The following is a 288,358-nucleotide window of genomic DNA, read 5'->3' as shown; positions in this document are numbered from 1 at the left end:
ATCAAAGCTGCTGTCTGATCTGCACCCATTTCGTGTTAAGTTAAAACAAACCTGTACTCACTCTACACTGCACATCTCATGCAGTTCTGACCTATTGAATTGCCCTGACCTGCAGAGCTTGGCTGGCCCGTGACGCTCACAGTTTGAAAATGACAGCAGCTCCGGCCTGAGAGAAATGCACTGTGGGTCAAAAACAGTTCAGTATTGACAGACTATAGCTCTGCCCCACTACACAAGGCAAGCAAGGAATGTATGCGAATTATATACTGCAAAAACAGTATACTATACAGATAAGTATATAACTACTGTTTCAGTGTCCAGTGAAAACCACATTTAGATTTTATTTTGATAAACTAAATTATTAGATGTTCGTTTTTATGGGTTGAGAAGATTAGCATACGCTTAATACACATAAGTCATTAAAATCCACTGTATTATGTGTGTGTATGTGTGTGTGTGTGTGTGGGGGGGGGGGGGGGGCATTATCACATAGCTAAAAATAAAGCAACTTGTTTTTTCAGGAGAGTGATGGTATTATGAAATATGGAATTGGGACAACTTTTATAAAAGTTAAAAGTTTTCTTTGATTCTGAAAACATATTCTCATACTTTTACTTTTTTATGTTTAATGTCTAATTCAGTTGTTTTATTTTCCCATTTTATGGTTCACGGTTAAGTCAGTTTACAAGTATGCCCAGTGTATTACTGAATTCATTCATACAAAACAGTGGCTTTGCATTTGTGTTTTAAAGGGGACATATGCTCATTTTCAGATTCATATTTGTATTTTGGGTTTCCACTAGAACATGTTTACATGCTTTAATGTTAAAAAAAAACCACATACTTCCCATATTGTTTTGTTTTTTCTTCTTCAATGAACCTGTTTTCACCTTCTGCTTAAAACGCTCTGTTTTAGCGCCTGTCTCTTTAAGCCCACACTCCCCTAAAAAGTCTGCTCTGATTGGCCGGTGTTTCCAGGTCACCATCATTAGAGCTTGGGAACCACTTTAACAGCACTGCATTAACACTTTCTACATAGTACAATTGTGACATCACAACCTTGCGTAAGTCTTGACTGCTCGTTTAAGGCACAGTGTCTAAATACGGGATGTAGATTGAGTGTTTTGATACTTTCACAGTGTTTTTATTGTACTAAGACATGCTTTGTAATAAATAAGACAATATGGAAACTTTACAATTTGCGCAACCCGATTATCTAGGTTACTCACCCTCAGTATAGTTGGAGACATCAGGCTTACTTTCCTAAATATAGAAGCTGCCATTCACTGCCATTCATTTTTGTACAAAAAAATAAAAGAGACAAAAAGCACAGACTTTGAAAATTCCCAAGCGGGATAATCCATCACAGTCTGTGTGAAGTCGTAATTTCATTTCATCTCTGCTTTATTGTTATTCTGCAGTGACTTGGATGAGTGTTTTCATGTCAGTACACACATTACATTACACTCTGTCAATTACATGACGCCCACAGGAAAGAGAGCAAGTCTCCACCAGGAAATAATCCTGTTAAACAAACAAACAAACAAAAAACATTTTTTGAATTCTGATCTATATTATCACGATTGTCCTCTTATATCCTCTTATGTTCGCAGGTCATTCGAGGACAGATTTTACTATGAGACAAAAAAGAAAATGCGGAAAAATTGAATTACCTATTGCACGCGTTGAGGCATAAATATGGTGCAGCCTGTATTGTAAATTGACGCTAACTGTACATGACACATCAAATTTATTCTTTTCTGTCCATCAAAACTGTTGCACTGTCACATGCGCACCTAATCCCTTTGTGTGTCCCCAAAGCTGCAATTACCTGACCCCAGCCCTTAAAACACACCATACTTCTGTTATGTTTCTAGAAAAAATGTCATACCATAATTTGCACATGCATATGTCAGTTACCTGTAAGTGCAGGAAGTGTACATGTGAGCTTAATACACGACAGCAAATGCATACATATGTACAACAGCAGTCCCTCTGGGTTAATAAGAGGCTGGCAAAGCAAAGTCAGGAGGAGAGTGTAATTGTGGTCGTAGTGAGACTGTTCTCTGACATGCAGTCACACCTGGGTGGCTGGCAGCACAGTGAGGAGGAGAGGATCCCCCACAGTCCCAGTTATTGGTATGCTGAAATACTGCAGTGTTACAGTGAGAGGAGAGAACAAGGAGGCTGTGGAGCGCATAGAAAGAGAGCATGTTCCTCTCCCGCACTGCGAGATAAAGTGAGAGGAGGGGGGGTGGGGGGGTGACAGTGAGGAGCTTTGCCGGCCCAACAAGACATGTGTCACAGCCTGAGGAACAGTGACACGCATCTCCTCAATCTCCAGCACAGGCGAGGTTTCATCACACTATACTCAGGATGTGACTGTCAATATTAGGCCTGCATGTTCTGTTTATTTTACACAAATATGCGCGCTGCATACATCCTGCAGCTGAGAACTTTCCACTGTGTCAGACACCTGGAAAACAAAGATCCTGTAACAGCCCGACACAGGTTAAAAAACTTTAAGGTGTTTGCTTTTGCGTGAAACTTTTTAGAGCATACATTGCAGGGAGTGAGGATCCATATGCAATACTTCTTTTTTTTCTATGCTAATTCGGAGAGAAAGGAAGTATTGAGTGTGCTGTAAATCGAATTCAGAAAGTTCAAAGAAAGATAGAAAAACATAGACTTGTCCTGGGGAGAAGGGGAAATATTCGCTCATATACCAGGGGATCAGTGTGAGATCAGTGGCTATCGGCGCTGTCCAAATTTGCACAGAGGCCTCGATGCGACAGACACCGCTGAATTCCTGCTCGGGAGGAAGAGGAGGAGGGTTTTTTTCAATCTGCGTTTACAGTTATGTTCCAGACAGCCAATTTATGTGCTGTTAGCATACAAATGGCAGATCTGCTGACTGAGGTTCAATCACAGCTCAAAAGTCTCTTGTAACAGGGCAGGGCTAATGTGCTTCATGTTAGGCGTCTCTTTTAATATGTCTCATTTTCAAGAAAGCATTTCTGACACATCAAATAGTAACAATAATGGACCTTCACAGCTCCTCCCCCTCCCTCTTAAATCATGCAAAGCATCAGTGAGTGTTTGCAGCCCTTGATGATTACAAGTCTTTTTTTTTAAACGGTGATTATTTATGAAAGACTTACACTGTGTTGCCCATCACACTTGAAAAGGGTTTTCATACTGCATATGCTGAACAATGTTTAGCACATTTATATTTTGCTTCATAATGTACATTTAAATGGTGAAAAGCATCAAAAAGGGCTGCATTCATGACATTAGGTCATATATAGGTCATTAAAAATGTCTGTATACTATAGTGTTGGGAAGGTCACTTTTTAAATAATAAAAGGTTCTAGGTTCAATTTTCAGGTATTTTCCATTTATGTTACTTTATACTTCTACTCCACTTCATTTTAGAGGTAAATGTACTAAATGTACTTTTTACTCCACTACATTTATCTGACGGCTTTAGTTACTTTTCAGGTCAATATTTACTATGAAATGTTTATAAATGAACCTCATAACAGTATATTAAGTAGTTAGAATGAGTCCTGTCTTGGTAAGAGTAAAATGCTGCTTCCATAAATGCATCAATAATAATAATTCAATTACATATTTGTAATATACTGTACTGTGCAAACGTTTTAAGGCAGGTGCGAAAAAAATGCTGTAAAATAAGAATTCTTTCAAAAATAGAAATGTTAATAGTTTATTTTTTAATTAACAAAATGCAAAAGTGTGTGAACAGGAGGAACAATCTAAATTGAATCAATATTTGGTGTGACCACCCTTTGCCTTGAAACCAGCATCAATTCTTCTGACATTTTTTCACAACTGCCTAAGACTTTTGCTCAGTACTGTATATTACAATTTGAGTGGGTCCATTCTGCATAACGATTACTTTTACTTTTGATATTTAAAGTTCATTTTGATGCTGATACTTTTGTACTTTTACTTTTTACTCAAAAGCATGGTATACTTTCATTTAAACAAGGTCTATTGGCTCTACATTTCAAAACAAAGAGACATTTTTGAGGTAATGGGTTGGACTGAAGTTATACTAAAGGTGCCACGCAGTATTGATTGACAATTTATATTTTATGATTTAAATAACCCCAGAGGACAAAAGTTGTATGGCAATCGGGAGGATATTGCGAGTGTCAAGTTTTGATTACAGGACTTTTACTTGATGTGGATTAATTCCACAGTGTGGCATTAGTACATTTACTTGAGTAATAAATCTGAATACTTACTTACTTACTTACTCCCATACTTCTATCCTGTGAAAAATGTAAAAAATCAGTTAAACTATTCTAATTCATCAAAGTAATGTAACTTATTACAGTTGATAACATTTTAAGAACAAATGTTTCACCTGTAGATGTTTCCTCAGGCTTGACATCAAGCACTTCAATGCATCACTTGTTAACAAGCTTTATACTATACAATAAAACTAGGGCCTTTTTTGATTCAATAAGGAAATATTGTTGAATATCCAGCCTTAAAATGCAACACTTTACAATAACCAACTAAATGATGTTTATAGATGGTTTATAGACCAATTATTAACCATTTACAAAGTGCAACACAAATGTAATCTTAAAATGTTTTCAACCAATTTCTTAAAGGTATATTAATCATTTAAAAATCATTAACATACTTATTATGGTGTTAAAAATGTTAAAATGAGTGCAACTAAGACTATTAATAAACTATTAATTATTATTTAATTGTTTGTGAATGGTAATGTAACTATAAACTTACATTAATAACCCATCTATTTGTCATTTATAAATGATGAAGTTAGTTTAACATTAATAAATTATGTATTTACCATTCTAAATGGCCTATATACGGTTTATAAATGATGATTAAACATTAATAAACTAATAAACTAAATCTGTTTACCATTTATAAATGATGGTTATTGTAAAGTGTTACCAATGCATTCTTGTCCGATGAAATTTACACCCTCCTTGGCATCGTCAGCAGGTCGCAGGTAGTTTCCTAGAGCAGTGGGCATTGAATTGATTGGCAGATGAGAGGCGGTGCAAATTCAAACAAGAGAAGCAATTGAAAACAGTGCTCAGATATAAGTGCAAACTGCCAAATGAATGGAGCCTGTCTGCATGTAGAGACAGCTCATTGTAAGCCACCCTTGACGGTGCTCTGAAATTTGTCCCAAAGGCTTTACTGAACTGTGTTGCTCAGAAATATGCCCAAAAAAGGAATTCCTGCACAGATGCAAGAGGCATTTTTCTGAAATTTAAATGTAGTCACCAAAATTTTCATTAGTGAAAACATTTTTTCTCATCTACTTTAACAGTATACAATAACATAAAAATAACATTTTATCTAGTTACAAAGCTCCATTACATTTGAACTAGCCTCTGCCCAACACTGTGTCTTTAATAAATATAATAAAACAGAGAATAAAATATTGTTTCTGCTGGTGTTTCTTCTCTCTCGGGGCCAGACCGATCACTTCATCTCACCGTGATTTATGTAAAATCAACAGGGTCAACATGAGTCATAAATTATGAGCTGCATTCAAATAGCACATAAATAACATACTTACCATATTTTTTATTTATTATCGTTGCCATATACTTATGGTCAGAAATGCCTGCTCTAATTTATGAATGAAGCCAAGAAGCTCTCCATGAAAAATCATCAAAAATAAACTGGAACCTGAAAGGTTTTAGAGAAATCACCACCTCGGGCTGCGGTTCTGTCGGACCAGCTGTGTGGAGGAAATGACAGCTTTATTTCCCCTGATTCCGTAACCTTTTGCAGTTTAATTAAGTTAACAAACTGCATATATTGTGATGCCTTGGCTGTACGATCTGGTTTCTCTGGTTTGGGTGAATTACAAATGGATCTTCTCTCTCTTCTGAGGGGCTTAACCAGGGAGCTGCCTCAAACAGACTGTCAGAAGCTCACACTGAGTGACTCCAGGCCCAAATCTGGAGCAAGAAGTGAAGGTTTGCAGAGTGAAGCTGAGCGACGGCAGAGAGCGAGCTCTTTGACAGTGGATCAAAGATGAGTGGGAGGTCAAAGTGTACAGCTGGTGGGGATGAGGAGAGCACAAAACGCAGCGGAGAGAAGGAATCACATGCCAGTCACAAGCATATTGCGGACATACAGTCACTTACTTTCACACTTATAACTGCGTGTCTATATATATGACCCTCTCACAGCATATATTACACCCTGAAATTAAATGCTATTCAATTAAATGTGCTCTAAAAACGTCGGAGCAGAGTGGCTCATACAGATCAACCTTAACTGCTATGCAAAGGTTCTAATTTCACACTCAGCAAGGGAGGAGAGCATTGAGCGCTTTTATCATTGTAGCACCAGTCTGCTCAGTCCGGCTCCCATTGCAAGCTAACAAATTAGACCTCCAAGATGAGATGAGGGATCTTTCATATTACAGCTAATAGTGACAAATGAGACTGGCTGATGGCTACAGCACATCTATAAATGTGTGGCAGTTTCTTTTGGCAAATGTCATTAGAAACCGCCAGTTTGCCATGCTAATCAAAATTATGGACTGTTTCTTTTTTTTTTTTCCTGCTAGGAACTGAAAAGACATTAGTCTTGTGATTTCAGAATCGAAAGAGATGGGGGGAAAAAAAAAAATCTTTTTCTTTCTTCTTCTTGGTCACTAATTGCTCTTGGTTCTGTGCCGCTGCCTCTTCCCTCTTGTCAGGGATGTTAGCGGAATATTTGGAGTGAAATGTTGATGCAGTCAACATAGGGGGAGCTAAATATAAAATGGCTGCTGTTATGCTAATGGCTGCCACTGAATAATTCAAGCATGGATGATAATAAAAATGGGAAAAGAGGGGACCTGTCGAGCCACACCACCGCATGTGTCATGGCAGGGCACTAATTTGCTGTCAAGCCTCATACTACACCCCATCCCCCCACACACACACATACACCCACCCTTACAGTTCAGCTGTGAAGATTAGTAAATATTTTGTCTGTCTCTCTGCTGATTGTAAATTGTCTGGAGCAGACAGTGAAAAGGGTAGTAGGGAGCGGGTTTGGCGGGCTCTGGCAGGCTGGGGAATTTGGCTCAGGAAGGGCTAGTTGCTTTGCTCGATGCTCTCTGTCATGTGTTCTCAGGAGGGACTAAGGATGAGGCTGGTGGGGAGGGGGGGGTACAACTCGCCCTCCTCCCTACACACTGCAGGCCATCAGGGCCGACACACAAGGGTGAAGGCCATGTCAAAAGGGAAAAAGAAAAAAAAAGACAGGAGCAGGTTGCCAAATTGGGCTCCTTCTTTCTCGGAGTTGTCTCACAATCGCCTTTCTCTTCCCTCTCCCTTCACCCTCCTCACTTGGCACTCAGCATCCACTCTCTTTTCTCTTTAAATGATTGGATACCGTCCAAGCACTCACACTGCATCATCCCCTTCCAGAAATAGTCACATGTGATCAACGCACACACTCCTAAACACATATATTAAGCACAGAAATGCAGATATACAGCCATGGCAAAAATTATTAGACCACCCTTGTTTTCTTTAATTTATTGTTCATTTTAGTGCCTGGTACAACTACAGGTACATTTGTTTGAACAAATATAATGATAACAACAAAAATAGCTCATAAGAATTTAATTAAAGAGTTGATATCTAGCCATTTTCTATGGTTTTCTTGATAATGATTTTGGTTAGTATCAAGAAAACCATGGAAAATGTCTAGATATCAGCTCTTAAATTAAATTCTGTCCAAACAAATGTACCTGTAGTCGTACCAGGCATTAAAATGAACAAGAAATTGAAGAAAAAGGGTGGTCTAATAATTGTTTCCATGACTGTACATGCAGCTTCTCCTGCAGAGAGTCGTGGCGTGTGCTGATAATGAGATGCAAGCTTCACTGCTTGGGTGTTCACTGTAATTAATATCACATGTAATGTAAGAGTACACACATGTGAACACAGAGATTGAACCACGATGTGACAAAGCAGACTGCAGCCATCAACTTTTCATATATTAGTTATGTTTTGCTGCCTTTGCATAAAGTCTGTGTGTGTTGCATCCAGCAAAGCTCTCATTAGCCACATCCAGCTCTTCCCCTGTTTTTCTTCTTTTTTCTGCAGTATCCCTGTCCTGGGAATGGTCTCACACTATTTAGCACTGTCCCCAGGTATTGCTACCATATTTCCTTCTGCTTACTCCGGATGCTCCCATAAATAAAGTCCTCTCTTCCTGGCATAATACATCTTAATTCCCAGCTTTCCACGAGGCATGCTGTGGCCCTTTCGCCCGGCTCTGAGCTTAGCTGTAGTAAGCTTCCTGAGCCGGATGCGAAAAATGCAAACGTTTCATCCTTTCACTTACTTTCAATTTAACATTAATGATGTTGTTCCACATAGAGGCATGAAGATGAAAGATGTGTGGAAAGCAGTCTTTAATGAGTGCTCATAAATGGCCTTTTGTGTGTTCATTTAAAATATTTGCAAATAATGACACTTTTTTTTATATTATTGATAATCTCAGTTTTATGATATGTGATAAACATCGCAATGATTATAAATGCGATGGCTGTTTATATCTCCATTAGCCAGCTCAGAATGCAAACAGTGGACATTTGCATACAAGGCTGAAGACCTCCAAAGAGACGCAGGAAGCATCTCAACATCCTGCTTTTATATTTGCTGCCAGGAAATAAACACAGCAGTCCCAGAAGTCAGCTGGACCTCTTTCCTTTTAATATTTCGTCTATTTTATTCACAACCAAGGTATCATCTTCACCACCCTTGCAGCAGATACTGTAGTGATAATGACGAATGACATTTTATCCATTTCTCTTTCAACTGATTAGGACCATCTGCTTCGCAAAAATTCAGACTTGGTGAAAAGTTTCCACTTTCATAAATGAAATAAGTGAAATATTTTTCATAAGTCTAAGTTGTTCCACACATCCTCCTCTGGCACAGCTTTGTCATTATTTTGCATAATGCTAAGTCCTGGGGGCATTTCATGGAGATAAAAAAGAAATATGCAATGCAAGTTGAATATTAGTTCATTATTTAGTAACATTGATTCCTGAATTTAAATACATATTATTGCACATTCTGCTGCGATAATGATAGAAATATAAAACAACATGGCATGATTTGCATAAGATTGCATTTCAGATAGAAGCATCATATGATATTAATTATCAGAAGCCAAAAGCCACTGAACATACAGCCATTCATCCCTCTCCTTTTTCGTTATTATGTGGAAATAAATGACGGGGCTTAATCACAGTCGTGATTCATTTAATCTGCATGTCCTGCATTAAATATTGCTCTGGACACCACAGCTTACATCATGCTCTTGCTGTTGAAATGTTTAAGAGAAATGTGTGAGACTTTAATGTGTCAGCTGAGATGAATATGAATTTCCAAACAATTTCTTCCAGGGAAAGAGCAGTGCAGAGATATCTATTAGATGCAACAACAAAAAAAACCTGCCTTGTAAAAATGTCTATGCCAGTTACATCTGTATGTGGGCGTGAAAATATTACGAGGTGTAAAATTTAAGAGTGAGAAAATACATTGTGAAGCTGAAGGAGACAAAAAATGCAGACATACTGTAGATGATGGTGATGCCAGTGAAATAGTTGGCAAACCCCTTCAGATATGTAAGAGAGATTGCCCTTGAAAACTAGCTTTGTCTGATGCAACAGCAAACTCATAGTCTGTGTCAAGAGCCATTTTGAATCCGCAGCTCTGCAAATATGTTTAATAATCGCAGTCCTCTGCTGTCCTCTGTTTTTGAAGTTTGACTCTTTTTTAGATTTCCAAGCAAAAAGTATCATTCCTTTGTTGTTTTTTGTCGTTTAGCTTCTTTTAAAATCATGCCGGTCTCAGCTTTTTAGTCAGGGGGGTTTTGTTCCTCCCAAAAAAAACAGATTTTTCTGGTACTACCCTAATGAGACCCTCTCACCGTTTCCATGGAGACAGTCACAAAACTGTCAAGTTTCCACTCTTTCAAAAAATTCTTGTGGGGGGTGTTCTGCAACTGTCAGAGACACATTTTCAAACGGCACGTCGTTTCTTTCAAAGGTGAACCTTTCATTTTTGGTGAATTCAGCCAGTTTGTGAATCCTTTTATGAAAACACACAGCCTCACTGTGTTCGAAGAATGCGCCCGATTGTTGAATAAATAAAACACATAAGCAGCTGAGCCCTTGTTAACTTGTCGTTTGGCTTCCTGCACTTCCTGCTGTGGCTTACGCTGCAGAATGTGGCTGTTAAATGATCTTTGAGGTGAAAGTATTAGAATCAACATGCAAGTAAGCAAACAAACAACAAACAACTCTTTATGTGGGACTTCTTTATGGATTAGATAACAAGAAACATGTTTAATTCTTGGTAGTCGTGTACCTAAGTACATTTACTCAAGTACTGTAGAATTTTGAGGTAGTCTTACCTTACTTGAGAATTTCCACATATGTAACTTTATACTTCTACTTCACTACATTTTAGAGGCAGATATTGTACTTTTTACTCCTCTACATTGCATTAAAGCTGCCTGCTTTAGTTACTTTTCAGGTCAAGATTTAACATAAAAATCTTTTAAAGTGATTAGGCATGTTTATGAATTAAACCAAATAAAAGTCTATTAGGTTGTTAAAATAGCTCTACCTTGACAAAAGTAACATGTAACATACATAAATGCATCATTAATAATCATCCATCTGGAATATAGCGTCACTTTATCCCGAGTCAGCCAGCCTGTTGGCTAACATTCTATCAAAATTTCACATTAACTACTAATATAAATCATGTAATGTTTCAAATTAAGTGGTATGAAACTAGAGTCTAACTTCTTATCTTTCAAAGCGTATATCATTTTAACTGTTTGTGTTAGCCTTGGGTTTACCAGTGTCAGCAAAAGGACGCTAACGCCGGTGAATTAGCCGCTGTCACTTCAATCTTCTCACTGTAAAACAATGGCGATGCAAATTTTTTGGGGGGGAAATAGGATGTTTCTGGGTAAGCCAAATAAATATCACCATTATCAACCAAAGTTATCAATGCACCCAGTATTGTATTTCCATCCTTCACAATAAAATACAGTACAGTGAAAATAGGTGCATCTCTATTTTCACTGTGACGCCCAAGTGTTCTTACTGCTTTTTCTCATCAAATTTACTTTCATATTTTAATAAAATATTTAAATCTCCATGTACATAAATGAAATTACCCATGCAATTATTAAATATATATAAATCAATACAACCTTCACTGGTGGTTGCGATCCTATTTGAAAATGCCCACAAAACACCGGAAATTGCAACACTGCAGATGTGACCAGAGTGGTAAAATAGTACTGAATGGAGGCCAAAATATGTGAAATAGTTACTATATATAACAATCTGACTGGGGCCATTCTGCATAACAAGTATTTTTGATACGTTAAGTACATTTTGATGCTGGTACCTTTGTACTTTTACTGAAGTAAGTTCTGAATGCAGGACTTTAACTTGTAGTGGAGTAATTTCACAGTGTGGCGTTAGTACTTTTACTTAAGTAAGGGATCTGAATACTTTTTCCACCACTGATTCTTGGTGCAACAGAGGATCTCCCCACACCATAAAGTTACCCAAAATTTGATTTTAAGAAGAGAGTTCAGTGCCGACCTTCCCTGACATCAGAAGGGCACACAGTGCTTTGATTTGTGCCCTGGTTTAAGAGCCATTGCCCTGCAAGAAGTTAAATGTGACCAAAGAGGACACAGAAGGATTGAAGAACATCAAAGCCTTACACATACTAGAGCTCTATAGAAAGGAGACATGTGTGTGTGTGTGTGTGTGTGTCTCTCTCTCTCTCTCTCTCTGTGCTCCTCAGTCTGACCTCGGGGTGTAAACGCACCCTATGGTCCCGTACAGCATGTTCGGCCTGCAGATGAGCCCTGTCAAACCACACCTGCGTACCTGTCATTTTCAGCCGCGGCGCTTGGCTTGACTGGGAAACATTAGATGAGGCACAAAAGAGAAAGATCTCACAGTCTCCCCTTCACACAACAGGAATACACTCAGGAATACACGCAAAGACACACACAAGCAACCACTCGTGCTCTGTTAAATCAACACACAACACACACAAGGGACCAGAATTTGTCCTAAAAAAAACCAAGCTCATATCTGTTTATCATTATTATTTCTTCTTCTTCACAGTTTCTTCTTCTCCCTCAATGTCCTCATTTCTGTTCACACATATTTTGGCGCACTGAACCGTGTGAGACGGTCCCTTCTCCTCAAGCAGATCCAGACGTCAATCAGACGGCACATGGCATGCTTCCCTGTGAGTGACAGGTGATGCAGATGCACATTTCAGAGAGACGAGCCTCAGCGACACAGCACTGCTGGCAAAACAATGCGGACAGGAAGGGAGCCGGACCGCACGCTGCATTTATCAAACAAGACAGGGACACGGGCTACAATGAGCAGGGGATCGGTTAAACATGGCAACCCAGGATCCACAACACTGAAATACAACATGCAGTAAGCCATGTGGGTACAGCGTCAAGGCAGAAGAATGTACTCATCACATTAATGATCCAGAAATCTATATTTTAGAGGCTGGTCTCCGCTCCAAAAAGTCAATAGAAGTGATTGAACAGGCAGAAAATAAGACTCATATTTACATTTTAGACTGCCCTCCGCTGCCATTTTGCTGAAATAGTAGTAATGATTGAGTTTGAATATCGAATGTCACACTCAGGGCAGAAGGGAGGTAGATGGGTCGAACAAATGGCGGACTTTCACCCAGGAGAAAGGGGTTCATGTCCTGTGTGAAACCAAAAGTAAACAATTTTTTACATTTTTTGTGTAACTTGTATAACTTCTGTAGCTGTTTGTGAATCACATTTTTTTTAAACGCAACTTACGTTTTTTACGCCACTTACATTTTTTACATGGCTCACATCATCCTTGTAATTACTTCACTGCCGGCATTTACGTACATTCATTAACATTTTAACATCTTTTATAACGCCTAACCGGGAAGTGTTTTGCCTTAAACCTAGATCAGTGGTTTTGTTGCCTAAATTAATGAAACTGCAGCCTTTTTTGACAATTGCGAACCGTGCTTGTTTGTTGAATGGCATGTGTTTTTTTTAGAACGTTTCACCCTGTACCATAGGCTGCGAAGCGCTCATATGAGTAATTTTGACAAATGCTCACATGTGTTATTATGGGTGGTATTCTGTTGGGCTGGAGATCTCATTGATATTTTAAGCTGTTTGTAGTGCCATGTGTTGCCCCAGTTCAAGGTTTTTTAATGCCATGTACATAAGTGGAATAAATGGGTTTTCTGGGGCTCTATAAGGTGAATGATGTGGTCAGAGTGTGAGGTTAGTACTCAGACCTTGTCCTGTTTGCAAGAGTGAAGGAGAAAGAGGGAAAAAAGGAAGGAGGGTTAGATTAGCCAGCGCCTGTCTGCAGGCGGCGGGCCACAGGGCAGGTGAGAGGTGAGAGGCAGTGAAGCGAGTGGAGAGTGAGGGGGTAACAGTTGACTCAGAGAGCCAACGGCACCCGCCCCCCCTCCCCTCTCTCTCCACATCCCTCCAGCAAGTACACACATACTGTATTTATACAAACAGTACTTTTCTAAAGATGACCAGTCCATGGTGAAAAGTAAAGTAAAGTGAATCACATACTGTAGCTTCTCCCAGTTACCGCAAGAAAAACTTGTCTGTAAAATCCAGCTAAAAATATATTTGGCACATCACCGGGAATTCAAATGTTTGTTTCCCCTCAGAATAATTCTATTTTTGTTTTCCCTCTCTCCTCCTGTCTGTCTCTCGCTCTTCAGTTGACTGAATAATCTACTGGCATTTCGGCGAAGTGAAATGTCAAGGTCATTCGACTTTGTCTTTCTAGAATTACTGATCTGGGCGTCATCTTTTTCTCGCTGCATGTGAGAAACTCTGCTTGATTTTTTCCTTTTTTTTTCATCACAAGAAGAAGAGGAAGATTAATAAGATAATACGTGATGAATGTGCATGTATTGTTCGCCCCACTTGTCAGAGAGGCTTTGAGACAGACAGAGAAACAGCAGCGTCATGTCTGGGAGCAGAGTTTTTTTTTTTTTAGAAGAGGGCTTTGTTTGGGATTTGTAAATGCTAGTGGGATGCCAGTAATGGGACCTGGGAGAACGTGATCCTGTATCATTCTTCATAATCTGCATATATCATAAAGAACGGCTCTCATCATCTACCCACGGGTTTAATATGTGATGGATATGTGCGAGCAGCCTTGTGCAGTCCAATCTTTTTAGACAAGATATTCCTGGGAAAGATATGAATACTAAAAAAAATATCAGCACAGGCTTTAAACAGTACTTATTTTTAATTCACTTGTGTTTTGCAGTTTAACTTCAGGGTGAGAAGGTTACATTTTATTGTACTTTGTGTGTTTTAAATATGCTTTCCAAACTCCAAGATCCATAAACATGCCAAGTCATGCCCCATGCAGATGCCCTCTGGGACATTAAAGGCATATTTACCTGAACTGCAGCCCTCTAAGTGCCCCGATCATTCCCTGTGTCACAAGCAATCCACCAAGGCCACCGCGTGTTTAATTAAAAAGACAAGGTTTACCCGAGAATATATCCCCCCAGCATTCCACATACATTTCAATGAGATGCATCTTATTTCTGTTGCGAAAAGGAGAGTGATGGAATTTCAAATGGCAGCATAATTATGGTGTGCTTTTCCTTCTGACAGAAAATCAGTAGCCAGTCCTCCAGGTGGAGTAAGCTTGGCTGAGCGGAGCTGATTAGAGGCAATCAGGGGAGAGAATACACCTTTAACAACATTGATGCCGAAAGCTCGGAGAATGCTTTATTAGCATACAGCAGACCTATAGGCCATGTAGATGACTGTATGTGTTTGAGGGAAACAGTTTAGCAGTCAATTATACAGCAACAGTTAGGAAAATATTGTTAATCTCTTGCTCCTTTCATATCGCAAATTCCTCCTGCCTGTCATAAATGGCACCTCACCTTGACAGTCTCAATTAGGATTACAAGCAGAAAAATAAAACAGACGACTGTTACACTTGAGGAAGTTATTATGCTATTTCCAGTTAGAAAATAATGCTGTTGCAACATGAAAACCTATGTAACTTATCAGTTATTTGATTGTTCTATTATAGCACTTCTAATATCTGTAGTAAACGGTTCCTACCACTTATTAATTCATCATTTTAATGGAAATCTGAGATGATGGATTCTGTTTGTATGCTGCTGTAACACAACAATTTCGATCAAGGACAAGCCATACAACAACTACTGATCAGAAATTTGAAAAATAGACCACTATGGCCACCGGATGATTCAGCCTGGAATGGGTCGGCCATTGCCTAGTCATCCCAGGCGGCTACCTCCAGGTCTGAGCAGTGAGGCAAACCAGGAAGTGCCTTAAGCTGCATTCTACCAACAACTCCAGCAGGGGGTGCTGACGGTGGCTGCAGAAGCATTTGAGTCCTATCTATCTCAATACAAAATGGGAAAACTTTTTTTTTAGGTCAGAATTTTTTTTTAGGACAACACTATGGACTCAATCACTAGTAAAATAAAAACATCTTCAAGACTATATGATGTTAATTGTGTATAAACTGGCCCCATTTAGAAGAAAATAGAAGATAAAGAATCGTATGATTTGGGGCGTGGCTACCTTTGATTGACAGGTCATTAACAAGGCGAGCCATCATCTGGAGAGAAGCAGAACTATGCGTATCCAAGGCACTGGATAAAGTTGGGTGTTGTTGTTGTTTTTTTAAATGTATGTTTACCGGTCTCATAACTTTGCCCCTTTCATGTTGTGTTTTCACTTAATGATTTTTTTTTTTACATTTTGTTCATTAAAAATGTCTTGATCAGCGTTTGGTTGGACTAACAGACACTCCTAGGAGTCACAGTTCTTTTTTTTATTATTTAAGTCATGTACATTTTGTTTTTGTTGTTCCCTGAAAGGCCATGAAAAACTCAAAATCTCTGCATATATTTAAATGTATTATTTATTGCTACTACATGCAATGACTTATTTAACCTATTTAACATGCTAAAATATATTTTCTCCAATGTGCAATATCTGTAAAATACAAATAACTAATTATTTTACTTATAATAAATGCCAAATAGAAATGTATGTATAGATAGAATGTATGTATAGGTCTTATTTTTTTATATTCTTATTCTGTCTTCTATGTCTATGTGTACCTTGAGCTGCTGTGACAACTAAATTACCCCACTGCCAGATAAATTAAGTCATATCTTATCTTATCTTATCTTATCTTAAATGATTATGTGACAAGAATTAAATTAATAAAATTTTAAAGATGAAAAAGCACAGAAAGAGATCCAGACATCCATAATGTAACTTTATACAGCTTAGAAGAAAAAACAAAAAGACATTCTAGAGATAAGTAACAGAATGGAGCTTGAGAGTATGCTAACAAGCTAGTGTTTCTTACAATAAAAAAACATTATGTGATGGTATTAGTGAATAATGATTTTAAGTCAACTTATTTTTTAAGTTTAAATACTTGAACTCTTGAACTTTAACTTGCAGTCATGTAGATGTGTCCTTCAGGGTGTGTCAGTATATTCTGACATCACTACTGGGTGAGGCTACAGGTGCAGACTGACATTGACTGTGTGCAATATACTTTAAACTTTCAGCAAGGGAGGGAAACACTGCTGCACAAACACTTTCTTCTAGTAGCATCATGTATTTTCTGCCAACCATATCACCACACAGGACAAAGACGGCCTTGAATACTCACAAACACACACATGCACATGGCTCCGCTGAGGTTTTATTGTCTTTGTTGTTGTTTTTTATACACACTGCACAAGGACAAACAGCGTCTTCTATCTCCATCACTGACACAATGCAGGCAATCACTCCATACCACTTGACTCTGATGGGCTGCCTGTGACTAGACAGCACCCCACACATCAAATAGAAGTGGAATGATTACTAGTTACTCAGCCAGCCAAGTATAGGCTGTGGAGCTATGATTTGACCAAAAAAAAGCACAATTTAGTGGAACATTAAAGACTAGACTGCAGTTGATGCGATAATCAGAAGTTGTCTGCTGACGATATGAGACGACAGACATGGGTGTTCACACAATTTGCATGCACACGTACGTTCACGCTGAAATGTACAAAAACAACAAGACTAAGACCATAAACTTGCTAACAGACTTTAAAAAAAAGATTAGTGTAGCACCATATGTTCTCAAATGACCTTGTGTCGTTCTCCGAATAATTTATATCCCAAAAGACATCTTTTTTTGCGGAAGGTGTTGTCACATGTGTACAAACTGGAGAGGTTCTTTTTTTCCCGTTGGATCGCACGTTAGCGTTTGCTTCTTTGCATGCGAGGTGAGCATCAACAACTTGCATTGCCGTTGCTAGGAGCCATCAACGGAAATGTCAGTCGACTCAGCAAGCGATGAGATTTGACATATGGCATCAAAGCATCATTAGACCTGCACCTGCTGCAGATGGAGTCTGCTCTTTCACAAGGGGTTCAGCACCAAGGGGAGGCCCATTGAGGGACAGGCAAAGGATATGATGACCGGAAACCCATGCCCATCGTGTCTGAATTACAATCCATTTAAATGTTTTAAAAATCTCAAGAAGGCCAACTCGCAGACAGCCATTGTATGTGGACCTCTTGATTTTCATTGTTCACCCTTCCTGTGGTGAAACAGGCCTACAAATCTGAGTTATAGCGCATACAAAAGTAAGAACAATGAATTCTGCCAAAATATATTTGAAAATGAGCTCGGATTGGTGGTAAAAGTACTACTTTCGTAGTGCATTTGGAGTTTTTAATGTCTTATTTGCTGCAGGGGGGAATGTCACATTGAAATGTAATATGAGAACAGCAAATTCATTTTTACAAAATTAAGTAAAAAGGCACATTTTTAATATATATTTATCATACTTTTACTGTGTTTTTTAATCATAAAAAGGTACATGTATGCCAAACACAGACAAACTTCTACAAAAAGAACGAGGTGAAGCAGTGATAGGAATAAACAGTTGACAGAATAATTCATTAACAGTTAGAAAAGTAAAACAGAATTAGTGTGATCACACCCTAATTTGAGGTTTTAATTTATGGTAAATGTAGAAGTGTTGGGGTCCACAGTGATAATGTGCACATTAGAGGAGAAGCTCACACAGGAACCTTTCTTATGCAGCCACATTTGTTGGTTTGCTTGTATTTTCTATATTTCCAGGTGAGCGATAGAGGTTGAAAAGTTGTATTAACATAGCGACACAGGTGTATTGTGGGTGTGAAAGGGTAATGGACTGTTCGTTATATAAATATGAGCTTAATAGGGAGTCTGCAAGTTCAATGTGTGAAATTGTGTTCTACCTTGTAATTCACCATTAGAATTAGGGTTAAGGTTTACCACAGTTGATGGGACCTCTAAGGAGCAAATATATATATACTCTTCAAAATTAATATCTCTATTAAGTCTGTATTTCCTACATCCTGATCAGATTATGTTGAGTCAGTTTATAGATAGCCAAAGCTTCACCCCGCAGTGTCTGTTACCAACTGTTAAACCCGGAGGGGGATCCATAATGGTATTCACCTTGAGGTAGTCATTAGGTTTGATGACACGTCTGCAAGGTTGCACAACAGCCAAGGAATATGAGGCTATTTAGAAGGACTAGGAGCGCCTATGGTGCACATATTGTTTCCTCATGATGTTTACATATCTGTAGATGCACCTACCACAAAGCAAGTTGAGTTGTGGTTTTATTAACATTATGTTACAAAAACATTAACACTGTTAGAAATCTTTAATCTTCCAGGTACATTCCCCGACCGCCACCACCTTACAACACACACACACACACACACACACACACACACACACTCTTTTTTCCCCTTGGTTTTTTAGTGTATCAGACTGTAATTAAAAAAGACAAACTTTAGATTATAAATGAAAAGCTGAATCCATCATAAAATTAACGTGTTAATATTTATGCTTAATATGAAATATGTAGCACATAAAAAAAACTGAAAATTACAGAAATAAATGAGTTCTGGGCTATAGCGGGCTCAGTTTTAAAGATACTTCTATCATAAGCCAAGGAAACCATGGGTACCAAATATCGTTAAGGAGTTTAAATAACGCTCAAAAGTTAGGCTACATTTTGGTGAGGTAAACCTGGCACGGCTATTTTCAAAGGGTCCCTCTTCCCTCAGGATATCTGAATACATATGGGTTCTCTCGTTCTATAGGTACCCATAAGCCTCCCCTTTACAGACAAATACAAATTATTCATAGCTATAATCATGATTAAATCAATGCAAATTGTGTGACGAGCTGCTGTGTTTTGTCGCACTGGTAATTGACTCTGTTCTGACACCCGGGCTGGCAGAAGTCGCTAAGCTGGGCTGGTAACCAATCTGTTATCTCTCTTCTCTTATTAGCAGAGCGGTGTGCAAAACACTCACATAGCAGCTTCTAGCAGGCTGTAGCTTTCACCAGTTAAAATGACAAATGTTGACAGGAGGTCATATAAGCTGTCGCTAATTAACACTAATCCTGTGAGGAACTTGATGGGAGGCCAAAGTTAAACTTGCCTGTTTTGTGGTTAAAGTGTTCTCTGCAGCTAGAGTCTGTACTCAGCCAAAAACTTTTTGCCACCACTGTAGTCCCAACTGTAACACTCACTGGATCAAGAGAATGAATCCAAATGCATGAATCAGGACACACGATAAAACCTTCAAAGTCCTTATTTGACAACTCAGAAACAATACAGGGAGTGCAGCTGATATCAACATGGACAAAGGGCAAGGCACAGATAAGATACATAGGAGAGGCTGGGTAATCAGGGACAGGTGAAACTAATCAAGGGTGGGGCAGGTAATCAACACAGGTGGGGAACACATTAGGGGGCTGTGGCTCAGTTGGTAGAGTGGGTTTCCCCCAACCGAAGGGTTGGTGGTTCGATCCCTGAGCGAGCAGAAATAATTAACACTTAAAAACAGTTAATTTTTTTTTCATATCAATAATTTAGGCTGATCATTATTGTTATAGCTTGTGAAAAATAAAGTATGACGAATGTAAAACCTTTTACACTGTAAAAAAAAATCTGTTGAACGTACGGTAAAATACCGGCAGCTGTGGTTGCCAGAACATCACCGTAAAAAATACAGTGAACATATGTAAATGTAAATATCAGCAAAAACTGTAATTTATACAGAATAATCCCATTACTTTTAGGATAATTGTGTCATTATGGTATTTCTCCATTAACTTTACATGGAAATTTTATATTTTTACAGCAAAACTGTGTGTTTTCTACAATTTATGGCGGTAGAATTTAAAGTTTTATACTATTCTTTGATTTACAGTAATTAAAACTATCTACTATGGTGATGTACAATGTTTAATTTTACGACCTATTTCTGATGCAATTTGACAGTTTTTTTACTGTAATTTCCACAAACATTTTTTACAGTGTACTTTAATGTGTGTGATCAACATATCAACAATATTATATTGCATTATTTGTCATAGGTAGGCTATAAGTAAGAACAGTTATTGAGAACAGCTTAGTATGATACATATTTAATAAACATATGACATTATACGTAAGTAAATAAAAGTATCAATTGTACTCTGTTTCAGAAGACAGCAAATAATAAATTACTCGGATATTTACAGTTTTATTCAATTAATCTATCACATTTTATTTATATAGCACCTTTCAAACAAATTCAGTGTAATTCAAAGTGCTGTACAGATTGGAATCAAAAATAAACAACTTGGAATACTTAATAAAAGGACATAGAGACTAATGTATTTACTTGGATACATACAGTACATATCATAGAGAAAAAGTGCGAGGCTTCATAAACACGCCCACCGGAGGTGAAAATAATCAGCAACCCAATGCTAAGTGCTGAAACGCTGACAACATTCCTGTAGCTAGCTAAAACAAAGGATTATCAAAGGTTTATTTTATTACTGTAAAAATAAGGATTAAAATGTCAAGGGATTATTTTAACACTGTATATCTACTAATAATAATAAATAATAATTAGCAAGCTAATGTTAGCTAAATGTTAGCAAGTTAAGGCACTACAAACTTAATACTGCATAGCCCGCTGATTTATCCACAATACACTACAATTATTTAAAAATGTTGCATATTGTCCAAATGCTTAATCTTAACTTAATGTGTTAATACAACTAACATTGGATATACACTGTCACCCATAAAGTTTGAATATTTTTTTTACCTTTTTCCATCAAATGATTGTGACAATGTGATGCATTCTTGACAGATAAAGTGTATATCTTCTCAAAACTTTATTAATCAATATCTTCATATTTATTCTGCACTTGAATTCTACTCCTTAATTCATACTCCTTCTTTAGACACTTTATTTTTTATTGTATTTTTAGATTTTATTGCTTGAAGTATGCCTAGGTTGTTCTTATTTAATTATGTTGTTTTTGTCTCTGTGTGTAATGCTGCTGCTACACTGTAATTTCCCAGCTTGGGATAAATAAAGTATATATGTCTATCTATCTATCTATCTATCTATCTATCTATCTATCTATCTATCTATCTATCTATCTATCTATCTATCTATCTATCTATCTATCTATCTATCTATCTATCTATCTATCTATCTATCTATCCATCTATCTATCTATTTTCCAAACATATCACAATGAAAATGAAACCACAATTAACAGAGGATTGTGTCTGAAAACCAAAATTATTCCAACTTTATGGAATACTGAGTATCTCAAAGTCTGTATTTGTCTGTATTTGTATCCATTTTTGTTCTCTTAAAAGTTTGACTTTTTAGTTTGTCAGCTTATAAAAAGTTATGATATTTAGGCATTTCCTTGTTTTGTTTGCTGGTAGACAGAATTGACAAGGAGGAACCTTCACGTAATACAAAGTCAAAGGAGAAGAATTGTTTTCCCCTGCGATTAGGGTGCGACTTAAATGTGCTGTCTCTCATTTTCTCTTCTTTTTGCAACTGTTATTCTCATATTTATCATTATCATGTAATTGGCACTTGTTAAGCATAAATTACACAGACATGAAACTTTGGGTGTGGCCTAGGGTGAGCTTTAAGGAATCACCAATGACTATAATGTAACAAAACAATAATGCACTGCAGCCAAAAAACATTTAAAAACAATAAACAGTCACTGTTGCGTCTTGTATTGCAGAAAAGCGGCATTCGGCATCTGCTTGAGAAATGTTTGTTGTGTTGCTTCACAGATGCCACATGGTAGATGTTGTTGCTCCTCATCAAGACAAGTGTCAAGTGCTGGGGTCGGAAAACTTCGAAAACTGAGAATGGGGGAGGCGAAGACTGGAAATATACTTTCTCTGTCAGAGCAAAATGTTTCATATTGCAGCTTCAATGAAGATGTATTGATTTCGACTAGAGACTCTCTATCTAAATCTATTCTGACTTTCTTTAGTTGCCAGATGGTACCAAAACTTTCTAAATGAACATGAAAATAAAGATTTTAAAGATAGGATCTTTTAATTAACACGTTTACAAAAAAAATACCAGATTCTAAACCAGCTAAAGCTATTAAAATCAAAGTGACAGCTCTCCATCCTTGAAGCAATCTCTTTTCACACATTCCTCAAGCACCACATGTGGGACTTCAGCTTGTGTGTTTCTGCATGAAGAGCCTGCAGTCGCTGACAGTAATAGCTTCACAGAGCAGAGTCTATCTCCGTGTGTATGGACAGAGTGATTTAGCCATACCATGATCATTTTATCACCAGGCCAATTATGTGGTAATGAGGAGCTACATCACAGATAACCACACACCACGACTCAGATAGCACAAAAGCTTGTGAACACGTCTATGGGCCCACACACACGCACACACACACACACACACACACACACACAGACAATAGCTGTGAATTGGTGGATACTGAAGCATGGACATTACCATGGCATGATAAATGACTATTTTCCCCTTTCTCAGCATTGCAATATGTTTTAATACAGTGTTGCACTGCACCTTTTCCTGCCCGTGCTGCCTTATGAAGAATCTCTTCTTCTTTATTAAAAACCATTAATTATACCCGACACATCTAATGGGTATGAATGATTTGTGAGGGAAACATTACAATCGCTGCCTTATTAATAATTATTGAAAAAGAGGACTAAGGAGTCAGCTAATCTGTTATGGTAAAAACAAATTATTTTTAAAATAGGCTTCAGTGGGTTATTTCTCACTATAACAAACACAGGGCCAAGCTTTATGTCTGCATTATAGCTCAATTCACAGTATCCACAAAGGACATTGTGTGTTATAGATGCTATTGCACTGGGATTTTTTCAGGATGCTACTCTGAATGTGTGCAGAAAGTAATTTAAAGACACATCAGTGCATCGAAAGTGATGCATTTGAAATGCAACATGACAGATTGTACCTAAAGCACAACTTTTTGTAGGAATATAAAAAGCTTTAGTACAGTTTTAGCCATGACTGAAGTGATAATCAAAATGTTTGTAACTTACTAGATTGCAGGGTTACAATAGTGCTCTGTAACACTATGAGAATATGTGCAAAAAAGACTGAAAAGTAAAGAGAGCCAAGTGTACAGTCATATATCACCCGACAAAACAAATGAAATGAGAGTTGAATAATGATCCCAGAGGATTTTGAGATATGCAATAAGCCTAAGTTCTGTCAATATAGAGGTAAAACTTTATTCAGATACAAGCAGTCTGAAGTGATTAATTGTGTTTTGGTTGTATTAGATTTACAATGTAGTTCTTGTCTGATTACTGTAGACTCAAACTGATAGGCATCATTTTGAAATATGAGAGAGAGTTATACATCACAAAGTGCACTTCCAACTTTTGTGGCAGCACTGAGTTGGAAATTGTTTTTGGGTGCAGTGATTGTTTGTGTTGAAGTTTTTTTTCTGAGAAACAAAGAAAAGTTTAGAACAAAATGTATTTCTGGAGCGTATGAATCTGAACTAAGGCATATTTTTCCTGTGGGATAATACTGTATAGTCTTCATCAAATCAATGCAGATGGCAAAGGCAATTAAGTTTTTGTGTGGGTTTCTTCTAATTTACGATTGGCCGATGGCAAGAATGTTTTGATTTTTGGGGGAGGGGGTTTATCACTCAGTGGAAAAACTGCTGCACAGTGAAGGCTGTGAAAGGGAATTAACGTACAGAAATGAAAAAGACAAAAAGAAATTAACATTTCGAGTGTACAGCCATGCTAGAAGCTCTGTGAGGATGTACTGAGACACAGTGGTGCTGTGGGCTAAATGCTAATGTCAACATGCTAACATGCCCACAATGGCAATACAAAAATGTTAAAATTAAGCAGGTTGTAGCCCTGCTGCCACATATAAGGTGGTTTGGCACCAGAAAACTTTAAAGGGATGTTGATGAACCAGGTCAATACTCAGAAATAGTAAGAGCAAAAGGAAACCAAAAAAGCACATAAAATATTCAAGAATATAATTTACTGCAAAACTTTATCTTCCTACATCCTAACAGGGCCCTGCCCTCCCTGCTGAGAGGACATAATCAGGCAAACCTGTTTGCACTTTCCTTGATTGATGATCTACTCAGGCTGAACAGGTGAACTCCTTCTCACAGTACTAAGGCCGCGTTCAGACTGCCAGCCAAAATCCGATTTTTGCCCATCCAGATTGGAACTGGATGGCTCTTTTGAAGTCTGAACAGTCACAAATCACATGAAATCCGATTTTTGCAAACCGGATCGAAACCACCTTCGGGAGGTAGTTTCAGATCACATTTGGACAGTCTGAACCGTTCCAAACACTACGATCGGTTTTGACTGTCCGTGAAATCACTCTACACGGCACACGAAGCGCCGGCAGCGCGGAGACGAGGTGTCCACCAGCAGCCGCGTGCCCGACTCATGCGGGCCGTCCCGCGGCGTCCATCCGCACGGTTTCTCCCCTGGTGCGTCTGAGATGTTCTGCATCTCTACTGGACAGAGATAAGGCCAATATACTGAGGTGACCTGCCTCCCTCATGTTTGTTGTTGTTGTTGTTTGCTGATTCAAATCAGATTCCTACTCAAATCAGATTTTTAGGGCTAACTGTCCACACTGTTTTTAGCAAGTGTCCTAATCGGATATGGCTCATTATGGCATTATGGCTCATTATTATCATATGGCATCATTATTATCTTATCTCTGTCCAGTAGAGATGCAGAACATCTCAGACGCACCAGGGGAGAAACCGGGCGGATGGACGCCCCCGTCGGGCCCGCATGAGTCGGGGGCGGCTGCCGGTGGACACCTCGTCTCCATGCTGCCCGCGCTACGCATGTCGCGTAGAGTGACATCATGGACAGTCAAAACCGATCTGAGTGTTTGGAGCGGTTCAGACTGAGACGCATCTGTCCAAATGCGATCTGAAACTACCTCCCGAAGGTGGTTTCGATCCGGTCTGCAAAAATCAGATTTCATGTGATTTATGACTGTTCAGACTTCAAAACAGCCATCCAGTTCCAATCTGGATGGGCTAAAAATCTGATTTTGGCTGGCAGTCTGAACGAGGCCTAAAATTGATAGTTAAGCAGACACAAAAACACTGTTAATGTTGGGGAACAGGGTCGATTGAAAGGGAGAGAGGCAACTTGTTGGGGCACTGGGGTCTAATCTCAATGTTCCCCTAAAACCTGAGCTACTTAATTGACATCACCTGCTTGAGTGACAGAGGCTGCAAAGGCTTGAAATGATATGACTCACGCTGTCTTTTAGCCAAAGTCATATACATAGTCAATATACATACAGCACACACAAAACTCATAAATACTTGTAAATACATACAAAACAGCACAAGACACAAACAATTAACTAACAATGATCCAATAAATATGAAACTAAGCTGCATCCCCTGGGGCTAAAACTGCAGTTGTTAGAATGGCCTGAGTCGATCCCCATGGACCCCCATGTTAAAATGGCCAACTAAACAGCAGAAATAAACATCTTTGCAGCCTGGTAGGAGGAAACGTTTTAGTCCCTGTAGCTAATTTCCCGTTCATGACAACTGTATGGGGGTTGGATTTTTTTTTATGTAACTCACCTATTTAAATTATATCAATGATTCAAATTGGACAAAGGACATGGCCACTTTGAGTGACAGGCGGGAGCATTACCGGCGGAGACCAGGAATCATTTGTCCTGCCAAAGCTCACCCCCATTCACCTCTCTGACGAGTCAGGCACTGCCAAGATGGCAACGGCTTGAGCACCACACTGAGCTACACAATGGCTCTTCAGAAGTGGCTGATTTCACAGAGTCTTCGCCAAAACACAATAAAAAGTGGCAATTGTTCATAGATTATCCCTAAAACTTATTACTAACATGATTATTACAATTCATCCTAAGGAGAGCAGGAATGTTTGTACCAAATGTTATGTCAATCCATCAAATGGTTGTCAAGATATTAAAAAACAAACACAAATGTCAACCTTGTGGTCGTGCTAGAGGAAAAGTCAATGATCAAAGTGAGATGGATTCATCCTCCTGGGAACATGAATATCTGAACACAATCTGTACCCAATTTTTTGACAATTTAGCCAAGAAAATGACATTAAACCAAACACAAGAAGGTCTGACCTGCTGGTGGCGCTAGATTAAAAGTTAGAGAATGCCATAGTAACCACAGTTCATCCTCAGGGCACCATGGATATCTATCACAAATTCCATGACAATCTATCAGGTAGTTGTTTAAATATTTCAGTCTGGACCAAAGAGCTGGACTGATAAAGTAGAAATTAAGAAAGAAATTGAGGGTAAGAAAGTGGCAAAGTATAATATGGCAGTGACCCATACCATCCCCACACACACACACACATATGAGTTCAGGGGCTGACCAAACCCCTCAGTATACATGCAAATACACACACACACACACACACATCCAGCTCCTTATCAATGCACTCCAGAGGATTTGATGGCTTTCAGATCCCGCCCCTCTTATTATGGTCATCTTCAGAGCACATTCACAGTGGGACGATTGAAGGGAGTGAATCTGCTTCCAGCATCATTCAGAAAATTCATAGAGGCCCTCAACAGGGAAATGAGATGGATGATTTTTTCCCCCCTTTTTATGTATCCATGGAACACTTCACAGTAATATGCTCTCGCTCTATTTTACCTTCCCTCTGTATTTGGCTTCAACTCAGAGACTAAGGCCCCTTTTTCCATTTGGAAAGCTGGCGTCTGGAGATAAAGACACTGAAAACAAAAAAAAAGGAGAAGACAGGTTGCTGAGAATGATTCTGACTGACGAGCGTGACTCTGGATCCACTGTGTGACCTTTGTCTGCTGGTGTTGCTGAGTCCCATTTCCTTGGGATTACAAGCTCTCTTAAACACACTGCAGTTTCAAAGAACATGACACAAACAAAAAAAAAGATGACATTACAGAACCCAGACGAATCAAATTGCACACATGGCCTACAACAATCTCATTCTTTATTCCCCAGTTCGATCCATACGTTGGCCCTCGCTCAAAGTGTTTCAATTGCAGGGTAAAAGACGTGATTACAGGAATCTTTGCAGTCGCGCTATTGCACAACAGAATTGAGTTTGAGCTAGCAGGTCCAAGCTGTGAACAGTTGTTTACACACAGACGAGAGGAGGAGGTTGGTGCCATCTGGCCTCGCTGAGAAACAAACCCAGAGAACGGCTATCACGTGTAGACGCTCCTTCTGCCCTTCTTCCCATTGTACATGATGTGGAGACCTAATAGTTCAGTGAAACACAGGGTTATTTTTCCGCCTTTGATTATAGCCTGAGAAAGCCAGTTTTTTTTTTTCCATCCTTGAACCCCTTTCAGTTATCGTTGGAGAAAGTCATTATTATCGGTGGCAAATGCATTCACTCTATCCCCTGTGGCAAGGGCAGTCAGAAGAAGTGCTCCGATTATCCGGGGTTTCTCATTCAATATCTTCAAAATTTGGATGATTCAGCCTGTAAAATCTTGAAACCACGAAATAAGAAAATAGTTTATTTTCTAAATGGGCCAAAAGAATATTTTAATTTTGTAGCATGAATGATTCTTGAGGGTGTGAGTCACTTTCTATGAAATCTTATGTGGATTGAAACCTCTCTGGTTTTTCTGATGTTGTGGAAAAGTGCTTTTATTGTGAAGGGGGCCACAGCTTGCAGCTGACCTTCTGTCCAAACATGAATGACATGAAAATCTTGTTAAAATTCTTGTTAAGCAGTTATTTGTGTGAGCAAAAATCTGGGGGAAGGAATGATGGCAAAGTGTGCAAATAAACAGACGCCGGTGTGCAAAAGCACTTGCACAAGAGTGAACAGATGTGACTGACACACTGGTACTGGTGTCATATGATCGCAATGGGGCAAACCCCATATACGCACCTAACACACACACAGACACACACACACAGGCTGTGATGAAGATGAAGGAGAGGGAAAGAACTGGAAGCCAAATCCACCCTTGGGGCACAATAACTCACCGGTGAGCCTCCACAGCAAGTCGCAAGATTAGGTCTGAATCATATTTTTTTCCCACTACCATCATTTTTCCCCTGCCATGATTAGCATGATGTTTGAGCACTGAAACCAACTGCTGCCTTGCACTTACCCCCCTTTCTCACTGCCAATCTGAAGGCAAAGCGAGAGAATGAAAAAAGAGGCAAGTGAGCGCAGAAGAAAAGAATAAAGAGAGAGAGAGAGAGAGAGAGAGAGAGAGAAAGAGAGAGAGAGAGAGTCTGAAGTAAATGAATGAAACAGTGACTTCCTAATGATAGGACCACTTTATGTGATTGAAAGGAGGAAAGAAAAACTGATTGATTACCAAGAATTGAGCCACTAAAAGATATGAGAACCATGTATCTGCACTTTGCTTCCTACCAATGTGCCAATCAAAGTCATGCCTTTGTGTTTTATGTGGACGGCAGCGCTTATCTAAGACCTGACATTTGAAGGAATAGTAAAGTCGAATATATCTACAATTTTAAACAACAAAGCCAGCTTCTGGATGAAAAAAATCTGATGAATGCTTCATTTTACAGTGAAGCTGTAATATCAAATAGATGTTTGTTGAGTCTTTTCTTCCCAAATTTGAAGACTAACTCATAGCATCTAAGTAACTGTAATGACTTTTGACATGTGGAGTTGTAAAAGCTGTTAAAGTCCTTGTATTTGACATTTAAACTTCATTTGGTAAGGGTCTCATACTGTTATTATCTCTGTTAGGCATAAGCCTGGAGGGGTATCATGCGGTTGTGTTTGTGCATTCATATATCTGTCCATCTTTCTGTCTGTACGTCCACAGCTCATAGTACTGGATCAATAAACATCATATTTCTTTTGCACATGAATGACTCAAGGATCTGTCATGAAGATTCACAATTTTTTTTGATAAACCTGTTTTAGTGACTGAGTTATATCGTCATCGAATGCTGACTCCTCACCTCTCCAGCCAGTAGAGGCTGCAAACCATCAACAACTGCTTCAATTAAATCGTATAGGCATTTCCAGCATTCAGCTAGGCTAAAAACAAGCCTCAGTCTGTCTGTTGCAGTCTATATTTTGGCCTATGCAGCATGTGTGTATTGCAGAACCTTGTGCTTTTTCATTTTGGAGCCCCATGAAATTGACATTTATCCATGGTGTTTGACCACAGGATCACATGTGTTTATGCATGTTACTCACACCAGTGTAAGCAATGCTGCCATAAGTTTTCATCATCAACAATGGCTAAATTAACCTCTATTGCAGCTTAGATTCAATAACAGTAATATTTATTGAGATTTTTCTGACATTAGACATCGGAAAAGTTGAATCATACACTTCTTGAGACTGTATATTTCCAAGAACAATGCGCATCACATGTCAGTCAGTTTGTTTTCAGAGCAGGCTGGGTTTTCTTCAGTAGGGGCTCTTAAAGAGACAGGCGCCTAAACAGATTGTTCCAGGCAGAGGGTGAATACAGGTCTGTTCTGAACAGACAGTTTGAGAAAAGTATTGTGTTTTTTGGACATTAAACATGTAAACAAGTTCTAGTAGAAATCTTAAATACAAGCATGAACCTGAAAATGAGCATAATATGCCCCCTTTATGTTTTGTACTCTTAACTTTCCTTTAACTTTGTTTTGGGCATTAAAATCCGAGCTTGCAAACTTAATTTTACAAGCTGGGAAGCAAAGAATATATGCATGTGTGTGTGTGTGTGTGTGTGTGTGTGTGTGTGTCTTTACACTCAAAAACTTTTGATTTGTATATAGTGCATTTAATGGAAAACAATGCTGTCTAATTTGATTAGAAGAACAGTGCCTTGAACAGGATTGAGAGTTATCTTAGAGTTCCTTTAAGCAAATTTAGAGCTCCCTCCACACCTTGAAGCATGTACATAATTGAGGTAAATCAAGTAAATGTTGGGCAGAAAACAAAGAAAATACTATTTTAGAGGCTGTCAGTTATTTTGGTAGAGTAAATGTTGAAATATCAGCAAGACATCACCAAAACATAGTATAATCAAGCTGTCATAGTATACAGCCGAATGTTTTGCCCGTCAGTTTAACTATGAAGGATCATTTAAATTCAGCCAATCACTTGTCAGCTTCATACATTGATGTTATATTCCAAAGTTGAGTTATTGAGTAAGTATTAAGAATTTGATAAAACATTCTTTATTAAACTCAGCATGATACACACAAGAAAAGCTAACTCAGGATTTTCTATAAATCTATTTATCTTTGCTGCATAATATAACCCTTTGGAGCTGCTTCCTGTAGGAATGCAGTATTTTGTTTAGTCCACTTCTCTGCTGATTGTTTAATTTCAGGTTAAATTTTGCAGTACAGTGGTGTTCCCCATTAAATCATCATGATCATGATGTCTAAACTGAGTTTGTTGGAACAGAAAGGATTTATTTCATTGCTCAAGATTGTCTTGAATTATTTGTATTTGCTCTTCTCTACCCTAATGAGCGCACTCTAAACAACACTACAACAGAGTGTAGTGGGACTGGTGGGAGGCTGGCAACCAGAGTGCCAGTGTCTTATGAGAGCAGATGGACCACAGTGCCACAGTAACTCATCAGACCAAATGTGACTCATGACTTCTGCCTTTTAACTTGTGGCATCTGCTTCAAAGTCTGAAATATTCAAAGTTTGGCGCTCGTTGAACACAAAGGTCCCATCACAGTGTCTGACCCAGGAAGTTGAACATTTGTTTCTTCAAGATTGAACTTTCATAAAGCCTGGATGTGAGTAGTTCACACATTATGTCAGACCATATGGCTACTTGTCAACACAGAAGGCTATTATTCTAATGTTTGTCTTTTAAGGGAATAGTTTGACATTTGGAAATACACTTGTTTTCTTAAATGAAAATAACTGATAGAAACCAGTCTAGGCAACTTAGCTACTTTTACTAGATTTGGCAACTTTTAAGACCCCTTCAGTGAAAAACAAAAACAAATGGCGGACTTTCACCCAGGAGAACGGGGTTCATGTCACGTGTGGAAACAAAAGTAAATTACTTTTTATGAAACTTACATTTTTTACATGACTTCCACAGCTTATGTCATCCTAACTACTTCACTTATGGCATTTATGTACATTTATTTACTATTTAAACTGTCTTTTATAACGCCTTAACAGGAAGTTTTTGTCCTGAACCTAGATCAGTGCTTTGTACCCTAAATTTACAGAATCTGCAGCCTTTTTTACAACAGCACGTGTATGTATTATGAAATGTGTGCTATTTGTAGAACGCTCCGTGGTATTGTGAGCCTTGAAACGCTCATTTAGACAAACTCATATGTGTACGATTAACAAATGGTCTATTCTGTCGTTTAGGTTGGAGATGTTGTTGGCACTTTACTTTTGACAACCCTAATCAGCACTATGTGTTGTAAACTCTTCTAGCAAAAGCTTGAACATAACGGATGTTCATGTATATCTTAAAGTCATGCACTCCGGCTTTAACCCCTCTCACTTGAAAAGAAATGCCAATATAGCGTGTGGCTGCGGCTCTCTGGTCTGACTATTCCCAATATTTACTGAGTGAAGGGGGACTAATTACTTTATTTTTTCTCTTTTCATAAGAATGACTTTATCCCAGCGTCTCTCTGTTCATTATGCTTCAGTTCCACTGGCTTTACAACAGCCTACATAAAAACATTGAAATTTGAGATTTAGATGCATATTTACGAGCTAATAGCTAATGGTGAAGCGAGCTGAGTGAAAATTGACTTTTGTATACAGTATTAAAACAGTAAATGATAAACAATATGGCATATATGCAAATTGGTATACAGCATCATCTAGCACCTTTTCAAGCTAGCCTTAGCTTCTTTCTACCGAAAATAGAGTAGGCAACATTCATGAAATATTACAGAACTGGATACGGTGCCTCCAATCGACTTGTGATACTGCAGTGTAAAATCCTGTTGACAGGACACCCTGAATTGCAAAAAAGGTCACCTAGGGCTCTTTCTATTATGAATTTTTAATCTGTATAGGTTTTGTAAATCAAAAATCTGTGAATTCATCACAATGTAAACTCTATGAGACAACATAGACATTACATATTCAGTGAGCCACGGAAGTATAAGCAGAGGCTAAAAAACATTTGTGCTGTATGCCAGATGAGCAATTCTTTTTGGATTTTTTTAGGCGCCATCTTTGGTTCTGGTATCCAGATCTTATAATGCATGAAAGGCAACACTGAGTTAGCTTGGGTCCATCCAAAGTAACATCTCTGCCTACAGCTGACTAATAAACCATATTTTTGTTTAATTCATACAAAAACCAAAGTGTACAAATGACACGTATTTCCACTGTTTTAAGTCTTTATGAAAAGTTAAGCTAACCGAGAGAGTGAGAGTCATGGTGATTTTTCCCAGAATGAGTAGGGTTTGTCTGTTGCGGTTTGTAAACACAACCTTCAGACCCCTCCTCCATGGGGCAATGTCACTAGCTGATCCGGTTTAGCCATCATAAGTCTAGCTAGCTAACAGGCATGTATTCATGTCCCAAACACGAGAATGAAAAGAGAAAAGACACCACCACACACTTCTAGTGATGATAACTTTTGTATGACTCTATACATTTTCTTTGAGGAAAATCAAACTCAACGTGCCTCATTACAAAAAATCATAATGATATCAGAGGCTAAGACCTTTATCCTGATTGTAAATAATTAAACATCTGGTATTTCCACTGCATATCCATAGGGATTCTGGTTCTACAAAATCACCCTGCTATCAAGAAAAAAAGAAAAGAAAGACACAGCCTTTATACCTAACACATTAATGGCTACACCTGACACATTGTGACTTTGGCAACAGCGTAATACTCTTTTACTTAGTCCTGCTTATAGTCTTTTTTTCCTCTCGTATTCAAGTATATAGACAAGGAAACACAGCCGTGCAGAGCTCTGGCAGGCATAAAGGCTCTCCGGAGTGCAATGTAATGGTTGTACCTTGTCTACCTTCATCAAGGGGGATGTTACATAGCCTATCTAACTGAACTACTTTAATTAATGCAGTGGGAACTTTTGGGGATGGAGAAGATTTTAAAATGCTTAATAATTCAAAGAGCACATGCTGTAGAATGTTCTGGTTTTCTTCAGATAGTCTGTCTGGCCTTGGATTTAATATTCACTCAGATATCACACAGGATGAAGAGGAGGTTTTTTTGTTTCCTCAGTTGAGTGCACTGTTTGACCGGTGTGCTTGTGTTTGTGTGTCAGTCATGGCCGGTGCCCCCCTCCTCTCTCAGGTTCTAGAAGAAGTGTGTACTGTAATGAGATCGTTATCCTCTGTTATTCAGTCTGAGTTGCTCTCTGGTTCTCTGCCAAGAGAAATTAGAAGGGAAAAAGGCCTGGTGAATATCTAGCACATTTAATCTAATTGGTGTCACTTTTCTCCCTCCATTATGGTACTTTAATAGCCCTATCTGTCTCCATGTGGCTTAGCGATGTTTAGGGTCAGCGGTCAGGGCCTTATGTTTCTGCTCAGATCACATTAACACACCGCAGACCCTCAACACTGAGATAAACAAAGGCTTATCCAAACAACAAGAGCGGAAACAATATTTCAATTTGCATCATTAAAAAGTAACAGTAGGCTTCTTATTTATGACTTTACTTTTAGTTCCGATACAAGCTCAGAACAGATGGGTCTCTTTTTAAATGCTGAAGAGGAACACTTGACGTTCTCTTGCAGTCAACTTGGAGAGGGAAGTCTCTGAACAATGAGAAGCTGGCGAAGATACGATGGTCGAGGAGAGCCCTTAGAATGTTTCAGTGCAGCTCTGCCACTGAAACGAAGCTGGGCTGTCTGACACTAGTCTGGGATTTTCTTAAGAGGCTATTAGTGCCTCCCCACCAGCAAAAAAGAACTTACCATTATTTCTCCTGCAATCTTTGGTGAGGAAAGCGTACAGGCCCCAGGCAGTGTTTGAATTGGGGCTGCATCAGTGCTCCTTTGCTCTGAAATCTATTATGCACTCTAATCCCTCCAACCTCCAGCCCCAACACATGTCTTTGAGTCATGAGTAGACTAGGCGTCCGTCCCAAGCCGGCATTTAGACTCTCCTCTATTTCTCTCTCTCTCATACTCCCTCCCTCTCTCTGGATGGAGGATTTCCACCAAGTGCCTATTCTCTGTGTCAGTTCAACGTGTAATACAGGATCATCAGTCAGCTGTGAGACAGCCAGGAGGCTTCACTGTAAAAGGATTTAGATACTCCGAGGTGCCAAAGGAAGTGTCCCTGCAGGCTTGGTGGGAGGAGGCGCACAGTATGGATTGGCTGACAGGCAGAGGCGGAAAGAAGATTTGCGGTGATGTCATACAGGAAGTCATCCGCGGGTCATGTTCATCAACATAGTCAAAGCTCATCATGTGCAGCTATAAGTAAGGAAGAGAGGCCACTTTAATTTTCTTTTGTAAATCATTGGGAGGAGAAAAAGAAATATCAGTGTACTCCAATCGAATAAACAAAAGGCACAGATATACATATTTAATGGCATGCATAATTGATCGTTTTCGCTCGCAGGGAGTCCTTTGCAGTATACGCTGAGCACTGAAGACATAAAAATAAAACATGAAGTGGGAAAGTCATTAAAACAGTTTTGGAGAAGTAGTGGTACTGACTCTCACTTGAGTTGCACGCACTCCCAGCCTCCTCCAGTGTTGGCACAGGTGCCAGTGGCTAATTGGCCAGTGATTAATCACATCCACTGTGAACTGCATGACCAATTAAGGGAGCCAGGGCCACTCGGCTCCGTAAGTGGGAGTGCGGTTCACTTCCCGGGTCCATCAACGAAATGTCTCAGACCACAAAAAAACCATCAGGTGGAATTATGTCAGACTGTGCCTTGTTCTGTTGTGGAAAATAGAGCTTGTGGTCCGAGAAGGAGTAGAGTGAGAGTAGAAAGCAGCGGGCTGGCTCAGACGGACTATCACATCATAGTCTGAGGATTTTAAACAATATATTTTGGTTGGACATAAAATGCTCACAAAGAGGCAAACCAATAGACAGCCATTTAATGCTTAATTAGTTATTAGGGACAACGCAATTGCCAAGGAACTGCATATGAATAATAGACAATATTTCCTAAAGGTCATTAAAATGTAATTTTGACTATATCACAACTTGGATCTTATTTTTGTAGTTTTGGGCATAAATTCAGTAATGATTACACTTTAAGTTAATGGCTGAGTTCTGGGAATGGTTTGACATTGTTTTAAAGAAGTCTGACTGACAAAAAAAACACACGATTAGGCTGAGAGAAAAAAGAAAGGTTAGCAAAAGTTATTTGAAAGAAAACAGAACGGCGATGGTCAAATCATTACCCAAATTTTGCCCTATTAATATCCATCACAAAATTTAAATCAAGTTTTAATTTATGATAAAGGCAGAAGATATTGTGTGTGTTCGATTGGGTGCCAAGCAGCTGCAGATTGAGCTGCTGTGGTGTCGGTGCCTCTGCGGCCAGTTAAAGCAAGGTGGAGGTGATTCATCAAGGGCTCTGTGGGGCCATCTGTGGAACAGACTGACAAATGTCTCCCTCTTTTGTCATAAGGACACACGTCTCACAAAGCTGGCGATTAATGCCCCTTTTACAACACATTTATTTGTCACCCAGGTATTTATCCCTGCAGTGTCTTGCACTGTATTACCATGGCTGACAAGACCGGGAGCCATTTCCAGGCCGTCCTCCAAGGAGGGCAGTCCATGAGGGACTGTCCTGAAAGATTCCTGCTGAATTTTGATGCCATTGCCTCCGCTAGCCCCCCTCCCACCTCTCGTATGGGAGGGGGAAACATCAGAGATGGAGATGAAAATGTTGCCCAAAGACTTCATTCACATTCAGGCATTCATGCATTTAACAAAAGCATGGAAGGGGAGGGGAGCAGGCAGGAGGAAGAGAGAAGAGGGAAAAGAAAAAAGGTGGAGAGGGTGCAACCTGTTGTTTAAACATTAATTCTCTGACTTGATCACGTGTGATGAAACCAGAGTGTAGAACAAAGCGCTGATAGTGCCCTTGCCCTGACAAAGAAAAGGAGGGCTCTGTGTCAATGATGAAATCCTTCTTGTTTGCCCTACATTATGAACCGGTTGTAGTCGGGATAAGCCCATATAGTAGCACACACCCTGGTGGATCTGATTGCTTTGTTGTCAATCTATCCATCTCATCGCAACTGTGGTGATTGCTCCAAATACCATTTGGTAAATATGACGGAGGTGCCATTAGACAAGGTCAGGGCCACTAAGCTTGTTATCTCATCACGTGGGTGTAGTGTTTTCAGTGCCGAGTGCACCAGTCCCTGGCCCCTTCACCCGCTAAAGGAACGATAACAATTTATTTTCAAGAGGGACCCGCTTCTGAGGAGAAGTTCTATCTTAATCATCACAACCCCGAAGAGAGAAAATTACTCATAAAACACTGTGCATTGTATTCCCTTTTTTTGGTTGCTGTTTATTTGTCTTTTTTTGGGGGGAAAGAGTGCAAATACTTTGCCTCTGTAAATGTCACCCTGGCAGTTTTGATATCATTACCGTTTTGCCTCCATCTGCAAAACAGACCATCCTGCTGCTTCTATTTTGTGTGAGATGCAGAAAAAAAGACGTGCACAAAAAGAACAGAGTACAAGACAGGTGCCTTCATATATGTGTGTGTGTGTGTGTGTGTGTGTGTGTGTGTGTATGTGCAACAAAGGAAATGAGAGCGGGTGAAGGATGGAAAGAAAACTAAAACTCACACTCAAAAGGAAGCCTTCCTCACTTTCACAGACTCTTTCCTTGTGTGTAATCAGGGAGCGAGACACACAGACAGATGAGGGTGAAAGTGAAGCTAAAAAAGGACTTGCCCTCTGGAGCTGAATGTGCACACTCCAATACAGAGTCACTTGTTGGTAATGAGGGAGTCAAATCAGAATCAATTATGAATGTTCCATCAGGACGCTCTGGGGCCATATCAAGGGAGCCAGGTATTAGACAGTAATGAGAAATGGAACACAGAGAAGTATGGCCCTGCAGGCTCTGATGTCTCCAGGCAGCATGTGATTCAGTGGTTTAAATACATTTGCATTCATTCAATTCGCAAGAAGGCCATATTTTATTAAAGTGAAACGGCTTCCTTCATGTGCCTCTAACAATCATGCAGGAAGACAAAGCCTTTGATTCTTGGTTAGATGGAAACCACTTCTTTTATAACTGATATGGACTGGCACTATTGTACCGCACATCAGGCGTGCGTGTGTGTGTGTGTGTGTGTGTGTGTGTGTGTGTATTTGTATAAGAAGAAAGAAGGAGAAAAGAGAGCCAGTTTCTTCTACTGATCCCAGCCAGTCGACTTGTTCTCCGCTGGCCAGAGCCTCGTTTGCTCCAGCCTGATGATTGATTCTTGTTTGGGGCCATGCCTATGGGCCTTATTAAATCAAAATGTAAACTCACTCTTATAACAAATTGCAGGGAAAATGCCAGTAGCCAGCTCCCCCTTAGGGGTGGACCTGGATTACTCTGACAAGTTAAGAACCCAATGAGCTTTCCAAAGCTCTCCTCACCTGCTCACACAGCTTGGATGTATTTCCTCTGAATCCCACCGAAATTGAGGATTTCTTCCTCACTCTTTTTTCTTAATGCCTTATACTGCATAATGGATCATTTTATTGCCTCCAAAATTAAAAACCAAAAAGGAAATCATATCCATGACAATAATAAAGGGAGACTGTCCCCCATAGAACGACAAGATAGGTCATTTGTACAAGCAGCTTATTAGGACCCATATTTACATCTGTTGTGATGCCTCCAGTGGCCACAGTTGGAAGTCAGGTGACCTGGATAAAGGGTGACAAAGTCCACATAAGGGAGAACATCAGAGTGGACAGATGGGTACAACAAACAAATGTCCACACTGATTTATTTTAACTCATGTACACAAGTTAATGTACTTAATTTAGATAATGTGCTTTATGTGAGTACCAATTCAAAACGCATCTGTTCAGAATTTGGCCTCCGTTATTGCTGCCTGCAGCTTCTCAAGAAGAGCTTATACAAACAACTTTATACTCAACACTGCACTCCCTTGGTTCCTAAGCAATACACCTGACATGACATTGTTGCATATCCTAATCTCAATGGCGCACAAGTTGTACCGAGCATGCAATACACTATATGGTGTGTATGCAACACACTACTAATAAATACGTCCCAGATATCCAGAGTTTACAAATGGTACTGCACTTCCTTGGGTCTTTTGCAATACACCTGCCAAGTGTCAGGGCCAAAATCAGGGAAAAGTCATACAGACAAACATATGATATGATACCTGATACCTTACTTGCTGAAAGGTAGATGAAAAGCTTGATACCACTCTCCTATTTGGGCATTCAATATGAAGCTATATGAAGCAATATGAAGCTTAGCTTAGCCTAGCTTAGCATAAAGCCTGGTATCAAAGGGTACAGCTAGCATAGCTCAATCCTGGTTCTGGTCTTTTTATTGGACAAAAAAAAAATGTATGATAAAATGCCTGTCTTATCCTTTAAATGGTGACGAGGTATGTGCATTGAATTATACTACTGAAGATAAAGACTATCCAGTTACATTTGTTAGTGAACACTCAACTGCACATGCAAATACACACACACACACACACGGGCTGTCACCATCGCTCACTGAGCATAGCAGGGTTCTGAAAGGGCAACTTGGCTGGCCATCTGGCCTGCATATCAGCAGAGGTTATTGTGTCGACATCATCATTACTGAACACATTGCTGTTTAGCAAAGGTTATCCAGAATCTGCACAATTATCTGTTGCAACATATGTAGAAAAACAATGCTATGAAATAGAGATGTCACTGTGGGGGGAAAGCATCCAGTTATCGCGACAAAAAGGGATATTTTAGTCTTATAAAGCTGCAAGTGGAGCATTAATAAATGCACATATATATCTATATATATATATATATATATATAAATTATTTCAGTTTTAAACAAATGCAAAATACTTTCTTGTGAATTACTTATTTTGTAAATCATCCATATTCTTTAAATTCATTAAAAAAGGAAACCAAATTAACTTAGCGTGTACCATGTCCATAAGGCAACACTATATTAGCATTTATTATATCGACTTAAATTCTATTTGCATTATCAAACCAAACTGGATTCAAACTAATTCTGTTCATAATATCCTGGCTTCCCAATAATTCTCCAGTTCATAATTTCTAATGTGGACACTGACTCAAACTCAGATTTGTAAATGGACTGTGTTGAGATCCCTGATTAATGATGATTAATTGAAGAATCTAGATATACTGTACTTGCTGAGGGGGAAAAACCCTTTTAACACTAATCTAATTTAATTCCTCTGAGACAAGCATGGAATAATTGTTTAGCCACTGCTCTCATTTTCATACTGTCAAAACAACCGCAAACATGTTTGAGCTAATCGTAACATTTATACATGATGAGCAAAGATGTTGCTGAAGCTGTTACACACACACACACACACACACACACACTAAACACTAAGAAGGTGGTGGAAGAAGTATTCAGATCCCTTACTTAAGTAAAAGTACTAATATCACACTGTGAAATTACTCCACTACAAGTAAAAGTCCTACAAGTAAAACTACCAAAGTACCAGCATCAAAATGTACTTAAAATATCAAAAATAAAAGTACTGATTATGCAGAATGGACCCACTCAGATTGTTTTCTATATCCTGAATATAGTAATGTATTAATATTGTTGATGCATTAAGCAGCGTTTTAATTTTCTCGTGGTAGGGCTCATTTTAACTACTAAGTATACTGTTATGAGGTTTAGTTTGTTTAAAAATTTGAATCACTTTAAATTGATCATGTTTTTTTTTTATGTTAAATCTCGACCTGAAAAGTAACTGAAGCTGTCAGCTAAATTTTGTTGAGTAAAAAGTACAATATGCCTTAAAATGTAGTGGAGTAGAAGTATAAAGTTACATACAATGGAAATACTCCAGTAAATTACAGTAAAGTACAGTACTTGAGTATATATACTTAGTTACATTCCACCACTGCAATACACACCTCTTCCACCAAGTCCTTCATGTAACACTCCTGTCTCTCTTCTCACGGTACCATCATCAGAAATTAGAACCTCCAGGCGTAAAAAATGAAGGGGTGATGACAAGAAGAAGAAGAAGAGTTTCTTTGAGTTGTGGTATTGATATTCACACTTGGAGGCAGAGATAAATGTGAATCCTCATTAGACAGGCGCCAAGGCTCTTTCCAGGTACAGGAATGCACTGTTGAGCTGGAGCCACTTAGCACCTGATTAAAACATGGAAACACTCCCTGTGGTGTTATGGGATCTGTGATAAAGCTACTCCCCCATAATAGCATTAACCATGTTGAAGTGCAAAGTAAAATGTCTCCTGTCTTTGCTTTGTTGCTTAATTGTTTTATATGAACCAGTCGGGAATCCTTTGCCATATATTTAATTTCAGATTGCTGTAATTACAAGTCGACATAAGATTTTGTTTCCTTTTTGGAGTCTAGGTTTGAAAGCACTGTGAAGATTTTTGCTTCATTCACAATATATGACTACAGCAACTTGAAGCCATGTTTCCAATATTTCCCCTAACTTTCACCTAAAGAGGCTTTAAAGTTAGATGAAATGTTCAAGGTCTCACGGACTAAGAGAAACACCTGAATGTTGGAACATTCAAACCTGGAAGGCACTATTTCTCCAAAATTTTAATAAGTCAGCCAGGTAGCTTGTGTGCTAACAGGAACATTGTGTGCTCATCACTTGTGATCAACTCATACAGAGAGACTCACACGAGTGATTACCAGCACTGTAAGAGGTCACTCCCCTGCAGGCCGTACAGAGACAACAAAAGTCCTTCTGGCCCTCAAAGTCTGTCAGACCACATTTGGTCACACTGAGTAACACCACCACCAGGGAAAATTGGCAATTTTTCAAATGGCAATGTGTCAGGCACCATTTCATCTGCAGCTGCAGATTTATCACTGTATTGTTCTATTAGTGTAGCATTTTTCTGTTATACAGTTAATATTATCACTGTCCCATTGGTTTTGACCCCAATACTGGGGGCATACTGCTTGGGGGCATAATTAATATTTTGTTCGCCTTTTATTTGTGGTATCTCCTCACTACTGACTGTTTCAATTACAATGACCTTGTCACAAAATATACACACATTGTTGGAATAAAGATGACTACCTGAAAACTGAAAAACACCAGCTACTGAAATCCAGTTAAACCAAATTTGTCTCTAAAACTCCTATTTTAAGTATTTGTCTTTCAAATATGTCTAATTACAATGAATTGTAATACTCTAGTGCCATAACCTGGTTCAATCAATTAAAACACCTGCAAAATACCCCAAATACCAACAAAACTAATGATATTCCCATCTGCTAAATCAATCAAAACAGGACAGAGAACATGGTACACATATGCTAAATATTAGCATGTTAAAATTGTCATTGTGAGCATGTTAGCATCGTTAGCCATTTATCCCCATAGATAGCCTATTAGCTGAAAGCACTACTGTGTCCGAGTACGATCAGTGTTGCCAACTTTGTCACTAGATTTAAGACTTAATTTTAGACTTTCCAGGTCCTCTTGGCGACTTTATTTCTAAAAAGCAACTAATTTAGCAACTTTTTCAGGCCATTGGGTCCAAGGCAAGAATGTAATACTGTGACAAGCAGGGCTCTCTTACAGCAGAGATATGATGCTCTTTTCCCAACAGCTTATTAGGCAGGTAAAGCAATGCCAACAAAACTGATTTAAAATTGCTCAAAACGGGAAGGGTGGTCACTAAAAGGACCCCTAGTAACGGTCACAGTACAAACATTAAACGTATAAAGTGACTGACAAATGACAAATACAGAGAATTTGTACTAGAACAACGTTAAAACGACAAACAAGCATGAACATCACAAAGAATGGACAACCGCAAAGCATCATGGGACCCAACCAACGAGAGCTGAGTGAGCTGGACAGCACGGAGTCAGACCTAGAAATAAACTGTGAGGCTTGACGTCATCAATATGCAAATTGTCATGTAATCTGGCAACTTTTGGAGCTAGTAGCAGCTATTTTCATTGGAAAAGAGTTGGCAACAATGAGTATGGCCTCACTTAGTTGCTAGCATGGCTGTAGACTCATAGGGTCCTTGCAGTGCAACTGTCATTGCTAATTTCAGCCCAATGCAGTTCACGCATTGTAGCAAACGTACGTGCGTCCATCTGTGCGTCCATGGGTGCATTGGTCTGGTCAGGTGCATTGCTGGCACATTGCTATCTTTAGGCAGCAGATAATGATTGTACCATTAACCAACAAAAACCTGGACTAAATTAGTAGCAATCAAAATGAAATGAAATGCACTTTAGACCATGCGCTATAGATCGTCTTAATCGGACCCATAGTCTTGTTTGTCAAGGTAAAATGTTTAACAAGCAGTGACACAAAACCACATCCAGTATTTACCCAGAACAAGTGCAGAATAGCCTGCTACCGTCTGTTGTTGGCCTCCCATGAAAGCAGTCTCCCAGGCCCAGAAAGGTAGAGATTTGTAAACAGTTGCCAAAGTAACAAACCTTTAAGCTGCTCAGACAGTTACATGCTTTGTGTTTGACCCCCTCAACTCTTTGTTAGACTGTGTGGAAATGGATGTTGCCAAACACAAAACTCACCAGAAGTTGCTTGGTTAAGGTGGAACTACTCAGTAAACCTGCAAGAACAGCAGGGGCCCCCCAAGATGTTAATACTCAACAGTACTGCGGATAAAATTTGATCAGTTTTGGCCCTTATTAATGTTGATTTTACAATAAGCTGCTTTTTGAAAATCAGCACCAAACATGACAGTGGTGTCCTGGAAAGCATTCCAAACATGTCTGCCAAATTATGTGCAATTTGGACTGAGTGAAGAACTTTGGTGACATTTCCAAAGATTTGAGATGGTTGAAAGTCCAATTAACACTTTTTTCTTCTTTTTTTTTGTCACCATACTTGCCACGTGAACTCAGACCTACAATACCGTCATCCAAGTATTTCTATATTTGCAATCATCTATAAGTGTCCAAAACTGTAGCCATCAATCTCTTTCATATTATTTATCAGTGCTAGAAATGGCCTGTCACAGACTTAAACCCCTTTTTTGACTGCAGGCTGTTAAATTCAATAAATGCTTTCACACCCCTTATCCCAATACTCCCTGTGGATATAGGGATTCTATCACCAATCTTTTTCTCTATAATAGGCCTCTTTTATTGATCAGTGCCCCACTTCTTCCACCCTAAAATACTATTACACTGCAAGATATCATTCTGTTACAGTCCGCACCTGCCTCATTTACTTTGGATTTTGTGAATTCCTACTTTTGCCAAAGTGCCTTTTTACTCTTGACCCCACTGAAAAGTGTCATTTTGATCACAAGTCTGAACTTTGGATTCTCTGCTCCCTGCAGGGAATAATACTATGGTACCTTCAGCATATACTATGTGCAACTGACAACTGAAATGATGTTTGTCCACAAAGTCAACAGTTACTCAATAAGACTTAAAGCCATTCTAACCTGTGCGATGCGAAAATGTGGTGCGTAAACTCTGAAAATCTATAGGCAGATTTTCCACATCACCTATGCACCCCAGTCTGGTGTGAATTATCCACGTTGCTGTCTTCTATTTTCCACTCCACCAAACTAAAACCATCCAGACAGACAAGCTCTAATTTATGGCTTGAGAAACAGCTGGGATAAGATGACTCGCTAATGTTAAATGTTGGTCACAGATTTGGCTAGCTACAACAACAAGCATTAGCATCCAATTTGGGGTCAGATTAGTTTCTGTATTTTGTAACAAAGTTCTTTATCATATCTTAGCTATTAGGCGACCTCAAGCCTATTGTTCTTTATTTTGTTGTTGAGGTAGTCATCGCAGTGTGAAACCAAATTGATAATTCCCTCAGTTTGGAAGCAAGCTAGCTATGACCTATGACTTGGAGGTGTTATTAGTTGAAACAAAAGAATATTATTGGAACATATATTTCCTCAGGCAACAAATCTGATGAAATCAAGGTCTGTCCAAATAACCCTACCACCACCGTGCAAATTTTTTGGACGACAAGCTGTGGTTGGTGTGAAACGGCTTTTAATCCTTTGATAGTGTGATTTTCATGGTGCTGTATTATATGTTATATTATTATGATATTATTATTATTATATTATCTGAATGAGCCAATACAGTGACAAAAGCTGGTGAAATCATTGCAATTAAAAGTTTGTGGTTCAGCCAAGCAAACACCTACCGCAAGCTGACATGTTTTCCCCACCTTGGTAGCCTGAAACGGAGATTGGTAATGATGTGTTTCCTACCTCTGACTTCCCACGTCAGGCCATAAACAAGCACAACTTATGTGTGAACCAACCAGCTGTTGGTTGAATGTGTTTTGTTTGCAATCAGCATGAGAGTTCTAACAATAAAGGAAAAATTGTCTCAGGCCTTACTAAATACATTGCATGTCTTATGAATATGTATCATGGAGTGGAGTTTTATCAGCCAACAGCATATAAGTAACAATGTTTGTTTTTTTTACTATTTTTTCCATGCTCAAGTAGTTGTACTTCATCACACCCACAAGGACCTTAATTGGAGAGATTGTAACCAGACCTAAACCCTGACCTTATCCATTTGTTTTTGTTTGTTTATCTGATCAGTGACCCGTGCTGTTCCTTCGGTGCATTGAGAGGGAAATAACCACTGAATGGTGATTGCATATTTTGACTAAACAATCTCAAACCCTGTTCTAGGAGACAGCTCCACCTACAGCCACTCTAGCAACACTAAGTGGATGAATTGGTTCAGAGCAACTGGACGAAAGTGAAGTCACCTGAGTTATAAGAAACAAACGATCCTCACCAGGGATTCAGAATCTTGCATTCACAATATTAGCAGATCTCACACACTGGTCCCTGTAAACCACCAAAACAAGACATGCAGGGGTCCTGCATGACAAACTTTATGCCAAAATTAAAGTTTTCACATGACAGATTTCTGTATTTGACTGTTTGACATTTCTCAATGTTCTGCTGTGGGGTCGTGTATGTCGCCAGGCCAGGCTTGAGGAAGCAAATTAGCTGAGTTTTAGATTATGATGAATATCTTTTCAAACTTCCAACTTTGATGAACCACAAATATTTTACTTTTAAACCAAGTTTCAGGGGATACAGAAAAAAGTTTGGTGTTTGTAGATTTAATTATCCACTGATTTAACATTATGTCCTTGTAACAATGTCACACTCACAACGACACACCCTTAATCGATAAATTAGAGCCAGAGATAGCATTGTTTTTATTCCATACATTTTTCTGTCCTTTTTAAACCTGGCGCCTACATTACCCACAATTTATCTCAACCACCAACAGTTCAGTAGTGATGGGTCTAGTAACAGTCTCGCAGACTACACCACACACCTAATTTATTTCAAGACACACTGACTTCACTTCAACTTTTAGATTTATTTTAACTGCATCAGGTATACATCTAGTCTTAAATACGGTGGAGCCAGTCCTGTTAGCCATGGAAAATTTAGCTTTCATTGCTGCCAATTAATATTGTAAACTATGAGGGTCCACATGAAATAACCACCACTGTATCACAGATGCACAACTTGTACAAATAGCAGAGGAGTTGGGACAGATTATGACCATTGCACTCACCGGAGACTTCATTCAGCAATCACAGTTACCTCAGGGTGATAACTACTGTGTTCCAATAATATATTAATTAACATGTGCATAAAGCAAGCATATTTATCCACTCTGATACTGATAAGAGTATTTCATACCTGAAAACTCTTGAACTGATAAAAATTCTGGAATTTTTTTGAATTGTATTTGTTTATTTAATCTATTTATTTTCAATTTTTTTTGTAAATATGTATTATTTAAATATGTATGTTTAGGGGAAAAAATTGTTAATTGAGTAGTGGAGAAGGGGAAGGTTTAAATAAGCATATGCTTCATCCTACTCCTTTTCGGACATGTTGCGTTCACATTATAGCTTTTGTTTTGACTATTGCTATTTTTTTGTTTTGATTATTTTCATTGGATTTGTTTGTTTTTGAGTTTACTTTGTTGTGTTACTCACACATGTTCGCAATAAAAAAGCTGAACTGAACTGAATTATTTTGCTATTAACTATGGATAGTACGACGGTGTGTTAGGGCCAAGTATGAAGAAAAAAAATACGGACCTGGGGGAGGGGGGTAATATTTCGAGAAAAAGCTCGCAAATTTACGAGATTAAAATCTACAAGAAAAAAGTAGCAGCTTTACGAGATTTAAAGTGGCAAGTCTGCGAGAATAAAGTAGCAGATTTTTGTCTTTGTCAAGGAACCTGAACAACCACAGATGCCGGACAATCGGCTCCCCAAATAGATTTTCTTCAGCTATTATGGAGCCAGTGAGGCCCAGATGTTAGAGGGCTGCACCTATACTCATAGAATCTGGACTTTCAGTACGTAAGTAACGTTCTATTTTGTATAGGCATCGCCCTCTAAGAGCTATTGCTATAGGGTTAAGGGCGAAGTAGGATATGGTCCATGCCGGTACCACAATTGCAAGCACAAACACACACACACACACACACACACACACACTGCAGAGATGATTAAAGAATCCTTAAACCCATCTCCTAATCTGCTTTTTCGTAGATTTGCCACTTTTTTCTCATAAATCTGCAACTTTTTTCTTGCAAATTTGCCACTTTTAATCTCGTAAATCAGCAACTTTTTTCTCATAGATTTGCCACTTTAATCTCATAATTTTGCAAGTTTTGCAAGTTTGCAATTTTCTCAAAATATTACTTCCCTCCCGCAGATCCTTTTTTTTTCATACTTGGCCCTAATACGCCATAGTAGGATATTCATGCGATTAATCACATTTAAATATTTTAATAAATGTATAGCCCTAAGTGAAACTGGTTCTATTTTCCATCCAATCTCATGCAACCAAATCCTGTACATCCTGTCCCATCCTTCCCAAGAATGGTGCGTCCCTATTAGACGATGGACTTCACACTTGTTTACCAGCCTGTTTATCAGATTGACAACTTTACAGCACAGGTGTAACTTTGGAACACACGCACACACTGAAGTTATAACAGCAACAAAGCATAAAATAAAAAAATAAAAAATCTTGTATTCATATTGAGTCTCATCTGTAATGTGGGCAGTCTTTTACAGTACAGTATGTTCTCTTCGAGCATGATTTATGTCAGTCAGTGAAGTTGAGAAAAAGTTCTCTCCTTATACCTCCTTTATCCTTTAATTAGAGATCGGTGTGGTGATAAAAAATTTGATTTAAATTCAACTTCCTGTCTTTTATTAGGAACACAAAGAAACTTGGAACACGAGGCAGATGGAAGTGGCTTATGTCTCCTTGGTAGCACACTGAGATGAAGCCAGGATGGCAGCCAAAAACAAACGCACACAGACTAACACGCAGACACTCACACACAAAATACAGTTGCACACGCACACACGCGCGCACAAAAACACAGTCAATATTTCACCCCTTGCATCTTGCCAATTACGAACTAGATTCGTTTGTGGAGAAAACATACACAAGTCTAAACTTAGCAGTGTTCCATACACATACTGTGAGTCAGTAGTGCAAAACACAACGGCGGAGGACCCCCCAGGTGAAATCCCAGAATATCGACTGGATGATTCAACTCTTTAGAGTCGTTAGGCTTTCTTTTTTCCCGTATCTTTTGTAAACACCCAGTGAAAAACCTTCACTCAGATATCCTCCCTTTCTCAGCTGAAATAATCCTCTCTATGACAGCACACATTCATTGTGCATGGATGATAACAGAGCAGGGTCCATTGAGAAAACCTCAGTAGCTGATTCCCATCTAGCAAACAGCTTGAGGGTGGCATGGCCTCGAGGCTTCCCTCTGTCCCTCTGTCCCTCTGTCCGGGTTTGGAGACAATCTTTTGATCTGCCGAGGAAGGCTACCACATGTGAAGAAAAAACCCATGCTACTCTAGGTGTGCATTCCTTTCATGCTGGACCAGAGGGAAATTTGATAAGCACTGAATTGTCCCTGTACTACTTCGACCCTGATGTGCTCGCAATCCATGTCAGCCTTGTTTTCTACACCTTTAAGAATGCACTACATTAGATGAAAAACTTTGGGCAGGAAATACAATGTTTGAGCTGTCATGCCCTCTCCTCTGCCTCAAAGCTGTTTGCTACCTTTGTTCTTTTTCTCATCTGCAGTGAAACACCCAGCAGTTCAAACTTTGCTGAATTCTTGTTTATATTACAGGCTGCAATATCTTACCCCACTCTGAGAATACATTTGCAGGAAGTAATCCAATCATGTTCCATTTCCGTGCTACGTTTTATTGTTATCTTTTGTTTCCTTGTATACAAAACCCATTAATTTCATTTTTTTTCCCCCTCCAAGATGATGTCTGGCTTTATTAAAAGGATTTTATGAAACTCAGCTGGGAAAGAGGGACAGAGACACTGCTGAAACAGCTTATAAATATGTGCAATGTGCTCGCTGTGATCTTAAAGTTGCACCGTTAGAGGATCCGGTGAAGAGAGACATTGACAGTGGATGCGGTGTGTCACGAAGAGAGGGAGAGAGAATAATGAGGAGCAAAAGGAGTGCAACACAGAGGAGGAGGAGGGGGGAGGAAGGGAGTCGAGGGGGTCCAGACAAACAGCTTTCATTAATTCCATTTGTTTCTGTAAAAGGGTGTGATAGTGTGACCTTTGCAGGATCCAACCCAGCTCCATCATTTTTACTCATTATGCAAGAGCCGATAAGATCCAAGCTGACACCTGTCTCCTCAGGGGGCGATTAAACAATAAATGAATCCTCTGAAACTTTGTAAACTAACTATCTATGCCTTGGTAAGTGAAGAGTAAAAATAAACCATAGGATGGGAAAAAAAGACTGAAAAGCTAATAAGGCTTGAGGGCATTTCAAGAACCCATAACAGCTGCCATTAACCTTAATAGTCTGAGTTTCAATTAAGGCAAAAAGCAGTCCTGTTTGGCAAAAAAAAAAAAAGGACTTCATTCAGCATTAACCTGAGCTAAAGTCCTGCTGCTTTAGTAAATAAATATAGTTATTATCACCGTAGTACAAAATAATTAGGGTTTTTTTCTGATCGACAGGTGTTAGGACCAGTATAACTAAATAAAGAGGAAGAATGTCTGAGAAAAGGTTACCATACATGTTACATCCCCTTCAAAAGTCTGAATGCTGCAATGCCTCTTTAAAGATATTTTTCAGCTCACTTCATTAATTCAAGCACGACAGTTAATTAGGCAATAGATTTTTATATTAGAGACTTTCATGCTGCTGCAGCATGATGCACAAATATTCTGCTATCACTGGTGAATTTTAATCAGCTACAATGCAGCTGTTATAATACAATTGGCAAACCGTAACGCTAGAATATATGGAATGTTTCCCTATGGGTAACACAATGGAAGATGTGGCCAGTGGGGTTGGAGATGTCAGTATAGCAGCCTCTTCTGGGTGGTGCCACATGATATGTGTATGAAGTCTCTGTATTACTACTATTTGTGGTTAGATGTGGCTTATTATGACATGAGAGCATTTTCAGAACAATTAGTCAGTCTCAAGGAGCCACCGATGCTTAAGGTTTAAGACACCAACCATAAACCATGAACCATGGAAGTGGCACAGCTGGATAATGGCTACATATTCTGCCAATTTCTCTATTTAGGTTATGTAATAGTCTATTTTTGTGTGAGGAAATAGTTCTAAATGTTGGTAAAAAAATGTATAAAGGCTTTTTTTTCCAGAGTCAGACACAATACCACTATTATATCTGTCTAGGAAATATGACACCAGAAAAAGGTTACCTTAGCTTTGCGTAAACACTGGAAATGGGGAAACAAATAGCCAGACTCTGTACAAATGTAGCAAAATCCTCCAGAACTCCCCAATTAATTTTCAACATTTAACAATTTCTTTGTTTTATCTATTTAAAGTGTAAAGATGTAAATGTATGTCTGTGACTGTCTTCAGGTTTAAAGATAGTAAAAAGGGGCCAGTTAAGGTGGTTTTCTGGGCACGTCCAACTGGTCAGAGGCCCCGGGATAGACCCAGAACATGCTGGAGAGATTATATATCATGTCTGGCCTGGGAACGCCTCAGGGTCCCCCAGGAGGAGCTGGCAACATTGCTAGGGAGAGGAACGTCTGGAATACCTTACTTAGCCTGCTGCCCCCTGCAACCTGGCCCTGGATAAGCAGAAGAAAATGGATGGACGGACACAAACCAACATCTAACTTACCACACACAGTTTGTTGCTTTTACATTTTGGTTTTTGTATGGATTAAAAACCAATATATTCACTGCGATCTCATAAAAATACATGAGATGACAACAACGTGTTTAACACTACACTATGTAATTTTAACACATTACATGCTACCAGCATGGGAACAATTTAGGTTTAGGCAATACTTGATTAGGCTGAGGAAAAGATCATGGCTTAGGTTGAAGCACGTTTGTTGTGTAATTACATTTCAGTATTGAAATTAAAATAAGTAAACAATGTGAAAAGTCCTGTTTGACCGATCAGTCCACCTTGACTGAGGATCCCCATTGACTTTCCATTGACAGTGTTTCTGTGATGCCAGCACATAATGTGGTGTTAAGAGGTGGTGGTCTTTTCACACATTTCTGAGATCAGGCTGAGATATTAGAGATGATGAGACCTATTTCCTTTGCTTCCAGTCTTTGTGCTATAAGCTATGCTAACCACCTGTTTCCACCGAACTCTTGACAAGAAAGTAAATAAACAGATATCCCAAAACATCCTGAGTCTTCCCAGCCCTCGATGCACAATACTTTACACCAATCGATTTCCTGTGAACTTTGTCACTCTGAGCTGTTGCTCTGAATTAAAACCGAGGAGGGGAAGCAATGTTTCTACCACTTACAAACGGCCCTGTGGGGCTCCCACCCTGTGAGGGGCTGAGGAGGCCGTGCTACAGCCCTCCTCTAGGCGTCTGGGCACCAGCTTGAAATACATTAACTTTCACATTAGAGCCTAATAAGGGAGAGCAGCAGCCTCTACAGCACCCTGCCAGTATCTTTCATGTGCCCAATTACTGACAGATCCCTAAAATCATATTCACCTTTTACCACCTTTAATTAGTTCTTTATCACTACTGCTTTTTCTGGATGTCGACTCCGGTCCCAATATACTCCTGTCAGCATGCTGTGAGACGACTGCATTAATCAGAAGCAGATATCCCCTGAAGATGCATAAGCATTTACGATCTGTCTCACGCACCGGGTTCCAGGGGTTTCTGTCGTTGTGGGTCTGTCTATCTACACTAATAATTGTCATCATGGGCAAAAGTTCAAAAGATACTGTCAATTGAATAAAGAAAGATGATAACAGTGAGAGAGTAAGCAGTGAATAGCAGAAGAAGTGGAGTCAGTGAAAGGTTTTAATAACTGTGATACCGTAAAGCAAAACCAGCTGGTTTCTCGAGTTGTCATTTGAATGATTTGTACAATTAGGAAAATATTTACAAGAAAGATGATTTATAAAACTCCCCTTTGAATTGTTAACAGCACATCACTTAACATCTCTGCAGAGTATGTTTATTAGCGAGAATCCTGACAGCCGTTACAGATTCAAAGTGAGGGGGGAGCTGCAACATGTGATAGGTCTGACATGTTTTTAATTCTACATTAACGTCTTCCTGGTGGAGCCAAACAGGCTTGCCATTAGACATTCATTATATTGATCGTGCAGCAGCGTCGAGTCCCGTAGGAAAATGAGGTTTCTCTCCTTTTTGTCTGTCAGCTAATTATTGAAAACAAGATTTGCTTCTGATTAAGGGAGCAGATCGTTGTCGCTGCAGACACATTGACATGCACAAAACACCTGAGGTTGGTGGAGGGAGGTGGGTGGATATGGTTGGGGCAAGGTCTTTCCTCCTTAAGCCTATTAAAGAAACAGATGCCAGATTTTACAAGGTTTGCTTTAACAAGATGGATTAAATAGTGCCATATGTCTAGATTACTTTTCTCCCGTTTTAGGCGCTGAATTTGTGCAAATATTTATGTAATGTCAGAGCTGTGTTCGCATTTCCAGTCCTAACCCACTGATAAAGAGGTTATTTTTGCTTTTGTGACAGCAGGAATTGAGCAAGAATCGCTGACACTTTTTCTTTTACTCTCTGCATATGGAACACAAAACAAACACTGTAAACCCCTTTTTATCTTCAGTGCAAAGATCATGATTTCACAAACTTGTTAATGAGTGCAAGGGGGTTTGGGCGTTTTAAAATTACCTCGCTTTCATTCCTTTGCCCTGTCCAAATGTAAATGTCATTCCTCTCCATCAACTCCACTCACCAGAGATAAACAGGTGACCTTTTCCAGCTCCTACCTGTAATCACCTGTGGTGAGTGTCAAAATAAAAGGGAGGGGTGAAAGAAAACAAGAGAGGAGGATTATCTTGGGCACATATTGTTGATCAGTCCTTTGAAACAGAACATTTGGAAGGACCTATTATGCTTTTTCTTATTTTCTGTCATACATTACATTACATTACGCACACTAGCTACATGCTAATGTCATGTAATCTTGGTTGCAGATGTTCATTTCTCACCAATTTCAGATCATACTCTTGCTGGAACATGTTTGATAGTGTAGTCTTTGGTTTAGAAGCTGTTACTGTTTTGTTTTTGTTTTTTGCCAGAAAGCGCAGCTATTGTCTTGTTACTGTCATGTCCCAACTGCAAAGACAGTGGTACAAAAGTAGGATACAATTCCCGATTTTGTGCCTCTTTGTCTCTGCGATCCTCCAGCTTGTGACCCGGAAATCGATCCCAGCACTCCATCATGAAGTGTGGGACATTGCCGGAGGAGTGAGGACACGCAGTTGTGGTTTGGAATTGTTGTGAACGTCAAGCTTAATGGATTTATTTTTATTTTTTTGCAAAGATATCTACAGTCACATTTAGTTACTAACACTAGTTAGCTAGGGTGCTTGCAAACGGTTTTGCTCGGACACAGTTTGGCTAACGTTATCTGTTGCCAGATCTCTCAAGAGTTTGGCTAATGCTAACGCTATTTGTTTTTGCCAGATCTTGCAAGTAAAAGTTGCTGGGACAGAGACAGGTTTCAAACTAAATTGATTTTAATTTTTGAAAAAAAATGTGAAAAATGTCATTTTAGTCTCAGAATGTCTCACAATAACTTCTCCCATTGGAATGAATAGATCAAAGAACTGATGCTAGTGCTAATGGGTGGGGCCATGGGAAAACTCATGTGACACAGATATAGGAAGGGACCCATCAGTAGGATGTCTCCCTTCTGAACCGTCTCTGTTTCAGGTTTATAACCTGAAAACACTTCTTGAATATATTATGGACATTAACTCTCCATATACTTGTGTGTGTAGTTTTATTGCTATGTGTAAAAGCATCACACTGTCCATATACAGCCCCTCCATCTTATGTCTGCCCAGGCTGTGTATGATAAATCAGTAATGGAGGGATTTGATGTTAGTTTGCCCTGTGGAGCTTGCCTTCCCCTTTGACCCAAACGCCATAAACGGCCTCCCGTCCCAGGAGGAAGAAAGTAATTGCTCATTTTGTAGATACAACACCTTGTGACCAAGCCTCTACTTAATTATTTACATGTCTTCCTGGTGGGCCTTTTCTCATGAATTGTAGGGCGGTATCGAAATATGACAGAGAGGTTGAAAAACTCCCCTCTGAGAAGTCTTTGCAAACACACAGAATTGATTTTATTTTTCATTTTTTAGGACAATAAGTATGAGTAAAGTGTATCTGACTGGAATGCATATTTTTGTTGCATGTTGTAGAAAGTGGCGGGGGGTGATTTTGCTGTGATGTAGTGAGGGTATACGGCGTAGCCGCAAGTGGAATGGCAGAATGCACAATGCGGAGCTGTGGAGTAATTGATCTGCGTTGCTGTCTATTCTCTGTTTTACTGCAATATTTCTGGATCACGCACTGTTGTACAAACCCTTGATCAACATGCTGAATCATTACATGTAATTCTCCAGCTGAGTCATAAATCACATAAGATTGGAAAGCGAAGGTTATGTTTTTTCTTTTGTTTCACTAGACCACATCTTTAAATTTGACTCCACGCTGTTGTCATTTGTTCCTCATTGTTATTCAAGTGCATCCTTTTAAAAGAAAAGGTGGAAAAACATTGGCTGCCTAAGTCAGGCTTTTGGCTTGCCACACATAAGTTATTTTGGAAGCGGAAAAAATAGATTCTGGGTACAATATAGTTGCAGACATCCCCACCCAACCCAAAAAAGAGAAAATCAATAAAACTGATAATAAATTGCGTAGGCATGCTTTGTCTTTCTTCCTTGCCTTCCTGTGTACGGTTGAGGCATCCTGGCACAGCAACCACACTCTTAGATGGCTTTGTGGGAATATGAATAATGTATTTTTCATTTACATTCGCCCTCATCCCACAGTATGTTAGGGGCATTAAGAGATGGTGAGATGTACAAACACAGAGGTTAGAAATTAGATGATTCCAGAAGGACTGCATGAAAATGCTGCGCATCTGTTGTTTCTATCAGGCTATTTTCTTCTTCTGGCACTAATTCAATCTGTGTGAAGGTGGGGAGGATTTCAAATATAAGCAAATGTTCTCATGCGGTGCCATTCAGGCAGCTAACGAGCGCGGCAATGGAAGGTAGAGAGAGGAGGTGAGTGTGAGAGACAATCCTCTCAGTGTTTATCAAAGTGGTCTAATCAGGTCAGTTACTCATCTCTGACGTCATCTAATCTCACACTTGTGCGTCCCTACTGCAGACGGATGACACTTTATGAGCCATTCCTCACTGATAATATTTACCCAGGTGCATTGTTAAATGCATTATGTCATCCGGTAATATTAAATCACATACGGCTCTATCATAAACTAAGTTTGTACCCTAATGTCAGGGGAGATAGAATTCAAAGACAAAGTCTAAATTGCTGGGTGAATGTGTGTGTGGATGAATACGATGGGACAGATAAGGAAACGGAGACTAAGCCAGATGTTGTATTCCTGGGTGTGTCTTTGGAGTCTCGTCTCGGTTTTTCCTGGTTGCTGAGCTAAGCTGTTTGAGCAAAGCATCGTGGGAACTGTCATCACCACTGAGCGGCAGATAAAATCAGGTGGTCATCACGCATAAAGTGAGGCAAAAATGAACTGGAACTTGCCTTAAAGGGACAGCTCACCCCAAAATCAAAAATACATACTTACCTGTAGTGCTATTTATTAGTCTATAGTGTTATGGTTGAGTTGGCGAGTGTTGGAGATATCAACACTACAACTGTCTACCTTTTCTCAAATATATTAAAAGTGCATGGCATTTTGCTAGTGGTTCAAAATATATTTGAAAAAACTCTTTTCAATCCATAGACCTTGTTGTGAGCCATTTCATGTAGAAACTGTACTAGAGAGAATATAGTTATCTGCACTACTGAACCAATCACCCTTTTTGCATATGTATGACTGTCTGCTCAACTTTTGAAATTCTTGTTTTCTGAGTCGAGTTGAAATCATTTAGGGCTATGCTTTGCAGGAGAATCTACATTTCTAGCTTCTACATTGGGGTGGCTGTGGTTCAGATGGTAGAGCTGTCGGCAACCAGCAGACTATCTCTGAACACACAACACTTCCAATCTTGAAGCAGATGGGCTACAGCAGCAGAAGACCACACGCCACTTTATTATAGGTATACCTCACTAACTAATAAGGTGTCTGATAAGTGAATGTGTGAATGTGTGAATGCTGACCTGTACTGTAAAAATTGAGTTGTTGCTATGACTGCACTTTTTAATTACCATTTACATGAAACAGCTCACAGCAAGTCATGTGAATGATCATGATTATAATTATCATTCATTCTGGAAAGAAACATTGCTTTTGAGTTTTTCAAATGTATTTCTTTTATCTGAGCACCACAAGCATAGTAGTCCGATTATATCTGAGTGAAGGCAGACAGTCTTTATGGCTGATAGCTCCAACATTTGACAACTCACACCAAACCAATATAGACAGTCAAAGAATAGCACTGCAGTTAAGGGGAAAATATGCATTTTTGATTTTGGGGTGACCTGTCCCTTTAAAAACTTTTGTTCTGGTGAACAAAACCGCCTTGAATAATCTTGTGCAGTAAATGCTTCATTTTCTGGCAAAATTAAGACAGTATGTTTTTTCTCCCCCCTCACCTTTTTTTGTGCAGCCTTGGCAGAATTTTTCTAAACTGAATTATGTAGCAATTTGCTGTGTCTTTGATGTGATAAATTTGAAGCCCTACTGAAATGTACACAGACTAGAGGGGTCTGCGAGCAACCATCAATGCTGTTGTGCTAAACCAGTGTAGCCCCCCACCCCTTCTCATATAAAAAAAAAAACACATAGAAAAATGAGACTGTAGCTGTTGGGCTTTTTTTGCATAAAAGTGCTTCGTTCAGAGTCCGGGGGCTTCCTGATCGGGGCCGATTATACCGCTGTGGCTACAAAAATGATGACTATTCAGGAGTAGAGAAGGATGCTGACTGGTAGTAACCTCAGGAAAAGGACAGTGAAATGAAGGCTAGGAAGCTGTGAAGGGGGTGGAGGTAGATTCATTATAACGAGAGGCTGAAATTAAGAACATTTATCTGGAGTGATGTTTCCTCTGTGAAAATAAGTTACACGTGTTCCCCCACTCAGATGTTACACTGTACATCCAATCTTTTTTTTTTTTTTAGCTTTGTGAAATATTGCAAGGATGGAGGTCTGTTGTGTTTTTCTCTCTTTCATTCAGTGTGGAAAAAAAATGCATACGGTTCTGTGGTGTTTGTGGATCAATAGTGTTGCTCCATTGGTGAGTTCCTTGGTATGGGTGACACAGCTTCGCAGTTATTTGGAATTGAATTAGGGGGGCTGGGGAGGGAGCCAGAGATGATGAAGAGTATCAATCATTCTGTCTCTTGTGTGAAGTTATTTGTGGGTCGACAGAATCGGCAATAATGAAAGTTCACTTGTTCACCACTGAGGGTTTTGTGGGTGAATTTACTTCCCCCATGACACCAGACCTGAAACAAAGGGAGCGAGAACCTCAGCAGAGGAAGTAATGTCAATACAATCTGAGTGATTCTTTACAAGTGTTTGTCCTCGCCATGTTTGTTATGACACGAGCCTTAGGGGGTTCACAGCGCCACACTGCTTGGCCCAAACACACATTGCTATGTCTTTTCCGTTTTATCACCCCTATTAACAGAATCACGGCTGCTGTTATGAGTTTTTCCTTATAACTAACTGATGTCTGAGACTGTACCTACTGTATCGCCCTTCACCTCTTTTCATGACTTGTCCCTGATTGCTTTCACGATCCAAACACAGAAATAAAAAGCACAATTACCTTTCATTTTTCCTCTCGCCCCTCCACTTCCCTTTTATTCTGCAGGAGAGTGATCACCCCATCCCTCCAGAAAAGATTTGATAACATTACTGTGAAACTGCCCGCTCTGCTGTCTCAGTATTAGAGAGCGTGGTTGCGATGGAGAATAGTTTAAGTGAGATTGATTGAACCCAGCTGGTCTAGATTCCTAGTGTGTCGGAGTCATTTATGCAGGGATTGGCTCATAACCTGTCAATCAGATGGATGGATGGACAAGGCAGCGTAGCAGAGGGTGGGACTGAGAATGAGTGGGAAGATGACTGAGGGTGTTTGGGCGGCGCTGCAAATTCACCCTGAGTCTGTGGTTCCTACAGTTTAACCAATCTGTCAGTGAACACAGGACTAAGTGTTGCCTGGGTTTTTTTGGGGCAATTTCACTTAAATGACAGGTAACGGATTTGAATTAAGTCTGAGGGACATTAGAGTTGTTTGAAAGCAGTCCACTCAGCAACTTCTGTCAATCTCATAGACTGCATAAATCTACAGAAATAAAACTCTAAAAATCAATAAATTAAAAATGTGTCCATAAATTGTTATTTTTCAGATACAGTGAAGAATCAAATGCAGGATTAGTATTTTCTGTAGCTAGAGGCTTTTTATCATTACATATTATACAGCTACTGATACTATTGATAGTCGCCATTTTTTCTGCTATAGCCATTTAATGTATTTACATTCACTAATTCCATTGGCTATCAGCAAGCTAATGTTAGCTATATGTTAGCAAGAAAAGGTAATTAATAATATCGGTGCCACAATACACAACCATGTGCTGAAACAAAATGTCTGTTTTTCAGCACTCTATGTCAACCAGAAAGGTCAAGATGGCTGTTAGCAAGCTAGCGTTAGCTATACGTTTGCAAGCTAAGGCACTTAATACTGCATAGTTTTCTGAATTATCTACATTCTACGACAACACGAGTTACATAGTGTCAAATGCCTGAGCAAAACTGACTTTGGATACATGACTTTCTGAGAAAATGCAGTTCAGTTCAGTTTTTCAGTTGATCAGATTTTAAAGACTTAGTTATGGGTTCTTTATCCTGTCGGTACTGCATTCCACTATTCAGTATCTTTTAGACACTCTTCTGTTGCTAGCTAATGGACAGAATTGTCAAGGAGGCTCCTTTATTCAATACAAAGTCAATGCATAGTTATGGATTGTTTTCCCCTCTGATGGGGGCGGGGCTTCAACGCATAACAGAGGCCGCCAGTGGGCTACTGCAATGAATTATTGAAGACAAAATGCAAAACCCTGAAGTTATCCTCATAACATGAAAACTTGATGTTTTGGGTCCAATGAGTGGAGCACTGTTCATAATATTTGTATTACCAATGGATTTTCAAGACAATCCAGTCAATGGTAAATATGGATGGATGGTTGGTGATTAGGATTTAATGTACAGAGTACTTTTAAATTACAAAACCCTATATACCCTAACCCTATATATACATTTTTAAAATAACCTAAACAAAGATTTTTTTATAAGGCTCATTTAATGCCGGTTATTAATGAATTGTGACGAAGATACTAAAGGAGGACATTTTACACTTGAACTTCTATTAAATCTGCAATAAGGTGTTATAACTTACATTAGATCAGTAAGCCAATTTATAAACTAGGTTCTAGTTTTAGGCTCCAATGATGTGAAATATCTGTCTCTTACATTTTCATACTCTATGTACAATGGAGATGATAAATTACATTTGTGGTGTTCAAAGTATTGAAAAATGACATTTTATCTCACTAGAAAGTCTTTTTCAGAAACAAAGTTCCCGTTAATGTGAGAAACTCGCAGGTCCTGTCATGAACAGTTTTAATTATATCAAAGATATATAGTCCATTTTGGATTGGAATCCAACTGTTTCAAAAGCAAATGCCTCAAAGACTCATAAAATCAAAAATCACATAAAATCAAAAGCATCAGCATCAGACCAAATATCACTGGAATTATGTGAAAATTATACTTTGTAATTCTAATGAACTGACCCTTTAATGTGCAGCCTGAAAGTTAAAGAAAATTGGGACAAACTAAAACAGGCTATTCAAGATATATTACAATGTTAGATGCTGGAGATTATGAGACACAAATTGAGTTTATCAAAAGAGATAAAGATTGTCTAGCATCCATTCCTTTTGAAAAATAAAAGCATTTTGAGGACATGAATTGTAGCAAAAAAGCCTAACACAACAGAAGACCAATGTTGTGTGAATTTGTATCTGTTCCAATTTAGCAACAAATTAGTGAGGTTGATTTGCACAGCATACATTATCGCTACACATATTATAATATAATTGCAGAGCCACCTAACTTCATTATGCCATAGAAAGAGGAATACCAAAAACAACTGGCTGTTCTTCACACAGGTAGCACTCTTTACATAAGAGGTTACAGTAATGACACCATGGGTCCTCTGAACTAAAAAGATTTGCATACTGATAGAACGGCAGTGCAGACGGTAAAATCTCCCTAATAACTGGCTTTATTTGAATATCAAGAGAATATTTGGAGGAGGGGAAGAGAAATTAGATTATTTGATTTACAGCATCCTTTGTTTCCCCCTAGCTTTTAAATCAGAATATCAAAAGTGAAGTGATGCATTAACATTTCTTTACCATGGTAGTATATGGGAATCACTTTGATACTGATAGAGGACTTGAAACGAGGGTGAAATATAATTACGTCTGGATGTTTATTTAAAAGCCGAAACATTTTTCAGTTGTGATGACTTTCTACATACTAATTTGTGGTAGCTGATCAAGTAGCTGGTTGTCAGAAGCCTGTTGCAGGATTGCTGTGGCTTTACAGCGAATAACTAGAGTATGAGCTGATAAATGAGGTGTCTGACTGTCCGGGGCCTCGGTGTTATCTCGGTGCTGCTATGTACAGCCGACTGCTGTGTAGGCGGTGAAGGCAGGTGACAAGAAGAGAGGGAGGAAAGGGAAGGAAGAAGGGGGTTTGGAGGGGAGTAAGGGAAGCGACAGAGTGACAGACAGAGACATACAGAGGGTGGAGAAGACAAGAAAAAAGGGGGTAGGGGTGGAAGCCTATGGGTCCTGGTCTGTCAGGCATGTGATGTGTGATGGGGGTTTTTTCCATCGCAGAATATAGTGAGGATGATGTTCCGTATGTGATGGTGCCACACCCATGTCAGAGGGGAGCTCAGCTGGGTTTGAAGCTAATTAGGTGAACTTTGCTCCTCACTAAGGTGTGAAACTATATGTGAATGCCTGTGCACAGGTGATGGCAGCAGACGGAGCTCAGGATGGAGGCACAGACAGAGGTATGGTTGAAAAAACAGTTAAAGAATTTTAAATAAATATACCATTATCTACTGTATTGATGGATGTTGATTGGAATTATGGATGCACAATATGCATTTTTGGTAACACTTTCTATCACACACGTCTATAAACATACTTATATAATACATTATCATCTGCTTATATCGCTGTATAACTATAGTTATAGGCACTCATAACATCATAACACAATCATAACACATTTAAATAATTTTATAATGACTTATAAGGTCAAGCGTCATATACTTTTTAATTGCTGGTGCCTCTCTAACATTGTTTTTACAAGCCCATGTCTATAATGCATTATAAACATACTTATTATTGCATTATAATCAGCTTATAGCACTGTATGATTATAATTATAAGCACTCATTAATAGTCATAATGCCTTTTTACCAATATAAATAGCACATTTTAATAATTTTATAATGACATAAGGTTAAATATCATAATAATAATAATAATAATATTAATACATTCGATTTTTATAGCGCTTTTAAAAGGTACTCAAAGTCACTTAACATAACAGAATTGAGACACACACAAACACAAAATGCAGAAAAAACTAAACTAAACCCATAATAATAATGCTTTACAATGCTTTTGTTGGTCCCCATCTAACATTGTTTTTGCAAGCTGATGTTTATAATGCATTATGAACACACTTATTATTGCATTATGATCTGTAAGATTATAGTTGCAAACACTCAAATATTCATTTGCTATACAACAATAATCATAGCAAATTTAAATCATTTTATAATGATTTATACAGTCAAGTATCATAATACTTTATAATTGTTGTTAACTGTCTGACATAGTCTTTGCAAACTCATGTCTATAATGCATTATATACGCTTTTATAGGGTTAGTATTACCCTAACCGGATTATGCATCATAAACATACTTATAATGGGCTATATGTTTCTAAACCTCTTCCCTAATCCTATAATCATGTGATGATGCAATATAACAGTGATTTTAATGCATTATTTAAGAAAATTTATATAATGTATTATCACTATGAGAATTATAATACAGTACACTGATCCTTGCAACAAAAACGTCAAGAGTGACCAGCAGTTATGAAGTATTATGATACTTGACCTTAAAAGTTAAGCTTCTTTTTATTATTAGCCAATTTATTTATAAGATATAATGCATTATACGAATAATACATAGTAATATATATTTCCCATTATCAGCTCAGTGTTTAACATGCATCATTTGAAATATAGCTTTTCCCTTGCAAAATGCACGATTTTTTTTTCATCTCCATTTTGCAGGATTTTAATAAAGCACGGACCACTAACTGCCATCTAATGCTTCAGCAATACAGTTTCATTTGGTATGAAAATATTCTGGCAGATTCACAGCCTCTTCTGTGAAAGTGTGTAGCTGTCAAATAGATTATAATTCATGAGCAACAAGATGTGCAACACTTTGCCTACCCCTTACTTATCATAGAGAAGCATATTAAAAAGAATGAAATTTTGCAGGATTCTTGTGAATGAGCCTCTGGGTTCTGTTTTCAATTATATTTATGCCTGAGTGGGGTTGCCAATCATTTATTATGTCTGCAACATGAAAACATACTGTTGTTTTCAATGTATTGTCTTTCAGTTATTAAAACTTTATCATATTATTTAGAATTTGGAAAGTTAAGGGGGAAATTTAAGGGTAACTTTTAACCAATGATCAATAGGGTCTCCCTAGAGAGAGTGTCACCTTTGATTTAATTTTTTTAAAGAGCAGAGTTCCAGATCAATCATGTTTGTGTATATTTGAAGTTGATTTAAGTCACGAAATACAGCCAGGAATTACAGTATATTAGGCACTGGCAGCTGGTGAAGCATTACAGGCTTTCACAAAGATATAGCACCACAGTGTTTTCCACACTGCACATTTTCAACCCAGTGTTTTATTCCCTTTTCACTATTTATTCTTGGGCTGACAACTACAAATCAGTCAGCCATGGAAATCCTGGGTAAACTCTTGAGAATAGAAACTTCGCTGTGGACTAAACACTGCTCAGCCTGCTCATTATGAAATGTTATGTAGCTCGCTGATGAAAACCTTAAAAAGGTTTTTCAGTGCATTCAACCTTTTCAATGCACGGTTTAAATAGGGATTTCTTACTCTGCTTCATACTGTGTTGTATTAATGCACACAGTTAATACAGAGGGTCACTTTATTATGCAGACATGACATATATATGTGGGTAAGGAATATTTCAGATACAGCTTATGTCTTATATATGATGTATTTTCTTTTCATTTTTATACACTAGCTCCTGGAGTGTGTGCCAGATTATGTGGCAGATATAAGAGGTGGCAAGGGAGGGAGAAAAATAGACAGAAGCAGATGAAAAGAAGTAAAGATAGAGAAAGGGAAAAGTGGATGGCAGTTGCTAGGTAATAATGACGCGCTAAAAGATGAAGAAGAGGAAAAGATGAGACAAACCCGGGCTGATAGTGAATAATGTGGATGGTGGCAGAGACAGAAGAGGAAGGTGAATGAGTGAGTTAAAAGAAAAAGAGTGTGAGGGTACAGTATCTTAACACACATGCTCTTCACCAACAGCACTTCTACGAGCCTATTGTCAGAGAAGCCAATAATCAAATACAGGTAATTGAGTGCAGTGTAAACCAGTCAGTGCTTCTCGAGAGGTTCTTTGTGTTTGAGGAGACCCACTGACCTCTTTCCACTCTCTTGTCTCCCATGTGTGTGTGTGTGTGTGTGTGTGTGTGTGTTGGGGGGTACGGCAGCCGTGGATGTGTGTGTGTTTGAAGTGTGATGCAGGGGGTTGGCAGAGCTCTGAGATACACTCAAGGAGAGAGTGAGTGGGGCAATTCAGGGGCACGCCTGATGCAAGTGGAGGGGCCGATGAGTGGGGAGGGGCGGGGGTGGGTCAGCTTGCAGATGGGCTCAGCGGGGGAGCCTGTGTGAGCAGTGGGAGCGCTGAGCACTCTGAAGCACAGCTCCAGTGCACCTCAAAGGTAAGGGGGCTATACTCACAAGATGAAATATCAGTGCCCGATGTGCAAATGAGCTTCAGCAAACGAGCGATGAGGTGTAAGGACACCATCGAGCCAAAGTGTTTGTGGATACTTTTGTCAACATTTTAAAGCAACGGTTCCACATTTTAGGTTTTGATCCTATTGGCTTTTTTTTTGCTGAGAATGAGACAAGAAGATTGATACCACACTTGGATTTGTGCATGGCAAATATCAATCTACAGCCAGAGGCCGATTACCTTAGCTTAGCATAAAGGCTGGAAGCAGGGTAAAGCAGATAGACGGTTCTGTACAAAGGCAAATCTATGTGCGAAAGAAATCTGCCTACTAGGGCTGATATATTAAAACTTTATCTTATCTGTTTAATATGTGCAGAAACTGAAATGTATATAGTTTGTTTGCTCTTGTGCGAATCAGTTAATGAGTTTAAAAATGAGCGTTTTCCCCATGATTCTGTTCAACGTTTACTTTGCTTATTGGTCAGATATCAATATTAGTGTAAATTCAGGATGAATTATGTATTCTGGATAAGTGCATATTTCTGTGAGTATTAATTATTTGGCTAGCTGTTATTACTACTGCTATGCAAGGTGCTACAATTTGCATGCTCTTCCGCATCAAAGCATGCAAAGAACACCTCCGGGATTTATAGGTCAAACATACAGCTAGTAGTTGCGAATGAACCTTGGTGGTCTTAGTCTGGTTGTTTTGGTCTATACCTGAGTGTGATCACTGCGTTCACACCAAGCAGTTAAACTTATCAGGGTTTGATTCAACCTCACTAAACAAGGCAGATGTTAAAATGCCCTAAGTCACTGCATGAAATAGGTTCAGCATGTAACCACCCATAACACAACTCACTGTTGTATAGATTACACAAACAAGATATACTGTAATGTTAATATACAGCTGTTTCCAGTCTCCATGCCAAGATAAGCTAACTGTCACCTTGATTCAGCTTCATATTGAACAGACAGACGTACGAGTGGTATTGATCTTTTTATCTAACAACACAAGATTGCAAATTGGCAGTTTTGTTTGAGGATGGATGTTTGTGGAACTTGCACGTGCATGCACTAAGACTCTTTCTTATTACACAATGACCCCTCAAGGAGGTATACAAACAGAATTATGCATAAGAAACAACAAAGGAACGGATACAATGTAAGTCGGCAGCACCGCTTATTACCCAGTAATGGGCAAATACAGTGTAATAAAGAAGTAAATGATAAGTAAAAATAAATAAATATACAGATAAGCAAACAAGCACCCTCTGGTAAATATGCAAATAGACATTTTTATTTTAACCAACATAGTTAGATTCTTTGATGTTCAAATTTGACAACGCTTGGATTCATCTCGCAGTATCATTGAACTACTCTTTTTGCTTGTGTGCATCAATGTGTTTATGTTCTACTTTGTTTGCAGCCCATTTGGGGATAACATCAGTGTGGAGAAGTGGAAAATGTATGCCCTGACATGGTTACCCTGTCTCCATGCCATCTTCAACCAGGAAAACATCCAGAACCGTATTTGCTGTAATGTAAATGACATCTGTCTGTTTCCCTTCTTTGGAGATACAAATGAAGTGCTTGAGGGTGGGTCCCAATCTTTTCTACTAGTAATAATAAGAGACAGCAAAGATATGCTTGGCACGATGCCTCGTATCTGCAAAGGCTCAAGCAAATAAATGTCAAAGAGGACAACAGAGGAGCACTTAACTGAATTCATGTAAGTTTAAAGGTGTTTCTTTACATTGTCTGCTAAATGTTGCAAGTGAGAGCAAAAAGGATGTCCCTGACCTAGTGCACCGTCCTCCTTTGTTGTATTACCACTATCTCTTTGCATCCCACTCAAACAGATCTGATAAGAACTACATGTTTGCAAGTGGACTAACAATGTCACCACTTTGCCTTCCTCCACAGATGATCACAGCAGAGCTAGCCAAGGCCGCTTCACCACGATCACCACAATCAAACAGAGGCAAATGGCAGAGCCGAAGGAAGGAGGGAGAAGCTAATTGAAAGCCAAACACTCCACAGCCCTCTGGGATCGTCTCTTTTTTTGTGCGCGAAGCGTGCCGAGTGCTCTGTATTTATGGGGAAAAATCAGATTCTACAAATGACATGGAGTCCCCTCCAATGGCGCTGGAGCCTCCTCGTGCAGCGCGGCGCGTGGTGCTGAATGCAGGAGGAACAGCTTGGCGGCTCCCTCAGGAACAGACCTGCCGACTATCTGCAGCTGTGCTGAGAATTGTCATTTTTAAATATTCACATATTTAATCAGCTGAAAGGGCTCTCACAACACACATGCACACACTCTTGCACAGACACACATTGCACTGGTAAGTCAGCTTCATGTGATGAAAGTGCTGCAGGGTTTGCTTGCAAGAAAAATATTTATATTGCGATTATTGTTTATGACAGATTTATGAGATTGTGTTAGCTATCAGAGGTTTGTTGATATTTGTTGAAGCAGCTTTTCACCACTACTATATGTAAACACAATTTTTAAGCAATACCAACCACACTTAAGGTATATTTAGCATAAATATCAATGCTATTTTTATTCTACAGAAGGTTCTTTATTACACTGGCAAGTCAACAGCAAATCTGTTCTCCATTAGCTGTGTTACCTCAGCAGTTAGTGTTGAACGCACCTGCAGTTTCCATGATTCATTAGAGATACAATTAGAGCCTGAACTCCTAATACCTTTTTTTCACTCAAATTGTTCATCAGCGTTTGCAATTTTGTACTTTGGGGTTCGAAGTTATGTTGCTCTTGAATTGAATCAAGAGAGTAAATATCAAAATTTAATTTAATCAAAAAGCAAGTTTTGCAAATGGGGTTGACATAAATAAAAATAAAAAACAGCTGCTGAATTAGACAGCACATGCGCCTTGAGCAAAACTGACATATCAACTGGAAATTAACACATAATACCTGGCCTCTTTGTTAGTGTTTTAAGGCAGGTACTAAATGGAAGTGATTGCTTGACTAAAAGTATTATAACAGAGATGAATTCTTTGTTAAACCCAGGAGGATAAATACGTGCTAACGGTGTGAAACTGCCAAATGTTTCTGATACTGCGGTGAGATTCTGAGGCAGCATCAATTAGCTGTGTGCATTGCTTTGACCTGTCACTGGGATATCTGAGCATCTTTTATCATTGTGCACAGTGCGGAATGTGAGAAGCATCATCTTTAATCATGTGTTGTTGTTCTTTTTTATTCTTTTTTTTTTTTTTGCTGGGGTAAAAATATGTCCCTACGCCATGCAGAGTCCCCAGACAGCCATGTTGTTTACTGCCGATTAACAAAGGGAAAGGAAGTCAAGACTGTGACACTAGGTAACGTGAATGAGGTGCCACAATACCACAGCAGGAACACAGGAAGAATTCCAAAGCAGCAAGTCTGAGTGAGAAAGAGCAAGGCGCAGAGGAGGAGAGAAAAACAAAGAGAAAGAAATGTAGAGAGGAGGGAGAGAAAGAGAAAGACAGAGACAGTGACATACCTCCCTACCAATCTTGATTGCCAAATCCTTCCAAACAGAATACAAAAAGAGTCTGTGATACTGTACTAAATTAGCAGACAGAAAAAGACTACACTGTCAGGTGTTTTGCAGACTTGTTTAATCCACATCAGACCAATTGTACTGAATAATTGTAAAACAAATTTTGCGTCAAGGTCAGGTTTAAAGGTAGCAGACTCAAAGTAATTTAACATTAATAGATTTCAAAAGCCACATGATATCCTATTCAAGTCATCTCTATTTCATGCATCACAGTTGCATTTACTTTCGACGAACTCAGCTCACGAGACAAAAGTTCAAATCCTTCAACCAGGCAGGTTTGCAGTATTTCACCTGACACGCGCCTTCATTTGAAATAGAGAAGCTGGTGTTGTCAGCCAGGAATGTGATATAATGACTGTGAGAATCCACTTTGCATTCACGACACTGAATATGTAAATTAAACATATTATACATGGAAAAATTCCAACGAGTCTGCATACAAGGGTTCATATGATGTCTAACAAAATATGGTTTCAACATTGTGAAACAGAACTACTTGGGTTAGTTTTAGGGGGGGAAAAATCATAGTTTGAGTTCAAATTAGTACTTCTGTATGTAGCTACATTGTTACGTATACAAGTTAAACATACAAATTAAATCAAGGAGATAACTTGTAAACCATGTGACTTTTTTGTTTTACAGGGGAAACGAACAGCAGCATCTTGGGTCAAAGTCCTGTTTTTATACACAGACTTTACTTATATGCGTCACTCGACTTCCTCCTTTGCTGCGCTAGAGGTCGCTTCATAACAACAATTGTCAAAATGGATCATAATAAGCTGTGCTTCCTGGCTCATGATTATGTGGGATTTCTAAAGTGTATTACTTTTCATAGATATAAGCACAAACAATGAATGAGAACACCCCAAAAAATGACATGCCATTTACTCCAATAAGAAAGCTGTCAGGCATGAAAATAGTTTATGCTTTATTTAGCTAAATTTGTTTTTGTTTTATTTTTACTGTGAATCTACAACCACCATGCTAGCAGTTAAGTGATGCTATATTTAGCAATATGTCATGATTATGTGGCAATCCATCTTATTGTTGAAGACTGTCCACTGGCAAAAACATGACCACATGTGCCACTTGTATAGCAGCTTATCACGACCCATATTTATGTTTGTGGGTACACAGCGCCCTCTAGTGGCCTCAGTAATTATGATGAACGCCAAGGCGGAAGTGAGGTTACAGAGTATGAAAAATGACAAAATCGACCAATGGTGGGCAGAAGGGTTGGTGCATTGGTCAAATAAGCACAGAACTTTCACCCAGGAGACCACAGGTGGTTATGTCGTTTGTAAAACTGTGTGTCAGTGTTTTTATTTGAAGCCCGGCTACTGTCACATGTTACATCCTACTTCATATTTTACATTGCCTACTTCACCAACGTAACTACATCATGTCCAGTAGTATTTATTTCATGGCAAACTCTTTTCCTAAGCCTAAATAATGTATAATAATGTATGTAAGGAAGTAGTTTTGACTAGGTTTAGGCAAAACCTAGTGAAACCGACCATTTCACAACATTAACCATGTGTTTGAAAGTGCAATCATTATGTTTAGCTATGAGGAAATAGATTTTTTTCTGATACTGCTAGGGGCGTTAATTTAAATAAAAAAAACACTCCTGTGGGTCGTATTGGAGGGGAAGGAACAAAAAACTTTATATTTTTTAAATTTATGGTAGTTCAGGTTGAAAGTTGAGATATTTCATACTGGAATATCCATAGAGCTATGCTGCCAGCGTTGGTTAAAATAGTATATTATAAAACCCAATGTCAAGTCAAGTGAGAGGAAATTCTTGCATATTTAGGGGACAAACTACCTCAGCTTGTTGCCTCTTAATATTGGCCACCCACAAAGGTGTAACCAGGAAGATGGCACACACAGAAATAAACAACACAGCTTGACCAGGAAAATCCTTTCCTTGACCCCAAAACATGTGCTTGACTCTGCAAACATTTTGAGAGAAACTAATGAGAAGTGACATGACAACTAGCAGAAGCAAGATGACACATCTACCCTACATTACTGTGGGCAACATCACATTTTTCTAATATCCTAAAAATACACTTTAAACAGGATGGGGAGTCTGCCAAAGGATCAAACAGGCACAAGTGGTGCACCAGCTGGTACCGTGGAGAATACCTTGGATTCCTGCGGCACAGCGACTGACGTAGCTCTGCACAGGTCAAAGGATTAGCAGGTTTGTTAGTGACAAAGATGAGTAACAGGAAGGAAGAGGAAGGTAAAAAGTGGTTGCTTTTGTTTGAGGTGCTTTTAGATGCTTTCTTACTGTACGTCACAGCTTTTTGGAAACAACTTAAATGCTATCTGATTAAATATCCCTCCTAAAAAATTTAACTCATATGTCTTGGATGGATAGCAAGCATAGGTAAGGATTTAAGGAAGTTCCAACAAAAAGAAAAGTAAATCAGTAGTAAAAGTCCATTATGAAAATGTCAAAACATATTTTTGTACTTGCTCAGAGGAGCTCAGTCCTGACTATGCCTTTCTAGAGCCAAATATAAATGAGCGTCCCCACGGCTGAATCATGATTCAATAAGCTTACATATAATAACAGCATGACATGCTACATCTTCTCCTATAATTAGGTTACTATTTCCTGTCCCCAAGGAGCCCAGTGTCAGTTGGATGAATATGGCTTATTATTTCCCTTTTCTGCTCTCCTCTCACTGGATGTCTATCACCACACCTGAACAAATAAGAGCACAGTTCTGTGTATATCACTCCTGCAGGGAATCTCATACTGGCACAAAGACACAGTCAGTTGGCCTGGATTCTCCTTAAGCCCCAGTTTAAAATGGAATTGACTATGGAAAAATCCATTGAAATCATGAATTCATAATGTGGCCAAACTGGAACTCTGCATGCAGTAAGATGCCTGAAATTGGGCTGAAATCTTATTTTCTGCTGGGGTTTTTTTTGTTGCTGTGAAAATATATTTTTAAAGATCAAAGTCTTGGTTACTAAACCCAGAAAACGTTATTTTGTTTGTTTGTTTTTATTTTCAGGTGAGCATGATATATCAGAGTTGTGGCATCAAATATTTTTAATTTTTTGTTCATTTCACACCCAAGACGTAGTAAGTGGGCTTTCTATTTATTCAAAGTTGCTCAGAGTTCTCTTAATGCTAGAATTTACTATAAACTATAGATCTTATTTAGTTTTGATTTAGAAGGGTTACAGAGTTGATATGTCATGGGTGGGACACACCTGATGGCATATTGTGGAGGAATTTTTCAAATATTAGAAAGCTAACTTACTAAGAAATACTTAATCAGCTTTCCCGCCTTTTTTTCTTTTAAAGATTCTTAGAATATAGCTAACTCTTTTTATATCTGATTAAATTATGTTTTTGTAGAAATTCTGCAGAGTTGAGAAAAATCTGGGACACAGCTTTAATGGGCCCATGTTTTCATTATATATATATATATATGTCTATATACAATTCAATTTGTTATATATATATATATATATAAAAATATATATATATATACATAACAAATTGAATGTGTTCACAAAAGTGTCAAATCAAAGATTTTCAATGACTTCTACTCATGTCTGTGTCACATTCTTGGCCCAGTGTTCAGAGGCCCTCAGACCATTAAGACTGAATTGAGTTTAAAGACTGTGCGGTGATATTTTATGTTGTTTATATTTGCTAACTGTTTTTCTAGGCTTCATCCAGCCATTAATTCATATGTGCCGTTTACTTCACGTCTTGCCTCTGTGTTTTCCCGCCTCTTTAATTATCTGCCCCGCCCTGATTCGTATCACCTGTTCCTCATTAGCCTGCTGTCACCTGTTCCTCGTTAACATCCTCTGTCCCTGTGTAGGCTATTTAGTTTCCCTGTTTTAGTTTCCTTGTGTTCCTTGTGCAGAGTGGACACCAAGTGGAAATTGTTTATATCATTCAATCAGCTTCTTCATCCATATTAGTTTTTCTACATTTGGGTTCAATCCTGCATTGCTGACATTGTGACACTGCTAATGCTTTCTCTCCTTTTCCAATCTACTTATGTATTTTTGTCCGAATTTTTTCCAGTTGTCTCCCAAAATTGCTTCTACGTTTTACCCGGAAATGGTGGTCATCATTGTCACTCTCATCGCTGAATGTCTGCAAGAGACAAGTTAGAAACAGACACAAACCCAGTAAAAAGCACATACAGAGTTAACACCAGAGGGGTGTACCACGAAGCAAGTTGCAGGGTTTCTTTGTGTGAGCTGGCTCGACAGAGTCTGAAGCTCGGATCAAAGACCAGAAGGCCCCACTCCAGGAAAAAGCCCAGACTGCTCTGATTACTGTGTTTCTGGGTCTCCGTATCTAAGCTTCTCTGCACCATCATGGCAGCTGGGATATGACTGTAATGGCACTTATAAAGCCCCCTCTACCTATAATAAGTATCGTTGTGACATCACAACCTTCCAGAAGTCCTGAAGTCTCATTTAAAGGCACAATGTCTGAACATAGGCTGTGTGCATTTCTCTGTGGATTGAGTGTTTGCATTCATATAGCTTCCAGACCTGCTTTATAATAAAAGAGACAAGAGGAAATGTCATTATTTATAATATGTAACCTTTGACATTAACACAATAAAGAAAAAAGACAGATGATATCAGATATATTATGTAATTGAGAACCATTTCATATGAGCTTGTACTTCTAATAGTATATTACAATGTTTAAAGTATGGCCTCTTTTGCAACAAGTAAAACCATCCCTAACACTATCTGTACTGCACGTCTGTAGCAGACTGACAGTAAATAGAGAAATGTCCTCAGGGTGGAGGACCTTCAGTCCATCCCCAGTGCTGCTGAAGTGTCCCTGAGCCAGACTTTGAATCTCTTCCAGCTGCATGCTGCTTCTGTGTTGCCGACCCCGCTGTGAGGAAGTGGTAACCAAAAAGAGAAGTTCCCTATGGGAGACATGGAGGAGACAGAGGGTGGTTGTAGCACTGTCGGTTTGACCAGTCAGGAATGAACGATGGTTGGTGTGATCAATATTTTACACGGTTGCCTCTTCTGAAGCTCGTTGGCAAAGTTCCACGTCTAAAAAGTACAGAAGAAGAAAATAAACAAGTACACATTTTGAAGTGAGGAAAAAAATATTTCTGAGGAGCGTAATATTACAGTTCAATTATTATTTATATCAATCAATAACTGGTGGTGCTGGTTATGTTTGGCCCCAGTTTTGTTCTTTGTTTTCTGTATGCTGCTCATTTTCTGATTGCTACATCTCTCCCAGGCTAGTTTTAAAATTCAACAGTTCGCATAATTATAATAATAATAATTATGTAACTATATTATCTCTTTAAATCTGCAATAACTGGCTGTCCACGTGGGGGCAGCAGAAACAAGCCGTAAACACAACATAATTATCTCCTTTTAAATTAATAAGGTAAACATATTAGCCAACTGCCTATTTAAACATGAAGTCCATATGGAGCAACATCATCTTTCATTCGTTGACATGTTTGTTGCCATCTGCTGAATGCAATTTCTTAATTGTATAATACGTCTGAAGAAGACATTGATATTCCCAATGGCATCAAGGAGTGAAGGGAGCTGGAGAAAGGGCAGGTACACCTTCTTGGAAACCATGGCAGAATACAATCAAGTATAATACTTTGTTTACTTGGCAATATATTGTTTACATCTGTATTTAATGACCAAACAGTTTGGGGAATTGTTCAGGTCTCCTGTCCTGATCTCAAGGTAGATGTCGGATGTCGCTAATGGCACATGCCATTGGACAATGTGTAAATCATAGACTGTATAAATAATGGACGTAGCTACCATGATGTCACCCACTGGTTTGTGGACTGTCCGTTTGAGGCCTCGAGTTCAGCGTTACACTCATCGCCATCTTGTGTCGCCATCTTGTTTTCGGAAATGGGGAGCAGACAAACGCATACATTTTTTTTCTACAAAATGTTGAATTAAACTGTCATTAAGTGAATATCCAGTGTGAAAGGGTCAAAGTTATGAGACGAAACCGGTAAACCGTTTTTTGTTTTGTTTGTTTTTTTACTTCATTGACACATTGCTGTGGATACAAATTGCTTTTCTTCTCTCCTGATGATGTCTTGCCTTATTAGTGACCTGTCAATCAAAGGAAGTCATGCCCCAAATCAAATCTTTCTCCTCTATTTTCTTCTAAATGGGGCCATTATTTACATTATTGTTATCATATTGTCTTGAAGAAGATATTTTACTAGCGATTGAGACCATAGTGTTGTCCTAGAAAAAAAAAATCTGAGGTGTAATGGATGGACCCAAATGCTTCTGCAAACTTCATCAGCACCACCTGTTGGATTTTTTGGTAGAATTCAGGCTTAAGGCACTTCCTGGTTTAAAATATCCTTTTTAGCTGTTTAGCTGGTGAAATTCCCAGGGGGGAACGCTCCCCAGGTCCCCATTAGAAGGTTTACATGAAAATAGTCCCTCCATATATAGATTACAATGGACTGAAAGACCCAAAAACAATCAGCAGAGCCAATGTGACCTTTTCACATTCACACAGTCATAGGTTCTTAATATAAATATATTGATTATAGTTACTTTTTAAAGATGAGCTTGCTCGTAGAGAAACAGGAATCATTTCAGAGGTCTGCACAAAACAAATACAGAATTATAGAAGCCAAACATGCTACAAGCTGCTGTGTTTTGTCCCATATCTACTCCTCTATAAGAGCACACCTCGTCCAGTAGGGTAAATGATTTATCGTTGACTCAGTGAAGGATATGGGTGAATTGAGAGGCACGACGGTTGCATTGAGTGGATTGGCTGAAACAGGAGGGAGGGGTGGAGGGTGATGGTGGTGGATGAAAGGAGATCTAAGAACGCAGGGCTGGACAAGACTTTGGATGGATGGGATGCCTGTGGAGCAAGCTTTTGCTTGCGCTTCATAAAGAAGAGGGAGGGAGGGAGGGAGGTTTTTTGTTTTTGTTTTTTTCATATCAGCCCACCTTATTTACTATACCAATAATCAAAACTGAGACTTTACCAGTGCAGCCCCATTAAAGCATCTGTATGTTCTCACTCAGACAACTATATTAATGGGGACCTATTATGCTGATTTTCAAATTTAAATTTTTCTACTGAAACACACTCTAATGTGATCAGTTTCTGGCAGTGTCGCCAACTTGGTGACTTTCTCGCTAGATTCAGCTACTTTTCTGACACTATTAAATGTAGCGACTTAGACCATATGGTAAAAAAAAAGTGTTATACATTTTCATGCATGCTGCTCAAAGTAATCACGGTTCATGGCTCCTCTGCCAACCACACAGGGCCTCTTCACCACCATGTGTGTCATGCACAAGCAGGCAGGCGACACAATTACGCTAGTGCAAATTACACTCAGGGATGTCACTAATATGTAAGTGATCATATGATGCATTTCGCCAACTTTTAGGAACTTTTGCAGTAAATGTTTACTACTTTCATTGGAGAAGAGTTGGCAACACTGGTCTCAGTGTCTTCTGTGCATTTAATGTCCCTGAATCAGCCGTCATTGCAGCATTAATATGAATCCCATGTGTAGTATTCAAGCACGAGGCCTGGCCTGTAGGCCTTGCACAGTAACTGGTAAAAAATCATCTGTTAAGAAGTTTGATCTCAAGTGTGATCCGAAACCGGAGAGAAGTTAACAATGTCTGCAACTTAGATGGCACATTCCCATTAACATTAGCATGAAATGACTGTAATGTATTATAGCAGCAACTCCTTCTGCCATTAAAAAAGTGACTAATAAGAGCTTTTAACCAAAAACTGCACAATCAAATATGTTCCACCACGAATTTGATCCGAAATTAGAGAGAAAATTAAGATATCAAGGATTTCTTTTACTTACATTTACGACAACATTGAACGTCCCATTCATCTATATATATATAGAAGAGAAAATCAGGAAAGCATAATAGGAGCTCTTTAAGTTCTTAAATGGTCCTTATTGTTGCTGCATTGTGCCAGACTTCTTCTGATAAATCATTCTCGCTTAGCTTTGTGGTTAGGAGGATGTTATTCTTTCACCAGCGTCTGTAACTACCGCCTTTCAGGACTGCACATTTACTTGAACTGTACAGGTGAATACCAGGTTATATTAGCCATTTCTCCTGTAACTGCTGCAAAATGAACAATGAAAAGTCTCTTTCCTGTTCTTCTCGGAGTGGCAGGCAATAGCAGCTTTGCAAATCCATACTTTTAGGGGTCCTTTTATATTTTTGAAAGCTCAATTTGAATAATAAGCTGAAAAGTGCTCTTTTACAGCTGGTATTCATAGTAGTATCCACTCTCTAAAGTGATGAAGGAAAGAAAACTTGCATGTCTAAGAAGGTGATTCCACTTAAAACACCTTCCTGTATGTAAACATATTCCTATATTATTTACAGGTGCAATCACACATCACCAGGTGATAATTATACAGGTTAAAATCATGTAAACATGCGTGGAATATAAATATCCGAGCTGAGAAGAAGCATTTCAAGATTCAAGGCTGAACCAAGAAAATTAAGCAGCTTGTCCTCCATTTGCTCTATTTGGATTCATCTTGCAAGAGATAGCTATCAGCTCAGTGATGTAGGTAGGATTTATTTATTTATTTTCACCTTTTATTTATTTATATGTAGTTTTAAATACCACCCACGTCTGCTCCACATTCCTCTTGTCTCCTCACTCGTTAAGATCTAGGCACTGCAGCACCGCAGCTGACAGTCTTTTTACCTTTGTGATTCATAGATCCAAAAGGCTTACATACTGCATATTTACTCCTCTAAACGTGGGTTTATAGACATTTTAGGCCTGACAGAGGCTTTATGTATAAAACAAATTTGATATGTGAAGGTGAGAAATCATTTCTTGACTTCTGAAATAAACAAAAACACCTGCAATGACAAGCACTATGTCCCACAAGTTGTGATTTTGTGATTGAAATTCAAAACTGTCATTAAAAAACAGTTTTTAGTCTTTTCATGGTAATTTTAAAAAGGCAGAGGCTTCAACGTCTGAGTCATTCAAGATCCTACATAAAGTTTGAAACAGTTCAGAAAGTTCTATTAAAAAATATTTTAATAGCGCTGTTCCGAGCCGCAGTCAAACTAATGAAAAATGGTGACATAGCTAATCTTACCTGCAAGTAAAGTCTGTTACAGGCAGTCTGGGCTGATTAATCTAAAACACAGAAATGGGGTAATATGATTAAACCATTTTTTGTTTTTCATAATATGTGTGAATCAGAGTCAGATGTTGCCTGTGTGTTCTTGGATCAACTTTTGTCTCAGATGCTGAAACCTCTGTAGAGGCTACAGAGGAGATGAGTCTGCACTGCAGCTTCCAAAAGGCTTCCCCTCTGCAACACATCCTTATTTAGAAGCGCAATAAATGCACACAACACAGGAGAGAGGCTGTAAAATTTTAAATTGGACCTAACTATGAATCTGACTGAAGGCTCACAAATCATTTTCATCTATATTTATGAGGAAGCTGAGTTTTGGAGACAGAAAAAAAGAGAAATGAACGAAAAGAGACTAGAAAACATGGTGAACACCACCTTAAGTGTTTATTTCAGACATGCATGTGATGTTATGTCAATAGTTTCTTAACACAGAAAATGTATGTATTTTTTTCATTTATTCTCTCACACAGAGGTAACTTATTTTTAGAACAGAGTCGGAGGAGAATGACTTGCTGAACAAGGACATCTATGGGTCAGAAAGGATAATGCAAAAGTCATGACGGGCTGATTTTATCTTTTTGTGCTTCATAAATTACAGTAAAAATGATGCAACTTTGCTATAATTTTTTATTCAAATATATGTTTATTTTAAACATGAAACATACAATTTTACAATTGCAAAGCCTTTAATACTGTTTATTTGTTGCATTTATTTTCTGAAAATGCATGTTCTTGATGTGCACAACAAACTGTACTGTCAGAATAAAAGCTCTGAAAAAAGCATATAGGTCACATCCTGCTGTCCCTTCCACTCATGTCCTCACAACTCACAGCTTGTGATAGAAATGATTCACATCCTCCAATATAATCTTACACAGAGTGGAGGAAGAAGGGATAGTGAACATTAACCTTACTTAAGCTGCTGTTTTTCTCGAGGGGATTTGGAAGGATTTTATTACTTAAAATTGAATGGCACTCTTCAGTAGGAGGAGCAGATATGCATGGGCTAAAGCTACTTAGTCAAAATGACACACTAAACCGGAAAATGTTTTTTTGATGTCGTTGGAGTAGTATGAAAAGGTTATGAATGTGTTTTCTTTGTCTCTGTTATTGTTTTGTTTTTTCCACTCAGAAATTACAGCACACGCCACAAAGGCCACTTCATGTCTCTTAAGGCTCTCACTCAAACAGGAAACACTGAGGCACCCTTTTCAGAAACAGTAATTTTCCTCATCATGCTCAATCAGTTCGTTTAGTGGTTTTGATTTTGATTCAAGAGGCTGCTTTGACCTTTGAGACCTGAGCAAAGAAAGATGAAGGGCTTCTAAAGATAAGAATATGAAATGTTGTATAAATCTCCTTAGCCTATTTTTTTCTGCCTTTTTTTTCTCAGGCTCTATTTGGTTTAATCTTAAAGCTACATAGAGACATACTGGTATCATATGAAATGGGATGATCTGACGAAACTTTTGGTGCCAAACATGTCATGGTCATATCTTGAAATATATTTAAGTACATTTAAATTGTAAAATTTGCCTTTGAAATCCACGGTAGTTTACAATGTTTGTGTACAGTAAAGTACTATATATTATTTCACAGTAGAATAATCTTAATTCAGCCACAAATCACAGTCATAAAGTCACAAATATGGAACATCACAGTAAACAATTATGTACTGAGTAAAATCCCAGTAACTAAAATATGCTGTAGAAACCAGTTACAACTCCACTACTGTGATCAAAAATACAGGACTTCACAGTAAAGGTTTTACAGTGTAAGCAAAATTTTAGCAAGGGGAAAAACTAGTATTGTAACTTTCAAAGTGCCCTTTGGACCTTTGACCTCAAGATGTCTGGCTTTATGGGTACCTACAAGTCTCCCCTCTATAGACATGACCACTTTATGCTAATTCCATGCAGTTTGGAGCATAAACAATGGAGTTTCTATCATGCAGTTTAATGTGTTATTTTTGCCTATTTCAATATTAGTTGCTAAATAGTCTTGGAATTGGAAAAAAAATGGAAATAATCAAATTGAATAAAAATAACTGGAAACAAGACTGTTGTAGATTCAATGAGCCCAACTCATTTCAGAATGATGATGACAGTCCACATTGTAGCTATTTCACTGTAGTGAGAACATTTTTTAGGAACCAGACCTCACTGTATATATTACTTGAATACTTATATTGACAATAAGGGGGTTTCTCACAGTGTTCGCAATCCAATCACTGAAAAATTCAGTTCTTGCTTTTTCTATGGTGTTCCTTAAGGTCTTGGTCCCTCAATGTGATATTTTGGAGGGTTTTTTGCCCATTTTGATAAATTCTCTAGTTTAAAAAAGTGTAACAAATGGTATCAACCCAAAAAATTGCTGCAACAACCTTTGGATCATACCTCAGCATGGAAATCGACTTCATGTGTTCTTATCATGTTCTAAACCTGTATACCGTAATCATTTTTTTTAATTAATTGATTTATTAAGTCATTTTTATTAGAGATTTATGGGTAACACTTTACAATAACCAACTAAGTAATGTTTGTAAATGGTTAATAATTGGTTTATAAACCATCTATAAAGTGCTATACATATTTAATCTTTAAATGTTTTCAACCAATTTCTTAAAGGTATATGAATCATTTCAAAGCCATTAACATACGGTGTTAAAAAATGTTTAAATGAGTGCAACTAAAACTATTAATTATAATTTAATTGTTTGTTCATGGTAAAGTAACTATAAACTTACATTAATATACCATCTATTTGACTTTTTTAAAATTATTTAGATAGTTGAACATTAATAAATTATGTATTTACCATTCTAAATGGTCTATATACAGTTTATAAATGATGAATAAACATTAATAAACTGATAAACTAATAAACTAATCTGTTTACCATTTATAAATGATGGTTATTGTAAAGTGTTACCGATTTATGACTAGAACAATTTGACACACATTGTTGAGCTGCATCTCAAAATCATTTTCAGGTTCCCAGTTTTTAGTTTTATTTGACTTCTACTGTTGACCTGCTATCTCCCCCTAAAAATCCACCGCACCTCACCCCAAATTCTCTATATAATGGGATGAAATGGTGTTGAAAAAAGGTTCAACTATTCTCTGTTGAGGCAAAAAAAATAATAATTTATGTGTATTGTAATAAAAAATCTATTTAGGTTTGTCAGTGCTGAGTAATACATGCCAGAAATATGCACAATTATGTACATAACACTCAAATGAACATTTCTGTAAGCTTGCCATCAGCAAATGATGTTTCCCATCAAACCTCACTCAAAGCTGTTTCTCTTCATTTGCACTCTGACGTTAAACAAACTTACAAGTCGTGGAGCACCTGACAGTTTGTGAGATGAATAAATAAAAGAAACACATTCTTTTATCCGAGCACATCCCCGTAGATCTGTCTAATGACAGCTGTGGATATTTAAACGTCCTCCTCAAACAGAATTATCTCAGTTCTGCTTGAGCCCACTCCCAGTCTTCATTACTATTGCATGGCCCATGGCCACTTTTCCTCATCAAGACAGCATTACATTATTTACAAACTGGAAACAATTGAAGGGGCACTGTATTACTGGACTGGGAGTCACCCATTAAAAACCTAATTCTGAATTATGAATGAGTATTTAATTTACTCTGCCATGTTACATCAAGCACCTTTATGTGGTGAGTGTGTATTTAAGGGACTTGCCCTTCTCTCAGGCTGCTGTTTGTTTTGGGAAGAAAAGAAGAGGACAGATTCAGGACAAGACTTGTCTATTTGACTTGTTCTGGACAGACATTGGGCAAAGAAATACTTGCAAAGCCTAATGGGATTGAAGGATTTCAAGCAGGGTCTACGTGGCTGCAGGGAGCCCAGAGAAGCAGGGACGGGCTGACAGACAGACGGACTCAATAAATGGCTGACTGGAGACAACGTCAGTAAGATTACGCTGATATAACCAGTGAGGAGATCATGATAACGTAACTCAAATGACCCAAATCATGGTTCAGATAATAAATAGTCACAATTTGATACTGTAGAATACAGCAAAATCACATCATACTTCTAATAGTTTTCATGCCGTAATCTGACATTAAACTACTGATTAATAACCAGAAATTACATAAAAATAATGAGAGATCAGCTGGTGAAGTGGTGCACTCACGCTGTATATCTACAAGTGGTAGGCACTGGCCAATATTCCTCACAATTCCTTCAGTTTGGATCTAATTTTAAAAGACTTCCCTCCAGGCCCACTTTCAAGCCAGCTACCCGTGTGTGCTTGTTCAGATTTACATCAATGTTCGAGATAGAGTCTGCTCCTCTGATCTCCTCCATCAGAGGGGAGAAACTGTGTACACAGAGCATAAACACTATTTTAAAGGGTAGGCACAACCAAATCACAAGAAAACATATTTTCTCTCTTACCTCTTGTGGTATCCAGAGGAGACCGAGAGATATTCACCTTCTGACACCGCTCTGATAGAATGGAGGAGAGTAGATTTTTTATTTGTGATGAATAAAGCTTTGTTAAGTTACTGTGAAAAATCAATAGACCTTACTGTGGAGACTTTTTGTTGCATCTTAATAGTTACTAGAGTCTACAGCCTCTGTGGAGCTGTGGACTACATGTGTTTTTGCACAGACAGCTAAATGTTAACATGCTCACAATGAGAATGCTTACATAATACAAGTGTGTTAAGAGCAACAAGTCCTCCAACCTGCACGGCCACATAGGTTGTTTAGATCCTACCATCTAATACAACCCACAGGAGCATTTCCAAAATTACTGCCCCTACAGGCGTCCTCATACTTAAATGTAACAGTTGCAGATTTAAGGTAATTGTTGCAAAACATTTAGCTGGATTTAAGCAGAAAAACTACTTGGTTAGGTTTAGGAAAAGATCATGGTTTTGGCTGCAAGTAAATATTAAATACATTACTTTGCCTCTGTACGCAAATACATGATGTTATTACAAACATTACGTGGTTGGTTATGTAGTCATCTGAAGTTAAAATAACTCAACTTGACTTAGTTTCACACGGGATACAAATACTGGTCTCCTGGATCAAAATCCTGTTTTTTTACCCATCCAACCACCCCGACCTCATCCCTCTGCAGACTTTGTCACTCTTTATACTCCTTTACCTGTGTTCCTCTTTTGCTCCCGTCGTAATTATTCTGGCCACTAGAAGTCGCCAGTACCAAATTGTACATTAAATACATCCTCTGGGAACCATGAATGTCAGTACCAAATTGTACATCTATGTACTTCTTTTAGGAACCATGAATGTCAGTACCAAATTGTACATTAAAATACATTCTCTGGGAACCATGAATGGCAATACCAAATTGCACATTTAAATACATCCTCTGGGAACCATGAATGTCAGTACCAAATTGCACAATTAAATACATCCTCTGGGAACCATGAATGTCAGTACCAAATTGTACATTTAAATACATCCTCTGGGAACCATGAATGTCAGTACCAAATTGTATAGTGATTAGTGAGTTAGTTTAAATATTTCACTGAATCAGAAGAAAGCTTGGACCCGCTGGTGGTTCTAGATTAAAAAAAGGAAGATGATCACCAATTAGGTTGTAGCCTAGAGGTAAAGTTAGCTGAATCAAAGTCTGCTCGATTGACCCTCTGGAGACCAAGAATGTCTGTATAAAATTATATGGCAATCATCCTATAGTTGTAAAAATTTGGTGAGGTGTGAGAAGAGCTCTTCATGTGTCAGTGAGACACATGACAGGAGGGTGTTTAATCAAAGATAAGACAATTAATGATTTTACTTGCTGTATATAAATATCAACATTTACATAATATATGAACAGTTCAGGGTAGTATACAATAGACTGGGAATGTTCTAATGAATAGGAAACAACATCAACAACAGCAACAACAATAAAACGTGTTTTGGGTACCAAAAATACACACTAATAATTTTAGTTTTTCCCTAGAAGTTGCTACCCTCTTTAGAATTTATTTAGCTTTTGATATTTTGATGAATATCAGCCACTGATGTAAAGCAGCACAATTAGCATACATCTCAGTAATTATACTAAATGCAGACGTCCTGAAGCTGTGACTAAGGAGGTGAAATCTATGAGCCTCACTGTCACGTCGAGTAAAAATGATGGATACCCATTTTACTTTGCAAAAATATAACATCCAGGATGAGAAATTACAACTCCGGCTTAATTGTCTGGTAAATGTAATCAAATAAAGAACGGATGGCAGCATATGCAAAGAGAGTTAGGATGCCTTTGTTACAGCTACAATGGACTTAATTTGTAAATCACAAAGCGCATCACCACACTTGCTGTGTGGCGGACAGGTGCCGTGTACCAGAGGTGTGGTGGACTAAGAGATTGAGCTCATTATTGCACCAGAGGTTCAAAAGGCCCTGAGCTTCTGTAGCCGACACATTAGGTGCAGCAGGAGAAAGGATGTGGGAAGAATATTAGCAGGATATGACTGCAGAGGAGGGTGGGGCCCTGCTGAGTAATGCACACTCAGAGGTGGGGGAGCTGTTAATTGCCATGCAACATCTGAGTTGAGGGAGCACTTGTGGGACAGCGGCAGTTCAAAGAGTGGGGAGTGTGACTGCAATTCAATCAAAGTACAAAATGATGGCAGTTTGGCCCTTGACCAAAAACAGATTGGAGGCAGGTATGTCATTAATTACACAATGTTCATTGTCTTCTGCAGGGGTGTAAATATAGACGGCGCAGTCAGTGTGGGTATACTGGGGCCTGTGGGTGGGGGGACCCATAGACAGAGTAGGCCCTTCAATAATGTGTTGGGGGCGGACCATGTGATTGATTCAGGTTGCCACCTTGAAAACTTGCTGTATTCAAAGCAGAACCCACGTTAAAGTAAAAATAATGGCATTTGCTATCCAACTTATCTCCGCAATGTTTTATGTTTGTTTTGGTAAAATAGTTAGTTGCAATATAATTTAAAAATATTATTCCACATAAACTAATAAAACAATTTAATTATTTTTTTGAAACCCATTACATTAAATTAATACTTCCTTTTATTTTGGCCTTTTTTTAATCAAACAAATCCTATACAGATCTGCAGTAATGATTGCAGGGTAATATGCATGTTGATGTCTCTATTTGATCATTTGATGAGAAAATATGATATATGGTCGCTAAATTAGGTGCAAAATGTACTGTGACCCGACATCATAGCATGCATTGGGATTATGAGACGAAGGGACCCTGAGGATGAACACATGTAAAACCAAGTCACTTTATAGCTGTTTAGCCTCTTTTTGTTGTTGTGTTGTGTCTCTTTGTAGTCGTTACCCATCTCTTTATGGTTTTGTGTGTCTTTGAGGTCATTTTATGTCTCTTTGTAGTTGTTTTGGGTCTCTTTGTGGTCATTTTATAATCTCTTCCTTGTTGGTAAACCCATTCAGTAATCCATCCATGACCCTACCCCATTGGCAGTGCACTTTTAGCGATTAGATAATGTGGGTGGACATTTTCTATTTACAGCTGCTAAATAATTTAAACCAGCATTGTGCAGTGAGAGCTTTATGTGTGAAGCTCTATTGTTTTGGATGCAGTGTGAAGCCCATTGAGACTTGAGGCAAGCAGTAGGGTAGTCCATACTGCTCTATTGGCTGCGCTTTCTCCGATCTACAGGGGAACTCCATTCCTCGTTAAACGACAAACCACCACCTGTTCTCATTTCATCTCTCCCGTCCTCGCTGTGCCTCTTGGACCACTGGTGAAGGGCAGACACCCAGGTACTCCGTGAGGAATGGAGGCAAGTTTCCCATTCAAAACATTCCCCATCCATTTCCTGATAGCCGCCACCTGTTCACCCCCCTCCCCCAACCCCTCTTCCCACCAACACACCACATCCACACACACTTCGCTCCCACGTGAGGGATGGGCAGATTGTTGGGGGATGAGAGTGGATTGTCACTGTCACAGGGGGCAAAGGAGGAAAGGAGGTGGGTACTCTGTTGCTCGATGGCCCCCAAGTTCCAGATGTCACTCTTTTTAATGACATAATTATGGCCGTCTTACGACTCCCCTTGGCCTTCAGTCTGTACTGGAAACTATGCACGCTGCACAAGCACACATAAACACACAGAATTCCTGCATATTATCATTCATAGCCTGTGTGCCTGTGCCATTCGTAATTATAAAGACGTCTTTCTGAGAGATAGTTTATAGGTAGCACAGGTAGCTAATTTACATTTCCTCCTGCTGTCAAATAATGTCACCAAGAACGTCACCACAAGAAAATCATATATTAATTAAATAAAATGTTAAAGGGAATGATTTTTTTTTGACAGATTATCAATCAAACATCAAACTGGCCAGTTTTTCTTTGCAGACACCCTGGAGCTGAGGCCATCTGGATCGGCTGTTTTCGGTCATTAATGCTTAAGAATCCTGAAGTACTTGCTCCTTCCTGAACGAGTGACTGAGACTGGTAACTATGTGTTCACAGTTTGAACCACTTTGTTTGCTAAATCCTGTCTTTGCTTGGTGCGGGAGAGATGTTGCTTTTGGAAGAGGACCATGATGAAAGGCGTTTTGATCTGGAAGGCACACAGCCCAACAGTGTGAGACACGCAAAGTGGTAGCTACCAAGCTGAACTTCAACAAACATGCACTCCACGAAAACATAGGAAACTGTGAAGAATGATCACAATGAATACCACGATGAGCAGTTGTTTCAGTGGGGACCTGATAATGATGAAGGCAGTCCCTTCTCTAACAGGGCTAATTGGGGTTCAGAGGCATCTAATGCATGATAGATGGAGAAGAAGAGGGTCTCAGCGGTGTATGGCACTGCTGGCACGAGATCACAAGCATTAATAGAGCCGAACCTTTCACTCTGGGCTGAAAGACATCTGTTGCCAGCAGGTAACCTCGGCTTTATCATTACCAGCTAGACCCACCGATGTTTTCCTGGCATGACAATTTAAAGCGATATATATGTTTGCTGGCTAATTCAAGCTGTCAACATCATCCCTGTTTGTAGGTGAAAAATGGGTGCACCACGCGGCGCACCAGATGGCAGGAATGGATCATCAATCTGAGACAGCAGACATGTGATGGATGGATTCTCCAGAGTAAACAGTTTCAAACTAAGAACCACACTGAGAGGAAATTTGCTCACAAATGAGCACTTTTGTCTCGACATTATGCACCGAAAGACATGCGAACGCTGCCTTTGACTATTCATGTTTTTGACTTCCAATTTACAGTCACAATGCATAATCTAAATGGAAATAAGAGGCAATCCCACCACAAAATAAATAAAAAGATGGATTAAAATCTGCAAGTCAACAAGTAAAGGCCATGTCTCCTGTATCAAAGCCTTAACACGGTTAGTATCTATATTTTTTTTATTACAATAATGTATCAAATGATTAAGTGAAAACAGGAGTCGCTCATGATAATGAACCTACAGATAATTAACACTAGAATATGCAGCTTTTTTAAGATTTGAAGCATTTTACAGTGAGTTTCAGCTCATTGTTAAGCAGCCTGGTCCAAAACTTTACTGTTTACATCCACTCTCACTGCTCTTGTTAAGCCCTTTTCTTCCGCAGAAGTCCAGCTGTTTTTCAGCAATAATAAATAAATGAAAAGCTTAGGAAACCAACTGCACACTACGTGCCCAGCACCGAACCTGCCCACACAGGCACAGTGGGCATCTAGCAGTGGAGCATTTAATAACAATAAACTTATAGCTTTTTCAAAACGGAGGTACAGTGCATAGCATGGTTGAAAAAAACAACAACACATTTTAGCACTGCAATTAAATAAAATGACAACAATTCAGATTAAAATGTTTCTAAAATACCCAAAACTTATAAGAAAAATAGTAAGTAACAAAATAAACTGCTGTGCTTGCATTAATAAACAATAAAAAAATAAAGAGTTTTTACAAAGTAATATAAAATGTCACTGACCCAGAGCTGAGGGAGACCTGACTGCACAAGCCCCCTTTCTTTAATTAGCAGCTAAAGAGCCACATTTTTCCCTCAGGACATGGTAGAGACCAAAAACAGAGCTAAAAGAGAGTGAATATTGGACCTACATTTGCCATGTGGCCATAAACATGACACCGAAATGGAATATGTTGTACATATTACACAGCTCTGTAAACTCTAGATGTGTAAATAAGCAACTGTCTTCACAACTTATTTACTGCAGCCCTCCAGCAGCCAAACAAAGCAGATATTCGACATTTGGGGACAGTGGCGGTTCTAGACCAGTTTTCCTGTGGGGGCCAAGCAGGGGCCAGTATTTAATCAGAGGGGCACTTTAAAAAATGGCAAAGATGATATTTAAGCATTCAAACCCTTAAAAAATCGAATTTAAATATATTTGGAAGATACAAATACACTGATTGAAACAATGAGACTTACCAACAATAACAACTATTTTTGTATGACAATGACATTTCTAATTTTTGTGCACAATTACTTTCTTTTATTTTGAAAGTTTTTATTGCACAATTAAACTATTATACAATGTACACATTCTGGGTTCATTTTGTGTATGATGAGATATTGTTTGAACAGAAAATAGGTAAGAATTGTTCATTGTTATAAATTGATCATTTTATTATTAATTTGACACAGGGGCCACAGCAGGGGCCAAGGGCTTCTTCACAGGGGCAGTGGCCCCTGGAGGCCCCTGTGTAGAACCGCCACTGTTTGGGGAATTATGCTTATCAGTATTAGCTTTCTTAATGACAGTTAGATGAGGAGATCCATTACCTTCACACATCTGTATAATAAATGTAAAATTATGGCCAGCAGCCAGTTAGCTGAACCCACACCACTGAACCTCTCAAGCTCACTAATTAACACTAGAGACCGCAAAACAAAATCATGCGAGGCCACTTCCCTAATTCTTCCCCCCCCTACTTCAGGTTCCCTTGCTCAGACCACACCTATAAAGTTTCATGACTGCCTCTTGTACAGTTCTCACACTATTGCGGTGACATATTTATACACACATAGAAAAGTACTCAAAACCACTTTTGTGGTAGTTCCCACTACAGTAGGTGTCTTGAGGACCACATTTCATCATGACTCACATGCGCGTGCACACAAGGTGAAAACAACACCAGCCACGCGATGTGGAGGCTGATAGAAAGTGTAAAAAGGACACATTGTGGTTTTACAGGGTGTTGTGTCTATTTCTTAACTGGGTGCAGTAACTTCCTGAAGTCCTGCTGCCACCCTGTAAAACCACAACTTGTTGTTTTTCCACTTTGGTTTTTCTAAAGATGAAACAAACAAGATATAAAGTGTTTATTATTGAGCTTTAGAACAGCTGGTGGGTGGATTTTGTTACCTTTGGGCAGAGCCAGGCTTGCTGCTTTCCCACATTTACAGTCTTTATGTAAAGTAAGCCAAGCTAAAAATGTTGAACTGACGTTAAAATGCAGTCTCCTAAACTCCCTTCATATTAAAACTGCAATGTATCCAAAACAAACTGACAAAACCTTGTATATATACCTCTGTATATAGTTATTAATACATATGTACATGACAATTATTAGATTACAGTATGCCAGGCCAACCTGCATACTGCACATTTCATGCACATGAATTGTTGATAAGACTTAAACTGAGGATACAAAATACGCTGAACTTTCTGTTGATTTTGTCAAGATTTTTTTTTTTTACTTGTATAATTTTAATGTTTGCTGAAACAGCAACAGATTTGACATTTTGTCACCTGACAGCTTCCCCTCAAAGAGAAGCACTCTGGGTAAGTAGGCAACATCCTGTGTACGTAGTGGCAAAGTGAGTCGGCTGGATATCACAATGTTTGCAAATTCTAACCCGCTGAGTTGCCGTGTCACGTCATGACAAGTTGCACTTTCCAAGCAAAGTATAAAATCTCACCCACTAAATTCGCAGTATAAACAGTTTGAAAAACTGCAAATTAAAAAAAGAAAAGTAACAGTGGAAAGGCAGAGATGAGCCCTTTTATGGAGGCATCTCCATATGACATGCGACCACCAGTGTGTGCCATGAATAAATCATCCTGAACCGGGCAGAGAGTAAACACTTGTGTATCTTCACCTCAGATGCCTGGAGAGGCCTGTCAGACACAGTAGTTAACAAAGCCTACCTCCTCATCATCATGCAGACTGTGTTTCAGCAGATCCAAGTCCAAATCTGACACCATTACCCAGGCACCCCCCATCTCCTCCTCCCCTCTACAGCGCAGGAACTCACTGTTTCTCCAGAGTCGACTTAAAGTTAAAGCGAGGATGGTAGCAGCGCTGCTAATCTTTCCCCAGAGTCCTTGCTTCACTCGGTTGTATTTAAAGACCGCCTGGATTGTCTTTGTAAATTAGGCAACCAGAGCTCTGGGATTAGCTGCCAATTTGTACCCACGGTGGAGGGGAACTCATTGAGACCTCCATGATTTTATCTATTAACACAACTGCAAGCGTAATCAGGCTCTATTGGAGTGCATCACTGACTCCAAGCTTTGGCATGATTTGAACTCTGCATGCAAGTTGCTTAATCTACTCTAAAGTGAGTGATGTTTGCTTCAGTATCATTTCATGAGAACATACAAAGATTTTTTTTAGAATATAGTTTTTATTTATAATTTATAATTGGCAGATACAAAAAACTCTTGAACTGTATCCAAAGTGTGCAATAAATCACTGTTGATTTTTTTCCAAAAGAAAAATACAAAAAGACCATCTACTTTGGAAAGTTGACAGTTGACAACCAATGTAAACTGGAGTGAACTGGTAATTCTACAGAGGGTTTTACTAATCGCTACTAATGCTCTTTTAACTGACTACAGTTGTTAACAAATTGCAAATCTGCTTTGCTCTCCCAAGATGATAACCAAAGTCATTATGTGTACATACATCTACATTGGTGACATTCTATTTCCCCGTTGTTAAATACAAGAAAGGCAATCATATCCATAAGCAGCACAAATGTGTATAACACATTAAAATGAAATAAAAAGAGTTTTCAAAATTGTACCAAGATGTTCGTGTGAGAGAGGGTAAACAAAAAAAGGGAAAGGAGGGGGGCATTTTGAAACATAATGTTGTAAACAATCACCTTCACTCACGGAGATGCACAAAAAAAAAAAAAAATCGTTTTAGCTTGTTAAGTGCTAAACAGCTGTTATTAATTCAAAATGCTTCAGCAGTCTGAACAAGCATCAACCTCTGGAATCAAACATTGAAGGCAATAATGCTTAATGATAAACTGAATACGTATTTAGAAAAGTCACAGCAGCAACACCATATGAAACTGGTTCCTGCTTGTCAAAATCTGTTGACAAATTAAAATGGAAATACAATTAAAAGAACATTGTATTAAAAAAAAAAAAAAAAGACTAACATTTTTACTTTCACATTTCAACTGAAACACATATACCCAAAACAACAAAAAGTCAAATTTACATCCACGTTCTTGCCATGATCCCATTCCTTGACAGCGCATTAGCAGAGGCTTTGATATGATGCTGGTGCCTTACCCTTTATATCCCACACATATGACAAAAACTAAATCTTGTTTTGATCTAAACAGTTATATGAACACATGAGGACAAATGTGTGACTTTAATTTTTTTTTTAAAAACGCCATCTGAAGGACAACTCTAGGCAGGAGAGGATCCAAGCATGTCAATGGAGAATATTCAAGTGCAAAAAATGTGACAATGTAGGTTTTTTTTATGATTCTCATGCTTTCTGAAACGGGTCTGCAGGCAGATAAAACGGATCCCTCAAACAAGCGTACATTCTTTTTGTACAGCCCCATCCCCCAGATGGCAAATGTCACAAAATAAACTCACAGAAGGATTCTAAAAAGAAAAATACATTTCTTGTACACAGAATGTCCAGCCAATGTTTGTGACAGAAAAACATCCCTCTACACAGCCAAACACACAACCTAGATCCTTCATTCCTATACAACTCAAAAGCTTTAAAATGCTAAGTCTTTAAACATGCAACACCATTCAAAGTTCCTATCTAATTTCTGCTGTGCTAGATTCATGGTAACTTCCTCAGACACTGACATTTCCAGCTAACTAAAACTAGAACTATGCTCTAACAACCTACCAAAGTTGTCCGAGGGACCATTTTCCAAATACTTTTAAGGACGCTGATGTCAAAAAAGATGCTCATTCATAATGTGAAAACACAATTCCCTGTCAAAGTATCCATATAAAGCACTTGCGTAGCATACTGTGTGCTCTTCCCTTTACTCTGGCACAAACAGCCAAGTAGAGACAATCTGTGGTGTAGTGCAGCTCTGTGGGGACAATGTGAATAAGCAATGGCCAAAAATTGTATGCTTCTTCTTCTTTCTTTTTTCCTTGAATGTCCTTGAAACCCAAATGATGCCATGCAGCTGTGATGGACCTTTTGTCATATGCTGAAACCCTGGCATCAGTCCAAGATGGCGAGGAGGACTTAACCCTGGCTTTCCCAAATCCTTTTACCTAAGCTTGCACCCTTTCTGGGATTCTTTTGATCTGGGTCCAGCTCATTGCTGGCATTAAGAGACTAAGAAACAGCAATCACTCCATACAGATTCAGGTCAATTGACCATAGGTCTGTTTTTCCATTGTAGGTTAACTGAGGGCAATTTTTTTTAAACTTAGAACCGGCCTAAGGTAAATGCAACTGTGCATTAAACGGCCTATCACTTACGAGTCGCGCTTAAACAGCACAGCCGAGCCTCTTTTAGCGTGACATCCTCGCTCATTTAGAGTAATTCCACATACATTGCCCTTAATTGACCGTCGTAAAGCCTTTACTACATGCACATACAAGCATTACAGACAGTGACAAAGTTGTTAGGCCTGAGCTGCGGTGCAGTTTTTGTAACATTCCTAATGCAGAAAGATTCAACTTTTAATGGTAATATATTTCTAAAAGATTTATACATTAACTTGATGCCGTTTCTACAAACAGCACATTAAAATCCAGCATTGTCAGTACCTTTAGGCTTGCACATTATATAATGGCTACATGCAGCCATACAATTTAAAGTCACTTCTCTGACCAAACAGCTTAAATCTCCTCACAGACTGGCACAATTTTGACATCTTTTGCACTGAAATGTTGTTTTTGTATTTGAACTGCAGAAATTCTTTTTATCCTGACTGTAATTTTTAAGTTTTTATAAATGAATCTTATTTTTTATTGTTTATTGATACAGGGCCTTGGTTAGTGTTAGAACTTTTGTTTGCCCAGTAACAATCTTTGTCTATTTATTCCCATGTTTATACAACTGAAAGCCTGCATTAGTCTAAGCATACAGATGCACGTATGTATTGTAGTATGTTAAATTGCCATGACAGATAATACCTGAGGAAGAAACTGTATCCACTGTATGAGTAATTAAGTTTGTAAATTAACAAAAATCTGGTGAACATGAAAACCATAGGTGGGCGAACATCACTTGTTATACGATGAAGCCGAGCCTTGCTGTTTGACTTATTGCATAGCGTGAATGCAGAATGTTCTAATTCTCAGTCTGGTCATGCTGAAAAAGACGCTGCACAATGTGACAAGTAATAAAAAGCAAAAGATGAGCAGAATTGGTCAGTCTGCAGAGAGCTTAACATTTGATTTAAAAAATGTCATTGTAACAATAATTTTCCACATTTAAAATGTACAATTTGGTGGATATAAATTAAATTCATTTTCAAATTTTGTTTTCCCTACAGGCCCAACTTTAACACAGATGGCGAACTTTTGAAAACCTGCTCCACTTGCGCAGCTGGATGGTACAGTGAACCATACATCCCAATGCAAGTCTAATGTCTGCACTTAGTGTATGCAACTAAGACAACTTGGCTGTATACCTCTAGTATTTTTTGCGATAGATTATGTGCTGGCCTTTGTTTCTGGAAGTACAGCCTCCTTAAACCAGCGGAAAAACCCAGAACAGTGGAATGGAGGACTAAACAGTGACAGAGTCACCTGGACACAAATCAAGAGCCACCAGAACCAAATCATCTCAAAACTGTGGTTGTCTGTAAACCTTGTTTAAATCTCTTAACTGAACACAAAAGTGCAAATTGCTACCACTGTCTTATCTCTGTGTCTTCAGTAGTGCTTCTCCTGCAGATAATCTTTCATCTTGTTAGGTAAGGGCAGTTTCTGGATCAGGTCTATTCTTGTGTATTGTCTAATGACAAAGCGACACAGATACTGCAGGGAGCGCACTTGCATAAACCGAGATACTGGGTTGGTTAGTCTGACAGGGTAGGTTGCAGACCCTGGTAAGCGAGACCTGGAGTAGCAAAAAGCTCCGTTCTCTGAGTCTCTAATAGAGTGTTCGATTAAGTCAACGATGGACGTGTGTCCCTCCACATCAGGCTGCTCATAGAAGCTAAAGCGTCCGTTGGAGTGTTCGATGCGGGTGTGGAGGGTTTTGCCCTGTGACCTGAAACTCAGGCTGAGCAGGTACCTGTCGTCCGAGCTGTCTCTGACCAGGAATGAGCCATCGGCCAAGTTGACCAGCTTTTCCTCTGCCTCCCAGCGCGTGATGGGTCCCCAGTACCAGCCCTGCCTCGCCAGCTTCTTCAGCTCCTCTGTCAGACTGGTGACCACCATGGGCCCGCTGCTCTGGACTGAGTCGTACACCCGACTGACCCCCGGCGCTGAATTTGGGTCAAAGTTGAGGTGGTGTCTTACCCTCTCAGCTACCTGGCTGTCTGAAGAGCTGAACCCTGAAAAAGTCCTTGGAATAAGTTCATTACTCATCATGGGCGGCAGGAGTGGAGAGAGAGGAGGTGGGACCTCGACTCGAGAGCTTTGGAGCATCACACCAGCAGAACCAATGAGAAGACTATTAACTGAGGTTTCCATGAAAAGATCCGGAGGCATCCCACTAACCAGTTCATGCTCCTCCTGTCCCTGGTCTGTGTGGAGGGACCCATTGTCTGCTTCAGTCACCACCTCCATAGGAGAGGAGCTGTCCAGGCAGAAGGAGTGGGACCCTTCTGGGTACATTCCCTCATCTAAAGGCATTGTGTACTGGATGTAGTCCTGGGGAGTCAACCCCAGCACCACAGGCACGTCATTTTCATCAATGTTTAGATGCAGTTCCCTGTTCTGCGGCTGCTGGAGATTCTTTAAGGAGTCTGCTTGGTCCTGAAAGAGCCCTTCCATTTGAAAATCGTGAAATTCTTTCCGGACACCGTTTAAGTTGGGACTTGGGCTGGGAGAGTGAACCATGGCTTTAACTTTTACCTCCATCTTGATACACGCCTCATCAGAGTTTACTGACCGCAAAGGCCATGGTGAGGGGCTATAATGGTGACTCCTTAGGGATGCAGATCTAAGGGGTCTCTGGGCTTTCACCTCATTGAAGCTGATGGGCACAGACGAGGATGAGAAGTTGTCGTCATCATCCACCGAGCCTATGGCAGAGGAGCTGCCTTTCACTTTTGCCTTCTGCTTGGCAGACAGTCTCCTCTTTAGTGATCCCATTAGGCCCTCACTCTTTGAGCGGCCCTTATTCTGGCCTCCTTTGTCCTCTTCGCCACCAAGGTCACAGCCAGAAAGCTCTTTGGTGTAGCAGCCCCCAAAAAGTGACTCTTCCTTAGAAAACTCTGTAGTCACCGAGGGCTGCTGGAGCATCACAAAGTCACCCTCCTCTTTGCCCTTTATGCTGAGGGACTTGCGGATGGTCTTAAGGCTTATCTTCTTCATTCTGACAGGCCCTCCAAAGTGGGGGCATGGGTTGGCTCTCCTGGTATCCTGATGAAAGTACTATCCACAGTGTCCTCCCATCAGGGAACACCAAACAAGTCATGCACACAGTGGAGCCATCAAACCCTGCAGAAAGACAAACACATAAAATAATGTATATTAAATTACGTTAGTTCCAAAAAACATTTTCAGAGGGTTCATAGTCATGTCCATCAACAAAATCCTGCAAAATCCAGAAAGTAACCCACACATTACAACACAAAGATTAAATTTAACAGCACAGTGCAGCCGTTAAAGTCAATTAGTGCAGTGCAGGTATTTTAACAGTGATTTTCTTTTTGTTGTACTCACTCTGTGAGGGCTGTAACTAATGATTACTTTTTTAATATGCACTAATAATGAAAACAATTTTGCGAACATTTCTTGTTTTAAGTCAAACATAAAAAGAAAACAAGTTATTCCTTCAAGGTCCTTTTGGAAATTCGATCATTTCTGACAGATGTTTCCATCAGGAAAAATAACCAAATCAAAGCTTAAAATGGTGATATTTCATCAAAAATCACTTTATTCTACATCTTGTTTAAATTTTGCCACAAATAAACTGTTTGCACTAAGCAGAGTAAGATAAATTGAACTTGCATTTCTTTTAATAATATGTATGGCATTATAACTGCGTTATGCTGCACAAAAGGCTTTTTGATTTCTAGCCATGATTGTGCCGTTTCCAGAGAGGTGCAGGGCTAATAATTTATTGCAGTGAAAAAGGAGGACAGTGAGAAAATGTGTCAGGAGCAGAAAAACCCCCTGAAACAGCTTGTTTCATTGGACAAATTACACAAATGTAAACAAAATCGTTACTTTTAATATCTGGCTGCACATCCTTTGTTTCATTGACAGCTTGCCGACCATGAAACACAGACATTAAAGGACGCTTGGTATTTTCCCTGGTCATGCTCTGCTCGGCTTGTGCTGCTGCTACTGTTTTGTCCTTAAAACTCCTTGGTTGTTTTGGCTGTGTGTTTAGGATCACTGCCCTGCGGCATTGTTTACTATGGACCATACAATAGGGGCTAGAGTTCAAACACTGCTCCCCCAATATGGACATGAGCGCCTTCAAAAAGCCTTATAATTGAAAGCCAGCACTTGCACCACACTGTCAATATTTCATTATAAATCCAATGTGCTACACTGTAGTGAAAAACTATAGAAAATGTGTCACTGTCCAAATATTTACTGACTACACTTTATTATGATCGTGATTTTATGAAAAGAACAACAACCGATGCCTTGTCATCTGTCAAAAAAAGTGATGACAGTCATGGCTAACTGAGACTTAAACATAATGTAGAAGCATGTGCCACTTAGAGCATCTAAATAAAGCTGCTTGATAATCAAGACAGCTGCAATCTGATTACTCACCATTATGTGCAGGAAAATGGTGACTCAGTTGGATGGGTCAAGTTCCACTTCCACCACCTTTCATTTGATGCTGTGAAAAAACAAAAGCAGCTCATTTGAAAGCTTTCACAAGTCTGGGTTACACTTAATTTAAATAGGGAGTAACACATTACATTTACTTGTCTAACCACTTAGTGAACACAAACAGTGTGTATAACGTTAGCAAGGTTTGTCCTGACCTGGCAAGGCCTACGGACATAACAGCATGCCTCTAGCTAAGCTACGCTTGTTAGTTTGTGACTTTAATTACAATATTTTGATACTGTCTGCAACAACTACAATTTAAATGGTACACTTTCAATATTAACGCCATAAGAAACAAAATAAGGTTATTCGACATTGCTTGACAATTTAAAAGATGTTGGCTTGCTTGAATGCTAACATCAAATAGCTAACAACCAGTTAAGTAGTTTGTTAGCATGTCCACTTTAAAAGTAAAGCTGTAATCTGTAAACACTCAAAAAAAATGCACACTATATTGTCTCTTACCTGCTCACTCCTGCTGGTCTTCCTAAGCAAAATAAACCAGAGGTACTGGCATCAGTCTGTTTGACTGGTCGCTCCTTCACGATTGTTGGCTAATGTTAGCTTGGCTAACGTTAGCTTACTACCTAAGTCAATCAGCTAGCTTTGTTAACGTTTGCTGCCGAAAACATTACCGTTACCTTCCCTTTAGTCCGCTTCTGCGTCCAAACGAAACTTTAAAGCGTTTAATGTGGCCGGACTTGGTTCTTCTCTAAACGTGCGGGTTTGCATTTCCGTCTAGAATGACATAATAAGGTGACATCTTTCTGCCTAGGTTGGCTAACACTTTGTAGCTTACGGCCTCTTCCTTTCTTCCTTTGTTGCCTGTTGAATTGTGGGAGCAGATTCAGATGCAGCGAATCAGACGGACACAGCCATACACTGAAAAAAATTGGAGTGACATTTACTTTAAAAACGCTAGGCAAGTTTTTCCACACAGAAAGTGTTTGTAATCTTTACTCAGGCTATTTCTAAGTAATATTTATTTAATAGAACCACCTTTTTTAGTGAAAATACACAAGTAAATTGCATATTCACTGATGTCCCTCAATTACATTTTACTTGGAAATATCAACCGGTTTAGTGAAAATTACTTGGAACGAAAGATTCAATTTACTTACAAAACTAAGGACACATAATAACAAACAATCACTAAGTAATGCACTACATGAAAAACTGCTATTTTAAAGTAAAAGCACTGAATTCGTATTTCTTTGTAGAATTTATATAGATGATTGAAATAATAATTACAGGGCCAAAAAATATTTTTATCTATGGACACAGCGGCAAGTTTTTGCATCCCAGAAGCTGATGAGATAACCCATGCACAAATCATAGACAACAAACACAAATCACATTTCAACTAAAGAAATGAAGAAAAATGTAAACAAACCAAGCATTAAAATAATAATAATAATAATAATAATAATAATAATAATTGACTAATCTGTAAATTATGTGTGATACAACAAAATAGGAAAATAAATTGTTTCTTCTGTGCCAATATGCAAAATAAAATAAAATAAAAACATTAATCATAAACAAACAGACCTAATAATGCTTTTTCATGCAAGGTATCATTTGGATACTTTTTATTTTTACTTCATAACTTGAGGTTATAAAGAAGATTTGTGATCAGGGGACCAAAAGCTCAATATTTAATTCACCATTCTCTAAACATCCCATCACTGAATGCTATTGAGAGTTCATAATCACTATAACTGCTATAAAAGACCTGCTCAGTTGCCACCAGTAAAGGGAAGTGGTTTGTGCAGGGCATGGCGCAAGATGTGGCAAAACCAGGCATGCTCTGTGAACCTAATATGAAAAAGGGTTGTTGAGTTAAATACAACTGGCCTATATTAATGGTTGACACTATCGCTGTATTTGATTTATTGTCATTCTAGTGTCCAGGCACAGAGGATGTAAAGATGTCTCACCGAATACCAAAACATGGAAATCCACTTATTACGAAGGGATTCAGAATTGAAAATGTACGTATTGCACCGCAGACAAAATAGATTTGTTAAAAGAAGAAGAAAAAGAGTAAAAAGGAGACATTATGAAGCATGAATCAGGGAGTAGATGGTACAGAAAACTACCAATTCACTTCACTCATAATAGTAGAGACATATAGTAAACCATCTCTCAGTGCTGAAATTATTTCATATGCAGTCCCTGAAATAATTTGCATTTGTAAAACTGAATATTATTTTACTAAGGTGCTGCTACTCTCCCCCAGACAGTGGTTTTAAAATGCATGATCCGAGTTATTTGGAGGAGACCACAGCATGGGGAGATTTAATGTGACCCGGATAGCATGCCTGATAGAATGTCTTTCTTTTTTCTTTTCTTAATTGTATTGAATAAATAATAGATTTCAGTTTTTTATCCGGTATCGTCTCTTAAATGTGACATTGAGATCATAGATATTTTTTAAATATTCATTAATTCATTCTTTCTGTATTCTGTTTATTTTATTCAAACAAGTTCTGTAGAGTAATTAGTCTGTGTATTTAAATCAGCTGCTTATAAAGATCCTTAAAATTAGCATATGTCAGAGTAAGGGTTGTAACAACATCTGATTTCCACTACATGATTATCAAGGCCATGACAATATTACTGCGATACCTATATAAAATAAATCATAAAAAATGCATCAGTTAAATTAATCTTTAACGATCCTTATTGTGTGTTTTGTCTCTTTTTGGCAAATAAATTACACTCAAATTATGAGTGTGGGGATGGACAGAGAGTCTGTAACCATAATAAGGCAACTAAGGAAAAGAAATGGAAATGATTTCAGAGGTGCTGGATTGTTGCACAATATTATCATATGTGTATTATTAACATAATATCAATATTCCATTTTTAAATCATTTTTTAAATCAAACCTGTATATCCCAATGGCCCTAGTCACAATAAAACAAATGACTGAAACATTTTTTTATTTCCAGGTTTAGATCAGGATATAGCAAAGAATTTAGGGCTTTCTTGTGAATCCTTGTCTGCTTGTTTGCTATTTAAACCATAGAGCTCAAATACAGTAAAATAACTTTCCCTCAGTGCAATAATCAGGAGTCCATTTTCCTCTACAGATATCAGATAACTGTGAAATATCAACCACTACATTTTTTCCCCTGAAGCTGACTGCACTTAGCTTTTATGCAGGAAGGTCTTTCTAATTTGTATTCCAGAAACATCAAGTTGGCTCTCCAAGTATTTTCAAGTGTTTGATACAGCAACTAAAACTTGAACTCTGAAATGATACATTGGTTGCCTAATTAGTGTCAGTATTGTTCTAAAGTAGATTGTGTTTACCACTTCCAGGCTAATTTGGTCCATATACTGAACATTACATTGTTTTTCCACACTGTCAAGTGTATGGCAGTCCTTCCCCAACCTGCTTAGGGCAGCTGTGTGCAGACAGGCTCTATGCAAAGACTCTAATTACCAAGCCCTATTAGGGTTGATCAGGCTGCCTTCACTTGATGTGTTGGCACAGGAGGGGAGGGCCGGCGGAGGGGGAGGAAGGAGGGGTGGCAGATCTTAGATATAGCACCAAGGACACTGGGAAGCAGGGATGCAATGTTTCTACAAGCCAAATTAGACCTGACAAACAAACTTTAGTCTGGTTGATATTTGTTGCCAGACAGGAAAACAAGTACCTATTCAGCTGTGGGCATAACCCATGACTGTGTTGTCATGATGGGATAAACAGATCAAATACTTGCTAATAGCAGGCTGTTTATTTACATGAATTAAACCTTAATAGCTTGATCGGAATTTAGTATCTGCATGATGTTGTCAAACACCACAGAGCAAAGCATATCGGGGCCTCTGGAGCACCTCTCTCTCTCTTAAGATCGATATTTTTGGAAAAATTATGTATAAGCACGACTCAAAACACTGACTCTCAAGAGAAGATTTAATGTTGTACACATGGAGCAGGCCACACTGTTTAATGAGATAGCCTCCACATGTGGGAAAGCTCCTCGTGTTTTATCTTAATTTCAAATGAACACTGTATCAGCCATAAATTATTTGCACAATATGCCTGTGCCTGTTTCAGTTTGACTCAGTCCTTTGACTTGACTCCTTTGCCGATGGGGGATTGTCGGGGGGCCTCTCGGTGCCCACGCTCATATCCTCAACACTTGCAGCGGAGCGGAAGACGGGTACAGCAGGCATGTCAAACAGTGACAGGGCCAGTGGGACCACTTGGGTTTTGTTTCAGGAATGACTGTGGAATAACATTGGAAGAGTTAGCCTCAAAATACAGACAGAGAATTTATGGTATGGGTGATATCCACACCTCTGCCTCATTGTTTCCGTGTCTCACTGTGATTCCAGTAAGTTCATTTATTCATTTTCCTCTTTATGCGGTTGCAATATTAAAAAATCAATGAGTGCCCCATGGCTGAATCAGTCCATCATATCACTTTTTGCCTCAGGTAAGAGGTCTTCAAATATAGTGCATTAATTACTGTTACACCAGCTGCATCCACATGCAATGTAATGACTCAGCTATAAAGACTTGAGCTCAGTCCAAATGGCTGCCTGGTTAAACAATGAATTAATTGCCTCAGCTTGTGTATGTTCTTCGGGTCTGTTATAACGTCACCCGTGATTTCACATTATTAATTCTGGAGGTAACTCCTTGTATTTTGTCACCATATGGGGTGCTGAATTTTGGACAACTACAATTATATGATAATTAGATGATTAATTAGATGATTTGACCTTGTTTTATGCATGATATGCTTATAAGGGCAACAACCAATCTTTTTGCACGGTAGCCCTTATAAAACATGTGGTGATAGACTTACTGTACGATACATGATGTCATGTTTAGGGGGACTGTATGAAAATTATTTGGGGTTCAGAAAAGGGTTAGTGCTATGTATTTTAAAGAGTTACATTTTTCCTCCGCCACATTTATATTTCGGAGAGTTTGAGGGATTTTCTCTCCCATAGACTGTATAAAAGAAGTGGATGAAGCCCAGTGATGTTACCCATGTGGTTTTGAAACCTCAAGTTTGGCATTTTGGCTTTCAACATTGAAAAATACCCATATTTAGACAGGAGGATGGAACTTGGGAGGACATGAACACTAAGGATAGCCAGATAGTATCCATAGCTCAAAATGAATGTCTGACTAATTAGAGTGTCTTTTAGTACAACCGAATGCACAATATATTTTTAGGTGACTAAAATGTTGCAATTAACTTTTGTAAGCTGAAAATTCACACAAAGTTCTAAGACAAACACATAGTGCATAGCAGTAGCGACTTGTCAATCAATTGCTGAAATCATACCCAACTTTATCTATATTACTCTAAATGAAACCATAATTTACAAAATGAACATCATGCTGTATTGAGAAGATTTTAAACTAGCAACTGAGACCAAAAACTCATAACGAAAATGCTTACTGAGGTCATAAATAAAGTCAGAAGTAGGGTCATTTTCTCATAGACTTCTATACGATCTGACTTCTTTTTGCAACGAGCATGCATTGTGAAAACTATTTTTACATAAGTATATTGAAGTTAAGCAACTGACTATTTTTTTTTTAGATATGAAGGGGCCAATGAAAATATTAATAATTCAGAATAAAAAAATAATGCTTTTTCTAAACATGAACCCTCCTCCCCAGACCAATAACTTACATACAGTCCCTAAATTGATTTTGCTCAATTTTTCCAGCTATATACAGTTTGTAGTCTCAAACAGTTATCTCCAATATGAAGCATATATCAGCCGTGTAGCTGTCCATGTCTTCTGTCCAGGTTGATCAATGTGGTCAGGCACATGATGACTCATGATTAACCATGGTAAGAGTCCAGAGACTGCTTAAAGAGTAAATCTGGCTTCAAAGTATTTCATTTGGCACCATTTCCATTCAGAGATCGGGCTCACATTCGTTAACAGCCTGAGGTGATTTCTGGCATATGAGTAATTTAGCCTGATGTAAAATAAATGACAGATTTTGCATATGATTTATGTTAAAAATCCTGTAATTGCTTTTGAAAACACAGGCTAAACTAAATATCCACAGCTTAGGTTAGTAAAAATGTTTACAAGGTGTATAAATAAAGGGATAAATGCAGTTTTAGTGAACATTTAGTAAACAACGGGAACAGTGTGTGCCTGATGGTCAAAAATACAGGTTTGAAAGACACACCGTACCCCAGGACTTTATTTATTTAATGTGAAGTTTTGCCTTCTGTCTGCAACCTATGCTACCAAATGATACAAGACATGCAGTGGTTGTCAAACAGAAATGATGTGATGTACTGTTTGATGCAAACTCAACAGCTATTGAGACCTCCTAGTCTGACCTAGGGCGATGTATTTTTCCACCAGGCAAAGAAGACCTCCTCAGCTGTTTTGCTGTCAGAACTCTGTATTCATGTTGTACGACTGTAGAATGTAAAAAAAATACATAAAAAGTCAGTCCTATATACTGTTTTAGAGCTTGGGAAAACAGGAATACATTTTTAACCTCTTCAGGTCAATGGACCCTTTGGCAGGTCCATCAATATGACTCATGCTGTGCAGACAAGCTCTGTTCCGAGCCACAAAATTTTGTTTTAAATTCTGGTCAAGGTGCAAAGGTTTCCAAACATAACAGATGTTTCACACAAAATTACAGGGATATGTGTATACATAATTTTCCATTCATCTAAGCACCTTGAATTTGAATATTTGGCTCAGTGTGCAGTATATATTAAGCTCTGGAACAAATATATACAGTATGTGATGTATCTAAAACTGAAGTTAGTTCAAGATAATATTATATTACTAGTAAAATGTACCTATACATGCTGAAGTATAACAGTCATGAATTATAAAAGCACAAATTATCATTTTCCTTCTACCCCCTCAAACTCTACTAGGTGACAGTAGAATATACAATATGCAGTCAAATTAATTATGGGCCTAAATCCCTCTGGAATTTTCAAAAGCTGTGTCATTATATGATTATCATATCAAATTATCATTTGCTAAGTTTGTTAATTATCATCCTGTCGGCTGATCATATCCACATCACATCTCAAGTGTGAGATCTTGTGCAATTGGATTAACTTACAGACAGTGCATGAAAAGAATTTATGCCTGCTCTTGTGTTAAGAGGCGATGCACATCAACTTTGATTTTTGAGAACATCCATGTTTGCGAAGATTAATTTAATGACAGGATAATGTGGCTGCTGTCAAAAGTTCTTTCAATATTTAAGCAATGCAAACGCCTTCGATGATTTTTAAACATGCCTTGAAACACTGATGATCCTGGCGAGAAAAATTGCTTCAGCGTGTTTACATAACATTTCAAAAGATCCGATCAGAGAGATATGCCAGAAATTGGCACATCAGCCATGTCACAAACACTGTTGAAAGAAAGGCCCACCTACAGACAGGATATCCTGGGACATCATCTGATCAGCTGTGATCTGCAGCATCCTTGCCAAAGAGATATTAAATGGGAACTACAGTCATTTTCAAATTCAAACATTATTCCTCCGGTCTAACGCCTGGATTCCACTGGATGCGTAACGACTCCGACAGGGGTCTGTCCGCAACGGCTGCGTATCTACGCAGTCCGTCAACACCCACCGGATCCGTCTGTGTCGGAGCTGTTGCGGACAGCAGAGTCCCGAGGACGCACGAGATCTCGCGAATTCACGCCTAATCAATTGATATAACTGGAAGATAATCAACATCTCCTCGTTAATGACTGGAGACAAATCCAGCGACTCCGTCTTAACGAGCGCTAACGAGGTCGGCCGGCTTGTTAACGAGCCGGCCGACCTCGTTAGCGAACCCGAGGTATTTTATTTTGAAAATATACCGGTGTTTTATTTTGTGTCTGTGCAAGACTTCCTGTCCCGAACGATCTGCTCTGTGCTGAATTTATGCGTAGTGCTCCGTCGTCCGACAAAAATAGAAGCTCTGCGCAAGTGTTGCGAGGGCTGTCGGATGGCCCTGCGTTGTCGGACTCATTACGCAGCGGATCTGCAGTCGGTGGAATCTCACACATTGATTATAATGGGTGCGTAACGGCTCCGACGACGGATCTGCAGCCGTTACGCATCCAGTGGAATCCAGGCGTAAGACAGTCCATTTATATTAGTGAACACAGACAACTTTCTCTCAAATCAATAAACTATGTATGATGTCATGAAGTATGAAGTGTGTAACACTAGACAGTGAATTGTGGAAGACATCATAGACTTGTCAAAATCTTCTATTCCAATGTAGGTACTTCCTTATTTCAATAATGATGTATAGTTGCAATATAGCACATGGTAAAGCCTAGTTTTGTACAATCCTCTGTGAATAAAATACTTAATATAAAGATATAAAGTATTGAATATTTTCTTATTTAGTTAGGAACTGTAGTACAAAATAAACATAACACTTGGGCTGCACTGGGATGCTTGAGAGACCCGGCCTCAAATATTTTGAAATGTATAAATGACATGTGAATGTAAAGTTTGTTAAAGCCTGCTATATATATATATATATATATATATATATATATATATATATATATATATATATATATATGTGTGTGTGTGTGTGTGTGTACCATTATATATACAGGTGATTACGATATTTAATCTAAACGTATTACTGAACTAGACTATTACTTAATGTTTTGTGAAAGTGCATGATTAACTATAGCAGGGATGGGCAACTGGAGGCCCGGGGGCCGCATACGGCCCGCACCCTCACTTGAAGTGGCCCACAGTACAACAACATGCATTTGAGCATGAAATCTTAAAAGTGCAAAAAAAAGAAAGAAATCGCAGTAAGTGGTTATTTTTTATTTGCTTCAAACCTTTTGTATTCCTATTTATACTGTTATACATGCATTTGAGCATGAAATATGTTAAGTTACTGCACAGTAAACATATCTAAAATTGTAGTTTCATCATATCTGGTTAAGAGCACGGTCCTATATGTGGCCCTGTGGTAGTCTCGATGAAAAATTGTGGCCCCCTCCAGCATTTAACTTGCCCATCCCTGAACTATAGTGTCTCAGTCCAGTTTGTCCGACACAGTTGTATACCTTGAACGCACCGTGGTCCTCTACAGGAAGTGGACTGACGCTGGCGCGTTTGTTAAAAACAGTCCCGGGCAGACGTTGTTGACATGACACTGGCAGACAACCAGTTAGTAAACTGACATCGGTCGCTGAGGAAGCCTTATTATTTAGTTTCCACACCGGGAGACGCACTATACTGAACATGGAGTTATCTCCCCTCATAAAGAAAATAGGTAGGCTAACTTATTAGCAAAGAAAATGTAGCTTAGGAAGCTTACTTTACCTGAACTGTTGTTAACAAAACGTAGTTACTTGCCTATTACTAGCCGCTTGCTTGCTAACGTTAGCTAGCAATAAACCGTCTCTAGGGTTAACTACCTTTATATGTAGTTATAACGTTACTGTAATTTTAGTATGCATGTGTAATTAAAGCTCTGAAGTCCAGGAGATTTTGGTTCAAATGTGTCAACTTCCTATGCATTAATTTCTGTCTCTGTTAACATCTTTCAGCCTGTCTTTACATCACATGCATGGCTCCTTTTTCTCGACACAAACTTGGCTATCAGTCAGATTTTTATTTTATTTTAATTAACAAAGTATAAAGCTGCCAATAACCGAAAATACAAACAAAAGACAAAGGTGTCTATGGAAATATAAATTATTTTTTTTTACCATTTAGGCCTATACACAAAAAAACAGCAGAAAAAATAATAAATAATAAAACTACAAAACAGTCTGTTTGCATGTAAATTAAAAATAGTAACAGTTTTCATTGTAGAAAGAAAATTCACAATGTAAAAATGGTCTAGAAATATAAATGGCACACTGTGAAAGCTCCTACGATTGCACTATCAACTGGCTTTCTGAGCTTGTCTACATATATATAAATACAGTTATTACTGTAAATAAAACGTGTATTTTCAATAAATAGATGGGCTCCTGAGGGTTAATATTAAATCTAACGTTAGCTAAGTAACTAACTCAAGTCAGTAAAACTTCTCTGAACTATCATCCAAAGTTAGCTAGCTGTTGATTACCTAAAAACAAAACGTTGTTAACTCTGCTGTAATAACCCTTCTCAACCTAACCGTAATACTTTGTTTTTCTGCAAACCTCAGGCCACTCTTTGGTGGAGATAAGGGTCCGAGCACTGAAGAGCATCATATGTAAGCTGGACCATTCCCTGATCTCCGTCTCTGACATTGTCCAAGAAAAGATGCTGTTTGTGTATCTTCTTGAGTGGTTCAATTTCCCCGAGGTTCCACTGCAGGAAGAGGTCCTTGAGTTGCTCTCAACTTTATCAAAGGTAGATATATTTCTCGCTCGATGATAGAAACATTACTCAGTGGGTCCCCTGGTGGACAGTGGCTAGAGAGTATCAGGCTAACAACTGTCAAAATGTACTGATACACTTTAAATGTAGTTTTGCCTTTGGTTTCAGCCTTTCCTACACAAGGATAAACAGACTTTAACCAGTGAATTGAAGTAGAATCAATATTTGATGAGATAAGGTTTTGTGGCCGGTTTAAGTTTCCTGCACCTCCAATACACAATGTACTTACATATTTGCAGGAGCATAAATGCAGTGAGATTTGCCCAGTGATATTTTGTTAGTAACAACCATGCTCACTACATTACTTCTTTTCATGCCTATTTGTCATTTCCTCATCCAAGCATCCTAGTGCAGCCCAGATGCTAAGAGACGTTGGGGCGGTGGATTTCCTCACTCAACTGTCTCCTAATGTGGAACCCAGACTGCGAGCTGTCATCGATGGAACCCTGGACCAGCTGTTCCAGCTACCTGAGCTACTCCCTCGTCATATAATGGTCTCCTCGCATGGACAGCGTACTACAACTCCAACAGGTGTTGCAAGTTAAAGCCAAATGATTGTTTTGATTCTGTCTTCTACATGTATAAACCACTAAATGTTCATCATCTTATGTCAGAGAGAGATGGGGGAGGATGGTGTGAGCTGTTATCAAATGCTGTTAACAAATCTGGTGTTTCTGCTGTAGCACCTACAGTTGTTGTACCACCTGAAGGGGATATTCCTAATATGGGCTATTTTCACAAAAGCATGCCAAGCCATACAGATGTACCGCTTCAGAAAATAGCAGGTACCAGTATTTTTAATACTCATCCATAGATTTCATCCTGAATGTCTCTTACTTTTTTTTTCTATTAATGACTCCTTTTTTCATTTAATCCCTCTGTGCAGTGCACGAGTCCGTGACATGTCTCAAGTTTTCTGTGTTTCCATGGCTGACTTTAACAAACACAGACAGACACATACTTTCATCCAACGAGAGGTAAGAGACAATATGAATGTAATAAATGATATATGCATAATTGAAATGCAGTGTTACGTTTGCTAAATTTAAGACATTTAAATCAGGAACCAATTTATCAAGTTATTAATTTGTTATCATTTACAAGTTAACTGGACTAAGAAACATTCTGTGCCAAGTAGTTGTTTCCTTTTAACTTCACAGTAGTGTGCATTGAGGTCAAATTATTGAGTATTAAACAGATCGCCTTCATCTTCCTTCTTTTGAAACAGTTCTCTAAGGAGCAACAACCCCAGCTTGGTTCGGACCACATGTGAACTTCTGTGTGATGTCATTATGCAAGATTTTCCTGCTGAGATCTTCCTGCAAAGGCCCAGTATTGTAAAGGTATCATGCATACATAACCGTGTTCTTGCACTGACCATGGTATTGTAAATGCATGAATGTGTAGTATAGCTCAGCAAAAGCATATATATTTATAGAGAGATCAAACCTAAAACTGCGTGAATATGATGTGGGCGTTCCTGCAAAAAAAGGTTTCCTCTCAATGAAACTTCCCAGAATAAATAAATCACTGGACAGGAGGTGTGCTGTATTATTTGCAGTTACAGGTTTGATCCCACGCTATAACAGGTAATGTCAAAATGACTGCCATTTCTTATCATCTTCAGAAACACTGGGTTTCTTCTGAATGTTTCATTGTCAACTGTATGGTTATACTGAGCTCAAGTATGCCATTAAAAACAAAAATGTCAGGTGGAGTCTGCAATTCAAAAGAAAGACTGTCGATATTTGGACTCAACACCAAAACAAATACACTCCTCCCTTCAGAGCTCCTGGAGAAGCTCTGATTCACCGTTCCCTCTTGCTTCCACTGTATTTCTCTTATTAGCACTGTCTTGACTTAAAGATTGCCTCTCAGTGCTTGATTCAACACGGGTGTCAAAAGATTCAAAATTTAAGTTACTGAAGAAGTCCAGGACTGTTTTCTGGTTCTCAGCCAGCTGTTTATTATGTTAAGTGTTGATGTTTATTCACATCAATTAGATAACTTGTATTCTGTGGCTAGCGTGACCATCCCATAAATTCCATTATGGGATGGTCACTCAAGCCAATGTCAAAATAATAACCTGTCAAATGGTGTCCTTGAACAAAACGCCAATTTATAATTCTGTGTCCCTGATCTTGTACTGTAGGAGGTTGTGGAGGCCTCCTGAGGCTTACTTTGCTTGAGCAGGCACTAGATTGCTTTGAGGATATAGTTTGGTCATAATGTACCTCTTGCAGTGTGAAAGTCCTTGGTGGAATATTTTGCTCCCCTCCTCTTAAGGCTTCCTTGAATATCAGAGATTAAACTGGTACAAGTCAGCGTCCTGGTCTTGTTGGCTGTGAAGGAATATAAACTCTCCTATGCTTCAAATGAAAAGGTCAATGTGCTTGTGTGAACTGGGCCGACTGATGCAAATCTACACTGAATTTAATTTTTTTGATGAGAGATATGCTTTCTCTCCATTCGTCTCAATAAGTGGCCTGCACTTTTTGATGTATCTACCAGCATCATGTCAGCAACAAAGTGACTCTGTTATCTGAGCTCTTCATTTCATTGGCAAAGACAGAGCGATGCAGGAGACATCATTTTGCCCTGATGAGCCACTGGGAACATTGTTATTTTGTTAATAAAGTGGTGCATTATGTTACATCGGTCTCAAGGCAGTATTAGCATACTGTCACCCAGCAGTCTCTTCATCAAACAACAATCATTACGGGATATCTTCTCGTGGCTTTACTTGGCCCTTCGTTTGAGTTACTAGAGCCATTAAGCCAAATTAAAAGACTTGGATTTAGAGACATGACATCATTAGCTGCAGAGGGCAGGGAATCTGAACTTGGAACAAATTGTTGCTTCAATAATTCAATTCCACTTGCCCTTTTTATTTAACCAAATTTATTACAACTTTTCTATCACTGTCTGAGCTTAGTCCTTGTGTATTGTTGCCTTCATCCCGGTCTCAATCTGTCCCATATGTTTGGCCAATTACAATAATATTCTAACTGGATTTTACTGCTCGTTAATTATGTCTCCAGAAAACCTTTCCATAACCTGGCTTTATAGTAATAATAGTATATCGCTCTGTTATCCCTGTTCTGTTTTCAGAACCTTCTGTCCCTGTTGAAGCTGGGGTTGGGGAAAGGTGAAGCAAGCTACCTCCACTTACAGGCTCTTTCCTGCCTGCGGCAGCTTTGTGTGGGGCTGAAGCAGAGACTTCGCTTTCATCAAGATCCAAGCTTCTACTCTACAAAGCAAGGTAACATGCCTTATGAGCTGCAGCGGGTAATAAGTAGATACGTTCCGATGCTGTTTGTTTTTCATGCTTTCCTTACATGTGGTCCTTCATTATAAAGTATGTTTTGAAAATGTGTATTTATTATTTGGTTGCAGTGAGGCACAGTGAGGTTTTTCACAGGACCTCTTCCTAAAAATAGATTTCTTTAAAATAGATCTAACAGTATTTTTATTGATATTTTTTCCTCTACTTTTATTGATATTATTCCTAATATTTTGTGTTATTTAAATTTCTAATATAGATCATATAGTATTAACTGCTTTCTCTAAATGGAAACTCTATTGGAATGGAAACTAATGATCAGCTTTATTGTTGATCTGAATCTGTTAATTGTTTTCTTTATAAGTCGATCAGTTTTTTGCTTGTAAAATGTCAGTAAACGGTTAAAAAAAGAGTTAATCAGTGTTTCCTGAAGCCCAAGATGACGTTCCCAAATGTCTTGTGGACTGTCATAGAGCACATGAAACAACAAATGTGCAAGCCATCTTTTTTTCTTTTTGTGGTGCTACAGATCCAGTATCCCAGAACTCGTCCTTTACCCACTCCCAAGAAGTGCGGGGGACTCAGCGTTCCCAGGCCTCTTCTCCAGCTCCGGGGGCAGAGTGCTCTCCTCGGCCCTCTGTGGTGGGACGCACGGGCCAGAGAGCCAGAGGAGACGGCCAAGACGGAGATGCAGCTTCCTCCAGGTGTGTGTAACTACACATTTTAAACAAAAGCTGAAGGAGATTATAGAAGAAATATCAGTTCTTGCTGTCTAAGGTATTGTTTCTTTGCATGTCTTCTGCAATCATGTTGGCAGTGAGAGTAGAAATTCACTCAGTTTGGCTTCTGTCACACTTCTGAGACACATGGTGTTATGTTACTCTGTCTTCCTTGCTTGTAGAAATAACTTCTTGATAGAAGATGAAGATTCAGCATTGTTGTCAATTCTGTTCATCAGACCTTACACTTAACAAAGCCTCATACTTTTTAGAAATTTGTGCACAGTAGGATTTTTTGTGGCTTTGATAATGACAAAATTGCCGGTGACACCAGAAACCCGCACACCAAGATAAAACGATGAGAGAAAGACTGTGGAGGATTTTAGTATTCTTTTAAAATATGAATAACACCGGGAGCCCTCTAGCGGCTGGTGTTTTAAAAATCACTTCTGATTCCCGTGATGGCAGTTTTTATGATCCATCCCTATACAGCTCATACGTCACTCGCTGTATTTGAGTGGTCCAAGTACAGATCATGAATTTACAGTTGTCTTCCGCCTCTCTTGTCTGTGATTCATCCAGTGGCAGCTCGCACAGAGGTGGAGCAGCAGTCCAGGCCCCCAGGCAGACGCCCCAGTCACCTGCAGATGTGGCCCACTTGGAGCTTCCTGATCTGGGTGTAGAAGATGTCCTGGAGCTGCAGTTACAGCAGCTCACTTTGGCTCAGTTCACAGTTGCAATTATGGAGCATGCCATACCCCTGCTTAAAACAGGTAGGAGTCATTATTGTGTTATATGTAAAGGGGGGGAAAGTTTTTGTATTTTCTACAAATCAGTTTGTGTTGTTTTGCTTCAGTAAAGATCAGATATTGCACATATCCCCTCATCTCTTCACTGTATTGACTGTATTCCATCATTATTTGATCTGGTGAAAAAAACACCAACTCCTTTGCTCTTGCTCAGTTTCTCTCCACTCCTCTCTTCTTTCTCAGAGGGTTCGCATGTGTTCCATCGTGTTCTGGAGCTGCTGTGTGACGCCGTCCTCCTGCTCGGGGACAGTGTTTGTGAGCTGGTCTGGGACGATCGCAGCCTGGTGGGGATGGAGCTGGCAAGTCAGAACACAACTCATGACAGCCTCTTATGTAGATGAATGGATACACTTCACTGAAAGGGGGAGCTGGGTTGGCCACCAGACAATTTGCCACAGACACACAGGCATACGGTGCTCAACTGTCAAGGAGAACTGTAGGCATGTGATTGAGCTGAATGAATTATATAAGGTTACAAAGGCTTTCTGCTTCTCATACATACATGCACACCTCTCGTTTGTACCCCTGGGTTTATCCAAGTGCAGAATTGTTGGGTTAGTAAATGTCTCCATTTACTTTGTGTATAAAGTCCACACAATGGATTGTGTTTAACTGCTGTGTTTTTTATTTATTTTTTACCTTGTAGAGTCATTTGTTATCCTCCCTGACTGTTTAAAGAGTATGTTCCCATGCAGGGGGACTTATACACTTGTCAAGCCCAGGCCCCTCTGGCCCTCTGCTGTTTAATACATGCCCAGAGCCTCGCAGCCTGAGAACTGTTTTGTCATCTTTATGTGGAGAGCAGCTTTCGTGTGCCAGACCTCTAGGTTTTTCCTATGGGAATGGGCGAAGTGTTCTTGCCAGCCACAGCAATGCACAGGGCATCTACTGCCCCCTGCTGGTTCAATTCTTCTATTGTTCAATTTCTCCTCCCTAGAACAAAGTGGCTGAGAATAGATTGTTCCAATTTATTCACACTGAGATAGGGTGGATCTGTATCTCGTCCCAAAATAACCCTGAAATCTGATTACATTCAATTCCTAACCCCTTGAACGAGCAATTTTTCTCTTGGCCCCCAGCCAGTAGCTGTGCATCCGTGTGTGTCTACATGCACGTGATGTGAGTGCATGGACATGTGTTGCTGTGTTTGTGTGGCGCGTGTGCTTTTGTCTACATCTCTGTCTGTGTGTGTTTTTTTTAGAAGGAGAAGCTACAAGCCTGCATGGAGCTATTGGGGGAAATCCTGAGCTACCACCAAAGCTGTTCAGCAGATATTCCCCACAGCTTGCAGGTTCATCGCAGAATGGCCTACACTGGCACTGCTATTTTCACCATTAAACTCCTACAGACCATACTCCCTCCTGAGAAGGTGTGTGACCATATCAAAATGTTTATTTCCTTGTTTTTTTTTATTTTTTATGAATTTAAACTCCAAAAATAGAATGATTTCTTAACCTCACACAGGCTAGTGATAATCTCCCGGAGAACACCGCAACAGCTGTTTTCCATCTATGCTTGGACACATCCTTGGGAACTTTATTGCCCAGCATGCACGAGACAGCCGTAGCCTACTTAGAGCAGGTGAACTCAGACAGCCATGACCTCTACAGGAGGGTGACCCGCGCTGCCCTCTGGATGGAATCTACGTGCAATTTCCTCAAGGAAGCACAAGCTGAGGTATGAGCTGCATGTCACATAACTATGTTAAGGGAATAGGAAAAGTAGCTCTGCAGCCTACAGAGAGGGGGCATCTTTTACAGATTTATATGTTTGTCTATTAACCCTTGTGCCTCACTTTAAAAAAAAAAGTGTTAAAAACTGTCCTAAAATGATATAGGAATATTATTTTCCATCTTCACTGAGTTTAGTCTAACTTCAGTCCTGATAATAATGATATCATAAACAGGGTAAAAAGTTTAACCCTTTAAATGCCAGTTTGATTAGATAATGCCACAGTCATTATGACAAAATCCCCCCACAAAGATTGAATTACAACCCCGAATCCAAAATCTGTCTAAAACATAAATGAAACAGAAATTGATGATTTTATGCTGTAGATTTTTTTTTTCGAAATTGGGGTTTTAATGCATTTCAATTAGGACATTTTTGGCTTTAGGGGTCGCAAGGTTTATTATAAAGCTGGATCACTGGACAGGAGCTAATTTAGAATTTTCAAGATAAAAAAATAAAAAACTCACACCCAGCCAAAGTGATGGAAAAAATTTTAAATTAAAAGGCCAAAAATGTCCCAAAGTGATGCACAAGGGCTAAATGAAAAACCACTCTGACACAAATGTAACTGTCACGAGCTGCGGCCCTCAGGCTATAGCAAAACCTGTTTACCCTGTCGCTCGTATTGACATTTCTGTCTTCATTCACTGATTTATTTCTGCATCAAGGGAGAAAAGAACTGGTTGGAGTTACTGGAGCTGGCAGACCAAGCCATAGACGGACTCCCGTTTCACCAGCACTTACCCATCATCAAGGAATGTGTTCACATCTGCTTTTACCTGTACGTTAAAAATCTTGCAATATGAAGTCAGTCACTTGTTCCACTGCTTTTCAACATTCAGTATTTCTTGGCTACTTCAAGTTATTTTTTTTGGCTGTCCATCACTAGGTGGAAGTTTGATCAGCCCAGCCCCCTCCTCCAAACAGAGAGCCAGAAACTTCTCCTGAAGCTGCTGTCCCATCCTTCACTGCCTGTCAAGACGGAAACATACGAATGCACTTTAAACCTGGTCAAGGTCAGAGCGAGCCATCTCATATAGCCAGTCAGTGTTTAAATGAGAGCGTGCAGGTTCATGGCTAAAATTATGGCTACTGGTGGGGCACCAATATGTAAATAAGTAGGATGAAGATGGATGAATCACAGATCTTTGACAGCGTGCTATAAAAAACCCACTTGACATTTGAAATCAGACTTCCTTTTCATTTTACTAACCACCGTCTAGAGTACATGGCTACATTAAAGTGAAATGGAACTCCTGTATGCGAGCACAAGCGGGAGAATAGTGATAATTTATGATGTGCTTTGGTGTGATTATATACACCCCTAGGACTGCCTTGGCATCCAGAATGTGTCACGACAGGAACCAGCATCCTGCGGTGGAGTCAACTTCCTTCTGCACCACAGGGTGCTTTATGAAATAAGTGCTTTTGGACTCCAGGATTCTGCAGAGAAGGTATGTGTTTATTTGCTTTATTTTTATAGAAGGAATTAGACTTTTAGAAGAAGTACGGTCATTTTGGGCCACTTTGTCAAGGTGTAAAAAGAAAAAAAACGCAAGTAGTCGTTAGCGTAAAACAACAGAGATTTCTGTGTGTTGTGTGTGTTTTTAAGGCTTTTGTACGTTGCTTTAACATGCTTAACTGTCAGGGTTTACTGGTGTCATGTAATTTAGATGTTTAAAAGTCTGTCACTTTCAGTACTCCCTAGTAAATGTTTTGTCAGCAGTGCCTTTGTGAATTCAGCAGTTTACCTGTGATCTATAGGTGAACGTTGCTGCCAAGGATATCCTGCTATTCCTGCTCAAAGGACGATTGATGATGACAGCATCAACCTGGGACAGATTCAATGAGGCACTTTACCCGGTCATGCCCATTTTACAGGTGTTGTTCTCTCTGTAGAGGCTGTGTTGTATTTGTACTGCAAAGCTCATAAAGTGGCATCATGTTCAGAACTAAATACATTATATTTATGTAGCAGGAGGGAAAGCTGTGTGTGTTCTCCACAATCATAACAACTATGATCAAAAGTTCAATTTTAGCGCTCTTGGACCACAAAGACTGCATATTGAGCTGCCAGTGAGAAAAAAATTAGTTATTCTCTCATTTACATATTCTGTGTTGTATTGTTTCCTTTTTGGTTGGGAAAAAACAAGCTTTTATTAATTGTTCAGTTTCAGGCAACGGAAAGCCTGGAAATTCTTCATGAATATACATGAGATTTTGACTAGGCTGTCAAGTGTGATTTAATTCAAGGAGGCCATTCAGAGATGGGCCCGCCATGTCAACAAGAGACGAAATGAAACCACCCATAATCAAAGCGATGCATATTTTATTTACCGTTGTGCTGCTTAGCTGGAATTCCCCATTGTCTGCTCCATTGTCTGCCAAGGCAGTCTGAGAATTGCGTGTGTTTCTGTGTGTGTATGTGTGGCAGGGTTACGCCGGCACTGAGGAGTCACTGGGAAACTGTGTCCTGCTGATAAGTGACATGTCGGACGTGACAAGAGACAACGTGTTTCCAAGCACGGCCAAGCTAGAAGCAGCGCTCCGACTCCTTTTTACTAAACAACCCACGTGAGTCTGGGCTCTGGGTGTTTATTTTGTCAATGTTTGTATTTGTGCCTCTCTGTGTTTGTTTGGTTTGTCATGCGCCTGCCCAGATGTGTGCCCATATCAGAGATGTGTGTCTGTAAATGTCTGTGATGCCATGTTTCTTCTGTGTCTTCGTGCGAGCATAGTTGTTTGATTTTTTTTTGACGCTGGGTCTCAGGGTTTTTTTTATGAAGCAGACTCCTCAGAGTCTAAATATTCTGCTTTACAATGCGTAATGTGATGGACATATTACCGCTGTCTGTTGCTGTCAGCTGATGTTCTCATCAAGTCATCTAAGTGCTCTGTGAGGCCTGTGTGAAACAGCTATCCAGTCCCAGCGTATGAATATTGATAGAGATGGAAATTAACACCAGACACTGGCAAAGAGGACAAGCCCTGGTAAACTTTGGCAACAGCTATTAGATTTGTCTGTCTGCCCTGCCAGCCATTTTTTTGACAACCAATCATCACACAATTTGGATGTCATGTAAAAAAAACAACCAAAAAAACTAAAAGACATTTGCATTTTCAACCCAGTATAAGCACTCTGCTAGGCTTGCTTTGACACCTGAATAGAGCTGTTTTATTTAGTTTTTTATCTGTGTTTAAAACTGTGTAATTTAACAAGTTCTACATAAATCTTGCTCATTATTTCCAGTGTGAGAATAGCAGCAGTGCAACAAATCCTGCCCCACTTAACCAGCGATGATGATGTTAACACAGCCAGACCAGACCTGGATCAGCCAGTGATCTCCTCACTCCCCAATCTCTTCTGCCTCAGACACCCTTTAGACATCACGCTGGACACCAGCAGCAAGTCTGTCCTTAAGGTATAAATCCACATACACAGAAAGAACAACACACCAGATATCGACTTGTATCCTAATATGGTGTTGCCTAAACTGACATGATGTTTCTAGCTGTTGTGTTATTTGCTTTTAACCTGTTTACCATGATAGCCACGTTACTGATTATTATTTATCAAAAATCCCATTGTGTAAATTTGTGTTTGTAGTAAATCCTAAAGAATTTTAGCAATATCAGAATTTAGGTTTTTGGTAAAAAAGTATAGTGAAATTTCTCTATGTCATGCAGCCCTAACTTAGATACACTTCAGGGCTCAACAATGAGGATTGCCTTGGGCAAGTAAAATGCTAGTAAATCGAGCACTTTCCTGACGGACCTCATGGTGTGTCAGCAGTAATACAATTCAGACTGGTAAATGAACCCTTTAATGGTTTCTATACGAATAAATTAGCGTAGTTCAGTGTTTGCTGTTTTAATCAAAACCATTGCTGCTTCCTTGACTGCCATAGTTTTAAATACATAACAAATAAAGAAATACACTAATAGAGGCAATTATATGTATTTTATAAGCTGAAGTGCAAAGTCGCATTCCAATTCTCCTGGAAACACGTTTGAGGATGCGGGCACAACTCCAACTATGTATTAAGCAGTTTTCCGCAAGTTTGAGACCAAGGTTGATAAAATAGGGTCGTTCTTCAAAGGCAGTACAAGCTTAGGGGTTTGCTGTCAACCCCTCTGAAGATTGAACATGACAGTTCATTTTAGTATTTTTTGCTATTTTGATATCCAGTTTTAAAATAAACAATTTGAAGTAAAAATTTACTTTAGGCAAATAGATTTCCAACAACATTGACATTGAACCCAGTACTTCTGCACAGGCTGATCCAAGTGCCTACTTGTTATGTTTAATTGTGACTAGGTGGAGTCGGTGGAGAAGCTGTTTTGTATCCTGTCCTCAGACACTGTTGACATCTCTTTGCAAAGATCGGCCGCAGAGCAGCTGTCTGTAGTGCTGCAAGGTGAGCCATCTCTAAAATATACTGGCTTGAATATACAGTATTTCTTATAAACTCATATATTATTTGAATACATTCCAATGCTGAATCTTGGCTCTGGTAGGCTAATACTGTTAAGTCTACCTCTGTGCATTTCTCTCTAATGGCTGAGTCCTTTCAGATCAGAGTGCTCATATAGAGGCATATTTTAATGGCAAAGGCACTGACTTTGGGCATATTCTGTAACCCCTCAAGTACTTGCAACTCTGTAAAGAGGCGAGTATCACTACAAAATGTACAAGCAAAATGTAGTTGCTAATTATCAACATCCCATAATAGTTGATTTGAGAATGATATTGAGTGCCTGAATTATAAGCTGCATAAAAGGAGGTTTAAAAACCCTAAACGGGGTGCTAAATACAGTTTTATGGACTTAATTTAATAGTTAATTTAAAGAAGAAAAAAAAAGTTAAAAACTTTGTAAGTCGGAGCTATTTGCTTGTGAAAAAAAAGCAATGAGTGCAGCAGAGTGTGTGCCCTCCCACCACCATATGTTTTAGACAAGCGGGAAAAGCAAAAAATGTATGATTATGCAAATGTTTATTGTCAGTATATTGAATTCTTCTTTTAACTTCCCTGCAGACACAACAATGCACCCAGTGCTGAAGAATCTTGGAATAACAGACAAAGTCATATCTTTCATTATGGGGAGTGTAAATGGCAACAAGGTAAAAACAAACCTGCGTTGGCAAAGTGATGAATGAAATGCTGTTGAAGCCAAATAAAACAAACCCTCCGTCTTATAAATGCAGTTCAATGCGCTCCCGTTTGTGTACATGTCCTCATTTACATGTGTCCATGTGAGTACATGAGTTGCCAGCGGATGTGGAGGGAGCCCACTGAGGCATGTATGATAGAAGGATGAAATGGCCTGTATTAATAGTGTCAGACAGGCCCTGGTCAGCAGTGATTTTTTTGCCCTCTAGTTACTGCAGTCTGCTGATCATTCCCAGGCCTTGAATCAGATGCTGCTAACAGGGGTAATCGTCCAGCATGTCTGGCTATGTGGAGGTGAAGGAACAGGGCCACGGAGAATAACTTGTCTCAGCTAACAAGTCTGTAAAAGACGGATGTCTGCAGGTTATATTCGTCCCAAACCCTCCATTGCCTGCAACCTGAGCAATCACAGAATTTGGGTTTAGTTTATGTGAAGAGACAGTAAAGAGACCCTGTGCATTTGTATGTGAGAGACAAAGAGCAGGAGGAGGCAGAAAGGGAAAGTGTGTGTTTGTTTGTATTTTCCCTGCAATTAAACACTGAGTGCGTATGTTGCTGTTCTCCCCAGAGCTTTGATTGCCTGCTGGAGACTTGTGTATGTATCCTGAGGAAGCTGGTGTATGCTGATCCATCTCTGAGGCACAGTCTGGCACATCGCAACCTCCTGCTCCTCACACTGCTCAGGGGTACATTCACAAGACAACTCATTAAGTAACAGCTATGCACGTTGTGTTGTGTAGCTCCGGGGCACATTCTCAAAAAAAAGATGACAAGTCATCCATTGATGCATAGCTCTTAACCATGTTGTCACACTGCAGTAAGTGGCATATTAGTGTGATGCAACTTGTTGCCATGGAGCTCATCTGGGCATAATTTGTACCTTGCTCATTTTAAAAAAGGAGATTTACATTACAACATCTTGACTGTGACTGTGTTTATATTTGAAGATTGTTATTGTGCCCGATATAGACATGAATTCCATGTTTTTGAGTGGTTTTATGCAAAAAATATGTGCTCTATTTTTAATACATTGCAAATATATTCTTGGTACAACTCAGGTTAACCCTTAGAGATTGCAATCTTCACAAAACCAGTGTCATGTGGGGTTCCCAAACTTCAATTTTGAGTCTTAATGTGTTTGTCATGGAACTTCAAATTCAATCATCTATATTTATTCATGAGGTTAAGTCGTAAAGTTCAGGGTGTGATTGTTATGTAAATTGTCTTTGTTGTGTCTTCATTACAGCGTCATTGATATTAAAAGAGAACAAAGGCAATGGTTCAGAAATTGCAGTCCTAATGAGTTTACTGCTTTTTGATGAAATTGCCAGTATTGAAATATGGTGAGTTTATTTTCCTCACTTTCCCAGCCCTATAAAAAATGTGCATCCATTCAACATTTTATTATACTACCTGCTTTTTGTGTCATATCAGGTCGGACAAATCCAACAGAGATGTGACCCTCTCACCGGTCTCCCTACCACTGTCAGTGATACGCAGGTAACCCATCATTGTTTTTACTTGGGCAGTAGTTTCTATTAAAGATCAAGATCAGCAACAAACTCAGACACCTTCTCATTCTATGGTTTTTCTTTATTTTTTATTATTTTCAACATAATAGATTAATACAGAAGACATCAAAACTACAAAAGAACACATGAAATTATGTATAATCTGTTTTATATTTCAGATTCTTCAAAGTATCCACCTTGTGCTTTGATGACAGCTTTGCACAGTTACGGCATTCTCTCAGTCAGATTCATTATGTGGCGACCTGGAACGGTTTTTAATTAACAGGTGCGCCTTGTCGAGAGTTAATTAGTGGAATTTCTTGCCTTCTTAATGTGTTTGAGACAATCAAAGGTTAAAGGCTACTTTGAAGAATCTAAAATATAAAACATTCTGGTTTGTTTAACACTTTTTTTTCACCACATAATTCCACATGTGTTCCATCATAGTTTTGATGACTTTGATATTAATCTACAATGTAGAAGTTCTAATCTAACTTTTGAATGGTGCTGTAAATTTATTCTACATTCTAAATTTACTACTAAACAAGAGGAAACTTGACCATATTACACCGGTCCTTAAATCACTACACTGGCTTCCTGTGAGTCAGAGGATAGATTTTAAAATCGTACTGCTGGTCTACAAAGCATTGAATGGTCTCGGACCAAATTACATGCTTGATCTGCTACCTCTCTACAAAGCATCCAGACCCCTTAGGTCATCTGGAACTGGCTTGTTGCGTGTCCCAAGAACAAGAACTAAGCAGGGTGAGGCAGCTTTCAGTTATTCTGCTCCTCACCTGTGGAACAAACTACCTGTAGATCTGAGGTCTGCCCAAACGGTCAGCTCCTTTAAATCAGGACTAAAAACCCTATTGTTTACTGCAGCGTACTCTTAACTTTAACACTTATCTGCTCTACTCTACTGCCCTTACTTTTTAACTACACAATGTTTGACCTGTGCTTTTTATTGTCTTTTTTCTTTTCCTGCTGTATCTTATTTTATCTTATTTATATTTTTATTTCTATTTCCCTGTTTTAATTGACTGTTTTTACTGTTTTCAATTGTGTCTTGCTGTTTTAATGTGTATGTAAAGCACTTTGAATTACCTTGTGTTGAATTGTGCTATACAAATAAACTTGCCTTGGCTTGCCTTGCCTACTATAATTCACACAAATTTTCTCCCAGGTACAACATCCCATTCCAGGCAGCGACTCATCACGCTGTCAGCCCATACTGCAGCGTCCTGCCCCCTTCCTCGGACCTCATGACCCTGGCACCTGCCCGCCAAGCCCTGCAGATGGCCTGGAACACTGCATGGCATTCTGGGATAGACAGCCTCCTTGAAGAGCAGCATGGCATCTCTACAGATGTTACTGAGTAAGAGCTTTAATGTTTCGTGTCATAGTATAGTCATATTATTACTGGAATTGATGGTAATTTAATGTTGTGGACAAAAATATGATGGAAAAAAAGGTTGGAGACCAAGTTTGACAATTGTGTCCGTATCAAGAAAACTATTGTTGGAGAGACTGAACAGAATAATCTCATAGCAGGATATTTTAATCAAAGAAAAATCCCACCACACATCACTCAATATAATGTTCTCAATATAATCTATACAATGTTCTCTCTAGTAAAGAATTAGTTTCAGAGGCTTACCATCTTGTGTTTCATCTGTCTTCATTTACATCTAATATGACCTAATTCAAAAAGATGAGAATGTCTCTCACACAGTTTTAACCAGCTTGATTACAGCAGAGACGTTTAAAGCACACCATAGATCCTCCAGGTTTCATAGAGTGCTATGATTGAGAGAAGAGTACTTGTTTAAGATGGATTAGCCAGTAAAAGAGAGGTATTCTCTTTTGTGTGTAACTCATCGTACACGTCCCTATCTCTGATGATGTTGTTGTGTCTTATTACAAAGTTTTTCATATTGTTTTGACATAATTTTGACATTTTTCCTGAGTATTGCTTGTTGATTGTAGCTGGTATGATGCCTGCTTCTGCTTGATTCAGTTATAAGTAATTTTCAGAAAAACATCTCTCTTTGGATGACTCATAAATGTCTGATCCCTCCAGATTGGTGATCAAATATGTTTCTTAATGCAGTCATTAGTATGCCTCTGAGAATGCTGCATATGCAACTTGTACTTGTCAGCACATCAATAGTCATGTAGTCCGATTCTGAATATGAATATATATATATATATACCAGTATATATATATATCTATATATATATATTTTTTACCAATTGCATTCTGTTCTCCATAGATATATATATATATTTTTTTTAACCAATTACATTCTGTTCCCCACAGATTTCATCCTGACTTAAGGCTGTCAGAAGCACAGGTTCTGTCGCTGCAGGCAATGCACCTTCCCAGTGCGCTGCAGGGTTGCATCAAGGCCATCGTCACGGCAGCAGGACACAGCTCGGTGACCTCTGCCCTCTCCAGGCTCAGCCTCTATTTACTGATCGACCGACTGACCCTCCCTCACATCCCCACCTACAGCTGCAGGGACACCCTTCACTCCCTCAGCTGGCAGACAGCAGTGACCAGGTACACTGCATACAAATTCAACTTATGTGCTTAGGGTTAACGTGCGAATAACCAAGTCAGTAAATATGTCTTGTTAAGGTTTATTAAAATGATGCAAGGATTTTATGACATCATTCCCCTACAGTATGCCATTATGATTGCTGCTGCTGCTGCTGCTGTTAACAACACTAGCTGCGTACCAAATGTTTTCCATGGCTCAGTGAGCTCAGTATGTCTTTTTGGCTTATTTTGAAGAATTGACAAGAATTGATGATGCTAAATGCTTTTTTGACTCCTTTCTTTTTGCCTCAAATAAAGATTAAAGCTTCCCTGACAAAATATGACAAAGTAATGATCTTTGACAATTACTGATTTATTTATTTTTTTATTTAAAAAAATATTTTATTTTATATCCTTAAACTTCATATATTTTTAAAATATATTTATATCTTTCTTTTTCTGCTAGTCCTTGTCCTTATTTAAGTTATTTATTTTTCTTGTTTTACTTTGGGTTTTTTCTTCAAAACACTTCCGCCCCCTCATTGGTGGTCAACATATTTATTCTTAATTATAATTATTGTTTTAAATTGTTTTGTTTTTTTTGTTCCTTTAATTACTCTCACCCTGAAGCTGAGTTAAAAATGAAAAGGATTAAAATGTGATGCATCAATAATAAGGCAGAAAGGAAGAGAGGTCTCTACCGAAGTAGCAGCATAATGTCTAATACTTATTATTGTTTTGTGCCATATTCCCACTGATGATTTACGACAGAATGTGAATGAATCAAAGAAGAACCGCATGAGTAGATGGAACTTCAGTTTCCTTAATAATCAGTATACTAGAGTCAGAGTGTTTTCCTTTAAAGCCTGCTCTCTTTTCCTCGTTGTCACAGTGTCTGTGTCTTCTTCCCTGCAGGTTTCTCCAGGTGCGTCCAGCCTGTGTCGAGGATGAGAGGTTGCTAGTGGGCATTGTTGCATTTTTGAATGCCTACTTCAAACAGATGCACACTGAGTCTGCATCTGACCCCGAGGACAAGGACCTACGCTGGATGCTGGAGCTGCTTCTCAACCAGGTTGAAATAATTTACACTTTCTCGTCAAGGAGGAAAGTAAAACCTTACAACAAGAGCCTCATATTTCTTTTTTAGGGTTTGGCTTAAAGGGATAGTTGAGATTTTTTTTGTTAAAACACAAATTGGTTAAGTTACGGTGTAGTTGTGGTATAGATCAGTGATTACCAAACAGGGTCACATGGTAGTTATGTAGAGTAGATCAACTAGAAAAGCTAAAAAATAATAGATCGAACAACTAAAATAGTTGGCGCATGCAAACACAGATGCCATCATATATCGTATACGCCGATGAAAAGTCAGAAATGTATTACGGTGTGAAAAATCATCCAAGCCTAATGTGCACTACTGTACTGTAGCTTGTCTTTGGTCTGTGTGTGTGTGTGCATGTGCTGTAAAATATGAGTGTGTTCATCTCTGTTAGCTAGTAATCTGGTTAGACTCTCTCCTTTCCAACACAGAGGGTTATATACCTGTAATCAAAGCTTGAATAAATCACACGCTGTCAGACAAGCCAAACATATTGCTCTCTCATAACGACAGAAAAATAGTATCACAGCTTACCACCTCAGACCCGCAGCAGAGATTATTTCCTGAGCTCTTAAAACAAAGTTGGATTCATATTTTTGCCCGAGGAAAAGAATCACAGCACTGTTTTAGCAGGGAGAGCTACTTTTAGGATTTAATCAGTCTCACCTTGGCTTTCTCATTAATGTGTGTGTAAACAATAAGCCCTCCCCTGGCAGCTAAAGCAGATTCAGATTGAATGCCTGGTAGGGGTGAGCAGCTCTGCTCTGCTCTGGCTTTTCTGTAATTACTGAGCTGTTTCAGGAACATCTGTCGCTCTCTACACTTATAATATTAACTATCTACTCCATGTGCACTCTTCAAGAAAGAATTTCAGCTTCGAGCTCTGCGTCTTGCAGGGAAAGATGGGTGGTATTACGAAGAAGGGGCTTGCAAGAATACACTGTCAGCCCCAGTTACATCCTTCCTTCATGGGTCAATTTGTTTGGATTTGGAAAGTCTGGCACATTTATTTTACTGTTAATGCTAATCGCAGTTAATAATCCCTCTAAACAAGGGGGTGGGCTTTTAAAATGTGTATGCAGTTAACCGTACAAGAAGGCATACACAGAATAAACCAGCTCCAACCTTCCAATAACAAAATGTTGCTGTCTGTTCATCCGTCAATCATACAGGAGACCGCATCCCTTCTTAATTTGCTGCTTGGTGTGGAAACCCAGATGCCCACTCAGAGCCCAGGGGAGCCAGAGGAACTGAAGAATCACGTCAGCCAGAGACTGCAGAGAGAACTTACCAGCTTCTTTAACATCCTACTCCTCCGGCTGGCACAAACCACTGATAGGTAGGACGATTCCAACCAGAAATGTGTAACGCTCCACCAGGAAGTCACAAGACAGGCAATAGATATGGTCCGTTACTTTCCGGTCTTTGTGTCTTTTATTGCATTTTAAATATTAGTTGTGAAGTTTAATTTACGTGTTATTTCCTTTATTACACTGTATTGCTAGAATGTAGAGGAATTTGTTTTTACCTGCTCATAAAACACACCACAAGGACCTAAATTGTGCATTAACTACAGGTATAGCTCAGGGCCACAGTGGCACAGTTGACCTTCCAATAACATCTGCTAGCGATACGCTGCAATATTTTCTACATTTCTTAATGAGAAAATGGAAAAGTAATAATAATTACTCTGTTCTGTAAGGGAAATGTGAATACACTCTCATGTGATGCTATTCAGCCTTCCTGTGGGGTTAGAAAAATTGATTAATACCGTCAGGAGGGAAAGAGATAGTGAAGTGTTCCTCCACTGTAGGGAAAGTGCTTATTTCAGTTCATTGGTGATGGCAATCTGATTGGCTTAGTCATTTAGAACATGACAATAAATGCCACAGGCTTATTAAAAAGAATTGGAATGCTAATTGTTAACGTTATCTTGTTATTTTTTCTCTCTGTTTTGCCTCTTGTCTACCCTTTTGTCTGTCTGGTTTGCTGATGTCTTGCTCTTTCTCACTCCTGTCCTTTCCTGTCTGTCCAGGCTATGTCTGGCATTAGCAGGCCCCTTCAAGAGCCAGCTGGCAGTCCGTTTGCTTCAGAGCCTGCGGGTGTCTGACGCCCCGCGTTTCTATGGCCTTCCCAGCCTGGAGAGGACACTGCAGGGCATGGTCAGCCTGACTGCCCAGCCTGGCTGGAGCTCGCACTGCTCTGACCTGGAGCCCATCTTGCTCTGCTCCAAGTATCTCAGTGGGCTATTAGAGGTGTGTGTGTGTGTGTGTGTGAGCGTGTGTTTGTGTGTGCAGCATATGTGTGTGAAGTTCTGTGCCTTCATATGTTCATGTGTTGCATGGGCATATGCAAGCCTCCTTCCCTCTCATCAGAGAAGAGACTGCCTACAGACATGAGTGAAAAGAAAAGCACAGTACTTTCTGAGGAATTAATTAAAATGAAGTAAAATGTGGTTACGGGACATGAATTGCAATAGGTAAAAATCTCATTGATTAGATATGCCACACTGTGAAGAAGCTGATGAGATTAATCAACCTTGCCTTTTCCATCTGTTCAGTGGTGCAACAGTCCATAAAACAATAGTATAACACGGTGTAGACCAGCTTGCACAGCAGTCTTCAGTGCAGAGTTGTCCAAACTTTTATTTTTGATTGAGAATGAAGACCCCAATGGAAAAGACCATCCTGTTTACACAAGACATATCCGTGATCTTTGGGTTTGTTTTAATAGGCCGCTTTCACAGACATGAATTAGGATTGCATGAGGATTGAAGGTTAATTTCCTTTTCATTCAAGATCTCTGGTGGCTACTTCCATCTCACTGATAACATTTAGATACCATAGCTAACCTTTTCACCCCGGTCTTTTCAACCCTCTGACCCACCTCTCACCTGATACTCCTGGCACTGTAGGGCCCTAAAGCTCAGCAGGCCTTGGGCTCCTCTCTCCTCATCTGCTCTTCAGTGCAGTCCCACATCCTGATGCCACATCAAAGCAAAAATAATTAGTCTCAGCTGTATTTAGCTTTCCTTTGGATGCAGTGAGTTGCATACATAACAAGCGTACAGTAATCACAGGCTCGCACTTTTTGTTCGGCCGTTGTACCCGAAACAAGGAGAAATATGTGATAACACCACTTACTGTACTAAATCCAAATAACGTGCAGTTCTGTCACCTGTGTCTTTGGAGAGTGAGAATAGATGGGGAACAAATGAAATGCACAATTTTACTGCGGTGCCCTTTAATCCATTATCCCCAATCTGACATGTGTCCTTCACACAGGTGATCTCCTCATTTTACGTAGAGTGGGGAGGCAACTCCATGTCATTCATGGGGAAAGGTGTGACCAAGAATGCTGTCATCTGCTTGCTTCACCTCTCCCATGAGATGATGGTCGAGAACAAGGACAAGGCAAGTGTCCACAGTGCTTATATGGCCGGGATGTCATAATATCCTGTTGGAAAGGAGGCTAAGTAACACTTCAAAGTTGGACTGAAGTTTAGCAAGGGTAAAACAGGCATGGCCAATCTTAAAGGGTTCCCTTGAGATCTCAAGATATCGGAATGAAAATTGATATTATGGGTAACCATGAGTCTCATGCCATCAGACATACTGAATTGCATAAATTGGATGTGACTGGAAAGCTGAGACTCTTGTGGATTCAAATATGGTAGTTGTATTCATGTGTGATGATGCTAGTCCCCATAGTAGCATTTTATTGTGGTGAGACCATTTTTAAACTTGACCTCACTGTATAAAATGACTGGGACATCTAGAATAATCACAGCTTGATGAAACTTTACAACTGAAAACTACAGACCCAGTACATTCAGAGGATATATGGGTTTCCTAGGTATATTTACTATTTTGAAATCAAGAAAATGTCTATGTTTTTGATACCAAATCATAGCATGAAATCAACAAAGTATATACTGTGGTGTGGATGCTAGTTATAAATAAAACAGTGTATAGATGTAAATACAGCCAGACACCAGACTGCAAAGTATTAAAACATTTTGGAAAATAACACAAACTGTGGTTTTTATGCAATTGTATGCAATTTATTTTTTGCATCAGGACTTCATATCCCAGTGGTCTTTGGGAAATGAGGCAGCTGCAGAGGAGGCTAGTGCCTCTCAGCTGGGTTTGGCCTGGCTTATCCCACTGTGGGTCGACCGCGATCAGGAGGTACGGACACTTGACACAGTCACAATAATTTAAACACTTAATATATATGTTGAATCTATGGCACTCCAGTCTTCAATACTTAGCTCTTCACTATTCTTGAGCTAAACTTCATAAACTCTTTCTGTCATAAAATGAAGTTTCTAGATGCTTGACTTTTGGGACAATTTGAAACCCATAAGAGTTGCGCAAAAACTCGCAGACAAAAAGAAGCAAATGACAGCTAGTCATACCAAATTCTCTGTCTGTCTCCAAAAATAAGTTCTCACACAAGTCAGTCTAAGAGGTTCCCTTGACAAGGTAGAGTCTGTCTTTGCCGTCATCAATTTAAATGCAAGTCTTGTGTCGTGAATAACCAGCACGGCCAATTTCACATGTAATATTGCTATGGTTGGAGGCTCCTTGACATGGCAGCATCCAGCCCGTTTTTGGAGATTTGTTACTTTTAGTCTGTGGATGTATGTATGCTGACACCATATTTCATTTACTATTTCTCTTTCTTTCCTCACACATCCACCAAAATCTATGTCTCCCCTCTCATGTCAGGTGAGGTTTGCCAGTTTGGGTTTAGGTGCAGCTCTGTCCTCGGTGCCCAGCGGGTGCCAGGCTCTGTGTGCCAGCTGTCAGAACATCAGCGGAGGACTGTGGGGCACAGCACTCAACATCCTCCTGGATCAGCAGGAGAGCAGCATGGTCCGCAGAGAGGTATGATGTTAGAACTGCAACTCTGCTCTACTGTCTGTGTAACCCAGAATCATTTTCTCCTTAGTGCTGTACAGGAAATAAATAACTGAGGTGTCCTGGGCTAAAATATAGAACCGCTGTTTTGTGTTTTTTTACTGTATTTACTGAGATGATTTACCAAAGTTAGCCCCCAGTTATTTCAAAATGTTAAAACTACCTACTGCTGATGCTGTGTTCCACGATTCCCATACACCGATAAAAACTAGCGTGAGAAAAGCCAGTTTCCCTTTTATTTCATCTGTGGTCAGAAAATGTGGCTGGACTTTTATGTATTAACAGCCAAATGCAGCCAGATGGCACTGTTGCTGATGCAGTCGAACTTGACCCAGTGTGATCATGTCTGTTTTTTGTTTTGTGTGTCCAGGCTGCATTTATCCTGCAGAACTTGCTGGTGATGCCCATGCCTGCCAACGCAGAAGAGGCCAAGGACTCCCACTGGCAGGTCAGCAGCTCTGCCAACCAGTTAAAAAGCTTTTATAGACCATGAACTGTTTTTTTTCTCTCCCTCTCTTTCAGCTTTCTCTGTTTCTATCCCCTCTCTATTCCTACCTCCCATTCCCCTCTTGTTGAGCCCTGAAGGGTGCAGACCAGAGGTGTTGCTAGAATTGAAGCTCTACTGTGGTGCAGGCCTCCAGCTCTCACATCCAAAATAATTAAGTTTAAATCTCTGTCAAAACACCAGCAGCATCTTAATTACCTCCACCAAGGAGAATATGTTTTTGGTTTGGTTTGCTTATTTGTTTGTTTGTTTGTTTATCAGCAGGATTGCAATAAAAAAAAAAAAATCTGATCTTCATGAAATTTAGTGAAAGGGTGTAGCCAAGGAAGAAATCATTTAATTTTGGATCTGAATCACAGGGCAGATACACAACCATCAAGCAAAAACGCAACCTTCTATTTTTGGTTGTCTTACTAAATATCATTTATTCTCTTATTGATTTCAACAGAATAAGAAAAAACATGTCTCAAGACATACAGTCATTGGGGGAAAAAAATAGACCATTGTTTTCTTCAGTTTCTTGTTCATTTTATACCTGGTACAACTAAAGGTATACTTGTTTATACAAATATAATGATAACAACAAAAATACCTCATACAAGTTTAATTTAAGAGCTGGTATCTAGCCATTTCCCATGGTTTTCTTGATCATAACCAAAATCATCATTAAGAAAACCATGGAAAATGGCTAGATATCAAACTTGTAAATTAAACTCTTATGAGCTATTTTTGTTGTTATTATTGTATTTGTCCAAACAAATGTACCTTTAGTTGTACCAGGCACTAAAATGAACAATAAATTGAAGAAAACAAGGGTGCCCTAATTATTTTTCCCATATATACATGGCTCAAATCAGTGTGTTAAAACCAAAGACAAGATAAAAAAATTGGTAGATGTTGTGATCTCTATGCAGGAGCTTTTAGCCCAATGCCTTGCATGTAATTTCTTATATTACTGCAAGAAGAAAGTCGGCAAAATAAATATTATGTTTTACTATTGAGGGATGAAAACATAGACCTAGTGAAGGTTCAGACAAAGTTAAGCCAAGCTGGATTTTACGTTCATCCCATCTGTATTCCGTCCTTTTCCTCACCCCTGTTGCTTTTGCCCTGTTCTCATCAGTAAACAAACATAACGGTTTGATGTGCACTCATGTCTGCATCTTCCCCACATTAACTCTCTCCTCTTCCAGCACCCATGTGTCCATGATGAGGTGTCTGGTGTGTCTCTGGTGGGTCTTCCAGCACTCCAGGCTCTGCTTTACCACTGTCAGTACTTCCAGCATGTGGCTCTCTCTGCCTCCAAATGCTACCAAGGCAGGTACACTTTTTACCTGCAACCTGGCGATGGCGCTGCCAGTGGGCCTCGTCCTCAAGAGAGCAATTCACTGGGTGGGTTTTATTTTCTTGTTTCATCATTTGCTCTCTCATATTCCCCGTGTAGATCAATGTGTCATCTGTGTATGTGTGCTGTGTCTAGATTCTGAAAATTCGTTGTGGTTTTGGAGATCAGACCCACCAGCACCCGCTATCGACTCTAGCAGGCCCTCCAGCTCCCTCTCCACATCCAGCACTGTGGTCAGCTATGCCCTCAGACATGCACACGCACTAACATGTTGGAAATAAACCGCTGCATTAAGTCAAGTGGATCCTCTCATCCTCATGTTGTGTTTTACAGATACGAGGCTCAGGGCCACACACCCCTAAGGGTCCCTCCCCGTCCAGCATCACAGAAGACACCCCTGCCAGCAGACTGATGGCTCAAGGTGCAAGTACAGAGAGGAACAGAAAGCGTGTCTGTGTGCACACAAGCGTCCACTGTAATAGCAACACATCATGGTTCTTCATACCGTATAAACCTTCACGTTATTTTCCTTTAGAAGCAGTGAACCCCAGTGTGGTCAGTGGTGATAATAAACAAAAACATTCCCCACATGTACAATTTAAAAAGTAGAGCATTGCTCGCTGTATTTAACCTCAGTTTGATGTTTTTGGTCAGAGACAGACACAGTGCGTGCACCACTGGGAGGATGTCTCTATTAGCTGTCTATTGATGTGTCTCACAGGCCAGAGTGACACAGAAGCCAGCGACTCCGTGACCTCCCAAGGCACCCGACAGGGCGAGCCCTCCGCCGCTGAACCCGTTGTCATGGTAACTCCCGACCTCATGACGGCCCACTGTGGCCTGCTGACTAACCTGCTGGCCATCCTGCCAGACTTCACCCTCACTGCCATCCGACACAACCAGCTCCTCCAAGCGCTGGCCAGGTAACAGGCCACATGCTCAGACCACATGAGCTCACTCTCCCCTACACTCTGTTATGTGCTCTTATTTCTTATGTTCAGTCTGCTGCTGAAGTGTTAAGCTAGGCGAAGAAGTGATTGATGGAAAAGTAATTTGTTTTGATAAGTGATAAATTGTTTTAGTTGTCAGTTGCAGAGCGGTTTTGCAGTGTAAATAAACAGAAAAGTCATAAAATCAACACTATGCCCTGGTAACAACTTTTGTCATTTTTAATAATCATTAAAGATGATATAAATAAATATGTATATATATTTTATTCAGTAGAGAATTAATGTTAATTGTAACTCTAATCCCCTCCAGCTAGTTTCTTACAAACACACATTTTTCACCATCTTTTTCTTCCTCCTCAGTCTGGTGGATATTGGGCCCATCGAGAAATGTCTGGCTGAGTTAAAAACACCCAACGTCCTATCAGGAGAGAGAGAAGACATCAAGATCCAGGTGAGGAACACTGTGATAGACACTTCTGAAGAGTTTTTCAACTTTTTTTTAATATTATGACTTACCGCAAAATACGTGGGTTGGTATAGTACAGCGCTTCAGTGCAGCACTGGGTTGTCTGAGGGCGCCTCCAGATTTTAGTGTGGGTGGAATACTCAACAAGCTTATACTCAAAGCATACCATTGTTTTTGCAGCTTGGAAAATTAGCTCTTAAAATGGAATAACTTATTTTTACTATACATCAATTTTCATATTTTCCCTGACCTTAGCAGCTCAATATATTTGTGCAAGCTGTTTGCATGCATGTGTGGTTAATGTGGGAAAATGTTTTTCTGTGCGTGTGTGTGTTTCTAGTTTGTCACCCTACTCCAGTTCCTGTCCAGCTTCTCCAAACTGCTGGGGTCATGTGTCATGGTGAGCCAGGAGCTGATAGGCCAAGCAGACTTTCTGAAACAGCTATTGGCTTTTCTGGTGGCAGTGCTCATGCTGGATACCAAAGGATTAGGTCAGAACCTCATTTAAATTCAAAAGAAGTTGTAATTTTTAGTTCAAAAATGGAGTCCAAAAACTTCTCAATCTGGGGTTCTTCTGCTGTTGCCAGAAGGGTTTACATGATTAGACTGTAGAGTAGCTCAACTTATTTAAAAAGAAAAGTGAAAGTATGTCTTGATTGAAAGAATACATCCACGTATTAAAGGTGAAAATTATAATTACTGGCCACATGAATAATGCCTTGTGCCATTGTACAGTTAGATACCCAATAAACTTGCAATATCAAACATGTACAGTGAAGTTTCCAGAACTAAAGTTAAGACCTTCAGCAGATATTCTGTGTTTAAGGGACTGTTTCAATGGACCACATCTTACAAGTTACACTTAAATCAGCTGTAAGACCTGGAAATACATGTTGCAGTTATGTAAGTTGGCAAGCAAGCATAGAAGTTGAAACTGGTAGCTCTAAGTATTGACTAACAGTATGAATAATAAAATAAAAGTCATCAATAAATGGTTGAAAAGGGAAGCTAGATGTTTTTTTTAATCAAGTCTTATATTTGAGTTTAGTTTTCTTTTATATAAGGGAGTTCAGATGTATAATTGTGTATATGAATGTCTATCTTATTCATTAAACTGTATTTGTATATTTCTTTGAGTAAGTAGGTAAATATATATATACATTTACTTTCTTGTTTTCTAAAGGGGTAAGAGGAAAAACAAAAAAGAAGACTATTGATGTAACACAGGTCATAAACAGAAACAGCTGTATGAAGAATGTACTGAATTATTTTTGTAAACAGAAAAAAATGGAATGTATGACTGTATACAATACTCTCGAAATAAAAAAAGTAAGCTAGAATAATTGGAAGAGCGGCTCAAATAGCTAGCTAAAAGTTCTGACGAAGCAGTTGAAATAGTTAACTAAAATTAATGGATAAATAATTAAAATGGCTCAAATATCAAAGACTAACTCTGTCTATTTGTATGTAATGAATTGTGTTATATATTTGGAGCATCCAAATTGGAATCAATGAAAGGATTGCGAGTTAATCTGACAGGGCTGAGGGGATACTTCGGACCAAAAAAGTTTGGAACTACTGATTTTAATCCCCCTTGTTGATCTGAAAAACAATCAATGTTCTGATCCTTCAAATGCAACTCCTATTCAAAACGTAAATCCAACTCTCCCTGCACTACAGGGTGATCTGTGTGTGGCTTTGTGGCTGTCTCGTGTAATAAAATTTGTGACTCACTCTTTCCCTCTTCAGATGCAGGTACCCGGGACGCGGTTTGTGTGTGCTGGGCAGACGTGTTTATGCTCCTGGCTACTCTGGTGAGGAGGGACAGCTCAGCAGCGTACCCATCTGTCTCTGCTGCGCTGGGGAGACGCTGGCGGACATTTGCAGGTACACAGATTCTCTCCTCTGGTTGTGTGTGTGCGAGTGTGTGTGTTAAAGTGAGTGAGTGAAAGAGACAAAACTAATTATTCTGGTTTAGGCTGCAGAATTAGTTTATAATCATCTATTATGGATCATTTCTCACAATTTATAATAATAGATTGTCTTTTTGGGAAACATTTAGGTGTTTGATTTAATGAAAAGCCCTCTGAGGTTTAAGAATCAAGATCTTGATACATGATGAAGTCAGGCTGTAAAATCATTTTTCTCCTCAAATCACAAAGACTCATCATCAACTTCAGGGTAATTATGCTGCTTGCAGAATCTCACTAAATAACCAGGATTAGCTTTTTAGGTATAATTGTGCGGCTTTAATTCTGGTACCAAATAGGAAATTCTATCATATTAACACATTCATTGCATCATTACTGTGTGTATTAAGTTCCCTGAACAGATGCTGGGATAGGATAATTGCATCCTGTCCTTATACTACCTCTACTCCTCCTACTCATCTTCCTCTGTGATTAATGGCGCAGCAGGGAAATGTGATGAGTCCAGTAAAAGATGAATGCTGAGCCTTTGTGCTTGTATTTATGTCTGTGTGTACTTGTTTATGGCATCTGGGTGTCTGCATACACATTGAAATGATTAGTGTGTTCTCCACCAGTGCATACTGCCTCAGTCATAGACAAATATCTGTCAGGGGATTTACACAATGGATTTGCCATTTTGTCTCGCTGTGATTCAGTATGTTTTGCTGTGTCATTCATTAAAAGATCGACTCACTCTTTTTTTATTTTCCCCGCGTGTCTGCAGGAACATTATCCGCGTGTGTGAACGAGAAGCGTTCAGAGCCTCTTCTCCACACAGCGGCTCTGCAGTTTCTCTGTACAATTTTCACAGAGGAGACGAAGAATCCGGGTGTAGAGGGCACAACCTCAGACTCTAAGCATGCTACTTCTTTGTCTGACATTTTGAACGGTCCCTCAGCCAGCCAGCTGTGTGAACTGTTACTGCAGGTATGTGGAGGTGGTGCTGCCTTGTGGTAGTCTGTCTAGACTTTGGTACACAGCTGGAAGTCGAAATTACTTTTTTATAGATGATAATGTGTCTGCTGATGGAAAGGATTCAGGAGTTATTTATGCTGTCATGAGCCTGTGATTATGTGTTATGAATGATCACTGTGTCCCCCTTTGACTGATAATGCCAGAGTTATGATAAGAGGACCCATCAGGATCCTTTGAGGAAGCAGACAGCCAGAGCTCTGATGACGCTGCTGGCCTGCAGTCCCACAGCTCAAAACCACGCTGCCAAAGGTAATTCCCCAAACCTCAGGCGAGACTAAGGCTGCCTACTGTTTACATACTCTTTGAAAATGTAAAATGGGTCACCAGTTTATTGTCTTGTGGTTGCCCATAAGACATGTGTAGTGGTTTCTTCACAGTAAGCTAAAATTTTAAAGGGATAGTCCGGCTTTTTTGAAGTGGGGTTGTAGATGGTACCATAATCAATCCACAGTCCTCTAGCTTAGAAAAGCAGACAGGAGCTACAAAGCTAAGCGATGTACTGCTGTGAACAGGGACAGCAGTTTAAGAGCATGCTATATTTATAATATTTATTTACCTTGTCATTAGCTCTTTCTGACAGGGAACTAAAACCATTATCTATCCTCTCTTCCCTCTTCAAAGCCACCAGACTTCAATGACAAAAATGGTAATTTTACCACAACACGCGAGTTGCTGGTCTACCACTGTTGTGTGTGATTGTGTGCGTGCGTGCGTGCGTTCGGTTTGTATCCTGCTCAGACAGGATAGTAACACCTTCATGGCTTTGTCTAGAAAAAAGATGTGCAGATAATCAGAGGTGTTAAACAGCTGACAGAAAAAAAGTATTCAGATCCCTTGTTTGATTTGTGAGATTTTTTTTGTTAAAACACAAATTGGTTAAGTTACGGTGTAGTTGTGGTATAGATCAGTGATTACCAAACAGGGTCACATGGTAGTTATGTAGAGTAGATCAACTAGAAAAGCTAAAAAATAATAGATCGAACAACTAAAATAGTTGGCCCATGCAAACACAGATGCCATCATATATCGTATACGCCGATGAAAAGTCAGAAATGTATTACGGTGTGAAAAATCACCCAAGCCTAATGTGCACTACTGTACTGTAGCGCGTGCGTGCGTGCGTGCGTGTGTGTGAGACAGATTTGGTAAATCAGAACTAATCCTTACACACAATATTCACACAATAGCATACAAAAATACAAACAAGCTAACCAATTGAAGCAACAGTCGACCAACATTCCCCATGGTCTGTGAGGTAAAATTACTGTTTTTGTTAAAGGAGTCTGGTGACTTTGAAGAAAGCAAAGATGAATCTAACAGCTTCAGTTCTCTGTCCGAATAAGCTGTCTGACAGCAAGTTGAAGCAGTCAAAATAATCCTAAGTATAAAACTTTTTAGGTAGCTGCAATAAGTTGTGCTGATGCTCCTGTCCCCAGCATTATATTGCCTAGCTGCTGTGCAGGTACTCCTGCCTGTTTCTCCGAGCTGGGAGCGTGCCAACCGTCACCCACTGTTATTACTACGCTGAACTCAACATTCCCTTTTGTACTTGACTGACTTGACTGGCTGCATCTATATGGTTCATATCTTATATATATAATGAAGTTAACAATATGATGCCCCATTCTGAACCCTGACTCTCTGTGTTTTCCAGCTGGTCTGATTGACAGCTGTGTGGAACAAATCAAGCAAACTCACTCTCAGCTCCACCTGGAGTCTGTCCGACCCGGCAAGGCTTCCCACCGCAAAAAGGTGAGCAGATACTGGCTGGAAATTTCCACGCTCAGCATTTTTGTGCTGTCTGAATAACAACATGAATGAGTCTTTTGGTAAATATTATGAATATCTATGATAGTTCTCAGTAGTTGGTCCCGTGAAGATGCGCCGTTTTCAACTTGAATTTTGAAACGTGTATGTTTTGTCTTTCAATATTGTCAGGAAGAAGGCTATTTAAAGGAAGTCAAGCTGACTGTGGAGATCCTGCGGAGTGCTCTTTACCGCAACGATGAATGCAAAGTGAGCCTTTGTGTCTGCCTTTTAATTCCCCACTGCTAATTGGTTTTTAATGGAACCTCCGAGTATCAATGCTGTGCCTGTAAATGAGATTCACCTAAATGTGCATGGCCTTGCTAACATCTCAGCAAGTTTAGCTTCTTAAACCCTGTAATGGCATTACTTATGGAGCATATTAGCTGGTTTTCATTTTCTAAGTGGCCTTTCAGTCACTGGTGGTTACCTTGGACTAAATAGCCAGGGAGGCTCTACTGCAGTGTTTACCCTTCCATTATTCTCCTCCCTGTGTGTTTTCCCTGCTCACTTACCAAGATATTGAGGCATTTTATGTTGATTACTGCCATCTGTGTTTGTGCTGTTGTATAAATCAGAGTTTCTCTCTGTATGTTTGATGTGGGCCTTTACATATGCAAGTGTGTGTGTGTGTGTGTGTGTGTGTATAATCCATTTGTATTTGTGTGTGTAGATGGTGGCCACAGATGCTCGCCTAACACTGGCACTCTATGCTCTCTGGCCTTGGCTCCTATTGGATGACCCAACCATGGAGGCGGTGCTGGAGCTTCTGTGTGTCTATACGGCCAACTGCACCACAGGTCTGTGTGCCTGTTTTGTCCGTCTGCGTGTCTTATGTGTTTGTGTAGGCACTGTGCCTGTCCCGTGCCTGCCCATCGCCTCAGTCTGCAGTTAGCAATCTCACTGAGTCACACACACTTTACACTAAGAAACCCATTGTCCTCTTCTGTGACCAGTGAACAACATTGTGTCTCACTGTATAAGACCAGAGCATGCTTGCCTGCCAGTCACAATGGGCACAGTGTCAGGATCGGGGGATCAGGCTGCATGGCAGTCGCACTGTATGTATGGCAACGGGTTCCAGACCAGCGAGAGATAATGTGAGGAGCACAGAGCGTCTCTGTGTTGCCTGAGATATTGGTATTCCATCATGCAAATGTAAGAGCTGTATATGTGGAAATCAGTTCAGCAAAAGACTTGTAGAAAAGGGCTTTTTAAGTAGAGGAAAGGCAAGATTCACGGGGAGGAAACAGTGGGGAAATTTAACTTTGATAAACGGCTCGTGGTGCCTTTGATCTGTTTGTGTGTGTGATGTAGTTGTGCAATGGAAATCAGTTTCATCAGTGAAGGAAAGGAGAAGTTTCATGTGAGACGCTTATGAACGTTTCTGTGTGTGTGTGTGTGTGTTTGTGTGTGTGTGTGTGTGTGTGTGTGTGTGTGTGTGTGTGTGTGTGTGTGTGTGTGTGTGTGTGTGTGTGTGTGTGTGTGTGTGTGTGTGTGTGTGTGTGTGTGTGTGTGTGTGTGTGTGTTTGTGTTTGATTGGCACCGGTTCCTCAGTGGGTGCGTGTGCTCTGATCTAAACTCACTCGCTTTAGACCCCTCATAAGCTCAAGCTGTGAAGCACCAGAAATCAGTGAAGTCGGGCACAGTATTTCCCTAAAGGTTAACTGAACAGCAGGTTGTGTTCAGGCTGCATGCAGCCAGGCTTAGTATTACACCATCCAGCCTCAGGCTATCATTTCTTCTCCTGAGACTGCTACATTTCTACTGAATGTTTCATCTCCAGTCTACCTCCTTCATCCAAGGCTTTGTTTGCACTGCTAGTTCAAGTCAGATTGTTGTTTTCATCTGTGCCACACATATTTTCACAGATATTTTTGTAGCAGCCCCAAAACTTGCTCCCACAGATAAACAGAAAGTTAAAAAAAAATCGTTTTTTTCTTTACACTTCTATGGAATGATCATAAAAAAATTGACATTTGTAGCAGCAGTGGGAATGCCTTTGACTCACATCAGTGAGGTAGATCCATTATAAAGCAGACCTCCCTCGTCAATTCTGTGATAGACCGGCTTCCTTGACAGGTATTGAGATAACCTCGGGCTAACATCTGCATACGCCTGTTGCTGTATGTTACCATTCCAGGATTAGCATAACCAACAAGCTGTCATGTTCTCCAATAAGCAACATCAATCAGTGTCAGACTATGCCTTGTCAATGCTCTCTGTCTTAAGCCTGTTAATTTCTGTATGTAATCTGCAGATGCAGCAATTAGTCGTGTCAGTTATACTGATGTGAATGTGGTGCCAAAAGAGAGAGATTTGTATTTGCATAACTTACTTGTATGTTATTTGTGTTGACATTTCTGAATGGCCTAATTGTAAATAAATTGTATCCATAGCCTCAGGCTATATTAATTCCCTCCCTCAGAGTCTGAGGAGTGTGTTTTTTATCATCAGTCAGAGCGCTTTCATGTTGAACAAATATTAAAGTTAGAAGATTAAAAACTTTCAGAGATAAAGCTATCTGAATCTTCATCTGAGATCTTCCAAACTCATTGTGAACACTATTTTAAGATGACAGAGTGTGTGTCGGCTACAACCCGTCCCTCTCAGAAGCTACGTCTATATTTCTCCCAATAAGGTGCATTGAATTCTGTCTTTGTGCATGAATTCTACTCTTTTTTTAAAAAGATTTTTGTGAATTTTGTTGACGGGTTTTACAGCAAACAAGCACATGGCTGTGCATGCAGCCATGCAGAGATGTAGACAGCCGTGCAGCCCGACGGGTCAGTCTTTATTTTTGCGGCTACTGGTGCTGCCTGCTGGACAGCTAGCTAGCTTTAAGATAAACAGTAGGAAACAACCAGATCCAGGAAGAAGAAGAGAGGATTTTGAGGAGTGTTGCACTGTAGTTGTATCAGAATTTTGGTGGTAAAAGTGGTGGTACACAAAATTAACAAAGAGCCACCAGAGGAATTATAAGAATCTATACTGTTTTGATTTAAAATTGTGAGCTGTAGAGAAAGCCACTGTTGGTTGTTGGTAGCCTAATCTGTATCTGCAAAAATAGCGGGTTTTAACAGAATAAATAGGCGTGCAAAAACAACAAAACTTGAATTTCAATGTTATGGATGAAGCTTCAAAGCTGCAAACTCCTCTGTACAGCCCTTGGTTGGAAGTCTTATTTTCTTAAACCACAACCCATGACACTGGGTATGACTTTTTTCTGTCACCGGAAGAGGATAGAATACTTGTTTTTGATGTCGGCACCACCACATCCAGCTACAGTACTCTTAATTGGCTGCCTCGGGGACAGGGATCACGCTTGTGGACTTTATGCTTTGACTACTCCATTTACCATTAAAGACACAGGGTTAATGTTGGAAAATTGTGGCTTAGCATCTGTCTGCTTTGTAATTACTGTGTAATGTGCTCCTGCCTACACACATTTTACACTGTCTGGCATGCATACACATGCCAGACAGTGTTGCCATGTGAGAGATGAAGATGGTTAAATGACTGTACACGCAATATTCAAAACCTTTGTGACCTTTCTTATCTCAAATTCTGATCCCATAAAACATCTGGTTAATCATAAAAGTACTGTGGTGGTAACTGCGGTTGTTTTGTTCTTTTTTTTCCTCCTTTCAGCATGCAGTAGTGTTTGTGGCGGTGGACCCGGTGTTGCATCGGGATCTAAAGGCACGCCTGGTAATTCTCTGATGCACTGTGTCATGAAGCTGGCCTCAGGGGTTGCCACAGATAACAGCCCTGTCCAGAAGCTAGCCTTCTGTCTCTTGGCTAACCTCGCCATGTCTCGTGACTGCAGAGGCATCCTGCAAAAGGTAAAAGGAAAACCTAAAGGGTACATAAGTGAAAGTGAAAGAAACTTAGACTGATTGTTGGTTTTTGAGAGTCCGCATCAGTTTTTTTCATAAGTGGGGGATTAAAAGGTTTTCTCAAGTTCATTAAAACTGGATGTGGCTTTAAGTGTACTATTATAAAAAAACATAGCCTGTTAACATTTGACAGTTTTATTTTGTTCTCTGACATGTGCCTGATGTACAAATTGACCCATGATCTTGCACCACCACCACTTAAGCAATGTGTGTCATTCTGTAGAGACAATGTTAGGGTATCTAGGGCTACGATGAGAGGTGACTGTTACACTACATTTAAAAAGACCACTTTTGGCCAATCAGCATTTTCATATCAAGCAACTAGAAAATGGAACTCAATCCCACTCCATATCAGAGACTCTTTGAGTTTTAAAAGTTTTAAAAAGTCTTTGAAGACATGGCTGAAAGACAATCAAGCTTGTGATCATTGATCTTTGTTTTTCACTTAGTTTTTTTTTTTTTTTTTCTCTTTTACTTGTAATGTTAATCCTGTTGTCTTTTCATCTTGTCTGTGTTTTTACTGTGCTTGAACATCCTGCCCAGGGACTACAGGTGAAAATTAGCTATTTAGCTAACCCTGGTATAGAAGCTATTCTATGCATGGTCCCTGTCAAACAAAACCAATAAAAAAAAAATAAAAAAAATGCAGTGTTATAGAATAAAAAATATATATATTGTACTTAAAAAATAATCAGCTCTTTTCTCACACTTAGCTGTCCAAAACATTACACTTACACATGCTGGCGAGGGAAATATTGTCTAAACTGGGGAGAAGGTCTTAATGATCTGTTCACACGGTGCTGAAACTTTCTTTTTCTTTCTTTCTCAGAATAACTTCCTGCAAGCCTTCCTCTCAGTGCCGATGCCCAAGGCAGGTGGCGGTAAGGCCACATCCGTAGGTGGTGGTAGCGTGAGACTACCAGGCCTGTGGCTGAGGCTGCTGGTCAGCCTCTCATCTGCGGAGGACGGCCAACAGAGTATCCTTAGGGTGACCGGAGCCTTGGAACTGCTCGCAGACCTGGCACCGCACCGGCGCCACGCACTGCTCACCCTGCACAACCTCTGCTTCTGCCCTGCCAACAAGCCACATGTCATTGCCAACGGTACGAAAGGACGGCAGGGGTTAAATTTAGTGATCTCACGGAGAGAAGTGAAAGTAAAAAAGCAGATTTGTTTTTTGGTTAAGCCCGTGTCAACATTCTGTGAAGCTGAATCTCGCCACAGCTTCTTTTTTTCATTTTGCTTTTGCGAAAAACAACAGTGGGAGCACCTGTATTTCTTATGATGTACAAAATTGATCATCTGATTGTTGAAGCTGCTCTGCGATCGCTCAGATTGAAGGCAGAAAAGAAACTCAGCATTTGATAATAAATAGTTCAACATTTTGGGAAACACAGTCATTTGAAAGTAGAAAGAATGCAGCAGGTGTACGAAGATCAATGATTCTAAGACGTGAAGATTAAGAAAGGAGAGGAAGTGAGAGACTGTCAGAGAGGTTTTGCCCCCCTCCTCCCATGCAATGCGAGCTGTAGGTGGGAGTTGTAGGACCAGGTGGGTGTAAACTGTCAAGTGACATGATTTTTTTGTTTCCTGTGGAAAGATCACATATCCTGTGTATGCTGTGCGTACACTATATTCTCAATCAAACAACCATCTTACAAGAAATGAGTGATAGGACCATGTTCCTATCGTCAGGTTTCCACAAAAATGCAAACTAATGTGGCTGGGAGTTATGAGGAAATGACCCAGATAATAAAAGTGTGGTTAAACCGCACACTATGTTTTACACGTCAATAGTTTCTATATGCTAATTTTGTATGTTTTTATCAGATGGATGTTCATTTACTAGGACAGTTTTGACTTGTACTTTACTTGAGTATTTCCATTTTATGTAACTTTATACTTCTACTCCATTTTAAGACGAATATTGTACTTTTTACTCCACTACATTTAGCTGACAGCTTTAGTGACTTTTCAGGTCAAGATTTAACATGAAAATCATGATAGATTTAAAGTGATTAGACTTTTTTTTTTAACTGAACATCATAACAGTATATTAAGTAGTTAAAATTAAAATGCTACTTACATAAATGCATTAATAATACTAATCCAATAATAATAATTTCTTTAATTTCAATAGGGTCCTCGCACCGTTAGTGCTCGGTCCCTAATAATACACGGTTGCCCATAAAGTTTGAATAAAATATTTTTTTACCTCTTTCCTTAAAATTATTGTGACAATTTGATTTAATATTGACAGATAAAGTGTAAACTTTTTTTAATCTCTTCAAAAATATCACTATGAAAATGAAACCAAAATGAACAGGACGTGTCCGTTCTGCTTCACAAGTACTTTTACTTTTGATATTTTAAGTACCTTTTAATGCTGATACTTTTGTACTTTTACTTCAGTAAGTTTTGAATGCAGGACTTTTACTTGTAGTGGAGTAATTTCAGTGTGTTGTTAGTACTTTTACCTTAATAAGGGATCTGAGTAGTCAGCTGTTTAACACCTCTGATTATCTGCACATCTTTTTTCCAGACAAAGCCATGAAGGTGTTACTATCCTGTCTGAGCAGTAAAGAGATGGAAATCCGCTCTATGGGAGCATCTGCACTTTGGGCGTTGCTCCATAACAATCAGAGGGTAAACACACACACACACACACACACATAAACACACACCTATCAAAGCACTAAAATTTTATTTTAGTGTACATTTCACTGGCTGATGTGGGAGTTTATTGGCGATATATGTCAAATAAAAATCCTGGAGTGTCTTCACTCTGTCTGCTATAAATAAATCTGCTTCAAAGCTCCATTGTCCTCTCACATAGAGAAGACACGACCAACCTTTTTTATCTCCTGATTATAAACTGAAAAAAAGAACGCTCATCAACTCTTCCTAATGTGTCTTTCTAATTTCCTCTCAAAGGCTAAGACTTCTTTGAAGTGTCCCTCTGTTCGATTGAGGATTGAGGAGGCACGTAAAATCTCTACGAAGGGTATGCATTTATTCACTTTGATGAAGACTTATCAGCACCTGCTTGCCGCTGAAAGTGACTGTTTGGTTTTGCATGTCCCATTGTTTACAATTGTGCTTTTTCTTCTATGAACCACAGATGCAGAGAACAAACAGGATCATGTGACTACCTACCTGTTGAAGTGCCTTGAAAACCTTTCCCAGCTGCTAAATAACTGAGTGTATTTATATTGTTTTTTGCATCATGTTTTATACTTGTCACATAATAATTTTGATATTAAAGTGCTAAGTGGCAGGTTTTAGCTACTGTCTTGTCTCACTGGAACAAATCATACACACTCTACTGGGGTTTTTTTTTTTGTTTAAAGTTTCATTTTTCAGGAAGTACAAATGTGGCTTTAACGACGGCTATTGTGGTTGTGGTGGTGTGGTGTTAAGCTGCTTTTCACAACATACCACCTTGGGTTGGTTGGTGATAACCATCAGAACACTTGACACAAACATTTCCCAGATACTAAAAACCTTTTAGAATCCTGTTTTACCCTGTTTTATGACTATTTCCATCAGTGGAAAATAATTTTATTCTTCCAATAAATGTTGAAATACTGAACTCTGAACCACAAATAACAACCACGTGTTGGCATGTTGGTGGAAAAGTTGGGGGATCGCCAAAGTCCAAATCTGGGAAACATGAAAAATCAAATTTTTATAGCAATTAAAGAAATCGTGAGATATTTCAGTCTGGACCAAACTGGTGAACAGACTGAAACTGTTACGCTTAGGCATCTTTAAAAACCTCACAAACCAAATTTTATTTCAATTCAAGCTTTTCTTCCCTTGTTCATGAATTTATTTTTTATAAAGTGCCCAAAAAAAGTACCCAAAAGTCCTGATTAAAAGATAAAAGAATTGTATGGAAGATTAAGGCATTTATAGTTTGCAGAACTTCAGGTAGCTGAGGGCAACATGGGGACAATTTAGCAACATCAGTGGGGATCCCAACGTGCCACATTATGCCATAAGCCTGCCTCCCATTCCCAGCCCGAGTGATAAAGTGCCCCTCTGTGTGGAATGAGCTAACAGTGGGCTACCATGAAGTGTGCCCCAGTAGCTCAAGTGTTTCTCTGTAGCCAGAGAGCTAGCAGGAAGTGCAGCTCGGGTGCTTCTCCACTCGTCTCATCAATGCAGCTTTCATTCTCCCTCGGTGGGGCAAGATGGAAGCTGTACAAAAGGACCACTGGTACTTCGTGGTACTCATCTTTCTTCCTTTTCTTAAAGGTAAGGAGTTGTTTTATATATTTAAATGTTATAGTAGATTCATGACTGGTAAAATGTCTTTTATTGACTGTTGAAAGTGGTATTTATTCTCCCCTCTCAGTACTCTGAAAAGTGTCTAATTTATTTAAAAAAAAATGTTGTGCATTCACCAGTTTCTAATGTTTCATTCATAATTTAGACCAAGCATGTCTTTTTTCCATTGTTTTTTACTGAAATTGACTGGTATGATGGTAGGAAAGCTTGTTATTGTGAGTTTTGTGAGACATTGTTATTCTAAACCTGCCAGAGCTCTCCCAGGGGCATCGCTGGACTTGAAATCAGTTGTCATTCAGCTCGGACAAAAGGCTTTGAAAACTTGGAAGCTTGATCACCAACTATTGTTAGTTGTGTTTCTGTGTACTGGCGCAAATTAACCTAATTACCATTAACCGAGGGATGGCCTCAAAGCCGTGAATGGCTGTGTTAATCTTCAGGCATGGGAGATTTAGTGAGGATACATGGCCTTTTTTTTGTCATGTTACATTGGTGTAAATATGATTTATAAATAGAAAATAGAATCAGTCTGTTATAATCCTACAAAGAATTGCTAATTCTTGTATATAGCTTAAGTTTAGCACCTTCAGCACGAGTCATGATTTCTATATTTTGTCAAGATTTTAAATAAAAAGAAAAACGCACTCTGTCTAGTTGCTGTCCAGCAGATGGAGGCCGTCACAGTGCGTCTGGAGGAAGGGATGGTTCTCAACTGTTTGTGTCCCTGGGACGGCAACCTCAGCATGGTGTCCTGGACCAAAGTGCCAGACAAGGATCCCGTAGCTGTTTTCCATCCAGAGTATGGAGTGGCGTTTTCTCACCACTACCGGGAGAGGATAGAATTCCTGAGGACCACGCCTTTGGACGGAAGCATTTCCATGAGGAACGTCACTCACCAGGATATTGGGGTTTACCACTGCTCAGTTCAGACGTTCCCTCAAGGCCCCTGGACGAGGAACATTCATGTGGAAGATTTAGGTAAATGACACAGCAGAAAATACACAGAGTGGAAATGTTGAGCTGTCTTAAATCACTGCGCCTCTATTGGAAATTAGATTTTATAGATTCTTTCATTTCCATCACACTTCTTTCTTTGACGAGCTACTTCCTGTGTGTCCTCTGCCTTCTTGTGTTCACAGACGAGCCCCCAGAAGAAGACAACAGCACACAGCCCCCCACCCCAGAGGTGATCAAGACGGACACAGAGCTGGTGGCAGAGCCTAACAACAACCTGACCATCAGCTGCAACCACGAGCACAATGGTACTGTTTACCAAGTCATTTTGGAGAAGATGCCTCATGGCCAGCCCTGGGGCATCATCGGAGTGTGTAAGAAGGTGGAAGGGGGCCTGGTGGGCGAGGACTACAGCGACAGGGGCAGGGTCAGCTGCGCAGACACCCTGGATGTTGGTCTGCACCTGACAGGTGTGGAGGAGGAGGATGGCGGTTTCTATCGCTGTACATTCAGCACAGACGCAGGGGTGCGGACCACCACTGTGCTGCTCACAGTGCCCCCTCCAGGTACTGAGACGCACATCATGCAGCACTTAACATACACACATGGATGATAAATTGTTTGTCACACTTAAAATGATTTATGGATGCAAATATGTCTCACGGAGTACAGTGATGGATGAAACATAATGAATACAATAAAACAATGCATATGATGTTAATCTCAAGCAATTCAGCAAACTCAAATAGACTCACACCTTCTGAAACCACAACATCCTGTGACATATCTCTCAATACTGTCACAAGGGAGGTGTGTGTGTGTGTGTGTGTGTGTGTGTGTGTGTGTGTGTGTGTGTGTGTGTGTGTGTGTGTGTGTGTGTGTCTGTGTCTGTGTCTGTGTCTGTGTCTCTGTCTCTGTCTCTGTCTCTGTCTCTGTGTGTGTGTCTGTGTCTGTGTCTCTGTGTGTGTGTCTGTGTCTGTGTCTCTGTGTCTGTGTCTCTGTGTGTGTGTGTGTGTGTGTGTGTGTGTTACATTTATGTCTGAAACCACAAAATCCTGTGACATATCTCTCAATACTGTCATGAGGTGTGTGTGTGTGTGTCTGTGTGTCTGTGTGTGTGTGTTACATTTATGCTTTACCCCTACATTCTATGCAAACAATGAGTCAGAATATATGTGTCATTTACCACAAATACAGAAGAAACCACACCATTTTATTTTCTCTTGAAAAACAAACCATTGGATTCAGGCTGTTAAAAATATTTTCTCTATCTTTCAGCTGGATTCAGCCTGTCTGTGTACATGATGTATATTTACATCGGAGCTGCAGCTGCTGGGCTTATTCTACTCATTGCCATCATCATACTGGCAGTGAAGCAAAGGTATGAACCTCCTGTGTGGTTTCAATTATCTTTATATATAAAACATATGGGTCTATTCATTGGCTTTAAATGCTTGGATCTTTGTAGTTTGAAACAAAGGGCTGAGTGAGATAATGTCTGTAGATTCATGGCAATCCATCCAGTAGTGGTCGAGACATTTTAGTTCAAAACAAACACAACTACAGCATCACGGTGGGAATAGAGAAAAACTTATGGGATTGACAAAGTTTTAAGGATTTATCGTCTCACACTCATGAATGCCTTAATAAAACTGTGTGCCAATCTATCAAGTAGATGTTTAGATACTTCAGCAGATAAGTGAAATTCAGAGGGAAAGTAAAAGGACACCAAAGTCATTAGGATATCTGTTTGACATCAAATAGCAATCCATCACATAGTTGTGGGGACATTTCATTAACAAAAGTTTATTGTGGTGCTCGAGCAGTGCTTCTTCTCACAAGGAAACAATGTCTGCTGCATTTACCACCTCAACACAAGTGCAAATTATTTTAAGAGGTTTAATTATTGAGTAATTCACAAGAAAAAGATTAGAATAAGTCTGAACGAGGGAAGTCCGGCAGAAATGTTTTTTTTTCATTGAAAATACAGTTTATCTGACTCATCCTCTGGAGACCATGAATGGGTTAGGGTTTAGGATCAGGGGTTTAGAGTAAGGATTACTAACCGTAACCCCAAAACATTTTATGGAAGTCCATCCAATAGTTGCTGAGTCTAGACCAAAGTGGTGCACTGAACTAAAGACCAAAACAGCCTTCCTTATAGCAGCTAGCTACTAGCATAGCTAAAAATGGAATTTTATTATTTGAGTAGAACAGCAGTCAGAGAACGCATTCACATCCTTGGACGGTCCCACTTCCAGAGTTAGGAAGACATTCTTCCAGCTTGTTTTCATGAGCTTTAGGTCGTGGAAACAACATAGACACGACAAAGAATATGTTTTGTATATATATATATATTTATGTATGTATTTTATAGCTTAGAACATTTAACCCTCCTGTTATGTTCGTTTCTCAGGAACAGCAATAATGTTCATGGGTCAATTTGACCCTTGGGTATGTTTAATTATCCAAAAAAAAAAGTTTGATGAGGATAATTCACTCGTTTTTAATTTAAAAGAAATGCGTGTTAAAACTTTTTTTTAAGAACATTGTAAAGACCTACATAAAATACAATGGTTTTACGTTCCATTATTTATTTATTTTTTACATTTTTAAACTTTGAAATGGTTCAATTTGACCCGCAACATAACAGTAGGGTTAAACATAATGTTGATAGTGGTTTCCAGTATTTGTGTGAGTAAAACGTGCAAAGCTAACTTTTTTTTGGGTGAGTTGTTTTTCCAGTTTGAGGGGGACATTCACATGAATTTTCCCAGTCAGGAACTAATTTTCTGATTATTGAGACATCACATGAATGCTGCACAAATGCCCTATCTCACAGTGTTCACAAAAGTGCAAAATAACTTGTGTATCAACCCCGGCATTTAGATCCCCTCCATTTCCTAACAATCAGGCCAGTATTATTTCCATTTTCTTGCCAGAAATAACTTGCAGATAAAAACTAGCAATGAAAGAGTGAGGTTGCAACTGAAATACATTTCTGTTTTGTTATTTGTTTACATTTGTCCATTAATCACCACAGAAAGAAGAGCCGGAGAGAGGAGTACAATGTGAAACTGCACCCATCTCAGAGACAGGTGAGCCTCACATTAGTCATCATCTCTACTCTTGTCTTTGCACTTGACACTTTTAGAGTTCTGCCTTACCTTCTCTTCAGACATGCACTTCATTATAAAACTGTTCCGATTTTCCGCTAATCTTGTTTGATACTGAACATCCTGTCATCATGTAACCTGATACACTGTGTTTATTGCTGCTAACTTAACAATAACTTTTGGCTTATGGATAATGTATAAGACCAGCTTGTCAAGATATAAAATATACAAAGTAAATTTATATTCTTACTTCCTTTATAGTCCATTCAGTTTTCGGATGTAATGTTATAAGGTATTTTTCTATCTTTATAAAAAGCACATTTCCATTTATTTAGTTCAACATTTTTTTACTTTTTGCCAAGCTCAGTCATTATCATCTGTCACATGTCCTTGTCTAACACTTCATATACTAACATAATGTACCTCGAATTCACAGCCAAACCTCTATGAGAACATCTCTGTGTGTCCCAGGAAGGCAAAGAAGTCCAGGCAGATAAAAAATTGCCCGGTCTATGCCAACCTTCAGACTGCACGCTCACACAAAACCAAACGTCAGCCTTATAATATATGAGCAAACATAAATATGACAAACTGCATAATGTGAATGAGGAGTATTTTTTTTTTCACAAACAAAGCAGTAAGTAATCTGACCCCTCCACTTTTTGAACACTTTATGGTGTTGATGATTTAATTCGAAATGGATTAAATTGTATTTTTTTCCCAACAATCTAAACCCTTTAACCTATAATAACAAATTAAAAACAGGCTTTTAGAAATTTTCGCCAATTGAATAAAAATCAAAAACTGAAATCCTTCATATACAGAGCTGTGGCACTCTTACTTGATTGTAGTCCCCCTGTGGCAAATTAAATTGATTGGCCATTGTTTAGAAAGGCACCTGTGTGTGTAAGGTCCCTCAATTCACATTGCATGTCTCCAACACCATGCAAAGAGTGAAGAGGCCTGAATACTTTCTGAAGACAGCCAGATTCTAATTATTTATTTGACTTGTTTTAATAAGATGCAGGGATAACAGTGACATTGATTAATATTCATCCTGTGGCTTGAAATGAGTTAACAAGCTGGTGGCTCATGTAAGTCTCACAGAGCTGACGGGTTTGTTTGTGTCCAACCTCGCTCCCACTAATTAAATGTAGTATGTACTTCATAATTACTGTTGAGGAAATATTTGTTTTGGGCAAAACAATATTTGACAGTAACCGTCATGCCCAAAGAGCAGACAAAAGCCTGTATAATCATTCTTTTCACTTCCCTAACCCCCGAGTAAAACGATTGACAAAAGCCTGTGTAATTGCTCTCCTTTTACTTTCATCCCTCCTGGTTTCCATTCAAAGCTTGACAATGGTGTCTAATCATCTAACGGAAAAGAAAAGCAGTCACTCAGCACTGTACCATCACTTGAGACTGTTGCTTTCCCCAAAGGGCTCTCCGTCTAGGATGGCTGCATTCTACTTACAGCGTGCTCTTATTATGAAAGCTAAACTCTAATTAGATAATCCTGTGCTTTAGTTTATGGCTCCTTATACTCTGTCTATCTACTGTTTATTGATGAATGTGTTCTGGGTTTTTTTTCACTCTGTGTTGAAAAGTGTAATTAAAAAAACAAAGCAATTTTTATGAGAAGCTGTCAAGTTTTCCAAGTTATATTTATTATTTTGTATGGTTTCTAAGCTTGCCTAGATGCTTCTGTAAATCAGTATTTAAGGTTTATGGTAGTGCTATTATGCTGTGTGTTGTTTATGTGTAATGTGATTCATTTATCTCCATAGAAATGGAGGCTGTGGCAGAGGCAGTAATGGATATGCAGGCTATCCTGCTAGGAAACAAGACAAATGTGGACAAGCTAGAAATGTGGAACATAAAGGGACAATATAGTTTGGAAGTTTTTGCCTTCCTTCTCTCATCTCACTGTTCCCGGCAAAACAGTAGAAGCGGCAACTGTGCATTTGACTATGATACTTGTGGTGCAGTGCGTGTGGACAGCAATACTGAAACTGATATGTGTGACTGTAAATGACTCCCATGTGGTATAAATAAAAGAAAGTCATAGTCACTACCTTGTTGGTTTTCTGTTAAGTGGGAGTGTGAAAGAAAGAAACTAGACAGAAAGGATCAAAGCAGCATGACTGAAAACTATTTATAGGAAAGCAAATGATTTTCTTTGAAATTGACGAAGACCCTGCATCTTTGTGTTCTAGGAAATAGTTTTTGGGGATTTTTAAAAAAAATGTGCTTATTTACTTTCCCGCTGAGAGTTAAATCAAAAGATTGATACCACAAAGGTATTTCTGAGGTAAATATAAAGCTATGGCTAGCAGTCAGTTAGCTTAACTTAGCTTGGCTAAATGCAAAATGGCTTAAAATTAACACATCATCGAACATCTTGTTTGTTTAATATGCACACAGTAGAAAAACGACAATTTGTGGTTTTTCAGAGGGTTTTGTGGCAGACTGGCTAGGAGCATCATCAAGAGTTTGACATGCCAACAGCGGAGAGTACAGGAAACCTTTTTTTTGCTAGGATGGCAAAGACATTACCTACCCTACTCTGCCTCTGATTGGCTTACCCTAACCATAAACAATCTTACTCTTGCCTAAACCAAACCAAACTTAACCAAGTTCTTCTAGAGGAGGTGATGGCTTTACCATCCTAGCAAAAACAAATATGGCCAGGACATTTCTCCTAGACAGAAGTTCCTGTACCTGGCCCAGAAATAGTTTTCCATGAAGCCTTTACACTCCATGGATGAAAGGAGGAACAAAAATATTTTTGTTGCGTTATAACCACTCACACTGAGACCAATATGGATGTTTGATTACGCCTTCCAACAAAAAAATTCATGTTGCAGCGTCACATAATCATTGATTGGTGGCTATTACCATCAATAAGGAGTTTATATTCATGGTTTGTCTGTTTGTCAGCAGATTTACGGAAAAACTACTGGCCCAATTTTCATTAAACTTGGTGGAAAGGTGTAGCGCAGACCAAGGAAGAATCAGTTCAACTCTTAAGCTGATCCAATTACAGGATTCATACTTTTGTTTATTGGGAGTTAGGGCACGGCCATGACAGAGGTCTGCCCTTTTCTAGTTGTTAGTAGTTACTAGTTGTTACCCTTCTTGTTTACCAGAATAAACCCTCACTGAACTCTACACACTGGTGATGGGCTCGTTATTTCAATGAGCAATACTGTGTAGAAAAGTTACCACGTGGTAACATTTCCTGTGGGGGGCGCCAAAGAGACATGTTATTGTAACAAGTTAAATGCTGAGTTTCATGGCATTGAACAGAGTCAGGTTCATAGTAAAGCTCTCACAACGACTACATGTCATCTCTGACATTAATAATGCACTTGAAAATGAATGGTTCTCTATACATTATCTTGATACTGAATTGTTTACCCTGCTTTTGTACAAGTAAGTTTGACTGCTGTACTTCCCCAGATATTGTTCTTACCGGTATGTTATTTTTTTTTCTTCTCCGAGATCCTGGATCAACATCCATGTTTATTTTTGTGTTACAATATGAACAGAATTATGGCGTTGATGTCTGAAAAAAATCTATTCTGAGCCAAACTCATGATCATCATTAGCTATTACTTACCTTTCATTCGATGTTCCTGTTAGAATAAAAAATGTGCGGATACATGATAGAACATTCAATTTATTACCTTTTTATCATCAAAAACATTACATATGTACATTTAGTGAAAACTGTAGTCCTACACTCAATGTATTCAAAGTGCTATTAACATATAATCTGACAGAACATAGAATGTGATGGACACAAACACAATCATATACTGTAGTAACAACAACAGAAATCATGATGACACGTCTACAAACAAGTGAATGGCTACGATAAACAACAAGAACTTTCTAGAACTTTCTCCAGTCTTCTCAGTTAGTACTGCTGCTCTAATGCTCCAGATGTAGTGGAACTATTATACATACATTTATTAACCACACTTGAGCTAAGACTCAGGACAACTAGGGCAGAAATGTGGCCAGATGTGTCATCATCTGTCCGTCTACATACTGTTTCTATGGGCTCTGTGATGCAGACACATTTGTATATGGGCACTTTGTTTGAGGCTCAAATTAATACAAAGGTTGAGTTATTTAAAATACAATATACAAAATAAAGTGACTGACTGCAAAACTTAACAAAATGAGTGCTTGTAATCGTATCTCCAGTTCTACAGGACTCTTTTTATAACAACAAAATGCTAAAATAAGTATAAAGTTTGACTAAAGGACTGCTTTGCTGCCTCAAACTGATTGTCATTTTAATCGTTTTTTTAGTTTTATAGATGGTCGCTGGGATTTCTGAATTCGTGCCTTTCTTTAACCTAACATGTAACAAAAAGCACGGCCACTTATACCACAAATATTTAACAAGATGAGTAAGTGTCTGTTGGCAGCCACCAACAGCTAAGTGCCATTCTCAGCTTTCTAAAAGAGATTTGTTTAGGTTTTGTGTTTCAGGTGTGACATGGCATTTCACAGCTCAACTAGTAGTTAAGAGGAACTTAAGACTTTTCAAAATGTGTTGAAGGTACAGAACTGAACTCTGCCCACAATGGTAAACTCAAAGCCCAAAGACGACGCTTTGGTTATGTCTCACACTCTGCGGTCTGTGTCGGAAGGCACTTCTTACTCGAGGAGGACAACATGGAGGACATTATCGTCACAGCAGTCATGTACTCGGATGTCACTTACATGCTACAGAAAGGAGTCCGGAGATATTTGATAGGTGTTCTGCTGAATTCTTTCTAGTTTCTATACTGATGATGCTGGATGGAAAGCAAAATGGGATCCACAAAAGGTATTCTTGGACTACGGAAGCCCTGAGAGGCGTGAGAAAAATACCAGGAGAAAAATAAAATCCTCTTCATAATTTTCTTGTTTTCCTTTCATCTGTGAAACAGGTGGGAAAATTGCCAAGTGACAAGATTTTTCTTTTCCTCTGATTTTCATTTTTCAATAGAGGCTAAAACTACCCCACTTTCTAAATAGAACAAAAAGTAGATGAGTTTTAATTTCTTTATGCACTCTAAATATAAGGTACCAAAACACCTTTTTCCATCGGTTTTCACAGAAAAACTTTTCTGGCTAATGTTTCACAGAAGAAAAACCAATAGGAATCTAAGAAAGATTATCATTGAAAAAAGTTTTTTCACTTACTCATAACATATTTTCTCACTAACTTTCAGGGCTTCTGTACAGGAAATACACTTTTGTTTTCTTGACAAGCGTTAGATGAGAAGATACAATTAAATGTGAAGCGACCACAGATAGCTTAGTTTGCTAAGTACGAAGGCTGGAAAAGGGTGAAACAGCAAGACAAAAATGTACCTACCAGCACATCTAAAGCACACACATTAACATTTTATATCTAATTTGTTTATTCTGTACAAAAACCCAACTGTAAAAACAACAGGCGGTCCGGTGAGCATGGCAGCTAACCTCCCACTGCTCCCTGGGCGCAGTCATGTGCTGCCCATTGCTCCTAGCATGGTGTGTGTTCACTAGTGTGTAAAAAGGATGGGTTAATTGCAGAGGTTGAATTTTAATAAGGGAATAATAATAAGAATTGCTGTTTCCCCTGTTTTCAGCCTTTATGCTATGCTAAGCTAAGCTAACTTAGCTGCTGGCTGAGTGGCTGTAGCTTCATATTTCTATTCTTTTCTTTATATAAACACACATAAAACATCAATAACATCCAGTTAATGAAAAATAACTGCCACAGGCTTAGACGACAGACCTCCCCTTAACTTGGGGACAAAAGCAAAAATGAAAACAATTTAAAAATAACAGCAAAAAACAAAAAGATAACAACAACAAAGAAACTTAACATAAAATAATTAGAGGAACAGAAAGAAAAGCAAACATGATTTAGAAGAAAAAACTACAAAGAATGAATAAGAAGGAACACCAAAAGTAAGCAGAAAACCATACCAATTATTGTGATATTCATATTTCTTATACAAACATGAGTGATATTGATCTTCTCATCCAACTCTTCACGTAAGCAGATTTCCCAAAATATCAAACTATTCCTTGAATGCCTTTTGTGTGCATATTTTAGTGATTTCTTCATGCCAGCAGGGGAAAAAATTACCCTCATGTTTTGCCACAATAGGCAGCTCTCACAGCAGTCATTTTGACTTGTGTTCGCAGGAAAAACACAGATGTTATTAATAACACTGACAAGGGCTCTGTTCTATTTAAGTGTTCCAGTGAGAGCGACAGTGAGCCAGGAAGCTGAGTCAAAGCAGAGAAATGGTATTCAGCCATCGTTGACTTCATTATTTACACCTGTGTTGTTCCTACTGTGACAGGTCAAAATGTCTTAAAGGCCTGTCTACATCTGGGTGTCATGATGTACTAAATCAGGTCACCAACATGTCTGCTTTCTGCTAATGCACCAGTTATCAGATACTGTAAATGAGAATGGAGAAGAGCTGGGAAGCCATTAAAATAAAATTGCTCTGCTCTTGTAATTGGCAGTTTAAAGTAGAGGCTATAAGAAGGTTGTATCCTATCACTTCTGACATGACAGTCCACTCCTATGTGGTTGAATTACATTCCTGAAATACTTTTTTTTTTCTCCCCTTTGCTGGTTGTAAGCGATGGAGGGCTTTAGCTGATTCATCACTGCCATCAAAGTCAAACTGTTTCTGTGTAAGGCATCAATTTCACGTTCTGGAGCCGGAGCGAAGAAGTTTGGGAGGATTGCGTGTCAAGAATGGTGGAGTTTCTTTTAAAGTGTTTGCTGAGGCAGCAGATTGCTGGAATGAGCTTTGTGATTTCATCAATTTCAGAACAAAAGTCTTTTTTTTTAACATTGTGTTACGGCCTTAGTGTGTTTGTATCCCTTGTTTCTTGTAATGCATGATTTAAAAAAAACGGGGGTCCCGCTGGCGTCAACAGCATAATGACAACATAAAATACTTACAGGATTTTTGGTGCAAATCTTTGAACCTACTGCTGCTGTCACACAACACACACAAAAAGGCTCCTTTCTCGGGGTCCTTTTATCACTCGCTCTACAGTTGACACTATTGTATCACCAGGAAAATGATATATTACACATGTCACTATACATATTTCTACATCCTCTCTACAGTGGTGGGTAAAGTGTCCAGTTTTGGTGGAGCGGTTCTCTGTCATTGAAGGGGTCTCAGGCTGCAACTGGATTCACAGCCACTAGAGGGCGATGGCGCCTCTTCCTGGTGCTGGCTCTCCTCCTGTTCATCAGACAGAAAGCTGGGGAACGTCTGTGCTCGAGGGATAAAAGTCATTGTCAGGCCACTACCTGTGGTAAAAAGAAAAAAGAGGAGGAATAATCAGTGGAGCACTTGTTTTAAGCCAAATTAAATAAATAAATATTTCATTTTTACTGGACCTTACATCTAAATAAATCAATATTTTTATGGTGCAACTGTTGCTTAGCTACTGTCCCTGCTGCTGTCTTTATATACAAATGAAGATTACAAGAATAATACTGGCATTCACTTACATAAAATGATCTTATAAGCCCTGTGATGTAGGTGGTTCTCAGCTTACACAAACATATAAACCCAAAGTTGTGCAATAGTGACGAAAAATCACCATTTCACCTTAAAATAACTTCAGAGTGACGTCTCGTCTTTTTGGACTGTCTGCTGTCTCCCCCCTCTCCCTCCACTTCCCTCCCTCTCCACCTTAATTTAAATTAATTGACCCAATTTGTTCTGCAGTTCATATTGGTTAACTGCACTGAGAGGGAGTAATGGATACTTGTGGGTGGAGGGCTGTTCTGTGCAACTGTGAGACCATTAATAATATATTAGAATTCTGTTTGGAGATGTGCACGGCGATGTAGGTGGAGGATAAAGTGGCTGGCAGGCTGCTGATCATGCACCGAACAAGGAAGGAAGTGGCCATTGATTAATATTTCAGGAGGTGCAAAACACACACAACACTGTTATCGGCTCCTATAGCATATATGGTGCCTACTGATACAGTCAATGCAAGAATATAGGTTGACTGATATTATTGGCCGATATCGGTATCAGTGAATATGCAATCTGATGTGTGCTGTTATGAAAACTTTTTTACAAGATATATAATGCAGAAATTGTTGCTTGGCATTGTTTGGTGTCAGCTTTTCATTATTATTTTAATCGTCAGCAATTGACTGAAACTGAACAGTAATGATGTTTATTTAGCTATTTATTTATTCCTATTTCTTCTTTATTGGCTGACAATCAAATGCATTGTTTGTATAATGTATAATATTATATAAGAATGTTAAATAGTATTTTAAAAAGTTTTATGTTTGAGAAAGTAGTTCTCCTTTGCAGAGTGGTGAAAAATCGCTGCAAAATCCGCATAAAAAAAGGTCTATTTTCATTCTAGCTCAAAAAAAGGCTATATTGGTTATCAATGATCTCAAAAATCCCATATCGGTCAGGCTCTAATTTGTATTCAGAGGTTAATTGAAATTTAGATTAAAATTTGACGTTTTCTATGAGTCGTCTTCTTCCAGGGCCACATTGACAAAATCGACAAAGAGATCATTTTCTCTTCTCTGCATAAGTGCTTATCAACAACTATGATGCATTTAATAAAGCAAACACACACACACACACACACACACACAGCTTTTTCTGTGTGTAGCCGGCAGCAACAGTCATGCTCCCACCAAAGGGAATCGGGCTCAGACCGTGAGACGCACTGCCAACTCACCACGACACGGAATATAAAACATGACCCAGTCAGCCTGGCAATCAATGTCAAGTGGCTGTGTGAATGCGTGTCAGAGCCACAGAGAGTCTAACAGAAATGTGTGTGAAGAGAGATGATGCACAAGTAAAAAGGGAGACAACGAGAAGGAAAGAAAAAAAAACACAGAGAAAAAGCTTTTTCCTGTGTGAGTTAAGTTGAGGGAACAGCTTGCAGCAGGCAGCACAGGGGGGCTGGTGTGGGTGTGAGGAAGAGACCAAAACAGTACCAGCCATAACAGGTGAGTCATACACTCACACATACACACCTCTGTCCGCTACTCTTTCCCTTCCACCACTCCCTGAAATAAAGAAAAACTGAGATAAGACTCCGGATTAAGCTTTTTAAATGCAGCTCAGTCCATGTTCGATTGCAAAACGTGCAGGTTAAAAAAACCAGGGACACTTTCTCTCCTCTCCACGTTGTACTTAATAGATTGCTGAAACGACTGGTGCGCAACCAGGCATATCCTTTTCACATCTTTGCCAAGACAATCCCTCTCCTCAACCAAGGCCAATTTGGGCTCGAAAAAAAAAGAGGCAGGGAGCCCAGTGCAGACAGAGAGGGCGAAGCAGATCTCATCATCTCCTCGGTCATAAACAGCAGCGTTTGTAGTGGGATGCCAGACCCCTGATGAGAGCGACACTTTTGGACGGGCGACGCAAATGCGGACACGCTTGCACATTTAAAAAAAAGAAGAAAAAAAGTAATAAAAAAAAGAGAGAGAGGAGATGTGTCAGCATCTCTCCTCTTCTTCTATCCCGATGAGAAGCAGACAGTGATTTGTCAGTGCCTTTTCATTACCAGGGAAGGTCATGTCATCCTATCTGGCCTGGGGTGGCAGCTGCTGGGCCGGAGCAGACAGGACAGGCAGAGAGGGCACTCACACACACACTGGCTGATACAATGGCGGACCCGGACACACAAGCAGCTATTCATGCATGCTTGTACACACACACACCTGTCTGCACCTTTCTTCCTCACAGTGCGATAACCCCAGATGGCATCCTAGTAACAGCTGTAACCAGAGAATGAGAGGCTGCGTGGACCACGCACTCTGGATTATGCAAGGCTGCTGACATGCAGCTTTGTGTCTGTTGTGTGATAAACTAGCCACGGGAGCAACAATACGCTATAAAAAAAATCAATTCACTGCAGCCTAAAGATGGGTTCAGTTACAGTTTATCTAGATTGCTAAGACACACTCGATGAAACTGTGATCCACTTGATTTTCATAATCACAAAATAAATCTTCTCTTGCAAACGCGTTATCATTTTTTATTGGTTTTACAAATTTTCACAGGTTTTCAAAACAGTTAACTCAGATCTCTCTTAACCCTCTGAACCCAAAACCCTTGGGGGGGTTTGAAAAGCACCATAAATACACATATATTCAGTCCGTCAGAAAAATTAAACAAATAGAAGCTTGAGGTTTTGCTGTTTAATCAAAATCACTTCATTCTACACACTCATTAAAAAAAGTTTAAAAAAATAAACCATTTGCACTAACCAGCTACTGTGAAAAACATTTAATTTGCATTCCTCGGCACATCTGGGAGGTCTTAAATTATTCTGCTGTGACCAACAGTCACATGACAAATATTCAGTGAAAATCAGACTGAACTGCAGGATGTTTACACAGAGCCGAGAGGAGTAGACAAGAGCGTCTGTAAGTAGGTTGTAAAATTGTAAATAGTTCAAATTATATAGCACGTGGAGCCCCCATTTTTGCATTACATTTTCTTCCAATATTGGTAACACTTGGGCACAGAAAATGTTGTTTGTATAGAAACATTTAATTCAAAGTTTTGAAATTATTCATGGCATTATGACTGTGTTATACTACACAAAAGACATGTTCCCATAGAGGTACAGCAAAGTTATATTGTTATGTCATCATATTGTTGAGTGTACTTTTTGTATGAATTAAATAAAAACAAAACAAAAAAAAGATAGATGACAAACTATCATTTTGGATAGATTAGATGGAGACATCTATTCACAACTGATTGGAATTACTTAATTATGAATCTTTAATGCAGCTGTGTGAAATTCAATCAGCAATCAGATCACAATGTTGAACCAGTTCATATCGATAGCTGTATTTTTTTTTTGTCCTTTGTGTAATGATTGAATAAAGGAGTATACTAATTATATTAATTTAATGGAAATATCTGCTTTTGTTGCATGCTTTTAATGTGTTGTGAGTGCAAATAAAATGTGTTATTTAGGCCAGCGACTTTCAGTTTCGGCCTAAAAACGCAACGGAATGGATCAATGCATTCAACAAAATGAGAAAAACTGTAATTTCAGTATCAAATAATAAATGTCAATGACTGACTGACATTAAAAACTTTCCAAGCATCAACCAAGAAAGAGAGCAAAACAGCTGCACTCACTTTTACCTGACTGCAATGAATTTTTCATGGGATTCACTTTTTGCATCTATATCTCCTACATTCCTTGTCGCCTGTTGCAGATAAGATAGTGTTATCATCTTGTTCTGCTATCATCTTGTCCCTGTGCCTTTGATACTTGCTCCCTCTCTGTAAAATCCCCTCGTATCACTCCCAGCCGATCAAACTAAGAACAGCGCTCCGTTCCATTAGAATTGCTAATGCTACGGCACTAAACTGTGGGGCACAATGAAATGCAGGGAGTGAGAGTGTGTGCGAAATGGCAAAAGATTACATAAAAATGGGTCCAAGAAGAAATACAAGCATCCCTGTCCCTTTTCCATTCCACTATTAGAGTTGGTAATTGAACCATTTCCGACAGGCGTGGCACCTCGCTTTTTCACAAACTTTAAAGTGCACTTATTTCTATGCATCAGCAAACTCAGAGAACACAGCAGTATCACTGAAATGCAAAAGAGTGAATAACATTAGCAGAGCAGAGGGGGACGCAGAAGAAAGCAGATACATTGTTTTACTGTGTCGTTTCTGGAGATTAAAACATCTATCTTTGGTTTTACCTAAAAAGGTAAATACTATGGGGGATTTAGTTTCACATACCGAGGTGATCAAGGCTGAGTGTTATTATTTCGTTTTTTAAATCAAATCCCCTCAGTTTCTCTTAAACAAAACACATTTAACAATTATTACTTTCAATTATGGCAAACAAGGCTTTTGGGATGTATTTTTGAGACGTTTCCAGACAAATGAAGAGCAGATGTGAAATATATTAAAATAAAGTTAAAGTACTGTACTTCACTGCCAGGTCCCCGGTTAACTGAGGCGAAGAAATAAACAAATAGGTGGATAAACCTCAACGGGACAGGAAACTGTGTTCCTTAATTATTCCCCCGGACCCGCAGGGTATTTGAAAGCAACCCGAGCATGACTCAGCAAATTGACTGTGCTGATTGGATATTCATCACGCACGCAGTGATACAGCCAAGGAGCAAAGGCAGCCAGCCATCATGGTCTAAAGTCCTAATTTCTTACCTCTATTTGTAACCAAATCAGTTTTGCTGATATGGTTATTATTACAGAGAAACATATTGATGTATGTATTTCTAAATTCATGTTAAAGCAAACAACCACTACTTCTACTGAACATGGTATTTGTTGTTTTGTGAATCATGGATTAATGCTGGTGCCAACATTAACTGTGCGTTTGTGTCGGCTTGATTATTAATTTCAGTCCAGACTTTCAGTTTAATTGATAGTCACCCTATTATGTGTGTGTGTGTGTGAGATGTTGTTTTTGTTGCTGTTGTTGTTCTGCCTGGGATGTCGGGGTAGATCAGCTGCTCAGCAGCTCAATCAAGGGAAGTGCAAACAGGTTTGCCTGATTATGTCCTCTCAGCAGGGTGGAGCCGGGCTCTGTTAGGATGCAGGGAGATAGGTAAGGAAGCTCTGCAGCAAGTGACATTTCATTATTTTTGGAGTGCTTATTAGTACATATGAGTGCCAAAACTATATCAGCAATGACCAAATCTTGCATCAGTTTTTTGTTAATTATTTTGTGTGGTTTGGGTGCTGGCTCAGATTCTGGTTAATTGAGGCTGAGAAGGGAAAATGCCATTTGGCAACCTGCTGTGCGGCTGAAACTGTTATTTGTTTGGTGTTGTTTTGCTTCAGTTAAATGTAGTTTTATTATATTTTCTGGGTTCCATATTGCTCCAGTAAACTTTTTGTTAATAACTGCAACTATTTTTTCACCACGTCTGCTTATCGACTGGTTCTGTAACTTATACAGTTTTCTGGTGCCAAACCACCTTATCTGCCCTTAATATGGAATGACTATGACTATGCTATTTCCAGAAGTTGTTATAAATCGTCTGCTTCGATTATTTATTTTCTTACAGCCATTTATTTATTAATATATATTTATATGTTTAACTACATTGAAACTACATTTATAGCATAATGTTTTAGCAATGTACCTAAATTACTCAAATAGCCTAATAAAACATGATTTGTATTTTCAGTCAAACATGAGTCTAAACAAAAGCTGTGGCATCACTTTCCCTGCATGTAAAACTGTGATGTTCCACTCTCACCCACTATGGTGTCTGGTAAAATTTGAATATTTGTTAAGTAAATTATGTTACATAACTTACTTAATTTAAGTAGTCAACCCGAATGGGCCAGTTTATGTCCAGATAAGTCATATAATGGCATTAACCTTGGAGCATGAAGTAAAAATAACACCTGTGTAACGTCAACCAGCTTTATCCTTCCTTCAATTTAGAGAACGAAAAGATGGGGACCAAACACTGAACCCTGGGGGACACCATGGGTGACAGAAACTATTGAATTTGCCTAAAATTAGTTTATGTCTGTCAGGAAGGGAGGATTTTAAGGGTCCTTTTGAACGATGGGGTTTGATGTGTGGTCAATGGAACCATAATGAACGTGATATCCTGGGTGTGGAGGGAAAGGGAGTCGAATGATTAAGATTTCTGACCTATTGCAGTTGAGTTTCAGAGTTTATGTGCAAGTTTCTTTGCATGGGGCGAGTTGGAGCAGGTGGCACAAAGAGAGGTAGAGTTGAGCATCATCAGCATAGCAGTGAAACTTGAGGCCGTCATTGTCATCATCGCCTGATCTATCCGAGTTGTATTATGTGGAGAATGAAAAGAAGGGGACCAAACATTGAACCCTGGGGGACACCATGGGTGACAGAAGCTATGGAATTTGCATCTGTTGATCGAAATGAGTTGATGTCTGTCAGGGAGGGAGGACTGGAACCAGGAAAAGGTAGTGTCAGTGATTCCAAAAAGTCTGATTCTTGTATGAGCCATGATCAGACAGATTTTTTTATGATTTCTAAACAGATTTATGGAAATGTATCCTATATGAATGCTGTTCATATCTATGCAAAATACATTATCTATTTATATCCAAATAATGTATTCATATTTGTTTACATCCCTACTAAAGACGCAGTTTGTATTTTTTCTTGTTCCCACATATAAGCTAATGCTAAGAGTGCAGAAAGCAGAACAGAATACAGAGGATGTAAAAGAGCTTCAGGGAGGTGGAGACCTTCTGCCAATGAAGAATCAATGCAATTACTCTATATAGCTCTCCTTATTTGACACTGGCTCGCAGCCATGTTAAGAGCAGCAGCAGCATCTGACGTGTGTGAGCTCCTCCTGACATGCCTTTCACAGTCCAAGCATCCCATGTCACAACAGGAGTTTAACTCCTGTCGCTCCCCAGAATCACCTTGTCGTCCCCCTTGTCTGACGAGACCTTTCGCTGCGTCCTCAAACACACTGATGCATTCAATTTATTCATGGGAAGAAAGAAGGGGGAGATAATGGGAGCGCTGAATGTGTATGAGCAGGAGAAGGTGGAGGCTTGTTCTGAATCGGACAGACACACGGAGGAAGAGTGGGAGGACCAGCAGAGATGCCAGGGTGATAGATGAGAGAGAAGCTCCGCTGCTCACCAGAGTTTGGAGAGGAAGAGTTTACAAAGGGGAGTTTATAGAGACTGGAGCTATAAATAATGACCCTGAGCAGGAAGCTTTCTCTGTTTAGTGTAAATGAGTAAGAAAACATTTTGATGTTAGTATGGAGGACATATTTTGCTTTCAAGCTTATCAGGACACAATTAAAAGATGATAAAAAAAAATCCAGCCTTAGGTTTTCAAAGAAAAAGATTAGGTCAGAGCGACTTTCATCCTTGCCGGGCTTTCTGTTTTCTCTATCAGTGAAAGCCAAAAGGCCCATAATCCTCAGATAAGTCTACTAATCAACTAATACCATGGACAGTGCGTAATCTCATCAGCTCACTCATCACCTTTCTGCCTCTGTCTGCATCAAGACGCGCACACACACACACACACACACACACACACACACACACACACACACACACACCTTTTATGTGTACATTAAGTGCACAAAGAGGACATACAGTGCTGTGCCTGAATACTATAGAGCAACTGCTACAATATTAATGCATTTTAGGGGACGTTTATCTCCCTCTTCCTCATACATACACACACACACACACACACACACTCATTTACTTTCAAGAACACACACATTTTAATTGAGATTATGAGTCTGTCTGTCTGTGTCTCTCTTCTTGTACTTTAAATTCAGTTGTATGTGAAAAATCAAACTTTAAAGATAAAAGTTAACCATTTATGTAATGCTCGCTGTTATGAGTGATTATGTTTTGAGCGAATGAGCTCTTCTGAGAAATGTATGAAGTGTTTCAGTTACTGTTGGAGGTAAGGTCAACTGGCAAGATGCATGTTAGTCATGCAGAATGTTTGAAGACATTTGGAAAAAGTGGCTTCAGTATTGACTAGGGTCTTAGTCTAAGTGTAAATCAAATTTTAAGGAGAATGGGCAAAATCGGAAAAACCACATGGCGTAGGTCTGGTATAAAATGTGAATGACAATTATAAGGTCATAAAACCAATTATCTGTTGATCTTTATGAATCAGGAATTGTGTTAATGTTAAAAAGAAAAATCAGAAATGTAATTGAATCGTGACTTTAAAATATAATCAAATCGTGGATTTGGGGAATTATGACACCCCTTATATTGACTGATGCTTGTATGAAAAAAAACAGTTGAGAAGTTTTCATGTTATTCTTGAATGAGTAAAGAGACCCATTTTTAGAAAGCTTGTAAAGTTCATACTGATCTGTTCTAGGACCTAGTACAATATTCCTCCGTCTTCCTGTTTCTCCACACCGACACAAGCAGGTGAAGAAATAGCAACACTACGCAGATGATAATTAGTAAGTTCATGTCTGTACCTTGGTAACTGTAGAGATCTCCCACGCTGTTCTGACGCGTGATGTGCTGCCAGTAGGCGCTGCGTGGCAGGGAGATGGACTTGGTTAGCGTCTCTCTGGGGTGGATCTGAAACAGACAGAAAAAGCATACAGTGTCTCTCACTTCCTGTCACTCTCAGTCAGTCACTCACAACAGGGGAAATTGCTCTGTGTATGTCAGTAAACAAAGAGCGCTCATTGTAGGGTATATTGCTGGTTGAATGGCATGTTTCCACTCCGAATGGCTGTTTGGCGAGCGAGATGAGGATTCATTTGGGATTATGATGTTGTTGTGCCACTGGATGATGTGTTTTAGATTTTTATTTGCAGTGGGAAACTAAAAGCGTCATCTTAGAGCCAGACTGCTGCTGGAAATATATGAAACACGTTGATATTTAACAGAAAAACAACAGCAAACTGAGCGAATCTGCATTTTTTTGTATCTTGCAACTGAGAGCGGTCAGTTTTGTGTAGCTATCCGTGTGATTTATAGAGCTGAGGGTAAAAGCTGCATTTGGAAATGTTCCCAAATGGTGGGGTCCAAGAGCACGGCCATATGGTCAAGGCTCATCAAACACTAGGCAGGCCTACATAAATAAAGAATACAGATGATAGCTCGGAGGAGGGGGAGGAAGGACGGAAGGAAGGAGGGAGGAAGGAAGGGATGGACGGCTGTTGTGATGGAAGGAGGGAGCGGAGGCCAAGTCCATGGGGTGTCAAGAAGGCCTCCTGGTCCAAGGCAGCTCTTTGGGGAGAGACTGGGCAGCTATACCTTGAGAGAAATGTGTATTCTTGTGTGCGGATGCCTTGTGTGAAAATCCTGATGTATTGCCTTTGTGTTTTGTTGGTTTCTAAAAATAATTTTGTGAACAGCCTCAGTGACATGCTAGCTTGATCAGCCTAAGTGAAGAAACAATGAAATAATAAATAAACAAGGCTTTTTAAAAACAACAACCTATTTTTTCTCATGTGTGCAGATGCAGTCTTTGTACAAATGGTTCTTCTTGTATTAGGTGGACCAGGATAAATAAGCTACTGTATGAAAGTGACACATTCTATGCATGCATTAAATAAGTATTCCAGGAACAATGGCGCCCTGACACTTACGCTCATTATGAGCAGTTTGTAACACTGGCGGTACTTGAATAAAACTGATGGCCTCGTTGTGAGCTGCTGTTGGTAAATCAGATAAACAAGCAAATGTAAAAATGTACCTGGGAGCTCTTCTCCATCTCCTCCATCATCCTCTCATGCTGCTGGGCAATGGCCAGCGTGGCCGAGTGGACCCGCTGGTAGATCATCTCCCCCTCCCGCGTCTGGAACGTGAACAAACCCTCTCCTGTGTCACACATCCTGCGCCAGGAACACACACACAGAGACAGAGAGAAGTGCACACGCTTTGATCGTGCTCACTCTTGGATTGCTGATTTACAAAAATGCATGCTTGAATGTGCACTTACAGAGAGGCGCATTGATATAATAGCCCACTGAAGTCAAACACACACACACACACACGTACACACATACACACATACACACATGCGTGAGTAGATACAGTACACAAACAAAGACACATTCACAGAAGCAACTGTCACATCAATGCCTGAAGGGCTCTGCAGCAAACGCTGATATCCTGGGATGTTTCGATATCCAAAGTTTCTTTGTTGAAGTTTTTATGACATTTCTGAAACTAAGTTTTTTTCCCCCTCCCACTGCTAACATTTCAATCATACACACACAAGACAACACAAGCACTTATCTAAAGGCACTCACACACACCTTCCAGATTCAAAAGTAAACCAGGTGGAGTCTCGTCCGTATCTGCGCAGGGAGCTCAGAGGCCACATGACGAGTTTGAGGCGGGCGTTGTGAATGTCCCACAGGTAGATGTTTTCATGGGTGATCTGCATGGTGCACTCCCCGTAGATGTCCAGGTTAGGCGTGGGCATTAGGTACACGTTGAAACGTTCTGGAAAGATTCACAAAAAGCTTATTAGAGAAGGAATCACAATGGTTAAAAAAACACATTAATCTAGTAGTGGACAGTTTTGGTTTTGTCCACATTTCGGGACATCTGCCTCTATCTAAGTAAGATTGGTATTTAATGTCAAGGTGACATTTACAATATTTAAAGCAACATCACTTTCCATGAACATTGTCCCTGTTCCTCAATTATCATTAGGCTATGCTGTGAATTGTTTTCATGGGATGTTTTGTCATACTTGCTTTGCAAAACAGTTCATTTGTGTTGCAAATGCGTGACGATTCAACTAGGTTAGATGAAAAATGAATTTGCATTTGATTGTATCACAAGTATACCTACCGTAGAATGCAAGGGGAAGTCAGAAAATAAAATAGGTAAGACAATAGAGTGTGCACCTGAACATATAGATATGCTGATATTCCTTTAAAAAAAACATGTTGATTCAAATTCCAAAGTAGGACCACAGGCCAGGCCTTACTATTTATTTGAGATGTCCTTTAATTGTAATATTTATTAATAAATGATTTGTTTTAAAAATTAAATGTTCAATGTTTTTGTGTTACAATACCTATACCTTTAGAAAAAGAATCTTTATTTTATGAAAAAAAAAGATGGGACAAAAAACTCTTATAGATTTCTGTCTGTGAGACAAGGGAATATTTTTTACTCATAAATCCTCATCACACTTTAATAAAAGATTGTGAGAAAACTGTGCCATGAATTTGAGTGTATCATTACATGCCTATTTTTCAGTATGTAGTAGTTTCTTGGACAAAGTCCCAAAAAGAACAATTGTGTGTAAATCCCTTTTTTGCACATTCTATTGTGTTGTAGCTGTAACTTTAAATTGATAAAATTGCTATTTTGCCCATCAATCTACACTCAATAACCCATAATGTCAAAGTGAAAACATGTTTTTAGAAGTTTTTGCAAAGTATTGCCTTTCCTGTGAAACTCTAAATTGTGTCGAGGTGCATCCTGTTTGCTTTAATTATCACTGATGTGAGTGTGAACTAATCCACGTGGCAAATTGAATTGATTGGACCCCAAAAGCCCCCATAGTCCACACTGCATATCAGGACTCACACGAAACCATGAAGAACTTTCTGTAAATTGTTGGGACATAGATCAGGGCAAAAGCATAAAACCAATTATAACGTTTTTAAAAAGCATTTTACCTGATTTCACCTATAGTGGGTCTCACTTGATGTCCAGTGAACTGGACTGGGATCAAGGAAAATCTGCCCGTTCACATTAAAACTAACTCTCTGAGGCAGACAGAAGGAGGAAGGGAGACAGAGAGGGAGCGAGTTCTCCATAATCTAAATTAGTTCTCACTAATTACGCTTAATGATTCAAAATAAGCCATGTGTCTGCAGTGGATAGAAAATGGCAATGTCATAGTGTGGCGTATTTTTAGGGACAGTGAAAATGAACTCTGATCTAATTATCGGCCCCTGCTGCTTGGGGAGGGCCACTAATTGAAACATGGTTGCAGGCCCAAGCGCCTACTCTGTCTCTGTAACACACTGCTGCAACTTTTGCAGCGAACACCAAACTTCTGCCACAACAGAAGAGAGAGAAATTGTGTTGTTACAGTTCAGTTGGTTCAGTCAAAAACTTGTATATTGATATCTTTAAAAAATGAGGCCAAGTTATGTTGAAGAATACAATTTCACTTCACGGCTGCAGTGAAATGAAATGGGCTGAAATGACGGCAGATTCTTTTCAATTACTCGCCCTTTTACAACTTTAAACTGCTCTTCTTTGCCTGTTGCCTTTTCAATTTCCTCCGCGAGTTTACAAATTACACAGAGAATGAGCTCCTCTGTGATAGCAGCGCCCTGTTGTCTCCTCTCTTTTCCATTTCCATTTCCTGTGAGTGGAATATGTGGGGAAGCACATTTATTTCACATGGCTTTAGGAGCCATAATCTCATCCATCTCTGTGACAAGCTTCATTATGAGGGAAGCCAGTGATGCACAGCACTTCTCATTAGGGCTGGAACAGAGCCCCGACCACAGCCTGTGACCTGTGCTCTAACTCACACACACACAGGTTTCCTTCAACACACACACATCCAAACGTAGTTCTGAAGTTGAACTAGCGTGTGCTAATGTAACAAAAGACTGTTACAGGAGACTTCGAATCAGATATTGACAAAAAATGGCCCTTATTAGCCAGGCCTAATTGGACAGTGGCCGTTCTGCTCCCCTAACCCTCTGAGGACTCAGTTGCATTAACACATACGGGCTCGGACTGCAACCGCTAACTGCTTGGTGGCGAGCTGAGTGTGAGAGATTGACCCTGAATGGCTGTCTGTGTTAGCAGGGACTAATTGGGCACTCACCGTTCTGCTCCCGCTGCACCCCCGCTGCTAACAGGTCTGGCTCTCCCAGGCTGATGTCGTTGAGACGGCTGCCCAGGCACTCCACGCACAGCAGCTTACACCATTCCTCTGCATCCAGCTCTGCACACAGCCACACAGCAGCACAGCGTTAAGGCATGTCCTCCATCAAACAAACACACACACCTCCTCCATATCCAACTCCGTAGACATAATAAAACACAGATCATCCGACCACAGCCGTGCTGCCTTTTAGTGTGTTTACACATGCACATAAATCAGCCGAGGGATTTCAGAATAAAATGCTGGACATGTGTACAGCTAACAGTAACCAGGGGGGAGGAAAATCAATCTGATCGATTCAGTGCAGATTAAAAGAGGAGGTGGTATCAGCAATCGCCAACAACAGATGGATGCTAGGTTTCTCCTCCCTCGTTTGCCAATACTCAGTTCCATGGCTGCACAATATAAGTAGCTCTGCTGAAACAATAAGGCCGCAGCCACAACTGAAACCAGTGATCATCTATTCAGACAATCAATGAGCTATTTTCCAAATTAAAGCTGAAGCTTGTTAATTGGAATGGAAATGTATGCATGAAAACAAAGACTTTTTCAACAAAATGAGCTGGTTGAAAGACTGGGCACACTAATTTTCTAACTTGTCGAAGGTTAGAAAGGAAAATTGATACCACTCCAAAGAGTCTTTACTGAAAAGAAGTGGACATAGCCTCTGGGTCTCAAAAGTGGAGCCAATGCGAATAGTGACATAAACTTGCATTATTTCTAATGGCCAGCAGGGGGCGACTTCACTGGTTAGAGAAAAAAGTAAATGACCCTGTTTCTGACTTGATTTAATACCTCTCAGTTAACATTTTTAAATAGCCAAGCTACTACCAATAGCAACCACAACTTTTGTATTCACTCAGATTTTTTTTTAATAGTAGCCCAAAAAACTAGGCTTTACAATTGACAACGTATAATTGTAGTTTTAAGCAGCGTCACGATGGCAATTTAGCTAAGAACCCACTACACTGAGTGCGTACTATTCGCAGTGGAAAACAAAAAGAGAAAAGTACTGGTACTAAAAGTGAGACGAGTCAAACTGAGCCATACACATGAATTGTTTTAGGAGCTGAGCTCTGAGTAAGGAGTTATATCTACTACATGTGACAGCTGGCACCTAAAGGGGGGAGGGCAGAATTTTTTAATTGGAGGCTGCGTAGAGACAAATGATTTCATGAATCAAATCTGGAAGTCTGCATGGCAGTCTGTTGTTTGCGAATACCAATTCACCTTCCTGTTAAGTCAGAAAAAAATAGTGTTTACAATGGAGAAGATTTCCAATTGTCTTATGTGAGCTTTCGGTGAGAGTTACTGAGGTATGAAATGAGGCAAATGCCGGAGTTGGTTATCTTTCTGAAGCTCCTTAACTCCAGGCCCTGTGGAATTCTGGGATATGTAACTATGCCCAGTGATGTGTACAGACACACATTTGGAAGCGTGGGACCAGCACGGTGTTTCTGTGTCTATTAATCAAAAGTGAATGCATGCTTGTGTAGTATGTGTGTGGAGGTATTTTCACTCCATTCACTTGAATGTAGCCGGTGTGGTAGCTGACAGCCTGTTTGTCAGATCAACTGTAGTGTCCAATGGGACAGATCTACACAACTTTGCAGGGTGAAGGAAAGGTCTGCTGCTGCCTGAAGCACTTCATTCACACACAACAGAGAGCTGAAATACAGATGCACACACACACACACACACACACACACACACACACACACACACACACACACACTCACAGGCAGCAGCTTTGCACTTTAGCTCCTTGCTCATGCCTCCCCAGATTCAGCTTTTCTCATTCAGAGTTACCATGGCCTTTGAGTGCCTCTAAACTCCCACACTTTTAAGGCCACTGAGTGGAAAATCGGCTAAACAAACACTTCATCAGCAGAGAGGCAGCCTCGCTAGTCTATGTGCCATGCATGAAGAAATATGGTAGGAGGCTGTCTCTGTGTGTGTGCGGAGGTGTGTGATGGGATAGGATGGAGTAGTGTTTTTTTGTTAGAGAAGAGTGCAAGACAAAAACAGGATGAGGTTGGAGCGAGAGAATAAGTGAGAATCCAATCTGGAGACAGTCGTGATTCTTTGTCTTTCCTGATTTCAGACGAATATAATAGATAATATTGTATGCACAATGTGTTCGACCTGATTTAATTGTGGAAAATGAGGAGAAACACATTATTTAATCAGCAGGTTACACTCTCTTAACTCTTTGTGGTGCATATTTGACAGATGCACACACATCTGACAAAGAAACAAGTGAGATCTGTTCTGTCCTTTGTTCACATTAAACAACAAGCCTTTGCCTGGATGGTGGCATCAAAAGGTTATTTTGAAATAAAAATAAAATATAGAGCCGGACCGATACAGGATATTTGAGGCTGTTAGAAGAGGAAAGTGATTTTTTCTTTTTTAGCTAGAATGAAAAATAGACAATTTTTTATGTGGATTATGTATTATAATAGTTTTTTAAAGGTACCCCGAAGGCTGCTTTCTTCAACAAATTAACCCAAATTAAAGAAAAATAAGCATCATTGTACGCAGATAGATAGATAGATAGATAGATAGATAGATAGATAGATAGATAGATAGATAGATAGACAGACCAATGACTGTTTAAATAAAGAATAAATAAACATTTTAAAAAATAACTGTCTTCTTTGGATGGCAGCCCTAAAATAAGTTTGCTTTCCAACTGCCAGGTTCAGTTTTCAGATCCAAACTCCCATTGACATTGCACAGCGTTGGGAAGGCTGGATGCCAAATTAGCATGATGTAGGTAAGCTCTCATGTAACCTGACCCAGCTGGACCTGGCAAATAACTCAGCTCTGGAATATATTTGTACTTTTTTTACACATAGCTCCCTGAAAAAAACAATTTTACTGCTTTTAATGAATGCCAATTTCCTCCCTGAATGTAGAAGAATTAGATAAATATCATGTATTTCTCCTAGTATATGTGTATATATGCCCAACCAAGGTGCCGGGAAAGAGGGGTGTAAATGTAAGGGGGTTCCAGGTAGTGAAGGACTATGGGAGGTCATAGACACAGGGTGATGGAGACATCCATATGGTGGTGTGAGTTGGGGGGAGGCCGTGGGCATGGAAATGAGCCAAGAGAGAGAGAGAGAGAGTGAGAGAGAGAGAGAGTGATCATGGGAAACAGAGTAAAGGCAAAAGAGAGTTCACCGCTCTTAGTTCAATAACATTTCCCCTGAGGTTTACCGCTACAGATGTGCGCACACATCCACGAGGCTGGAGTTTAAAATGAAGACGTTCATCCTCGTCTGTTTAGCAGCAGCACATTAAGGTGCATCCACCTTATCTAGCCCCTGGCTTCCTCTACGCTCAGCTCCATTTATTTGCACCTAAAGAACAGACTGTTGAGTCTCAACCAGCCGTGTGCCGATCATGCGCCTCTTTGGCTTCCTGTCCACGTATTAGAGGCAATCTCTATTGTTACAGTCCTTAATTGGGTTGCAACACACTGCAAACGATGCCCAATATCATTTTTCATACCTGCAGTATGAAAATCAATATTTCGGAACAGATCCTCCCACTTCTTAATATAGCGGCAAATGAGCATCACTTGGCTAAACTCCAAGTCTCCACTGCCTCTTTCACCTCTCTCTTTCTGCCACGCATTGAACTTCTTCCTCCGCTTCTCGAGAAACTTTCTGCAAACTGCACTTTCTCGACACACATTCATGCAAAAATGAACAAATATAAAAACAAAAAGTAGTCAATGCTTTCCTCCCTCCCCTGCTTACCCGATTCACAGGCAAACGTCTTGGATGTGTCGTCACAGAAGATGATCGCCACAGCGTGCTTTTTTGTCTCCCGCGGCATCCGGGTAATGTTCTTGATGTTATGGAGCTCAGTGATCTAAAGAGGAAGGAGAGAGTGGCAGCAGCACATTACCTTGAATGAACACAGCCAGAAGCAGCAGCAGCAGCAGCAGCAAAGGCTTAATTGCCATCTTGCACTGACTTCGCTGAAAGTGCAATAGTAGTAAGAGGTTTAGCATGTAAAAGGAAGGCAAAGCAAAACAGAAATATGGGTGATCTTGAGGGATAAATAATAATAGTTTTCCCGCTGTTTAAAAACTAAAAATCATCCACAATGTCAGCTCGGTGCAGCACAGTGATTGCTGCAGTAGTGTTATATATGGCTGAAAGCACTTTATGAATAAATGTGACCCGATGTCCCTGCTGTATACACTGTGCATCCACTGTTCAAGTGCCTCTCCTTCAAACTGATTTTCCAGTCAATAGGGAAGAGTGCGATCAAAAGCATCTAAATCACTTTACCAGGAGATTGATCGCGAATGAAAAAAAGAGAAGATTACATTTAATTGAATATCACCCGCATTTACAGGCCATTTTGTTCAACAGTCCTCTCTGTGTTCACTCTGCCTGGGAGATAAGGCCCATTACATTATTGTAGTCCATTGTGCGCTAACTGTGGGCCTTTTGCCAGACTGTTGGGAATGAATTAGCTGGGCTCACTGCCCGTATAGTAAAGCTTGACTGTTTAAGGTTAAAAGACCAGGCCTAATAACGCACACAACATATATGGACTACAGATTTCCCTGCTCCATAACATTACATATAATAAATTATCCCTTCTTTTGTTAGAAGTCCTCGATTCAGCATTCATAGAGAGCTATAAGAAGAGAAAAGGGAGAGCAGGCTATGGATATTGAAAGATAGCAGATATTTTTCATTTGTAATTTCTTATCCTCCTCAAAGATAGTATCTAAATATTTTATATGAGATGAGGTGACTTTTTCCCCCCTGTGAGGATACAGTATGTATTTGTCCTCGGGCAGGCCATTCATACATATTACTGACACAAAGCAAGCTTCAACTGAGGGAATTTCTGAGCCGTGAATTCCACAAGCCTCTCATCTCTTTCTCTGTTTGTGTAACTGTGCATTTTTTAGTCTCTCTGAGTTTGTGTGTGTGTGTCTCTGTGTGAAGCCGTGTGTCTAAGGGAGAGATTTGGGTGCATTCCCAGCCTGAGGCGCTAGAGTCCGAGCAAAGTGAATAATTTGTGATGAGACCTATTCCTCATCTTCACTCCTCTTCTTCCTTTTCCATCATTCTTTTCGTTTATTTAAAGGTGTACGTTAAAGCTCATATTAAGAAGACTAATGCCTCGTTTCCACTGCATAGTACGGCTCTGCTCCACTAAACTCACTTTCCTCCATCATTTTCCATTGCCAATAGTACCCCATCAGTGTAGGATTCTCAGCTGATCACAATGACTATACTAACATGCGGATATTCAGCAGGCAATCTTTACGTTGCTGGTTAACACACTGCAAAAAAGGGATGTCTAAAAACAAGAAAAAAACACTAAATCTGAGGGAAATTATCTTGCTGCATGGACACATAATTTCACTTGACAAGATTACTTGAATTAAGATTATTGGTAACGCTTTATATTAAGGTCCTTGTAATAACCATTAATTAACAAGTAATACGGCCCTTGTAAGTCCTTACAAGATGCTTATTAACATTATTGTGTGTTTATAAGATTATATAAGTGTTAATAATGGCATTACAAACACCCATGACCCACCCATTATGTCTTTGCCATGCCTTTATTAATCTTATTTTGTTTGCTTATTGATATTAAAATATACTTTCTATTATAAGTTAACTATGCTTTTTGCAACTACCGGATCTAAAACGAGAACAATGCCTTATTACTTGTTAATTAATGGTTATTAAGGACCTTATTATAAAAGTGTTACCAGATTATTAAATCTAGAAATAAGCACGTTGAACACTTGAAAAAAGAAATTAATTCTTTAAACAAGATAAATTATCCAACACTTCCAAATCTAAGTTTTTTTTTTATCTTGGTAAGAACCAAATAATTTGTAGTGCATGCTAACAATTGATTATTAGCACAAAAACAAAGTGTGGCTGAGGCTGCTGAGAATGTCTTGAGTTTAGTCATAACCAAAGTAGTGGATGCATTTTGACCTGATGATGGTGCCAGCTGAAAGTTAAGGGATCTATGAAGTTATTGCAATACATTCTGAGGGTTAAATCAATGTTTGTATCAAATGTTATGCCAGTATATGCAATAGCTGTTAAGACATGTCACTAAAGGCCCAGACACACCAAAACTACATGAAAGCAGTAGTGTTGATGAAGCTGACTGCTGCATCGCCTCACGTCCCCTGCTGGGCCAAAAAGTTGCACTTGAACACATTTCAAAGATTGCAGCTAATGGCCAGCTAGCACATACGTCCTGTGCCTATGTAAGAGGAAAGAACTCTCAATACCAGCAGGTGACAGTAGTCTGTATTTGTCATTAAAGACGGGAAATCAAGGACTTAGAACTGCAAATTCACTCACCAGGCACTTTGTTGTGTACACCTGTGCAACTGCTCATTAACACAAATATCTAATCAGCCAATCACATGGCAGCAACTGAATGCATTAAGGCATGTAGACATAGTCAAGAGTCAAGTCAACCTGCTGAAGTTCAAAGCGAGCATCAGAAAGGGGAAGAAAGGTGATTTAACTGACTTTGAACATGGCATGGTAGCTGAGTATTCAGAAACTGCTGATCTACTGGGATTTTCACACACAGCCATCTCTAGGGTTTACAGAGAATAGTCTAAAAAAGAGAAAATATCCAGTGAGCTGCAGTTCTCTTGTTGATGCCAGAGGTCAGAGGAGAATGGCCAGACTGGTTGGAGTCTACTTGTTACAACCAAGGTCTGCAGAAGATGTCTGAACACACAACACATCTAACCTTGAAGCAGATGGGCTACAGCAGCAGAACACCACACCAACACTTTAATTGATAAAGTATATACAAACTGTTGTGATAGATACATGAAACCAAGCGTGCTCTGTGTTTGCCCTTTTGACTTAGGTCATGTGCTTGCTTTCCTCATGTCCATTTCCCTTCTTGTGTACAGGTTTGCTCAATTTGAACACCTGATCAGAATGATTTCTCTCACCGACTGGCTCCGCTGCCAATTCAACATGCCCAATTGGCCCAAAAGTCTTCGACAAGGGCCAATATTGCCAACAGTGCGGGACACACCACAAAAACTAGGGCCACAGATTGTGGTGTGTCAGGGCCTTTAAAGGCTTTAATGTCATCCTGCTGCTGGTGGCACTAGAGAGGAGGTCAGGGGATCATTAAAGTCATTAAGACTCATCCTCTGGGGACCTTGAATGCCAGTACGAAATTCAGCAATTGAGATATTTCACCCAAAACTAAAGTGGTGGCCCAACTGACCAACTGCGCCAGTGTGACTAAAACCATCCGTATGCACAGACTGTGTTTAGGCTTTAAAATACAGCTCCATCTCTCCACTTTAGTTGCCTCTGTCAGGAGCTCAGGAGAGCTCGAGGAGTGTAGCACACAGAAAAACAACTTTTCGCAGGGCTAAAAATATTGCTAAAAATATTCAGAGATTGTTTTACTGTGTGGACCAGTGCTTCTGAGACAGAGAGAAAAAGGCACAGGGAAAGAGAGAGAGAGAGAGAGAGAGAGAGAGAGAGAGAGAGAGAGAGAGAGAAAGGGAAAAAAGTGGAATAGAAAGCCAATCCCCTTTGTGTTGATTCTGTAAATCAGCCACCAGTGCAGCCTATTTCCTCCCAAAGCACTGCAGCGTTGAATGAAGCCCTCAGACGGGACCTTTCTTGATCTTTGTGGCGATGCATTACCAGGTGCACTGGTGCATGTGTGCACTCATCGCTCACTCTGGCGCTGGCTGTATGAGATGCCTCTGGGAGGGGAGGGTGTAACAGCCACACAGGACGCCCTGTGTGACAGCATGATGCAGTAGGCAGGGAGACGCTTCATTCACAATACATGGCCAATGCTGTAGCAGCGGGGGATGCTAACAAATTGGATCTAATCATCTATAGAGCTGGTGTTTGCATCCATTCCGGGAGATTTCGACGGTTTTAAGAAATCCCAAATCTAATTCATAATTCTATTTTAGAGCCTGAAACTACGGCCACGTAGGAAACCTGGTGTCAAAGTCCCCTATCATCTGCTCTTATCTCCTCTCATTACTATAAAACACTGTTCACCGTGCTACTCCTTTAACATCATCTCCTCTCACCATGATAATGAGCCATAATTGGAGAATTTCAAAGGGCTTAAGAGGCAGGGAGAGATATATTATATACTGGATTATTACTTTGAAAAGGAAGGGAAAAGGCCCCAGAGGAGAAGATAAAGTTGCAAAATGTGTCTTAATGGATCCTTAACTCCATCATCTGTGGCCAATGGATGGAATATTTTTTATATGAAGATGAAAACAAGGTTCTTGGTAGGAGTGTGTAAAACAGCTTAGTTCTCACAGATAGGTTTGATATTCTTTCTTTTTTTGGGTCAGCTAATCTTATATTGCATTTTACTCATCACTTCATGTCACAATATTACTGGAAGGCATGTTTTTATGTTCTCACGGAATACATCTAACGCCTGAATACAATGCCAGGCAACTCTTTTCTGGTGGGCGACCATCAGCATTAGATTTTATCAGCTAAAGCTAATTAATTCTACCATTTGGCCAAAACTGCAAAATGAAACTCTTGGCTGTTGAATGTGCTCCGCATGCCAATGTCAGTAGCATTTAGTCTCGGCCAGAGACTGTTCCCCGGGGAGTGACGCACCGGGTTTAATCTCCTTTTGGTATTCAAAGAAGAGAAACTTTAAGATTCAGGGTCCTCTGGGGACCATGAATACCTGCAGAAGATTAAAGGCCATATATGGTGCAATATATTATGACATTGGACAAAAGGTCAGGTTATTATCTAATCATTATAAACCATACTCCATAGATTATGAATATTGATTCTTAATTTCATGGCAATCTGGTCACTACATGTTTCATTATGTTGATCTAAGGGAGTGACTGACATCAGTCCCTTTAGGCCCCATCGTGAGCAATAAAAATGTAAATCTAAACCCTTGGCTTTGTGAAACATGGCTTGTAAAACCACACAGAAAATATATGACCATAAAGATGTACACTACAATCTCAATATTCTCATGGGGATTTTGAAGCTTTTTTTGTGAAGTACTATGTAAACTTTGAGTCCTTAAATACGTGGTTTGTAATACAATATAAAATAGGTCGCAAGGAATACATTCTTTTTAATATATATGCTCCCATTCAGCGATCTTACAGCGGCTGATATTCACAGCAATGAATTTACTGGCAAATAAGATGAGATTCACTGATGGCCGATCTGTTGTGTCACATGAATTTTGTGCTCGCTAAATGTTGTTTTGGATATTTTCGGTCAGCCTTGGACAACAGTAGTTACAATATGCTGCTACTACAGCATCTGATTTGAAGAAAAACACAAATAAACCGGGGCTATCCTCTAAATCATTATTATAAACATTGGTATCAGCCCAGAACTCCACAATCAGTGCATCCCTACTTTTTTATGGTCTATTAATGTGTTGATTACTTTCACTAATAACTGATTATTTTGTTTGCTCCAAAATATCAGAATACAGTGAAAAAAATCAAACTTAACTTTTTCAATATACATCTTTATTTTAATTCAAGATCCTGGACTCTGAATAATGTGATTGCATTATTCACTATTTTCTGTCTTTTTTTTTGATAGATAAATGGAGAAAATAATGAAATTAAAATACTAGTTGCAGCCATAGATTGGTCAAAGACATTTTTTTTATAGAAAAAAAACTGAATTTTCAATTAACTAATTAAATACTTGACAAAATGTTTAATCTTGAATATTGTTGTGACTCTAATAAATAGACAGTATATAAATAATGGACGTAGTGACCGTGACGTCACCCATTGGTTTGTGGCCCGTTGGAAGCATCGAGTTCAGAGTTACACTCGTCGCCATCTTGTTTCTGATACGCGGAGCAGACCATATTTGGTATGTGGAGGAGCGAGAGGGATCTGACGACACTGACTACACGCCTCTCTACACCTCAACCTGACTGAGAGAAGCCGCTGCTAATTCATGTTAGCATTAACTGAGATGTTAATTTTGGCTGAAAAGTTCTCAAATTTCGCATTGACATGAATGGACAGATTTTTTTGCAGCCAAACTTAGCACCCCTTGCTGGAATTTTCGGTAGAATGCAGCTTAAGGCACTTCCTGGTTTGCCTCCTTGCTCCGGAGGTTGCCGCCTGCTCTTATACTGTGAAGCATTGAAAAACATAACTTCATACATTAGGACAAGTTCAATGAAAAACAGAATAATCAGAATGTAGGGCTGGGCAATAGGGCCAATTTTCTAGCTCGATATAGATAATTTCATAACAATATATTTCACGATACACGTTTCCTTATTGAGAATGTAATCCATAAAGTGTTTCAGTCGTTTGTGTGTACCTTGTGGAAGCTCCTGAAGTAGGCTGCCTTCTCGTCTGGGTACTTCTCTAACCGTCGGGGTCCCTTACTGGAGGCCTTCTTGAACACCAGCCAACACCTCCGGAAGATCTGACAAGAGAGAACGATGGCAGCCCCGTTACCAAAACACAACTCTCCTTGAGCAAAGACACACATTATTATTGTAACTGGGGGATATAGAAAACAGTGAAACACAAACCGACAGAGAAGTCAACCCCCTGGAACCACAAAATAATAGACCAGGAGAACTCAACCTGACATTGTATTAACAGGGAGAAAAAAATCAACTACCTGCACTGAGAGCAGTGAGATCAATGCCCGCTACCATCCTAGAACTCAAGCTTACTATTAACCACTAAAATCCACCTCAGCAGAATGCCCCAACATCAAAGCAATTGAACACTTTAGAGTAGCTGTGAATGTTTTCCCATTGATCAAAATATAGACTGGCCTTAGGGTTCATTCATGTCGTTTACCACTGGAAAGCTCTGACATAAAACACATTAAAGTGATTTTCACCCTGATTATAAACTCAAGCAAGCTGAATTCTGGGAAAGATATCAGTAAAAAACCACCAGACTAAAAGAAGATTTGGAAAAGGAAATGAAACCATTATGCCTCATGAATCACATTTCTCGGAATGTATCTCATTCAAATGTGATGATGTCATTATTAATGCATTCAGATAATACACTGCTCTATCTATGACGGCGATTGTGCATCATCAGAGTTTTAGGACTTGAGTAAATGCTTTCATTTTGGTCGATGGCAAATCCAATTACTCTTGCTTTGATTATATGTTTAAGTATTATGGGCTTACCTAATATTAACGAACCGGTTATTCTCAGTCCTAATGTAAGGATGAATGATGAGGAAAAACTCACTGGATGTTTATGTTGAAGTTCTCATTAAATCATTTCCTAAGCATCTACTGAATATATTGACAGGTTAATGAGTATGCGAGGAGAAAGATATTTAATTTGTAAAATTATTTTTGCTCATTAAAGAAGGTTGGGAGCAAAGATTAGCAAAAATCACTTGAATTTTTACTTATTAATTAATACTCCCAATTCTAGATATTTTATTGATTTAGTAACTAATTAATTTATGTATTTCCCAATTTCTCAGCAGATTTTTTTTCGTAGCAATATGGCAGCAATGGGCTGCAACTGCAGGCATTAAAGTGCATTTCAGAATACGTGCATACATAAATAAATGCGGTTCCAGAATTGAAATTAGAGAAAGAGTTCAAAACATTTGAAGTTCTAACTAACAAATAACTCGTATTCCCAAGATGCTTTGAACAAACTACACTCTGCTGTACAAGCTTAACAACTTTATAACTTAGTTTCAACCTCCAGTAATGTGCTTTCACTTATTAAAGGCTGTGGAGCCGTTTCTCTTTCTTGCCACACAATGTGAACGTACACTTGCACCGACACAAAAGTCTTTCCTTCTCTTTCTCTCTGGTGCAGCAGATTACTGTACATTGTATTGATTACTGGACCGCAGTCTGGCCCATCCGCCAGATGAAGATGACACAAATACAGGGTGTCGTGTATCGGACTACTTCAAGGTCAAATTGTGAAAAGGGGCACAAATGAACGCATACAAACACACACAAGCACTAAAATATACAAGATCTATCAGAGATAGACTGCATATGCAGGCACACACTTGTTTTATCATATACTGTACATTTGTCATTGTAACCCCATGTATTACAGCAGTCTTGTGCAAACCATGTAATTATCCTGAGCTAAGAAAAACTGCCCTGTTTTCTTTCGTACAGCACATTCTTCAGCTAATACAATCAGATTTTTAATAGTTTAGGAGAATTTCTTCAACCCATAAAGACATACTTCATCCCTGCATTTACATGAAAAAAAAAATCAAAATCACCACATTCTGAGATTCATAGTTTTCTTTGGACAGCAAACTCCCTGAGGATCAATAAAAAGAGCTGTTCATAATATTCTGCTGTATTACCCCACAGCAATACTTTGCAAAAGCCAGAATTCCAAAACATAACCTTCCTCTTTACACAGCCAGCGTCAATGTGTAAAAAGCCAATACAGACAGACACAGTGCAGTTGAGAGGCAAATAAGTGTGATGGCCAATAGCTTATGAGTCCTGTGTGGGTGCCTATCTTTAATAGTGGGACCCTTCTATTTCCTGGTGCAGACAGCCGTTATCACTCTGCCTGATGTATGATTGCCCTGGGCCGCATGGTTGTGTTGGGGAACCATGGATGTACGATTAATTTGTTTACTCAGCTGGTGTACTTCATAAAAGGCCCACTGAGTTGAACTTGGCACTTTGCAGTAATTGACTAGAGTGGATCCCTAGGTCCTTATCGGTCTGCCTTGATGGGCCTCCATTCTAGTTAAGTGTTGCCCAGGCCCATTATAAACAGCAAACAACACAAAATACACACTCTCTAATGCATGGTGGATCATTCTCTACACCCACCATCCATAAAATGCTTTAAAGATGTAAGGAAACAAAGGCGCGATAAAATTGAAGTCAAAATTGAACATGCTGTATTTCCATAACAACGTCTAGGAAAATAAAACAAAATGCAACTTAGAAGAAAAAACAAGCAAAGATGTGAATCCCTTTTGATAATGGCCATTACCACATTTGCCACTTTTAAACAGTAAAATTAAAGCTAGCCTCAATTCCCCTTTGGGAGCTTGAGTCAAAGCAATGCTGCCTGCTTGCCGCACACAAAGTAATTCACCCTAGGAGTGCTCAGATTAAGTAATTATACCAGCACAAAAGCAAGCTCAGTGAGATAGCTTGTGCATAATAAGAACTAGGGGGTATGAATGGAGAGGGCTTAATTTTGCCTGTTCCACAGTTGTCAATGCTTTGTCAAGGCAGTCCTATTCTCAGGCTGCTGGTGGGTCTTATTCAGAAACACTCTAACACTGATTGTAATTACACAGGCGTGAATGAAACTCTCTGCTGGTTTGGTGCAACTCATTTAATGCCAGAACAGTGTAGAGTATACTGCTTGGCAGGGAAATCCAGCCCACCAATTCCAGAAAAAAACACAAAGTGATGATGAAGAGGAGAGTTCTGGTTAAAAACCCCCCCCATAAAATCATCCTAGTTTTTGCTTTGAGTTGTCCTCTGATTGTTGTTGTGTGAAAGAATTTCAACTTTCACCCATGTTTTTGATATACCTTTGGTCAATTTCACAAAGTAGACATGGCAAAGCTTTTACTCCACCATTTGGAAGAAATATCTCATTCATAAAATAACCTACAAACAAAATTGAATTTGGCATGTTTACATGGACTAAACGGCAAGCCTGTGACCGATTGCTGGCCAGTCGACCTGGTTCCCACAGCCTCTGTAATTATGATTGCTCTGCAAATCAAATCTCATCTTTTTTAAAGTTAGGTCTTTTGTGCATTTACTTTATTTACTTCCATCAAGTTATACGACATATATATATACATTAGGGTTGCACATCTCTCTGTGATAAACAATTCGATTTGCATCTAGATACACAGGTTATGATATGACTCAAAAACGATATACGTTTCGAATCGATACAGTGTAAGAATGATACGATTCTATTTGATTCAATGGTTAATATTTGTTGTAGATATTTTATCGTGTGTCACTCACAAATTTTAATTTATTTGTCTTCTGATTCGCCATGGAGTTAAAAATCGGTTTTATTGTGGGTTCGAACAACAAAAAGCCCATAAATATCTTTCTACATTTATCTGTCATGATCTTTTACTTCCCCCATTCAGTTTTATTTTAGATACTATTAAATTAAAAAAAGAGAGTCTGTCCGTCAGCAAGAAACACTTTCCATCGTTTGTCATTTCCATTCATTCCCACCTGAGGCTGATCATTCCTGAGTGAAGTTTGATATGAGTGATCATTTACATTTTCCCTTAATCATCTAACCTAATAAAACATTGGCCGGTGTTCAGTGGACACAATCATGTTCTGGGATATTAAATAATGAATTTATCACCAGGATAGTCTATATACAGACGTAAATAATAGACTAACAAAAATGATATAATATAAAGGCATTCCTGTGTCCCTGAGCAGGACACAGTTCACAGTATACAGAATGCAGGTTATTATTAATGTGCAGGAGTTTGTTAAACAGAGAAAACACTATAAACATTATTATTAGTGCATGTCTACAGCTGTTAAAGTGACTGACAGCTGATAATAATTGTTATTATTATAATTATTATTATTATTAGTTCATGTCTACAGCTGTTAAAGCCGACTGACAGCTGATCCAGCAGATCTGCTGCCACCGTCATTAGAAACGGACTTTGCTTCACGTGACGATTCAGAGGGAAGGACGTCTCATGTCTCCTAAAAAATTTCGCAAGTGATGCAAGTGAACGACACAAGTGAGGGAAGCGGGGATGCAAAATAAGAGACTTGGGAGAGACCGGAGAGACCCATGAAGTTGCGCGTGAACTGACGATCCATGACTCTACAACCGATTAATCTAGGAATTCATGGCTGATTTGTATCAATTGAGGAGGCTGCTACCGACGCAGCCGTATCTCTCACTTGTTAAACTGAATATCCGGTCGCATCAGTTTATAGTTCACAACATATATATATATACATAGTCTGCAAGAAATAAAGGCCAGAAATTGTCCCTTTGCGTGTTTTTCTTTCTATTGATTTGGTGACATTCACCACAGAAGTCTTTAGATTTAGTTCCTAGTCAAAGATTATACCTCTAAACCTTGGGAATTAACACTAAAAGTTCAGTTTAATTCCTTGAATCTGGTTGAGCCTTAAACGTTTTGTGAAATTACAGGCACTAAAATCTAACAATTGGGTCTGTATCTTCAGGACACAGCGCAGCGGACCCGGGTTCGAATCCGGCCTGAGGTCCCTTTGCTGCATGTCTTCCCCTCTGTCTCCCCCTTTCTATCTGTCTCTATCCAATAAAGCAGTAAAAATGCCCAAAAAATAATCTTAAAAAAAAAAACAAAAAAAAAACTATGGGTCCTAAAAAAGATTCTTGAGGAACCACACAAGTGATTTCTGAGTGTTTTGAGAAGTAATTATCTATTGGAAAAAACGTATTTGCTGGAGAGATACATACGACAGTTTGTATCAGGTAGAAAGACCTTGAAATCGCAGTGACTCTAAAGTCAGAGAATACACCAAATTCTGAATGAATCCAATGAACTCTACAGATTAGAGTAAGAAACAGGTTCAATCACCACATCTTACAATTTGAATTAAGCAACCTCTCAGCATGGGTCCTCTTCAAGATTCAATATGAACTCTGACGTCTGCACCTTTCCCATAGGCCTGATTGGCAGGTCTCAGTCTCAAGGTCTGATTAATGACTGAGAGGTTTATTAAAAGTATGTCAGAGAAGGCTGTCTCATCCGCACCAACACAAACACACCCCTTACACAACCTACCTGCTTAGAAAAACACTTTTACACATTTACCACACAAGAGCCCTTCTTAAATACACTAATATCAATGTGTCTTGAAGGCAATATTTTGCATGTGAGGTACTGGTCAAAATGGTGCTTTCGGTGAACAGCTAAGACCAGCAGGTCACAAGGATTACAAAAAAGTAAGAAGCCACAACTTAAAGAGGAGATTTTAAGAGGCCATCTTATTGTGTATTCATTTAAATTCTGGGAGGTGGGATGAACCCACGGGGCCACTGGAATCCAAACGAGATTGGGTCATTAAAATTTAACACTTCATTAACACAATCTTAGAATGATTTATTAAAGAAAATTATTTTTTCAACACAAGTTGCCCATGACTGTCGACGAGTGTGTGTGTGTGTGTGTGTGTGTGTGTGTGTGTGTGTATGTGTGTGTGTGTGTGTCCCTGTCCTCTTCATTAATAAGTAAACAGACCAAAAACTGAAATGAATGTGAGGAAAACAAACAAAAATCCTTTTCCTCTTTTTCATGATTTAAAATGGCCTACATGTTTGTGTGTATATGCACATTAATGAAGAAATAAAATGTTTATTACCACATATGTGCCACCATATTCCAACTTTTATTGACAAATTAAACAAATCAACTAAATGTCATAAACACAGCTTGAATTTATCCAGGCAGTGTGTAACAGCAACCCTTTATAACAGATGAGAGTCAAAGCTCTTGTCTACTGTCTCTAAGATTTGGGTTTACCTTGTGACTTGTTCAACCAATTGGACATAATTCAGAAGAAAAACATTTTTCTGAATCATTACAGGGCAGTACAAATGTATGTTCCACATCACTGATATATTTTGTTGAACAATTGTAATTTTGGAAAGTGTGCCCCAAATTGTGACAGCATTGTCTACCAGGACGGGTGTGATTAGAGGATTGTCTTTTTTCAATGGCAGATTATGAAGAGCATCTGCTGCCACAGTGTGCTATATAGCTTGTGTAGGTTTCCTTTTTTAAAGCCAGAGATATATTTGCTTTTAAGTAGGCGTTTCAGTGCACATGATGGCTGCCTCACACATCCTGCATCTGTTTGGAGCATCAGTTGTGCACGCCCTCAGTAATTAATGCAACGTGTCTGCAAAATCCAAAAGAACAGAACTGGTAGGGGCACCATAGGGGTAGTATAGTGATGTGATGGGGTCAGGGGCATGTAGGCATTAGGGATGGGAATAATAATTCGATGATCGATTAATGGTTGTTAAAAATTTGGTCAATCACATGGAATTTTTATTCAATCTGTGTATTTTTTAATTGTATCTATGACTGTGTATCAGTATCACTGAACTGAAACACGGCCAAGCGTTCAGTTCTGCGGCTGTATGTGAATAAGCCAATGAGCAGAAAATTAAGTTGGATAAAGGTACAGTTTGCAAACTGAAAACTGCAATAACAACTATCACACACACAGAATTACAAGAGTATTAATCTGAGCAAAACTAGCTTATTGTATCAAACCTTGCTTGGATGAATACTGAGTTTAATTTAAACCAAAACTTATTGAAACACAAAACACACTTAAATATGCAAGATTACTGTGAAAACTAACCTCATGCCTTTTTGGGGGTCGCTAAAACATAAAACATTGAACTCCTTAACAGTTCATTTTACAATCGACAGGATCAAGTCTCTTTTCGTCCTTTCAAAATAAAAGCGTCTGTTATCAAAAAGGCTTTTGCAGGTTACTTCCAAACGCCCATCCCTAGCAGACATGTCAGCAAAAACAACAAAAGCGGAAAGTTTTGAACACAAGCTAAAAGACGAAGTTTTACCCACATCTGTACGATGCGCCATTGCCACTGCAGTTAATATGATCGTCAAAATAGCTGGTAAATACCATTTAAGAAGGTAACGCGGAAACCGGCAAAGATTAATTATGTTCAAAACTGTTTCATAAGTTATGCTGCACCATCCTCTGGTAAGTATATGAACAATTTTGTTCATGATGCTGCAAGTTGTCTACATGACCATGTGGTTAAAAAGCAAGTAAATCTCCAGTCTTACAATATTCTACAGAACCATACACACCCACACAAGTATTCATTTAAAAATAGCTTAAGTATGAGTGACCAGATTTAAGCCACCTCTTGTTAGGTGCATGACAACATGCCAAGGGTTTGCAAATACAGCAGATGAAACAAAGACCGGACTCTTCAGTTCAAATGTAAAACTCTGCATCTAGAAAAGGCGAGGCTAAGCTCATAATCCATGTAAGCTCTCCTCCATGAAGAATGGCGGTGGTGACATCACTTGTAGGAACTGGAAGGCTTGTAAGGATACAGAAAAGTGAGTGGAAGTGCTCAAGATCTTTGATTATAACAACGATGAGCTGGTTTTCACTATCGCACTGCCAAATCAGTTTGACTGACCTTGAGCTAATGTTGAAATTTGAATGATAAAAAATACCAAAACTTCCTAAAGCATGTTTTCATTTTGTCATCAAGTTGAAAAATGTGAGAAATCCATTTTGTATTCAACCTGCAACGCTAACAAAAGTAGAGAATAGTCATCATTCTGCAAACATGACATGAATAAGATACTCTTTCTTCAGTTCTCAAAGTGCACCTCTGTATGATTCTGCACAAAATACAATACAGTACATCGCCACACATAGCAAGGCAAGTGTGTAAACTAGGCAGCAGCAAAAGCAACGAGCTGGAGAGAACATTTCAAGGGCAATCCCTTCGCTTTTAGGCAGGTCTGTCTGTAGCAAGGAAAACACTTCAGGAGGCACTTGGCAATGTGCAGCGAGTTCATCAACACCAGCTCTACTACGACAACCACACTGAGACTGTTGTTCAGGAGGACGGAAGAAGGATTAGAGCCAAAATATGATCACAGACAGACAGATGGAAGTATACTGTTGGATAGGCTCTTATGAAAGCTTCCAAAAGTAAACTGATAGAACATCTGTCTACGTAAAAAAAATAACCTTTCTTTATGGTGTAGTGACATTTAATGTGACAATAAAAGCCATAAAGTTTAACTTGAGTTCCTGACAGGTGGTATTGTGTGTACAACCATGACTGAGAGGTCTGGTAAGGAAATTTCGAAAGCCAGACACCTCACGGTCCCCAGTAATGAGCCATCTTTGAAGCCTTAGTCATTTTCTGTAAGTGGCCTCAAACACAAAGTCCATTCACTTCACAGAGCATTTATTATCAAACTTCTGGCATTATTAAAGAACTGTCTCGCCTCTCAATAAAATATGGGCCCTATTTCCCCCACAGGCAAAATCACTTGTCATTTGGATGAACTGTCTGAAGACATGAAAATGATTTCCAATGACAGCCCGCTTCAGGTAAATGACTAATCACATGCCAGAATAAAAATAGCCGCCTGTTAGATTCTCGGGAGTGAATATTGAAACACAATCATAATACCTCAGAGGAGCACACGGATTCATTATTTTTAAGATTTTTTTTTTAAAAAGGGACAAATGTGGGAAGGGTTTGTAACCTCTCCATGATTCATGTGTCCTACAAACTATGATTTAAAGATGATTGCTGCTGCACTTACTGGCAATACAAGATATGAGAGCACTTCAATCAAGGTAGTCCTGCAACACTCAGACATGATGATAACAGACTGGATTTAGCTGGCACTTAGCATGTTGAATACTGAGCTATTTTTTAACCGGCTTCTGAACAAAAGATAATACCTTTTTAATCACAAAGAAAACGTTAAAAAACACGTCATGCTTTGTCTGTTGTATTCTGTTAAATGTGACCTATTATGTTAGTTTCAGGTCCATGCGTTTATTTTGGGTTTCCACTAGAACATGTTTTCCTGCTTTAAAGTGAAAATGATTTTTCCTATACTGCCCATGGCTGCCACACCTCTGTTGACACTCTGAAACACTCAGTTGTAATCCCTGTCCTTTTACGCCTCGTTTCAAAATAGTTCTGTATGTATGATAGTCAACTGGAAGAAATTTGAAAAACTGTGATATTCTTTGTCTATTTTCTTTTCTTTTTTTTTTCTCGGTCTTTTGAATTGCGCCAGATTCCGGACAAACTGTATGCACTGTATGCTACAGGAAAATTAGCAAATCAGCTAACATGCTACTTGATTCATTGTTTGACTATGTTGTTAATTAAATGTTCTATAAATAAAAATAAACTAATTTAGCTAGTTTAACAATGTGAATTTGAGTAATGCTATTTGCTTAAATAAATGGTTAGCATGGGCTACTCAGCCTAAATAAAAGTGTGAGAGTCCATAACTGCAGTAGCGCTTCTATCAATTCATAAAGAAATGCTTTTCCTTGCGTTGAACCTTACATTTCTGCACTGTGAAAGCAAACCAGACTAAATATAATCACATTCAAATTAGGGGCGTTTTGGCGAGGGAGACCCACCTCATTCCGGGTATTCGACTATAGTGGAAACGCACCTAATGACTGTGATGTGCTGCCAAAAATCACCAATAAAGACTTCTCAAACAAAAACTGCACAAATGAACATTGAGGATGAACTAACAGCAACCAAGATTACAGCTTTCCCCTGATCTTAGCATGTAGCTACATGTAGCGGTGTATGCAATATTAACACTGCAGTAATGTATCTGGAGCAGATGACCAAATATAGAAATCAGTTACGAGATGACATCAGTTTGAGCATAGAGCATTCAGGATAGGCGGCAACCTGAGATTTTTGCCCACAGGGGTTAATTTTAAATACATTTACATTATTTGAAACTTTGGCCACGTTTAATATGAAAATCTGCCATTGTAATATCTGTGTTTTGTTTTTGTCTGTTAAATTCCTAGCAGTAGTGAATGAAGTTGTCCTCCTCATTCTGCATAGGGTTTAGTGTTCCCCTGGTGATAATGACGCCTGATAGAGTATGACAGACCAGGCCCGACAATATCAGCTCCTGGTGCTGGCAATCAATTTCAGACGGCGGCGGGGTCTGTGCCGCGGTGTCCATCTTTATAATTTGATTTGTTATTCCGTCGGACAGTTGTTACAGCAATCATTGCAGCGATCACTCCGCCAGCCGCGACCCCAGCCTCCCCCTCCCCAAATCCTCCCAGGACTGTTCCACCATTTCAACAATCCTCTGCCAAATGCCACGACTAAAAACGTTTCTCTTAATTGCACCGTTGCTCCCTCTGTCACTCTCTTCCCCAGTTGCCGGCTGTCACCTTTGACTTGATACACAACACTCATCCCCACATAAACTTCTCCCCCCTCCTGTACGGAAATATATTTCCCGCAGCATCTAAAATGTTTGGACATCCCATAATTTTATAATTCGCCCCTGACTACAGCTGTTGGCAGGGTGGCGAGCCAGCCGCGCCCCAGTTAATCATAGATTACTTTATCTGGGCCATTCCAAATCCTCATGTGTAATGCAGTGCTACCTCAGCAGCAAGTAATCACTGCCCCCCACTCCATCCCAAACACACGCGCACACACACACTCACACGCGCACTCCCCCTCCTCACTTTCTCTCAAGCCTGATTCGTCTCTGTCTCTCCTCCTGCCCTGTCGTAACCCTCTCTCTTCTAAATTTCTCCACTCCCATTCCTCATCTCTTTCTTGTGTCTATGCATGATTGGACATTCTCATCAAACATTCATGAGCCAAACTGGTCCCGAAATGTAATATTACAGTATTAGTAACCCTTATTTTCACTTGTTAAGGCTTTGGCTGGGACTGTGTGGGTGGCATTACATGCAGAGTAAACTGGATCCCAGTCACAATGTGCCATGAAATATGAAGGACAACAGGTTCCAGCTGATTCCAAAAAAGGAAAAATGTCCGTCTGCCCAATATGACTAAGACTGCAAGGGCAGGCAGGATTAAAATGACCATGCAACAGACAGAAATATAAGATGGCCAGTAAGAGTTTTATTGAAAGCCATGAAGGATGAAAAATAAAAGGGAGTATGAAAGAAGGAAAGAGAAAAAAACAGGTTCAAGGAAGTTTGCTTGAGAAAAAACTTGGAGTAGGCCAGAGAAAGAAGCAAGTAGCTGCGGCTGTCCATTATGATTCATGATAAATTGTGTTTAGACAATAAACTGTATAAAAGAAGCGAACGTGGTCACAGTGTATCAACCACTAAGGATCTGAAGCCTCAAGTTAGGCATTTTTTTGGCATCACCATCTTGGTTGTATTTGTAGAGGTGGATGCTAATTTATCAGCCAATGCTAGCACTGGCTAGCTAGCTTGGTTTGCAAGGTGCATTCGTAATTCACTGTCCATTTCAATACTTCCACTTTAAATAGCTTACATTAAATACACTGCTCTGCTACTACGTCAAACTGTGCCCCTTTAACAAGCATCTGTGAAATTAGGAACAATTTAGTCTGACCCAACAGTTGTAGACTGTGTATGTGGCATTTCATTCGGTTTTTAGTACAATCAAAATCTGAACAAAATGTTTATAGGCTACCAAAATGTCAAACAGACACTGTGGTAACAGCCTGTCAATCACAAATTAGCCACGCCCTAAAGAAAGCTTTACTTTATCGCCTATTTTACTCTAAATGGGACCATAATTTACAAATGAACATAATGCTGTATTTAAGGATAAAAAAATCATGATTCTGGCTTTAAACTCATTAGAAAAATGTTTACTGATGTAATAAATTAAGTGAGAAGTAGTCATAGACTTCTATACTATTAGCCTTATTTTTGTACACAGTGGAGTCGCCCCCTGCTGGCCATTCGAAAGAATGCAGGTGTAAGGCACTTCCATATTGGCATCACTTCTCAGAGCCAGAGCTTGCTGCCTGGTTTGGACTTCAAAGCAATGAGGACAGATCATGTCGACTGCCTTTTGCTGTACAGTTTATAAGAAGCCCTCTTGTTCTTACCCCAAATTTCAGGTGTAACATATTCACCTTGGAAAGAATCCTTTTGTGCTTCCAATTGTCATGCAAATAACATTGTTTGGTGCAGGGAGGTATTCCAACTGTTGTTTCTTATTACTGTGGGGACGAGGGAGATGTTTGACCCATGCTGAGAAACGCAGCCTTGAGCAGGAAAACATTAGTTAAAATGTCACACACTGTGCAGAATCCAGCCATCACAGCTACTGTAGCAAGGTTTTTTTTTTAAGCACAAAAATAGCAGCCAAATTATTCTGAAGGAGATGTAGGTCAATATTGAAGTTTCTCTCTCAGGTGTGATGGAGAGGAGTAGAGGGGATTTTTTAGCGTGTAAACAGGACGGCATATTGCTTGTTTCGGCTTAAACTATGGCTTCACCAGCATCCACCCTGGGGTATTGGGTACTGGACGGAGTCAAAATAACAAAAGCTAGGACAAAAGGATTACACTGCAATCATAATCCTATAATATACCAATACAGTTTATAATGTTGCTTACTTCAGTTATTCTGTGGTATATTTTAGCCGCTATTGATTGTAGTGACACTGAGGTTGGCAAGCAGCACTGGCTACAGTTTACAAAGCAGTTGCATGTGTAAAACATTTTTACGGTGGGACAATTTTGCTTTAAGTCATCATTATGACAATTGCCTGCTCTTTAAACCATCCCTCATCCAAACCTCTTTATGTATTACAGCTTTAGTCAGCAATCCTCTGCACACACACACACATAAACACACAGAGCAATTTCCATTTAATCCATGTACAAGGCTGGAGCGTTCACAGACAATAACACGCAGACAAAGAAGGATTTGACTATGGCAGAATACCCTCGCCGACAAGCATACGGAGACCACCGCGCAACAATACGGAGTGGTGTTATTTTCTTTATGGGGCTGGAATGAGTTGTCCAGCACTGTGTATCCTCGAGCCAGGCTGAATGTTAAACTGAACTAAATCCATAAATGAAGAGGAGTATGGTCTGCATGCACAAGACTCCATTCATGTCTCGATGTAATGAAGGCAAAGGCGTATTTTTCACTTTAGTATGTTGGTGCTCGCGTCTCCCGCGGCTTCTAGATGAGCGAAATTAGCATCTAGGCCAACAGGTGAGGGGCTGTTACATGGAAACCAAATACTGTGCTTTAGAAGTGACCGACCGGAGCAGCCTCTGTGGGAAAAGAATATAAAGTAAGAGGATGAAAGGAGCCATGATGCAACTCCACCAATTGACTAGCTTAATTACCATTAGCTGACCACTTGATTATCATATCAACAAAGGCTGTGAAATCGAATGAGGCACAGACCACTGCGAGGTGTTCCAGCGAATACTTGCATGTTTAGCAGGATATTATGAAACGCAGAGTGTTTTCCAGGACACTTTGTGCGAAGCGTTTGTTATTTGAATTTCATCAGAAGCCCTAAAAGCAGTAATCCTCATGCATTGGTGCAGTCATTCCCCCCGAGGATTAATTCTAAAGAGGTACTCGCTCACTGATGTTCGGGCTGCTTCTCTGATACGGTTAGCTGGGAGAGAAGCAGCGGGCTCTGTGTCTGCAACAACTATTTCCTCACAAGCAGAAAGCAGAGATTTGTGCTCTCTGGAACTAACTTGACTCAGCCACATTTGGTCTGCAAATCAAAGAGGACGCTGGGGAATTTTGCGAAGGAGGGAAATGTGGATGTGCACTTTATATGTCAAAGAACAGGGTCCAATGGAGTTGGTCATATTGTTTTTGTCTCATTTCCTCCCAAAGAACACACTCCCTCGGAATAAGTGGGCTGTGATTCTGTGTCACTGTGCGTCTCAGCATGAAATCATTGAGGAATGCAATTATCACTTCGCCCAACAGACATTGCTCTGAAATGTGAGCGAACAACTGGGAACATTAAGAGGGGAGTAAGAGGGTGTGTGTGTGTGTGTGTGTGTGTGTGTGTGTGAGTGACCCAATGTGTTCAACTTCAAACTTCCTCTTCCTTACTTTTGTTAAAAGTAATATGTTGGCGTACTTACGATTCATGACGGGTCAGAACTTTGCAAACTCCTCTTTTTTATTATATAATTCACTTCAATAACCTCATGTTTTCAATTGTTTTATGACTCTTAAGAGCCATTATTTCCTCCATTATGACCTTTAAATGATCCGCTCAAAGTGCCACTGCCAAGGCTACTATTGTGTGCTCCATTTCCCTTGGCAGACCTTATCCAAAATTCATTCCCTGAACAATAATTCTTCGGGAAATATTAAAAGCTGTTTAATAGAAAGGGGATCAGATTGCCTTGGCCTACACTCGAGGTCATTTCAGCTCATTAGAGCGGAGTGTGAATTTTAAAAAAGCGGGGCCGATTTGCGTGCAACTTGAAAGAGTCAGCTGGATCGTTTCATGAGAGCTGGGCAGGTACCAAACTGTCACCCCAGTGCTCAGTGAGAGGTAAACTGTCACCTCCTTACTATTAAAAGAACTCCCCTGAGAAAGAAAGAGGGAGGGAAGGAGAGTAGAGTGTACAAACTCATCTCCAAACAAACAGAGCTCCCACACAGACGGGTGACATGAACTACTGCTTTTTTCTGTCACGCACACAAGGTCAAGGTGTTTTTTAACAACACATTAATAATACAGAGCCTGACAATTAGTGCCACATAATAAAACCTTGTTTACTCGACAGCTAGGTCTAATTTACATTATTCAACACGGCTATTTGCTTGCATTTAAAGCAGATCAGGTGTAATATTTCATTATTTTTTAGCAAGGCCGTAATCATGTTTACCTATGCGCAGCATTGAGTAAATTAAGAACACAGACACATAGACAAGCCCCTTAACACACATAGTCACACAGCTGAGGCTATCTTTGGCTGCACACTGTACTGAATGTGCTTGGCAAGCAGGCTGATGAAAGGTAACAGCAGGAGGAGACTCATTATAGGTCGTGATTCAAATATAAAAAAGGTAGGTGGGACTTTTTTATTTCTAAGAATAACTTCATCTGATCCTCTTTTGAGACAGTATTTACAAATCCCATCTTAGATTTGATCAAATTTCTCAGAATTGAATTTGGAAGCGGCCTGACAGAGACTACTGACTTTTATCATTAAGACTATACATACTGATAAAGACATCTGAGGGATTTTCTGATGGATCTTTCTCAGATTTGTGGTCCTAAATTAAACGGCACAGAGAGAAAAACGCTCTTGAAACTCAATTTTCACACAGCAGTCACATGAAAAAACCTGTGCATGCAGACGTATGCAAATAAAACACAATGCCCGTATACTGTATGCACACACACACACACACACACACACACACACACACAGTGAAAGTGAGCTTAGCTGCAGAGTAGAACCCCGAGGGCTGGTCTTGTTGATTAATGAGGGGAGGAAGGCGAGGAGAGGAGGATGAAGCAGAAGTGTTAATGGAGCTATGATAGATTCCTCTAGGCCTGGTGTTTTATAGGTGAGTCTCCAGTGTATCTGCACAGTGTTACAATACAGTACCACAGAGAACTGTAAAGCCCGAGCCCTGCGTGGGAGGTGAAATATGTGGATCAGATGGGCTTGAATATAGAGTAAAATACATGCACCTTTCAAAATCACACAGCTAATGGTAAAAATAAAGGAATTCACTGAACTGTGAGTGAACAATATATAGGGGTAAGATAGAGAATCAACTTCCAGATATGATCCATTTCTTTATTGAAAACATCTTTGTCAAAAGTTGAAAAAGAAGAAAAAAGATTCTCTTGTGAAACATTACTGTGAGACATATGCTGGGCTAACCAACTAACAGTGACAGCACGATTTTGGGAACATCCAATTTGTCACATCACTGGAATGTAATATTTAACAGCTTGAATGAATAATCTGAGTCAACAGTCTGTCTTCAGTTCATTGTCAGGGGAGCAGGTGGAGGAAAATCTCTCAATGGCATCACACCACGGATAGTATTGAAATTGTCAGAAATAGAAATAATCTTAGAAAGAAAAAAGAAAAAAAGAAAATTATTAAACAGTTGAAGATTTAAAAAAATAAGATAAGCATAAAAAGTCTGCCCTTCTTTAAAACTACTGTTAATATGTATGCTTTTGTTTTGTAATACTATACGTTTGTTTTAATCTGCAATAATGTTTTGGGCCACTTGGGGGCAGCAGGAATAAATGGTAAAATGGTAAATGTGTTATGTTTGGAAGAAATTGATTAATAAAGTTTTGAGAAGATATACACATTATCTGTCATGAATAAATCACATTGTCACAATCATTTCAAGGAAAGAGGTAAAAATATTTTATTCTAACTTTATGAGTAACTGTGTACATCAACCTTGTTAGCATACAGTTGTCTATTTATACATTCTGCAGATAAAGGGCAGCATTAGCATTTATTTGGAGTTTTAGAGTTCGATCAGTCACTTTAGATGGAGTTGAGGAGACACGTCTAGGACTGCATTGAAAAGTAACGAGTTTAGCGAGTTTGCTAAACTAATAAAAGGCTAAATCTTAATCAGACCAGATAACCGATGGGGCCCGAAAGTGCCTTCTGAATGCCTACCATACAAAAAATATGGTTGATCGCTTAGAGATTCTGCATTAATATGCTGTTTATAGAGATCACCTGGCGGAAAACCAAAAGAATGAGCTAAAAGTTGTGAGAAAGCTCTATAGAGCTAAGAAGAACTATAGGTTTGTGAGATAGTTCTCTGTGGGTTCATTGCTATGAGTGATTCGTTTCACATGCAAATCCTGATGTGATTAAGCTGCTTTCAATGATGTGTTCTGTTGTGTTCTCCACACTTAATAGACAAACAGAATGCCTGAAAGTGCAGCAAAGACTTAAATGTGGTTGGATATTATGCTTGCTCTTTCTACTTTTATTTATGATGTTAAATCAAGTGTCTCGTCTGTTGTCAGGGGGCAGGGTCTGCAGGGATTGGAAAGATTAAATAGCCATGAAGAGAGTCCTCTTCCACTGAGCTGTGACTTCTCCCCCAATGGGATTAGAGAACTTTGCACTTTACAAAGCAGCTCATCAGAAAACATTGGGAGCACAAAGCTGTTATGGACAGCGCCAGCTTGGTGTGACATGTGTTTGTGTACGGATTTCAGGCGAAGAGACAAGCAAGACAGCGAGAGAGGGGAAAAGAGAAAAGTTACTGGGATTGAAATAAGAGTCCTGTCTGGTATTTTTGAGAGCGTGACACTGAGTGAGGACAAGAAAAGAGAGTGTTGATACAACAGGGCATTATTAGAAACCAGTCTTTTTATGGTGCATTACTTAATCAGTTGAGCTTTGGACATTTCAAACTCTTAATAACAACATCTGTCCCTGTTCACGACAAAAAGCTTTTTTGATAATTAGGAACAACAGGAATCAATGATGTGAAATGTTCAAGTGGGGTCCAAGCAGAGATTTATTTATGAAAGGGACTATATAATAGAGGCACATTTTTCACCGTGAATAACGACTGTTGTACTGTTGTTCCCATATCCTGCTAGAGATGCAATTCATCAGAGCCAATAAGAGCTGGTAATTTGTCTTCAGGTCTTTGTCTGATGGAGGAAGCTGATGAAAACCAAAGGAAATGACCACACGATGTATAGCCCTGCATATCTGTGAATTAATGCACCGAGTCGAAAAGCATCTATCACAAGAAGAGCTGAAAGTAGGCTACATGCACCCGCAAGGCAGAAATAAAATCATAAACAAAACAAGGCTTATTAAAAATCCTCTATCTGCAACAGTTTCAATTTCTATTTGGCAATCGGAAAGATGGAGTGGAGAACACGGCTAATTGTGGCCACTGGATGTAAGAATCTAATGATTTGCTAATTGATATAATCTGATTTCTTTGCACAAGCTCAGTCACATTTATCCAAGTTGTTTGGAAGTCTCAATTGCTACAAGTCTAACATAGCTGACTGTGTCTTTTCTACGCTCCACTGACAAGTACAGTTCCTGGGGTGAAAAATCTCCTGACATCCACCATTCTGGACGGCCTGTCATTGTTAATAGTGAGTGCATGGAAGTGGCAAGATCCTATCTTAAATGGCTGTGCCATCTTGGACAATAGACACATTGTTCTCCACTTCTGCGCGTCTGCTTTGGTGGGCGCTTGTGCGCCAACAAGGGGGAACATACCCACACACCATTACAATACACGCTGTCCACGTAAAGGCCACTGGTCACTGAACACAAATACCCACTTGTGAGACAAAAACAGCTGAGTGAGACAAAAGAGGGGTAAAACAGTTAAAAACGGTTTTATCTGGAGACAGAAATGGGAGCAGAGCACCACTGTGTCCAAAAAAGTACTCTAAGAGTAATAACTCTTGATTTTGTCCTAATATTTAATGGCTAGAAAATGCTTTATTTGCCCCATTAATGTCCTTATCAGTGTAAACTGCAAGCTTAGCATCTGATTCAGGTATTAAAGGGCTCCAAAACTAAAACATTTCAATGTATTCTCATGAGCAGGCATTATATCTTACATAAACTTGACATTTGACAGCATGACATTTCACATGGTAACCTTTGAAACATACTTAGGCTATGACAAAAGCTGCCTTAAACACATCTTCAACACTGTGACACAAAACTACTTGGTTGGTTTACACACCAGAACTTCTTGTTTAATGTTAGGTAAAAAGAAACTACTGCCGTACGTAACTACTGAACATGGTTGCATAGGTTGCGTAGAAAGTGGCCAAGACATAATTAAGTACAGAGGTTTATTTACAAGTTTCACTTTACTCCTGTCAATATTACGGCCACTAGCAGTCACCACCCAACAACAAATAAGTACACCACGTAGCTCACAATTACGTGGTTTTCCTACAAATGTCAGTGCATTATTTTTTATTATTTTATAGGCATACAAAAAGTGGATGAGAACAGCCTGAACATTTTGGAGGATTGTTTTTTTTTTTTGAGTATTTCTTTCTAAATATTTGTTTTGTCCAACCAACACTCATTGTCAGAGCATTGTCAGTTTAAAATTATATTTATAAAAGACAGAAAAAAACATTTAACCCTTTATAGGGCACTCCTGGAAATTGAAAATGTCAACCCTGAGGTGTTATTGGAGGAAATGACAAAAGACTTTTTGCAAAATGTTTCATTTTTATATTGCAAATCGAGGTCAATTGAGTCATTATTATTATTATATTTATTATAGTCTCTTTCCCACAGCAACCCTAAATAGTCAATAACACATCATCTGCATCCATCACCACTTTATCTTTTACCTTTAAACTATTTATTATCTTTTTAGACTACTTATTATATATACGTAATGTCTGAATGTCTTTTTTAAAGCACCTTATATATGAGAAGCACACGTAAATTTAGTTGTATACTTTTTTAATACAACGACAATAAAGGAAAGCTGAATCTTCTATTATTTACTGAAGCTCAAGTTACCAAATATGGTTCTTTGCCTGATAAAGGGTTAAGAGGCTGGAACCTGAGAATGTTTAGCATGTTTGCAAAAAAAATGACTGAAACGATTCATTGATTATCAAAATGATACATTTTCTGTCGATTGCCTAATCAAATTACAGTTTTGCCCTAAACTGTTGTTTTGTATTTACACACAAAAGTTCTTTCACAATAGAGCAAAGATGGGAAGATAGATAAATATCGCATTTTTCTCATGAGTAAGCATTCATAATTAAAGCTTAACCACAGAGCAAGTTTCGCTGGGAGGAGTATAACATCATGTAATTTGATGTGTTCAAACAGCCATAATAAATTACAAGCATTCCTTAATGTCAGTTTTTGGGCCACTGTGTAATGCAAAAACTTCCCCCCCAAACCTTCCTATAAGACCTACAAGGTGACATGGTTCCAATAACAAAAGAGCTACAGTAGTTATCACTTGTTTTTTTAGTCCTTAAATTACAGGGGGTTATTTGCCCCCAAACAAACTGTATATATTGCCGAGATTGTAAAATGGTTCTCTTGTTAAAAAAACAGAAAAGTAATTTTAAGCCCCGAAATCACTTCTGTAAATCTATAAACAGGAGAGTAACCCATCTTTTTGCAAATGATATCCTTGTGTTTGGATGATGAATATCTTAAGCTCTCAGTCTGCAGCCACGATTATTGGTTTACTGATTATTTGTTTACATCCACACTTTTGGATGATTGTATTTTCACTCCTCCTCATTGTGGACCAGACATAATGCATTTTTAATGTGTTTTCTGCTTTGACATTTGTGGTTTGACCAAGGCGCTCTCAAAACTGCACTTTAAGTACAACTTTGTCCTTTTCCGTTTTATTCTTGCTATTATGAATTACATTCGCAGTCTATCATTTCGTGTATGCATCTTTTTAAGATATAATTTAGTTTGTTGGTTTTATTTGGTTCTTATTTGGGCTTGAATGTGCAGTCCAGCACAATTGAAGTACACTTTCTGATTTTAAGATTCCCAACAGCACGTCCGGATCTCAAATATGTATTCCAGCTCGCTGTTTTTAAAAAATCAGTCAACTGTCAAGTTTCAAAATATCAACAGTGAGCTGGAAGGGGAATTAGGGGATTTGATTCTACCATTAGGCACAAAACAATATTAGGTAGAAAATATGTCCGTAGTCCTGAATTGATGATTTTAAAGCTGCTTTAACCAATATTTGATCAACCACCAACTAATGAAATGACCCACCCAATGTACCCACGAAGAATTATCACCCAACCACAGTTTAACAGAACTTAATTGAGTCTTTCAGGTCACAACTCTCCTTTAAGCTCTGATTTTGGTCTCCAACAACGACAATTTAGCCTTGAGGGTCAAGGGCCAAAGCTTTAGGCGTTCCAGTGTTGCCAGCGCAAATCCAGATAAAGCTGTTGATGCCAAGACTTCCTCTTCTGTGTACTGGATAGGGTTGTCAAAAGTATCGATACTAAAACGTTGTGTCCGGATACGATACTCATTTTCAAAAGTATCGATACCGGTGGCCCGCATTAATGTTGACCGTGTTATTATTAGCCATTAGCCGCAGCTATCAATTAAAGGCTGACGTCACGTTAATGATTATAAGCAACGTAAATAAATAAATAAATCAGGCACGTAGTATGCCCATATTACGTTAATTGACAGTGTCAGTAAACATAAGCATAGAGTTCATAAGTTTACATAAATGTTGGTGACTGAAAAGTGTTATTTTCTCTCTTGAAGTCCCAGAATGAAGCAGAGAAAAGTCGACCTGCAACCAAACAGCAACACACACAGCCGACTCTACCTCTTTTTTTATCAAGCTTTCCTAATATTGTGACAGCATACAACCTCAAAATATTGTTCTAATTGTTATTGCTTATTGTATTTATTTATTTATTGCACTACCTCAGACCTGAAGCTTGTTATCATAGTTGCAGTTTCTTTTTGCACAACTGTTTTTTATTATAAATATTTAACCTGTGGTTCTGTTAATTTTAACATGTTGCATTTTTCTTGTTAATAAAAATATTTCTGTAAAATTTTGGGGTCTTGGGGGGGGTTTTATCCTGGTGGTATCGAAAATGGTATCGAGTATCGAATATTTTCCTGAGTATCGGTATCGAGTTGGACATTTTAGTATTGTGACAACCCTAATACTGGACATTGTTTCGAGTCAGATTAGCAATTTAAGATGCCAGAATTAAGTTCTATGATCAGGTTGTTTCTCTGCATATGAAGCCAGATAATTGTAAAAAGATAATAAAATGCTGAACTGTTGTCAGATGATAGCCGATCGGTTCTGAGAGATTCCGCCTCTCCTTCTCTCCACACAGTCCGGTTTATGTGCATGCAACCAAAGCCCGCCTAAACGCGAAACAAAATGGTTCCCATGCCAAAATCTTGTCCCGTTGCCTAAAGACTCTGCATTGATTTACAGAATCTGTTAATAGAGATTAGGTTTCCACCAACTCCTGAGGGAAACACACTATGTGGCTCTTTATATGCTAAATCCTCCACACTCTTTACCAGCTTAATTTTAACTTTGTCGGTCTGCCATTTGGTACTGGGCAGGTAGTGCACTGTGGTATTTTTAGAGCGTATCTGGAGAAAATACGTTTTTTTTCATCTAGGAAACAACGCTATGAGAGTGAACAAAAATAGTAAAGTTATTGGATGTAATGCCAAACCTAAAAGCCTCACGAAAACTGTAAGAATCTGATTATAATTTACTGTGGGCTTCACTGTGTGTGTGACTATTCATAAGATTCATTGTTAATATCCAAATATGAATTATAGTACAATACAAGTACAATACAACACAGATTCCCCAAAACTATTGGGACACTGTAAAATGTCAATAAAACCAGAATGCAGTCAATTCAGAATAAATTTTATATTTACAAAAAACAAGTTTTCCAGTTTGCTTTCTGTATTCAACTTGTAGGTCACAAATGATGTTGTAAATTCTGTTTTTATTACATTTTTCACAGCATCCCATTTTTTGGAATCTGCAGTGTATCTGGAATGAAGTAAAATTCCAATTTCCTGGTCCTGTTCCTACTGCACATTTGTTTGCATGTAAAATGAGTTAATATTGAGTTTATTCATGGTGTTTGTTTTGGTGAGAACACTGTGGTGTTACTGTGAAATGTAATTTTAACAAGAATAATCTAAGTGTGAAGTCTACGTGTGAAGTGCTCTGCGTTCTCTTAAAATATTACATATTTTACCTCTGGGCCAACATCTGATCTATGGCTCCTTTGAAGTGTCAAAACATGTTTGTGAATGGAGACAGTGAATGGCAGACAGACTCACCTGCAGCAAACTGAAATTGACCACTTTTGTTAAGGCTTGAAGAAAAGTTAGAGGGACGAGAGGAAAATATTTAACAGCTGACCTTTTCTATTTACCACAGTGATGCTTAACCTGGGAAACATGTACCTGGTCTGAGACTGTGCACAAATTACTCAAAGGTCATGTTATTCAGCTCGTCAAGAAGAGTCCACCCCACTGATAGTATCACTGAAGGGAGAAAGAAAGCTGCATGGGTGACAGCAATATCACCACTGCCAGATTTTATGTTTTTCTCAGTGCAGAGACACTTGTTTTGGGCGCTTGTCAGCATTTAGTTTGTCTTTATGTAGAAAAAAACTGTATGGTACAAAGCCACGGGATTAAAATTAATTGAGAATCCACACACTGTTCTCTGGCAGCAGATTGTTTACTTGTTTGTCGGGTGCATGTGTGTGCCAATTCTTCAATGTTGAACCAAGCCAATTTGTGTGTATGTGTGCGTGCATGCCTTTGCACTGTGTCAGGGGGAATAGCCTGTTGGGGTTATGGAGGGTGCAGTGTGGGGTGATGAATAGGATGCTTTTGTGCTCAGTCTCTCAGCTGTCTGCAAACCAGTGAAGGAAAGAATAGTGAGAGAGAAAGGGGGGATGAGGTGAGGGAGATAGCCAGATAAAGGGGAAGAAAGAGGAAAGGAGATAAAGTAAGGGGGAGGAGATGAGAGAGACACTGAAGTGTGGGGCGTACAGGTGGGACGTGAGGTGAGAGAATGGGTGGAGAGGTGAGGAAGAGGAGGGGAATGTGAGAAAGGAAAGGGAAGAGAGACTACTTGTGCATTCAAGAACACTGCACCGTTGTCTCGTCAGCCAACAAAGAGACAAAGAAGTTGGCTAATGTAGGGAATCGTTGCCATTCATGTCAGTGGAAAAAGAAAACAAATGTCCTAGGGAAAAAAGGAAAAAAAAACAGGAGAAAGTACCCGGGTTGGTAATTTTGATCACTCGGCAGAACACAGAGCTGACCTCATGGCCCCAACCTTCACACATGATGGGGTTTGGAAATGAGCCAATCATATTGATAGATGCTGATGAGTCCAGGCGAAGCTGTTGGTGTTGGTGTGGCCACTTTAATATCGCATAAAGAGAACCATTCGACTGTACTACTTTATAATAAAAAATAATGTATAATACATTTTAAATGGCACAGCATTACAATGGAGACCTGGGTGGGAGCATTAGAAGGTCAACTGTGATGCAAAGTCTTGATATGTGATATTTCAAAGACCTTTAAAGTACTAAAAGAAAAAAAAAGAGAGAGAAAAACGCCACATGAGGGGCAAAACACCCCAAACCTTTCTGGGCTAAAACACAAGCTGAGAATGTACATCCAGTTACTCTGACAGGTATGACGGGGTATTGAACCTTAGTACTTATGGTACCAACTGAAATGTGTCTGTCGATGGAAGATTGGGACCCCTTTGGAAAAAAACAATGAATCAACTAGACCACAAGTCAGAGAGCAGACTTTGACATCTGCCAGTGTATTGTGTGCTGTATTTTATTGCTCAGATCATTTAAACAATACCATGATAGCTGTTTCTAGCATTTGTCATATTTTGAGAATTTTTTTTTACTAGATTGAAGTGGCAAATCTACAAGAAAAAAAAAGAAGCTTTTTTCCCCACTTTTTTTCTCGTAAATCTGTGACTTTTTTCGCGCAGATTTGCCACTTTAAATCTCTTAAAGCTGCAACTTTTTTTCTTGTAGATGTGCCACTTTAATCGAGCAAATTTGCAACTTTTTTCTCGAAATATATAAGTTACCAAATGCGGTTCTTCGCACGATAAAGGGTTAAGGCAGTGCATGCGGACAGTGCAAACAGTTGGGTTTTTAAATACTGTGCAACGGTAGAAATGTTTTCACCTGTAAAGAATTATCAATACGGCTTCCAACATTGGGGCTATTAGGAGCAGGATTCTTGTGATTTCTTGCAAATGCAGCTGTCTGACAAGGCAATGTGATTCAGGCAGACATGGAGGAGGTGTGAAGGACGTGTCAAGGTTTAAATAGAGTGCAGGTAGAGGCATCCTGTTGATGTTAAATAATAAAGTAATCAGCAGATTTTAATAGGTAATGAAAACGGTTTTTAGTTGCAGCTCTACTGGTTTCAAACATTGGGTCAGATTTCTGATTTTGTTTACTCCTTTGAGGAGATAGTTCCTTATTTGAATCAGAGTCACTTTGCCAGTTTTAGACTCTTTTTGATTTGGGCAACATGTTTTTTAACATTAAACATTTAACAACTTTGGTTTATGATCAAGTAATAATTTGTCAAGCAAAACTGCATAAAATAAACTGGTTTCAACTTTTAGAATGTGAAGATTTTCTTTTTATAAGACAGATAATTATTTACATTTTTTTTTAAATATTATGAGGTTTTACTGTTTGGATAAAACATAATTTGAAAATGACACACTAGGCTTTGGGAAATTGTGATGGTTATCTTTTCCTTTTTTCTGACATCATATAGATCAAACATTTAACTATTGGATTTAAAAACTAATCAAGAGATTAACAGATAATGAAAATAAGCATTAGTTGCAGCCCCTTTGGTATATTTAGTCTCAGTAGAAATAGGAAGTAAGAACTGCATTATATATTTTCAAAGACAGATGTTGAAAATACTGTTTTGGTATCTTGTTTAATTGCAGGAATAATATCAGATAATTGAAACATTTCTGACTAAACAGCCCTAGTACTAGGATGCAACATTGGATGGAGATCTACAAGATGTTGCAATTTTGGATGCATTTGAGTAATAAGGCCTGTGCATCTCCCTGTCCATGTTACGAAATCTGAGTCAGTATGCATCCTATATCCTTCTGTTCTGACTCTCCGTTCAGCATATCAAGTGTCTCTCTTCACAGCCGTAAACATCGTTGAGTCAAAAATGAGACACGGATAAAATAAAATAAAATCTGATGTTTGTGATCATGCTGAAAAATGGCTACAAAATAACACTCACAACTCTAAATATCATCTCCTCCACCCAGATGTGTGTTTTTTCCAGCCAGCCCACGCATGTGTCACACATTTGGATTTTCATCTCTCTCAAAAAAGACAACAACACAAAACACTTGAAATTAAGCCATTTAGCACTGATGAGGTATTTTTCCCCACAGAGAAAAAAACAGGAATAATCACAGAGATGTACCCTCTCAGCGCCTGTTGATTCAGCCATACAGATACCTTACTCCTGCTCCATTTCATTTCATTTCTTTCTCTAACTGATTCAGAATGAGAATCGGCCTGGAATAACTAACCCAAGCTTGGACAGATAAATACTTTTTGTCTACCCACACCGGGGTCCTCTGAGGCCATCGCAGCATGGCTTTTCTATGATGAAACAGCAGCGAGCGGTGGAGGGCTGAGGGAGTGGGCGATCAGGACACAAACTGTTTTTCTCCACAAACAGCAGGATGAGATGTGGAGCTGGCAGAGATATGGCATCCATACCTCGAGCACAGCCAACGCAGCGTGCGTCCTCACTTGCTTTGCAAAGTCACACGCACACAAAACCCTCTTTTTCTGAATGCATCTACTTAATAGCATACGCAAGAAGTAAATACACTGAGCCAACTGTATGTGAGCAAGCTAATTTGCATGTTAACAACAACAAATGTCTTCCATTTGTTATATCCAGCTTGTGTTGTGCAAGTCCTTCAGGGGCTGTGAAGGTTTCTCTTACTCTGCAACAATTTATCTTAAGGAGCGATCAAAGATAGCCTCAATGGTAGCAAACAATAGTAGAATAGTGTTGATGAAGCCAGGTGATGATGTGAGGAGGCAGACATCATTAGCCTCCATCATCACACTTCATCAGAGGAGAGGGAGTGTGCCCGCTCTGTTGGCGTAATGAGCTGGAAGCATGAACAAAAGCAGATGGCTTTATGAGTCAGACAATAAGGCGCTCATAATTGAATATATATCATTCATTTCAATTTAAGTAGTGGAGCCATTTTTCTCCTTGCTGTACCTCAATGGATATCCATTATCAAGGCATATTGAAGGGCTGCCATCACACCAAATCAGCTGGATTTCAATGGGACTTTTCAATACTGTGAATAATTCATCATGACTGAAAGAGAGTTAAAGTACATAAGGCTCTGCTGATAATAGGCTCATAACAGTGTGTATAGAGATTAATGGCATTCCTGGTATTCCTATTATGTTGTACATGCTAGAATCCATAAAACAAGGTGTTAATTAGCACCAACTGCTATGATTAAGACACTTATAGCCTGTGGTGCTTTATTATAAGTGACCTGTACTTTTTACACAGTGTCTCAGTTACCTTTTAAGTGTTGCCTTTTCTCTTATATAACAACAGTTCTGGTCGAAAAAGTGTGTTTTCTGTTTAAAATGATTGCTTTACACAGGTACAGCCTGACTTTCTGAATGAAAATAAAGTTACAAGCTAGAAAATGAGAACAAAAGGGGGAATGTGTTTCACAACTACATGCACATGACACCAGCTGTCAATCATCTCGACTTTGCCAACATCTCAGTATGTGCAGAAGTATGTTTTTGCACAATGCACTGAGAGAAACTTGGCTGCTGCTCGTGCTGCTCTAATCTGTTTTTCCTCTTGAAGAGCTCACAGCAGGACGGCTGTCTATGGAGCAATTAAAGCCTCTTTCTTAATCCAGCCGCCCTGATGCTAAAAGACCGCAAACAACTGGAACTCCTCTTCCTCTTCCTCCACCACCACCACCACCACCACTTCCTCCTCCTTCTCCTCCACCGCGCTAGACAGCAAGTGCAACAGTACTCACCCCCAGTTTCTTACTCCGTATCCTCACATATCCCTGTTTGACTATGTCGTTGAAGTTGGAAGCCATGGTGAGGGGAAGCGGGTAGCTTCCAGCCCGAGGTGAAAAAATGAAACAACTCTCTTTTTTGGGGAGTAGCGAAGTGTTTTCACTTGACGGTCGGACGGTGAGACATCCAGCAGCAGGAGAGCGGGCGGTGGGCAACCTGCTCCTGTGTCAGCGCTCAGGCTGCCCGGCTTCAGCGGCGCGATCCATCCGCGAGAGGAGGGAGATACCATTCGTCAGCTGATTCACCGGAGCCGGAGAGGAGAGCAAGGAGGAGAGCACAGAAGAGGCGCGCTTCCTGGACCACACCATCCCCGAAACAGCGAGGGGGGTGGGGGATAACTGCTGCCAAGGGAGGGAGCGAGGGGGTAATCTTTAATTCAAGGGGGAAACCAGACTTTTAAATGTTGTTGTAATGGAGGGTGAATTCGGGTAATGTGGGACACTTTTTGCAATTTTGACTTTGTAATATTTTTCTAAATTTAAAAATACTTTATGTAATTTCAGTCACATGACACCCATAGTAGGCCAATAGTAAAGGTTTTGATGACTATATTTACTTTAAGCAGGAAATAAACCAGCCAAACCTTAAGTGTCCCACATTACCCGAATCCACCCTTTTACGATAAAATTGACAGTACTGTAGCTGACCATTTAAACTAAAGGTACATTTCTACACTGATATCTAGCCATTTTCCATGGTTTTTCTTGATAATGACCAAAATCATTATCAAGAAAACCATGGAAATGGCTAGATAACAGCTCTTAACCCATTATGGGGCACTCAATAAAATACTTAGAATTTGAAAATTCCAACCCTAAAGTGTTATAGAGGACATTTCAAGACCTTTACTTACTTCTTCACTGATTAGCTGGAGAAATCCATATGGTTCTATGACCTCATGGCGAGGCATGGGGACCATATTTTTCGGATATCCGCTGAAGTTACCAAATATGGTTCTTTGCCCAGTAAAGGGTTAAATTAAACTCTTATGAACCATTTTTGCTGTTATCATTATATTTGACCAAAAAAATGTACCTTTAGTTGTACCAGGCATTAAAATGGACAATAAACTGAAGAAAACAAGGATGGTCTAATAATTTTTTCCATGACTGTAGAGTTGCCTATGTTGGATTTGTCTTGGTTGACTGTTACTGAAGCCATATTAGTCATTTTTATTAAGGAATGAGCTCAAGTCATATTATTATGGTCTGAAAGGAGCTTATTGTGGTAATAACGCACCAGTGTGAAGGATTTAGGGGGATCTTTTGACAGAAATGGAATATGATATTCATTATAATGTTTGCATTAGCATTTAATTACCTGAAACTTAGCATCATGTTTTCATTAGCTAAGAATGAGTTCTTCATATCTGCAATTGGAGCGGGTCTTCCTTATGGATGTATTTTAGAAAATGCTGCCATTGCTCAATCTTGCAGCCAGTTTTTTCCCCAGTGGCCACATGTGGTATTGCAGCAAAAAAAAGCCCCTGGTGGCCCAAAAGCATTTTCCCCACAGACCACCATTATAAATGAGATGTTTGTAAATCTGCTACCTTAAATCATAAACAACCTCAATTATGAATCTTTCCATTATGGATGTTTTTAAGTGAATCACTTCCCAGTACGAACACTTAGAAAGCCCTTATTTAAATGATTATGTCCTCAAGGTTCACTAAAAAGTTGTTTTTCTTTCCCTGTTCATGTGAATGAGCCAGAAATCAAGTAGCTGTCTTTTTTTTTTTCTTCATCAACGTTGATATGAATTTAAAGTGTGGTATGATCAGTTGCTATGATGACGTCATTGAAGTGTTTGGTTAACCTATTAGTTTCAAATAGAACAGTATAGAATATAAACTATGGGGACCACTGTAGTGTACATCTACTACATTGTTTATTTAAAAATCCTGCATCACAGTGTGTCATTGCAGTATCTACTTATGTTTGGATCTGAAACAAGTAGTCAATTAACTGATTAATCAAGCAGCAAATTAATTGGCAACCATTTGGAGTCATTGTTTCAGTCAAAAGTGCCAAATGTTGATGCTCCAGATTCTCAAATGTGACAATTTCTTTCTCATTTCTTTGCTTCTCATGAAAACAAATTGATTCTAAAGACATCACCCTGGAATAACTTTTATTTTTAATGGAAGTTAAGGGTTCACAGGACCCATAGGCCTACCTGAAATCAACCAGCAGCATGGTTTATTGTTCCTACTGCCTGCAGGCCTGGCCTGTACTAAGTTCAGGCACTTGCGGTCATTCATCATTTTGATCACTGAAATAATTAATAAGCCAGCACACAAGGTCAAGATCAAAGTGCATCCTTTGATCATTTGTATCACTCAATGTGTTTAATAAGGCTTCTTGTTTAGTGAATATCAAATGTAACTTCCAAGATCTGATGTAACCATTCAAATCCTGGCTTCCCCTTTATCAACCAACAATATGTTCAAAGAAAATATGCAAATGTACAACAGAGCCTAGTGTTTGGACTAATTTGCAACACACTTTTTCTACCTTGCCTATGGGTTATTATTACCTGTCTTAGTATGAATATAATTTCCATATTTTTCACCACAGAGCTGGCTAATAAGGAAATACAATCTGAGATTGCCAGTGTGTAAGCACCATGTTTTGTCATTATTAGGTGGCCCTGAATAGATGTTGTTTGATTTATTGAATAATAAAACCAGATAGTCCAGTAAAGGATCAAACAAATTGTAGGCGAACAAAGCATACAGCCACCGCCTGCAGCTCGTATATTGTAGATACAATGCTGCAGATTGGCAATCAAAAAGCTCTGAAAATAAAAGCACAGAAACAAATTTTGATCCCTGCCAAAGCTATAATCCTGATCAGGATGTAGTGAGAGGCGTAGCTCCGGTTGTGCAATCGCAGAGAGTGAAATCCTTGGTATTAGGGAGCAGATGGCTCAGGTATATTGATATGAGGCGCTGCCATTACTTATGTTGATTAAAATGTGGAGAATAGAGATGGCTTATGTTACAGACTTATATAAACAAGTGTATGATTAAGTGAAGATCACTTCCAGAATACTTCTTCACAGATTTTTTTCACACTCTTCAATGTAACAATAAGAAAGCACCATGGATTAATGTGGCAGTACCAGAACACAGATAAATTAGAACACAAATGTTCTGTCTTCCATGGCTGTTCTAAGGTGGGGCAAGGAGGGCCAGTGCCCCTATTATTTGAGGCTGTAGCAGGCTCTATATAAAGCAATACTGCAGTTTACTGATTTCATATGTACCAACCACGGCATGTTAGCTTGGCAGGAAGATAAATAAGTAACATGCCAAAGTTAGGCTAAATTTTAGTGTGGAAAAAACTGACATGACCATTTGCAAAAGGGATCCTTTCATCTAAAATATCTGAATGAAAATGGGTTCTTTCAGACATGCCCACTTTATGCTAACCCCACGCAGTTTTGGTCAAAAGAACATACTCAGTATTTTTTTTGCATGTGTTACAAATGTGTTATTTTTGCCCATTCTAAAATGGTTTATTTGAATATTTATGCATACAGGGGTCCCTAAACAGTCTTAAAAATGCATAAATTCGGTATGACTGGAAAGCTGAGACTCTTGTGGTTTCCATGAGCCAATTGTATTCATGTGTGATGATGTTATAGTAGCACAATAGTAGAACTTTATATAATTGTAAAAGATTACCATGCGATTTATCGGATAATCACAGCCTCATAAAACTTTACAACCACAGACCAGAGACCTAGGGCATTGAGACGATGTATGGATTTCCTAGGGGCAGGGTTTGTGGCCCATTTGAAATGGGCACTGTCTATCTTTTTCTTCCAGTTGCACATATTCATATATGTATTTGTTGTATTGCAGTGAAAGAAATGTCCTCTGCTAAGAAAGAGCTTTGTTCAGTGCATATCGATGGCTGCCACTTTGAGAAGTGCTATTCTGTCAAGTGTCAGCTTTTGAACAAAGAGGTAAAACACAATGTCTGTATTTTCTGTCCTGTTCATCACAGTCACAAGAGCGCACCAAACAGCAAGCTGCCACCCCTCCAACTAACAGCTTGACTTTGATAGTCTTCATATCTCCCTGGAAGTGTCCTCAAATTTCAGACTTGTCAAAGTTGTTTTGTCTTCATAATCCTCTTTGTACAACATGGCCCCGTTCCATTCCCGCTGCCTTGTCATCCTCTCTCTAAGAAAACAATGCTGACAGCAACAATGTCTTTTCATTGCACTAAATATTGTGCTCTGGTGTCATTACCGAGAACTGTCCTAGTTTTGGAGAGAAGTAATTGCCTGCTGTGATACAAGACCAACAACCGGTTCGGCCTCGGTTGGTCGCAGGTACAGAGGCTCAGCATGCAGGCCGCCACACACACCAACATACGGCTCTGACATACATGAACGGCTGCCAACAGGGTCAGATGTGTGGAGAGTCAGTGAAAAGTGTAGAGACCTTCGTCAAGGTCACGAGCAAAGCAGCCAATATCTGCTGAGCTGTAGAAAACCGCTCTCGTCCAATATGGGCAATTTATCAGGTATTGACCTCATAATCATCACCATTTTTCATAGATGTTCCGCATCACGTATCCAAGTCCCTTAACGTCAATGATGATTAATACTGAAAAGACTGAGTTGCTCACAGAGAAACCATGCCATCCATTAAAGCACTTAGGCATTCCTTAAAAAAAAGAAAAAAAGTGCCCCTGAATTGTTTATTTAGTTGAGGCGAAAGCAAACTCTAGATGGTTTGATGGTCTGGTGAAATATTAAAAGTGCCTTTGCATTAGATGCTTAGTTTGTCTCAGTGCTATTTGGGCGAACATTCACGAGCACAAGCAGCTAAATAATTAACACGTTCTAAAAAGATAAGCAGGGGTGAATGAGGGAAGAGAGAGAAATGCCTCTCCACGCTTAGTTGTTTGCCAGGTAAGCATTTTTACATGTGGGCGGAGGAGAGAAAATAGAGATCACACAGGCAGAGTTATGGTAATGTTCTGCTCCGGGTTCCTGTACTCAAGCTTTTCACAGCAACCCGTATCAGGCTGATATGTTAATAGGCACAATGGGATTTGGGTTTGATTAAATGTCAATGCCTGGAGGAGAAAAAAGCTACTGTGGAAAGAGAGAAAGAGAGAGTAAGAGAGAGAGAGAGAAAAAAAGCCAATTTTTCAGAATAAGAGATGCGGGCTGTTCTGGGCTCAGCGGGTCCTTGGCCATCCAAGGAGGACATTGGTTAGTCACACAATATAGGACAGCTAAGGTTGTGTGTAGTCCCCGAGGATCAGGCCATGACATGTTTGTGATTTACTCCATAACAGCTAGAAGTAGAAGTGGTTGGAGGGCCTCTCTGTCCTTCTCTAGAAGGTGAGTCGTGAGAGTGGGCGATTCGAGAGGGTCCTTTTTCCTCAATCACAGATGAGCGCATGAGTAGAGCGCCTAAGCCTATTACAAGGGTTCCTCGCTTTACCAAATTAGCCAGAAATGTTATCAGAAGAGTTGGGGATAAGATTTAATTTGCGGCTTGCTTGTGCAAATTCATTTGCAAGGCAGTCTTGCAGATACACCTTTCATGATTGTCCGTTTTAAATCCTGGCTTATCTACAATGAGATAAAGTGCGCATTTGCATTCAGAGAAGATTTATAATTGTAAATGAGCGCATGAGTCAGAAAATGAACTTTGGAAGTAAACTGTGTAGGTACGCTAATGATCATTATGGTAATGGAGGAGGATGAATGGGGAGGAAAGTGAGTGAGGGAAAACAGGAAAGAGATGGAGACAGATGAGGGTGAAGGAGAGGGGAAAATACAAAAATAGGAGGCAAGAGAGTGGTCACAATGAATAGAAAAGGAATGGCTCACTCACAGGGAAAGGCTATACCTCCTGCTGGTTTGACCCAGTCTTTGTGTCCTAAATTGGGGTCCATCTTGTGTCACAGTGAGGCTGAACCCCAGGCTGGATCTCTAGAGACGTAGCTGTTCTGCTGCTGTGGCGTTTCTCATAGCAAACTACCGGGGGGAGGCTGAATCCACACTTCATCACACTCAGCTCCTCTTGGAAGACAGAGTATAAAATAGGTGCCTCCCTCCACCCCCACAAAGAGTGATGAGACGCCTGTTTTTTTCCCCCTTCTTCTTCTCCTTCCTCTTCTTTTTTTAATGCCACACAGCTAATTTGAAGACCAGAGGCTGAATTCATCAACTTTCTAAGCGAAACTGGTCTTGGATCACTGACCAGGTCCTTCATGTGACCATCTCATTCATTTTAATCGTCTTTCACAGTCAGAGACACTTGATGAATTAGAGCGCATATTCTTCGGATTAATTCGCATCAGGGCTTTTGATTGTTAATCAGTCTTTATAATCATTTTTTAAATTGAATTTAACGTTATTAAACATTATTATTTTTGTTGTTGGCAAAATAATTTGAAGTTATAAGACTGACATTGTGTTTGCTGTACAAAGACAAATTATTCATGCATCATATTCTATAAGATAATAATGTTTCTAGAGTCAATGTCCTGTTAGAACCACATAAAAAGCCAGAGAACAGCCTAATTTATAGCCATTTTCCAGCTGGGTCATTAAATAGTTAAATTAAATAATATTTCATTTAAGAAGACATATTTTCTCAACACATAAAGAAACTCTTCATCCTTCAGTTTACGAGGAAAAATTAAAATTCAAAATCACCAAATTTGGAGATATATGTATTTTAATTGAAAAGTAAAGAAATAAAACTAAACTAAAGCTGTCAGGCACATGTAGTGGAGTAAAAAGTGCAATATTTGCCTCTGAGTACAAGTAAAAAGAAGCATTAAAGTGAGGAAATGTCAACTGTCTTTATTTCTCTTTCTCCTGCGCCCTTCATTGTGACGGTCAACTAGAGAAGACCTGACTTGAAGCGAGTAGGGAGTCATGCTAAAGGACACCACAGCACGGCTGAAGCTAAATGTCAAGAGGGTATAATCCAGGGTCTTGATCTCACTGTGCCACCTCACAGCCCCTGATCCTGACGCTCTTGAAACACTGTGCAATTATGCATTCATCAACACATGTGGTGCTGTGTCCCTTTAAATCATCAGTCTCTCCTACTGAGAGTGGGGACAGACAAGCGTGACTAATATGTATGCCCTGTAGAGGGCAATATTGTCTTCTGCGTTAGGGGGAGTACTTTGAAAGGGCTTTTTTAAATGTCTTCATGTTTCCACTGTATGGTAATGAGATCTCTATACATGTTCAATATTTTGATAAAGTGAGAAACAGAAGTGTTATCTTTCTGCATAAACACAAAAATCAGTCAGTGATTTAACAGATTGCCCCATATCGAAAGCAATATGCATTGTGGTTTGTTGTGGTTGAAATACAGAAGAAGACATCTTAATTTGACATATGTATTAAATGAGCGGGTGGTTTCTTTGCAAAATGTGTCCCTCAACTCTTTAAACAGCTATGATTAGAGGGTCAAATCTGAACTGCACCTTGAGGGCTGCAGGTTATTGGCTTCTTTATTTAATCTGACAGATTTAATATAAAACAGGTGATGCTTGTGCTTTTCTCAATGGCCGTGGCTTGTGAGCCCTTCTTCAGGATTGGCAGAAGCACATGACTCCAGTGCTCACCGTCCAGGTCGGGACAAAGCTACTCTTTTACCTCCTGGGCCCCGCTTCACAACGGCTCATGTGTGAGCATGGAAAAAGAGTGGAAATCAAACCTCCTCTGTAAATACACGAAAGGTCAGTGATGACGTCAGAGTCCGGGGACAGCCTCCGCCATGATTTTGCGGCCCATCGCCGGCGCCTGATTCGTTGCAGCTCTTTATATTTTGCACTCTTTGCTCCCTGACCATGATCCCAATATAAATAGTACACTTCTGTCACAGAATTGTGTTTGGTGTATCGCCCACTGCTCATAAGTCAGTCTACTGTACCATGTGTTGCAGGCAGCTACAAAAGGAAGGATACTTTTTGCTGACTCGTTAAAAAAAACTTGAAAACAAACATATTCTGGGAATCCTTTTGATGTAGTTTACTATGAACTGTAGTTTTCATGACTTTTTTTCACTTTTTAGCTATCATCTTCTCCCACTACCCCTGGGCCCTGTAGGCCTTGGCCCAAGATTCTCCCACTTCCTTTTACTTGTATTATGACTGACTGCAAAGGAGTGTGTCTGCCCATCTCCCATGCATGGTCTTATTGTTTGGCCATGATCCTCAGTCAGTGTTCCTTGTAGTCTTGCCAGGCATCTTTTACTCTATTTCTGTACTTCCTCAGCATTTCTTTTCTTTTCCTTTGCAAACAAGTGTTTGCTTTACACGCAGGCTGTCTGATTGTGCCTTGGATAGGCAGGGTTCTTTGAAACTCACTCAATTTCCTCTATGATCCATGGCTTTGTGTGTGAAGATTGACGCCAAATACCTGAGCTCTAGTTTCTTTATTATTGTTATCATTAATGCAGTCATTAATGCCATGGAGGGATTATTGAATGGCGGGCCTACAGGGGCCTTAAGGGTATAACTCAAAGACACACATACCAACCAGAAAGAGATTTAAAAGGACCACAAAGAAATGGGACTAATAAAAGAGGCACAAAAAAATGGAAAAGATGCAAAAAAAGAGACCACAAAGGTATTCGCAACAACTATGAAAAGGAGCAAGACAACCTCAAAGAGACATAAAACAATCACAAAGAGATGCAAAACAACTGCAAAGAGACTCAAAACAGATGCAAAACAACTACAAAGAGGCAAAGACTGCAAAGAGACACTAAGACTACAATGTGACTTACAACGTACAACAGCAAATATGAATAAAGGGGAAACTACCATAAAGGCACACTAAATGACAAGAAAGATACATAAAACAACTATTAAAAGAAAAATGATTGCAAAAAGGGCAAAACAACCACAGGCAAAAATAAATAACAGATACAAAGCAACGAAAAAAAGAGACACAAAATGGCGGCAGAGAGACACAAAAGCACAGAGAGGCATGGAGCAACTGCAAAGAGGCACAAAATAACAACAAAAAGAGGATGAACAACTATAAAGTCTATGTCTTGCTCCAAAGTAGGAGAGGTGGTGGGGCTTTTTGCATGTCTGTTCCCAGGGGGCCATTGTGGTAATCCGCCCGTGATTAACGCAATCACATCGCAAGGATAAACAGGAAACCTCTGCCCATTTAGACAGCTCACTTGTAGACAGAAACATTGATCAATTATCCGGAGATAATTGTCAGGCTTTAAATGTTGTCCAGGCAATAAGACTTGCACTCCTAGAAGAGGAGATATGAATTGGGTTCTGTACGTGTCGATGATGTGAATTTGTCATTATTTATTCTGAGGGGCAGATCTAACAGCAGTGCAGTCTGGGAGGCAGCCAGCCCCTCCTGGAGAGGTACTGTAAGCACAACTTTCTCTTCTCCACACTGCCTGTCTTTGGAAAGGCTTTTACATGTGGCACACATCTGCATCCAGAGCATAAAACTGCTTCACTGGCACCCATTTATACAGGAACAAATGTCTGTGTTAGTGTCTTATGTGTGCAAATTGTTGACAATAAATCTTCTGATGTGTAGTTTTTTCCCCCTTGGTAATAGAGCATTTAAGAATATGGCCATAGTCCTGCCTGTCACAGCAGAAGTAAGATGAATCTGTGTCCATCATGGTATGCATACAGAGATGTCTTTGTATAAGAGGAAGGAAGACGGTAAGAAACAGGACAGTAGCTGACATGTAAATATGTAGATGCACATTATTGTAGTAAGTGCAACCTCTGAGTCTAAAAAGTAAAGTTAAGGTGGAAGTACCTAAAATCTGCATTACCTCTTTTGACCAGCAGGTGGCGACTTCACTTGTTTCAAAAGAGGTCAGATTGTATAGAAGTATATGAGAAAATGCCCCTACTTCTCACTTGTTTTATCATCTAAGCAAACATTTTCTAATGAATTGGTAAATGGTAAATGGACTGCACTTATATATATTGCTTTTATCCAAAGTGCTTTACACTACAGACTACACTCATTCACCCATTCACACACACACATTCATACTGGTGGCCAAGGTTATCCTAAATGGTGCCACCTGCCACCTGATTTTATGGCCTCGATTGCTAGTTTGAAGTCTTTTTCAATACAGCATGATCTTCATTTTGTAAATTATGGTCCCATTTAGAGTAAAACAGACTGATTTGGCTATTTACCATTGATTAGTCGCTTTCACGATGTACTCTCTGTTGTCATCTTAGAACTTTTATCCTTTCCCTATGTTTTTAGCACATGAAAATTAATTGTAACATTTTGGTTGTCTAAAAATGTCATTTTCAGCGATCAGTTGTACTAAAAGACACTCTAAAGAGTTGGTTTGAATCAAAGATGCACCTTGCTAACCAAGCTAGCAAATGTTAGTTTGTAGCTTAACGTTCTCCAACCCAGCTCCACCCTCTTGTTCAAACCAAGATGGCCGACAGCCAAATTGCAAGACTTGAGGCCTCAGAAATATTGTACAAACAAATGTGTGATGTCATGGTGGCTTCCTCCAGTTCTTTTACACCGTCTATGGTTTAGTATAATCTGTTATGAGTAACTTTGCCAAATTTTTGATCTGGTTTTCTACTCCTACCTGTGACCAAAATAATCTTGCAGGACCAAAAGCTCACATGTTCCTTGATTTCCTATCAAACAAAGGAGCCTTTTCTCACAGAAAGCCTCATTTATTTGTGTTGGACTGAAGAAAAGAGGGAGTATTTGATCTGTTAAAGCCTCCTGCAATTAACCTGGTACAACACATTGGCGAAGTCTAAATTGCTGACATCATGTAGCTGATGTAACTCCAGCTCTTTCCAGTGGCACTTTTTTGTTCCAAGATTTAATGTGCTCCACTAAAGCTCACATACCAGCATACTAATTACAATTCAGGTAACCATTAATGTGACAGTATTAGGTCACACAGCTCACACCTCAGTAAATCAGTCCAATAAGGAAACCATGTAACATATTTCTATTTCTTTGTTTCACGCTCCACATGAGCAGTATCAAGTATTAAGTTAAATATCTTGTTTTCCAGTAGAATTCACCAACTGAATGGGCACCAATTCAGCACCAATTTGACGGCACGATTTTCAATTTCAGTCAAGTAGTTGGGTGGGTTGGTAGAGCCAGTTGGTAATGAATGGTTATTATAAATCAAATGTCTAAGATTTGTCAGAGGTTTGTTTTAAAAGCACAGAGGCCTAAAATAACTCAATAATTATATGAGTCACCTTGCCACTCAGGAAAAGCTTATTTTTTCTCCACCAAAGTACCCACTCCATCTTTGCAAAAACACATTCACTGTGTGGCTATGTACATGTAATATTTTTGGATCATGAGGGGAAAAAACCCACTCCCTGTCAGATTTTATGTTTTGTTCATCTGCCAAAGTAAAGGTTTGACAAGAAGGAACACAGTCATTACCACTGGCAACCATAACTTTTCACCTCGGTGCTGACGGCTTCCCTGACTGCATCACTGCTATCTGATTCCCATCCAACCATAGTGGGACAGGCGGCACAGACATAGCACATAAACAAACAGGTGAGTGAGTGAGTGAAAAAATACAATTAAACCAAAATATACAGTACATGCACACACACACATATACAGCACAAACAAATGCAGAAGCAAACTCTGTCTGCCTCTCTCTCTCTCTCTCTCTCTTTTCCTCTCCTCAGGTGTATATAGTCTCTTTGACACAGTCTGCCAGTCTGCTGCCATGCAGCGCCACATTTAGCTCTGCAAGAAGCGCCAGACTGCAGCAGAGCAGAGCACAGTGAGGAGGTTATTAATGGCCTTCCTTATTTTAAACGACAGTCTGAAAACACTGGTGGCACCATGCAGACCCTGCGAGCTGCAAGCTTGTCTTTCATCCCATCTGTCTTCACGGCACTCAGTCTCCTTGGTCCTAATGGGCCTGTGGCTGTCGCTCTGTCAGTTTGCTCCTAATGCACCCTCGTCTGTCTGCTGGGTCACATATGAAGGCACACAACCATCTATCACCATCAACTGATGTGTTGCACCTCTTTCTTAATTACTTGAAGTCATGCAGCATTTTTTTTAACTAACAGTGCCCAGCAATGTTAGTTAAAAAAAACTGCTCTTGTGAAACTTTATTTAACTTACATTTTGTGTTGTTCCTATAAACTCTAAGAGTCAGGAGAAAGATGAAAAATTCTACAGATGCTATCCCAATGTCATGCTCACGAAGGTGTCAGAGAACCAAAACTTCACGCTGTTTTCTCTAGCCTTCAAGTTATCTCTCTGCCCTTTCCTCTGTCCCCCAGTTTCTCACCCTTCACTATCCTCCTCATCCTCTTGCCTTTCATTCTTCAGAGCCCGTGAACGCCACCCATCACCACACCCTGCTGTGAATTTTGACACCTGTCTGATGTATGCCTCTCTTTTCTCTCACAGGACTTGGGCGCACATGGATAGCCTATCAATCACTCCGCAGCTCTTTCTCCTGCAGAGCTTAGCCAATCACAAGTGTCTGGGTTTACTCTAAGCATGATGCGTAGAGCTTAAATGATTTCATAATGTGTGTGTGTGTGTGTGTGTGTTTTTGTCAACTGTACAGTCTGAATGAACAGCCTGATCTCCTAAAAATTATGTTCCCATAAACTGCATTGTCAGTTGAACTTCCAGGGAAATATACTCTCATCGGATTACATTTGTTTTTAAGGTATCACAAAAGTTAGAAGTCACATGATTATCACATGTGAAACCAAAAATCTACTTATTTTAACTTAACATTATGTGACTAGCTTAATTCGTGAAACATAGTTATTTTAACCAGTTATGTAACAAACACACCAAGGTCTTAGCTGACTTATTTTAACGTAACATTGTGTTACTAACTTAATTTACGTAGATATCATCAAGTTACATAACAAGTACACTTGTTATACGTATTTTTTTCAATTGCATAACAAGTGAATAAGTGAACATCAACTTATCTTAACTAAACATAACATTACTACCTAACCTACATACATAGTGTAAGTTATGTACAAAACAACAACTTATTGACCAGTTACGTAACAGACGTACCGAGGTCAACACTGACATACTTTTACTTAACATTGTATAAATAACTTAACTTACATAGGTAACATAAGTTACGTAACAAGTGTCTCCTTATTTTAACCAGGTACTGAACAAATGTACAAAGGTCAACGCTGACTTTTTAAAACTATTTTTCGTTACTAATTTAACTTAAATAGGTAGCATAAGTAACATAAAAAAGACTTGTTTTAACCAGTTACGTTTAAAAAAAAAAGTCAATGCTGATTTATTTTAACTTAACGTTACATTTCTAAATTTACTTACATAGGTAGCATAAGTTACATAATAAGTGTACTTATTTAACCAATTACATAATGTGTAATTGGCGTATCAAAGGTCAACGTTGACTTTTAATTTAACATTTTGTAACATACTTAACTTGCATACTGTAACAAACATACTTCTTTTAACCAAAAACAACCAATCTTTTCCTCAACCTTACCAAGTAGATTGGTTTCACAGTGACTGTAATACACAATTTTTAGGTAAACAGAGTTGGAATGAAGTACTATAAATTGTCAAAACCCACATAGTTATCTCCTTTTTTCCGTTGTTCACAGCCAATACGTTTTTTTCCATATGTTGTGAGGGTCACTGTGCAGGTAGCACGTCCCACATGTGCAATTAAATGTGCTAATGCAGACAGATATGTAATGTACACTCATAAAATCATTAAAGATTATTTCATTTATACTGTGTCACATTGGTGTCACAGGGCCAGTAGCTGTATATTCATCGCATCATGTAAGATTTAGTAGCACGTGTCTGAGTAATAACAAAGACTGGCAGCTTGAGTCACAACCTATTGCAGCCCTCCAGACATCATAACACTGTCTGACATGGATATGGTGGGACCCATTACGGATTGGTCATTTCGCTCCATTGCTGCTCAGAAGCAAATGAGGAGTGACGACTCCGCTCCCTTGTGACGGACCCTAAGAGGAAAGCTGGGACATTTAAAATGAAACGCTTTCGCTGTCCAAGGTATGAGTGAATAACAGGGTTGGATGTTGCAGGAGGGGGGTGCACATCCTGTGAGACTTTGGCAACAAATGGAGCAATGGATCTGGAAGTCCAGGGGATAGGGATCAGTCTACATCCAACACAAAACCTGCCACTTTAGTGACTCCCTGAGGTTCTTTGATCTCTAGTCCTGCATGCTTATCCATTGGGTTAAGGCAAATGTGAAATGACTCTTTGCCAATGAGGTTTTAGAGCAGATCAGCTTTAATATGAGGGTATTATAACTCATATCAGATGAACTGTTCCAGGGCCACTGACAGCCCTCTGCAGACTTGGCTTCCCAGTTTAAGAGTGCCAATATTTGATCATTTTAAGGCATCTTATATAAAAAGACCATTTCCTGCCGAAGTCTGCAACTTCAAAATACTCATCCCAGATTTGTCTTTGACTGTGCTTGAGGTGGACTGAGTCTGAGGCAGTGTGGTGTTTGAGGTTGAGAGAAATCAGTGCAAGTAAACATGCTTCTGAGTCAAGATCATGTTACTAACAAGAACGCTTCTAGAATAGGAATGAACATGGAGCACCACCCTATCACCACAACCACCACAGATTTACAGCAGGGAATCCAATACTAACAAGAGTGAAAGTGTAAAGGAGACATTTGTCAATTTCTAAGCTAAATTTTGCATTTCATGGAATTGCAGTTTTTGGAGTAGTGGCTTAAAATATGATGCCTCAAGTGTTTTCAAACATATATTCTATTATAGCACCATAGGTGTTTAGTTTAAGATATTAGATATGATTAAAGTAAATAATAATACAATCAGCTATATGCCAATTTTAAGTGTAAGAAGAGTTTATTTGCAAAAACAAATATACATATATATATTTTATAAATCTTTTTTTTGTTCAGTCCCAGGAATATCAATTAAACAGGCGATGGATTGTTTCAATAAGATATCTCAACATTTCCTAAATCATGTATTTTTATTGTGCACACAGGAAAAAATCTACTGGTTAGTTTTTTCGTTTTACGAATGGCTTTTTTGCACATAGGCTCATCAATACAGTTCAAATTTGAAAATACCTTTGCAAAAGTATATAATATTGACTTTGAGTTATTTAAATGCCACAAGCAAATGTCTGAGAGAGAACTGTGCTGGTTGTAAATTTTTTTATTGCAAAATGGACTTTTCCTAACAACCTGAGGTAGGAAAAAATACATATATATATGTATGTATGTATATATATATATATACACATACATACACACACACCCACACACACAGAGAAACAGTGACAAAAATACAATTAGTTGCCCATTATATTGATTGCAGCTTGAAAGGAAGCTGAGAACTGGTAAAATATGAGCAAATATATCTGTTGATTAAAAATCACCATTCCCCTACATACTGTATTAAATAAAACTGTTGCATAGTATTGCTTGTGTTGATCAATGTCATAAGCTGATGAATACACATGACTTGAAAACATATTTGGGGTATCGACAGCCAGTAAAATGCAATGCATGATGAAGTCTGACACATAGGTTTTGTTTAGAGAACTCTGAGGGATGAGTGTACTTCCCGACCTGCAGGGAGTTTTAACTAAACCACATTATCTGGAAAAATAACGAAACATCACACTATAACAATACAAAAAAAAAACATATAGCAGCATTCTTTATAAATCATATTAATATAAAGCATAATCATATAAAAATAAATGCATAGCAATTTGTTCGCCAATCATTAAAAAAAGTACAAAATGACAAGAAACCTCTCCAGAGCACCAGTAAAAATGTGCCAGACTTAATGCAACAAAAATGATATTCATCCTGAAGTGCCATTATAATGTAATATAAAAGGATTTCTATAATCAGTATTCATACACAGCGATTTCTTAAAAGGGCAAGGCAATGGCACAAAGACAAAACAAGTATATACTATTTACAAAAATGTACAAAAACATATTTACAGTGGATAAAATTTCCTGCTAAAGATGACAAATTGAGACCTCAATGCGAGTGAGTACTGACAGTTCCTCATTGTGTGTGTGTGTCAAGTTTGTGTTGCTGGGTTTACGCTGTCATGGAGACGACCTCTAACCCCTGGAGTGTAGCAAAGCCAGAAACATTTCAGTCATTGAGTTTGACAACAGGGCTTGATTACCGCCTATTCAACAGCCCAAGTGCGCTTTCTGTTTGGCGAAGCCGCCCTCTATGGCACTCAAATCACAGCGAACACCCGGAACGCCCTCCCTCCAGGAGGGTTTTGAAGGCTGCGGGGGGAAGAGAGGAAGAAGAGGCAGAGTTAGTCTGGGTGCGGCATGTGTCAGATCGCTTTGCAGAGAGAAGTAGATGACATACACACACAAACAGATAGACTTGGAGAGTTTTACTGAGAAACGTCCACGTCAGTGTGTTGTCTGACACTGTGATGACAGATAGGACACAAACAGATAGAGGTTGAGGCTCCCTGAGAGAACAGATAAACCACCCAGGTTTACACAAACACATCGGATCTTCATGTGTTAATCCAACAAAGACAGACATGTTGTGAAGTTAAAGGAGACAGATAAATGATGGGCAGACACTAACAGACGTCAGGCTTCTCAGCAAAGTGACAAAGATAAATGTGGTGGAGAGAGGGAAAGAGGAAGAGAGGGGGGAGGACAGAAACAGAGAGGGAAGGCCATTGAATAAATGAGGCTGTGTGTGTGTGTGTGTGTGTGTGTGTGTTTGTCCTCCACACAGGTCATGTTAACAATAGTCATTCCAGACCACAGAACAATCCGAGGTTGGTGCCATTTAATATCTCTAAAAAAGTAGAACAGACTATACAGTATGTGGGTCACTAGGCTTTAAACCGAGGCTGGTACGGACCTGTAACCTTAATGCTGTTGTAAAGTGGTGCAGCACGGATTCAACACATGCTCTCTCTTTATTAGCATCAGCTAAGTATTTTCCTAGGCAATCACAGGCTCCATTCTTTGTTAACAGTTAAATGTTATTTCCTTTCAGTCAATGAGGACTCATTATGTAGGAGGATGGTAAAAAAACAACAACATCTAATTGACAGTGAGAAGAAGAATAACTCAAACAAACCAATGGATTAATTAAAACAGTACTTTGCTCAATATTAGAGAGGCATCAAATAATTTTAATGTCTCCTAATTTAAAAAGTCAGTCTTGATGCAGAGGAGCTGTATGACCTCAGAGAGCGACATTTTTACACGCTGCATAGATTTGACTTGGTTAGGTATTTTATTGCCTGGCTTAAGCTTCTTAACATTCCAACAGCCACCATACAAACCAGTGATTTCTCTTGTTTCCTAATCTATGTTAGTAGGTGGTGCCAAACCAACCACTTCCAATACCTAACTGGTCACATATAGATGCTTGATCACTTTTTTTGACGCACTGGGTAGCCATACATGATGTTCCACTATGGTTTTAGTTTTAAAGGCTCTGAATTTAGCAAGAAACTACTTGGTTATGTTAAGGAAAAGATCATGGTTTGGGTTAAAGTATGTAAGTTTCTGATGTAACTTAAGTTACATACATAAGTTAAGGAGTCCTCTAAATAAGTGAACAATGATTTTTCATTTCACACAGGACTCGAACAGCGGCCTCCTGGGTGAAAATCAGGTGTTTGTTTGACGCGTCCAATAACCTTGACCTCCACCCTCCGCAGACTTTATTGCTCTTTATACTTCGTCCCTTTTCATTCCTAGCAATTGCTCGGTCTACATTACAGCCACTTGAAAGCTCCGGTGCGTCTCATACAGATGCTAAAGTGTTTCTTATGCGAGAGCTGTGACAAAGCGTCATTTTTGACAACCTGTGTGTTGACAACAAGTGTTGTCTTCTGTTGACTGTCCTCTTTAACTTATAAATGTTAGCAATGTACTGTTTCCACTGTTACCATAGAATTGTTTCTATTGATTTTTGTCTCCCCCTTGTGGACATTTGCGAATTATAGAGAAACAGGAAGTTCATAGGGTAACTCAGCTCACATGCTTCAGTAGCTGTTGGTATCCACATGCATCTGCTCGCATTCCTACACCTTTTGATCGCATTCTTGGTATGTAATGTTGTTTGACTTACTTCCCTGCAATTATGTAGCATCATTTATGGGATGCTAAGAGCCTTTGATTAGCTGCATTTACGTTAGCTCATCTAATTTCAATATGAATATAAAGAATATAAAAGCTATATTCTCCTCATTTGTTTGTTAGTTAAACCAATGTAAAAGGAAACTCAAGATATTTATTATCTTTGCTCTTTCTCAGTTTCACCCTTTCTAGCCTGTGGACGAAACTGAGACTAACTTCGAAGTCTTGAGGACTGAAAGGTGTTTAGCTGACTGTTGAAGTATACAACGGACATATAAGACAATACAAACATATAAGCAAAATTATGATCTGACCTGATATTTTCTTCTCAACAATGCTTAAGTACAAGCTCCTTTTCCACCTAAACCTAACTGGACCGTGCTCGACTTTGATGATCACTGACTCCATCTTCATGGCCTGGTCTCACTTGTATGCATTCTCCGCGATGTTTGCTGAGGCAGTAGCAGGAGACTAATTTGAAACGCATGTTTTCACAAAAAGAACGAGAAGAGGTCTAACACAGAATCCATTCCTTCTCCATGTGTACTTTCATCAACCTTATGCAGCTTAAGTTTATCCACCAATTTGGTTGGACTGAGCTAAAACGGTCTTAAATGCACCTTTATATTGATCCCCTTCGTGTTAGATGCTGGCAGGGTCTCTCTTCCTTGTTGCATATGCTTCGGCGTTTCACTGCTTTGCATTCTTGTTTGTTTTCTTTATTTAAGCAACTATATTAAGCATTAGACCCCTGTCTGCTGATTGCCCTTCTGACTTACTACCAAAAAACAAATACCTCCCAGAACTACATTAAGATGCACTCACCCTCTCTGCACTAATTGCCAAGCAATTAATTATTTTAAACTGGAAGCATGCTAATCACCCTCCCATGTGCACTGCATGGGAGATGTAGAACTGCCTGCATCTTGAAAAGATTAGGTTCACAAGGGAGGGCAGAGTGGATAAATTTCTCTCTACCTGAGAGCCATTGATTTCTCATTCCTCTTCTCTGAGCCCCAGTAAATTAACCCCTTCACTCCAGTTGCAAGACAGAATACTGACATAGGAGCAGAAATCTCCCTAAACAATGACTTCCATGTTAATGTGCTTGGCAAGAAACGGCACTCCATACCTCTCTGAGAAAATGCCATTTTGGAATGAGGCAATGTAGTGTTTCCGCTTGTCCACTGGCATCACATCGATAAAACCACCCACATCATTCCTGATTACTCCAGCGTGAACTGCTGCTCGGCATATACTGGACTTCTACAGAGGCATGCAAGAGGAAAAGGTAACATAAGAATTGCTGATTCATTTCAGTCTCTAACTTCATGAAAAACTCTGATAATCTTGGTGGTGACATCAGCTTCAAAAACAGGGACTTACGTCAGAGTATATTCTGGTGCCGATTACTCTGGATATGTGAGGATTCTCCTCTAAGCAGTTTCTTGGGCAGTATAACCTAAAAATAGAACAGTTGGACATGGGTGGTGAACTTACATTAGGATGGAGAAATAAAGTTATGCATGCAGATAAGTCAGGTTCATACCTTGGGCAATGCTTTACTGGTTTTTGGTATGAACACATTTGTGCAACTGTGGCTTCACAGGTGATGGCTTTAACTGTAAGAAAGAATTGCAGTAAGTCAACACACAGCACAGCATATAATGAGAAATTTCATAACAATAAAAAAAATCCATCTAATTAGTGTCACATTATTTTAAGACTAACCTGCTACTCTGGAAACGGTGAAGGAGTTAGCACTCAGATATTTTCTGTCAAGAGGAAAAACACAACTTTGACATAAAACTGCATTATTTCTCTTATTAGGTGTATATTTTTTTACCAATCTTGCCATCAAATATCATTATTTCATGGTGATGTTTCTAATTATGATTGTCTCACCCAAGAGACTGGACTCCGTTCTTGTTGGATTTGATGAAAAAGTCCTTTCTGCCTTGTCTTGTTACATCCATCCATCCTCCGTCATTATCTATGACTCCAGCATGCAGACCAGCTCTGCACACACTGGATTGCTGCGAATAGAATCTTTTATTTATTATGACAGTTGTTAATAGGCATAATATTGACTACATGATTTGGAATACGCTGCCTGAGGACTTGTGTACTCACCATTTCATAGTATACTGTCCCAACTACTTTTCCTGTGGCATCTAGGCACCCAGCTGGACACTCGTATCTGTAGAGAAATATCAGGAAATTAAGGTGCAATGAACTGTACACTCCATTTGGTGTAGCCTTTTTTTTTTTTACTATATTTCATCTGAACTGTACCTATTGCATGGTGTTCCTTTACACTGATCTCGAAGCTTTGTGTCGCAGGTCACAAGCTGAGCTGAAAAACAACACAAACATAAGGGCCTTTCAGTGCTCGTACAGGAACCAACATGCAGGAATTGGCCGCTCTGATGCAGACGACCAGTTTCTAAAAGCCTGAGTTGAGTGACACCCAGCGAGGACTGTTGTTGTGATGCTTCAAGAAACCAAAGAGAAGAATTCCTGCAACAAGGTTTTAAGGGTGGTCAGCAATTTTTGAGGAAGCGTCTCAGCTTACAAGCACAGGCCCGTTTCACTGCAGAGAGGAAGCCATTTAAAAACCACATTGAGCCCCTCTCACCCCTCTCAGCCGGCCAAAAGCAAACACGCACTCAGGGGATAATGCTAAAATAGGCCTCCCCTCCCTGCTCCAAAGAGTGACTTGCAATATTAAGTACTCTTCAGAGACTGTCAGGGTTAATCAGGGAGATGACAGATAAAGACTTCAGAACATCAAGGCAATTTAGGATTAATTGCAAAATAAATATTTCCGGTCAAGGCCTATTTTTTTTGCAGTTGTTCTCCACTTTTGCTTGTTCAACACTAATTTCTTTGGTTTTGACCTAATTTAAAAGAAAGAAACTTTTCTTTTAGATCATGTCCTATATTTCTTGTGCACCTCCCAGACCTAAACCAGATGCTATACCCCCCCAACCCATTTTGAGATGAAACTAGATCCAGAATAAACAGTTAAATAGCAGCTTACACATCTGCTGTGTGTTGACCACTTCATTCTTCTGCAGGTCCTCCGTGGGGGGCTTGGTGGGGGCTGGGGCAGGGAGATTGGGAGGCTCAGGCTTGGAGCCCCGAGACCAGGGCTTCTGTGGAGCGCGGGGGGCCTCTGGCTCAATAAAGTTGTTTTCTTCCGTTTCCTCTTGTGGAGGGTTGGAGCTGTCATCTTTTAGTAAAGTCACAGAAATAAAAAAATAAAAAAACAGAGTATGGTAAGCATATTTTTCCTCTGGCTTTCCTACTCTGTCTTTTTGCATTTTCCACACACATACCTTTGTAGCAGAGGTTGTCCTTGCAGCCTCCTCCATAGCTGGGAGGACAGGCAGAGCACGAGGTCCCATGTTTGTATGGTGAATGTCCCCACCAGTTTCCCCTGTTCAGGTCACACAACAAGCAAGGCTTATTAAACAAAAAGCACCTTACTTTATAACCTATATTTCTGTCCAAACCCCTTTATATGTGACGGAACGTTCAAAATTCAGCACAGCATATCAGTCAAAAAGCTGTAAAAAGAACATCACAACAAATGTACTTACTTTGGTGAATAGTTGCAGACAAGATAGACGGCTTTGGCCCAAATCTGTCCCCACACATTCATGTTGTAACACATGTTGACGGCACAACCAATCCGACTGCTGGTGGCCCATACCAGCTGCAAAAGAATGACAAGGCACATCATAAAAAAGAGATTATTAAGTATTAAATCACTCAGGATAAAGTCTTAACGGATATAGTGCAAAGAAATGGTGTGATCCAGACCTAGCTACCTGTGTATAATGAGTACAAACTGGGCCGGAGCATCTGAAGGGGCAGTAAGGATCACACTCCTGAGGGTAAGGGAAGGTGTAGTCTTTCACTTCATCGTACCAGGCCTGCACATGGAACGTGGGCGGACGATACCTGGAGAGATGAGTAAGCGTACCTTTGATGACAATGTTCCAAAAAGCATTTCTATCGTCTTGTGTCTCTTTTGGCGTAGGAGTTGGTTTCATGCATCAAAGCTGTTTTCTGCTTATTGCAAGTCCTTTTTCAAGAACGTATGCAAATACATGATACTCCTTCAGTTTATTGGTGCAAAACAAAGCATTTTTTTGGAAAAGATACATGTGAATATGAACAAGATTTACAAAACCACTAAGTTGTTTTTCAAAATGTGTTCTGAGGTACTGCTGTTAGCTAAAGAAATAACAGCAAACTTGTCATAACTTTAAAACATGACCTGGCAAAACCCTATAGAAAGATGTTGAAGTAGTCATTTACACTACACTCAACTCTACAGCATATGTAGTTACCATCTGTAGTTAGCACCCATTGGTAACCACAGAAATGTAAACACATCTGCTGAGATTAAGCTTCAAGCTGGCAATGAAACATTTGCACTCTCTGAATAAATTGCAATGACCAAGGATTGACACTGATTTGGCACCAGGTGTTGCTAGTTAATCTGATTAGAATCAAGCCGACATCTTGACTGTGAAGTGATATGATTAGATGCGGAACAAGAGTCTCTTGTGTGGAGTAGTGCTGTTCTCTGATGCTCTGTGTGGGGGGCTGAGTGAACAAATGAAGCCAAATTCATATTAATATATCCTCTATGAATGTCAGTGTTGGGAAATGCTACTATAAAATGTAATGAGTGGATGTAATGTGTTTTACGCTACTAAATTGGTTATATAAAGCAAAACAGTTCACTTGGCAAACAAAGTAATCCAAAGATTGCTTGTTTATTTCTTACACAAATAGAAAGGTTAAAACAAAAGTTTTTATGAGGAATTACAAGTGGATTTAATGCATTTTATGGTGTTAAATCGGTGATGCCCCTCCCACTGTCATGCAGGCTAGTTACCATGTGAAGGTTGTCGGCTTGATCCACTTCACCTGGGCCTTCCAGGCTATAAAATCAGGTCCATGTGCAGGATTTATCTTTTGGTTTCACCACCATAGCTCACATGCCACACATCCAAGCTCTGCGTATACTGCTGACTGCTGACACTCCACTGTTCATTTGAGTTAACCTTAGTTTAATAAATGTTTGTTTTAATGAATCATGGACTCCCTACTTGTCACATTCCCAGAGCCAGTTTGTTTGTTTATTTGACTTAATAAAAAAAGTAAATATGCACTTGGCAAACAAAATAGCTAGCAGTTAAAATAAAAGCTCACAAATTAAAATGTGATGCACTGTTTGTTCAATCAGTACACAACTGCTAATTTTAAAACAAGCTGTGGTTTTATGGGGAGTGTAACTAATTGATATTATACATCTTATGGTGCAAAATCAGTCACATGGTTGTTATACATCTTATGGTGCAAAATCAGTCACATGGTTGTATTCTTTGCATGAACTAGGGAGCTTCCATCTGCCTATTATTGGGTTGTTTTGTAGCATAATCGTTCTTCCATTTTAGAGAATAAGAGCGATTGCCTCGCGTCACTAGCTTTACCACCCTTTACTTGTCTGATATAGTTGATTTTAAGCGTTAAAAAAGCTAGCATTAAGAGAAAATAGACTAACAATTGAGATTCCCAACAAGTTGTCACTTCATTTGGGAATTTGAGCTGACATGAGCAATTTGGAGCTGCTGCATGAGACAACTCAGTTGACATACTGTGCAAAGGCATACATCAATGGTGTTTTTGTAATTACTTTCACTACCAGAAGGAGGCTAAACTCTGTAAACTTGAAAACCTTAAGAACCAAAACATTAACGTTAGAACCGGAAGACAAAATAACAGCACACTCAACAAAAAAGTTAGCTATATATATATATATAGCCGTTGTGCTTAACTAAAGTTTGCTACTAATTAACACATGATGTTATGTTTATCAGTACACAAAGAGAAATGTAAAAATGACAAGTTGAAGTTTAATGGCGAGTGTAATGAGTGGATTTTATGCTTTTTTCGGTGCTAAATTGGTCTTGGTAGTAAGCTAGCAGTTGTGCAAAAGTAAAGCTCACTGGGATAACCTGGGAAAACTTAATGAAGTTAACTACTCTGAACTATTTAAAATAACATTCTGAACCAAGTGTGGCTATCTAACTGTATGACTGACTATTACACACATTTTGTTCCTATCCAGGTCGTGTAAAACACAAATGAAACCAGAATACAATTTCTGAATGTAGGTCAGAAAGGATGCATTCTGTTTTTATTAAGTTTTTTCACAGCATCCCTTGTTTTTTTGGGGGGGAATAGAGGTAGTAAATATAAATTCTGTTCCTATTCATAAACAGTAAAAAGAAACACAGATTTAGATGCAAGCCTAACGTCAGCCATTCCTGCACCCAAGACAACACAACAAAACGTCAAGTTGTTGCTCGGTGTTACACACTAACAGATGCTTACATGTTTTCAGCTATTTTTATTCTCAACCTTTGATAAAAACAAAGGTATATTTATATATATATGTATATGGAGAAACTGTACGGGCGACTGAATTGTTGTTTACCTTCCCCAGTGTGCTCCCAGGTTCTGTCCGATCTGTGGCAGTAAACCGGCAGGCCCGTGCTCCCATAGACAGGTCTCTGCCCACTCCTCTGCTGTACGCTCCAACTCTGTGTCCCACACCTGCACAGGAGACGAGATGGAGAGTTTTTAAGATTATATTTGATAGGAAGTCAAAATACATGCTTATATTGCTACTAATGGGACACAAGATACAATGTCAGGTCACTGAACGGCTAGTGTGAAACTGGAGATATTCACCGCCTTATAGGGTTTGTTCAGCTGTCAATGATGTGAGCTGGTATTCAAATACACACTGAACAAGAACTACTCATGAAAAATAATAGGGACTAGGAGCTGCTATGGTTAAATAACTGCACTAATCTCTAAACTAAGTGCAGCACTTTGTTGATGTGTTGCTGCTGCTGTATAAAGAGCTTTTTGACTCTCCTATTGCTGCTCAGCTGATTTTCCCCAGATGGGTTTTCCCGTAGGATCGGGTGTTATTCAAAAAATGCAAAAGCTGTTTTTCCTTAAGTAATACCTTCCATATGTCTCTGGTGAGATGTCTGGGTGCAAGCTTTTGTTTCACTTTACCTCTCTCTGAATTGCCCTCTCAGTTAAGTTTGGCTCTGGTTGGATACTAAGGGATCATATTCCCATTCTGGGGTTTTCTGGGAATGCAAAGAGTGTCCTTCCTCTCTGCTGACCTACATTCTGCCATAAGAAAAAAATTAGAATAACACCAGCTGTAATTCCTCTGAAGGACACTGTATGTTCCTTTAATTGCACACCTTCACTTTCACCTTCAGTGTGGGATATCTAATTTAACAGGTTTCTACGGGAAAGTCAATTAGTTTGAGTGTGTGTGTGCATAGGTGTGTGTTTGTACGTGTTAGCATTAGTATACCAGCGAAGGTGTCAGAAGTTTTTTCACACATTGGGCCCTGGAAGTCAAAGCTTACCCTCACTGAAATCTCATCCAATAACAGACACTAAAATAACTCCCCTGCTTCCACCGCCGCCTCCCTCTCCATCGTCCGTCACCCACTTTCAGTCCCACCAGAAACAACTGCTGTTCTCTGCATTACTCCCGAAACACACACCTACCTAACAACAGGATGTCTGGCAGCGCTGCAAATTAACTCTTGACCAGCTCTTTCTGGGAATCCAGCTAGCTGTTGAGAGGACGGATTTGTTTAAATCAACAATACTGGCTGACTCTTCAGTGATTGCACAGTGTGTAATGTCAGATTTAAACACAAAGCCTTGTAGAAACGTTACATAACTGCCATTTAGAACAAATAAACTGTTGGAGGTGTGGGGTATGTTTTTCATTCATCTCTACACGTGCAAAGAGGGAGGGTATTAGTGTTACAGCAAACTCATCTGTGGTCTGTCTTGCACAATAAGGCCAAATTCTGACTGACAGAGCCAGGGCTAAAACAGGAAGGAGAATTTGTTTACCTGAAACTCTATCTCAAGCTCAGAAATTACCCCTGCTGGCAGTGAATTGCAAATAAATGTCAGTATTGTCATGTCTGTTATCCCTTTTTGACACTTTAATAGCTTACGATGCTGAAACAGAAACATTTAAGAGATTTAAGTCCGGTCATCATGCATATAGGAGGCATTATTTTCCCCTTCGATTCCCTTGCTTGAATAAATAATCAATGTTTATAATCAAAGCTGTGGTAACTGCAAAACGATCTGCAAACCACAGCACAGAGGACATTCTGTGCTTGAACGGGGTCAACACGATGTTTTTGGCCATTAATGAATGGTTGTGGGTCTAAAAACTCTTAGCTGTGGCCACAACTACAGTAGGGTTCGTGCCAAAAGAGACCAAAACTACCTCACAGGCTATCTTGGGGGGAAATGTGGTTGATTACAGTTTCTATGATTTGTGATGCTCTTGAAGCATATCTTAAATAATGATAAATACACGCAGCATGCTTCCAGCCGAGCAAGTCATTCCATCGTCCTCAAACTTGCAGAGAAAGCAGGCTTGGAAAGTGTTGACCGAGACACATATTTTTCAGCTGTTGAATCTGGTGCAGAGTGCAGCCGGCTTGTCAAGCTGCTGTTGTTTGCACAGTTAGCCCAGCAGGGGAGGCCTCATAACCAAGGACCCCCTCCGCACCCCACCCACCACCCACCCTGACCACACTTCTGCTGGGGCCCGTAAAGAAAAACACCTCCCCTGCTAACGTGTTTCAGCACAGTGCACACAGCATTGTGTATTTCGCTTAACACTTCATTTACAGCCAGGTTTTTCAGTTTTTTTCTCTCTCCCTTGGTCATCTGGTTGCATTCCAAAGGGTACAGAGGTGTACTTCCTTTGCAAGTTTGGGTTTCCTGTTCATAATCGATGGTGCATGCGGAGAAATACTAACAAACCAGAGGAAAGGTGGGAATTGGAGAAAGTGAGAAGTAGATAAGTGAAATAAGAAAACTATTGGAGAATAAAGAAGATGTGATAAGAAGGTGTGAGGAAGAAGACAAGGGCTGATCAGGGAAAGTGATCTATTGTTAAATCCTCTGCCCAGGCGACTATTATCATTTCCCACAGCAATATAGAGTATACAGTGCTTCATACAGGGCATTCCAGCCCACATTAACTCACATCAGGGTCTGGGGGCTAACCATTGTTGAAATTTTGTCAACCAGAAAAATCCATTCCATCCCATTATCATGTTATAACAGGGACATAGTTTGACCAGAACAGCATAGCTAATTATTTGAGGCTTGAGTTGAAAAGGAAGCTGTCATTTTTGATGGACAGCTTCATAAGTGATCATAAGTGAATCAAACAGGTAAATGGTAGCTTGATATTTCGATTGGGTCTTTACTGGGATATTATCCTCTTGGGAATTTGTGGAATCAATCAAGTTTTTAAAGGTTAAGTTTTTGTTGAGCTTTGTCTGTTCGCTGGTCGGTCAGCCGGATTATGGAAAATAATGTTTTACAAAAATATGGATTTTTATAAAACTTGAAGGAAGGGTGTAGCATGGGCCAAGAAAGAACCTCTTACACTTTGGTTCAGAACCAAATCACACTAATACATTTTTAGTTTTTGTAAACATTGCTAAAAGGGCAATTTGTGCTGCATTCATGTGGTGTTGGAATAATCTGAAAAATGAGTTTACTTGATGCTATTCAATGCTCTGAGCAGTAAAATACAACACATCTTCTTTGTAGCCACCATGTTGTTTCCACATTGCGAGTTATGGCTCATGAACACACCGATTTTGAAAAAAAAAAAAACTTCCCAACTCGGGAAATGGGACCATCAATGGAGCACATTAATGCACAATTCGCCTCGTTGCAGGTCTGAGCTCTCTGAGTTCCATTCTGGTATCTACATGTGTTTTGCATCTCTGTAAAGTTTTATGACTATGCTCCCTGAAGTATTTGTGGAAGGTGCTATTGCAGGCTGTTCTTTATAAGTGAATTTGGAGCTATGTTTACATTCCTGGCATTACATCAAGCAGGTTCTGTGTGGGCACTGGAATTCAACAAGGCTACACCTTGTTGCCTCTCCTGTGATATTTGCGGACACCTACAGCCAGTGCAGGTACCAAGAAGCCCAGAGAGTGTCCAGCTTTGTGACATCAGGGTGGCATCTTTGCTATTTTGGGATAGTGTTGTCATTTTGGCTTCACTGGGGCATGACCTTGAATGTGGACTAGAGCGCTCCTAGCAGCTACAGTGCGTTAATTCGCAGGGCCTACATTTTTTTCATGGTATTTATCTGACCAGACCCAGGGGCAAACCCAACACACAGAGAAATCCAATCTCCTAGCTGGCGTGTGAACTCTCAGGTAATCTGCAAGATTGCTGCCACAAGCCGGAGTCAGATAATTACTTTAAAATGAATGTTCTTGGCAATTTTATTAATCCAAACCAGTTTCTCCTCACACTAAAGCTGTCTGTTTCCATGCTTGTACACATTACCATAATTAAATATCTTGGGTAAAGGCTAATTTATTAGTCTAGACCCTAATTATTGTCTGATTGGACAGACACATTATCCAGCAATAAATTAAAATGGGGCAAAGCTTGCTGCACAACTCTGACTCATCCCGAACAGAAAACTGTCAATACAGCTTTATCTTAAACCGCTAACATCTCCGCCGCCTCAGACCTGAGTGCAACCTGGCAAAGCCAAGTTAAACATCAAGGCAGGTGGGGCCCTTTCTCCCAAGATGCCATCTGTTTGTCTTGCAGCGCTTCAAACACTTGACACTTCTCTGTTTATACCTGTGGGTCAACATTAGAGTGAGAGGCAGAACCGCTGCCCCTCCCAACCCACTGAAGGTACATTGAAGCTTTGTGGATCACTACGGAGTGCGAATGCTTATCCAGGGGAATTTTTTGGGTCTCTGTGTTGGATAATGACAGAATGGGAACGGAGCCACAGGGATAAGGGAGAGGGAGGCAGAGAGAGAGGGCAAGAAAGGGAAACAGATGAGGGGGGGGAAGCGGGATTTGAATTGATGTTATCTCTGTGAGTCTCTGTGATGATTGCCACAGAGGGTCAGTCGGGTTATGGTTTAATACAATGGCATACAATAACAGAGCTGATGGGCAAATGGTTCTGTATGTGTGCTTGGATATTTCTGTGTGTGCATCTGCATGCATGAGTGTGTAGGGAGAGCAGGGGAGCATGTCTATGAAGTCTTCCAGTACGGTGAAGCTGTGAGGTTTCTGAAAGGTGACAGCAGTTCAACAACAGACAGAGGGAAAATCTGAGAAATACGGAGCCCCTTTCAAAACAAAGCGCAGAAAATCCACTTTACATGTGACCTAAACAGCTTCTTGCCTGAAAGATATTGACATCCATGGAGCTGCAAATGAGATTTCAGCATGTATCCTTACAAGCCAATGTCTCTTATGTGCTCCTTTCAACTGTCTCAACCTCCGTATATTCCTTTCATTTATTTTGACACCTTTTTTTTATCCTGTCCGTACCTCCATCAGTCTCTCATTGCCTCCTGTTTCTACACACATCTCTCCTTTATCATTTCAACACCTGTAATTTTATTTACCTACAGTATTCCATCGCTATCGTTCACTTTCTTTCTCTCACCTCACGTCCTCTTGTTGCATGCCTCTCCATATTTCACCCCTGGGTGCCCCTAGAGCTAAAAAAAAAAAAAAACCCAGCCAACTGTAACAGGAGACAGTAGAAAGGAGCTGTGTGCTGCTGGCTCAGCATTTCTCCACTAGAGTGTGCCTCAACCAGAAGCCTGCCAGGCAGAGTGGGGCTTTCACACACGTACATGTACACACACACACACACACACACAAGGGGTCCTCAAGTCCAACCTCTCAATTATACAATTACACAGTCCAGCAATTGCCCCCAGCAGGAACTGTTTATTTGCCTTTACCATTGAATAATACTGCCTTTTGTTCTGTAGCTCTTTAAGTGGAGATGAAAGGATGATAAAACCTCATTACTTTCTGCACATTGCACACTATATTGATTTTTAACCTCCCTAAGTACTGTTGGTGGCAATGCACTGTGGCGGTCAAGCCGCGTCTACACATGTAGTGCATTTGGAAAAGTTCCAGATCTGTGGAGCACTGACTTTCAGAAGGTGTGGTGTGTGTATGTGTGTGTTTAGTGGGGGGTAGACAGCTGGTAAAACAAGCCGCGGTGCAGTGCTCTGATTCTAATTGCACTGTGAAAAGTGATCTGGCGCTGTACACACACGTGATGGCCAAAGGATAAAGTCAAACAAATCTTTTAACATGAGTTTTTAAAAAAACGCAGTAGTAATGTGATCATTGGCAAGTTGGTGGAATTCTTTTCTTCTGGCAAAACAACCAAAGTCACATGGGTGCTGACTTGTGTGTGTGTGTGGCGTTGGGGGGGACTCATGTGTGAAGGTGCTTAGATGCTGGCATGCTGCTTGTGTGTGAGCCAAGAGGGACAAGTGCCAGCCGGTCTGGTGACTGGGTCAGTTCACTAAGCTATATGGTCCACAAGTGTGCAAGACTCTTAGGGAGTTCAGAATGGGGTCAAAGCGTTTAAACACATATAAACTGTTTGGGGTCTAAATCCTCCCTCCATCCACCTACCATGTACTCCATGTTGGAAGAAGGAGGGTAAACCTGGCCTCTGAGTTTGTTGTGGAGGTCCAGGATGAGCTGAGCATCGCTGTCGGTGATGGCCCTCTTCCCCCTCTGCTTGGCCTCCCACCAGTCCCCCTCCTCATCCAGATACTTGTCCAGAATCTGCCCCCAGCCCGTGGCGTTAGGAAGCATCACCATAGAAGTAGCCGTCTGGAGCAGGAGGAGCAGGGACACAGCCCTCAGAGATACATGCGTCATTCTGGCGATGGTGATAATGATGATCGTCTCAAACTCAGCACAGGGTGGATGGGGTGAAACGGGGCGCGAGCCAGCACAGAAAGACACTCTTCTTCTTCTGCAGTGTGAGCTGGCAAAGAAGCCGAGAGGAGAGAGCAAAACAGGATTATTGGACGGATTGGAACTGGTGTTCTGTATCAAATTTGCTGAATAACTTGGGTCAATATTGAACTTGGTGAGGACAGCGCATTGGCTTGCAGACACTTGGTTTGGTACCGTGCCACGGGTAACCTCATGGAGTTCACTGGGGGAAAGCTGGCAGACTGGGAATGACTAGTGAGAGCGTGGATTAAAGAAATCACTACTAGTGTTGAACTTCCTTTAAGATTTTTTACAACTTTTTTCCTCAATAAAAAAGCGGAAAGACAGCTTAGGAGCTGTTAAAATAAATACAGCCTCTCAAATCACATTTAGCAGTACGGCTGTAATAAAAGTGCACAGAATGATGCATAATGTTGCTAATGGATTCACAATATACTGTATGTACACATATATTTTCAGTGGAACTTTTTGCATGCTGCATTGCTGACAGAAGCAGATATAAAGTGCCAATACCTAATGGAAAACGTGAAGAGTAATGCATATTGAAATAAAAATGGAGTGGTGTGATTTAATGTAGACTTTGGAAATAATTTACCTTTAATGAATTGGAATGCAGCCCGCTTCTTGAGATCCTGACAGAGATCTGGCTGTGAGAAAACTTGAGCAGCAAGATGAGAAAAAAAAAGTCCGCCTTCAAAGTAAAGTTGCAGAGCTCAGGTGGAGCAGGGATGACTGTCGCTGGCTGCCATGTGACATAAATCAAGAGATGTGATGTGGTCGCTTCAGTCCGTTTGGAAAAGAGAGAGCGAGTCTTTCTTCTTTCGGGATTCTTGCACCAAAGCCGCTAAAGCATCACTTATTCACATTTTATCCTCAACTTGGCTGAGCTTCTACAGTGCCGCCCCTGACCACGCCCCTCCAAAAGGTTCAAAACGGCCCACTCCGTCATGCCGAGAAGTGCGTGCGCGTCCGGGCTCGTGCGTGTGTGTAGTATAGGCAAAAACTTTTTTTCCAGTGTTGTAGCTGTAACAAGTTCAACTCTAAAAACAGTGGTGGAGCAATGCCACACAGGGAAAAACGTTGATACAAGTAAAATCCTGTATTCAATATCTTACTTTACTAAAATTAGGCTACAAAGTAGGCTATTGGCATCAAAAGTAGCACAAGTAAAACAAGTATTTTTGCAGAATGGTCCATTTCAGAATCATATACATATATATTGTATCAATGAATTGCAATTATTGATTCATTTGTTGTTTATTACACAGACTGTAATACTTTAATGTTGCAGCTGGTACAAGTGGAGCTCATTTTAACTACTTACTGTACTTCTAGCTTGTGCATTTCCTCCCAGAGATCAATAATCTGATCTTAACCAATAATGATACATAATAATTTATTTTGTGGTTATATTTTGTATTATTATTCTGAGTCTGCACAGTAACTATGGTAACGCTATCAGTGCAATATTTGATTCTAATTTGGAATGGAGTAAAAACATATTACAGCACAAAATGAAATTCTACATTACAAGTAGCCTACCTCAAATTTGTACTAAAGAACAGTTTTGAGTAAATGTACTTAGTTACATTCCACCGCAGTCTAAAACAGTTTACTGTACTCAATAGTGATTTGAATGAATAGTTACTTTATTGCACTTGTTCATTATAGTGCTAAATCTTCAATATGTCCATACAATCTTACAGTCTCTTTTTCTAATCTCAAGTACAACCCTAATTCCAAAAAATTGAGACTCAACAAAATAAAAACAGAATCCAGAGTGAGTTTGTGTGACAAAATAACAAAGTCTCCCAGTTTGAGCATTAGATTTATTGTCTTTGTACTATATTTGATTAAATGTAGGTTGCAAAGGACTTGTAAATCATTGTAATTTGTTTTCCAGTGTACCAACTTTCTTTGTGTTTGGGTTGTACTGTAATACTGATACAGGATTTATGCCAACAGTAACATCTACTCCAAGGGCAAAAGGGGCCCACCATCTGTCTCTGCTACATAGGAGCAGGACATGCATGCCTCCTTTTGTTGTTGTTTTGTGTCTCTTTGTAGTTGTTATGCATCTCTCTGTGGTCATTTTGTGTCTCTTTGCAGTTATTTTTGCCTCTTTCTGGTCTTTTTATGTCTCTTCCTTTTTATTTTTTTGAGTGAGATTTTGTAGGTACCAGGGGGTCCCCGACACTTTGGGCCCCTGGGCTTTTATGCAGGCCTGTTCAGTAATCCGTCCATGGTAGTCCTTTTACCCTGGTAACTGGCTTAGGTCAAAAATACATTAATTTAAACCAGATCTTCCTTCTCTGTGGGGCCTGCCAGTAAAAGTGGCCCCATTCTCCTGAGTCTAACTGTTCACAGGTGACTCCTTATGGGGATTAAAACACAAACCAACTCTCTGTTAATTTCAAACCCCAAACTTGTCGTCACTGTTTCCCCTCTCGCTGCAACACAGTGCAAATTCCATAATGGAAACAGGCAGGTTTTGTCTTTTGTCATCTGGTCATTTTCACTAGTAGCTGTGGCACATGTGGAAACAGTAGCTAATCACCAGACCTCTGTGTGTTTGCCCCCTGTACAGACTTATTTTCCACAGAGGGAGACACAATCTTCTTGTGTTTTACCTGACAAACATAATAAACCAAACGCTGGCCAAGCCGACCATGTGCCCGGCAGTGCCTTTGCTCTGTCTTTTTCAGTTAATCCTCTTGTTTCCATGACTCCCTGATGTTTTCATGCTTTGTTTTGGCCCACAGCCCTCACCCATCAGGCGAGTCAGAGACTGAATGGACAGTTCTGTCACTCAGTTATGGATATACGTAAAATTGTGTAATTCACTGGAAGCTGGATAAGACTGGATTGGAAGATTGTGGGGTGAAAGAATAGTGCATGTTCTTGCACTTAAAACTACACAATAATGTCTATATTTCAATCATTAAAGTACAAGTACCAAATCCACTACAAGTAAAAGTCAACATCCTAGCAAACAGAGAAAACAGAGAAATTATCAGTACAATGTACTTAAAGTATGAAATCATTTGTTCAGCAGATGATCTGCCCCCTGTGATCTTATTATTATCATAGTTATTATTATTTATTACAATCAGATTGTTCGTAATGATGCATCAATGCCTTTTGCAGATGATAGGGTGTTGAAGAAGAAATTGTTTTTGTTATGTCTGAAATTTGGATTCATATTTTGAACATTTCTCTTTTTTAACCTCTTTGTGCCTCAAGCAGTTTAAACTAGCAATCTGAGAAGTATGGAGGGGAAATGTCTCTTTTGTGGAGGTGAGAACAGCTCAACAAACATCCAAACTGTTGTGTGTTAACTTGTTTGTAAAGACTCACAGAGGCTGAAAACCACAGGTTTAATATTTCAATGGGACATATTATGCTAATTTCCAGGTCCTTACTTGTATTTTTGGTTTCTATTCAAACATGTTTACATTCTTTAATGAATTCAGCCTGCTCTTACTGGTCCGTGTTTCTGGGTCTTAGGCACTCATACTCTCAGCATCTCTGCGCTGTCATTGCAGCAGGAGAATAACTTTAACGGCACTGAAGCGGCAAGTGCCAACGCTGCAGTTTCTCAAATAGCCACTTGAGGCTGACTCAAAAACAGGAATAAACTTGTTTACAGTCTGGTACAAAAAAACATTTTTATATAACTCACACATTTACATGCGTGGGTGCTGTCGCAGCTGGCATGTTTCAGCAACCAGGCTTCCTTTGGCCGGCCACAGTGCATCCTTTCCCTTTTTCATAATCTTTAAATAACATGGCAACAGCCATAGACACCCATATCATTTCGGTTCTTCAGAAAGCTATGGGTGACGTCATGTAGAACACATCCATTTTTTATAGAGTCTATGACCTAGACCTGCTTTATAATAAATAAATAAAAACATGGAAATCTCACTTTTTACAATATTGTACATTTTATAATGCAAGACCATCACGTTAGAGTGGTGTCCACTCTAAAAAAAGTAACCAGTAGATAGATGTAGTAGAGTAAAACCTACCATATTATCCTGAAACATCATAAAGTTATAGAATAAACTAACTTAAAATGGAAATACGGAAAGTGCAAAAATTAAGTTGTTTAAGTTGTATTCAAGTACAGTACTGGATGTGCCTGTTATCATTCCACTACTGGCTTCAGTTAAGATGCACCAGGTCAGTGTGCACTGAGCGCTATAGATGTATATAAACCCCTGTCTTCAGGCTGCCTCTGCTGTCTAACCTACTTCTGTATATGTACAGAATGTGATACAAGAGCTCTCACATTGAGGACCCACCGCATTCTGAACTTCCATAAACCCAGGGTTTACTGTCTGCTCCCTGGGTCAGTAGCAGGGGCCTCGGCCACAGCTCGAGCAGCGTCCCTCTCTCTGCGGTCGGACGCGGCAGGCTCCCCCCCTCCTCTTACACCGCAGCTGAAATAGCAACGTTCTAAATCCCAAGAGGGAAGCACCGCCGAAAACGCTCATTCATTTGCTATAGAATTAATGCTGCTCTACATTTAGATGTGTGTGTGACAGGGAAGGGAAGAGAGAGAGAGTGTGTGTGTGTGTTTGTGTGTGTGTGTGTGTGTGTGTGTGTGTGTGTGTGTGTCTCTGTTTGACAGAAAGAGAGTGAGAGGTGAGGCAGCAAAGGAGTGACAGGGTGCATGTGTGTGTGTGTGTGTGTGTGTGTGTGTGTGTGTGTGTGCATGTGTGTGTGTGTGTGTACACATGCCATAACATAAATATATGAGTCAATACATAAAACATGTAATTATTTTAAATGCTCAAAATAAGTTTTATGGGCTTTGGATATGAAATGACTTATATTACATTAAGGTTAAGGCTGAAATACACAAAGAGTGACTGTAAGAGCATGTCTCTAACCCTGACTATAAAATCAAATAGTGTGGATAAAGGAAATATTTACCAACTGCTCAGGGATTTCTATGATTTACAGTGTGGTAATTTAGGTCAAGCCATCTGTAACCGACGAGACATTCTCTGATTAATGTTTATTACAATGCCTGCCAGTAAATATACACTAGTTGTGCCTGCGGTGGAGCAATATAAATGATTTCATGCTTGGGCTTCTTGTTTTAGCAGCCTTTCATGAGAGTTCTCGCTATCATCCCTTCAGTTTTATTGCGTCTATTGTCTTCTGCTGCACCGTCCGTCTAAAAATCTTTTCTTTTATAACTGACCTCTTCTCTACCTGTGTGTTTCTGTCTGCACTCACTTTCCCTCTCTCCCTTTCTCACCCACAAACATTCATTTTCCATCCCTCTGCTTGTCTTCTTGTTGTTTTCCCAACCCTTTGCTCTTTCTATCTCACCCACACAGTCATTGTTAAGCCACGGGTCCAGATGCTTCATTCGGTACCTCCTCCATTCAGCATGTGGTCTTGCGAGAAACCCCGTGAACCCATCAGAATGCATCAGCCGTGCCAGACTCTGCATCCACACAACAGTAGCCTCTGGACACAACAGCAAACTACACAAACACTCTTGAAGAACACTTTTTGTTGGCCCAAGTTATCTGGCACGTTGCTCCCTAATGGTTCTAGTTGAGCTATATTGAGGTCAGAGCGTTGGAACGGCATCGGGGTGAGAATGGGAGTAAAGAGCATCAAGGTCATTTGGCAGACGTTCTACATCATTGCTTTTGTGACATTATCAGCAGTGTTCAGCAGAAGGCTGCCTCAGATATCCACTTCAGGTCAGTTTGGCTTAGTTTGTCTGCATCTACCCCCTTGTGGTGAAGAGATGACAATACATCCATGAGGACTTAATACAATGTGTTGGGGTTCACAGGCATTGCTGCAGAGTTGTATAATCAGGGAAGTGTATTGTATGGTTCCAAATAAAATGTTGGATTGAAAGCAGTTAATAGTATTATTATGCACAACACATACTGCCAATGTCCAAGTTAATTAGTATTTAGATCCTCTACTCAAGTACAAACACCACCATAAAAATACTCAGTCCCACTCATCATTCAAAAATGTACTTTTTGTCAACAAAATTTACTTCAAGTATCAGAATTACAAGTATGTGGAAAAATTCCTTAATAAGTGTTAGATTATACACTCACCGGCCACTATATTAGACACTTTAGTTTGCTGTAGCCCATCTGCTTCAAGGTTGGACATGTTGTGTGTTCAGAGATGCTCCTCTGCAGACCTTGGTTCTAATGAGTGGGTATTTGAGTTTCTGTTGCCTTTCTATCATCTTGAACCAGTCTGGCCATTCTCCTCTGACCTCTGGCATCAACAAGAGAACAGCCGCTCACTGGATATTTTCTCTTTTTCAGACCATTCTCTGTAAACCCTAGCTGTTAGATCAGCAGTTTGTGAAATACTCAGACCAGCCTGTCTGGCACCAAATCACATTTTTAACTTAAATCACCTTTTGTCCTCATTCTGATGCTCTGTTTGAACTTCAGCAGGTTGTCTTCACCATGTTTATGTGCCTAAATGCATTGAGTTGCTGCCATGTGATTGGCTAACTAGATATTCGCATTAACAAGCAGTTGAACAGGTGTGCCTAATAAAGTGGCCAGTGATCGTAGTACAGGAATATTATTACAATAATGTGTAAGAGCTAAATAATGAGTAAAAGCTAAATAATATATAATAAATATAATAACAATAAATAATAATGAACTATAATGACTTTATACATTGTTTGGTATTGATCTATGTGCTAAATGTTATTTTTAGGTTGACATTATTTAGTTTATCTTTGTACATTAGTTGTTATCTTTGTGTCAATCTTAATATACAAAGTTATTAATAACTCACACTGTGAATTCATGTAGTGGAGAGGAAGTATGTAGTAAATAATGGAAATACTCAAGTAAAGTACATGCACTAAAATAATATTGTTGTGCCATGTTTACTTACACCTGCACTTTATCCCCTTCATGTAAACCAATTTACCTTTCATCATCTATAATTCTGTGTGTTTTCCACAGTGTCATCTGTCACATCTTGAAGATAACCTCAACAACATCTCCCATATGTTCCCCCAGATGCTTTATGTTCACAGAAACACAAGGCATATGTCTTGAGTAGATATTTTAGATATATACAGCACTATATATACATTGCAATCTATGAAGTGCCAGTAATTTATTGTTACAGTGGCTATAAGTAGAGAAAGATCTATTCATTTCTATTTTGAACATGATAACACTGACTGTAATCTATATGAAATGCATCACTGAATTTTTTTTCCTCCGGCAAGTTCTAGGGAATAGTGTCCCCTAGTAATCCCACAGTGCTTCTAAAATTATTCCATCTTCTTTTAATTTATTTTAAATTGAATTAAATTTTGTTTTATTGTTTTTTTTTTGTTTCTTTTACCTTTGTCAATTCTGTATTTTATTGCACTTTTTGCACTTTTATGTGAAGCACTTTGGTGCGGCTCAGCCGTCTGTAAATGCGCTATATAAATAAATTTGACTTGACTTGACTTGACTTGAATTACACTTTGCTCCTGAACAGAAGTGGGTTTTACAGTAATAGATTGAGACACTCAGCACACTGTCCACATTACCAGCAGATGTCAGTGTCCTTTAACATACAATCTGCATGCTGTAACGCTCAGACTGCATCTGTTAGGGTATCAGATTGGAAAAGAACACAAAAAAACATGAAACTAGTTCAAGATGACACACTAAAATGTTTCAGCTTCCCCACTTTTATACCACAAAGCCAACTCTTGGCATTTTCTTGCAAGCCTGAGGCACTTCTCCATCTCCCAATCTCTTACAGTGTGATCATGAGCCAACAGAAAGACTCAACTTTTGTGTAAAAATGATAATGCAAAGCCACTGGGAGCTGGGGAATTGTGGCTACCCAAATTCCCTTTGTTTTATGTCAATTTTTTATAAAGCTTCCATTAAGTAATTCCACCAGAAACTCCTATTACACTGCTTCAGAGTGAGTTTTGCTTCTCTGTGCTGAATGTTTAATGGATGGCTGCTTGTGGCGCAAACCAGTTGAAACCAAGAAATGTTACAATAAATGCAGCCTGTCTTCAGGAGAGAATATAATAATCATGCATTCTCTTGGATTTGACATGTGGGCTGGTGTGCCACATAGGATGTCAAAACACTGTCTCTTTGATTTAGCCATAAATATGAAAATTGACTTTGCTAGAGTTGTTTTTTTATGAGTTGACGTAATAGGAAAGAAAGATTTTGTGAATGTCTTGTCTTTGCACAGAATACCCTATCCTGCAACAACACACCGTGAGCACAAAGAGGTCAATAAGCCTTTATCAGCATCAAAGCCTGTGTGAGCAAAGAGAGTTGAGAGTGAAAGAGGAAAGCCCATCTGAATATGCAGCTCTTTCCCAGCGCTGTGCTCCTGAGAAGGACATTGATTTTGGCCCGCGTCTCACAGCTGCAGGATGTCGCTCGTCTGAAGTCCCTGCTAGGCCTCGTGAGGAGGCTAACGCGGCCCCGTCCAAGACAAAGACTACAGTAGGATATGGAGGGCAAACACAGAACGCGGGCCACCTTTGCCTTAGTTTATGTTCTTAGACTGTACCAGAAGTCTAGTCTGGGATGGACGTGCTGTAGATTTATTCTTACAAGCCACTGTGGTGGAGATAAACAGTCTGACATGTTGGGTCAACAATATGTCATTACTTTTAATGTCACATATGAGGTGAATGCAGACTATACAGTTTTATTACATAACACCAGCTTATGTCCTTCGTCATAAAATAGAATATCTCTACTGAGGTATGCCAGATATGCTTTATTTATACTTTACTAGACCATGTGAGGAGCTTACTTTGCCAAGGAAAAGTCACTAGACGAGAAAAGTGACCATAACATAAACTGAAACGGTGTCTTATTTCATTGTGGCTGATGGATGAAGCATCAGCACGTTGCTAGCATAGAAGTAGCACGAAAACCTGGGAGAAATGAAGTACTTTCCCACATGTTAGGGCGGCCCTCAGCTAAATAAACACGATTATAGACCAAAATAGACACCTGAGACACCGCAAATGATTTGTGTACCTAGAAATCTTTATTTTTTACTCCTTGTTTGAAGTAAGGGCATCCAACTCCAAAGAAGAAGAAGAAGTGCAAAAAAAAAAAAAAACGAGCCCTGCAGTTAAACTCTGCTGCCCTGAGAGATTTATGGTCACAAAAGGGTTTTAACATGTACACGCCAACATTTGAGGAGATCCCAAAACATGCTTCAAGTAGCTGACATCAGTCTCTGGGAAACACATATGTCAACATAATCCTGCACATGTCAGAGGTGGGAAGACAGCAGGTTCGCCCTAGTTATATTCCACATGTCTGTGTAGTATGTGAGAAAGTGTCAAATTGGCTAATAATAGTTACTATAACGTATGTAATATATATGTATTAATATGATGCAATTGTCTTCTATTTAATACATAAACATAATAGTATAAAAAAGGATTTAAGCATGACTTTTTTTAATCTTTCATCTAAATACTGAATAAATATGAAGGTAATTCATGAAATCAGCAGCTGACAAATGAATCTCGACTCAAGGACCACTTGCTGGTTTGTTCAGAAGCTTTGGACAATATCACTTGGTCTTCATCAGATGATAGGAACTTTTCACAGTTTTTTTGACTGCTCTAGCTAGTGACGGTTATCAGTCTAACTTCTGACATATTTCTTTGTACACCATGTACATGTGGCTTTAAGTTTTATAAGCCTATATGTAAGAATAATAACAATTATCCGTCAAATTCAACTTGTCCCTTAAAAAATGATGTTCCTATACAATGAAACTGCATTCTCAATTGTGGAAGCCTATTTTCTCCTGGATTACAGTCACAGTTTTAAACAAGGCAAGGCAAGTTTATTTGTATAGCACAATTTAACACAAGGTAATTCAAAGTGCTTTACATAAACATTAAAAACAGTCAATTAAAACAGGGAAATAGAAATAAAAATACAATTAAGATCAAATAAGATACAGCAGGATAAGAAAATAGATCAAATAATAAAAAGCACAAGTCAAACATTGCGTAGTTAAAAAGTAAGGGCAGTAGAGTAGAGCAGATAAGTGTTAAAGTTAAGAGTAAGCTGCAGTAAACAATAGTGTTTTTAGTCCTGATTTAAAGGAGCTGAGCGTTAAGGCAGACCTCAGGTCTACAGGTAGTTTGTTCCACAGGTGAGGAGTAGAATAACTGAAAGCTGCCTCACCCCGCTTAGTTCTTGTTCTTGGGACACGCAACAAGCCAGTTCCAGATGACTTAAGGGGTCTGGATGATTCGTAGAGAGGTAGCAGATCAAGCATGTAATTTGGTCCGAGACTTCAGATTAAGCACGTGGTTTGCATTTTTTAAACAGCTGTAGAAACAACCACCTGGTTAGCTTTAGGCACTAAAACTACATGGTTAAGTTCAGGCAACACAACTACATGGTTAGGTTTAGTAGGAAAAAAAAGATCATTGTGTGGTTTAAAAAGTTTGTTATGTTTATATGTCAGTAGTCTTGTTTCCTTTAAGAAATTCCATGCACATTATTCACAGGAGAAAAGCTTGATGGAAACACCAAAATCCGATAAACTTTTCGAAAATGCGCATTAAAGTTTTTATGCTCGCTTGTAGGAACACTACACACATTTAACTCTCACACAATCTCGGATTAGCCTACGGCAATATATTACACTGCCATCTTCTGATGAAACTATGTTAATGCAGCTTTGTTTATTCGCTCTAAATCAGTTGATGGAAACGTCCCTAATTCACATTTTATTTCATGCAACATTTCACAATTTAGCTTCAAAACTCCTTTCCTCTTTAATGGAAACATGGCTGATGTTGACTTTTGGTTTCACACAGGACACGAACGGAGATCTCCTGTGTGAAAGTCCCATATTTGTTTAATCTATTTATGCAGAACTACCTCCCCTGTGTGCAGATATTAGTGGACTTTAATTAGAGACATTTTTGTGATACATCAAGAACCCTCAAAACATAATTGACAATGTCATTTTGTTGCATAAGAACATGATTTTTAGGAGACCAGGCTGCTCAAGGTTCACAGAATATTCAAAGTTTCACAAAAGCTCCAACTGCTGATGTAGAGTGTATGTTCAGTGCAAAGGCTCCAGAACAAGCAAGTAAGTGGACACTGAGTTGAAATCGTTTAGTCAAGGGTAATTTGTTTTTTGTTTGTGCTGATTCATGTACAGTAATGGCAGTGATTTGTCTATTTCATCCGTCAGCAGCTCTTTCCTACAGTGAGCATTAACTCCAGCTCCATTCTGATGTCCTCAAGCTGCGACGGCAGCGGTAGATTTTCGGGAGGACGGAGCGAGGCCCGGACCGGGCAAAGGCTGCATTTCCGATGGTTCAGCTGCAAGGGGAGCAAAATAAACATAGTTGTTGTGCTTCCAACAGAGACAGGAGGAAAAAAAATACAATGAATTAGAAAGAAGTCTCTCCCAATATCCCCCTCGAGGTTCAGAGAAGCCAAGTTTTCAACCATTTCCAGTGCTTGAAGTCAGGGAGGGCAGAGAGGTTGTAGAGTACAGAGGAGAGGAGAGGAGAGGAGAGGAGAGGAGAGGAGAGGAGAGGGAGGAGAGGAGAGGAGAGGAGAGGAGAGGAGAGGAGAGGAGAGGAGAGGAGAGGAGAGGAGAGGAGAGGAGAGGAGAGGAGAGGAGAGGGAGGAGAGGAGAGGAGAGGAGAGGAGAGGAGAGGAGAGGAGAGGAGAGGAGAGGAGATTTTCAGCAGCTGCACAACAAACATCAGCAAACCTGAGTCTAAACCATTACTGAGCTCCTTTCACAAAAGATTTATCCCTCTGTTCCAGTATTGTACTCCCTCAAACCCTTTCTCATACTTCTCTCCATTATTGGAGTTGGACGGCTGCTTGCACATTTTGGAAACTAACTCCCCCAACCTCACCCGCTCCCTGTTAATAATCTATCACCCTGCTGTGGTCCCTATGAAGTCTCCATCTTCTTTCCAAATAAACGTTTCACCACCTTCACACTTGAGGGAGGCGAAACTGTTTTAGCAATAACAGTTTATCTGACAGGTCAGTAATTCACGTGTGTTATTAGGAAAAGTGATGCACCTTCGGATGAGCTTACAGATGCGTCATCGCGGCCTCAGTAGATGTTGGCACTGGCTGATAGCACAAACCAGTTGAATACGATTTATTGCTGCAGAAACTGGAGACTGAAAAGCTCTGTTTCTTCTCTCTGTCTTTCTGATTGTTTCTGTGTCCCTCCTCCTGGTCTTCCAGTGAGCTCATCACAGATTTTATCCTTCTTGCGTAACTACACTTGGTTGAGTGAGGAATTTGTGAATTAAAGGCACAATAGAGTGCCATCAGAACAGGAAAAAATCAGCCAAACTAGAAAACACAAATAAAAGAAGATGTTTGTACAGTATGCTCCCTGCTGACATTTTTAAATAAAACATTTGAAGTACAGACACTGAGAAGTACAAATAGCAGTTAAAATGGAAGTGGTGAACAATGTTGTGTCAAAGTGTCAATGTACAAGTATTATTTTAAATACAAAGTGTTGAAGCTTCAGTTTTCAAATGTCAATGGAAGTGTGGCGATAGTCTACTGTGGAATAGGAAGACCTGGAAAGAGAAAAAGTCTGGTGAAGTTGCAACATTGTTTCATTTGTCATTTGGTTTGCTTTGCTTTGCTTTCACACTGTGCTCTATCAAGCGCACCAAGCATTGTAATCAAATGTCAAGCTGTTGATGCTGTCCTTCGTCTTTTGGACTTAATATGTGAGGAGAAGAGCTGTCACTTTTTTGAAGCAAGTCATGGACTTTATTTTTTTGTTGGCAGAGTTTTTTCACTGTTATGCATTGAGGCATTGATCGTCTGTGCGATTGAATCCATTAGCCACCATTCTGTGACTAAATAATTTCAAGTCTGTGATCGTCATAACAGCCTTTAATTCATCATTAGACCTGTCTGTCCAAGCTACTACCTTGCCTAAAGTTGATTCTCAAATTTCTGCTCAAATTCAACCCAGAATGCACTGTGTTTTGGTTTCCTTTCCTTCCTTTGGGTCAGGACTGTGTTCTCACCTGCAGCAAACCGAACTCTGGTACACTTGGAAACAAACCGATCCCCCATTTTTAGCTGACCAGAATTTTGTTCTTTGGTCCGCACCAGAGTTAATAATGGACCATCCGACAGAAATGCACCAGAGTTTGTTTCAAACAGAAACTAAGTGCTCGATAAGTGTGTATATATTTATAACTGCTAAACAAACGATATGCAGTTTTCTGCCCCTATAGGGTCTTCCAATCAAAACAATAACAAAAGACAGAGTTTGGTGATGTTATGAACTAGTGTGGGATCATGGGAGTTGTTATCTTCACCACTATTGCCGTCAATGCAGTCAGCTTCTCCTGCTTAGGATTTCATCAGTGTTCATAGTTCAGCAGGTTTTTAACCAGGAGCTGAATTATCCACAGAAGTCTCCTCCACTCCAAAACAATTGGACAGAGTGATTAAAACTGCTAAAAACACTCAATAAAACAGTTTCACTTTATAAATCACTGCTTTTCTAATGCTTTTTGGTGGGCAAAGGATGTCCTGGCGGGGCTGCTAGCCGAGCCTGATGCTCAGCTTGTGTGTAAGATCTGAAAGTAGTTGCAGCTGAAGAATAAATCTAAGTTCCAGTGTCAGTTGACATCGTAGTGGGTGGGTCAGTGAAAGTGTAAGTGATGAAAGCGGTTGAAATTTCATTTAAAAGTGTTAGTTTATGGGACAGTTAAATCTTTACATTCATTTACAGGTGTTTCTTTTTTCTTTTTCTTTTTATCCCTGAACCAACAGAAGCTGCTTTCATCCTAACCCAAATCCATATCCTTAACCTTTGCTCTGCCTCTGCCACTGATGGATAACCTGGTAAATGTCAGCAGCAGGTTGTCTAACTCATCATAGCATCTTGCTCCTCATTCCGCTGATGTGACTTTTAAATATCCAGCAATCATCTATTTGGCTCCAGGTCAGGCATTTACTCAGACAGAAGGGTTTTTCCCATGCATACTAATGTGTTCCTCGAAAATTCTCTGCCGGTTCATTCCAGGGAGTGTGCTGGTCTGTCAGGGCGGGCTGTGTGGATGAAACTTCTTAATAAAGTGCAGGAAGAGGTTTGCAAAACCTCACGCCATGCAAAGTTTAGTATGGACATTTCAGACAATGTATTCCAACCTGCCAAAGTGCATTGCAGTGCAGGAAACGTTTCAGTCTGGAAAGATGTTTTCTGCAGCCTGCAGATGTTTATAGGCCTGTTGGTTTGTTAATTTGTGTGCTTGATAGCCTGTTGATCTCGTGCATATAACTGTGATGCAGGCTGGCCCAGAACCATATCCTGCAGCTGGAGGAAAAACTGCAGCATCTGCCCAACACATCAGAGAGTTTATGGCTCCCTCTTTATGTTTGTCCTTACCTCTTACCAGCTACTTTCTCCATCATCCTGTGCACACACATTTTAAAGCTGCAGAGCAAGAGAATGTCCATTTCTGTCAGACTATCTGTGTTTTTTTTTCCTTGCCCAAATTTTGATTTGCTCTCTATGTATGGTGGTGACACTCATTCTCCCTCACTCTGCTTCTAGCATTCCACTCTGCTCCCAGTCTCTCTCCCTCTGAGGTCAACGGTTTCATTGGACAAACTCAAACAAGAGGGTCCCCTGAAACCCTATCAGTTGTCTGTTCGTTTGTGTAGACATGGTCAGCCGAGGCCAAAGTCAACCTTTTCTTATTAGGATTCAGATGTAGTCGCAGCATGTTTTCTCTTCTCCTCCTCAGCCTTTGATACGCAGGATGTGGGACTTTGCAATGGCACCGTTTTAATTGAAAGTGAAAGCTGAGACTCAAAGAGCCGGATTGGTACTTTGGGCAGAACCTCTAATCAATATCAGACATGAGGAAGAGCTCAGACAACACAACCACAGACATTGGATAATGATACTGTTTTGGCCAGAGGCAAGGCATGGGTGGAATTGTACAAACAAGAAGGGACACAATCAAAATAGACCATTTTATTACAAATACAAAACATGACAGGAAAAGCATAGTTCATTGCATAAATAGCTTGTTGTTAATGTTGATTTAAATACAGTCAGTGCGGAAAATGTTCCTATTTTGTAACGCGTAATTTCCCACTAAAGTTTACATCAATGGCAATTTTTTATTTTTATTTTTTAGTATGCATCTGGACCACGATGCTGAAGTTTTCTTCTCATAACTCATCACTGTCTCGATCTGAGAAAAAAAATTCTGATACATTTACCAAAGTGTTGATTCATTCGTTCTCCAATATTATGCTAGTGCTCATAAAAATGTTCCAAATTAATTTACATTACAGTAAATTTCCTTCAACGATATAAAAGTTGACATGCAAGTGAACCATATTCAGTATTTTTTTTAATCGTTCAGATATATTTACAATCCTTTTACAAAACAATAAAAAAAGAATATCAATTAAATATTTTTTCCCATATAAAAATGAATAACTTACAGTATACTTGTTTTAGGATAGTCAAGGTATAATGATTATCTACATGTACAAAAAAAATGTTTTCCTGGTATTTTGGAAATTTTGAAAAAAAAGAAAAAAATTAAGGTGCACTTGAGTGCCTATAACTCCAAAAACCAAACTACATCAGTGATCATAACAAAATATAAACAATGGATTTGTCCAATATATTGATATACTGGTATATGATATACCAATATACCGTGTACAAGTATGATTATAAAACAAATATGTGGGTCAGCTTTATTGTATGTGCTCTTTTTAGCATAAAAAATTATGTGAAATATGAATGACATGAAACATAACCTAATCAGTGCAGATTAAAACTGCATATGCACTGTGAACACGTTGAAACAAACAGGGCTTTTGACAACAGAGGCATCATCTATATTAGCATATGGTCTTCAAATAAAGACCTCCCAGTCTGACTGATGAATAGATGATGAATTTTGCCATATATTTTCAGTTTACAGTAAGTGCACTTTTGTTGCCAATTTGTTGCAATACACAAATGGAAATAGCAGTATGAAGTGTGTTGTACCTACAGCAGCACCAAAGCTAACACTGCCAGTGTAGGTTTTAACCTCTGAGGTCAAAAGCTTTGATCTTTAGATCACAACATTCCTGTGAAGGCAGAGCACACAACATGAAGGTGTGATGCCCGTAGCACCAAAGTGAGCAGCTATGAGCAGCTATATGATCTTGTTATGTCCTTAATTACCACATTGTCAGCGGTTACATAGTAAAATATGCAGCACCACAAACAGTATATACTGTGTTTCAGGACCCATTTTACACATAAATTATAGTTCAATTCAAATAGTCATATAACAAATTAATTTACAGTTTATTTACAAGTCATCAAAATCGTCTGCTGCCTTCAAAATGTGTGTTTGTGTCTTTAAATAAGCCCATATATACAAAAAAGTGTGGTCCACGACTGTTGTGCAAATCCTTACGGGATTAAAATAATGTCTCTGTGGTACTGTAGGTTGTCAGCTTATGTCGAGAGGAAACCTGTGTTTATTTGAACCAGTGCAGGTAGTTTGTCTTGAGAGCGGGGAAGCACATGTTGTTGCTGCAGGAGCCACCATAGCTGGGAGGGCAGGCGGAGCAGGGCACGCCTACTTTGTAGGGAGCCTCTCCGATCCAGTTACCCCTGGAACACAGAAACAGGTACAGTCAGTTAGCTGAAGGAAAACCTCAATACACTTCAGTATCGCAATATCATGTTTTGTGTAACTGAGTATATTTTGAATTAATAGAATTAATTATTATTATTATTAATTATTAAAGATTTACGGCAGACAGTCGTTTATTTTGGGTTGTATTTAATACCCCGACCACTAGATGGCAGTGTTGCAATCTATCTTTCAGCTATTTGACTCTTCCACACCAACGTAAACTTAGACGGGAATTTAACTTAGTAAGGGCACACCATGGTTGTATAAATAGAAATACATTAGCTTGTATATATGTATTGTCATATCGTAATATGTTTAATCGTAACCTCTGTATATTGATACATTTTGCCAGACATGTTTGCCCAAAAGCCTTTTCAGTATTTAGAAAATATGTAAATTCAAACATTAAGAATCCTATGACTACCAGGCAAATTCTACCAGCTGATATAGTCCATGCGATATGAGTAGAAGCTCCAGAACAGCTACCAAATGGACCTTGAGATATATATTTTTTAAAAATAGGCGTTTTTGGACCAAACTCAGTCAAGTCTGGATTTTACAGCCGATCAGCTTTTCCATGTTTTCTTCCATTTGTTTTTTGGGGGGTTTTTTGACACAAGCTTTTCTGCGATCTGTCATTCACATTTTCGACCAATAACTGTTCACTCAAAGTTCTTCTCTTGCTAGGAGATGACCTATTTTGAAGTAGGAGCTAAAAAAACAACGTTCTACAGTAGTTTTTGCAGTTTGAATACAATAAAAGGGGTTTCTTAGAACTATGCTTGGAACTAAAAACGTTCATCCCGTCTGAAAACGCCTAATTTCATAATCGGACCAGTTAGTGAAGAGCAGAATATCACTTGTTTAGCAATCTGAACTTTGTAAGCATAATAGGAATTGGGCTTTAGTATTTGTATCAGAGAAAAATGTAAATGGTATTAAGTCTCTTGATTCAAAATGTCAGCGTCAGCTGGTGTTACAGCACAGACACTGACCTCTGCAGAGCAGAAAGCCTAATCCAAACTCACAGACTCAAGGTCAGGAGGCCACGTTTTCCATTAGCCACTTAAAATAGGTCATCAATGTCCTCAGCCTGCTATTCTTACATATGTCTCAAACCAGTGGGATTAAAGAACCTGGGTCACATGTCAGTCACAAGTCCAAACGGGCTTTGATTCTTGGAATTTTTTTGAGAATTTGTCTTCTCATTCGTGGCTCTCCAGAGCTTTGGTAATGCGGTACCGGTTCACAGGCTTGTATCAAGGTTATCTGAATCTCCCAGCGACATGGGTGGCATTTCACAACTCGGCACAGAACAGAGCCGTCTGTGTCGGGATTAAGCCTGCCGTCACCCTATCGTCATCAGGTTAACAGGTTCGTTAGAATTAACAGGATTCCTTACAGCGTGTAATTAAAGTATACTTACTTGGGTGAGTAGTTGCAAACTAAATACGTTGCCCGCTTCCACACTGATCCCCATACGTTCATATTATGGCACGTGTGAACAGCACAGCCGACTTTGTTGGATGTGGCCCACACCATCTGCAATAACAGACAAATCAGCAGCCATTTAAAGCCATTCATACCATTTCATTGCATGTAATTCTGACAGTTGTCTTTGTACCTGTGTATAATGAGTACACATTGGTCCATAACATCTGAGAGGGCATCGAGGGTTGCAGTCACGGGGGTATGGAAAGGAGTAATCTTTGACCTCGTCGTACCATGGCTTCACCAGCTGGAGAATGGAACGATAGCTGTGAACAGAAGACAGACGCGCTCAGTTAACTACACTGTACATTTCACAACTGATGATAGGCAACTGACACAGGCTGGTGTGTTCGAAGCTTTTATTATGTCCGATTTGTCAATAATCAATATATTTTTCAGAAAGAAAGTTCAGAAGACACACTCCCTGAGGTAACTTTTAGGAATGATTTACTAACTTGGATTTACTTATTTTAGGCCAAACCATAATCTTTTCCTTAACCTGACCATGTAGTTTTGGTGCCAAAACATAACTAAACTGTGAGAGTTTTGAGTGTCATATAGTAGGTGTGTCCTATAGTACTGTGCAACTCATCGTGCACTAACAGAAAGTACTTCATATATAAAATTATATCCAAGATGCTATCACCTTGATCAAATTGTAAACAATGCCATACCTACATTAAGTAACCAGCTGATGCTAGCTGGCTTGATTCGGTAGCAAGGTGCATCTCTAATTCAAAACGAGCAGCCAACTCCTCAGGGTCTTTTCATACAACCGAATCCTGAACAAGACATTTTAACGTGGCCAAAATATTTACTTTCTGAACTGAAAACATACTATAAACTACTACAATCTGACTTCTTTTTGAAGCCAGTAGAGTCGCCCCCTGCCGACCATGAGCAAGAATGCAGGTTTTAAGTCACTTCTGCATTGGTCTTACTTTTCAGACAAGGAAGTTGTTGCTTTGTAAGTGGTGGTTGTGCAGTTCGGCTGCAGGTGAATTCAGGCTTAAAGAAACACAGAAGCTTTAAGATACTAACTTTGATCTGTGTTTCTTACACCTGGTACAAATCTCAGTTCTGTCTCTGTTGGTGTAGCATTTAGAGCTTTCAGTATTTTTTATGTGTGTGCTAAATCCAGTTTCAAAGTAATTGATGGTGTTTCAGGACATGCAGCTCAGATATATACGGAAGATCTAAATTCTTTTGTCACATTGTGGACTCACAGTTACCCCATGAATAGTGGTTGTTATGTGTTTAGAACATCTGCCACATTTTTCAAGCCACTCTGACCACAACAACAATAACAATAACATGACCTAAGGATCTGAAATACAATATACACTGTCTGCACTATCAAAACCACATTCACAATTTGAAGATGCGCCAGAGCTTCGGAGCTGGCAGCCAAGCAGCAACAATTTTAATACTTAACAATAAACGAATTGTCGTGAGTGTTTTCACATCATCCAGGTTTATTTTCTAAGATATACAAACATGCTCTGTGGTGCAAAATGCTGACTTGTTTTACAATCCATTTTTGTGTTGAGACAAAGTTAGTTCAGCCCGACTGTTTTCTATCTAACTTTGAGTATTGTTTCTACGTTCTTTTCCGCACGTCAACAGAATTCTTAGATCTAGCAGTTATTTTGTTTTTAGAAATTACCTCACTATGGAACTCTTGGCAAGTCAAAAAAGAATAGTCAGAGTAAGCTGTATTCCCTTGAGTCTCATGTCGTTCCTCATTAAAATCTAAAAGTGTAGGAACACGTGAAGTTGCCCTGTGTTTCCAAATGGAAAGTCAAGACCCGCTAAAGGGATGCGCCTTTGTCCTCAGGGGTCATGGCTGAAAACACAACTTTTGTTTATTTGAGGGGTCACAGGAGCATTCCTCAAGCAGTCACCGGGTCACAGTGCAAAAACCTTTAGGAGAAAGAAGAAGGGGGCGGCAAGGCAACGACCATGACTGCTGAGGGAGAGAGAGAGAGAGTCATCCCTGAGAGGAGCAGCAGATGTCAGGGAGGGGGAGGGAAGTCAAAGGTCACTCACCGTCCCGTCCTGACGGAGAGGTTTTGACCCAGGAACCTGAGGAGGTGAGGTGGCCCGTGCTCCCACAGGCAGGCATGAGCCCAGTCCTCGGCTGTCTTGGCCAGGGTGTCGTCCCACACCTAAACACACAGGGAACCCATTACATAAGCTAAAATATCAACACTAGATCTTCATTCAGCAGTGAGATGTGAGATAAGAGTCGGCACTGGAGTTCATAGCGCTGTTACAGGTGTTGCCATGGCAAGACGCAAGAGTCATCCATCAAATCAGTTACATAAGCGGAGAAAGTTTGTTGCACAGCGTCCAATATAACTCTTTCACTGAATAGACAGGGAGTTGGATTGCATCGGTTTAATAAGACCAGAAACTTGTCACCAGCCACACTCATGGATGGTTTCATTGGGAATGGATTGTGACTGGAGCAGAGAGTACACACTTCCTACGATTACTTCACTCTGCAGTAGTTTTGTCAAAGGAAGAGACGCCTCTAATGCATCTTATTACATGTGCAACTGTGGAGGATGGATTTGCTGCCAATTTTCAAAATGGAAATATGTCAGCTCAGTTTCTAATTTCAGCTGCAGCAGTTACTGGAACAACCCTTCAAAATAAAATGAATTAAATGAAATGCAGTATAAGCAGCCTTATACTGCTTCACACCATAAAATTTTAGGTTGTGGCTGGAAATATAAGCCACATATGAATTAAAAAGTCTGATTCAGACATTTTTGGACTTTGTCATCAGCTGACCACTAACTGCTCTCTCCATATAACACTGCCAGCAGGCTACTGGTACCACACATGACCCCTCTTCCTTTGGAAGTGACTACTTTGGTGGTCTCCTGCAGTGCAATCTGCTTAACAGCTGAAGGTGCCAAGAAACTTCATAACATTTGTCACTTACTTCCTTACAAAACTGCAGCTATTTCCTATGAGAAATTATTTTTACTTGATGCATGCAATTTGGTCACAAGCAGAACATGCATATAATGATAAAAAAGAAGGGAAAGAAGAGGCTTGCAATATCTGGCTGCAGGAATATCATGCACATTGATTTTAAAAGTTTGAATGAAAACGTTCACTTACCATGTATTCCATATTGGATGCTGGAGGAAACACCTTCCCTCTCACTTTGTTATGGTAGTCGAGAATGGCAAGCATGTCGTTCTGACTAATATAACGCTTCCTCCTGCTTTTCGAGATAGTCGTGGTGTCTGTTCCATATCTGTGCGCTGCGCTTAGATTGGTGAAATTGGCGCCTGACAGGGACGAAGAGACCGCAGGAATGCTCGTTGCCAATGCACTTGCTCCGCAAGATATGCACAGAAGTATTAGGTCGATGGCGAATAACTGAGGTTTCATGTTTGGGTTTTTTTAAGGAAGTGCACACAAAATATCCCGCGTCTTGGAGTGATCTGAAAGGAAAGCAAGAAGACAAACTTAAAGTGTTGTTGTGGTGCGCGTAAATGCATCAAACCAAGCTTAAAACCTCCAGAAATAACAGTAACATTCCCCCAACATACAAACTTTTTTCCTACCGTTTCTTGTCTGTGTTGCCAGGGCTGTCACCTTCAGAACCTCGGTAATGGATTGAAGAGAGGGAGGGCTGCAAGTGAGGAGTTTTTGCGCTTTGCTTAACTTTGTGAGTGCTTCAGGAGAAGTCCGTCTTTGTGGCTTTATATAGGCTATGCAGTGGACGATGCAGGAAGTGCGCCTGGAGGTAGCGGCGCAGCCCCTCCTTGTCACCTGAAACACAGTTTGGTTTTTCCTAACCCATTCCTGGCAAATCTTGCTCAATTTCATCACGACATCTGCTTTAGGTTTGCGCAGCTGCAGAATGTGGTAGAACAACACTTAATTATTAAAGTACACTAAGATGGATAGAGCGTATTAAATGACTCAATGGCTTTTTCTGTGTTCTCAAAAGCAAGTGCAAAGCATCTTGCGATTAAGAATCAGATTTATGTTCAAATTTGAAAATTGTATCTTTAAATATGAACCCCAAATCTCACAAAACAGATTGGATTTATTTAATTGAAGCTCATAACACTTTGTCACATCAGCTCCATATGAAGGTGATAAAATTCCCACTTGCTCCACTGGTCGCTGGTCAGCTACATAAACTCCTGGGTGGGAGGAAGCCAGCAGTTTTATGAGTCAAATCAGTGTGAGAGCTCGGTCCATGTGTCCTATCAGTCTTCTTTGTCGTATTCATTATACTATAAAGATTACACTTGTTCAGTGTGGGGATCCAGCTGTGTGGTTTGCCAGTGCAGATGTGAGCCAAGAGGGGAAAAAAACCCTCTGCAGGTCATCATTTTCATTGGCAGCTGGTGAACAAATTAAAGAAACGTGACGCAGGAACAATTTTCCTCCCCCTTTTTCTTCTCTCTCGCTCTCTTTCTCTGCTCCTCTCTTGTTGCCGACAACTGGTGCTTTCCCAAAAAAATCTTCTTGGAAGTGATGGACTTTTCAGGTGCTGGAATCGGTGCAAGGGGATATATCACTCAAGTGGTTCACAGCAAAGATTTTCTCCTCCATTTCACTCCTTCCATACATTTCAGCTCCTACTCTCCACTGCTGTTCTTTCTCAACAGACAGAAAATTTTTGTCAGGGATGGAAAGTTGTCAGAGGTAGATAAATCATGACAGATTAGTTGAATAGTTCTACTTCCCAGACCTGATCCAGGGCTCTGCTTAATGCCAGACACTAAGCAGAATGCCCTGCTGATTCCTGAATACTTACAGGAAAAACTAAAGGTATTGGTGTGCAAAAGGACTGGAGATGTGACATTAGCTTTTTTTTATTTTTTTATCTTAATAAGACAGCTGATACCTTAGTGGGCAACTAGAAAGGAAAAAAGCTGGTACACACTGACAAAGAATAGGACTTGAGTCTTTATTCCAAACTCTGTGTGAACTCTGTTTTTAAATAATATTTTCAAGCTATTTCCACAAAACTATACTCAGTAACTAATACATTTATTCAGCCCACTCAATATATTTTGAGATATGATGTGATTTTGTTTTGGGTTTTTTTCTGTTATGACTATGCACCATCACATCTGCTCAGTATTTTGACTCATCCTCTCATCTGGTATCAATAGTCCGGCCACTCTCCAGCCAACACGGCCCGCTGGCCAAAGATTCAGATCGACACTCCGCTGAGATCCTATCCCCAGGTTTAAAGCCATATTATTGTCCATATTATCAGATTACATTATAACATACACCTGTTTCACAGCATATAACACTATCTTTATGTTTATTTGGCCATAGGCTTCTGAACCAAGGCTAAACAATGGAGTCAAAAGTTTAGTTTCATTGTGGAACACCAGGCTTTAATAGACTACTGTACTTCCACTGTATGCCTCTCTACTCTCTCTCTCGCTCTCTCTCTCTCTCTCTCTCTCCCCCACACACACAAACACACACACAGTTTCTTCACGTGCAGTTTCCTCAAGGCCCCAGATGATATTCCCTCAGTCTCAGAGTGCTGGTACTTGTTTGCGCAGTGAACCCAGTGACTTCGAAAGAGGTCGAAGCATTATTATCATATTATCAGAGTAATTAGGGCATTATTTGGGGCACATGCTGCTCTGAGGGGCCTTGGGTCTGTTTTGGAAAGGCATTCTTTTTCAGACAGAGCATTTATTTACCTACAATATATTGTTCCAAGTTTCCCCCATGCTTCCCCCCTCTCCGGAGGCCTCTCGAAGCCCAGTGCTGATGCCAGTACAGCAGAGAGAATGAGGTGCAGTGGAGAGCTAGAGGGAAAGCAAGAAAGAGGAACAGCATACACACAATAGACACAGGCCTATTCAACAAGTGTTGCATTGGTTATGACTCTAGATGCATCCAATCAAGGCAAACTAAAAGATTTTGAGTAAATATAATTTGCATGGCTTTGATTATTACATTTGTGCAATAAATCCCAGACCAAAACAACCAATCATCTGTTTTTCATGCAGGTTAAAGCAAATAAGTGTTACTAAAGAGATTTTAACCCAGGTCTGGGGCATAGCTGTCCTGGACAATTCAATATGCTGCCTAACTAAATCTCAGAAGGATGGCTCCTCGCTCTGTCCACTATTCCAGCAATCAAAGCACATGTAGACTCCAGCTCAGCTGTGCACTCCACCCAAGGCTATTGTTACTGCGCTGGCAGAATCCACCGTGTATGGGAAAGTCACTAAGAGATCAGCAGCATTTGAATGGATGGACAAAAAAAGAGGTCCAATGTGACTTGAAAGAGCAAATCTTTTAAAAGCAGCTTGAAAGATGAGATGGTAACAGTGGATCACATTTTTCACAGGGGTGGTCATGGCTGTTTGTATTTGGTGACTTTTTAAGCTAATTTTGGAAAATATGCCTTTGCTTTGTTGCTAAGAGCTAAATAGGAAGGTAAACACCACTGTTGTATCTGTACAGAAATATTGAAATCTTGCTCGTGTACGATCTCTCAAATGTAAGTCGCTTTGGATAAAAGCGTCTGCTAAGTGACATTGTAGATTGTAATGAATTTATTAAAACTAAGTTTTAAGTTGGCTGTTCATTATAAATTAAGGATGCACCTTGCTAACCAAGTTAGCTTGCTAGCACTAGAATTAGGTGGTAACTTAGGTCCATGGCGCTGCTTAGGTGCTCCTCCTCCCTAGCTCCACCCTCTCACCAAATATGGTTACTTCTGGTTTCAAATGAACAAAATGGCAACAGCCAAAACACCAGACTCAAGGCTTCAAAACTGTAGTCTTTAAACCGAGGGGTGATATCATGGTGACTACGTCAATTTCCTTTGTACACTATATGTTTATTGCACAGGTATGAGAGTTGGTTAGCTAGCTAGCTAGCAGTAGTAACTAAAGTAAAATGCTAACCTCTGGCTTGGTTATGTGTTGGACTATTTATTGACCAAGTGCAGTGTCTTATGGCTGGCAACAATAAGATTCTAGGAAATAGTCTGGCACAAAACCCCATAAAACCATAAAATGTTATTTTTTACAAAAGTATATATAAAATGTTAATGAGTGACCTGGTTGGTGGCTTTTGTCACTTTTAGGTAGAGTTAGCCTAGCTCTTTCCCTTTTTCTACTTTGTATGCTAAGCTAACCCCCTGGTGGCAAAAGCTTCAACAACTATATGTACCATAAAGACGTGGTATGAATTTTATCATCTGATTCTCAGCCAAGGAGCGAATCGTATTTCAAAAACTGTTGAACTGTGACTTTTTATCAGCCATGCCAAGTAATGCAAATATATGGAGTTTGATAAAAGAGAGTACTTATTACTACGAAAATAAGTCTTACTGTAAGCCTATATTGGCTTTTTGAAAGGCAATTGTGTTGGGGCAGCTGGGAAGTTGTTATGTCATGGGTTGGTTTTTGTTGGCCAGGGCGCAAAAAGAAAAAGTGACATTTCAAGAGTGGTTTACATTGGTAAGAAGCCCAGTCTCTAAATTCAAGTTGTCCAGGCTGCTTTCTTCCACACACAGCTGTTAAACATTGTATCAGTGGAATATGCAGTTACATAGCAAATATTGTATGTTTCACACAGTCTGCTAGCTTACAACGGGGCGAAGGCTTGTTGACAGTGAAAAAACCTGCGGGTGAGAAAGCTTCAACCCTGTGTCCCCGTCAGAAGTTCAGGAGTGGATTATTACTCCTCCCTTGTCCAAAGAGTAACAAGCACAGTAATTAAGTCAATAAATATCCGAGTCTTCTGATCAAAGAGTGCCCTCACTGAGCTTCAATTTAATTCAAAATTAAATTCCTGCTGTGTTGAGTCTGTATATACACCCAGGTACTAGTAAAACATCACTGATAACTTTTTTTTTTTTCCTAGAATTCAACTGGCAAGAGACTGACTGCAATGCCAGCTGGTACTGTAGCTACAGTACTTATTGCTCAAAGATCACCCAATATAACCCTAAGCCACATTGTCTTGTATTTACTGAATAGCGACCTCCACAAACATGACCGTAGAGAATCTATTCCAGACAGGATGTTTCTGCCCTGTTGTCTAGATACTAGTCTGGCTGTTGTTTGGCTGCTCAGTGGAATCTAAGGTGACTTTGTCCCCAACCTCGGTCACAGGAAGGAAACAGCCTATAAAAACCATGAAAGCAACATAAAGAGTAAACAGCAACTGAGGTTAAGATTCAGCAAAAAATCTAAGACATTTTTTTTAAGTATGGGTAATGGATAAAAAGAAGAGGACAAAAGGTAAGAGGAAGTCCCAGAGGTCCTGCCCAAGAGAGTCCCAGCCACAGGGCCTGTCTGCCAGGAGGAATAGAAAAACTAGCAAGTTGCTGCACCGTTAGCTTTATGCAAGGGCCTGTAAAGTGCTTCAAACAATCTTAACAAACATTATGTCGACAGAACATACACAATTAAACACCCTTTTCCCCGAAAACACTGTTTAGAGTGTGGGAAAAAACCTGAGGGATTACTAGAGGGGGGGCTTTTTGTCAAGAATAAGTAGCTCAGCTTGTGTATCTATTTTTGACATGTTACATTCCTTTGCCCCCAGATATTCTCACCCATCTATAAGACATTTACAACCATCTTTGATGCTCAGGCCTTGTAAGACTGCACAGAGACGGGGCTGTGGTCACACACAGACATTTCTCAAGAGGTTCAGATGTCAGCTGAGAGAGAGACAGACAAACATGAAAAATCCAGCAGAACCTAAAGATAGAGCTGAGGCGTTTTATGATGTGTCTTCATGACAGCAGGTAACAGAAAATATCACCTGGGACTCAGGAGTGAGATGCCAAAACCAAAACAACCTACAACCTAGGCCTACAGAGTTTGGATTTATATTATATTTGAATTATTATGGAAATAGTTTGACATTTTGGAAAATGTGTTTATTGCCTTTCTTGCAAAGAGATAGATAATCAATATCACTCTTATATGTATGCTAAATGAAGCTAAACTGGGGAGATGATTAGCTGAGCTAAACATAAACAGAACTGGAAACAGGGAAACTTTGTTCTGTTTAAAGGTTAACTAATTAACACATTATATCTTGTTTGTATTATTTGTGAAAAAGTCAAAGCATAAAAAGAACACAAAAATATTTTTTTGAGGCAAAGCTAGCAGTTTCCCCTCTGCTCCCAGACTCTATGATAAATTAAGCTAACAGTCTCTAAGAGCCCCAATCTCTGAAACCCATCGACTATTTGTCTGACATGATTTAGCCTCTGGAGAGAAATGCCAAGACCACCTATTCTATGTATGGGCCATTGTTTACAGTCCGGTTAGCAACTTGTGATGCAAGAATGGAGTTGTAGCCGAGAGACGACATCTATCAACAAGATTGTTTCACAAGTTTAGCTAAATTAGCTAAGCTAATAAAATGCTGAATCGCCATCAGATGATAGCCAGGATTGCATTTCAGCCAATGCATTCTGCCCCTTTTGCTCCTCACATGGACGTTTTACCTGTAGTCGACCAAAGCCAACTCAAATTTGATTGGTCAATACTACTCAGTCTACAAACAGACTACTAAAACAGAGACCAGAATGCTTCCAATGCCAAAATATGGTCTCGTTGCATACAGTATTCATATGCAGCTATCTGTAGAGATTACTAAGAGTCCTGCCTCTACCGTTATATTTAGCATAATTTCTTGTGACCTGCTTTGATCAGTTGCGAGCAAAAGAGATGGTAAGATGCATATTGGCTGTCTGGCCGGCTGGCTGGATCAGTCTGTGGCTGGGTAGGCCTGGAGGCAGTCTAGACAGCAGATGAGCAATGAGCTGGGCCCTGGCAGACCCTGTGGCCCTGTGGCTGGGACTCTTGGGCAGGGCAGAGCCTCTGGGACTCCTGTCCCTGGCAGAAACTATAAATGCACTGATTGGACCATTCTGAGGTTGAGACACCCTGGTCTTTGTAATTCTAATACAAATTGATGAAGTTTTAAAGGGGAAAACTGATAACAGATATCAGACTAGCTGTTCCCTAAGTCCACTTTTAAACATATACCTTCTGAGCCCTGCTGTGAGTTGCTTATGTCTGTTTTTCCTATATTCAATTTTTCCCCAGGATTTATGATTCGTCTAAAGTTTTCACCATTCCTCCTAAAGAAGTGGCCATTATCACAAAGTGAAGGGAAAGCTTCAGTCCCGTCCCCTACGTGGGTGGTTTAAGACTTGATCCTTGCTTACTTGGCACCTGGTAAGAGCTTTTGTGTGGCTGGAAAGAACAGGCGAGCGCTGCAATTTGCGTCCAGAGTACAGCGGTGACATCTGGTGAACTGTACCATTCATCGTTAAAGAATATGCAAATTGTTATGTCGGATTATTTTTCATGTCAGCTTTTCTTCCTTGATCCTATTAGAGCCTGTTCAAGCAACTACCTGCCAGAAACCGTGAAACAAAGTACAATAACACAAGTGATACCATTGTTGCCCTCATTGGTTGCTCCTTTCATGATCTAAATAGACACTATTGTTACAGAAACCTCCATCTTACAATAGTTAGGTTTAATGATGGATTTCTGTACTATGGATTTGGCACAGTAGTTTCAGAAAGATGTCACTAAAGTGTTGACTGTATTGTGTTAAGTATATTGTAAGTTGATTGGACACGCCAACTCTAGCAGGGACATTTTCCAGCTCTTACATGTTTCAAAATATTGTGCGCAGTGATGGAAATAAATGTTGTCTTTCTTCCAATATACAGCTCAGAAGCAGATGAGGCCACAAACAATCAGACTTGAAACAGAGTAAAAACAAAAGTGTTATTCAGATTTTTCTCTCTGACTCTGCCATTCTTCCATAGTTGTTGTTTGGTCTCTTGATTTTGGCCTTGAGGATGACAGAAATCTGGGAATCAAGCCTCAAAGTCCAAGGAAAGTTCATAGGGCTATGTACTAAAACAGCAATAATTCTGGAATTACACAGATTTACATTCAATTTGTGAGTAAAACGATATAATTAAAGAAACTTAAGATGTTCAGAATCAGACAGGCTTATTGCGTATTTGTCTCACTTGAGTTCGAATCAATGACGTCGAAAGAATAATCATCAATCTGTCATTAGGAGGCTCTTGCCCAGGCCATATTTATGATGACATCAGTGTTTTTGTTGGATCCAGCTTATCAGAAAAGCTTGAGCTTTCTTGTGCTCTGTGTTCCATGGAAGTGATGGATTTTGAGTTTAGATGAAGCAAAATCTCTGTGGGTTTCTTGGAGTCCCCCTTTTGGCCTCTCGTCTTCGTCATCCTTGCAGTTGGCTTTGTGCAGTTTCTAGGTTTTCCCAACTGCAGTTGTTGGGACTGGTCAAAGTGTCTCATACTTTTACTCAATATTTCCCAAATACTGATCCAAAACCCACGTGTTGTTTGGGGTCAAGGCTGGAGACATGTTTGTTACAGTCTGTTCTGTTTATTTGATTTACATTTAGTCATTTAGCAGACGCTTTTATCCAAAGCGACTTACAGGAAGAGTAAAAGCAAACAATCAAGGTATAGTGCAAAAATTTGATAAGTCAAAGTTCATCAAACTTAACAAAGATTTAGGGTTTAAGTGGTGGCTGAAGACTTCATGCTCCCTCTTGGTCTTCCTCTCTCTCAGACTGTTTTGGTCCAAATAAGGTGACCTCAGATGTTTTGCACTGCACCCCCCTTTGTGAGGCTTGAACCCGCTGCAGCAGGTGGCATCCCTCATAAGAATTTACAGCTTGGTTCTTCTGGTTCAATGCAAACAAACCAAGGTTTATGGTGCAAATACTGAGAGGTCATGGTCCCTGCAGTTTGATTGTACCATGACAGAGAAACCTGGCTTCATATATCTTGCGCTACCTGTGAGATTTTTTGAGGAAATCCAGCCTACAGTTTTCCAAGAATTTTACCTCTATGACATCATGAAAAACTTTGCAGATACACTCTGAAGCCAAAATCAGTGATTGCTGTGGAGCCCTTAAAAGCCAGAAATCAAAGGTTAGATGATTTCCTAAAACAGGTGGGCACTGTAGTTTTTAGCAAACATTACTCAAACATGAGAGAATGATGCATGTGTCAGGCACTATTTTCTGCAAGTGAGTATATAATGCCATTGGAAGTTTTGAGGGGCCGAGCTGGCAGATATGAGGAGTCACAGGTGGATGTTCAATAAAGAGGGTTTTATTCAACACAAAAATTAAAAGTTATCTGAGATGCTGGTGCTCTAGTGTGACATCTAGTGTTTCTGAATATTGTATATAGAAACTTAAAGAAAACAATTTACTAATATGTAATATATGTACTTGGCCTACAAAAGAGATCAGCTAAACAGGATTTAAATCAGGCTTACTTAACATATAATGGCTGATCATAAAGACAAATACAAACAATTATAAATAAAACAAAGCAGGACAATAAGTCTATAAGTATATATATTTTAGCTTTTAGCAAAGCACCAACAACCTAATACCACGCTACCACGTGGTAGCAGGCCTATTTCTGTTGGATCTTGGGCTATATTCACTAATTGCACTTTTCAGCCAGAATTCAGTTCTCGTGTAACGCAGATTACACTTATTAACAAATAATAAAAACAATGAAGAGAAAACACTCTTGTTGATTGTGAGGATTTCTGACGGATTGACTACTACTACTGCTGCTGCTGCTGCTGCTTCATGGAGATGGCTCAACTGAAATGGTGGCATCAATCAGTGCAGGACATGCTAGTGGGGCTTACAGTGGCAACAGTGTTAATGGGGGTAACTCACACTCACTGGCATGACCTGACTGATAACACTGTATTTCACCATGGGAGGGCATTATAAGCAGTGTGGGCAACAGTGCTTTGCTGACAGAGCTAACAGTGTTAAGAGGATTTGATTCACACTCAAGGGGCTTCCATGATGATGAACCCATGGCGGAATGGTGTTACCGCTTCCTCCACTATATCTTTACTTAGAAAATATGTTTTTACTGCTGTATTAATGTTCTGAATGTCATGTACAATGGATAACCGACATTTGAACCAGTGGTGAGTTTATTTAAAAGTGACCCAGAACAAATTATGGTGGTCATATTCCACATAATGACAGCAAACGCCATCCAGTGCAATTGTGTAGCTCATGGATGTGATTCTAAAGGTTTTTTAATAAGAATGGAGGTCTATGGCACGGAAGAATAAGCTACTCCAATAATGAGTGAGCTGAGAATATTGAAAGCATGTACGTCAACAGCAGAGTGATGGCAGTTCCTAGCGTATTTTTCCCCTTCTCTTAAAAAATCAATCATCCCTTTCATTTATCATGTTTGTGTAGATAGGTTCTTTCCTTCTTCCCATTTCTCCTGTTTACATGAATATGAACTAGAGTAGCATATAATCAACATCGTCTTGAACTCCGGTGAAAAATTCTAATATTAATGAGCACTGTCAAACTTTCATTGAAGACCTTACATCATAGGAGGACTGTTTTGTAATTCTATCCTTTTGAATCTTTCCACATAGTAAACTTTCTCTTTGTTTCAGTAAACCTTTGACCCTTATGGCGTAAATATGCGGGAGTGTGTCTGGCTGTTGTGGATTAATGTGGTGGAATTGACCTGCTTTGCATCAGCAAGTGTTTTGACTCTTCTCTGCAGCTTGGTAGCTTTCCCATTCGTCTCACGGTAATCCCATCTGCCAAATAGTTTCACACCCTACAGACTGAGCTTTAATCAGCTGAAAACACGGGGCCAATCTCAAATCATCCTATGCATGCACATGTATTGATTATCACATAATTGACCCTTCCACTGACATAAGGTCTGTAGTGTATGCAAATGTTTTTAGAAAACAACCCTTTACTTCCTATCAAGCCTTCCCAGTTTTTGACCTATTTACGAGACTGGCGGCAGGATTCACATGTTTCTCTGCAGTAGTATCGTACATCCAAAGTTTGTAGAAAACTCAGCCAGGTTACTATGGGGACCATCCAAAGGTCATCATTATTTTTCTCATCCTTGCTGTATAACTAAACCGCTCCTTTAATTTTGCCCTGTACCTGACCTGAGCAGCGTGTTCAGCTTTGCTTAATGTATCAGTTTTTATCTTTGATATGCTTGGCAACAGTTTTAACCTTTGACTCTGTTGTCGCTGTTAAAGGAAAGTCCCAGACTCGGTTTGTTTTAAACTATCGTATGTCCTCAGTGTGTGATGTTCCATTTATTCCAGGTGTTATTTTGTGAACAAGTCGTGCAATTTAACCTTAAGGTCCTTCCTACTTCTTGGTTATCTACTGAGTCTGCTGTAGCTCTACATATACTTTCCTGTTCCCACATGGCAAACATAGCTGCATGTATCCCCAAACACCCTCTTGTACACAATCTAGCAAACTACTTGGAAAACATCTGCATTTTTGCACTTAAAGCAAGATTAGCTTTTTATCTGGAGTTGTGTCCGACCACTAGACAAATGTTTGTCCTATATTCACTCTTGTTTTTGCTGTATTCTGGGTTTGACAACTCCTGAGACAAATATCTGGCATTAGTTTAGCTGCTAAATGCTCCACTATGTTCACCAGTTTGCTAACTTTGTCTGAGATATTTGGTGCTGGGCAAGTAGAATACAGTTGGTGTGCATAGCATATGGATCCTTAACCAGTAAGATCTCTTTTATGTACACCAGCTAGTCACTAACACTGTTAGTGACTAGTCACTAACACTGTTAGTGACTAGCAGGTTGGCAGGTTGCACTGAAAATTATGCTAATGTTAACTGTTAAAGTCAAGCAAAACAGTCACCAAAGTCGTGAGCAAGTGGAGGTAGCAAAAGTGACCTCACTCATTGGTTTGCGGACACCAGTTTCAAAGCCTTGAGTTCGTCATTATGGTCGTGGCCAAATTATACAACCCCCACTCCAAAAAAGTTGGGATTTTATCTAAAACTTAATAAAACAGGGAGCTTTGTTAGTACGTGCAAAAATGAACAGCTGATTCTTTAGAAGAAAAGAAGCTCATGGTGTATTGAAGAAGACTTAAAACTTCAGCCATAAACTCATTACTAAATGGTTTAGTATAGGTTTAGTTTAAATGAGAAGTAGAGTGATTTTGTCATAGGCTTCTATACAAGCTGGCTGCTACCAGTGCCCCCTTCTGACCGTAAGAAAGAATGCAGGTTGAAAGGCACTTCTGCATTTTAGGGTATACATATATATTAGAGCAGCTTTGGGGTAATTTACTTTTTAAACATTATATAGCAAAGTTTATGCATGTATAATGTTATACATACTTGTTGCTGGAAATAGTGCCATCTATGTATCCCATGTTAAAGGCTGGACTTTACCTTTACACACCCTTCTGAAATGTCTAAATAGCGAATAGCGTTCATAGCAAATCTTCCCAAAGCTGTGCTGCTTGTTGTGACAGAAATTGCTTGTTATCAACCAGGAAATTTGTCTGGGTCTTGCTAGGCCGAGGATTGGTCAGCCTTGGGCCAAAACAAATCCAACCAGCTGCTGAATTTCTGCTCTGGTGTGTTTGTCGGTGGGTGCGTAAGATGTATCCCAGCATCCCCAAGCCAATGCACATTTCCTGTCCCTGTTTCCTGTTGAATATCAAAGTGCTATAGAGACTCATCAAGAGACGCTGCTGCTGCACAAGTGGTCAGTGTTCCCACAAGCTGCACATGGTTACAATTAGTGCAAGGTCTTCTCTCGTCTTATTGTCTGTTTGTATCGCCTTTAACCAGATGAGCATCATCTCAGAATATCAGACTGAAATTGAGGTCACAGGAGGAATGAAAATAGCGCAAAACTTAACTGCAGATACTTTCTGGGACTGCTGGCGAAGGAAACCGGAGAATTTGTAGTCCTTGGAACGGCGGTGTGAATGTATTGAAAAACCTACAGCTGTCAAATTCACAGTGGTAGGATTCAATGAAATATGAAAAGGCTGAGAATTCAAAGCCATGCTCATTTTTCACTGCACTAAATCAAGCCTTGTCTGTCATTTTATAAGCTGATATTTGTCCAAAAATGACATAAAAGACGAAAAAAAGTTATGGTGATTTGGTTGACAGATGTGAAACAGTGATTTCCTTTCCTTCCAGCCAAAATATCCACAACTGTCTTCACAGCTCATCGAGACGTCTGATGCTGTGACTGCCCTTGCCCCGCCCTACAACACACACGCATGCACACTGTTCAGTTAATTTACATTATGCGTGTCATTGTCTTGCGTTACTTATTTTGGAAACCACCTAAAAAAATTGGTTTTAACTCATCACCCGCAATCCATGCAAGAGTGTGAATTTTAGCTTTTGTATAAACATACTCCTCTTTACAGTGGACCAATACTGCAACCTCTTTTCTGTCTAATGCTTTAAGCTCTCATATTTTAGATTAGCTCCAGACATAAGACAAGCCCTGAGGCACTCATGCAGTTTTCTTTGGAATAAACTCCCAGCTGTCAAAGTGTACATCAAGGGAATCCTCAGGTAAGAGAACCCTGTGCTACTCCTCTCTGTGTCTGGAAGTGCTTGGTCTCCTTCATATGTCAAGTTTCCCAGCTCCTGACTCAAGCTCCAAGCTGCCCAGTGTTCTGATCCTTCCCTTTACCACCTACCTGGCACCTTGGACTTGGTACAATGCGAAGAAATTACCTTCTTCCCATGCATTTTATTGGACCAATTGATATTGGGTTTGGGAGATTTTGGAATTTCCTCTTATTTTTCTCTGGGTTCCCTAATTATTTCTTCTTCTTCTTCTTCTTCTTCATTATTATTATTATTATTATTATTATTATTATTATTATATAGGGGTGTGCCATATCGTATCGTTCACGATAATATCAATATTTTTTTTTATGGTTAAAAAAAATGCATATCATGATATTAAGTAATAAAATAACATTCCTACTTCTTGATGTAGTGGTGTAAGGTTGACACTTACACAACTGAATATACCGAGCTGCCCTCCAAACACACTGCTGCATTATGCCGTTCATTAGACACGAGCTAACATTAGCTAACAATTAAAGTTGTTTTTATCACAAAAAGCAACTTACTCTCTGTCGCTAAACACATGCAGCTTTCAAAATAAAAGCACAGTGTGTTAACAGAATCCACCACAGAACTTACAAGAAGACTGTCAAAATAAGATGCCTTAAATAAAACATACAATAAACTTTATTCTCCTTTACAAAATGTCATTAAAATATGCCCCCGGAACCCCTAAATGGTTATTTTTATTATTTTCTCACACTCAAGAGTCGAGAATAAAAAAAATTTTATTTGGCAACTGTTGAATTTTGCACTTCACACTACATTTTAGATTTTGATTTATTTATACAGACTAAAAAAAAATCACATTTTCCATATATTTTTAAGTATTTGGTAATATCGTCAAGAATATCGTTATCGCAAAAATAGCCTGAAATATTCTTTTAGGGGCCATATCGCCCACCCCTATGATTATATTCAATTTCTGTTATTTTATTTCACCAGGATGATACACTTAACACACTTTCCAGTGCATGCTTTCATCTGGCTCTAAAGGGTTGTAAAGTGTTTCCTTGTCTTCTTAGACAGCCTGTGCCTGGGAACTGTGTATGTGATGTTTGGCTACAAATACCTTCTGCTTTACTAGACTGAAAATTCACATGAAATGAGGACATGATTAAACATTTTATTTCTTCACATAGAAGCAGCATGAATATGATCCCAGATTTTTGCCCGTGCATTACATTACATCCAGCGTTTGGTAGTGAAGTGTGGGTAATTAAGGAACTTCGCTTAAGGTTGGAATTAAAGTGGCGATAATCAATGTTTCTATGATAACAATCATAGGCTGTATAAAAAAGTGAAGGTAGCCACCACACGTCACCTACTCTTTGTGGGCAACCATTTTGATCCTCAAATTTGTTCACCAGCTTCGGAGCCAGAATTGACCATAATTGGACAGTAGGGTGGAGCTGAACCCCAGGGCACTATGTACGCCCAGCTATACTGGCAAACTCGTCTAATGTACTCTAAATGGGAACATAATTCACAAAATGGGAACACAATTCACAGAATGAACATTGTGTTGTCTAGAAGAACACTTGGAACTAGCAATTTAGATCATAAACTCATTAGGAAAATGTTTACTGAGGTAGTAAATCAAGAAAAAAATGAAGGGCAATTTTCTCATAGACTTCTATGTAAGTGGACTTCTTTTTGCAGACAGATGAGTCGCCCCCTGTGGGCCATTTGAAAGAATCCTCATTTAAAGGACAGTAAGCTTCACTTTTCAGACCTGGATGCGTGATGCACTTTTTTATACCGTCTATGATAACAATACATAAAATTACAAGCCTGAATCTGCAGTTACATTTGACTTTATGGAGCTTTTATAATGAGTTTCAGCTCATTGTTTAGCTGTCCGGCTCTTAGCTTTACTGTTATGATAGCATTACTTTCAGATATTCTTCTATGTGGGACTAGACTTTTGTCTACACATTATTTCTTTGATGGTGCGAAAACTTCTCCTTTTTTTGTTAACTGAGGTCATGTTTTCATTCTAGCAGTGTTCACAATGACTGCCATTCCCATCAGCTAACATTACACCTCCTCCTCTATGTCTATTGTTATTATTGGATGGATCATGGATCAGCAGAGTAGCGGTGTCCTTCCGAGGTATTTCTCAGCACTGTTGTAATGACAACCCTTTCTCTGCCCTCTGACCCACAGAGCTCAGTCCCCAGACACACAGTAGCAGAGTGATTCCAGATGGACGGAGTCTGTGGTCGAAAAAGGCGTCACTGTTAAGAGCGTCATCACCACAATTTCAGGCTTCAATCCCAACCCCAGTAAAACCAGCGACCATAGACGTTAGTGTTATGCCCCAACTTGCCTTTTACAGTTTCTATTTAAAAAGCAGTTTCCATATTCCATTCTCACCTGTTTGATTGATGCAGAACTGCTGACAATCAAATCCATTACTTAAAACAGTACCAGGTGTTGTATGTAAGAGAGCCGATTTTTCCTTTTCCTCTCCCAAAGCTTTATAGCTTCTGTGAAAGTCATTCCAATCAATGTGCAGTACAGTGTGTGTTTAAGGACGGGTAGTGAGTCCACACTATCAAATGACTTCTCACCCAGTTACATTCCCACCGTGCCAATAACACAGTCTGTGAACTTCAAAACCTCAAACTTCAGTCCAACAAGTGCGGATACGCTAATGGTATAAACAATCCCATCAATAAGAAAAACAGGTGCTCTCTCATATGCACTCCATTCACATGTCAGGATGCACTCCTGCTGCCATGATTGCGGTTCGTTGGAGGAAGAGGTGGTCCCGAACCGCCGTGACCTTTGGGAGGAAGAGACCTATCCAGAAAAGCTTTAGTCACCGTCAAAAACAAACAGTCTCAAGAGTGATCATTCAGTCTCAAGCAGTCACGTTCTCTCACACATTTCTCATGTTTGGCTGCAGAAATCAGTGGGAAAAGGTCATCAGATCCAGATGGTGTCAACTGCTGTGAGGATGCATATGCTCAACAAATTATGTAATATTACCTACTCTTAAAATTCGTCAATGAGAACGGTTGGCAAAATATCCTTTTCTTATTCAATGGCTTTTCTTAATGCACCCTGAGTTACCAATGTTTCCATGAATCACACACCAGCTGGATCACTTTTCACTTCTGGGCGGGCTGAGTCGCTGGGTTGGGTATTCTGTATTTGGGGTAAAAGCTGAAGAGGTTGGAGATTGACGTTTCTTCTGGGTTAAAGTTGGGGTAGGCGGTTTTCTGGAGTACTTGTCATTTCAATCATCCCGATCATGATTGATGATACTCATGATGATACTGTGAATTAAGGCTCTAGCTAGATGCGTTATTATGGACTTGAATCAGCTGCAGCTGTGAGGCCTTGGCTATTGGCAGTTGGCTGAAGGCTAAACCATTAGTAATATTTTCTTTCTGTTTCTGGAAAGCAGCACCAATATATTTACACTGTGTTATTGTGTTTATTATCAGACTTTCTTTTAGACTATTTTTAATAAGCCCTTCTTTCTTTTTTGTGGGTTGCTTTGTAGTGTTAGCATTTGTTGCCAATGCTGGAATAGCAACTTTTTCTGCAGGATTTTCACCATTGACTCAGGCTTTCATCATCTGAAGGGATGTACAGTACATGCATGCACATCTGCATTTGTAGAACAGCCAATAGGATGGCCTCTCTCTAAGATGACCTGTTATTGGATAGGGTCTCCCATCATCATTCATCATTTGAATTAAAAGGTAAAAAAATGTGTTTTCTCTGCACAGTGCTCAAAGCACATGATTTATAAATGGAGGCAAAAGCCTGTTTATCAATTATATATCTCATCTTGTTTGTTGCCAATTTGAATCATCTCATAATTATCTCAACCGGCAATTTCAGAGTTTGTGTTTGGCATCCCATTCTCTCTGTTAAAATTTGAAAATTCCAATGCCACTAAGGGTACTTGTTTATTTAATTTAAAACATTAGAGTGAACTGAGTTCATGCAGTTTCCCAGTAGAGTAGAGGGAATATAGTGGGAAACATCAGCTAATGTTTCCATGAAGTTTTCCATCAAGATGCATCACAAGGGCTTGAATCATTTACAATGCTGTATAGAAACTGTCAAATACCTAGTCAGAGGAAGTTATTCCAACAAAATTAGAGTCACACTAGCAGCTCTATGATACTGTTTAGGCGCAGCAATGCTTTAAGCTAAATGCTTACATGTTCTCAATGACTAGTCTAACATACTGATGTTTGCCAGATAAAGTGTTAACCATGTCCATTATTTTAGAGTTAAGTACAGCTGAGACCAACCAAAACACTCTTTAAATTGATGATTTTAACTTGGTGATAGCTGTACATTTATTAAAACTAGGACAACCAAATTTATTACAATTCAGGGGCATATGTATGTCTAAACCAAATTTCATGGACACCCATCCAGGTTGATGGTGTCAATCAACCAGCCTGACTTTGCCGAACCAAATTGTAAATGTGAGTAAGTCTAAAACCTCTTAGTTGATTTGTTTTATTCCAAGCGTCATTATCAACAACTGTAGGGCAAAAATTTGGACAAAAACCGGCTACACTCCTACTCCATCAAGATGTTTGTGACAAAGTGTTGCCATTTTTGTCATCAGAATGTGGAAATAGTACTTCAACACAAAGTTCCAAATCTAAAAATGATGTCATCAGTTATTTCTCGTAAGGCAAAAAGGCGAGTCATTGTCTGGAACCTGCACCATATTAGGGAAACAACAGTGATTGGCCGAACCCTGTCAAGGCCAACCGTAAATCTGTCTGACCAGTCCATCTGCCAGGGAAAATGAAACATGAACTTGCAGTTTCATCTGGTTCCCAGGCTACTGGAAACCATACATGTTTATAAAATTCTGTGCAAAGACATCAAGATGATGAAATATTTTACAAGATAATTGAAAAGTTTGTCCTGCTAATGGCACTACATGAGTGAGGGTATCATGGAAGTCACTATGATTAATCGTCTGGGTACCATGAATATCTATATGCTCCAAATATAATAGCAATCCATCCGATAGCTGTTGATATATTTCAGTCTGGTGATAGACCATCTAAATCACTGCTTAATTATTTTTTACACCCGCTGTGAGACTCTGCAGTCTCTGCAATTAGATGATACACATGTATATATATCAGTGTAAAAGTGATTTCCAAATTGTCTGTTTGCTACAAGTAAGCAGTTATTTTTTGAACCCCTGATATTAGATGATCCTGCAAATGTGGTGCAAAATCTTGGAGAGTGCAGACACCACCGTATCTAAACACAGGCCAAGTGTACATAAATATCTCAATTTAGCATTCAGCTGCATCCATGTGGCATCTAAGTGGGAATCCACAGGCTGCCGCATTCTGTTTTAACTGGAAGACTTTGAGCTCCAGATTTGCCTCAAATCCCCTCCAGCTGGACACAGAGGCAGCCTTTACACCAAGCACCACCGGGTGTGAAATGGATTATTTAATAAAGATTTCTTTACTTTACATATGCTTTCTATCCAAGATTCTTGCAGGCTCAGAGATAATGCTGTAGTATGAGAAAGAGTCAGATGCGGTCTAATGGCGTGTTTGGATTTGCTTTAAAGCACACTAAATTGGGGATTTCCAGCCTTCCAATATTTGTGAGTTTTATTGTGTTAGTGTCCCTCATTCTGGGACTTTCAGTAATTTTTACAGAGTGTAACATATTTATCATATGGAGAGAAGAAAAATGAGATGTCTAGCCAACAAAAGTAAACTCAGCCACACTGCCAGCAGAAGAGGGACCTGGCCAGGTCTTCTTCCATCACTCTCATTTACTGAACTGTCATGGAAAAAACCTGAAATGGTAAATCTGTTTCAACCCAAGAACTACTACACTGCCACTGCCGAATAACTGCCCTGTGATGAAGACTTGAATGAAATTCCCATTAAAAAAAAAAATCCTCAATATAAAGTTTAGAGGAATAATTTGACATTTGAGGAAATTGGCTTATTCACTTTCTTATGCTGTATTCATTTTGAATTTTAACTTGTGTTACTTTGACTTTGGGATAATTTGTGTTTATTTGCATTTGTCATATGAGTAATGCTGTTATTTCTCTCTGTCATCTACCATGGCCAAACAATACCCACTATTGCTGTTTGTAACTATTATGGAAGTCCCAGATGCGTTGGAAAAACGGATCTTGTTGTGTCTGGGTTCTGGGAGCTCAAATATTGCTGCTTCTCCACTATGTATGTACCCAGAATAAGTTTTGCTGTGATTGAATTGCTATAAACGGTTAAAAAAATATGCTGAAATATCTACATCATGATGCAGAATTGTGAAAAGTCATGCTCTGTCAGGCCTGTCTGCAAGACAACAAGGAAACAATCCTTAAAATGCTTGCTTTCTGAATAGATTTTGTATCAATCAGAGCTATGGTCAGCTTTTATGATGCTACTTCCTGCAAATGTCTTGCTCGTGTTAAAAGAGTTAAATTGGTATATGATGATATGATAGGGTTCATATCTGTAGGAGCCAATATTATGTTAAAGAAAGTTGAGATTTTTACTGTAGATTACATTCATTCATTCATTACCATTAACTGCTTATCCGCAATCGGGTCGCGGGGGGCTGGAGCCTATCCCAGCTATCATTGGGCGAGAGGCGGGGTACACCCTGGACAGGACGCCAGACTATCACAGGGCTAACACATAGAGACAGACAATCACGCTCTCATTCACACCTACGGGTAATTTAGAGTCACCAATTAAACCTAAGTGCATGTTTTTGGACTGTGGGAGGAAGCCGGAGAACCCGGTGAGAACCCACGCTGACACGGGGAGAACATGCAAACTCCACACAGAAGAGCCGCAGGCGAACCGGCGACCCTCTAGCTGTGAGGCGAGAGCGCTAACCACTACACCGCTGTGTAGCCCACTGTAGATTACAGCGTGTTTTATATTGGTTTTGGTTGTGTTATGACGTTATTACCTTTAATTGTATAGTTGAAATTTACCACAGCACCTGAAGTGGGCGCTGCTCATGCACATTATTATTCTGAAGGACTTGCTAAAAGGTAAATACGTGGATTAGCAGAGTGCTAAGAGGTACAGGGAAAAAAGTTTTTTTGACTTCAGTTGTTACCGTTCTTTTCAGATGTTACAGTTACTTCCTGATGTTTGTGGACCGTTGTGAAAACCAAGAGAAGCTTGGATTGATGTGTGTATTAAGGGAAATACCTGGATTCAGCAACGAGAAATAAACCAACAAAACTACGACCTGACTCCAGTGGTTTGTGAGTAATTAAGGAACACAAAACAGTAACATACGAGTCGAGCCAGCTGTACCAGCCTACTGCTAATAAATAGAGTGGCTTTAGAATTAAGATCTACGTTTGCCACTACAATATCATTCGCACCTCTGAGACGTGTTAATGAGATTAATCCTACACCTTTGCATTCATTTTGTATGTAATTACATCATAAGCATTTGCTTTACCCTTAGTATAACACCATTACCAGGAGTTTTTAAAGACAAGTTGTATTTTTGGGGGGAAATTTTGTGCCAAACTATTTCATGGCAGGGGGCAGTTACTTCCTAAAGTCTAGTTTTAGCATCAAAAAGTGCATAGTCATCAATCAGAAAACCTGACTTTTTGAAATTCAAGTTTACCATTGAACAACCCTGAAATACATATCCATCCTTTAAGTGCTCTAAGCCTTGAGTTGTCGGTCCATCTCTCCCCAGCATGTGCAGTGTCAGTGAGGTGACCCATGTCATCAAGAACAGGCTAAGGAAACACATTCCTGGAACCCAACCATATGTGGAGGAAAAGCAGTGGGTGGCAGTGACGTAAAACACGCTCAAAGAACATACTATTAAGACCCCCAAACAACATTCCCTTCTTCTCTGCTTTTCCTCTCATCTGTGCTGTGCAGGTTGGACACATCAGAAGATACGTGAGTGCCTCTAAATGGAAATAATGGTTTACACACATTTGGTTATCTGACATGTGATAAGTATTAGTGCATCAAGATTTGTATCCTTTCTGTCCAGTTTTCTAAGTGCTAGTTGTGTTGTCTGCTCATGTTTCTGCATCTGTTTCAGGGAAATGTCTCAGGGAAACTAAACAGGGTGGACGTCACAGGAGTGAAACTGTGCTTTTACCAGAATACCACATCATTTCACTGGTCAACAAGACAAATCATCAAGGTCTTCATTTAGTTTTTGGCATTTTCCTCTAAGAATAATATTGGGAAAGCTGATACAGATACGTGTTTCTGCTCGTAAATGTTAACAAACTGCTTCACATTGTCAAGCTTGGTTAGTGGGATTTTATTTAACTGAAGAGTGCCCGTGACTGGTTCTTTTCCCAAATCTGTGCGATTCCCCACGGATGTAACTGACGTAACTCTGCCAGTGTTATTGCAGGAACCATTAGAGAGATGACGCAGCCTGGCACAAATGCTGGTATAGTAAAATATGTGCAATACGCAGAGGAGTTCACACACAGACACACAAACACACACCGGGGTATATTATGTACAGTGAGAAAGGGAGAGATTACTAAATAGACCTGTGGGGATTGTTGGCAGAGCTCCCTTAAGCAGAGAGAGAGTGAAAAATTAAATTGCATGTAGGATGATAGGTGTTTATGTGTGTATCCATATTGGCAGTTAAAAACTACTGTGCAGGTCTGAGAAATTACCCATTTAAGGACATTAATAAGTGGGTTTGTGATTTTGTTGTAATTGTGACAGATAAGAATAAAGAGCGGGTCCATTGGTTGTAATGACAAAATGCTATTTTCCCAAGCCCTCTTGAATACCTTTTCCCATGTGAATTGACTCAGGTTTCTGGATGATGGTGTGTATTACTGACAGCAATAGGTACGTCCTTCTTTGGAGAAGCGGAGTACTGGCATTGGCACCACAAAGGTTAAATTCAAGACACATTTAGAAAAAAAAAATGTAATTACAAGAATAAGGTTGTAAATATTGAAATAATTCCAAGAATAAAGTTGTAAATATAAAATGAATTGCGAGAATATAGTTGTAAATATTGAATTAATTACGAGAATAAAGTTGTAAATATTGAATTAATTACAAGAAGAAAGTCATAATTATTTAATAAATTAGTGGAGGAGAGTTGCATTTCGTAGAAATATAATTATAGATAGGTTTCACAAACAAGGAGATACTAAAGTTCTTGGCACATCAGCATCACATTATCATAAATAAAACAACTTTAAAAAGAAGATGCAAGAAATTGCATCTTTTCCACAGAAGGAACCAGACAGACTTGGAGGAAGTTGCTGCTTTTGTTGAAGGGGAAATGGCTGGAAGTGGTCGACTGCAGGGCTATTGGTAGATGCCTTTTGTCGTTTCATTTAGACCAGGGGTGGGCAATTAATTTTACAAATCCAAAATACAAGTATGAAACTGAAAAAGAGCATAATTGGTCCTCTTTAAATAATTTAGTACAGTGCGACCCTGCTGGCATCTTCAACAGCAGCAGAAACTCTTCCTTTAGAGAAAGTGAAAGCAGGTTGCTGCTGAGGACATGGCTATATTTATATAATAATAATCCATTCACTAAGCCAGTATGCTTGTGTGGAATGGGAATGAAATTATCCAGCACAATACATCATCCAACCCAAAATCAAAATAATGGTCACCCACATTTTAGGCCAAATAAAGCCAAACACAGATTTAATTGCCTGATATACAATCCCTCCCTTACCTCATTTTACCTCTTGGATGTCCAGTTTTACTTCCCTCAATAAGATGCGGATTCCTCCTTGAGGACAAAAATACTGCTAAGCTATGTAGGCGTTTCCTTTTGTTTATTTGTAGTGTTCGTGTTTCACCTCATTCAGTTGATGATGGGGTTTATTTTACTCTGGCTCTCGGCCTGGTTGACTCCTGCTGCTGGTTAGCTTGACACTGTAGTGTAGGTGAGCTTCAGGACACGAGACCCAGGATGGCTAGCCAGGGGACAGTGGTCGCAGCCTATGTTGGGCTGAGTCTCGTCTGGACTGGCTCGGGATGGACAGAGCAGAGCAGGGCAGGGCTGGAAAGTGCAGTGGTCAAAAACTAAATCTGAAAGACTGAACTATAGCATTGCATAATAGCATTGCGGTGGACAGGCCCTATGTCTTTGCTCCTCACCTGTCTGCCTGATCATTGGAACAGCTATTAAAAATAGGTAGTTTAGTCCTGTCCAAAGGCTTCACCTACCTTTTTTACAATCACCACATGAGATGGTTTCTAGACTGCATAGACTGTATAACAGAAGTGGACGTGGCCAAGTTTAGCATTTGTCCATCATCATCTTGGGTTTTTCGTGAGCTAAAACGTGACCATATTTGGACAAAAGGGTGGAGCTGGGGAGGTGTCACAGGTTATGAACCTAACGGTGCCAGGTACCGTTAGCATAGCAAACACAAAGAAATGCTAGCTAGCTAGCTTGGTTAGCAAGGTGAATCCATAATTCCTGCTAACTGTAGCCTCTTTCCCCTCCGGCTTCCTCCCACAGTCCAGAAATATGCACCTTAGGTTTAATGGTGACTCTAAATTGCCCAAAGGACTGAATGACAGCGTGAATGGTTGTCTGTCTCTATGTGTCAGCCCTGCGATAGTCTGGCGACCTGTCAACGGTGTACCACACCACTGCCTCATGTCAGCCGGGATCGGCTCCAGCCCCCACGACCCGAGTTCAGATAATCGGTTAAGCACGTGCAATAGCACAGTAACACTGTACTACTGTATGGGCTGCAGCAATAATGGCAGAAGAATAGACAACAGGACTGCCCGTTGTGCTGTTTCTCGCTGTAGAGATTCTACATTTTCAAACAAAGTTGTTCTGCATTTTGCTGAACATGAGTCGATCACTACACTGTAAAAAATGTCTGTAGAACCTGAAGTCTGTAAAAGACCGTAAAATGATAAATGGGTTAATTCAGTTTCAGTATCAATGAAACACCGTAAATGTATGTATCAGCCAAAACAGTATTTTTTTTATTTTTTTATTTTTTTAAAGTACACTGGCACCGTGTTTGTAGCAAAAAATTTACTTTTATATATATACAAGCCATCATTTTTGCATTTATTTTTTGTAAAAATACTTTTTCTCACTGTTAAATGTACTAAACACCATATCTCTAACAGAAGTATACTGTAATATTTAATGGTAAAATATTTCATTTATGCAGCATTTGTAAAGTATTTTCTTGTCAATTATATGGCAGAACAGTGCTTTTTTTTGATGGAAAAACTTTTTATTTTTTACAATAAAAAATGGAATAAAATGACAATCTTAAACGTGAAACCAACAGTGCTAATATCATTTTACCATAATATTAGAAAAAGTTCTACTGTATTTTTACCGTTAAAACAACAGGGTTTTTTTTTACAGTGTATGGGACTCAAGTGAGAGGCATGTTTCTGATGATACGTCATATATTTTACGTCTTACTGGCTCCGCCTGTTCACATTGATCCCGCCTCGAACAGTCTCACCTCTGTTGTGATATTAATTGGCAGGCCCTTCTGCATTGGCTACACTTTTCAGGCCTGGAGGTTGCCCCTTGGATCTGCTGTTTGGAAGGAAAGGACAGGTTAATTTTTACAGTATATTTCACTGCTTGGACGTCTTATTCAGTCTAATATCCATGATTCCTATTACTGGCATTGCCTTTTGTTCTTCTCCTCTGTCCCAAGGTGAGTGTAGAGAGAGGAATGATGGATTGGAAGAACATCACAGTGTTTCTGTTTGGTCCCATCTGATGTTATTTCTATTACTTTTTGGGGGAATATGGGCACACATTGCAGCATTATGTATTCTCAATGTGTGTTGTTGAAGGGCAATATAAATTGCTTCTCTTCCATTCACATTTAACAGTTGTGTTCTGCTTATTAAATACAGAAATCCCACAGCGTTACATTTTCTAAATATCATCTCTGAGTGAGTTTCAGTTTCCACCAGTGTTTAGGTCCAACTGATCTTGCCAAATGCACACAGAATAATACAACAGTGTGTGGAGGCATGACTTAGATGGCAGCGGTGTATCATTTTCTATGAGCTCTGACTCACAGGACTGAAATGCTGCATTTGCAGTTTGTTGGTTTGAGTGCAAATCCACATCAGTGCAAATGTTTGTTAGTATAGTACTGCCATCCAGAAATGGAGCCCTCACACCAGACCTCCAAAAGCATAAAGCCCCCGATATGGCCTTCCACTTCTCACTTGAAATGCCATGGTAATAAAACAAAGGAAAACATGGCTAATTTGTTTCACTGACTGGTGGTCTGACACATTAAACTGTCATTTCAGCTTTTTAATCTGCTTTTTGTTCATTCTGAACTAAACAGCCAGATTCAACTGGAAACTCTGCAGCTTCTTTTCTTTCCATGGCTGGAAGGTCAGTGAAACCCATCGTTCATATCTTGTAATAACTGTATTTTTTCACTTTAAAAGTCATGTGACACCCCTTGCACAGCCTTCCCACCACCCATTTGCCCCTCCATGCAGCTTGAAGTATCCCATGCTTCCTTCTGGCAGATAAGAGTGGAAAGGAGACAAAGCTCAGCTAATTTTCTCTGGAGGAGGGCTATAAAAAGTGGAAGATCTATAAAAAGTTTAATGTTGTGAGAGTGTTCAGAATGCCAATAATATGTGATGAATAGAACGATTAAAAGTACTTTGTGGGACTACTGTCCTGCTGGCTCTGCTGGATAAGGAGTGTTTCTTGTTACATCCTGGCTAAAGATCGATAGAATAGGTTGTTTGTCCCTGACGCTCATAACGAGACATGACCGTTGTATTTGACATTGTGAAACGGTTGCACTGTCGCAGTTTTAAACAGATGTTGTTAAAAGTAACAACATCACTTAACCGCATATCAAAAACAATGTTTGTGTTAAAATAGCTCAGCATTTCAGACTTGTGCTTTATTGTTTAACTCATTTGCTACATAGATTCATGGCTCTTCTCAAAGTCAAGGAATGATATTCAAATGGCTAAATTTAGAGGATACAACCTCATCCACATCCGCCAAAACAAAATTTTACAGAGGACAGAGACATCAGTGAATTTCCAAGGATGCTTGTGTGTATCCTCAGCACGCCCTGTGCACCCATAATACTTTGCACACAATCTTCTTCTTCTTTCTTCTTCGTTGGCAAACCAGTGTATAGGTGCATTACCGAAACCTACTGGACTGGGGTTTGGAGCACTAGATTAGCCTTTGTGCACAATGGTCTCCCAGCAGTTTTAAAAAATAATTTGAAAAATGTAGAAAAGTATTTCTTCACTGATGCCAAAACTACATCCATGTCGTGCACTGGTTGCGCTGATTTGAACGTAGGACCTGTCCATTTACACAATGACGCAAACCTGCACACTGGCAAGCAAGGCAAGGCAAGGCAAGTTTATTTATATAGCACAATTCGGACACAGGGACATTCAAAGTGCTTTACAGGGGCAAGATTAAAATACATAAAACACATTAGAAGACATTTAAAAGCGAATTTTTAAAAAAAAAAAGCCCGTTCCATTTGTGTGTTATACCAGTGACTGGAAGGAGTCTTGCCTCTGGAGGACCTGACTCAGGACCTGTCCTATCAAGGAAGCATTAGGACTTTATGGCTGTAGCCCAATGTCAAGGAAGGATCGTCAAACAGCTGAATTTGAAGGATACTACGTCATCGATAACCGCCGAAGGACTGTCCCAGTGTCCAGGATCCTCTGATGGACAGAGTCCTTCTTTTGCCTAAATTCTGAGGATTCTTGTGTGTATCCTTCACACACTCTGCATACCCATAAGCATTGCACACACCGGTCTACCGGGAGATTTAAAAATGGCGAGTGAAGAAACAGGCCTGCAATATGAATTTAAATATATTAAAGTATTTTCAGTTTACAATGAATATTTGTTATCACATAACTTACAGAGCTTGTGTTCAAAGTCAAGCAAAAACATGCATAAACAAATGCCAGAATCTTTTTTATTGATGCTGTCTAAGTCGGCTGAAGTTATTAATTGTTAATTCATATATATGCGTCAGATGATGTAGGCCTACTATGTGCAAAGTATACGTAGCTATGTCATTCAGAAAGTTATACATTTGTTTATTGTGTTAACAGGGACAGACATTTTTATTTATAAATAACAGTTATTGTACAGTACTGTAAAATTAAAAAAAAGAAACAGAACACATTTCCATGATGAGTTATGCGCCGCTTCTTTTATGAAACTGAGAAGCGGTCAAATTAAGCCAGGATCTGTGAAATATTTAGGCTTAATGCACTTTGTGGCTTTTACTTGCTAAATCGTGGAGATTCAACTTTAAAGCATCTTCTTCCATTTTCACAAATATGTGGCAGGGTTCTGATGCCAAAGCCACATCCATGTTGTGAACTGGTTTTGAAATTTCCACTCTGTATTGTCCAATTTTATCACACTTTTTTAATTAATTGAATTTAGTTGCCTATGACATCCCAATGGTATTGAGGCCCAAGTTTAACATGCTTGTACGTTTCAACCAACAGAGGGCAGTTCAGTAGCAGTATTCTACCACATGTGGTTGGCCTGTATCAGTTTCTACACAGCAGCAGTTGCTCTTTGTTAGAAGCTATGTGGAGCCCTTCATTGGTCAAGCCTGTAGTATCCTTTGGTCTAAATCAAAAGCTCGGCTGAAGGAAATTAGCTTGATGCATTTAATTCACTGATTTGCCAAAGTTCAAAATTCCCAGTTAGCATTTGCTGCTGTTTGGACCCAAGAGTGTGCAAAATGAGAGGCAAGTGTGATGTTTGTCAGCATGTCACCTTTTCATTATAAATGAGCATGTAATGATGTTAACTCGACAGCTCAAAGATGCATGATCTCCTGG

General features: G+C 39.5%; 6 protein-coding genes across 11 annotated transcripts; 2 read left to right on the top strand and 4 right to left on the bottom strand.

Annotated features, from left to right (window-relative positions):
- Positions 1 to 90,261: 90,261 nt before the first annotated feature.
- On the bottom strand, positions 90,262 to 97,268 carry LOC131961971 (suppressor of cytokine signaling 6). The gene is made up of 3 exons (XM_059326909.1): positions 96,881 to 97,268; positions 96,353 to 96,422; positions 90,262 to 95,059 (listed from the first exon to the last, which is right to left on the bottom strand). Exon 3 carries the CDS (start codon positions 94,931 to 94,933, stop codon positions 93,323 to 93,325), a length of 1,611 nt encoding a protein of 536 aa, XP_059182892.1. The 5' UTR covers positions 94,934 to 95,059; positions 96,353 to 96,422; positions 96,881 to 97,268; the 3' UTR covers positions 90,262 to 93,322.
- Positions 97,269 to 105,553: 8,285 nt separating this feature from the next.
- On the top strand, positions 105,554 to 143,795 carry rttn (rotatin). The gene is made up of 49 exons (XM_059327347.1): positions 105,554 to 105,702; positions 106,588 to 106,775; positions 107,144 to 107,333; positions 107,486 to 107,587; positions 107,689 to 107,779; positions 108,031 to 108,145; positions 109,914 to 110,064; positions 110,615 to 110,789; positions 111,387 to 111,577; positions 111,797 to 111,912; positions 112,815 to 112,982; positions 113,078 to 113,290; positions 114,013 to 114,125; positions 114,234 to 114,360; positions 114,673 to 114,798; positions 115,109 to 115,225; positions 115,779 to 115,918; positions 116,595 to 116,766; positions 117,663 to 117,762; positions 118,381 to 118,466; positions 119,084 to 119,201; positions 119,762 to 119,858; positions 119,950 to 120,015; positions 121,213 to 121,404; positions 122,350 to 122,592; positions 123,487 to 123,643; positions 124,843 to 125,009; positions 125,706 to 125,925; positions 126,955 to 127,083; positions 127,750 to 127,860; positions 128,404 to 128,562; positions 128,966 to 129,043; positions 130,294 to 130,492; positions 130,581 to 130,678; positions 130,779 to 130,866; positions 131,167 to 131,368; positions 131,756 to 131,846; positions 132,202 to 132,352; positions 133,611 to 133,748; positions 134,556 to 134,758; positions 134,950 to 135,055; positions 136,461 to 136,558; positions 136,745 to 136,822; positions 137,286 to 137,412; positions 140,264 to 140,457; positions 141,341 to 141,614; positions 143,054 to 143,157; positions 143,446 to 143,515; positions 143,633 to 143,795. The coding sequence occupies exons 1-49, from the start codon at positions 105,672 to 105,674 to the stop codon at positions 143,710 to 143,712; spliced, it is 6,750 nt and encodes a 2,249-aa protein (XP_059183330.1). The 5' UTR covers positions 105,554 to 105,671; the 3' UTR covers positions 143,713 to 143,795.
- A 106-nt stretch (positions 143,796 to 143,901) lies between these two features.
- cd226 (CD226 molecule) lies at positions 143,902 to 150,833 on the top strand. 4 transcript variants are annotated; one of them, XM_059326485.1, is made up of 7 exons: positions 143,903 to 144,771; positions 145,459 to 145,782; positions 145,944 to 146,324; positions 147,037 to 147,139; positions 148,802 to 148,856; positions 149,136 to 149,166; positions 150,665 to 150,803. In XM_059326485.1, the coding sequence occupies exons 1-6, from the start codon at positions 144,708 to 144,710 to the stop codon at positions 149,163 to 149,165; spliced, it is 957 nt and encodes a 318-aa protein (XP_059182468.1). In that variant the 5' UTR covers positions 143,903 to 144,707; the 3' UTR covers position 149,166; positions 150,665 to 150,803. The 4 variants fall into 4 exon arrangements, with proteins under 4 accessions (XP_059182467.1, XP_059182468.1, XP_059182469.1 ...); XM_059326486.1 differs by lacking the exon at positions 150,665 to 150,803 and adding an exon at positions 149,311 to 149,428; XM_059326484.1 differs by lacking the exons at positions 149,136 to 149,166; positions 150,665 to 150,803 and adding an exon at positions 149,311 to 149,808 and having other exon boundaries at positions 143,902 to 144,771.
- A 5,007-nt stretch (positions 150,834 to 155,840) lies between these two features.
- dok6 (docking protein 6) lies at positions 155,841 to 207,894 on the bottom strand. The gene is made up of 8 exons (XM_059327301.1): positions 207,591 to 207,894; positions 179,690 to 179,797; positions 173,084 to 173,198; positions 169,254 to 169,373; positions 166,699 to 166,888; positions 166,134 to 166,272; positions 164,902 to 165,007; positions 155,841 to 156,216 (listed from the first exon to the last, which is right to left on the bottom strand). The coding sequence occupies exons 1-8, from the start codon at positions 207,654 to 207,656 to the stop codon at positions 156,068 to 156,070; spliced, it is 993 nt and encodes a 330-aa protein (XP_059183284.1). The 5' UTR covers positions 207,657 to 207,894; the 3' UTR covers positions 155,841 to 156,067.
- A 15,187-nt stretch (positions 207,895 to 223,081) lies between these two features.
- crispld1a (cysteine-rich secretory protein LCCL domain containing 1a) lies at positions 223,082 to 239,564 on the bottom strand. Of its 3 annotated transcripts, XM_059326461.1 has the most exons (15): positions 239,351 to 239,564; positions 238,423 to 238,783; positions 232,337 to 232,455; positions 229,653 to 229,785; positions 229,422 to 229,537; positions 229,158 to 229,258; positions 228,860 to 229,051; positions 228,112 to 228,172; positions 227,950 to 228,016; positions 227,722 to 227,852; positions 227,548 to 227,591; positions 227,366 to 227,438; positions 227,203 to 227,278; positions 226,949 to 227,082; positions 223,082 to 223,980 (listed from the first exon to the last, which is right to left on the bottom strand). In XM_059326461.1, the coding sequence occupies exons 2-15, from the start codon at positions 238,672 to 238,674 to the stop codon at positions 223,929 to 223,931; spliced, it is 1,551 nt and encodes a 516-aa protein (XP_059182444.1). In that variant the 5' UTR covers positions 238,675 to 238,783; positions 239,351 to 239,564; the 3' UTR covers positions 223,082 to 223,928. The 3 variants fall into 3 exon arrangements, with proteins under 3 accessions (XP_059182444.1, XP_059182445.1, XP_059182446.1); XM_059326462.1 differs by lacking the exons at positions 232,337 to 232,455; positions 238,423 to 238,783; positions 239,351 to 239,564 and adding an exon at positions 230,178 to 230,335; XM_059326463.1 differs by lacking the exons at positions 232,337 to 232,455; positions 238,423 to 238,783; positions 239,351 to 239,564 and adding an exon at positions 230,105 to 230,220.
- A 14,606-nt stretch (positions 239,565 to 254,170) lies between these two features.
- On the bottom strand, positions 254,171 to 260,621 carry pi15a (peptidase inhibitor 15a). Its single transcript, XM_059327053.1, has 6 exons — positions 260,563 to 260,621; positions 260,111 to 260,439; positions 259,025 to 259,143; positions 257,109 to 257,241; positions 256,911 to 257,026; positions 254,171 to 255,459 (listed from the first exon to the last, which is right to left on the bottom strand). The coding sequence occupies exons 2-6, from the start codon at positions 260,384 to 260,386 to the stop codon at positions 255,324 to 255,326; spliced, it is 780 nt and encodes a 259-aa protein (XP_059183036.1). The 5' UTR covers positions 260,387 to 260,439; positions 260,563 to 260,621; the 3' UTR covers positions 254,171 to 255,323.
- Positions 260,622 to 288,358: the final 27,737 nt, after the last annotated feature.

Source organism: Centropristis striata, chromosome 23 (genome assembly GCF_030273125.1).
Source record: "Centropristis striata isolate RG_2023a ecotype Rhode Island chromosome 23, C.striata_1.0, whole genome shotgun sequence".
NCBI classification, from domain to species: domain Eukaryota; kingdom Metazoa; phylum Chordata; class Actinopteri; order Perciformes; family Serranidae; genus Centropristis; species Centropristis striata.
The sequence above is the reverse complement of the archived record's forward strand: the minus strand, read 5'-3'. Positions and strand labels throughout refer to the sequence as shown.

What these genes read in the sequence shown, in the direction of transcription:
- pi15a (XM_059327053.1), bottom strand. Translation starts at nt 260,386, where the DNA reads ATGAAACCTCAGTTATTCGCCATCGACCTAATACTTCTGTGCATATCT. An exon ending in TGTGTACTCATTATACACAG is followed by an intron (nt 257,027 to 257,108) that starts GTACAAAGACAA and finishes CTGTTATTGCAG; the next exon opens with ATGGTGTGGGCCACATCCAA. An exon ending in GTTTGCAACTACTCACCCAA is followed by an intron (nt 255,460 to 256,910) that starts GTAAGTATACTT and finishes TCTGTGTTCCAG; the next exon opens with GGGTAACTGGATCGGAGAGG.
- rttn (XM_059327347.1), top strand. Translation starts at nt 105,672, where the DNA reads ATGGAGTTATCTCCCCTCATAAAGAAAATAG. An exon ending in TCTCCACATCCAGCACTGTG is followed by an intron (nt 130,679 to 130,778) that starts GTCAGCTATGCC and finishes TGTGTTTTACAG; the next exon opens with ATACGAGGCTCAGGGCCACA. An exon ending in CAGCAGACTGATGGCTCAAG is followed by an intron (nt 130,867 to 131,166) that starts GTGCAAGTACAG and finishes TGTGTCTCACAG; the next exon opens with GCCAGAGTGACACAGAAGCC.
- cd226 (XM_059326484.1), top strand. Translation starts at nt 144,708, where the DNA reads ATGGAAGCTGTACAAAAGGACCACTGGTACTTCGTGGTACTCATCTTT. An exon ending in ATACTGGCAGTGAAGCAAAG is followed by an intron (nt 147,140 to 148,801) that starts GTATGAACCTCC and finishes TAATCACCACAG; the next exon opens with AAAGAAGAGCCGGAGAGAGG. An exon ending in TGCACCCATCTCAGAGACAG is followed by an intron (nt 148,857 to 149,310) that starts GTGAGCCTCACA and finishes TCGAATTCACAG; the next exon opens with CCAAACCTCTATGAGAACAT.
- dok6 (XM_059327301.1), bottom strand. Translation starts at nt 207,656, where the DNA reads ATGGCTTCCAACTTCAACGACATAGTCAAACAGGGATATGTGAGGATA. An exon ending in TACGGAGTAAGAAACTGGGG is followed by an intron (nt 179,798 to 207,590) that starts GTGAGTACTGTT and finishes CTCTCTTGTCAG; the next exon opens with ATCTTCCGGAGGTGTTGGCT. An exon ending in AGATCTCTACAGTTACCAAG is followed by an intron (nt 156,217 to 164,901) that starts GTACAGACATGA and finishes TTTTTACCACAG; the next exon opens with GTAGTGGCCTGACAATGACT.
- LOC131961971 (XM_059326909.1), bottom strand. Translation starts at nt 94,933, where the DNA reads ATGAAGAAGATAAGCCTTAAGACCATCCGCAAGTCCCTCAGCATAAAG.
- crispld1a (XM_059326461.1), bottom strand. Translation starts at nt 238,674, where the DNA reads ATGACGCATGTATCTCTGAGGGCTGTGTCCCTGCTCCTCCTGCTCCAG. An exon ending in AACGGAGTCCAGTCTCTTGG is followed by an intron (nt 227,592 to 227,721) that starts GTGAGACAATCA and finishes TCCTCTTGACAG; the next exon opens with AAAATATCTGAGTGCTAACT. An exon ending in CACCGTTTCCAGAGTAGCAG is followed by an intron (nt 227,439 to 227,547) that starts GTTAGTCTTAAA and finishes TCTTTCTTACAG; the next exon opens with TTAAAGCCATCACCTGTGAA.